The sequence below is a fragment of the Balaenoptera musculus genome, chromosome 6, assembly GCF_009873245.2.
Source record: "Balaenoptera musculus isolate JJ_BM4_2016_0621 chromosome 6, mBalMus1.pri.v3, whole genome shotgun sequence".
Classification (NCBI taxonomy): Eukaryota; Metazoa; Chordata; class Mammalia; order Artiodactyla; family Balaenopteridae; genus Balaenoptera; species Balaenoptera musculus.
Genome location: NC_045790.1, coordinates 116,295,038 through 116,510,015, shown reverse-complemented (window position 1 = coordinate 116,510,015; position 214,978 = coordinate 116,295,038). Strand labels below are relative to the sequence as shown.

The window sequence follows — 214,978 nt, the reverse complement described above, 5'->3', positions numbered from 1 at the left end:
AGCCGCCGCGCGCTGGCTCCCTGGACCCGTGCCGGCTCGCGCGGCGCCGACGGCGAGGAGCCCCGAGGACGCCCCGCGCCAGGTGCGCTCTGGCCGGGACGCCCACTTCCGGGAGAGGCGCGCAGACCGCCGGCGCGCTCAGGTGAGCCTCAGCCAATGCCGAGCGAGACCCGCCCCGCCGGCGCCGCGTCCGCGCGGCACAGCAAGGTCTCGGCGGTCCGGGCAGGGACGCCTGTGGCCGGCGTCTCCTCTCCTGCGAGCTCGAGAGAGGAAGCGGCGCCCCTGAGAGGCCGCTAGCGATGCCCCGGCGCGCGGGCCCCTGCGGCGCGGAGACCGCTCCAGGCTGGACTCACCGACACCAACGCCGCCAGCAGGAGCGCTTGGCGGGACTCGGCAAACAACCCAATGTTTTAAATGGAAAAGGGACTTGAAAAGACCCTTCTCCAGATAAGACATACAAATGGTCAACAAGCACATGAAGAGATGTTAATCATCATTAGTCATGATGAAATGCAAGTTAATACCATAATGCCATACCCCTCCAAACGCTAGAAGTCCTAAAATCAAGAAAACTAAAAATAACAAATGTTGGCAAAAATTTAGAGAAATTGATACAGAATTTCCCATAGGGAAAATGAATAATTTCTGGAGGCGGATACTGAGAATATTTGCACAACAACGTGAATGTAGTTAATGCCAGAGAACTGTATGCTCAAAATGATTTAAATGGTAAATGTTATGTTATGTGGGGTTTTTTTAAACATAATTTAGCCCCTGCTTTATACCAGACCTCAGAGTCAAAGCTTCTCATCCATTTTCTCACTTTTACTTAACCTCCTAGGATCTTCACACTGCCATTTAGCAGATGAAGCTGAGCCTGAGAGGTTAAACTAAGTGACTCGCCCAAGGCTCACTCGGCCAAGTCTACACTGTTCAATGTTACTGTATTTACTGAGCACCTACTAGAGCACCTACTGAGCAATACCTCCAGCACCTGCTAGAGACATTGTGGGAGGACCAGGATGAACGGGGCCTGAAAGCAGATTACAAAAAATGGGTAGATCCTGAGGCCCTGCTCTCAAACACTGAAGTTTCTTGGAGTGGAGGGGGTAGCCTGTGTCACACTTGTGGAGCCTTTTATTCCACCCCACCCCACCCCACCCCCACAGAGGAGGGAAGCAGCTGGCCTGATACTGAATATTAGTTCAGCTGGGGAGGAGTCCTGGGGCTTTGAAGAAGGCATCTCCTGCCCCACTCCCCACATTGCCCCCTAGAGTCCAGTATGTGGGCACAAGCATCCCTGTGGCGGGGCAGGAGGCACATCTCATGGCACGCCTCTCCTCCCGCCCTGCAGTAGTGACACTGTACCCATACACCCGCCAGAAGGACAACGAACTCTTCTTCTCTGAGGGCACCATTATCTGCATCCCGCCACTACTCCGATGGCTGGTGTGAGGGCATCGGCTTAGAGGGGTCTGGATTCTTCCCCGGGAACTATGTGCAGCCCAGCTGCTGACAGCCTGGGCTCTCTGGGATGCTGACCCAAGCACCGCCTTGAGTGAGCCTCTTGAGTCCCACACCAATGCCAGCTCCAGTCAAGACTGGACCAGTCCTGCATGCCTCCTGGGCTGTGAGCCGTGTCTGTTCCTTCCCCCCACTGCAGTGGGAAGGGGTCCTGGTAAAGACAGAGGAGGTACCAAGAGGCCTGCTGGAGACAGGAAAGAACTGGAAGCCAAGGAGTTTGGTGACCTTATCCACAGGGGACCCTTACGCCATGCAAGACAGGGTCTCCAGCTGCAAGTGCCAACTTTGAATAAAACTCTGATGACCTCCTGATGTTTGCCCTGCAGGGCTACCGGGCCGAGGGACTGAAAGGCAACCCACTTGTAAGGCTCCTGCTAACTGAGCCTCCTCTGCCTGCCCTAAGCAGCAGGATCTCCCATCTCCTCGGTGCTCATTGAGCCCTCCACACTAGACCCCTGTGCCCCTCTGCGAAGATGGGCTGCACTCTGCTCTTTTGCCTCTTGCCTGCTTTGTTATGTATTCACTCTTGGTTCCCCAAGCTGCACGCTCCTCCCAGAGCGGGGACCAGCTCCCTCACTTAAGTGGGGCTCTCTGAGAGCAGAGATCACCTCACCCTCATCCCTCAGACTGCAGAGTGAGAGATCTCACTCACCTCTGCCCCTTCACCTCCTTCACAGCTCTGAAACACCAAAAGAGGGAGGTGGGCCTTGGGTTTCCACTGGCTCTGCTTTAAAACATCATGGCTTTCTGTTCCATACGGGAGAAGGGGGACTCAGAGGGCCCAGTCAGTGGGGCGACTTTGGTTAAGTCCCTGGTTTCTTGCTGCATAGACGAGGCTGGGGTGCGAGGAGACATCTTCGGGCTCTGTGAGGTCCCTGGCTGGCCAGACCCGAGCCCCGGGACAGTGTGCTACCTCATTCCACCACCAGGAGGTGTCTGTTCCCTCTAGCTTTTTTTCCTGTGGGGATGCTGACAGGCTGGGTGGGGGGGAGGGAGGCAAGGAGTGTAGTGTAGGGTCACAGCAGGTAAAGCAAGATCTAGGCCTGGGACGTCGGCAGAGAGCGCCACCTCTCTCCGCGGGGAGTCCGGTGCGGGGGAGGTGGGGAGGGGGTATATTTCGGGGCCTGGGTCCCCTGGACAGAAGACTAGGGGAAAGAGGTCATGAAGCCCAAGGCAACAGTTAACCGCAACGCGGCGGGAGATGTTCCTTCTCTACCCTGACAGGGAACCCCGTCCTCCCAGCTGGGAGGTCAAGGTTTTTGGAAACACGGCTGCCTGCTCAGATATGCGCGCCACCTGGGTGGGGCCAGACTCCGGAATTCGCTTGCCGTGGAACTGGGGGAGGCAGCCGAGCTGGGTTAACTGCACAGACGGGGACAGCTCCCAACTCCCTCCTCCACTCCCCAAATGGACCAACCTGGGATTCCGGGAAATCCCGGAGGGATATACCAAAACGAAAGGGAAAGGGAGTAATAAAACTAGCTTTCTCTTTCCCGACCCCCACCGCCCCACCCCCTCCCCGCCCGGGTGCCCCCTGTAGGCCACGTCCTCAGCACGTCCTCAGCACCTGTTGCAGGTGGAGGCGCACTTCGATGGAGGTTTCCCAGGGCACCACCCTGGCATGGAAGGAGCTGGGCTCGGCCTTCTGCGCCTCCTGCATAAGGCGGTGCACGGGGTAGCGGCGGCGCGGGAAGGCCACGTCGCCGCCTGCCAGCAGCCCCATGGGAAAGAAGTCGTTGGCGCCGTCGCTCACGTAGAAAAGGCGCTCCAAGTGCACGCCGTCGTGGGCCCGCTCGCGCAGGTAGTCGCTGAGCACCTGGTGCTTGCACATGCTGGCGGGGCAGCGAGCGCAGCTGTGCGCTGGAAGGGCCGCAGCGCCAGCAGCCCCCAGGGGTCGGACCCCGACGGGTTGCTGAAGATTCGGCGGAACAGGCCGTGGTGGCCGGCGGCGCGCAGCGCACTCTCCACGCCAAAGGTGTTGGCGTCTGAGATGAGAATAACCTCAAAGCAGGCGCCCTGCTTGGCCACAAACTGCAGCAGCTCGCCCATGCAGGGGGATGGCCTCGTGGATGGCGCGCAGGTACCGCGGCCGCACGCCCTACTCGCCCAGGTACTGCAAGACGCGCTGCATGTACTCGTTCTAGAAGCCCTCGCGCTAGGTGGCACGCAGGTTCTCAGGCAGCCGCTGGGCCGCCGCGGCGCGCGCACGACGGAGTCGTCGCCGTTTTCCTCCACGATAGTCTCGTCAAAGTCGAAGGTCAGGAGCAAGCGCGGCGCGCCCGGCGCAGCCATCCCGCTGTCCTCTACCAGCTTTGTCCTGAGCGATCAAATCCTTTTGTGGTCACCAAAAAGAGTCCCTCAGAGGAAAGGGGGACAGGACCTCTGAGCTTCTCCTGCAGGGTGGGGAGCGGCTGCTGCAGAGGTCTGTCCCGGCTGAGTTTGCAGTGTAAAGACTGTGCAGAGGGCCTAGCTGAAGTATTTGGGCGCAGGATGGAGCAAGGGGTGCTTACAGGAATTGGAGGGGACGCTGTGTCTTATCCATCCCCGGATTTCTGGGCTCCGGCTCTCACGAGTCCCTCCAGTCCAGAGGGTCCGTGGATGATGTGCATCTGGGCCATTCCCTCCACTTGCCCCCCATCCCCATGTTATGTATTTTTAACCACAATAAAAAATAAATGAATGAAGCACTGATGATACATGTTACAACACGGATAACCATGGAAAACATTCTAAGTCAAACAAGTCATACTGAAAAGGCCACTCATATCACAATCATCTTGTGTGCTTTAAATCCATAGCAGTTTTGAAAATGAGGGGATGGGACTTCCCTGGTGGTCCAGTGGTTAAGACTCCGTGCTCCCAATGTAGGGGGCACAGGTTCGATCCTTGGTCGGGGAACTAAAATCCCGCGTGCACAGCGTGCCCAAAAAATAAAATAAAATAAACGCCATTGGCCTGGTTTGGGTCATAGCATCGTCCTTGAATCCATCAGAGCACCCATAGGATGGAACACGGGATTGGCTAGATGTGGGTCATACGCCCATCTTCAAGGTGGGTGGAACGTAGCATCAGCCCTCTGGAACTGTTTGGACTGCAAACAGGTAAGAAGTTCCCAAAGGAAAGCTGGGGTGCTGGACTTTGGCATGAGAACAGAGGCTGGCTCGGGGAACGCAGCATATTCCACGTCTCTGACAGCCCACTGCCCAGCTCTGGGGTCTGACGGCCAAGGAAGGAGGGGGTTGATTTAGGGTCAGGGCTGCAGCCACCCATCCAGCGCTCTTGCTGTCCTCCCACGACAGCAAGAAGCTCTTCCTCTTGCAAAAGGCACAGCCCTCATTGATGTCCCTGGTGGTGGGAGCCCAGGAGTCACACCTGCCCCCCAGCCACATTACTCACCCATCCCCCAAGAAGAGTATTGCTCATGTATCCAGTCTCCTCCCTCCTTTACAAAGAGCAGAGACTAAATGCTATGGTGGTTAGGAAATTCTTGCTCAGTGAAGCAGTGGGAGGCTCAAGGATTATTCCTTATCATGGAATCCATAATTGGCAGCTTTCAGAGCCCACATGGGTGCACGTGGCTCTCCAACACCATGCAGCCTCAGTGTGAAACTGTCCATTGGGTGGCCCAGTTGCTCCCGTATCTTTGACTCTTAATGAGTATGAATATCAAAAGTTTGTCACAGCTGGAAGCCCAAAGGATTGCAAGGCCATGGTCTGCTGTATGGTTGTTGTGTCAGGGACACACTCAAATGTTTAGACAGTTATTACCTCTCTTGGCAGGCTATGAGCCTGTGAGGGGGAGGCCCTTTTCTCAACCACATGGATGTTAGTAACTGAAACATCCTGAAGGGCTGCTGTGCTGCCCAGGTAGCTGTTCAATTGCCCAGCCGCAAGGTCAGCTCAGTAATTGGCCACAGAGGCTTGACAGGGACCAGACTGACCTGAGCTGGAGGACCACAGATGACTGCCTCGATGGTCAGAGGTCAAGGGCTGTCCTGAGACTTGATCTCTATTGATGCCCACTCAGATGGGACAAAGGATGCCTGCAGTCCCAGGAGGGCCCCACCAGCCCTCAGGAGGCAGCACCTGGGGGCTTGTAGGTCGCTGCACCAAGTTCTGTATAAATTCATAACATGACCATGGAGTGACCTCGGCCAGGCCTGTGCTGGACCGGGGCTGCCCAGGCCAAGTGGGGCCAGCACTACTCTTTCCAGTTCAGATGGTAGGAGGAAACCCTGTGGACTTCTGAGGCCCTAACAACCGTTGACTGAGGTTGAGTTGGATTTGAAACAGTCAGTGACCAGAGCACACATTTCATTCTTCTACTATCAGGTTCCAGGACGGGGGGGAGATAACCAGTGGTCCAGGTGAACCCCACACTCATGAGTGACCCAGGGCAAGTCCTGTCCATCCTAGAGGACTCAGAGGTGTGGGGTTAGGGGGGTCATGGGCCACTTATGCTTAATACTAACCCACTAACCCTAACGCCCAAATCTCTACCGTTAACTCCCTAACCCTAACCTCCTAATCTCTAAACCTAAACCCTAATACTCCTAACCCTTAGCCCCTAGATACTCGACCTTGACCTGTAAACTCCTAACCCTTACCCTGACCCTGACTCAGACCATCTAACCTAACCCTCTAACCCTGACCCTCTAGCCTGCATCCTTTAACTCTAATCCCGCAAAACCTCATCCTTTTTTTTTTTTTTTTAATTTGGTTGCACCTGGTCTTAGTTGCAGCAGGCAGGCTCCTAAGCTGTGGCTCCAGGGCTCCTTAGTCGTGGCTCGTGGGTTCCTTAGTTGCAGCTTGCCAATTCCTTAGTTGTGGCATGCGGGCTCCCTAGTTGCGGCATGTGAACTCTTAGTTGCGGCATGAATGTGGGATCTAGGGCCCTGACCAGGGATCGGACCCAGGCCCCCTGCACTGGAAGCACGGAGTCCTATCCGCTGCGCCACCAGGGAAGCCCCTCATCCTCTTAATGTACCCTCTAATTCTGTCCCTGAGCCTCTAACCCTGAGCCCTGAGCCTGAATTTCTATCCTTACTCCTGACCCTCTAACTCTGAACCTTACTCTACTCCCTAACCCTAACCTCTGAGCCTGACCATGATCCTACACCACCCTTGACCCTAATCCAAATATAGGCCCATATCAGAACAGACTAAACATTTGAACCCTACTCCAATCCCTTTTCCCAGTGTAATCAGAACCATAATTTTCATTTTTGTCTGAAACCTAAGCCTGTTCAATTATGCCTTTTGTAAATGAACTCTAATGTACAGTAAACTGAACAAAACCTTAATTCTTACACCCACACAACCCTACACAACCCTTTGCCTATACCTAACCCTAACCTCTAATTCCTAACCCTGTCTCTAACTTACACCCCAACCTCAACCCCAAACCTAACTCTAACCTCTAACCACTAACCCACCCAACACAGCCACCCCAAACCTCAGCCAATGCCTGCTCAACCCCAAACTATATTCCTAACCCTAAAACATAACCACATCCCCTGTGAGTCCTCATCCAGGCTCCTCCAGCCACAAGCCTACCCTGATCCTCACCATAAAGCTGGGCCCGATCCACCCTTGCATCCTATCAGGCCCAGAGCAAGTTGAAGAGGGTCTCATCTTCTTCCGAGCCCTGTGCACTCCGCCCCCGAGCCCCGCACCCACGGAGACGGCTCAGCCGCCTGGCTCGGCACCCCTTGCATATATCACCCAGCAGCATGGTGGGGTTTTGTTTTTGATTTTTTGCTAAGTTTTATTTTAATCCAAGGACTTTGCTTCATACAAAATGTCATTGTAGAAACAATAGCAGAATCCAAAGTTTGGCTGATAAATATTACTCAGGCAGCAAACTAGTCAATCACAGAATTTTTTTTTAAAGCAAGTCCCAGTTGTGTTGCATGGTTGGGACTTCCCTTTTGGTTTTTGTTTTTTTTAAACACTGTTCTTAAATATAAAGTTTTGCAACAAACCCTTGATTTATATCAAATATAATTAAAAATTAACAAATGAATACATTTTATCAAAAAGTACGAAGATATACATTTCATGCACATACTTGAATATATGTATATATGTATATATTTTACATGCACACATAACTTATTCAAACTACAGCCACTGCTTGACTGGTTCCAGATGCAGACAACTGGTTGATGCACTTCAAATTTGGCAACTCACTATGAGATTTTGGGGGAAACGTGACAGCTGAGAAGAGACAGTACAGAAACAAAACGCAGAGTCGGGAAAACAAGACAGTATATCCCCCGCTCTCTGTAATTTTCACCAATTCCAGTGTCTAGAAGAATCCAGACAAGCCAGCATGGCTCTGTGGGTCTGGAAAAGTGGATTCTCTGCCCAACATGGCCTGGGGAAGCAGCTGTGGTTCTGCACAGAATGAATACATTCAAAATAATATGGGCTGGGGGACCAGAGACAAAACATCAGTACCAAAATACCATCCTTCTGCTTTGCAACAGGAGCCAGTGAGGACATGCACAGTCCGAGGTTCCGATTTTAATTATATCCTATTTGAGTAAAATACTCTGTTATTTTAAAGTTTCAGAGTGTTGTGCCTTCCAGTAAGGAAATTCTATAAAATGGTTTGGTCACAATCATGCTCAAACCCTAGAACAGGTGGCGGTCTTGTGTGTTTTATTTCTAATATTAAACGTGTGTCTTTTGTTGCATAGCCCTATGGGTTAATGGCATCCGCTCATGGGGACACACAGACACGCACACACACATCACACTCCAAGTTTCTTTAGGAGAATCATGGGGTAAAAGCCAATGGGAACACTCAAATGATCCAGCAAAGAGATCATCTCACATTTCAAAATATGGAGGACACACCAGAATCTACTCATCTAAATGCTCCTTTTGTTCACAAAACAAAGGGTCTCCCAGTGTTTTATGCACCACATCCTAACAGTGGTCTTTCTCTTTTGAACGTGGCCCTGAAGCTGGACTTCGTTCTGCTGCCTGCCTTCCCACCTCTTGCGCCAGAAAGAGTGGGGGCTCAGGTACCCAGCTGAGCAGCTGCAGCTGAGCTGCTCCTTCCTCCAAGTTCCGGCCTCATTTCAGTTTGGTTCCCAGCTGCCCTCATCTGCTCAGACGCGGGCGCTCCTCCTGCCCCCACCCCATCCAATCTCCCCCACTTCCCACCAGCCTCTCCCCGATGAGTCTTCTGTGAAAAGAAATTTGCACAACTACAGAGATTGCGCCCTGCCTGTCAGGCACCCTGTCCCTGAGAATCGGGTGTAGAAAGACTGACCGGCCCACGCGGGCCATGCTACACATGCCCTGCAGCCTCTACTGGTTCGAGGAAAAGGGGCAAACGGCCGCTTCATTCCAACTACGACGGACCTACTGGATGTTTTTTGCATGTTCTCCATTACATCCGCTTTCTACTCAGTTGCTGTTTGGAATAGTCTCCACAAAGCCCACTCGCAGTTCACACAGGCCTCCCGTCCCGCCCCCGGGAGCCTGCGCGAGGCGCTAGGAGGTCAGGCACTTGGTCGAGAACAGCGGGAGCCGGGGCGGGGGGGGGTCTGGTTGGCCGCCTGGACTGGACACAGAGCATCTCCTCGAGCAAGTCAACAACGCACATCCTGAAACGCTGAGATCCTCCTATAGGTTTGAGGTGTTACAGTCATGTTAACATTCCCTTCCCCGTTATTCTGGTTTTTTATTTTTATTTTTTGATCAAGTATATAGAGTCAACAAACGAGTGAAGGGTGTCGTGACTAAAAATCAAAACCAACAGCAAGAACGTGGTCCAGATTTGGTCCCTGTCAGGGCTGACTGTGTCTGGGAGAGGACAGAGCATCTGCGTGCGTTTCTAGTGCCTATTTCCCATTTTAGGTACGAAGGGCGCCACCGGACCGTTGGTGTGAGGAGGCTGACGAGATCTGCTCGGTTCACCATCGACTCTGTCCTGAGGTCTCGCCTGCTCCTCTGCACCACACGTTTGGATAAAGGACGATCTGCACAAGATGCAGACCTCCTGCAAAACGTTCCCAGCACACAGCCCGGACGCTGGGGCCTTCACCCAGTCCCGCTCAGCACACGCAGCCGCGTCCTGTGGAGGCTCTGAGCTGTGACACCCAGGGAGGCAGCGCGGGAGGGGTACAGAGGGAGCCACATCCCTCTACAAACCGCTCCACCCAGCGTGAAGCAGGAGACACAGGGCCGAGGCTCTCCTCCCAGGGCCGCTGCCCCCGCCTCAGCGCCCGAGCGCCCCGGAGCCCAGCGCGGATGATAGAACTCATCACCTGGGACGCGCCCGCCGGTCGCGGTGCGGCTAGCACCAGTGGTCTTGGTCGGGGTGGTGGTAGCTGTGCCGCCCCCGGCCGCCTCCGCCGGAGCTGAGCCCCAGAGTGCAGTGGTAGCCGTTGGGCACCCGGCGGAGGGGGTGGGACTGGGAGGTCAGGGAGGACACGTAGGAAGTCCGGGAGGAGCGGCCCGAGTTGGTGGCCACGGCCTCCTCGAAGGTGAGCGTGTCCTCAGGCTGCGTGCGGGCAGCAGGCGCGCTGTCCAGACGCTGCCCCAGGTACGGGTCGGAGCCGATCCGAGAGCTGGGGGCCAGGGGCTGGCTGAGGGGGTCTCTCTGGAGCAGGGCGTTGTGTTCTGAAAGGCCACGGCTAAGCCGGCCGGGGGAGAAGGCAGGGACGCTGGTCTGAGCCCCAGCAAAGTGGACGGGCGAGGAGTTGGCCGTCTTATAGGTGATGCTGGGACGGGGGGTCAGCGGGGTCTGGGGCAGCTGCCTCCGCCCGCCGCGGCCAGGGGTGCTAGCACCAGATGTTGGCAGCAGGGGGCTCCCGTTCACTGAACCACTACCCTGCAGGAAACGGGAACACGGCAAACCCCAATCAAAGGACAGAGCGAACAGAGCACAGCACAGGGGAGAGCCACGGCGGGGGGCGGGGGGGGGGGCAGCTGGGATGGACCCAGGGCGGCCCCAGGAGGGTGGGATGGCGGTCTGGGGATGGTGGTGACAGAAAGGGATAGGCACAGGGCCAGGGAACAGGAGACCACAGCCCAGCCCACCTCAGTCAGAAGGAAAGCAAAGAAGGGACTGGACAGCGGGAGGGCCAGGGCTCCGCCCGGCGGGACGGACGGGGCCGGGAAGCGAGGAGCGCCGGCTTGGGCCTAGGAACCAGGCCGGGAAGGGGCTCCCTCCCGGACCCCAGGGAGCGGGGACGAGGCAGGGTCCTGAGGCCCACGTACCTGTCTCGGGGGTCCTGGCTCCTGCCCAGCGGTTGGCGACGCGGGGTGACTGCTGAGGGGGGGCTGGGGCTGGGGCGGCTCACGGCCCCCGAAGCGGTCGCAGGAGTAGAAGCGCTGCTTCTCCGAGGAGGAGGAGGAGGGCTGCCTCCGCTCCTGCGACCGGCCCCGCTCCTGCCTGCGCTCCCGCCGGCAGCCTGCGGGCCCCTCCCCCGGGGGCGGCCCCGGCCCCGGCCCCGCGGCGCTGTTGGGTGCTGGCGGGGGGAGAAGAGAAGTCAGCACAGCCACGCCGGCGGCGAGACAGACCCCACCCCGGCCTGGCCCCCCAGGGAAGAGCTGGGGGGCGCTCCTGCCTGGTCTCGGGCTCAGGGCTGGCTGTGGGGTTGTGGGGTGCAGAAAGGAAGAGGGTTCCCGTGTGCTCTTGAACCCCCAACTCGAGCCACCGCCCCTCGAGAGACCCCTCGCACGCACCGCCATCTGTGTCTGCGGACAGGCTGGGCCCCTTCTCCAGGGACCTCGGCTTCCTGTCCCTGCGGCGATGGCAGCGGTGGTGATGGTGGGGGGCGGCCTGGCTGGCCGGAGCGCGGTCCAGGGCGGTGTTGCAGAGACGAGCCACAGGGGGGCGCTGGGGCGCCAGAGTGGAGATGGAGCGCTTCATGGGGCTGGCGTCTGGGGTCGGCTGCGGGCGGGGACACGGGTGGGCGCACGGCCTGAGAGTGGGGTCCAGGGAGGCCCAGGGCGGCGGGGAAGCCGCCATGACACGGGGGCTGGGCAGACCACAGGACACGTCCCATCGGGAGGAATGGGCCTGGGACTCTATCCCTGAAGTTGGGGCATCTCCCCAGACAAGGCAGGCTGTGCCCCAGGGGGCTGGGGGTAGGGGGGGAGCATGGCGCCACGGAGGGCCTGGCCTGCCGTCTGGCAGGGTCCCTGGGGAGGCCCACTGAGGGGCTGGGGTTCCGGGACCACCAAGCCCTTCCCTCTCCCTGGACTGCTCTTGCCCACGCGAGACCCACCGCTTCTTCAGAAGCACTCTTTGCACAAGATGCTGTTTGTGTGCCTGTCTCTCCCAGGCCGGGCGGGGCCCAGGAGGCCTCTTGGCCTCAGCGTCCCTACAGGACAGGGAGGGTGCCAGGAAGAGGGAGGCTATGGGCCTGGCTGGAAGGATCCCGGGTGGGGCCCACAGCTGCCTCGGTGGCCACGGTGAGACCACTGTGCCAGCCCTTCCGTCCATCCAGCACCGTGAGGCTGCTCCCCCAGGGCTGAAAGCACAACCCATGGAAATGGGCTCACCCAGAGCCACTGCTCGGGCTCAAGCATCAAGGAGGGAGAAGAGGCGCCAGCATGGCGCCAAAGGGAGGTGGCCAGGCCAGGAGGGCACCAGGCGCAGTGGGCAGAGACAAGGGAGTGAGGGGTTGGAAGAGGAATGCTGAACCCAAGGGCTCAGCCCGGGAAACAGTGCCGCAGCCCCTTGGCCAGGGGCTTCCTGCCAGGTGGTCAAGTGAGTCCCAGAGAAAGAACCTCCAGTGTCCAGAGAGAACAGGGTCACCCCCAGGGCCTCCGAGAGGACATGAGGGAAAAGGGTGGCTTGAGGAGGCCCTGTGTGTGATTTCTGGGGGAGTGAAGAGCTGGAGTGGGAGAGGCGTGTCCCAGAGACAGGGAAGGGCTGGGTCGGTGACACGGGGCCGTGGGGTGGAGGCCCTGGTGCCCCGACGGGCGGCTGAGCACAGTGGGCAGCGGGGACGCTTGCTGGCCTGGCCACACCTCTCGAGGCCAGCATCGTGTTCTGAGGGTTCCAAACAGGGCTGGTGGTGCCCAGGCTACAGTGCCTTCAGGGAGGTTCCACCCCAGCAAAGCCCGCGTGTGGGACACAAGCTCCTCCATGCCAAGTCTCCTCACCCCCAACCCCCCTCCCATGACCCCAACCCTCCCAGATCACCCACCTGAGTCTCCGCTGCCAGGCGGGGCATGGAGGCAGCTCGGCCCTGGCTCTCCAGCCCGGGTTGGGGCTCCGCGTCAGGGCCTCTCAGGGCCATGCTCTGCATCTGGACATCCACAGCCTGGGGGGACAGCAGCCCCCCAGTCACACCCACCCCCATCCCACTCTCACCTTCTCCCCCATCCCAGCCTCCCCCCCATCCTGCTCTCACCCTCACCCTCCCACTCTCACCCGACCCCTAACTCGGCCCCCCAGCCCTGGGAGCCCTCACCGGTTTTCCTGTCTGCACCACCGGGATCTCCGTGGAGTGGCCACGCTCCAGGGGTGTCCTCACCTCGCAGGGCACCTCCTGGGTCCTCTGAGTGCCCCAGGAGACCGACTCCTTGATGCCACCCTCTTGGGTATGTCTGTGGAGGAGAGAGGATTGTCCTGTGGGCCTGGAGGTCCATGGGCCACAGAACCTGGCTCCCACCTGCCAGAAACCTCCACCCTGACCCTGTTCTGGGCTAGAAGGAGCCCAGAGGAAGGAGGCCCCTTGAGTGTGGCCACCCTCCAGTGCAGGGACAGCAATGGTCATGTGCGCTCAGAGTTGATGGGCAGAGAGGGGACCCTAGTCTGAGGACATCTGGCCTAGACAGGGGCTCACACGTGTGGTGGGACGAGGCCACACACACGCACACGGTCGAGGCATCCAGCCTGCGCTGCCGCTCAGTCAGCCCTGATGGCCCACGGCTCCTCGCGACTCCCCTGACCCCAGCCACCGAGGCCTTCCTGCCCTGAGGTCTAGGCACAAGTGTCCCCTTTGGTGAGACCACTTTTGGAGGCCTTCCCCACCACACGCAACCTAACCGCCTGCCCTCTCCCTGTCAGTGTCTGTCTTTCTTATCGTGTCTCCCAAGTGGCACCAAAACAGCCCAGCATCTGCCTGGGTTTCTGCTCGTTCTCCTGTACAATGAGGTATCACATACATTCCCTGTCACCCAGGTTGAGTGGCAACAATCACACTCTGAGCTCAGAGGTGAAGCCTGATGGCCTAAGCTGGCCACACTGATGACCAGACCCACCAGCACTGGGCTTTCTGAGAACATCCTTCATCTTCTCAAGTTGCAAGCGTCTCCCCTGCACTGTGCTGTCTGGAGCTGCTCTAGCCTCAGGAAAGGCTGACCCTGAGAGGAAGCATGGCCAGGAGGATGGACGCTGGCCCCAAGGCCTGGTCACCTCTGAGGTCACACCATGCGGAGGCCGGGTGGGCACTTACACCAGCCATCAGAAGGCTCAGTAAATGCCCCCACTGCCTGGCCCTGGTAGATTGGGCCCTCTCTCACATGCAATAAAAAGGGGTGGTAACTGATTTGTGTAGAGATTATAACCACGGAAATAAGTGGCGTTCATTTTCCGGAACCGAAAGCCCAGCTCAGATCAGTCCACAAAGACACCCCCCCACCCCATCCCCTCCGACACACACATGGACACTCAGAATCCACTGTTTAACTTTAAATGCACAAATGGGATCGTAGCCAGCATGGAGAAAGGAGAGTGTGGGAACACGGGGGCTCCCAGGGGCCGGGAGGCCTGCACGCACTCAAGAGTGCGGTTTTCGCACGGGAGCGTTACCAGTTGTGGCTTAGATTCTCCCAGTGTCCTGTGGCCTCTCCACCTCTGGACTTGTGCCGCCGCAGTGTCAACCCCTGTCCCATGAGCTCGGGCTAGGGAGGTGACTTGCTTTGGCCAATGGGGCACAAGGAGAGGCCTGAACGCCTGCACCCTGGCCTTCCCCTCGGGCTGTTCTCCGGCCTCTCCACACTGATGAGCCCAGACACAGGAGGTGACAATATGCTGTCCTGGGCCCACCGGCCCCACCGGAGCTGGCCGGGGCCCAGGCCCAAAGCACTGCCAAAGCACTTAGGGCTGGCTCCCTAAGTATGGCAGTTTGTTACTCAGCAAAAGCTACCTGATTCACAGCCCATGACCCGAAATCAGGCTTCAAAAAGAGTGTCCAAAACATGCACAGAAGAGGAACAAACCAGGAGCCCTAGCCATGCTTGCTGCCTGGCCTTGTGGTTCTCCAGGATGGCAAGTGGGCGTGAGGCCCACCCTCAGCCCCTGCCGGTGAGACAGAGCGCACATTCCTGCTTTGGGCTCAACCAATGAGTTGCTTTGGCCAACGGGATGTTAGCAGATGTGGGGCACTGGGGGCGGTGGCTGAGAGGGTCCTGCCCTCCAGTGCAGCTCAGCCTGGCACCAGCTACCACCCCTCAGAGTGCCACAGTGATTGCTATTCTGGATCACTTGGTTTTGGGGTCGTTACCAAGAGTTACGTGATATGGAAAGACCTTGCCAATTTGTCTACAAAACAGACATCAATATCAAAATGGAGATCTGAGAGGGAAAGTGTCTTAAAGGAAGATGAGAACACTAACAGGCCATTAACAAAAAGCGGTGAGAAGCTGAGGTGGAAACAGATACCTTCTTAATGGTCTGCAGGCACCGAAGGCCAGCGAGGAAGCAGAGGGGAGCCCTCACCGGAGAGAGAAACAGGCTCCCACAGTGGGAGGCGTGGGCTGGAATAACAGACTGTCTAAATCAGGTGACCCCAGTGCCGTCAGAGCACCTGTCTACTGTTACAGGAATCAGCCTCAGATGCACCACAGAACCAGCTCCGGCGGCAGACTGGACCAGCTGGACCCGCCGCGAAGCATCTGGGTGGAGGTGGGTGTGGCTGGGTGGCGGTGAGACACGAGGGCTTCCTGTCCTGGAGCACTGCCCACCGGGAGCTCCAGGGGGACCCCTGCCCTCCTCCCGCCAAGGTCCCACGCCCTGCCCGGTGGTACTCACACTGCCCCGCCATTGCTGAGGGAGGCCGAGCTCTTCTGCCGAAGGAAAACCCGGGCTCCGCGGAGCACGGCCGGCTGCGTCTGCTCCAGCGTGGCCTTCAGAGGGTGGAACAGGGACACGGGGCCCATCTGCAGAAGGGGCGCCAGGAGGAGGGTCTCTGAGGCCGGGGATGCCCCATGGACCCCAGGCACCGAGGTGCTCGGCCACCTATCCGGAACCCCCAGGGCAGGATGGGGATCCCTGGGCCTGTCCTTCGCCCATCAGAAGCCCATTCCCAATCTGGCCTGTAAGTGACTTCAGGACAGTCATTTCATTTCCTGGAGCCTCAGTTTCCCTTCCTACACAATTTGGGCACTGGATCTGATTACAAATGGCAAAAAGATTTCATCTCGTCATCAACTTGGATTGACCAGTAGAGGCTGCCAGAGTCCCAGGTAGAGCAGAATTCGAGGAGATTTCAGGGCTGGGGTGTGGGCACCAGACACTTCGCACCCTGGGGGTGAATGTCCTGAGTGCTGGACACAGGACAACTTTATAGATGACAGTCTACACACGGTCACCAAAGGTTTTGGCTGTGTGGTGAAGTCGTCATCTTTGAAGGATGACCTCTGGAAGAAAGTCCTCCAAACTATCCCAGCCAGAGGCATGAGTGGGACACATCATGACCCTGCGCAGTTGGTCTGAACCTCTTTGGGCCCCGCCTGTGTGCACCTCCCGCTAACGGAAGCACAGGCTATATGGGGTTTCTGACTCTGTGGGCCAGAGAGGCGGCCGCAAGAAACTCTCATCTTCCTTTTCCCGCTGCACTTTCTTCAAGAAGGGGCTGGGTCCCCTCTGCTACCAAACGACAGAAGGTGGCAGAGTCTCGGGGTTACTTCCTGGAACTCCTGGAACCTGGTACCTGGGACAGGCCTCCAGGAGCTTGGTGAATCTGGTCTCTGGTGGTTTTGTTCTGTTTGTAGAAGTCGAATATCATCAGAGCTGCGTACACTTTCCCCACTGTCATCTCATCGGCTGGAGAGCACGGCAGGCAAGGGAGGGAACACAAGAGAAAGGGGACATGTGGGGTGGGCTGGGGTGAGGAGCCAGCGCCCACCACGAGGACTCCTGGACCCGCGGGCGGGACCGTGGGGCTTGGCCCGTCTGGAGCTGCACTGACTCTCCCCCAGGCCCCGCTGTGCTCCACCCAACACAGCACAGCTCAGTCTAACCCCAGACACCTCATCCTTCTGCCAGCTCCAACTGTAGGCGTCTCCCTACCTTTTCTCTGGATTTTCTGAAGGGAATTCCCCACACTAGGAGTGTGGGTGACTCTGCCCAACGGAATACGGCCCAGACATCTCCTCCCACAGTCCCTGGCTCCCACCTTGGAGACTAGTGCTCTGGGCTATCAAGGACGTGAGCCCTCCTCTCCAAGGTGACTCAACAACTGCCCTCACCCAGGACTCCCTGCTCTGCCTCTGGGTGCGACAGAAGAGGGGTGGGTAGGGGGAGTTTCTCACCCTACTTACGTTTATGGGGTGGCACCAGTAAATCCAGGGTCTTCTGGGGCAGATTGGCCCACACAGAGGAAATCTCCTTCCTCAACTCTGCGTCACACTGATGCTGCTTTGTGCCAGCTGGGGCAGGATAAGGGTGGGAAGGGAGGAGAGATGTTAGGAGCCATCCCACAGCCCCCTTGGGGGAACAGGCAGAGCTGGGGTGGGCGGGGAGAGACCCCATGCTGGAGGAAAGGTGCAGGGGGGAGAAACACTGCCTTGGAGGCTGGTCAGAGAGCTCCCGCCAGAACCTGTCTAAAGAGGTGTGGGAGCTGAGCCGCCCAGTGGCGAGGGTGCGAGGGCGTGTAGGCGTGGGTGGCAATGGGATTCGGAAGGGACACCGCGGTATTCCAGCCATTCATCAATCATTCCATAAAAGTTACTGAGCGCCCACCGAACACCAGGTGTTGTTCTAGGTGATGGAACAAGATCAAAAGAAACTGCCCTTGTGGAGTTACATGATTTTAATCTACAATGAAGCAGCAGTAAGTTAGAAGTCCAGTACGTTGGATACAGGAAAACCCAAGAGGGGAGGGACAGGAACTATGAGGAGGGCTGCAGTTTGGACAGAACGGTCGGGAAAGGGCTCACGGGACCCTGAAGGGGGCCAGGGAGCCAGGAGGGCGAGGCTGGAGCAGAGGGAGAGGACATGCAGGTGGGGGCCGCTGAGACAGGAAGCAGCAGAGGGGCCAAGCAGAGGAATAAAGTACTCTGATCCATCTCTTTTTAAACATCATGTTTATTAAAGTGTGATTTACGTACATAAACATTCACCTTGTTACTTCTCCCACTCTGTGAACTTTGGTAAATGCATATGACCATGGATCCACCATCACAATCCAGGCAGGAGCACGGCACCCCTGCCAAGCTCCCTCCGTACCCTTTGTGGTCCACCCCTTCGCCCTCTCCCAGGGCCCTGGCATCAACGATGTGTTTTCTGTCTCAACTGTTTCAGCTTCTCAGAATGTCATACAAATGGCTTCACACAACATGCTGCCGAGTCTGACTTTTCACCCAGCGCGATGCATCTGAGCCCCACCCACGTCAAGCATACGGGCGGCCTGTTTCTCTGCTGCTGAGTGAGAACCGTCTCACTGCACAGACACACCACAGTTTGATTATCCGTCACCATTTGGCTGATGGTTGAGTTGTTTACCGTTTGGCGCGATTATGAATAAAGCCACAGACTTTAGCATATAGGTTTTTCTGTGCGAGTATACTTTCATGTCATCTCCCTTAGGAGTGGGATGCTTGGGCCACACGATAAAGAACAGTGAAACTGTTTTCCAAAGCGGCTGTACCACTGTATCCACACTAGGAACACGAGAATTCGAGTTTTCTGCATTCTCATCAGTACTTAAATATTGTCATTTTTCAAATGGCTAAAATACTTTATTCTTTTTGCAAAATTGTTTTTGTTACTCAAGTTTGTGTGCTTTTCTACGTATATTTTAGAATCAGTTTATAAATTTCAACCCAGAAAGCCTGTTGGGATTTTGATTGGCGTAACACTGATTCTACTGATCAATATGAGGAGAACTAACAATATTGAGTCTTCCAATGCATGAACATGATATACTGCTTGGTTTAGTTATTAAAGATTCCTTTGGTCAATATTCTGAAATTTGCAGCAGACACTCTAGCATATATATTTTTAGAGTTAGCCAGTTATTTGATGTTTTTGGTGCAATTTTAATGGAACTTTTTCAATTTCAATTGTTAATTGCTAATCTATAGAAATACATTTGCTTTTCATATACTGACCTTGCTATACTCAGGTATTAGTTTTAGTAACTTCTTCTTGCAGCTTTAAACAACAGAAATATATTGTCTCAGTTCTGGAGGCCAGAAGCTCAAAATCAAGGTATCGACAAGGCTGTGATCCCTTGAAAGGCTCTAATGAAGAACGCTTCTTGTCTCTTCCTAGCTTCTGGTGGTTCCCAGCAATCCTTGGTATTCCTAGGCTTGTAGATGCTTTGGTTTTATTAACTTTTTATTTGATTCTTTAAGATTTTCTGTATAGATAATCATGTCACTCATGAATAGAGACAATTTTATTTCTTTCTTTCTAATTGGTACACCTCATTTCTTTTTCTTGACTTGTTACAATGGCTAGAACCTCAAGTATGATATTGAACAAAAATGGTGACAGGAGACATCCTTGCCTTGTTACTGATCTTAGGGGGAAAGGAGCCAGGCTTTCTTTGTTAAGCATGTCATTAGCTGTAGGTTTATCATAGATATCCTTGATCAGATTGAGGAAGTTTGCTTTAATTTCTAGTTTATATAGAATTTATGTATCATAAATGGATGTTGAATTTTGTCAAAGCTTTTTCTGCAACCATTGAGATAATCATATAGTTTTTCCTCCTTGATATACTACATTATATTGATTGATTTTTAAACTTGAACCCACCTGGCATTTTTCATTCCTGGGATAAACCCTACTTTAATCACCATGTTCAGTTTGCTAAAGTTGTGTTGAAAATTTTATTGTTTGTATTCATGAGGAATGTTGGTCTGTAATTTTTTTGCTTGTAATGTCTCTGTCTAGTTTTGGTATCAGAGTAATGCTGGCCTCGTAAAAGAAATTGGGAAATACCTTCTCTTTTTCTACTGTCTAGAGGACTTTATATAGAATTATTTCCTCCTTAAACGTTTGGTTGACTTCATCAGTGAAACAAATTTGGCCCACCATTTTCTTTGTTGGAAGATTTTTAACTATGAATTTAATTTATTTAATATATACAGTATTACTAAGGTTATCTATTTCCTTTTTTTTTTCAGGTTACCTATTTTTGAATGAGCCTCATAGTTTGTGTCAAGGAATTTTTCCATTTCATTTAAGTTACTGAAGTTATTGACATAAAGTTGTTTATAAAATTTCCTTGTTATCCATTTAACGTCAGCAGGATCTACAGTGACATTCCCTCTTTTGTTCCTTATATTGGTTATTTTCATCTATTTTTCGTGATCAGGCTAGCTAGAGGTTTAATAATTTTACTGGTTTGATTTTTAACATGATCATTCTGGCTGTTGTGTTGAAGGTAGACTGAAAGAGGCAAGGGCAGAAGCAGACCAGTTAGAAGGTTACCGCAACAATCCAGTCAAGAAGAACAGGAGTGACTTGGACCAGGAGGTGGCAGTAGGAAAGGTTAGACAAGTGATCATATTCTGAGTGTATTTTGAAGGTGGAGTCAGAAGATATTATAAGGGTTCAGATATGGATCAGAAGTAGGGTAAGAAAAAAAAGTAGGAGATAAAAATGACTGCAAAAGTTTTGGTTTGAGCAACTCTAACAGCAGTTTCCACTGATGGGAGACAGGGAGGAATCTGGGGAGTATCTGGAACTCAAGAGTCAGCACGTGAACTCTGGATGCTCAATGGGCCTCCAAGTACAGACGGTGAATAATTTGTGGGGTATATAAGCCTGGGGTGTAGGAGCAGGCCTGGAGTAAAAATACAAAATTGGAATTCACAACATTGAAAGCCATGGGAAAAGGTTAGAATGTATGCCTGAGGCACACAGTGACCTTCAGAGGTTGGGAGAAGCCAGAAAAAGAGACACAAGGGGTTTCACACAGAAGGGAGTGAAAACTGCGGAAAGGCTGTGGACAGGTCCATAATGCAAGGGCTGAGAATGGGAGGTCCCTGCGGAGCTTGACAAGAGCAGTTCCAGCAAAGCTTTGCACTGTGAAAGATGGACTGCAGACTAGGAAAGGAGAAATCAGAGGCAATGCAGACCTGTGTCTCCTGTTGCTAAGAAGGAAAAAAGAAAAAGAGAGAAGTCGATGGAGGGGGAAGAGAAAAACTTTCTAAAAATAGGAAAAATAACAGCACATTTACATATTGATAGAAATAATCCAGCAGAGAGAGAAAGTTCACAGGGCAAGAAATAGAATACAGAATTTCTGTCATGACATCCTTGGGTAGATGATGAAAACAGGGCAGAGTGTGCAAGCGGGAAGACTGGCCTCTGCTCATCCGTTACACAAGAAAGGGCGAAGCTCAAGGGCACGGATGCAGGGAGGAAGGCAATGTGGAGGGAGGGCCCCTCTGGTGACTCATTTTCTCTGTGAAGGAGAAGCTGTCATCACATGCAGTGGGGAGGGGAGGACAAGCGGGAGGTTCATTTCCTCCTTGATTTGGCTCAGGCTGTGTAGTTCTATCAGTAACTCCGGAGAGGGCCTGATGGGGGCAGTGGGCTCACTGTGGGGAAGGGGCAGACTATCCACCCCATAAGGGGTGCTGGCTCACGTGACGCTGGCTCCAACACTGCAGAACTCTGGGAAATCTGGAGTCATTCAATTTCACTCCACCCCAGCTCCTCACGTGAAAATGGGATCACTGCAGCACTAACGTGCAGGATGGCTTCAGGGGACGAGGTCAGTCTGACAGAGGTGCCAGAGGCAGTCGTTCTCCATCCAGTCTAGACAGGCCCCTCCTCCCGCCCCTGCACAGCTGCCTGGGGTGGCTCTCGGGGGCGGTCACACAGCCCTGGCTTCGTGCCCTCCCTCAAGGCTGGCTTGCTCACCTGGAGCCAGCTTGATCTCCAGTGCAGTCCGGATGAGGGCCATCAGCGTGGATGTGAAGTGGACGGTCATGTCCTCGTTGGAGATGGGCATGTTCATACGAACCAGGCGCTGGGGACAAGGGGGACAGGTCAGCGCCAGGCCTCCCAGGGTCCCCCCGCCACAGGGCTACACAGTGCTCGAGGGCCCTGGAGGCTGGGCTTGGCCTCCCAGAGGTGTTCCCTGCAGGTGCCCAGGACCAAGAGAGGCTGGATGGATGGGAGTTTTGCCAGCATTCACACTACCCCTGGACCCCCACCCTCATCTGAGCTGAGGGTTCCCTGGGCTACAGAAAAGTAGAGGTCCACGTACATCTTGTACAACGAGGCCAGGCCATAAGCCTGGATCCCTCTGAAAAAACAGGCATGTCTCAGCCAGAGGGGCACTTGTCCACTGCCCATGATAGAACAAGTGTGTGGCGTAGGCTAAAGAGGGGTCTGGGCTGCAGGACCCCTGAGGCAGCCCACAGACAGGCGCATTGGACGAGGGGTGGGGCAGCCAAGACCACAGGCTCGGAGGTCAGTTCCCAGTGAGGAGACCCGCAGCCCCGGGAAGGCCTCTGCCTCTCACCACCCAGCTAGGGGGCCAGGAACAGATGCTTGATACCCCCAGCCCAAGGCAGCAAGGGAAGCCTTAGAGACCAGCTCCTTCCAGGGGCAAGGACCCAAACAGATGTGACTGCACAGGGCCTCGGGCTCAGCCAGCTGCATGGGGACCCAGGGCCATCCCACAGGAAGACAAGTGCTCAGACCAGACTGGGGGCCCTGCAAGCTTGCTCCCTGTTTCCCCATCAGTTGAACAGCCCCCTTTCCTCTCTTCCATTTTCCAGGACAGAAGAGCTAGAGACAGGAGTGTCCCTGAGGCTCTGAGAACTTACGCGATCTCCAGGAGGAAAAGGGTCTCAGGTGTGTCTGGAACGCCCTGAGCGTCGGGGGGCCACCTCGCCTGCCAAGTAGAGCCCTCAGGGCACCGTGAGCCCCCTGTCCTCTCCCATCCAGTATGGGAGCTAGAGGTGGGGGCACATGGGGTCTGCCTGCCCTCTGCCAAGCCTGCACCTTGTGACAGGGCAGCCTCTCTGTCCCTTCTCTGCCCCCAGGCCCGCCCCCAGCATCCTGGCACCAAATCCAGTCTTCAGCCTGATGGAGGGTAGGTGGCTCGAGACACGAGCCCAGACTCCATCCCCTAATGCTGGCAAAGCCCCGCTTGGCACCTCCAATCGTGGTCCTAGGACCTTGCTGGTCACCTGTGTGACACACACGGCTTCCCAGAGCACGGTGTCCCTGCAGACCGGCACCGATGGCAGTGGGAGAGGCAGAGGGGTTCCACGCCAGGGGAGTCGGGGAGTCAGGGAGTCAGGGGCCAGCGGGAAGGAGGGGCAAGCAGGTGTTTTCCAAGAGAGGAGAGCTCCGTCCGGGGCACCTTTACCAGAGCCCCTTCTGCCTGCCCAGGCCCCGGAGAGCCAGGAATCTCAGGGAGCAGCAGAGGGGCAAGACCAGGGCAAACAGACAGGAGTCTCTGCCTGGGCCTAGACCCTCTTGGACATGGCACTCTCTGCATCTCCTGGACCCTCCCCAGCTCACCAAGCCCATCCACTCCCACCCACCACGAGGCCTCACCTGGTCTCTTCACTGCCAGAACCTTGGAGTTGGCCAGCACACCTGGGGAAGAACTCCAAAGGCTACCCCGTCACGGCCCTGGCTGCCCACCCTGGCCCCAGGTGTCAGTGTGGACACAGCTCTCCTTCTTGGGGACAAAGCTACAGCCTTTCATGCAGGACCTCCAGGCAGGCTTGACTCGCATGCCGGGCAGGGGACGACCGAGGAAGACACTAGAGGCGTCTGCGCATGGCCTGGAGGAGCCACTTAGCTCCCAGAGGCTGTGCTGAGCCAGGGGATAGATGCAAGCCCAGAATCGGAGCACAGAGACAGACAGCGTGGACAGAATCAGAAAGATGGAAGCTCTGGTGGGAAGCCTGCTCAGAGAGGGAGACAGCAGTCAGGCCCCAGGCACACGCTGGCTGAGTCTCGGGAGAACTGAGGGCTGCAGGAGGGCTCTTGAGAGGGTGGAGCGCTGGAGGGATGGAAGGTGCCTACTCACCAAGGGGGTGATGGAGGATGCAGGGGCAGGTGGGAGCAGGCTTGGGGGTGGGGCCATGTGGCCTGCTTGCCCACCCGGGAGGGAGGCCTGGCGGTGTCCTCAGTTTACCCCCCTCCTTGCAGCTCAGCCCGCTGGGCCCTCAGCAGCAGGGTGGGAGGGACATGGGACCACCCAGGCCCCAGAGGCTGTTCTCACCCCGCAGGGCCCTCTAGAGCGCCAGGAATGAAGGCAGGATGCCTCTCTCCAGCACCCTTCCTTCTTAAGGCTCCATGAACCCACGAAGCCCTGGAGACAACACTCCCTCCCCAGCCCGGGAAGTTCTGCACATGCGGAGCTGGGGGTGGGCTCCTCAGGTACACCCTGCAGAGGCCTTGCAGGCTGCTGCTCCCCCAGGGTCAGACTCTCCGGGCTGGACAACTCCACCCACATCAGGGGCTTAGGGGACAGAGGAGCAGAGGGTGGTCCTGAGCTCAGAACAAAAACAGGCTCCGTCAAAAAAGCTGGTCTGTCCCCTCCTTTCTAGGGAAGAGAAGGGAAGGAGAAAGGGCAGATGGTGGGCACCAGCTCCATCTTCCTGAGCCCCCCCGGGGGCTCTCAGAGGGGCAGCCCTGGGGGACAAGGGGCCAGTGCAGAGACACCTTGTGGTGTCTGCTTCCCTCTGTTTGGGAAGGAAGCAGAGATGGTCGGGGCAGAGAAAAGAAAGAAACAGTGAGACAGCACAGCAGCAGACAAACAGATGGACAAGCCCCAGAAGAGACACGGGAGCCCGGCCCCAGCACAGACAGCCTGCGGGGTGTGGGCGTGGGGTCTACCTTGTATGCAACTCGAGCAGGGCATTTCTTCCCCAGCCCCAGGGGCGGGGACATGTGTTTCAGCATCTCAAACATATCATTGTAACTGATGCGCCCACTGGAGGCCCGGCCCACAGGACAGAGGCAGAGTGGGGTCCACGGGAGGGGTGCAGCAGGAGGGAAGGGGGAGGAAGCAGACAAGAAAACAGACCCAGTTAACCAGCGTCGGATTAAATGCCAAAAGTCAGAACAGGTAAAATGAGGGATTTCTCTGCTGGGCTCGATCCCCTCCTTGCCCCCAGCCTCACCTCCGCGCTCTGGTCCCACGCAGGGAGCAGGCAGGGGGGCATCTGAGCTAATGAACATGGAGGGAATGACAGGCTGCATCGGGGCGGCTTTGGGTTGTCAACTCTGATTTTATACTTTCAGAAGCCACGGATAATGCCAAATTGGAAAAGAGCTGTTTCACCATGCCAGGGCAGCTGGTCAAGTTAAGTGACCAACAAGGCCGGCTGGAGATCCACAGCAGAAACATCAGCTTGCCTTCATGCTCAATTTGCTTCCAAGTTAGCCAAGAGGCTTAGAAAGTGGAGAGAAGTCTACAGCAGGCCAGAAAACTAGAGCGAGAGCCACGCTGCTCGGCAGAGGCCCCAAGGCTCCAGAGACAAAGTCCACGGGGGCAAGGCCAGCTCCAGGCCCAGAGACACCCGAGGCCGGCCCGGGGCAGGGCTGCTGCTGGGTCAGGGCTGGGTGGGAAACGGGAGACTGCTGGCGCGGGGGGTGGGGCAGCTGGGGTGAGATGTGGCTTGGTGCCACTCTTGTACCCTCCTGACAGCACGCCAGGAAGGGCTGGGACCAACATAAGGGATAAGGCTCCAGACTCAGCGAGGTGTCCAGGGGTTGTTGACTGTGTCTCCTCCGAGGCAGACGGGCCACCAGTCCTGAAGCCTCACCTCCACCCCTGGGATGGCTGCCTTCGGGACCTGCTTGGGCTCCCAGAGACACAGGTGGGTTCAGGCCACCGAAGAGAGAAGGGGGACATCCTTCTCGTGGCAGGTGGATCCACCCCAGGGTCTGGCCCTCCTCCCAGGGCTCCTGGGCTCAGCTGAGTGGATCCATCCAGAGGTGAAGCAGGACCTGTCTCTGGGCCCCCACTGCCTCTGCCCTCTCCTCCCCCCAGGAACCAGAAACCCCTGGGTTGTTGGACTCTCCTGACCAGAGGGGCAGCTGCTCCTGGTCTACCTGCGCCCACACCCGCCTCCTCTGGGGCCCTTGGCCTCTGGACTGTCTGACCTTCAGTCCACCTTCAAGAGCCCGGAGGCAAACCCGGGTGAGATGCCTGCTTCCTTGGCACAGGTGGGGCCTGGCCCCCATCCTCACGGCCCGGCCAGAAAGCTTTGTGCGCACTGTCTCATGAGGCTGCCTGTCCCCAGCCAGCTGGAGGGGTCGGGAGTTAGATGGGGAACCAAAGCGTCCAGGAGGTTGGAGTGCGGGCAGGGCAGGGCAGGAGCAGTGAGAGGTGAGGTGTCATCCTTCCCAGCCAGGCAGGGAGTGTGTGCTGTGTTTGCACGTCGGGCAGGGAAGAGTATGTCAGACGGAGGCTCGGAAGTAGCAAACCCTGTAGGCCAACCTACGAGGGCAGTTCTTCCCTAAGCCAACGGGGGGCGCAATACAACGCAACAAACTGTACATATCCTTATAATGAATCCGGCAACTGGAAAGGAAATGTTACAGGTTATGGCAACCGAGGCACCAGGAGCCCGTCCCGCCGGCCCAGGCTTGCGCAGTCCGGAGGCGGGGCCGGGGGAGGCTGGACGTGCAGCTCCCGGCTGGGGCCTGGGCCGGAGAGCCCCAGGAGGCGCGGCAACCCGCAGACAGTTTCCAGAGCCCGCTGCAGGCAGGAGACATTCCCTACAGAACAGCGCCGGGCCCTGTGTGTCCACCCTGCACACAGCACGACCGTTGGTCCGTCGACCCCTGGGCCTCGATCACGGCTGTCTGGCCGCCCCTCCCCTCACTCCCTGAGTGCCTGAGCCCCCAGGGCCCCCGTGGCCGAGCCTTCTCTGCACACCTGGCTCTCCTGACTATCCCTGCCTCTCTGAGCGCACCGTGTCCTTCCCTGGGGTCTGCGGGTCTGGCTAAGGGTCCCCCTTGTCCCCGGGTGGGCACCCCGGCCAACGCTGACGCTTGCCTTTCCTGCAAGATGGCCCCCTCAGTCTAACCAACTCCAAACTGTGTTGCATTTACTTCTGGGAAAGAGGGAATGAAGAGGAAGCCCCATTCTGGCCTCACACAAGGTGCTTGCTAACCTTGTGGGCCCGAGGGACCACCACAAGGAGGCTGGAAGCCTGGCGGAGGCACAGCCCCTACAGTCACCCCTGTTCCCACTCGGCTCATCTTCTCTCCTCTGCCATCAAACCCCTCAGCCGCCACCAGAGGAAAAGTGTGGGCCTGATCCTGTCACTCTGATTCCAAAACTGTTCTCTCCGTCTATAAAACAAAGTCAAAGCCAGCTGCTCAGCCACCCTTCCAGCCCCTCTGCAACGCGTCCTCCCCTCTCGCCAGGCAGCCAGCCCCTCCCGCTTCCCTCTGCCCCCACCGCGCCTCTGGAGCGCGCTCCGTCCACCCTGCTCCTTCGGTTCAGCTCAGCCGCCGCCTCCTCTGACTCACCAGCCAGATGTAATCTCTGCCTCCTCAGATACACCCGGCCTGCAGCTCCTCTGCCCCACGCCCGGCTGGGCTGAGCAGAGCTGAGAGCACACGCCTGCTTCACTGTGGACCCCAGGCCCGGCACATGGCACAGGCTCAGGGATGTTTACTGGACAGACGGATGACATGAGGATGAGCAGACAGGTCACTCATGGTAGGGGGGTCGTGATCCTCCTTTTGAGTCTCTACACTTCGCCACAAAGTGCTGAGGCAACAACAAAAGGGAGGGTGGGGGAAGGCGGCACCAGAAAGCAACAACTCCATGCCTTCCTCTTCCCCCCACAGCATGCATGTGTACACACACATGTGCATGTACACGCCCATGCATACCTGCATTCACACACGTGTACACACACACATGCAAAGATGCACTGCAGTCACATACACACATGCACACAATCACATGTGCTGCACATGCAAAAACACGTGCATACACACATATGTGCCTGCCTGCAGGTAAACACACTCACATGCACTCGGGTGTACACAGACCTGTGCACAGACAGCACACACATGTACATGCTTGTGCACACTCACATAATACACACACACACACACACACAAAAGCTCAAGAAATTTCATAAAGTTTGTTTTTGTTTCAGCCTCCCCAAGAATGAGGAGACAGCAGATGGTCCCTGGGAAATAAAGATGGTCACGGCCCTGCATCTGTCACAGAGGCTAGTTGAAGGCTGAAAGCACGCTCTGTCCTGCCCAGTCGTGGGGCACAGACCCAGCCTGCTCAGCGGCCTCAGCCGAGCCTTCCGCTGCCCCAGCCGCTCGTGGGAGAAGCAAGTCTGAGTGTCAGTTGCAGGTCATGTCTGTGCGACTTCCGGACTGGGGGTCTTGTGTTATCTTGCATGGTATCTTGCTCTGGGGCGAGGCTTACATTTTGCTATCTACTCTTCCATAAGCACTTCACCATATTCCTGAATGCCTATGCCTTCCAGAGGCCCCAGTTCTAGAACCCTGGATTTGGGAAACAGCCGTCTCTATGCACAATCACACAGCTGCAGTCTGACCCAAGTCCACTTCTTGTATGTCTTAATTCTGCTCCACCTGGGGCTGACCGGGGAGGAGCTGGGTCTACAGTCCATAAAGATCCCCCTCTCGCAGGCCTGCACTGACTTGCCTTTGCCTGTTAGGCCAAGCCACGCTCTGTACACCACCTCTGTTTTCTCCTCTACCCCCTCTCTCAGGCCTGCACTGACTTGCCTTTGCCTGTTAGGCCAAGCCACGCTCTGTACACCACCTCTGTTTTCTCCTCTACCCCCTCTCTCGGGCCTGCGCTGACTTGCCTTTGCCTGTTAGGCCAAGCCACGCTCTGCACAACCACCTCTGTTTTCTCCTCTAGAAAAAACTATGCCCAGACGCAGCAGCATCTCCTCAGACCACGGTCAGGACGGCCCTCCTGGAATGAGCCTCAGTCCTGCCTCAGCTGGACTCTCTCCCGCCCTCTGCCTGAAAGGGCCAGGCCTTGGGTGTGGCCAGTCTCCCCTCCGATCTGGCTGGGCCTTCCTGACCAGAGAACCCAGGAACACCCCGAGCCAGTGGACTCCAGCATGTGCTGTGGGCAAATGTGCTGACGCATCAGAAAAATGACAGGACTCTCCAAGACCGTGAAAAATCACATACAGCACGAACCACAAATAACAGCCAGGCTCGTTCTACACTGTGTGAAAACTAGAAATTTTTCACTACACTGGAACACACTCAGAGATGCTCTGGGCCTGGAAGAGCCCCAAGGCCCTGGTGCTGCCCGGACTGGAAAGTGCCTCACATAGCACCTTCCGGACCCTCACTGTGATGGGATGGGGGATCCATGGGGACTGCATAAGAAGTGGGTACGGGAGCCCAGCCAAGCTCCCAGGCTTTCGGGGACTGGAGGGTCGGAAAGCTCCAGAGCGTTCCCCCCGCTGAACTTGGACTCAGAGTCCCAGCTGCTCTGTGGGCAGCAGGATCCTCCCACGAGGACACTGCCCGTCTCCTGCAGGCCTCTACCACACAAAGGGTGACCAAACACAGAGCTGCGCCGCAGGGACACGGGCAGGCCGGGGAGCCGGAGGGAGAGGAGGCGGCAAGCGGCTGCACCCCAGCCCCATGGTCTTCTCGTCCCCCTGGAGCCCCCGCCCTGGCGCACACTTCACTCCCGGGCTCACTGTGAGTGGCGCGCAGAGCAGGCCTGGGTCTGACCAACGGCCAGATCTCTCGGGCCCTCTGCGTCCTGTGTTTTGCTGCAGAGTACACCCTTAGTAACTCCTCAAGTCACGGATCGAGAGGGTGAATGAATAAATGAGCAAGGGAATGAGTGAGCGATGAAGGAACAGACAAATGGGCAGATGGTGGGCCCGCGCTGCCGTGCTGACCCCGAGGACGAAACGTCACAGGTGCGCAAGACTCTCTGACGAAACACAGTCTCCACCGCCTCCTGACCCCAAGCCACTCCCTACAGGACACCCTTGCTCCGTCTGGAAGCGAATCGTCCCTCACTCACGCAACAGCAGCGCAGTAACCCTTTTTTACCAAGACCAAAGGGCCTCAATCACACTAGACCCTTCCTGGCAGCTCATCTGATTTCAATAAAACTTTACCAAGAACCCTCTATTCGCGGCCTGGGCTGGTGACACAGAGGTGCACTTGGCTCTTGACGTCAAGGAGGTGGCAGGGAGGGAGAGCCCTGAGTCCACAGAGGAGAATGTCCTAAGCCCCACATTACTTCTGCCCACAGAGGCCTCAGAGCTTCACAAGCATGGCGAGGCCCTGAGAGAAGGTCCCTCTCTGTTTCCACACGCTCTCCACGACCCCAGATGTGAGAAGACAGTGAGCTCCCGTTCAGTAGGAACCCTGAGTCTCACAACCCCCTGAAAACCTTCCATGACCCCCAGGTAACCTCCAAAGGGCTGGACTGAGGGTCTGAGAAGAGGATTTCTCAGCGCAGGGAGCTGTATACAAGAATACCGAGAGTGAGAATGAGCGCACCCCCTGGGAGGGGGCTCAGCAGCACCCCACGGGGAGCAGGATGGAACCCTAACTCCCAAGCAAAACCCAAAGGGGGAACGCTCACTTGAAACATGTCTGCAGCCACCAGCCCTGTGCTGAGATCCGTGGGTGGCAGGGACCACCCCTGAGGACCACGCAGCATGGGGCTCACTCAACACACAGCCCTGTGCCGACATCCGTGGGTGGCAGGGACCACCCCTGAGGACCACGTAGCATGGGGCTCACTCGACACACAGCCCTGTGCTGAGATCCGTGGGTGGCATGGACCACCCCTGAGGACCACATACCATGGGGCTCACTCAACACACAGCCCGGTGCTGAGATCCGTGGGTGGCAGGGACCACCCCTGAGGACCACGCAGCATGGGGCCTCACTCACCACGCAGCCGGGTCGTACTCAGCCCAGACCCGGATGAACTCGTCCAGGTGGTGAGGCCCTAGGATGGAAGAGTCCCGCGTAAGGTACTCAAAATTGTCCATGATCACCGCCACAAAGAGGTTCAACATCTGCAGGACAGGAAGGAAAAGAGGTGACATCCAGAGACCTCAGCCTGCCCCCTCCCCCACCTCTCCACCTGCAGCCAAAGTCTCCGTGTGAGGCGGATAGGGCAGCACACGTCACTGACTCAGGCAGCGCCTGCCCAACCTGCTCCCTCCACAGCCTTGCAGAGGGCTTCCCAGCCCCCCTGTACACTGCCACCACCACCAGCAGCATCCTTCCCCAGTTCTAGGTCCCACAGGCTAACCCCAACCCAGTATTTGTCCTCTGAAGGCTTCTGTTCTCTACTTCTCCCACCCCATTCTCATTCAGGCCCAGCATCTCCTGTCCATGATCTGTCCTGCCGTCTAGGTTAATCTTCTCCACTGTGTGGTCCCCACTCTCTCCCCTTCTCAGGTAAACCTTCAAGGAAAGTAGCAACTTTGGACTTAATAGTTTGGGCTCTAGAGAACTACAGCTCAGGTATTTTGTTTTCTTTTTTTTAATTGAGTTGAAATTCACTTAACATACAATTAAGTCTACAATTCAGTGGCATTTAGTGTACGCACAATACTGTGCAACCACCACTTCCCTAGTTTCAAATTTTTTTCATCACTCCTAAAGAATATCTTGCACTCCTAAGTAATCACTCCTTATTCCTCCATCCTCCCATTCCCTAGAAACCACCAATCTCCTTTCTGTACCTGTAGATTTGTCTATTTTGGATACTTCGAATAAAAAGATCCATACAGTGTATGACCTTTTGTGTCTGGCTTCTTTCACTTAGTGTGATGTTTTCAGAGTTCATCCATGTTGCAGCGTTTGTCAGAACTTCCTTCCTGTTTATGGCTGAATAATATTCCTTTGTAGGTATGTACTACAATTTGTTTATCCATTCATCCACTGATGGACATTTGGGTTGTTTCCACCTTTGGCTGTTATGGTTAATGCTGCTATAAATATTCATGGACAAATTTCTGTGTAGACATATAATTTCATTTCTCTTGTGTACATACCTAGGAATGGGATTTCTGGGTCATATGGTAATTTTATGATTAATTTTTTGAGGAACTTCCAAACTGTTTTCCACAGAAGCTATTGTTTTTTACATTTCCATCAGCAATGTACAAAAGTTCCTATTTCTCCATGTCCTCACCAACACCTTACCAGGTGTTGGTGTCTTCTGTTTAAAAAAAAGAAAAAAATTATTCTAGCCATCCTCGTGAGTGCAAAATGGTATCTCATTGTGGTTTTTATTTGCATTTCCTTAATGACCAAGGATGTTGAATGTCTTTATGTGTTTGTTGGCTGGCCAGTTGAATATCTTCTTTGGAAAAATGACTATTCTGATTCTTTGTCCATTTTTATATGGTTGTTTCTCTTTTTGTTGTTGAGTTGTAGGAGTTCTTTATATATTTTGCATATTAACCCCTTATAAAATATTTTCTCCCATTCCTTCTATTGTATTTTCATATTTTTATAATATCCTTTAATGCACAAAAGTATTAAATTTTGAGTAGTTCAATTTATCTATTTTTTTTCTTTTCTTGCTTGCGATTATGATGTCAAATCTAAGAATCCTTTGCCAAATCTGAGGTCATGAAGATTGGTTCCCTATGTTTTCTTCTAAAAGTTTTACAGTTTTAGTTCTCACACTTAGGTCTTTGATCAATTTTGAGTTAATTTTTTTACATGGAGTGAGGTAAGGGTCCAACTTCATTTTTTTGCATGTGGATAACCAGTTAGCTCCTCCCCATTTGTTAGAGAAACTGTTCTTTCCATATTGAAAGGTCTTGGCATCCTTGTCAAAAATCAATTGGCCACAGATGTTTGGGTTTACTTCTAGACTCTCAATCCTATTCCATTGCTCTATATATTTATCCTTATGCCAGCACCACCTTGTCCCCCACCCCCAGGCTTTATTAAGGTGGAATTGACAAAATTGTAAGATTCTTAAAGTGTACATTGTGGTGATTTGATATACATATACATTGTGAAAGGATTCCCGCCATCTATTAACTAACACATCTATCACCTCACGTTTATCTTTTTGTGATAGAACATTTAAGTTCTACTCTCTTAGCAAATTTCAATTATATAATACAGTCTTAAAAACTATACTCACCATGTTTTACATCAGATACTCAGACTTTGTTTATATAGCTGAAAGTTTGTACCCTTTTATCAACCTCTCCTTATTTCCCCAATCCCCAGGCCCTGGCAACAACTTTTCTACTCTGTTTCTATGATTTTGACTTCTTAAAAAAAAGATTCCACATATAAGTGATACTATGCACTATTTGTCTTTCTCTGTCTGGCTTATTTCATTTAGCATAATGCCCTCAAGGTCCATCCATGTTGTCACAAATTGCAGGATTTCCTTCTCATGGCTGAATACTATTCAATTGTGTGTGTGTGTGTGTGTGTGTGTGTGTGTGTATCACATCCTCTATATTCATTCGTCTGTTGATGGACACTTAGGTTGTTTCCTATCTTTGCTATTGTGAATAATGCTGCAATGAATATGGGAGTGTAGATATTGCTTCAATACCCTGTTTTCATTTCTTTTGGATATATACTCAGAAGTGGAATTGCTGGATGAATGGAATCAATAGAACAATGTCATGCCTCGACTCACCCTTGACGTGTCCAGGGAGTGTTGGTCCTGTGGATGGTGTGGCATCATGAATGTGGCTTTCTATGGAACCTTATTTCTGCAGCCAGAGCACAGTGAAGCCAACCTGGTGGGCTCAACCTTGCGCCCATGGATTGGCTGGCTCTTGCAGCACCAGATGTCTTTGAACTTCATAGAGACCAATGTCCCCACTACCTACAAGATGGGTGACTCTCCAGAAAGCCTTCCTTCCCCACTGCCCACAGTGGGTCTTCTGAGGTATCAGGGAATGACCCCAACATGCAAATCCTCTCCTTGGTTTCTGGCAACTAGTGAAACACTAGTTTCATAGATTTTTCTGTATTTTTCTATCAATATGCAAGCTCATCTGTCCCAAATGCACACCTTTCCCAACTACCCCAACCTTCTACTGTACCTTCCAAAACTCACAGTTCACCATCAACAGAAATTCTTTTATCCTCATCTTACCTGAACATTCTTCATTTCCCATTGCTCTAGGTGAAACACTGATATCCCCCTCCATCCTCTTAAGAAAAAAGCGTGCCGTTTAAGGCTCGTGGTCTACCAACCTCCCCCTGCTTCCTGGGAAATGTGCACCTGACTTGCTGTATTTGTCCCCACATCTACTCTTAACTCTTGTTGCTGCTAATATCCACAGAGATGGGTCAACTATTGCCTGGCCTCTCTGATCCTTGACCTCCCCCCAGCCTCCCGCCATCATCTCAGCCCCTTACTCGTATGGCTGTGCAAAACAACTCATTACCAGTGACTACCAATGAACATTACCGTTACCACCTCCAAAGTCTTAACCACAGATGTCTCGCTCTCTGCCCACATTTCCTATGCTTCTGGCTCACTACATCTAATACTTGTGTCCCATGGGGGCCTCTGATCCAGTGGCCCCGCCCCTCCCCTCCCTCCTGTCCCCAGGCCTGATCCCACATCCAGCACTAAAATGATACTTGATGTATGTATACCTGGTGGGCTCAACCTTGTATAAGTATACTCATAATGTATACTTATGATGTGTGTAAACACATCGTTTTCTCCCTCCTTACCCTTGTCTGGTAAATCCCAAATCTGAATAATGCACTTTGCTACCCATGGTGCCAAGTAGAGAATATGGCCCGAGAAAAGCACAAACTGTGCTGGCTGGTCCTGCGTGAAAGTTATGACTGTAAATCTGAAGTGTCTGCTCAGCACTGCCCACTGTGGAAAGGAGCTGTCCACTCTTGCTATGCTCTTTGCTTCTTATTATCTCTTGAACCTGCTGCAGTAAGGCTTTGATCCTAACACTCCAAAGAAATTGTTCCTGTGAAGGGCGCCCATGGCTTCTACCTTTCCACACCCCATGAACAATTCTCAGTCATCATTTTACTTTACCTCCCAACACTATTTCACATGGTTGATGATTCCCTCCCACTAGGGACACTGTCTTCCCTTGGTTTTTAGGGGACTGCCCTCTCCTGGCCCTCACCTGCCTCACTGCTCCTTATCCACTTCTGGACCCCACGCTCCTTTCTGTCTCCTAAACGCCCCCAGGGCTGAGTCTTCAGCACTCTTCTCAAACCACACTCTCCATAGGTCAGTGCTCCTCGAATTTAGCACACACAGAATCACCCGGGGAGCTTGTTAAAACTGATTCCTGGGTCCCTCTCCCAGAGATCCTGATACAGCAAGTCTTGGAAGGGACCCAGGAATCTGCATTTCTAACCAGTGCTCAGGCGATGTTTAAGCCGTGGGTCTCTGAACCACACAGGGACCTAGAGGGTATCATCAAGCCTGATGGATACACCAAATACTAATGACAACGAATTCACATCTCCAGCCCAGAGGCCCCCACGTGTCTCTACCCCCTCCCTCCTTATCCCCATGCCCACGGCTCCCCAAACTTTCCACCTCGGGGGAAGAACCACTCACTCCATCGCCCCAGCAAACCCCAGAAGGCAGCGTTTTTCCCTCTTTTTCTCTCATGCTCATGTTCAATCATCAATTGTGTCAGCTCTACCTTTACAATGCAGCCCAAGTCCACACAACTTCTTTCACACCCACCTTCTCCAACTGTCACTTCCGATTATCTCCTGCTCACTTACAGCCCCTCCTGACCAGAAGCCAGAAGCCAGAGTGAGGTTTTAATGTCAAGCAGATGACGTCACTGCTCACAGTGTCCCAGAGCCTTCTGCTGACTTGTAATAAAATCCGCACCCTGGGACCTGGCCCGCTGACACCTCCAACCTGACCCCACGAGCTTCCGTAGCTCATGGGCCACAGGCAGGCTGGCTGGAATTCTGCTGCTTCGTATCTTATCACCACGGTGCAAGTCCTTCTAGAAGCTGAGAACTGAGGGACAAATGCCCTACAGAAACTGAAAACCCCTTCCACAGAAGTAAAGGCAGGCCCACAGGAGCTCATTACCCAGGGGGTCCTTTCAGGATTAATGAGGTCCTCATCTCTGGGGAAACGAGGACCATCAACATGGAATCAGCTTTCATGTGACACGGATCAAAATCAGGGACCAGCAAGAGACTAGGGGGACCCAAGGTGGTCTGAGACAGGCAGATGCAGGCGATGGGATGGGCACAATGCCCAGGGCTCACCAGAAAGGAGCAGAGGAAGATGAAGGAGACGAAGTAGAAGTAGGCGAAGTCGCTCCCACACTCAGTGGCATTGGCGAGCTCGTCGCAGGCCCGGCTGCTGAGGCAGGACAGCATGATCTCGTGCCAGGCCTCCCCAGTGGCGCTCCTGAGAAGAGGGCAGAGCGTGAGGCCCAGGAAGGACGGCCCAGGACCGGCCCTGGGAGGGAGCCTGGGAGTTCAGGAGAGCTGGGTTCCTTCCCACAGGGATCCTGCACATGTGTGAGGTCTGGGTATCAGATGTTGCTTCTTAAAAAGAAACCTCTGGCATTAGCTTTTCAAGCTGATCATAATTGGGAAAGCCCTAGTTACGGGAAAGAATCCACCGCACCAGAAGTCAGCACCATGGCGAGCTCCCCTCTGTGGGCTCTGATCTCCCCAGAACGCCACCCAGTCTTCCTGGATTCAGGACACAGCGACTCCATCCTTCCCACTGCTCAGGCCAAATACGCGGGAGTCACCCTCGCCACCTCGCCCACCACGTCTTGATCATCAGCTCATCGGCCTTCAAACCAGCCAGACACGTACTACCCCCACCTCCCTGGGCTGCTGCAACAGCTTCTTAATTGGTGCTCGCTCCCCACCAGCAGCCCAGGGATAAGATCAGTGACCCCTCAATGACCCCCTCACTCCCTGCAAAAGTTAAAATCCACAAGACTGCCCACAGCCTGCCCTTTCCCTGGCCTCACCCCCTGCCATGGTCCCCACTCACTCCATACCAGCCACCCCAGCTTCTACTGCTTCTCGAACACATCAAGAACACCCCCGCCCTGAGCAGCTACTACAGAGGCCCCTCCTGTGTGGACTTTTGCTTCTGCGCGTGAGGCCAGCACCAGGGGCCAGATGTGCACCAGACCTGCAGGTGGGCCAGAGGCCTGGGTCCCCCCTGTGCCCCTATGTGGTCAGCCCTGGGCAGAAGCTGGGCCCACTCCCTACTGACAACGGCTGGTTCAGCCCGTGCCAGGCCTGAATGATGAGGGTGCCCACATGTGACACCAAGATGAGGAAGGAAGAGAGATCTCTGAGATCAAAGGCTTAAAACCAAGGCTCACTTCATATCTTTTGTGGCACAAGGCAGGCTATTAATCAACAAAGAAATAAAGTTAATGCAATAGCTAAAGTCCAGAGAAACGACACTATTTGGGGAAAGTGTAAGCCTAAGGATGCTTGTTCATCTGCTGCAAAGAACAAGTCAAAAACTCTCTCCAGGCAGCTCAGTGAAGCAGGCCTGATCTGAGCTCACCCTCCATATAAAGAAGAACTCCCATGGTGCCCAAAACGCATCTGCATTGGGCCAGATGTGCTGCGGGTCCCCAAGGGTGGGCCTGGCAGCAGCCCGCCCGATGCATTTACGTAAGTGAACACAGATGGTGAAACCTCAGGAAAGGGCCCAAGGCAGGGTGTGCTGTCAGGACCCCTCCACCATAAATCACTACAAAGAGCTCTCTTCTCCCCTCCTAGGGTCATGGTGAAGGAGGGAGACACATTCAACTCTCTGGCCTCCGCCCACAAGTGCATTCTCAAGCCACGGGGGTGGACAGCCCCAGTCCACGGGTGTCCACGCCTGACAGCAATGGCTGGGGAGCCGTCCCACACACATCTTCGCAGGAAGGCCTCTGAGCTAACACAAGCCGGTGCTCCTCCAGGCCCCGCCCTGGTGCTCCCCTTGGCTGCACCCCCGAGCCTCAGGAACTGCAGCTCCCATCAGCACGGCACTTCTGGCCGGTTGGGTTCCCTGGGCCACTGAGTGGGTACACGCTGCTGACAGCAGCTCTCCACTGCCCTGCTTCTCCTGACAGCACAGATCCCCGGAATCACTAAGGTGAGCAGACGGGAAGCTTGGGGCTGGCACACCAAGAAAAGCCCTTTGGACACCTTCTGTCCTCCCAGACCTCTCGGGCTGCAGCCCCACTGGAGGCCCTGCGGCTGCCGCCGGGGAGCAGAGACGAGGTGGAGGAGGCGGGCCCGGCCTGGCGCTCTCAGGCTGACCTCCTCATGGCCTTCCCTTCAGGCTGTCTTGAGGCCCAGGAGCCCTTAGGGAAGAACAAGCAGAAAAAGAGGAGAAACTGGAAAGGTCCACTGCGGAGAAGCCAGTGTGACCAGGGTTGCGGGGTGGTCCCACCCTGAGTGAAGAAGCCACTGAGCCTGGACCCACCTCCCCACAGCGCACCTGAACAGCAGCATCAAGGCCTGTAGAAACGTCCGGAAGTTGTTGTGCCGGTTGATGCTGGTGTCGTCGTCCAGGGCGATGTTTCCAAACACCTGAAGTGGAGAAGAAGGCTGCAGACCACTGCTGCTGGGTCTTCAGGAGCTGCAGCCGGGCAGGAGACGGTGTGCGCACGTGTGCGCCCACACGGGACAGGACGCTGCCCTTAGCCAGAGAACCGTGACAGAAGCCGCCGCCACCACTGCTGCCGGGGCTGGTGGCTTCCAGCTCCAGCAGCGTCCGTGCATTTCCAGGGTAGAGAAAACCTCTGGAGAGGCCAATGCATCCCTGTCCCACGGCCCAGCGTGCGCTGGCTCCGGCTCTGAGCCTGTCCAGGGATCTGCCAGCGTGACTAGTAAAAGGGGGACCCAGAGCTAAGTTCTGGTGGGCTCTGCCAGACAGAAGAAGGGAAGCGTTTTAAAATTCACTCTGTCGTCAATGACTCCAAACCAGTAATTATACTGATATTCCGATACGTCACTTGAACGTTTCTCTTTACACTTCTGTGCAAACATCACAATGGGCTTTCTATCCATTTTAATTTCTTTCTTTCAAGGTTAGAAATGCAAATGAGTCCCTAACTCTAAGTAGCTTAAAATCTGGAATCCAGATGAAAATTTATGAATCATCTTATATACATCAAAAATAAAGATCAGTGACATATGTCTTTGTATGCCCACAGACCAAAGCAAGAAAAAAATATATATTTGTTTTAAACAGCATCAGATCTCAGCAAATTTTAAGCAAGACAACTTTTCAACCCCTGAAAATAGAGTTTAAAAATCAGTGTTCAGCTAACCTTTAGACACTGTCTCCTTCCACTACAAATTAACATTTGAGTCCATCTCCCATCCCTACTATTGGAAAGTGGCCAGATGCCAAAGGTATCAACTGGGACGCTGCTTTGTGTATTTTAAACATTTTCCCAAATAGCTGACAGAGCGTTCTTTGACAAAATAAAGATAAATTATGCAAGCTAACTTTGACCAGGACAGTGACCTGGTATGATCCTGTTGACTTTTTCCTTCAACAGTATATAATCTCCTGTACAGGATTGGGACGCTTGTCCTTCAGAAGTGCTCTGGGCCAAAAGAATGACCAGCTGCTGCGCCGCAGGCCGCTCGGCGTCTTGCAGATGTGCTCAAACACTCCACCACCGTGGGGGCCCAGCACCCAAGCAATCGTGCCCACCGGCGCCCTAGCACAGCCCAGCAGGATTCCACTAGAGAGCAGGGCCGGGCATCTGCCCACAACGGGTGGCACTGCCTGGCTTCAGCCACAGAAGAGTCTTTCTGAGGATTAAGTTCATAAAGCGCTTAGAACGGCACCTGGCTCATAGAAACGTTGCCAAGTGCGAACCTGCATCGTTACCGTGCGACGGCCCCGTGCACACCCACCTGCATGCCGATGATGGCGTAGATGAAGAACAGCATGGCGATGAGCAGGCACACGTAGGGCAGGGCCTGCAGAGACACAGGGGGGACGGGTCAGCTCCGGCAGAGCCGCCTGCCCCCTTGCCTGAGCCTCGTCTGGAGAGCGGATGGTGGCCGGGTCTCTGGGGCCACACTGGCCTCAGCTGACTGCAGACCCACCCCACTGACCACCAAGCTACTGTCAACTTCTTCATCTACAAATCAAGTCATAAAAGCCACGTCAGCGCTTTGTGAGCATAAACAAGATACTCTCCGTAAAACTGAAAGCGTCCTTACAAACCATCACGGGACAACGGGGACCACGGGAGGTGTGGGCACCCGCCCCGGCCTTCCCGAGGAGGGCACTCGGGCGGTGGCGGCAGAAGCCCCCCAGCCTGCACGACAAGGGAGGGGTCAGGCTGCGCCTGGCCATGCCCAGCCTCACCTTGAAGGACTGGACGAAGGTCCAGAGCAGGATGCGGATGGTGTAGCCTTGGCGGAGCAGCTTGATGAGTCGGGCAGCACGGAAGAGGCGGAGGAAGCTGAGGTTGATGAAGTTGTTCTGCAGGGAAGAGAGGTTGTGCTCTGACTTTCAGAGACCAGCCTCCCACGGGCGCAGGGCGGCCACTCCCCACCCCACCTCCCCAGGTCACTGTGCCCCAAAGAAAAGCGGGTGAAGAGAGAGAACGGAACAAAAGTCACCGCTTCACAGTCTAAGCAGCAATCAGCCACCAGGAAACCTTCCAAAAGTGAAGCTTGTCTTTGCAAACCGCTTCTCATGCAGCAGATCAGAGAGGCGTCCTCCACAGGGAGGGGCAGAGAAAAGTCCCATGAAGCAGCCCCCGCTGCCAGGTGGAAGGGCAGGTTGCCTGAGGCCAGGCCTCCAGCACCGACGGCCTCTCACAGGGCAAGGCCGAGCCGCCCAGGGGCAGGGCTACCGCACGGCCAGCAAGGCCCCGGCCTGCCTGGGGCCCAGCCGAGAGGCAGACCCTTCCTCCGGGCCTGGGCAGGGGCCCGCACACAGGTCACCGCAGGAGGCGCAGGTGGCGTCGGCCCTGCTGCTCACGCCAGGGAAGCCACCTCTGCAACCCACTACCCGGTGTCTACCCCAGAGAACCCAAGCCATCTCGCACGGCTCCCTCATCCAAAGGGTCGAAATCAGGCACAAACTAACCCAACCGTCTCTGGCCTGCGCGGATGACCTGGGAGCGAGGCTTCCACCCTGGCCCAGGGGCGCCTGAATTCCTGGCATCCCTTTCCGGGGCACGGCCCTGCTCGGCGTCCGTGAGTAGGTAGGGGTGCTCGCGGGCCCGGGCGGCTTCCTGCCCGTCTGCTTGGAGACCAGGTGCCCACACGCAGCCTGAGGGCAGCTTCCCCACACTTGGCTGCTTTAAAATATGCAAGCAGCTCAGGCTAGACACATTGTGTTGCCAGATGCAGTGGTCAAATACAGAGAAAAGAGAGCACGGGTGCAGCGGCAGAGCTCACGCAGGAGGCGGCAGGGCCTGGGCAGAGCCGCGTCCTCCCTCCAGGGCTGCCCATCTGGCCTTGGCTGGGACGAGGCGTCGGTGGAGAGACGGGCCTCACTCCGCCCCTCCACTGCCTGTCTCAGGGGCTGGCTTCTTTGCTTCCCACCAGGGACTCTGGACTCTCTCTGCTGGCGAGGGACTTACAGCTACCCTGGGGGACGGCTCCCAGGTTTTGGACAGTGCCACAGGGAGAGGGGGCAGTTGGCAGGCACGAGGAGGGGCGACTGTGGTCCAGATCAGCAAGAAGGCAGAAGTGGACCTCGGGGTGTGGCCCTGGAGGGTGTACTCGTTTCCCTGCAGCTCCCTCACCGGCTCGTGCTGGGGCAAGAGAACCTCAGGGGTAGACAGGACGGATGAGACATACCCACATTCTCTACCTGAGCCCCGCGGGCCCTGAGGACTCTCAGGTGAGCCAGTCGCCTCAGGAGGACGGGCACAGGGATGGAAGGGGGGACTGCCTACAGTGCCAGGGGACCCTTTGTACAAGACAGTAAAGCACAGCAAGGGAGGAGCTGCCACCTCAGGGGTGTCTGCTTTCAAACCACCTGCGCAGGTGGGTCTGGAGGGGCCAAGACCAAAGCAATTTGCTCAGACCGTTGGGACAGACAAGATTTCCTGAAAATACTGGGGGGAAATATAAGCTTCTGGGTAAGAAGGAAGAGACGGATGCCACAGCGGGCAGCGGAAGGCGCTGTTCGTTCCAGTTACTGGATGCGTGAACGCAGCCCCTTCTTACTTTGTTGAGAACCAGGTCCCACCCCACCTCCCCAGCTTCTCTCTCGGGGCTCCACGGGCACGTAGGAGAGGGTGCAGGTGCCAACAGACGGACAGCCCTAGAGAGCCGTGAGGGCAGAGGTGACGGCGGCCACAGATGCCGCAAGCACAGGGTGACAGGCTGAGTGCACCACGGCTGCAGCCGGGCGCGAGCCGCCACACACCACCATGCAGACTGCATGCGGGACGGCGGGGGCAGCAAGCACACAGCGGCCTCCCCCTGGCTGAGCACCGTCACCCCTGGCCTCAGCCAACCCCCTGGAGGCGGATGCAACCTGCCCCGACCCCCCAGAGTCCGTGGTTTCTGCTGCATCCACGAGCAACCCCACCTACTTCCAAGCCAGGCCCCTCCTTATGGCCCCTGCCTCTGAGCCAGGAAAGGTCAGCTTCACAGCCCTCAACACGGAGCTGATTTACGCTGAGGGGACACTGGTCCCCAGCTCCACTGAGCGCCAGCTTCCACCGCCACACGATGGAGGCGTTAGGACATCATGCCCGGGGGCGAGGAAAAGGAACTTACGGTGCACTGAGCACTGAAACGCCACCACAGAGGCAAACGGAGCCCAGGCCGAGGCCCACGTCTCCTGCATCCAAGCACATCACTGCCTCTGGTCAGAGTCACAGCACAATGAGGCGCCCCCCCCCCCACACTGTGCACGTGTCGGGGGACCACACACGTGCCAGGGATGAGGTGCAGCAGAGCGTGGAACAAGCTGCTCTCCTACTCAGCTTCGTTCTCAAGGGGAACGATGACGGGGGAGAGAGAGAGAGAAAGGAGAGAAAGCCTGTGGAGAAAGCCCACACACGCACAGTATCCTGGCCACTGACACGAAGGCAGAGGAGGGCACAGAGCGGGTGGACGGGAAGGGCTGAGCAGGGGCCTGGTGCCATGAGCAGAGCCTGTGCGAAAGATGTGGCCTGGTATTTCTGCAGCATCGAACAGCCTTTTCTCAAAACTCAAGCTTTTCTGCTCCGATTGTGAAACGCTTTATCACAAGCATTCACTTTCTGTAGCAGGAATCTCGGAATCTGCTACTTTGCATGAACTTGCAGTCACGGCCTCAGCTCACTCCGCTCCCCGCATCTTCTCTGCCCCCTCACCCGGAAGGAGGCTCCGTCCACACCACCTGCACGGGCTCCACACAAGCTCGCTGACCAGGGCACACGAGAATCAGCGACGCTGGATGAAGGCCCAGCCCTCTGTTCCCTCCTGGGGCAGAGCCCCTCTTTCTACTCAGGCCAACCCCCCAGCCTGGTGCCCCCCAGCCAGGCCCCCACGGAAGATACGTCCAGGAAGGACCCTACAGGAGACCTTGTCCGAGGCCACTGGGTCTGCCAGTGGAGACAGAGCAGAGGGGAGACAACTGTGCAGCAGAAACCATGGACTTTTCGGGGATCAGGTCCAAACTCACATCCTGCAAAACCTCCCCAATTCTGAGCCCGTCTCATCACTTACCTGCCTCTCACTCAGAAGCCCCTACCTCCTCTCTCAGCCCAAGGCCAGCTCCTGTGGTCAGATGGTCCCTGGGGGGCCCTCATAAGCCCCTGCTGGACCCCAGGAGCCGGGAGAGTGCGTGAGAGGCCAGAGGGGCGGGTGCAGCTGGGCTCTGAGCACAGGAGGGCAGTGGCGAGGGGTGACAGGAAGCAGGAGAGAGGGGGACCAGAGCAAGCAAAGCGAGGAGCTTTAAGAACCATTTAAAGTCATGAAACCAACCGTTTCCTACATGTGATGTTTTCATGGATGGATATTTGCGTATTATTGACAAATTGGGATGTTTGAACAGCAGGCGCACAACATGCAGACGGAGACATGGTTTTCGCGTTGTATGTTGGTTGCGTGACGTGAGTCAGCAGGTAGGTGAGGGTAGACATGGTTTTCGCGTTGTATGTTGGTTGCGTGATGTGAGTCAGCAGGTAGGTGAGGGTAAATCAAGAACACAAACAGAAAACAAAAGAGAAAATGAGTCACCAACACAAGCAAAACTCAAACTCTGAATACTTCACTGGAAATTTTTAGGATTTTGGTAAACTTTGCATATTTTGCTTAAAATGTACCAAATCAAAACACACTTTTGAAATCTGTAGGTTATGCAGACAGGGGCATCATTTGCATTTCTGTTTGTAATGCAAATCCAAAGATGACTCACAGACACTTATTTTTTTATTTCCAGGCAAAGAAATCAATGTCAGTTTTATGCTTGCTTAGAATGTGTTCTCTACGTGACCCTGGTTAAGACTGTTGCTCTATGGTGATTTTTAAGTCGGAGGTGGGAACTGACACTCATATTTTTGCCTACGGAAAAAAAAAGTGCATCCACAAAGTAACATATGAAGTGACTACAATGGAGAAAGAAAAAAAGACACCGAAATCCACAAGACGGCTTCCTTTCACCTTTCCTCCTCCACGCAGGACAGGGTGAAGACTGCCCTCTGAAATCACTAGTGGCCGGGGCAGCTGAGCTTTCAGACCAAGCAGCTTCTCAGCCCTCCCGCCAGCCCTGCTGGGCACCCAGGATTGGTGGTGGCTACCCTGGAGGTCTTGCTGGGATTAAGTTCTCGAACATCTGCAAGCCGCCCTCCCTCGAGTTTCCAGCAGCTGAGGGGCCTCTCTGTGGGGAGGTGCCCCTGGGAGACAGCGCGTCTGCGACATCAGCCGGGCACCCCTGCCTGCCCCTCCTGTGGGTGCCCTCCCAGCCGTCACCCCTCTGCCGACCCCCAGGGCTGTGTCCTTGCAGTTGGGAGCCCAGTGTCTGGATGCCTTTATCTGGGGCATAAAGACTCCTGTGCCCAAGGAGGTGGAGCGCCTGGCAGAAACCACACTGGGGAACTCTTTCTTGGTGAGAAGAGGTGCACAGCAAAGGGACAGCGCCCGGGCAGTGCTGCAAGGCCAGCAGCCGGTGGAACAAATAACCTTGCTTTTTTGTTAAAATAGCAGCTTTCAGCTTTTTGCCTGGATTATTCAGATCACTGACTTTTCAAAACCATGAAACATCTCACATAAACAAAAGAATACGTGCAAGTATATGTACACACACGTATTTTAAGTGAAGGTAATAAAATATCCATATATTCATCACCCAGCTTAAAAAACAGAATGTCACCATCACTTTGGAAGCCCTTCCCGTCTCTCTCTTCCCCAGATGTAGTAACTAACCTTAATTCTTGTCAGTCATTGCTTTTCTTCACTGTTTTACCTCAAACTCTTAAAATGCGTTTACACTTGCCTGTCCTTAACTCTGTGACGGGATTAGACTGTACGCAGCCCTCTCGGGCTCAGGCAAACTTGTGCTCTGACTCTGAGCAAACCCCGATTTTCAGAAGCATCCTCTTGATAAGGGTGCCATTCACTGTGTCAATAGACCACTTCTGCTGCTGCGAACAACGCTGCCATGAACATCAGTGTGAAAACGTCTCCAGGTTCCTTTGCCAGGCACCCTGGGCATCTGCACCTGGGAGGGTGCCGGAGCACACACGCCCGCCCCTCCAGAGAGGCCGCGCCGACCGACACCCTCGCCTACAGCCGGCAACCTCAGGGTTTCTGTTTGACGAACGCTGGGTGTGGAACGGCATCTCAGTGCCGTTTCACTGTGTATTTCGTTGATTACAGGTAAGGTTGAGTATCTTTCTGTGGCCATCTGTGTCTTCCGTTTCGCAAGATGCCCCACCGTACCTCCTGCTCCCGGAGGAGCCTGGCACGTTCTGGACACTGACCTCCACGGCGAGCCGGGAAGGCCTCCGCCCTCCAGCCTTGCTCACTACCTGCTGGCCTCACGCTCTTCTCCCCCATGCATCTCATCCCGTCTCATCTTACAGGCTCACGATTCCTAGCCTTACGTCACTGGCCCGAGTCTCCTCCGGCTGCCCGCTGGACGACTCCTGGGAGGAGAGCAGGACTGAACTCTAACACGGACAAAGTGCAGCTGGACCGTCCTCAGCAATCCTGTCCCTCACAATTCCCTCCCTTTTCAGTGAATGACAATCCACTTCTCCAAGTGCTCAGACGACAATGTTTGATGCCATCCTTGCCTCATCTTTCACACCCACGTCCGACCCATCTGCAGCTCTGCCTTGTAATTACACCCAGAACTTGACCATGTCTGACCGCATCCCAGCTCCCAGCTCCTCTCTCGGCTCACAGCAGTAACGCTCGGCCGCACACACATCCTCCAAGGCCCACTACCCAGTCGTCAGCACTCACATCTTTGTTTCTGAGAGCTTTCCCAGGCCAGGACACAATACCCAGGCCCTAACATTAATGAAGGGTGAACTGCTGAAGAAGTAATTCTCTGGCCCCCTCTCCCCAGCAGCCTTCAACCCACGGCAGACAGCGGCTGCTGGGAGAGCCCCGGGGTAGTAACGGTAGCTGACTTGACAGCGCCTTTCCCGGGCTGCCCGCCTCTCCGCTCGCTTCCAGATGAACGACTTGCACCACGTTCTTGTCTCGGGGTCTGTTTCTGGGGGAACCCGGCTCAGACAGCCCCGACTGGTCTCGCTGCCTCTGCCTGTGCCCTGCGCAATGTTCTCAACAAAGCTGCCAGGGCTGTGGTCTTAAACGCCAGATCGTGTCACTCCTCCTCACAGAACCCTCCAAACCCTCCCACCTCACTCAAAAGAAAAGCCAAGGTTTACCGACTGCAAGGTGTTCAGTGTGCAGCCACAGCGCCACCCTTCCTTCACCCCTGGGGGGTCTCTGCACTCACTGCCCCCCAGCCGTCACCTGCTCGGATTCCTTGAAAGCCCAGACTTCCTGACCTGGGGTCGCCGTCTCAGTGACACACAATCGCGGCTCCCCAGTGTCTCACACCCCCTCTGCTTTGCCTTCTCCCTGGTCACTGTCTGACACCATGTGTCTTTCCCATTAGAATGAGCGGGGATTTTCATCTTTTGTCCCAGCACTTAGAATAGTGCTTAGCACATGATAGGCACTGCATAAATATTTTAACGTGTGTAAATGAAGGAATGTGATACAAATATCCTTCCCCTGTTCATGGATTGGCCTTCCTCCTTTTGATACACAGAAACTTTATGTTATACAATTTTTTTCCAGTTATGGCTGGTGCTTTATATATATTTTGCTTAACAAATCACTACTTATCTCAAGGTCTTAAAAATAATCTCTTGTATTTTCTTCTAAGAGTTTTAAAGTTTTTGTCTCTTATATTTAAGTCTTTTCATCCATTTGCAGTATTTTTGTGAATGGTGCGAACCAAGATCCAATTCCTCTTTTTCCCTGTACTAATCATCAGTTACGCCCACAGACGGTCACACATCGAGTTTCCACACGCGACTGGGTTTGATTCCAGGCTCTTGGGCTACTCCACACGGTCTAAACTGCTACAGCTTTGCAGGAAGTCGCCTCCCTGGCACAGCACCCCAGAAGCACCTTCTTACTATTAAGTATCTTGGCTATTTGGGAGCCTTTGCTCTTCCTTATAAATTTTAGAAGCAGCTTGTCAAATTCCAAAACAAAGAGACAAACAAACAAAAAGAAAAACAAAATCATTGGTGTTTTTATTGAAATTGCATTGAATCTACAGATCAATTGGGAGAAACTGTCATCTCTATGACACTGACACTACTTATTAATTAACATAATGTATAACTCCATCTATTCAAGTCTTGTTTAGCATCTTCCAATAAAGTTTAGTAATTTTCCACAAAGAGGTCCTGCATGCGTACCTTGTTAGGTTTGTCAGGACTGCTGGCGCCGTAATGAAACGCAGCAAACTTACTTGAGCAATCTCACATTTAATTTGTTTTAGATTATTCTGGATTTCATCCATAGACGGCTCGTCTTCATGGGCCGTGTGCCACCAGCCCAGCAACAACCCAGTGCACCGTGGAAGTGCTACATCCGGGGCCACACCTGGGCAAGCCTAGAGGGCACCGTCACACGACGGCTGGCCTGGCCCCCACACCGCTCGCCTCTGTGGCACCACTGTCTCTTCCTCAGCTTACCCCTCCCCAGCACATCACGGGATGGTCACTAAAAGTCGAGGAAAAACTCCAACCTGGTTATGGAGGGACTGGCTTAATATACTGGTGCAGGCCTCACCAGAGCCCCAGGCAGCGTCGGCCTGAAAGACAGTGGTGAGGCAGAGCTCTGGTGATGTGCCCAAGCCGCCACAGTGCGTGTGTGTGCGTGTGTGTGTGTGCGTGAAGTTGCTGGTGGTAAGGACCACAGGGTCCTAGGCAAAGACTACAGCTTGGTCAGGCCTCTGGAGGGAACAAGGTTTGTGGCAGAGGCCACCTCTGGATGTGGGAATGGGCACCATGCGCAGGTCTAGGCATCACATGTTAACGTCCACCCCGGACACCTACAGCCGTAGGGACACGAAAACCCCATGCGCCTTAGGCTGTGCGGACAACAGGTGCCAGCAAGCCGCCGTCCTCCCAGCCCCCGCTCACACGGCAGACCCACAAAGGCAGTGACCGTGACGGCTGGGACGAAGGCTGTGATCCAGCCACGGCCGCTACTGAGCACCAGCTCGTTGTGAGCAGAGACCACCTTTAGGCCTCTACAGGGACCCACGCCTGGAGCTGTCACTCAGCCACTTGGTGGTAAGTTGCCTACCTGAGAGCCTTTCACCCGGAAACAACAGTGATTTGTCTCAACGGGGATCACTCATATCTTGGGTGCGGGCCTGCCTCTGCTGATGCACTAGCGTCAGAGATTTACCAACAGGGGATGCCACATGCCATCAACTCAGAGCAAGCGGAGGGGGGGCAAAGGAGCAGGAGACCCAGGACCCACCGGCATGTCACACTCCACATCACTCAGGAGGTGTCGCTCTGATAAAATGCTGAGATGGCCTCTTACAGGCACAGAAAAGAGCTGGCCTGGTGGGGCACCTCAGGGGGTTTGGGGTGCTGCACTTCAAAATGAACTGACGGCCAACAGACATACTGGGTGCCCGACCTGTAAACCGCATGGATCCAGGAAGCAAGGGGCCAAAGCGGAGGTGGCCCCTGTCACCATGACTCCAGCAGCCCGCTGGGACTTTGTGTCACCATCCCCACAAATTCAGGCTAGGCGCATCTTGGGGTCCTGACTCAAACAGGCCGGAGACCACTTCCACTGTGCGACACAGGAAGGCCGTGGTGGCTCCTGTCGCTCTGGGCTCCCCAGAGTTTCCACGCTGGCCAGGGTGTGAAGGGCAGAGCTGCCCCTGCACAGGGGCAGGGAAGTCTGTCTGGAAATCAGCGGCCCCGGGGGCCTTTCTAGAGGTTCCTGGGACCAGTCTGAACTGTGCCTGGACCATCACAGCAGCCAGAGCCACACGGGGTATGGCAAGCAGGGCCCGGTCCGCACAGCACAGAGGGCTGGGTCACCTGGCAAGACCAGCGACCAGAGCAGCAGAGGGCTGGCCACAGGTGAGGGGACGCCGGCGATGACGCAAATCCCCAGCACAGCAGCAGGTGCCCCGCTCCTCCTATCAACCTTCTCCTCCCAGAAGTCGTGACTAGCACCACCCTGAAGACAGCAACGGGACCCGACGTGAGGTGTGGGCAGAGCCAGGTTGAGCCAGGGCCGCGAGCAGATGCCCCCACCCTGCACGTGGCCCTTCACCCGCAGCAGCGCAGGCGGCCAGAGCTTGCTTCGCCTGCCCTCGGGGCACTCGGGTGTCTGGCAATCGACGCCCCGGGCACAGCCTTTAGCCGAGGACTGGTGTGCACAGAGGTAAGAACTCTGCAGCTCTGAGGTGTGACCCGCCCTGTCTCCAGAGCCCCTGGGGGACGACCCGATTCACCGGCACCTCTGGTCCTTCTCTCCCCATCCACCTCCCCAAACCTCTCTCCACGGGTTCTGCCTCAGAACACGTCCTAAGACATAACTTTTACAAGAACCCTCACCTTGGTGTCTGTTCCTAGAGAATTCAACCTAAGAAAAATAAATGTGGTTTTTGCCATTTAATTCTAACCTAACGTGTTGTGCTTAAAGAATACCGCTTTATGACTCAGATTCTTTCAAATTTGTTGAGACAAGTTCATGTTCCAGCCCTCAGTCCGTTTTTAGATATAATCCATGTATTTTAGTAAGAATAAGAATCTCCAGCATGTGTACACACACACACACACACACACACACACACACACACACACACCCCACGTATATGTAAAACAAACCTAATACTTTAAAATATTCTAAACTCTTACTGGTTTTAGTTTGTATCTTGTTGGCACCAGTTGTTAGATGCGTACGCATTAGATACCCACAAATTTAGAAGATCCTTATCTTCCTGGTCACTTGTTACCATGGAGCTCCCAGGTGATTCTCAGGCCACCAGCCTGGAAGACCTCCTGGGAACCAATTTCTTATCCAAGAAAAAGCATTTGCCAAGAGGACACCCACCCCCCAAACTCATCCCCACACTCGCCTCTGGAGAGGAGCTTCCATCTCCAGAGCTCGTGGGGAATTCTGCTCCGGAGGAGGAGCTAACACCATCAGGGCCTGGAGGCTCAGTGAGGGAACACCTCTGGAAGGAAACCACTTGGGGCCCTGCGGGGGCAGGAGATGCTACTTACCGCAATCTCTGTTACTAAAATATCAGTAATACTTCCCAACACAGTGACAAAGTCAAAGACGTTCCAGGCATCTCTGAAATAGTTCTGGAGAGAAAGAAGGGCAGTTAGTGCTGGGGCCGGTGAGGGCTCTGCCGGACAAGGAGCTGCAGGAGATGGCCTCTAGTCAAGAAGGCGGCGAGTGGACAGACGCGCCGCCTCAGGTGGGAGAGCACAAGGTCTCGCATCCAGAGGTAAGGAGCCCGGCCCCACCCGCTTCCAGGAGCAGGGCGGGCGCAGAGGTGCGGGCAGACCCCGGCAGCCCCCTCCCTGGGGCCCCTCCGGGGTCACATGTGTTCTGGGGGTTCAGGGAATCCCCAGCTCCAAACGGTGGGCCCCCGAAGGTCCCCTGAAGAGGCGGAGCCAGAATGCAGACACCTGAAGGCCAGGAGGGGCCAAGGCACGTACCAGCACCCCGAAGGCGATGATCTTGAGCACGCACTCCATGGAGAACATGGACGTGAACACGATGTTCAGACACTTCAACATCAGCTCGTACTCGTAGGGCGCGTCATAGAACTGCCCGGGGAAGAGGTACCGTTGGCCCCAGGCCTGGCTGCCCTGCGACACCCCACGGGGCCCACGACGACCTCCTGTCACACATGCCTGCTGCACGGGGACCCCCTCCCGGTTCCCCTCGTCTCCCAGAACCTTCTCACGATCTCAGCCCGTGGACGACTGGGGGCCCAGGGTTGCGCAGGCACCCTGAGCTGACCAGCACTCGGGGCGACGCCCACTCCCGCGCGTACCCCAGGAGGAGGCCCACCCTCCGCCAGGCTGGAGTCGGGCTCCCGCCCCACGGGCGCCGGGACCCACCACGCGGGCCCCGCGCACCTTCATCATCAGCACCACAGTGTTCAGGGCTATCATAGCCATGATGAAGTACTCGAAGGGCGGCGAGACCACGAACGTCCACGTCTTGTACTGGAACGACTGCTTGTTCTGGGGCATGTACCGCGTCAGGGGTTTGGCGCTGATGGCGAAGTCGATGCAAGCCCTCTGCATAGGAAGGAAGCAGCAGGGGGAGCTTGGACCCTGCGGAGCCCCTGCACACCCCCCGCCCTCGTCCAGAAGGCCTCCTCCGGGCAGCCCTCCCTGCCCTGTGCTGGCCAGTGGTTCCCACGCAGAAGGGGCGCCCAGGGCCCCTGCCTACACTGCCCACTGGAGAGCCCGCGAGGAGATGGAGTGGGAGGGGAGGCGCCTACCTCGTTCTTCTCCAGGCTGCATTCAGACATGACCTTGTCCCCCTGCTCCTGGAAGGTGATGATGATCAAGGCCACAAAGATGTTGACGAAAAAGAAGGGGAAGACCACGAAGTAGACCACGTAGAAGATGGACAGCTCCATGCGGTACCCAGGGCTCGGGCCCTGCTCCTCATACGTGGCGTCCACCGAGTGTTTCAGCACCCTGGGCCAAGAACCAACGCCAGGCATCAGGGGAGCCCAGGAGGACACGGCCCCGGGAAAGACGAGGCCCATGTCACAGCTGAGGCTTCTGCGGCTGAGCCCGGAGACGGTGCCATGTGCGGCCAGGCCTGCTCCTCAGGATGGCGTGGCTGCCGGCGGGGCCTGTCCCACCAGTAGGGCTTATACTCAGGGCTACTGGGGGGACCTCCTAGAGGATGCCTCAGTGTGCCTGAGGTCCCATCCCCCGGAGGAGAGGTGGGAGAGGTCCAGCAGTCCTGCGCTGCCCGGCTCTCTCCCACCTCACGCCAGGTAACCTGCCCACACCCAGCTTCACCTGTTGCCAGAAAGCCTTGGGCTGAGCAGGTTATCCTGGCAGAGCATCGATCCTACCTTCTGAAGGGTGGTCTTCTCAGCCCCAAAGGAAGCCCCTGCCATCCAGTGTGGCACTGAACACATGCACCCCTTGGGCTCCCCTTAACTGCGGCCAGAGGCCAGCACAGGGAGACGCCAAAGGGCCCATCTTCCCCCCGGCCTCCAGCCACTAAACAAGGATTTTCAGGAGGTCACAATGCTGTGCTCTTGGCTTAATCCCCTCCTGCTCCCCAGGCTGCCCGCTCTTGAAGGGCAGGGCCATGGCTCACCCGGTAAGTACAAGAGCCTGGCGGGTATTTGCTTAGTGATGGACACAGAGCCTGAGCTCCCCACTCTGGCTGCCCCTCTGCTCTAGCCTGACCAGCCAGGGGGCACTCACATGGGCCACCCTTCTCCCGTGGACACCGTGAACAGCGTCAGCAGGGCCCAGAGCACGTTGTCGTAGTGGAAGTCGTATTTCTTCCACTGCCGCGGCTGAGCTTCCACCTCCTCCTTCTCATAATCCAAATACTGGCCCCTGGGGGTGGGAGCACAGAGGAAGTCAGAGGTTAAAGACAAAGGATCCAGATAAACCCCTGTGTCTGCGGTCAACTGAATTTTGAAAAGGGTCATCCATTCAGTGGAGAAGGAACAGTCTTTTCAACAGATGGTGCTGAAACCACTGGGTATCTATAGGTAAGAAAATGAATGTGGGCCCCACCTCACTCCATGTATACAAATTAGCTCAAAATGGATCAAAGACCTAAATGTAAGAGCTAACACTATAAGACTCTTAGAAGAAAACACAGGGGGCCTCAGAAAAGAACAGATAAATTGGACTTCATCAAAATTGAAAGCTTTTTTTGTGCTTCAAAGGACATCATCAACCCACAGAATGGGACAAAATATTGAAAATCATCTATCTGATAAGGGACTTGTATCAGGGCTATATTAAGAACAATTACAATCGGTTATAAAAAGGATGAACAACCTAATTGTAAAAAATGGGTAAAAGATCTGAATAGACATTTTTGCAAAGAAGACATACAAATGGTCAATATGCACATGAAAAGAGGCTCCACATCGTGAATCATCAGGGAAATGCAAATCAAACCACAATGAGATACCACTTTATACCCACTAGCATGTCTATAATTACATTTTTAAAAAGGAAAACAACAAGTATTGGCAAGGATGTGGAGAAATCGGAACTCCCAGACACTGCTGGTGGGAATACAAAATGGTTCAGCCACTTTGGAAAACAGTCTGGCAGCTCCTGAAACTGATAAAGAGAATCACCATGTGACCCAGCAATCTCACTTCTACGTTTATACTCGAGAGAAATGAAAACACCTATCCACAGAAAAAGTTGTACACATGTTCAAAGCAGCAGTAACCACAACAGCCAAAATGTGGAAACAACCAAAATGTCCACCAACAGATGAATGAAATGGATCAGTACAGTGAGGTGTAACTTCAGAAGGAATAACGTCTGACCATTAAAGGGGACGAAGCACTGCACGGGCCACAGCAGGAGGCACCGCCACAGCACTAGTGGTAGAAGCGGGGCACACAAGACCCCAGATCACATGATTCCGTTTACGGGCAGTGTCCAGGACGGCATCCACACGGCACCACCCTCCCCCTCGCTCCTCCCTGAGGGCGCCCCTCCTGTCTGCTCTGCTGGGGCCCAAGGCCTCAGAGGCACGGGGAAGTGGCTCCAACCCCGGGGCGGCCCTCTGACATTCGGGCCCAGCCTGGATCTCGTGGGCTGACAGCGCGCCCGGCAGTGGCCACGCTGAGCTCCCTGGGTGTGTGGGCAGGAAGGGCCTGTCCTGCCCAGGAGGTGTGGCGCTGGGGACAGCGGGGCCGCCCTGCCCAGTTTACCTGCAGTCCCGCTCCAGCTCCTTGGACTCGTCAGTGCAGTAGAAAAACTTCCCCTTGAAGAGCTGCACCGCAATGACCGCAAATATGAACATGAAGAGCATGTAGACAATCAGGATGTTGAGGACGTTCTTCAGGGAGTTCACCACACAGTCAAACACCGCCTGGGGGAGGGTGGAGCCATGAGGGGCGGGGCCCAGGCCCGTGGCCCCCGCAAGGGTCTGCACCGGGCCCGCTGCCGTGTGTGGGAGCTGCCTGCGCCGTCCTCCTCTAGAAGGGTGACCCTGGACTGGATGCGGCGGGCAGGAGGGGCTGGAGAAGGCAGCGCGGGCGGGGGGGCCAGATGCCGAGGGGGACCTGCCGCTGGGGCCGGGGTTAGGCCACTCTGCCGGGCATGAGCTGACGTGGAGGGGAGGGGCGGGGCCGGGCCCAGGACCATGCCTGGCCCTTGCCCATCGGTGGGAAGTGGGATGCGGGAGCGGTGACGCGGAGGCCAGCTCAGGACAGGGATGTGGGGCATGTCCACGAACCAGAGGTGACTCCCGTCTGTTACCACTGCCTGGGCCTCCTCTCAGGGGCTCTCACTGTTCTCCAGTGAACCTTTCCCTGCCGCCCTGGCCCTGGTTCCTGCTGGCTCTGCACAATGGCAGATCCACAACCATCTCCCGAGACCCCACCTGGCACACTCCAGACACAAGCAGCTGCCTTGGCAGCGCAGACCCTGCCCATCCACCCTTGGAGCCGTCATCACCCCCGGAGCCGCCCCTTCACACGCGGCTCTAAGCAAACTGCCTGCCGTAATCCCACATGGCTCAGTGTCTCCACGGCCCGCGTGTCCAAGCTGCCCCTAACACTACTGCACACGGTCTTGGAGGGTTGAGTGAGTTTAGTACAAGCTCAGCAACAATTAGATTGTAGCACAATTCTAAAGCCACACCCACGCTTCAGGGAACCCCTGCCCTCCCCGCATCTCCCTGTGAGCCCACCTCTCTCCGCAGCCCTTCCCCCTGCACTACAGCTGCTGATGAAACCCGCTGTCCCATCGGGCGCCCCTGGGTTGAGGAAGAGGAGCCTTACAGGACACTGCGGAGAATGAGCCCCCTTGGGGAGGGTCGCAGAGCTGAGAGCCCGCCCCACGCATGCGACACAGGGCCTCCCCTCAGCTCCGCTCATCCCCACCCCACGCAGCAAGCTGCAGGGGACCAGGCCAGTTACACATGTGCACCCCACAACACACACCTACATGTACACGCGTGCACATGCAGGCACACACACGCACAATCTACATGTGCACGTGTGCCCACACGCACACATGAGCACACACACCGCCCCCCCCAAGGCCCCACTCCAGACTCGCACCTTGAGCTTGGGCAGCCGCTTGATGGTCTTGAGCGGCCGCAGCACACGCAGGACCCTCAGGGACTTGATGGTGTTGATGTCTTTCCCTTTGGAGCCTCTAGAAGGGAGAAGCCACCCATGTAGACAGGCAGGGTGCACACCTGTGCCCAGAGGACCCGGGGACAGGGCAGCCTCGGCCCTGCAGGCACCACAAGCCAGTGCATCTACCCCTACGGGCTGCCTGCCAAGGCCTCCTCAGAGTGGACAAGGGCCGGGGCCAGGTCAGCAGCACCTGGTGTCCAAGGAGAGCTGAGCTTCTGGATGGGAAGAGCCCCTCCCCGCCGGGCCATGTCGTTCAGCACTCCCACCCACCCCGACACCAGCTTCCTCCAGACACCATGCTGAGACCCCCAGTGGGAATAAAGCGGGGAGGCCGCGCCAGGACTGCAGCCCCAGCCGGGGCTGGGCTTTGACTGAAAAGGTATTGCAGGTCAAATCTGCTGGCCATGTCCTTGGTTTGGTTTCCTGGCTTTGAAGGCTTTTGAGAGTTCAGTCTGAGACTCCTTAGGAAAATTTGTAACAAAGCAGCCTTAAAAAGAACTTAAATGATCAGTCACTCTTCTCGCTGCACTTATACAAATAATCAGGCCAAGTTTAATACAAACAAATTAGTTTTACTGTGATTATCTTTGGTAAAAAAGTGGGGGTATTGTAGAGAGAAAAAAATATGTTTGTCCCTTTAGAGATATTAGATTCTAATCCTAATAATTATCTCTAAGGTTTTGTTATATACCTGTAAACTAGGCTGGACCCTGAATTCTTCCAGTTTCCTCAAATATCTGGCTATGACTTACCAAACTAATGTTTCCAATTTTCTCCCACCTCTCTGATTTGAAATCAATCAGAACAACGATTGCCCTGAAATCTCCCTGGAAGGGACTGCACCAGGTCCTTCTCACTACCCAGACGGCAGTAAACCTCAGGGACTTGAACCTTGGATAAACATTTCGCAGCTGAAGAAGCCCCTGGCAGAGCCTCCTGCAGGCCAAGCCCCTGCCGGCTTCAGCAGGCCCATGCTGGACGGCTCCCAGGGCCCCGCGCGGTGAAGCTGGGCCGCCTCAGCCCTGCTGCCCTGCCCGGGGACTCTGCACGGCCAGGCTGGCTGAGGCGGGGACCAGCTCCCTCCTGCTGCCCCCGCTCACCTCACCTCACCTGCCACCCACATGTCACAGAGAAAATCCATTTCCGAGCCTCCCTCAGGGATGGGGCCACCTCCCCGCCTGCCTTTCCCCTCCCCCTCCCTCTGTGGGAACCCAGAGCCTCAGTCATCCTTCAAAACAAAACCAAAAACCCCCATCTCTTCGTGTACAAATGCTGGAGACCTCCGAATCGAATTGAGAGGAAGAAAAGTAGCTGACGTGGACGTAGACTGCTTCGGCCCAAGATGACAGATCATGACTTCACACTTCAATTGTGAAACTCTCCTTTTCCTGTCCATTACTCCCGCGCTGGCACGGAAAGATCACACCCTCATCTTTATCTCCCAGACCATTACTAATGGGGTTAGCTTTTCAGACTGCTGGATTCGTCACCAAAGATTCCGACCTATCCCGACTATCTAGATCAGACTTGTCTCCACTCACTAGGAGACCCCACCAGCAGCACCCATCTTTGCAAGGCATTTAGGAAGGCTCTTTATTTCAGGGGAGGAGATTCTACTCCCACATACACTAAAAACCTGACTGACCCCTGGCTTAAATGGGTAAACACAGCAAACGCTGTGAATAAATCCATCACTTGGTTTCAAGTAAATACGCACAAGGAGTTAGGTTAGGAGTAAATATGCACAAGATATGATCAGAAACCTCTCCTTAACTCTTGAAGACATTGCAGATTCCCCTGCAAATATCCTTAGACTCTCTGGCCAAAGTTGGTCCTAATAATAGGACAGCCCTTGGTTATCTTCAACTGAGCAAGGAGTTGTCTATGCTGTGGCCAACACTACCTACAGTACCTGGATTGACACTTCCGGGGAAGGTGAAAATCAGTTTCATAAGATCACTGAGCCAGCTACTTGGCTCAAATGTGTGACTTCTTCATGGGGTTTTTCTTTGATTGGTTTGGGTCTTGGGGACCATGGCTCCAAAGTACACTTCAAACATTAGGAATTATCCTGCTTATAATGCCCCTGATGTGTTTGTGTTTGTCGTATTCTCTCAAAAACTTTAAATACACGTTTGTAGCTGATAACCACTAAGTAAACGGTCTCCATTCTGACTGGAATGTCAGAAAAGAAGCAAAGAAAATGACCAACATAAGGATTATGAACCTGGAACTGTGATCCGTGAATGTCATAGGGATTAAGCAAACACATCATGATCTATGGATACCACATCAAAGATCAAAGCTGCAAAAACTACACAGCAGGAGCTAAGAGTGGTGCTAATGCCTGTGAATAAAAAATATTGCTGCCGTATCAGTAAACAAAGGACGTTGCAGCCATCCAGCCATCACATTCCAGCCGCCGGATGGTGAGCCCTGAGGGAGCTCAGGATGCAGGCAGGATGCCCCCCCATCCAGCTGTCAGCTACCCCCCTTCCCACGGGGCACCTCAGGAGACTCAGGGTGAGAAGCACAGGATACTGGCCCAGATAGCTGAGGTACATATCAAAGGAATGATTCAATGAGCCCAGACGCTTGCATGTCCCGTATAAAAAAAGCACTAAATCCCTTACCTTGAGATGCCTGGTTTTCTTTAGTTAACAGTAATCTCTTGACATTACGACTACCTGGGCTCTGTTGCGAAAACTCCTGTACATCCCGCCCCCCGCCCCCCCCCCCCCCGCCTCTTTGGGGCCGCCCTCAGAGTTGTCTGAGACGCTGCGTCCCGGGCTTAAGTCCTCAGTTTTGTCCGCCAAATAAAACGTAACTCTCAACTTCTAGGTTGTGAATGTTTTTTTAGTCGACACACCTAAAATTTTGATCACATCTCTCAGTTGGGCTGACGGTTTGATCAGAAGGGGAGAATTGTTAAAAAAAAAAAAAAAAAAAAAAGAGGAGGGGGAGAGGGAGGGAGAGGAGAAAGAGGAAAAGGAAGAAAAAGGAGAAGAAGGAAAAATAAAAACAACAGGTCCAGAGTGGAGCCACTCGCCCCCAGGACAGCGAACCAGGACTGAATTGCAGTTTCAGCCTTTCCCAGGAATGGAATTTCTGGACCTCCCTGGTCAGCACCAGTGAGGTAACCTTGCCTGAAACAATCCTTTCTTTTATTTTGTTAATAACCTTGCCTGGCTCCCTTTCGATAAAGGCCTTCAATTTTGTACAGCTTCCATCGCGTACAGCCTTTCTACTTACTAGACGGGATACTGCCTGTTTCATGAATCACTGAATAAACCCAATTAGACCTTCAGATTTACTCAGTTGAATTTTGTTTTATGACAATAGAGGGTCGGAGATGCTGGGCATTTCAGGGAGGCGTTGTGGAAAGGAAAGAGCAAAAAAGCCCTGTCTCCAGAGGAGACACGTGGGAAAGTGCCTCAGAGAGCCAACATCCTGGCAGCCACGGTCACGCAGCTCCCACCCAGAGCGGGCACTGCCCTCCGGGCCCAGGCGCCCAGCCTCCAGCACTCAGTCAGCATTCCCTGCTCACCAAAGGGGGGGCCACGCCCAGCTCCAGCCCCCAACCCGGCCCCCAGAGGTGAGGCGGGGACATGTGGCCCTGGGGACGTGGCTCCGGGCAGCATGCAGCCCAGAGGGTGGAGGGGAATGAGCGGAGGTGAGGCGTGGTGATGAAACGGCCCACGAGGGGTCGCGGCGCGCTGTGATGTGCGGACAGAGGGAAGGCATTACCCCATGAAGCTCCTACCGAGAGGCCAGCAACAGGAGACAAAGAGAAGAGAGTCAGTGAGGAGGCCTCCCCGTGGGCTCAGAGGTGACCCCGTCCCTCCGTATCCGTGTCCATCGAGGGTCTTACTTATCTCTGGATCTCCCCCCACCATCTGCCCCAGATCTCCCCCCTGCTGCACCCGAGCACCCAACGCCTGCCTCACGCCCGCCACCGCGTAGGGTCTGAGGGAGCCAATCCAGGCCCAGCCACAACAGGGCTGAGCGCCGCTCACCAGGGAGCCGCAGAAAATGGCAGAGACCTCCAGCTGCACCCGCCCACGCTGGCTGACCAAGCAGGGCAGCCGCGTCAGGGCACGAAAAGTTTCCTGAAGGACCCGAGAGGCAGACACCACAAGCAGAGGCCTGCCTATCCAATTTCAGAACCATGGGGTGTGTCAGGGACAAACGAGCCTTGAGGTCCTCCCAGCCCCACAGCCCAGCCCCAGGCACAGAGGGACCGACGACAGACCGCCATGGAGGCCACTGGGCCCCTTCCTCCTTCACCCCCCACACTCATCACGGCTCTGGGGACTGCAGTCCAGCAAGAGTCAGAGCAGACCTGGGTACTTACGAGAAGGCAAACGCCACCAGGGCCCCACTGACCACAATGAAGTCCAGAATATTCCAGAGGTCCCGGAAGTACGCACCAGGGTGCAGCAGCAGTCCCAAATCGATCATCTTTAGGGAACAACACACTTTAGTGAGCAGAATATTTCAGAAAAGAAAGGCAGAGCCAGAGCCCAGAGACGTGGTACGGGAAGGGTGCCTCTTCATGTCACGTCCCATCAGGGGAGGGGACACAGCCCTGATCATGCCTATCGTGAAAGGGGACACGGCTCAGGTCACATCCTGTCAGGGAAGGGGTCACAGCTCAGGTCACGCCCTGTCAGGGGAGGGGTCACAGCTCAGGTCACGCCCTGTCAGGGGAGGGGTCACGGCTCAGGTCACGCCCTGTCAGGGGAGCGGACACAGCTCAGGTAATGGCCTCTTAGAGCCTCAACGGGTGTTTGGATCTCCATGCCTTTGACCCCACGACCCTGCATGGTCATGACTGGCCGAGATCCTGCCCGGCCCCCAGCTCCTGTGGAGCCTGAGTGAGTCTCTCCTCCATCGCTGGGCTGCAGGCACACGCTGCCCGGAGCACGCCGCCTGCCAGACCCTCGGAGTGCCAGCCCCGTGCGGCGAGAGGAAGAGCTGCTGGATTCTGCACCTCCTGCAGCGGCACCTTAATGTCTCTGGGCCTCCGTGTCCTCGTTCATAAAATGAAATGGTAACACCTCCCCCAGGAATTTGGGAGAGAATTGAAGCGAGTGCTTGTGTACACAGAAGCCACCCTGAGTCAGCACGTGGGCACCCCCCACCCCCACCAGCTGCGCTGCCCGCGCACCTGTGTGGAAAGCACAGGCCACTTGGCAACACCTAGAGAAGGAACAAAGGTCACAACAACGCGGTCATTCTCCATCCAGGATCAAACACTAGTGAGTCCTCTACACCCACCTGCCGTGATCTTTGGCCCTTGAGGCCACCGCCCTCCCTGTCCCTGCTCTCCTTCCTCCAGCCGAGGTCCCGGCCTCCCCCTCTGCTGAGACCACCCTGCATGGGCTGGGCTCACACCGCACAGTAAGGGAAGCCTGTCCCCTCAGCGAGAAGGGTCTCCATGAGCAGGTAGTGGGGACCAGGGCCAGCGCTTGCGAGCTCTCCGAAGGCTGACGTGATGCTGTGGCGAATCCTTAACAAACGTGGCCTTGTGTCTCCACAAGACACAACCTCTACCTGACGGCTCATGTGCCCTCATGTCACCACACGTGTGTGCATGCCCCGGGCACACTTGCCACGTGCCTTCATCTCAGTCACGAGGGGGATGAGCAAAGCCCTGTGGTCACCAGGGCAACCACACATCTCACCTTTATCACCATCTCAAAGGTGAAGACGCCTGTGAAGATGTAGTCCATGTACTTCAGCACCTGGAACCAAAAGGAAAGGCTTTTCTCAAAGACGAGGCCAGAAGCTCGAGCGGGGGCAGGAGCCTGAACAGACCGCCCGTCGGCCTCGGGCCTGTGGGCAGGGTCTGGGGAGGGGAGAGGAGGCCAGCGTCCCTGTGGGAGCGCACCCCTGCAGCGGCAGCCCTCCCTCCCGTCCCGGGCACGTCGCCACTCTTCTGTGTCCCCAGAGCCTCCACAGCCCAGTGGCAGCACTCACGTTGTTCCTGGGCGAGTCTGTCTGCACGGGATCCTCAGCGGCCAGGGCAATGCTGCTCAGGGCGATGACCACGAGAATGACCATCTCGAAGTACCGCATGGTCACGATGTAATGGCAGAAGCGGCGGAGCCTGGAAGGCAAAGCACGGGTCACCGGAGGCCCACGGAGGGCTGGGCTGGCCCCTCCCCATAGAAAGGGCTGAGTTCTGGGAAGTGTCCCTGTGGTCGGGAGAGAGCGGCCAGGTGACTGGTGGGCACCAGATTCCTGGGAGGGGAGGTGGCGGAAAGGCTGCAGAAACCCTGGGCAGGGCCAGCCCGCCACGGCTTGCAGGCCAAGTTGGTCTGGCCCGTTCGCTACATAAAGTTCCACTGGGGCCCAGCCAGGCCTGCTCGTCTACCTGCTGTGGGGCTGCCGTGCCCTGGACGGGCTTCCGGCTCTGCTGTGGCGGGGGAAGAGGCCGAGCACCAACAGTCCCGTGGAGAGCAGGCGCCTCTCGAGCCCCAGTGCTGGGCGCGGTGCCCCCGTCGGAGCCGCCAGAGCTGCGTGTGTGCCCCTGCCCGCCTCCACTCACCACTATTCTGCTCTGTTCAGGCACATGCTGGGCTGGGACACAGTGGCGAACGAGACACCAGTAAACGTGAAGCAACAGGAGATGCTCAGGTGTTGACACACACTACGACTCAGCAGGAGACAGTGACCAGGAGGCCAGCAAAGGCCCCGCAGGGGGAGAGTGAAGCCGATCCTGGGGGACGAGCGCACGAGGCAGACGTCGCTCCTGCCACCTCGAGGGACGTGCTCACGGGGGCCCCCCTCCTGCCTCTGCTGGCCCAACCGCTGCCCCCCAGCCCGTCCAACCTGCTCCTCTCGCCAACGCAGAGTGTTCCCAAGGACACCCACGTCTCTCTGTCCCTGGAAGGGACTGGACTTTATGCCTGTCTCCTCCTCATCCCGACCACCGGTGTTCAGCTCCAGCCCGCACACTCCCCGGAGCTGCCCTTCCCAGGCCCCCGAGAGACCTGCTGGCACTTCTCCCTCCTAATTGAGACGCTTTTCCTTCCACTTCCACGACGCTCCATCTCGGGCCCTCTTCCATCCCAGCCCCCTTCCTTCTGATCAACAGCTGCCAGTCCATCTTGTGGCTGAGTTTCCACCCTCGCTCAGACCCCCTAGTCCCCCGGCCATGTGCCACCTGCCAGCTGCCCCGGGCTCCACAGGGTCTGTGCTCACCACCCCCCAGCCTGGCCGGGCCCACAGCCGTCAAGCAGAAACCCTGGCTGTCATCCTTCACATCTCCATCCCCTTCCACATCTAATTTGCCATCAAATCCTGCAGATTCTGCCTCCAAAATTTCTCCCCAAGCATTTCACTCCCAAACCTCTCCACTCTGACTATCCTCATCAAATCACCACCTGAAAACCACGGCCACCTACTAAACGGTCTCCCTGTCTCGTCTCCAGTCTTCCCACCAAAGGGCTCTGCTGAAGTGCAGTCTAACCAAATCACCACTCACCCCCAACTGTTTGCAACCTCTCAAGCTTCTCAGGGCTCTCGGTGTCACTTCTACTTCTCCACAGAACACACAACAGCGCTGTCTACCTCTGCGCTTTTCCGTCCAACTGTTGTTGGCTATTCTGAGCCTGATGTCTTTCACTTCTGGACCGCTCTAAGTTCTCTCCGCCCTCCAAGAATACTGGTTCCTCCCTCTTCATCTTAACTCTTTACCCTTCAGGTTTCACCTGAGATCTCTCACCTCCTCCAGGAAGGCTCCCCTGACTCTCCCCACCTGCTCCAAGACACCAGACCTCCCTGCTTTACCGTCCACGTTGTACTCATTTGACGGACACCACCCGGTCGGTGCTGGAGGCCGAGGCCTTATCCGTCTCTACCGCCATCTTACTCCAAGCCCCTAGCAGAGCAAGCTCCCCACAGACGTATGCTGAAAGGAGGAACGTGGGGAGGATGGACGACGGGGACTGGTGGAAAGACTGCTGGATGCCCAGGGCAGAAGGGCTGGCTGGACACGTGGGTAAAGGACAGAGCACGAGCTCCTCAGACCCTGCTGCGCTGCCCCCCTGAGTGGTGTGGTTCCGCCTTTGCTCTACCTGCGTCTCTGCCTGGTGGGCTCCCACGACCCCCGCCACGTCTCGGTTCCAATCCCACTTCATGTCAGCAGCCCCCACCGTCCACATCTCCAGTCCCCGCTTTGTGCTTCCTCTTAGCCCTTCCCTCCGTGAACCATCTCATGTCCCCTCCCTAACGTCCTGTCTGCTGTCTGCCTCTCCACTCGCCTGTAAGCTTAAGAACGGACGGGGCCCTTGTCCGTTCTGCTCATGACCGCGTATTCCCAGCACCTAGAACGCTGCCTGGTACATGAATATTGGTTGAGCTAATGAAGGCAGGTGGACTGATGAGTGGATGAGACTCATGGTGGCGTAAACAGAGGGGAGAAAACGTGGACAGACACATGGGTGACTGTGACGCACCACCTGATGGAAGGTGGGCGGAGGGCAGCACATATGCACGATGGATGTAAACTGGGTGTGTGTGCAGAGGTGAACTAAGGCTGCAGTGCGGGTTAAGAACAAGGCCCTGGGACCAACCGTCTGGGTTCAAATCCCAGCTCCGCCACCGAGATGGACAGGCTGTGTGTCTGGACACCGGCCTTCCCTGTGGCTTCGTGTCTTCATCTGCGAAGTGAGGTGACAGTAGTGTGTGCTTTGTGGGATGCTGTGGTGATCAATCAGGATATTAACACACGTAAAGGGGCAGGTCGCGTCTAGCACACGCTGGTGGCGTGTACACGTGGATCATGGGCCACGGACAAGAGGACGGCACAGGGCACAGGCTGGTGACAAGACTCACAGGTTGGTGGGGCTTAAGCAGAACATGGAGCTGTAAGGCACGATGGGCCGGGGGCCGCTCCTCATCACATCATCAGCTTCCACCTCCTTCTTCCCTTCTGCTTGGCCTTCCAGGTCCACGTTACCACCTGCAAGGACACGAGGCCACCAAGTCAGGGGTGTGGCTCATAAACCCACATCACGCAGGTCTCGCCCCGGGGCGACAGGCACTCTCCCAGCTCCAACCCCACAGGTCTTCGTGGACCCACCCGGGGAAGGGCGTGCGGCTAAGAACACAGCTTCGCATGAGACCCCTCCGATCACCGTCAGGCCGCCACTGAGGCGAACAGTGGCAGGGCCGTGCCGGCGCTGAGGATCTGGGCCGTCTGCCGCAGAGATCCCGAGACCCTTCCTCACCTCTCCCTTCACCAGGGTCGCTGGGGGAGCAGCGCCAAGCCTGGCGGGCGTCCCTGGCTGTGGACTTCTCTGCTTCCCTAGGGACCACAAATCTAGATGTTCTAAGAACACCAAAGCCGCCTTCAGCCCCAGAGACCAAGGCCAGTAGGTTCCCCCACCCCAGTTCAGGGCTCACCCCTCGAGAGAACGCATCCTGGGCTGCCTGGTGAGAGCCCCGCGGTCGCTGCAGGGGTCGGGGGCAGGGCCAACAGGGCAGCGAGGAGAGGGGCCGGCCTGGCCTGAAGCCGCTCTCCTGAACCTGCTGGTCAGGCCTGACCCGCGCACAGGGCCCGCGGAGGACACTGGCCCAGGGCGGACGCGGGCACTGCCGTCGCCCACACACCCGCTTGGCCCTTGTCCCTCGCTCTTCATCCCCCCCTTCCCTAAGGCCCATCCTCTGCGCTATCAGCACCCCCTCCTCCACTCGGCACCCACAAATCAAAGTCCCCAGGTTAACATGGCTGTGACCACTGTTTTTAAGTAGATTTTGCTGTTCTGCATAGTATGTTTCTCACAACAGTGTTTCATTTTTAACTATCCTAATGTACGTTTCCATTCTTGCAGGTAACAGTTCCTGAGACCCCAGGGACGCCAGGGAGGACAGTGCAGTGACTTGGAGCCAATGCCCACTGTCCACCTCACTTTTACTTCTTGGAAGAAGCATAAAGGCAGAAATGAGGGAGGTTCCCTCCAGCATGTGTGAAGACGAAGGCTCTAAGCTTCTCCCCTGGCTGCTGGCCACCCTGAAGTCCTGCAGGGAACAGCCGGGCCAGAGAAAACAGCCTTGACCTGACTGTGAAACCAGCAGCTACGATGCTTCCTAGACTGTCAGCTGCCACCACCTGGCACCATTCAATTCCCGGCTGAAGGCATAAACTATAGCATCTTCTAAGAAAGCAACTGGGCAAACTTATTTAAAGTAAAAAATTCTGTCTATTGATTTAATTTGTACAAAATTATCTCCTAAGGAAATCAAGCATGCACACAAACATCTGTATTCACAAAGGTGTTTTTTATATAAGTTCTTTTACAATAACAAAATCTATGAAAAGTATAACCATAGGAGATCGACTAAGTGTGCAATACTTACAGGAAGCGTCATACTATGAATACTAAAAATGCACACAGGGCTTCCCTGGTGGCGCAGTGGTTGAGAATCTGCCTGCCAATGCAGGGGACACGGGTTCGAGCCCTGGTCTGGGAGGATCCCACATGCCGCGGAGCAACTAGGCCCGTGTGCCACAACTACTGAGCCTGCGCGTCTGGAGCCTGTGCTCCGCAACAAGAGAGGCCGCGATAGTGAGAGGCCCGCGCACCGCGATGAGGAGTGGCCCTCGCTCGCCGCAACTAGAGGAAGCCCTTGCACAGAAACGAAGACCCAACACAGCCAAATAAATAAATAAAAATAAATAAATAAATAATAATTTTTTAAAAATGCATACAAATAGTTTAAATGACTTATCATAAGCTTTAAAGAAGAAGCTTATGATAAGGTAAGTTAAAAAAAAAAAAAAAAAAAGACAGGCTACACACTTGTATATCCCAGATGGGCTCAACTATGAAAAATAACATATACAGGGAGAGAAATAACACCAAAATAACAGTAACTGTGGTGATCTCCGAAAGGCTTTCTGATAATAATCTTAATTCTCTTCACTATACTTTTAACACTAAAATTTTTTTTTCTGTGATGAGCATGTGTAACTTTTAAATTAAGAAACATTTATTATTTTAAAACCACAGCTTTTCAGACTCTTCCACAATAACAATTAAGCAAACCCAAGGACAAGTAAACTGGGAAAAAGGAACCAATATACACTGAATGAAGAATTTTTCTGCTCAAAAGAAGTGGAACAAAGATGCCAGAGCCTGGATGGAAATATTTCTCCTGAAATAGATTTACTACTACAACAACAGCAGAAATCATCAATTAAGTCAAAACAGACCAGGAATAGAGGGAGAGGATCAAAATGAGAACTACAACAGACTAAGAAAATATCCTGTTGGAAGCTGTTTAAAAATAAAAATAAAAAAAGACTAGACAGTAACAAAAATTAATTCATTGAAACAGAAGACAATCAAGCCAGATGGCCAGATATGGGGGAGGGGGGTGGATAAAGAAAGGAACAGAACTTCACTGAAAACAACATGTGCCGGCCTGGTCCAGGTGCTTTATTCTCACAGCGGCACTTACTGGCACGTATTATTACCTCCAGTTTGCAGATTAAGAAACTGAGGCTGAACGGAGGAATTACACTGTGGGGACATTACCGACCAAAGCTGGGGCGAGGCACCACATTGAACTGCTCCCTCCAGGGGACTGAAGGGAGAGCAGGCGGGCGGTGCGCGGGGCTTCCAGGAAAGCACAGCTGAGTCCTCGGACAAGAACGGCCCTCATCTGGCCCACAGAATCCCCACCGGCCAAGGCAGTCATTTCCAACTTGAAGAGAACTTAAGCCTAATGTCCCAAGGCATCCACCATGTACAAAGAATTTCTCTCCTATAGCTAGGTACCATCCTTGGGAGAACTGAAAAACCAACCAAACAATTCTTTTTCTGTAGGGCTTGATTATCAAACAAAGCCCACTTCAGAAAGGGTGGATTACGGTCAGTCATATATGAACCCAAAACAAAAAACATCAGCAAACATACAAGGACCAGAAAACAAACATCACCCCCATACAAGGTGGGTGAAAGACAGCAGAAACAAGTAATATATATATATAACCCCCAATGGACTTCAGATATAAGTACCTTTAGATGAGGACTATAAAAGAACTAAACATAAATATGTAAAGAAATAAAAAAAAAATGAGTCTTTAAAAAATGAACAAGCAATAGAAGTCTATAAAATTGACCCAGCATTTCCGTGGCCTATGACAGAGAGGCTTAAAAAGGACTCACCCTCCTACTAAAAACAACTATAAAAGCTGAAAAAAATACATAACTGTTTAAAGGCACAGGGAACCAGCTGACACGGACAGAACCTGAGAAGCTACAATCCTTGGGAGAAAGGAGGCACGAGGCGACCCCTGTGCACATGGGGCCATTTTCCCATTTTTAGAAGCAGAAAGCAACACGCCTACTGGGAGGAGGAGTAAAAGACTGGAGCTTGAGGATGACACAGTGTCTGGGAATGAGGGGCAAAATCCCAGAGAGGAGAGAAGGGCATAGAAGTGAGTCCCTCTGTCGGTCCCGATTAATTCCCCTCCAGTCACTGCTGCACAAGAGCAAGGCAAGGCTGGTCTCTGCCAGAAGCAAAGGGCCTCGAGGAGGATGCGGGGCTGAAGACTTGATACTGGGTGCAAATGCAAACAGAGGGTTAACTTCGCTACCATTTTGCACTCGGATTGTTCTTGTTTTTGTTAGTGTTCTGGTTAAAGAGTTGCATATCTTGAATAATTTGCTCTTAACCATACTTTTTCTACAAGGCCTATTATTTTCAATGCATCGCATTTTCAGAAATGCATACATAATGTTATAGCAGGAAGGTCTGTACTTCAGGAAGATAGAAAATGATATTAAAGGAAGGGCTGCAATGTAAGAAATTGGTAAATCTATCAGTAAATAAACACAGTCTCTATAAAGTTGTTAGGAAGGAAGAAGCTTTTCCTCTACATTCCTACGTTCTTCTGACTGGTCTAAGAATTAAACTGACGTGAGATTAACAGGAGAAAATCAAATTTAACTTCGTACATACCGGAACCACACATACGTGAGAGGTTCAGACAGAAGGGTAAAATGAGGTATATACACCACCTCAAGCTAAGGAATGGGATAGGAGCCTGGGGCTTCCAAGGACAGGAGCGTCATTCATAGGACGATGTAAAAAAGGGCAGGTTTTTGGTAATTAGATGCTTGTCCTGCCAAACAGACAGGGGCCACTTCGATAACACTTATCTCTGGTAATAACTCTTTCCTGGGAAAAATCCCCAATTTAAATTTTTCTAGGTAGTTAAGGGAGGGGCAGTTGCTTCTCTTGAACCCTCAGGGACTCGACTGCCCTTAGCTCAAAATAATCCTCACGCAAAAGTGACACATTCTGGGGAGGGTTCATCCTGAACGCCTACAAAGTCAGAACAATAGTGATATCTATTTTGTGGGGGAGAAAAGGACTAAAATGCTGGATGCTAACAAGGAAGTTGGGGGAAATGTGATCGCAGCTGCTGTTCTAAGGTCTTAGAACTTAATAAAATAACTATAGATTTTGTTATGCATGCATGATAGAATTATAAGGATAACCACTTTAAAAAAAAACAAAAATAATTCATAGTTTATAAACTAATATAGAGGGAAAAATGTGACACGAAAGCAAATAAACAACCAATTATTCAATACTAAAAAGGAAGGAAAGGAGGAAAAAAATAGGAAAAATGGAACAAATGTCACAAGCCCAAGTAAACTAATAATCACAATACATACAAGCAGACGGAACCTGGTTACTGACTGACACAGATCACCCAGATGGAATTTTTTAAAATACCGTTATACATATAACTGTTAGTTTCCAAGAGACAAGCCTAAAATCGAGGCCACATCAAGGCTGGAAGTCAAAAGATGGGAAAAGATACACTTGGCAAATGTTCATTAAAAAAACAAAATAAAACAAAACTCAGGTATATATTCACATCAGAAAATTACAATATAAGAAAAAATCATTATTAGAGTTAAAGCGGGTCAGCAGAAGATGACAAAAAGTTCAGCTCCACTAAGACACAGCAATTTTAAATATACATAAAGTGGCTTAAAACATAGAAAGCAAACACATATATTTTAACATAAGCTTTTTTTTGAAAAAAAGAATAAATAAAAGAAAAAGCCTAACAAAAGAGAATCAGAAACACATAGTTACTATTTTAGAAACATACACAATAGTACTTGGTCATCTGTTAGAATGTTTCCTATACTGAACTGCATGTTTCAAACTATTCAAAACAACTGCATTAAATATAGAAACTTAAAAAAAAACATACACACACACACACACACACACACACACACAAAGCAAGAGCTGACAGATCTACAGAAAGAGATTTCAATGCACCTCTCTTAATTATCGATGGGTCAGTGTGGCAAAATATTAGTGAATATATAGAATATTCAGCAACACAACTAACAAACTTGATTTAGCAGACAAATGTAAGAAGCCGAGTGTTCCCCAAATTAGAGAAAACATAGTCCTCTTAAGCATACATAAAACATTTACAAAAGTTGACCATATGCTAAGCCATAAAGCAGTCGTAAATCTCTCATCTCAAAGAAGACCCTCATGCCGGTCATGTCCTCTAATCACAGTACAATTAAGTTGCAATTTAAGGCAATGATCAGAAACCAAAAGATTAATTAAGATTTAAATTTTACAATTGGAAATTGAAAAACAGACGTTAAATAGTTCATGGGTCAAAAATTATATATCATAGGCAGTATAAATGTGTCTACATAGAAAACAGCAGAAAAATTATTTAGAGTAAGAGAGTCTGTTTGGCAACTCTGGCTGGACACAAAACTGAAGGACAAAAATTGCTTGCATTTCTACATGGTAGGGGCAAAAAATTTTTAAATACAATTTTTTTAAACAATACTATTTAAAAAACAGAATAAGTAAAAAGACAAAAGAAGGAATTTGGGGCAGTGAAACTACTCTGTATGATACTATAATGACACAGGTCATTATACATTTGTCCAAACCCTTAAAAGGTACAACAGCAAGAGTGAGCCCTACTGTAAACCTTGGACTTTGGGCGACAACGGCGGTTCATGGAGGCTCACTGACCGTAACAAATGTACCACTGGGTGGGGGAGGCTGACGGTGCAGGGGCAGGGAGTGTACAGCAAGTCTCTGTGCTTTCCATTTAATTTTACTTTGAAACTAAAACTGCTCTAAAAAAAAAAAGACAAAAATACAAATTTTTCAGGGTAACAGAAAAGAGATACAAATATAAAATCTAAGGAGTTAGGTAAAAATCCTATAATCTTACATTTGAATTACAAATGCCAAAAGAATACATGGTATATTCTTCTTTTTTAAAAAGAAAAAAAAAAGTCCTAAAAAGCCTGAAAGCAGTAAAAATCTAGTAGCAATGACCATATTGCTAAATAATACCATTTCTCACCAAAGGAACCACAGCCTCTCAGATCAGGTTCTACAGAAACAGACCATGAGATGAGGGTCCATGTGCAAGTGGCTGACTAAGGACGGACTCCCAGAAGGAACTGGAAGGGAGCAAGAAGGCAGACCAGGGCAGAGAAGGGGGCCAAAAGAGGGGGCAGCTTCAGATAAAGTCCTGCGACAGCGTCAGCTGCTCCTTCGGGGGACCCTGGGGTCTGACCCAAGCCTCAGAGTTGTCAGACCTGAAGCCAGAGGGCTGGGCTTTCACCTCCCGCACTCCTGTGCCTGGTGAGGGCCACCTGGGGGCGTCAACCCTCAGGGACTTCCACCTTCCATCCCCCACGTGTTGGGAAGCACCTCTAGTGGTCAAGGGCAGTCCTCCAAAGAGGAGCTGAAGGTGAGGCCACTGGAGGCAAAAGGACCCTGAAGGAAGGGAAGGGAGATCTGGAAAAACAGCAGGTGTCCAGGACACAGGTCTCCTTGGAGAAATGGCCGATTCCAGGTCTGGGCAGGAAAGGTACACAATGATCCTGGAACGTTTTGTCACAGATGAAAGCAGAAAGCTGTCAAAGACAACAGGCTGTGAGAAGGTAAAAAAGCCAACTTTAAGGGGCTCCCACTATCCAGAGACAGGACAATTTGAGCATCAGAACTAACAGTGAGTCCAAAGGACTGAAACACACCAAACATGTTAAAATCCAAAGATTCATAACAATAATTTTGTTAAAGCTCTCGATGACTGTATTTGGAGTTCCTAGTGTACCAACTCGCTATTTTGAAAACTCATATGTAAAGGGACGGAATTAAGCGTGTATCTTGCTGATACAAATACAAACTGTATTTCAGGGTAACCAAAGAGTTGATGAGGGAAGTTCTTCCTTATAGAAAATGTCAGAATAATTAATGCAGAGAGCATGATAGAATTATAAATTCACAACTGTGCAATGCCAAATAAAATCACAGATCTGGGTGACCATCATCAGTGCCTACTAGATCATTAGGGGAAAGGTTGGTGGAGAACTTTACAGTGGATGGATAGGGCTCTACCCACCGATCAATCTTAACACTGCCCAGAGGAAAACACTAGATGGTATGTGGCTCCGGATGGAACGTGAGATGAAGCACACAGCCAGCCGCCTAGGAAGCTTCCCCAAAGAGTTTTAACCTGATCACAGTCAAGATCTGCGGTTCACAAACAAGGGTGATTTTGCCTCCTAGGGATACCTGGCAACGTCTGGAGACATTTTTTTTTTTTTTGGTTGTCACAACTACAGGGTACTACTGGCATCTAGAGGGGAAAGGTCAGGGATGCCGCTAAACATCTTAAAACGCACAAGACAGCCACCACCAACAAAATTTCAATAGCGCCAAGGTTCAGACGGCCTGTTTTAGGATCTAAATATCAGTTAACAGGAGATACTGAGGACAGAGAAATGTGTTAAATGACACCATGATGCAATCAACCCAATCCAGACCAGTTTACAGTTTCTTCAACAAATAAATGGCATGCAGAAAATAGTCACAGAGTAAAACAGATGTAAACAGATTAAGCTAAGTCAAATGAGCAAACCTTGTTTGGATCCTGATTCAAACAGATCAATAGTAAAAAGTTATTTTTGAGATAATTGGTAAAATTTGAACTTGGGATAGGTATTAGATAATACTAAGAAATTATTATCAACTTTGCTAGGTGTAATAATGCTATTGTGGTTGTTAAATCCTTAATTGTTAGAGATGCTTACAGACACAGTTATACCTAAAGTGATTAAAAGGAAAAAAAAAGTGAAACATGATTGGCAAAATGTGGATAATTGCTTTGAGGGTGAATGGCAGCAAATAGGGGTTCATTATACTTGTGTCTCTACTTACAGTGTTTCGATTTTCCATAATAAAAAGGTTTTTATGTAAGCAGCCATAGAGAGAAGAGAGAGCCACACAATGGAAGCATTTGGACTAATGATTAGCTTCTCTACAGAAACAGCAGGAGGCAGAAGACAGTGGAATAGTCTCAAAACACAGAGAGGAAATAACGAACCAACTAGAATTCCATACAAATTGAAACTACTGTCACAAACAATGGCAAAAAGATTTTTCAGGCAAATTGAGAGAATTTACCACCATCAAACCTCACTAAAATAAATTAGAAAAGATGTTCTTCATGCAGAAGGAAAAAAAAGCCAAATGGATGATCTGAAATACAAGGGGTGATAAAATACAAGAAAAAAAAAAATGAAATCAACAGGAAAAAAATTTTTAAACCAATAAAGAAACCTTTGCCATTTGGAAATTCAAAATTGTACTTATGAATAACTAATTGATCAAATAATAAATCATAATGAAACCTGGAAAAAGATTTAGAACTAAAAAATATGACATTTCATAACTTGTAACATAAAACTAAAATAATTCTTAGAGTCAACGTTAAAGCCTTAAACACCCTAGCAAAGTAGAAAGGCTTGTGTCAGAGCTGAGTATTCAACTAATAAATGGGGAAAGAGATTACAATAAGAAAGCAGAAGAAAAGAAACAATAAATAAGAACATAAGGACTTCCCTGGTGGCACAGTGGTTAAGAATCTGCCTGCCAATGCAGGGGACACGGGTTTGATCCCTGGTCTGGGAAGATCCCATATGCCACAGAGCAACTAAGCCCATGCACCACAACTACTGAGCCTGCACTCTAGAGCCCTTGAGCCACAACTACTGTGCCTGCGTGCCACAACTACTGAAGCCCACTCGCCCTAGAGCCCACGCGCCAAAACTACTGAACCCACGTGCTGCAACTACTGAGCCAGCGTGCTGCAACTACTGAAGCCCGCGCACCCAGAGCCCATGCTCCGCAGCAAGAGAAGCCACCGCAATGGGAAGCCCACACACCACAACAAAGAGTAGCCCCCACTTGCTGCAACTAGAGAAAGCCCGTCTGCAGCATTGAAGACCCAACGCAGCCAAAAAATAAAAGAACTAATGAAACAGAAAAAGATATGATAGAGAAGCTCAAGAAGGCCAAAGTTGAGACTTCAGTAGCCTATTAAAATGGACAGAACTTTAGGGGGAAAAAAAGGGTTTATCAAGGGAAGGAAGAAGGGAGGGAGGGAGGGAGGGAAGGATGGAAAGAAGAAGAGAAGGAAGGAAGGAAATTAAAAATGTAATGTGGCCATAACTACAAATCCAGCAGAAACTAAAAAGATAAGAGGCTGGCTCCCATAGACAACAGCAGTCACCCACACTCAGATTTCTCCCTACGTGCTCCATAACCCATGTGGTTGATAAGGAGAGGTGATAAAATCATCCACAGTCCATGCCTACAGCATATGGGAAATAAGAAAACTACAAACTTGAAATTTACATGTAAGTGGGAAAACAAACCCCAGACCTGCAGAATCAGACAGGGATTGTATGGAGAAGGGAGAGTGAGGAGGGTCCTAGTAATGCTGGAACACAGACAACATCAACTCATTCATCCACAGGAGAGAAGCCCCCCACCCCTCGCCACCCCCCGTCAAGCAGGGAAATACTGAGAACAGGTTTGAGACCTGCCAGGTCAGGGTGTTGCTTCTGGGGACTTGGAAGGAGGTGCTTGGAAAGTACAAGGCACTGGAGATGGCAACCTGGAGAAGATGGTGAGAGACACGACTTCAGTGGCTCAGTGATGTAGGGAAAGAAGAAACAAGTGTCTGAGGTCCAGGGTCCTCCAGAGATAGGATTTTATCACAGCATTAGAACTAGACAAACACTCCCCACTAGGCACCACTGAAAAAGAAACTGGGTTTCACTGTACTAAATAAGAAGGTGTTCTTGAACTAGAAATCAAGTAAGCTGCCGAAACCCCTCCCCTACTCTTCACAAAATCACATGTAATTTTTGGTCCAGGAGACTGTAACATACTTCCTCATTATCAGAAAAATGAACCCAACAACCATACAAAGCTTCTACATAAGAACATAGAAAGTAAGGATGAAAACCTTTCAGGTAATAAAAATACTCAGCAAAAAAACAACTGCAAAGCAGAGGAAAACTGTTACACAACTTTCCAACATGAATTAAATACAATTAAACAAACAGTTGTTGATAAGGAAAAAACACCACAAATCAGATTCAAAAGCTCAGAATAAAAATGTATGGACAACTAGGTGATATGAGATGAGAGCTGACCAAACAGAAGAGAAATTGAAAAAAAAGACAAAAATATCTGATAAATAAAGTTAAAGAGAAAAAATTGTCTTGGAAATCACAAGGAGACAACAGATAAGTCCAAGGGAAAATAGATATGACTGAAATTATAGCAAGGGAAAAAGAATTTAGGAGTGAAATGAAGAATGAGTTTTCAGAAGGGTAAGAGAGAAATCCATACAGAAGATAGGCAAAGGAGATTTAACATCTGTATAACTGGAATGTCTGAAAAACAAAAATAAAACAATGTAATAGAACTAACATTTAAAACTGTAATCCCACAAATTTTTCCTGAAATGAAATAACACCTATCAATTGATTTTTGACAAAAGTACCAAAGTATTCCATGGAAAAAAGACAGCGTTTTCAACAAACAGTAATGGAACAAATGGACATCAATGGTGGTGGGGGAGTGGATAATGAGAACCTCAACCCTTACCTCATGCCATATATAAAAATTAACTCAAGACTTCAGCTTCTGAAAAGATGGAATAGAGGTACTTTCTTCCATTCATCCTTCTAAGCACAACTAAAAACCCTCGACATCATATGTAAGGCCAACCTAAGAAGATTCTGAAAGGTGGAGAAAAGAAGGCAGATTTGCTGGTATCTTGGAAACTGAGGAACAACACAACAACAGGTTTTTTTTCTGGGTTTTTTTTTTTTTATGCCTCATATACCCTTGGTGCTGGAGAAGCCAGCAACCCAGAACGCCAACAGGAAAAATTTTTAAAGGCCAGCTCTCCCTAGTGACAGGACCAGGAAAGGTAGAGCCTAACCAGGTGGGAAATTTATAGCCAATAACCACTCTACTAACACCACAGGAAAAAACCGCAGCCCTACTTCCACTCATATGAGCAGAGGCCAAGTGGGGAGCCTAGACCTCCACCCTCACCAGTCTGTAATGAGGTATCCAAAGCCCCTACTGAAGTGGTATCAGAGAGAGCCAAGTGAGTGCAGGAACTTTCATACCCACCCTGTGGTAATAATAAGACTCCCAATGCATGCAGTATCAGAAAAGATTACATGGGTAGCCTGGACTTCGATTCTTATCCAGAGGTAAGGAGGCATCCCCTTCCCTTTATCTGCTAGAGTGAATCTTAGTGGAAAGACGGGACTTTTACCACCACCCAGAGGTAATGAGGTCAACCCTTACTGTGTCAATGCAGGCCATGTAGGGAACAGTAACAAGGCTTCCCCTCTCTCCCAGACAAGACGGTATCAGTGGAGGCCCAGCGGGGAGCTAGAATTCCTAGCTCAGCCCAGCTGGGACAAGGAACCCACTCCCACTGGGTGTCAATGAAGGGCAAGTGAGGAACCTGTATTTCACCCCAATTTGTCAATAATGAGGCAGCTCCCCAACCCTCCCCCTGTTGGTGTGTTGTCACAGCAGACCAGCAAAAACAGAAGACTTAAATAAGACTCAGAGGCTCATAACATAATATCAAAATGTTTAGGTTTCAATCAAAAATCACTTGTCATACCAAGAACCAGGAAAAACTCAATTTGAATGAGAAAAGACACCAAGATAATACAGATGTTAGAATTATCTGACAATGACTTTAAAGCACCCATCATAAAAATGCTTCAACAGATGATTAAAAACACATTTGAAACAAATGAGAAAAAAATCTCAGCAAAGAAAAAGAAGATATAAAGAACCAAACATAAATTTTAGAACTGAAAAATACACTAACTGAAATTAAAAACTTAATAGATGGGCTCAACAGCAGAATGGAGGGCACAGAGGAAAGAATTAGCGAACTGGAAGACAGAACAATAGAAATTACTTGATCTGAACAACAGAGAGAAAATAGACTGAAAAAAGTAAACAGAGCCTCAGGGACCTTCTGGACTATAACAAAAGATCTACCATTCACGTCAACAGAGTCCTGGAAAGAAAAGAGAAAGAGGGCAGAGCTGAAGACGCAGTCAAAGACATAATGGATGAAAATTTTCCAAAATTGGCAGAAAGACATAAACCTACAAATTCAAGAAGCTGAGTGAACCCCAAACAGGATAAACCTGAAGAAACTCATGCCAAAATACATCATAATCAAACTTCTGAAATACAAAGACAAAGAAAAAATCTTGAAAGCAGCGAGAGAGAAACAACATCTTACCTATAGGAAGAAAACAATTCGAATGACAGTGGATTTCTCATCAGAAACCATGGAGGTCAGAAGGATGAGGCACACGTTTTTTCAAGTGCTGAAAAAAAAAGAACTGTCAACCCAGAATTCTATACCCAGTGAAAATATCCTTCAGGAATGAAAGGAAAATCAAGACATTCTCAGATGAAGGAAAACTAAGAGAATTTGTCACCTTCAGACCTACCCTAAAAGAATGGCTAAGGAAGGTCCTCCAAACAGAAAGTTATAAAAGAAGAAATATTAGAATATCAGGAAGGAAGAAACAAAGAACAATAGAAAGAGTAAAAATACAACACACTTTCCTTCTCCTCTTGAGTTTTCTGAATTACGTTTTACAGTTGAAGCAAAAATTATAACACACAATGATGTGCTTCTAAATATATGTAGAGGAAACATTTAATTATTTTATACATGCAGAGGAAAACGAGAGGTAAAGTTTCTATACTTTACTCCAACTGGTAAATGACAACCCTAGTAGACTGAGACAAGTTATATATATGTAATACTTAGAGGAGGCATTAAAAAAACAATACAAAGAGATACACTCAAAAATACTATAGATAAATCAAAGTGGAATTCTAAAATATAAACAAGTAACCCACAGGAATGCAGGAAAAAGAAACCAGAAAAATAAAAAACAGAAAGAATAGGGGGACTTCCCTGGCAGTCCAGTGGTTAAGACTCCACGCTTCCAATGCAGGGGGCGTGGGTCTGATCCCTGGCTGGGGAACTAAGATCCCATATGCTGTGTGGTGCAGCCAAAAAATAAAAAATAAAATAATAGAAAAAATAAACAATAGGAAAAATAAAACAGCAGATGTAAGCCATAATATATAATTACATTAAACATAAATTGTCTAAATATGCAAAAAAAAAAAAAGAACTGACAGAGTGGACGAAAAACATGACCCAACGATATGCTGTCTACAAGAAACTAACTTAAAATATACCTATATAGCTAGTTTAAAAGTAAAAAGATGAAAAAGATATACATCTTATAGGCAAATATTAATTTAAAAAAACAAGGGTGGGTATATTTATATCAGATAAAGTAGACATCAAAGCAAAGAAATTTATCAGGTATAAGGGACACACTACACAATGATGAAAGGGTCAATCTTTCAAGAAGACAGAATCCTAAATGTGTATGTACTCAGCAACACAGCTGAAAAATATGTAAAGCAAAAATAGACAAAACTGAAAGAAATAGACACTTGATCTGGATAGGGGTTTAAGAAGCACATTTATAGTTGGATACTGGAACATCTCTTTCTCGACAATTGATAGATCTAGACAGAAAATCAGCATGCACACAGAACTCCACAGGACCCAACAGGATCTAACTTATACTTACAGAATACTCCACCCAGCAACAGCAGTATACATATTCCTTTCAAGCACACCCAGAACACATACCAAGAAATGCCATCTCCTGGGCTATTAAACAAACCTTAACAAATTTAAAAGAACTGAAATCATACAGAGTGTGTTCACTGACCACAAAATAATCAAACTAGACACCAAACAGAAAGATAACAGGAAAATCTCCAAACACTTGGAAACTAAATAACACATTTCTAAATAAACCATGAGTCAAAGAGCAAGTCTCAAGAGAAATTTTTAAAACAGAACTGAAAGAAAATGAAAAGATAACATATCAAAATCTGTGGAACACAGCTAAAGCAGTACTAAGAAGAAAATTTATAGCACTAAATGTTTACATTAGAAAAGAGGAAAAGACTTAATCTAAGCTCCCATCTCAGGAAACTAAAAAAGAGCAAAATAAACCCGAAGCAAACAGAAAGAAGAAAATAATAAAGAGCAGAAATCAAATGCAAATGGAAACAGAAAAATAGAGAAAATCAATGAAACAAGAATGCGTTTCTTTGAAAAGATCAATGAGAGTAACAAATTTCTAGTAAGACGGACAAAAAAGAGACAAGACACAAAGCACCAATATCAAGAATGAGACAGGGGCAGTCACTACAGATCATGAAGACATCGAAAGATAATAAGGGAATACTACAAACAACTATACACACATAAATTTGACAACTTAAGGGAAATGGGCCAATTCCTTCAAAAGCACAAACTAATGCAACTCACCCAGTATGATTACATAACATAGCCCTATTAAGGATAATTTTTAAATTCCAAAAAAGAAATGTTTCATTGGCAAATTCTATCCAAGATTTAAAGAATTAACACCAATTCTACACAGTCTCCTCCAAAAAACATAATAAGAAACACTATCCAATTCATTTTATGAATTTAGTATTATTCTGATACCAAAACCAGACAAAGAGTACGAAAAAGAAAACTGTAGCGCAATATCCCTCATGAATCCAGAGGCAAAACTCTCTAACAAAATATTATCAAACAGAATTCAGCAATATATAAAGATAATTATACACAATGACCAGCAGAGTTTATCCCAGGGATGCAAGGCAGGTCAATATTTGAAAATCAATCAATGTGTAAACTACCATGTTACAGAAGAAAAACCACATGATCATATCAATTGACGCAGAAAATTTGATAAAATTCAACACTCATTTAATATAAAAATTTAGAAAAAAAAGCGACAGAGGGGAATTTCCTCAACTTGATAAAGAACATCTTAAAAAAAAAAAAAAAAAACCCAAAACAACAGCTAACATCATACTTAATGGTGAAAGACTGAGTGCTTCCTCCTCCCACAAGATGGGAACAAGGGAAGAATGTCAGTTCTCACCACTGCTATCCGACACTGTACTGGAAGTCACAGCGCCACAAGGGAAGAAGGGAAATAAAAGGCATACATATCAGAAAGTAAAAAATAAAACTGTTCATTTGCAGAGTACTTGATTCTCTATATACTAAATCCCAAGGAATCTACAAACACTGAGGGGAAATACAAACCAAAATTGCGTAATTCCTTTAAAATCTGGTGAAAATGAAAACACCAAATATCAGAATCTATAGGCTACAATTAAATTAGTAACCAGAGGAAAATTCAGAGCCTTAAATAATCGTATAATAAAAACTAAAGACTAAAATAAACTTAAGTCTCCAACTAAAGAAGCTAGAAAAGGAATGACAAAGTAAAACAAGGCAGAAGGAGGGAAATAATGAAAATAAAATTGGAAAAAAAAATGATTTTTAAAGAAAACCATAGTAGAACTAACAAAGATGCTGGTTCTTTTTATAAAAATCCACAAAATGTATAAACTTCTAACTAATTTAATCAAGAACATAAGGGGGAAACACAAAATATACAGGATAAAAAATAAGAAGGGGGAAAAAAAACAGTGAGCCAGAGCAAATTGTTTTAAAAACTTAAGCCACTTCTTTGCATAGCTCTAGGTACATAAGTTGGAAAACCTAGATCAAATGGATCATTACAGTTTACCAAACTGATCTTAGGAGATAAGAAAGTTTAAACAGACCAATATCCATACAGAAACAGATAAATTATCAAAGAATTATCCTAACAACAACAACAAAAACCAAACCCAGATGATTTCACAAAGGAATTGTACCAAATCTTTAAAGACCAAGTAATCCTAATGCTACTTACACTACCCCAGAAAAGGAAAAGAAGCAAACGTTCTAATTCTTTTTATGGATCAATAATAGGTACATCCTACAGAACATCTCCTCAGGTAAAATTTCTCAACAGAGCACCTCTTAGTTTTTACAATACTCACACCTCAGGAGAATATACGTATCTCTCATTACAACGTTGTTGAGGCTTTCTTGACTGTTGTTTATGCAGGAAAAATGTATACATCCCCAAAACTCAAAACACTGAAAACTGTCAGGCAAGATTCCAAAGTCAGTTGGTTAGCTATCAGAATCATGTGTGGATGTTTTTGAAAAGTGCAAGTTTCACTGAAGGAGGTGCCCAAAGCAATTGCTTGTTAACAGCTATTTTAACTGTGGTGATCAGGAAACAATGTATTAAGTGTTTTCTGTGATTAACTGTGCTTTAGTTCTGTTTTAAGAAATTGGTTGGGGATTTTGAGTACAACTAATTATAATACATTATAATTTTTATAGTGCATTACAATTTTTTCCATCTAAAATAATGGGAAATGGGACTCCCATTACAACATGTGATTTTCAGAAATGGATTAATGAAGTTAAGGAAGAGATAACTATATAGCATTAATACCTAAACCTTATGACATTTGAACATAATATAGGAAAGCTACAGAACACATCTCAATATCCTAAAATACATCTCAATCCAAAAATCCTCCATAAAGTATCAATATTATCAAACAGAATCCAGCATCACATTAAAAAATAAATATGATGACCTAGTGGGGTTTATTCTAAGATTGCAAAGATAGTTCAAGATCTGAAAACTTATTAGTATAAATCCCCATATTTAAGGGGAAAATATATGATCTCTATGGATGCCGAAAAGACCTTCAACAAAATTCAACATCTATTCCAGATAAAAAAATACTTACTGAAAAAGAAATTAATGAACACTATAACATGATCTTATACACACACAGACACACACCTCTCAAGCCCAAAACCAGAATCTTACTTAGTGTAGGCAGAAGCAAGGTAAGGGTACCTAGTAACTCCAATGTTAGTATATTAGCTGGTGAAATCAGGCAAAAGAAAGAAAGAAAGGAAGAAAGGAGGAAAGAAGGAAGGAAGGAGGGAAGGAAGGAAGGAAGGAGAGAGAGAGGAAGGAAGGAAGGAAGGAGGGAGGGAGGGAGGGAAGGAAGGAAGGAAGGAAGGAAGGAAGACCTAATATTTGGAAAGGAATAGTTACAACTGTATTTGCAAAATTTTGCATAATATACTTGAGAAAAACCAAAGAGAATCAATGCTAAAACTAATGAACAATTTGAAGATACAGAAAAGTAGTAGGATACAAAATTAACATATAAAAGTCAATAGCCTAGATTTCTGCTCCTAGCAGAAGTAATACCAGGGACCAAATTAACCCTCCCACCAGTAACAATCAAAAACACCAGACATTAAGAAAATGAAAAGACAAGCCACCAACTGGGAGAAAATATTTGCAAATCACATATCTGATAAAAGTCTTTATCAAAATTATACAAAGAACTCTAAAAATTCAACAATTAGAAAACAACAACCTAATTTAAAAGTGGGCAAAATGTCTGTTTTCAGACCACAATGAAACAAACTAGAAATCAATAACAGAAAGATAAATCTCAAAATATGTAAAGCTCAAACAACACACTTCTAGATAACATACGGGTCAAAGAAGAAATTTCAAGAGAAATTCTAAAATATTTTAAACTAAATGAAAATGAAAACACAACTTATCAAAGTTTGTTGGATGCAGCAAAAGCAACGCTTAGAAGGAAATTTATAGCATTGAATGCATAAATTAGAAAAGAAGAAAGACCCAAAATCAATAATCTAAGCTTCCACCTTAGAAAGAGAAAAAAGAGCAACTTAAATCCAAAGTAAGCAGAAGAAAAGAAATCATGAGAATTAAAGCAGAAATCAATGAAACTGAAAACAGCAAATCAACAGAGAAGATCAATGAAACCAAAAGTTGGTTCCTTGAAAAGATTAGTAAAATTGATAAGCCTCTAGCCAGGCTAGCTAAGATAAATGAGGGGAAACACAGATTCCTAATATCAGAAATAAAAAAGGAGACATCACTACTGATCCCATGGACATTAAAAGGATAATAAATTAATACTATGAACAACTCTATGCCCACAAATTTGATAAACTACTTGAAATGGACCAATTCCTTGGAAGGACACAATCTGCCAATATTCAAGAAGAAACAGATAATCTAAATAGGTTTATATCTATTTCTTCTAAATAGGTTTATGTCTTTTAAAGAGATTGAATCAATAATCAACTACCTTCTAAGTCAGAAAACACCAGGCCCAGATGGGTTCACTGGTGAATGCTACCATATATTTAAGAAAGAAATCATACCCATTCTCTACAATCTCTTTCAGAAGATAGAAGCAAAGGGAATACTTCAAACTAATTCTAGGAGGCCAGCATTACCCTGACACTAAAACCAAACAAGCCATCACAAGAAAACTATAGACCAATATCTCCCATGAATACAGATATAAAAATTCTCAACAAAACATTAGCAAATCAAACCAAAAAAAGTATAAAAAGAACTATATACCACAACCAAGTGGGATTAATCCCAGGCATGTGAGGCTGGTCCAACATTCAAAAATCAATTAATGCAGGACTTCCCTGGTGGTGCAGTGGTTAAGAATCCATCTGCCAATGCAGGGGGCACGGGTTCGATCCCTGGTCCAGGAAGATCCCACATGCCGCAGAGCAACTAAGTCCGTGCACCACAACTACTGAGCCTGTGCTCTAGAGCCTGTGCGCCACAACTACGGAGCCCACATGCCACAACTACTGACGCCCGTGTGCCTAGAGCCCGTGCTCTGCAACAAGAGAAGCCACCACAATAAGAAGTCTGCGCACCGCAACAAAGAGTAGCCCCCCGCTCACTGCAACTAGAGAAAGCCCGCGCGCAGTAATGAAGACCCAACACAGACAAATAAATCAATTAAATTAAAAATAAATAAATAAATAAAATTATTTTTAAAAATCAATTAATGTAATCCATAATAACATCAACAAACTAAAAAAGAAAAATCATATGATCATATCAACAGGTGCAGAAAAAGCATTTGACAAATCCAACACCCATTCACCATAAAAACTCTCAGTAAATTGGAATAGAGGGAATTTCCTCAACTTTATAAAGAATATGTACCAAAAAAACCTACAGCTAACATCATACTTAATGGTGAGAAACTCAAAGCTTTCCTACTAAGATCACGTACAAGGAAAAGATGCCCCTCTCACCACTCCTTTTCAACACCATACTGGAAGTCCTTGCTAATGCAATAAGGCAAAAAACAACAACAACAACAACAAAAAACTATACAGATTGGGGAGTAAGACTAAAAACTTGTATTTGTTTGCAGATGACTTGATCACCTATATAGAAAATCTGAAAGAATCAACAAAAAAACTCCTGGAACTAATAACTGATTTTAGCAAGGTTGCAGGATACAGGGTTAACACACAAAAGTCAACTGTTTTCCTATATAGCAACAATGAACAAGTGAAATTTAAAATTAAAACACAACACTATTTACATTAGCACCCCACCAAAATGAAATACTTAAGCATAAATCTAACAAAATATGTACAAGATCCCTATGAGGAAAACTACAAACTCTGATGACTGAAATAAAGGAACTAAATAAATGGAGAGATGTTCCATGTTCATGGATGGGAGGACTCAACATTGTCAAGTTGTCAGTTCTTCCCAACTTGATCTATAGATTCAATGCAGTCTCAATCAAAATCCCAGCAATTTATTTTACAGATATCAGCAAAATGATTCTAAAGTTTATATGGAGATGTAAAAGACTAAGAATAGCCAAAACTCCAATATTAAAGAAGACCGAAGTTACAGGATTGGCACTACCCAACTTCAAGACTGACTATATAGCTACGGTAATCAAGACAGTGTGGTATTGGGGAAAGAATGAACAAATAGATCAACAGAACAGAATAGAGAGTCCAGAAACAGACCCCCACAAATAACAGTCAACTGATCTTTGACACGAGAGCAAAGGCAATACAGTGGAACAAAGATAGTCTCTTCAACAAATGGTGTTGGAACAACTGGACATCCACATGCCAAAAAAATTAATCTGGAGAGACTTTACACCCTTCACAAAAATTAACCTAAAATGGCTCATAGGCCTAAATGTGAAATGCGAAACTATAACACTCCTAGGAGATAATGAACAACTTTTGCTCTGTGAAAGACATCAAGAGAATGATAACACAAGCAACAAACTGGGAGAAAATGTTTGCAAAAGACACATCTGATAAAAGACTGTTATCCAAAATATACAAAGAACTCTTAAAACTCAAAAATAAAAACAACAACCTGATTAAAACATGGGCAAAAGACCTTAACAGACATCTCACCAAAGAAGATATACAGAGGGTAAATAAGCATATGAAGATGTTTCACAGTGAATGTCATCAGGGAAATGCAAACTGAAACAATTTGATACCATGACACACCTATAAGAATGGCCAAAATCTGGAACAGTGACAACACCAAATGCTGGCAAAGATGTGCAGCAACAGCAATTCTCATTTATTGCTGGTGGGAACATAAAATGGTACAGCCAGTTTGGCGGTTTCTTACAAAACTAAACATATTCTTGCCATATGATCCAACCATCACTCTCTTTAGGATTTAGCCAAAGGAGTTGAAAACTTATGTCCACACAAAAACATGCACACAAATGTTTATAGCAGCTTTATTCATAATTGCCAAAATTTGGAGGCAACCAAGATGTTCTCCAGTAGTTGAATGTGTAAATAAACGAAGGTACATCCAGACAGTGGAATATTATTCAGCACTAAAAACAAATGAGCTATTAAGCCATGAAAAAACATGGAGGAACCTTAAATGCATATTGGTGAGTGAAAGAAGCCAATTTGAAGAGGCTACACACTGTATGATTCCAACTATATGACATTCTGGAAAAGGCAAAAGAACAAAGACAATGAAAAGATCAGTGGTTGCCAGACGTTGATGGGAGGTGAGGAGGGATGAATAGGCAGAGTACAGAGAATTTTTAGGGCAATGAAAATATTGTGTGTCATGTTACAATGATGGATATATGCCATTATACATTTGTCCAAACCCACAGAATGTACAACATCAAGAGTGAACTCTAATGTACCCTGTGAACTTTGGGTGATTATGATGTGTCAATGTAGTTTTTTCCTTGGTTTAAAAAAAAAAAAAAGCACCATTCTAATGAGTGATGCTGATAATAGGGAAGGCTATGCATGTGTGCGGGCAGAGTATATGGAAATCTCTCTACCTTCCTCTCAATTTTGTTTTGAACCTTAAACTGCTCTTTAAAAATTTGTCTCTAAAATTTTTTTCAAATAAAAAAATTTTAAAGTGGGCAAAAGATATGAACAGGCACCTCACCAAAGAAGATATACAGAGGTCAAATCAGCATATTAAAAGAAGCTCAAGATCATATATCATTAAGGAATTGCAAATTAAAACAATGAGAAATCAATACACACTTATTAGAAAGGCGAAAATCCAAAACACTGACAATACCAAATGCTGGAGAGGATGTGAAGCAACAGGAATTCTCATTTATTGCAGGTGGGAATGTAAAAATGATATAGCCAGTTTGTTAGACCAGTTTCTTACAAAGCTAAATGTAGTTTTACCACACAATCCAAAAACCATGCTCTTAGGTATTTACCCAAATGAGTTGGAAATGTATGTCTACACAAAAACCTGAACACGAATGCTTATAATAACTTTATTCATAATTGACAAAATTTGTAAGCAACAAAGGTGTCCTTCAATAGGTGGATGGATAAATAAAGCATGGTCCATCCAGACAATGGAATATTATTCAGCACTAAAAAGAAATGAGCTACCAAACCATGAAAAGACACGAAGGAACCTTAAATGCACATGGGTAAGTGAAAGAAGACAATCTAAAGAGGCTACGTACTAGGTGATTCCAACTATAAGACATTCTGGAAAAGGCAAGCTACAGAGAGAGTAAAAAGATCAGTGGTTGCCAGGGTTGGGGAGGAGGGGCCACACCTCGACTCCCGGGGACAAAAACCATGTGGGGACCCTCAAGCTAATCCAGAAAGAATCAGACCCGGGGGCTGGTTTCGGGAGTCTGGGAAGACAGACACACTACTGCCAGGGGAGGTGAAACGACAGAATGGACCAGGAAAGCCTTCTTCCAAGGAAGCAACGAGGAAGGGGAGGCTCAGCGGGCAGGGCCAGCCACCCCCACTGCTACACCTGGCGCTGTGCACTGTACATCGGCCCCAGGCGAGAGCACCTGAGTGAGAGGGAACGGGCGCGTGCACGTGTCTGTGTGTGGACACGTCTGCAGACAGGCAAGCGTGTGGCAGCACCTGGGTCTGCCTAAGGCTGAATCTTCGTCTGGAATTCCAAGTCACCTCTGCCCCTGGGAATGTTTTCTTCTATCCTTGGTGTTCACAAAACGCCCGCGCACCTGCGCACAATGTGAGGGGCCTGTCTTTGTCACCTGCAGGTTGGCATGTTATTTACACTGTGCCCTCAGTGCCCGCACACAGTCAGTTGTGGAGTGGCTGCTCCATCATGACCTCACACATGGTATGAGGGGGGGAGGGGGGGGAAGAAAAAGGGAAGCTCAGGCAAAGGCCTGGGAGGAACTGCAGAGCCAGGACCATAAGTAAGTGGGTGGAAGACCACCACCCTGAGACCCTCCTCCTCTCACCCACTAGCTCCCGACCTCAGTCAGGTCTGTGGCCACAGTCCTTAGCAGCGTTTGTGCGACCATGAAGAGCCGTGACCATGCTGTGGTCTGTCTTCCCGACGAGGCTCTGAGCCCCACGAGGGCAGCCCAGTCCCACCCCCTCCTGCCGTGCCCCCTGCACTCTAACACCATGCCTGGCACTTACCTGGTAACTTGCAAATATCGTTGCAAGGAAGCAGACTAGAACTTAAGTGACATGTAATAGCAATAGTGCTCCTCCAGGGCACTGGAAAGCAAAGGGATATCGAGGCACAGATGCTGACAGCAAAGACTTTCCAGTTGGGGAACAATTCACAGAGGCAAGCTCCGTCCCCAGGTGGCTGCCGTGGAGCAGGAGGGAAGGGGGGAGAGCAAACCGAGCCTGCACAAGGTGGGCCCTGCCCTGATGTTCTGGGGAGATACTCACTCGGAACAACCGTGGTCTCCCCAGGAAGGCCAGTCAGCATCACTGGGATATGCACAGTGGTGCTCAGATCCGAGGGTTGACTGCCCATTCGAGTAACGTTCCGCTGATTATCTGCATCCTCTGGCTGTTCTTCCACCTTCTCTAGACAGGTGCTGGGCAGGGCATGCACAGGGCCCACACCCATTACCCCACTGGCCTCCAGGTCACAGTGCAACTCCCTGCAACCAAGAATGCACATCAGATTCTGATGAAGAGCCAAACTCCTATTCAGTCTGCAAAACCCAGCTTCTTAAACCCCTATGCAGATCAAATAAATCCCTGATCACCTCCTCTGTCATGGTTTTTATCACCCTATACATTCCTGTTTTTAGGTCTTAAAAGTAGGGACAGGGCTGGCTCACCTGTTTGTCCCTGGCACAAGGCCAGGCATGGCAGATATCACGTTATGCGTATAGAACAGAACTGTTTGCAGAACGAAGAAGCCTGGAAGAGGATGTTACCCTAAGCCACCCCACCTGGGGCCCCACCAGGGCAAAGGCTCAGCACAGAGCTCTGCACACAAAGTCAGTGCCCAGGTCGGGCTGGTCCTGAGCTGTGGCCTCTGGCTGCATGAGTTCTGGGTGGTCGCTGGCAAGCATGGAGACTGCTGGCCTCAGCCTAACAGCTCCTGTTACCCCTGGGTTCTCACAGAGTCACCGTCAGATCCTGTCCCAGCCAGGGACCAGGCTGGGCTGGCCTGGGATGGGGGTCCTTTCCGCCATGGCCGCATAGCCCAGCCCCCTCCCATTCCACCATTTAGTCCTGTGGCCTCCTCAGGCTTCCCTCAGGCTCTCCTGACTCGCCTTCCTTCACGGGGTTACACGTTTTTCTCTTCTCCCTGGGGCACCTTTTCCAAGTCTCTGTGTCCCAAACCAGTCCCAACACTTTCACTCTAAGCCTCCCTTCCTCCCGGGCGCCTTAGAGCAACGCTCCCCACCACGCAGGTGTAAACATCTCACACGCCGCCCCAACAAGGCAGGACTGTCACCACTCCAGAAAGGGGCTGAGACAGCGGGCTGGGCCGCCCGGCCAGGTCCGCACCCCTGACCTGCGTAACCCGCCCAGCCTGCCGCTCACGGGCTGGTTCGCACGTCCGGCCCAGTCGCCACTCCCCAGACGCCCCCCGCGCTGACTCGCCTGGGCTGGTGGTTGCGGAGCTCCTTGTCCTTGCCCCGATCCTCCGCCTCGCCCTCCTTCTCCGCGGCGGCCTCCTTCTCCGCCTCCTCGTGCGTGGACGGCGCCTTGTGCCGCGCGCGGTGCCTCCGCGCCGGCTCCTCTCCGCTCTCCGCCTCCCGGGGGCCGGCCCGGGGGCCGCCGCGGTGCCGCGCTCGCCGCTCGCCCTTAGCCCCGGGCGCCGCGCCCTCCCTGCCCGGCTCGGGCACGTGCCGGTGCGCGCGGTGGCGCCGGGGCTCCCGCTCTGCCGCCTCCTCCGGGGAGCCGCGCCGGTGGTGGCGCCGGCCGCCGTCGGGTCCCGGGCCGCGGCCACGCTCGCTCCGGGCCTCCCGGGGGCCTGCGGCCTCCTTGCTGCGGCTGCGGCGCGGCCGCGCCCGCTCCTCCCGGGCCCCCAGCTCCGCGCCCTCCGCCTTCGGGGCGTCCGCCGGGTCCTGCTCCCCCGCCGGCGCCGGGGCCGGGGCCGCGGCCTTGTCCCTGTCTCTGTCGCGGTGCCGGTGATGCCTGCGCGGCGGGTCCGCGCCCTCGGCAGCCTCCGCGCCCTCGGGCCGGGCCTTGCCCCCCGCGGGCCCCCGCGCGCCGTCCCGGCCCGGCTCCACCACGAGCGGCCGGTCCAGGTGCGTCTTCATGTCGGGCCGCAGGTGGCGGGAGGTGGCGAAGCGCAGCCGCTCCTCGGCGTCCATCTCGCTGTACAGCGCCTCGCAGCTGGCCCGCAGGTTCTGCAGCCGCAGTTGGCTGGCTCGCTGCTCCCACACCGAGCGCGCCTTGGCCGAGTTCTGATGCCTGCTGTGGGGAGACCCGCGTGAGCCGCGCCCCCAAGCCGCCCCCCACCTCTCTGCCTCGCAGGGGAAGCCACGGATGGACACACAGCGATGGAGAGATGGCAGAGGGCGCAGTGGGGGGGCGGGGGGGCGGCAGGAGCCCTGGCAACCCCAGCAGAGTCGAGGGGCAGAGTTGGCGGCCGATACCCAGGGAAACAGACCTCATCCCTGCCCCCCGGGGGGGCGCCCGCAGATGGTGAGAGCCTGACCTGGGGGTGGGGGCTCAAGGCCGGGGGGCCAGGGGTGCAGAGCAGTGGGAATGACAGGCACCAGCATGAGGTGGCAGACAGGCTTCCCGGGCAGGTGGGCTGCCCGCCAGGAAGGCCAGAATGGGGCGAGGAGGGGGTCAACGTCCCAATGGGGCAGGACTGAGGAGGTAGGAAGCAGGCTGCCCAAGGAGGGGCTTCTCCACCTTCACCTCCAGGAGGGGAGCCACTGGCCAGAGGAAGACAGGGTGTCTGAGAGGGAACCCGAGAAGAGGCGGGTCGTCAGGAGCGGAGGGGACAGTTACCCAGGAAGCGAGGGGCCCCGGGGGCGGCTGGCTCTCGCAGGAGTCAGGCAGGGACTCTCCCTGCGGTGGTCAGCCCCATCTGGGCAGCTGCCACTCAGCTCAGCGACCATTTGCTGAATGCCCAGGAGCGCAGCAGGCAGGTCTGCGGCTGGACACTACGTCCTGTGGTCAGCAGTGCCCTCCTCTCTCCTGGCTCCACGGGGGCTGAGAGCTCTCCAGCGCCAGGAGTGGCCTGTGGTCCAGGCTCAGCCCTCACTAGACAGGCTTCTAAAGGCCTTGACTGCCCCCCAAGCTCACCCACACGGTCACAGGTGGGGTCCACAGCCCAGGGTGCATGGAAGCCCTTTGCATTCTGGGATATTTGCTGAACAAGACCCCAAAGTTGGCGACCTGGCACCACCTCGGCCAAGTGGAAACCTCCTCAGAGGCCAGTCTCGTCCTGCAGCCTCTGCAGGTTTTGGGACCACTGTGGGGGCAGCAGTGGCAGCACGAGAATGAGGATGGCTGTGACACCTGGATCAGCGGCCACCTCCTCCAGCCCTCACAACCCCCTCAGGAATTCGGTGCTGCTCTTGTCCCCATGTCACACTGAGCACAGAGGACGTGACTCACAGAGGGTCCACAGCGAGTCACTGACGGAGCCAGGATCGGACGCATGCAAGGGCAAGAGGAAAAAAGTGTCTAAAGGAGACGCGAGGCCTCCGCCAGACTCCAGCTGCACTGACCGCACAGCCTAGAGCCACAACCTGAGGGCCTTGGGGGCCCAGGCTGGGCAGGTCTCCACCCCCCGCTCTGAGCCCCAGCCACTGAGCACCACACTGAGTCCTGCCCCCAGGGTGGGGAGCCATTTCCAGGGAAGCACCTTGAAAGTATGAGAGCAGAAGAGCCTGATGCCTGTCCCTGGGGGCCCAGACGGGGGGCAGGGAGGGCAACGTGTGGGGGACAGCTGTCAGCCTCTCTGACCATCTGCTGACCCACACCTTCGGCTGCCACCCCAGGCCCCGACCTGCTGCCCCGTTCCCAAGGTCACCTGGCAACAGACCCACCTCTTTCCTTGGCTTCAACCCAGAGCCACTGGGGACCTACCCATCGCCAGCTGACACCAAAACAAAGGGCCCAACGCTGAACTATGCCGAGCCCTGTGAAGTGGACAACAGCCACCAGGGGCGTTCCCCAGCGGTGCAGGAACCCGTGAGGGCTGACAGCCGGCCACTGGTCAGGCCTCCCCGTCAGCCCAGCAGGCCGAGATGGGGCTGGACGCGGAGCCGTCGGGCGGCAGGTGGTGGCCTCCTCAGACACAGCCGTGAGCCCTGGGGACCCGCCCGTCAGAACAGAAACAGGCAGGCAGTAAAGACGAGGGCGACACGTGGTAGCCGGTAGCTCTGCCCTCAGCCTTACCCTCAGACGCGGCTCTGTCTCGCGCAGGAACCAGCTCAAGTCCGTGGAGAGGCGGGTGCCTGCTGGGCTACAGGCTGCGTGGGGCTGGCAGGCTCCCCTCACAGCTTCCCAGCGCGGCTCCACCAGCCCCGCTCCTGCCGGGCTGCCTCTCTGGGCCTCACGCCGCCCGAGACCGTCTGCGCCTGCCCAGCACGCAGCGGCGCTGCAGGCTGCCCCTCTGGGCGTGTCTCTGCCTCTGTGCCTTGCTGGGGGGCGCCCACCTGCTTGCTGCTCTGTCCCCGCTCTGCCTGGCATGTGGCGCAGCGTGGCCGGCGCTGGCCTCTCACCCTGTGTGTCTCCACCGAGCTCGCAAGCGGCTCAAGAATGTGGGGGGCGGGCCGCGCTCTGACCTACAGTGCAGAGTGGCGGACGGCTCCGACCCAGGCGAAGGCCTCGTCTAACAGCACTCCCGAAGGGGGCACAGGGAAGGGCCCCCCCCACCGCGTCCAGCCCGGCTCGCAGGCAGAGCCCGGCTCAGCCGCCCTGACCCAGACGTGCCGACAGGACTCAGAAGGAGCCTCTGTGGCGTGGCCCTGCTGTGAGGTCTCCGTGCCGAGAAAGCCGGCCATCCCTCAGTCACCCCCAGCTGTGACAATGTGAAGCAGCCCGGGTGCAACACCGTTGGTACCTACGCCCGCATCTTATGCCATCCTGGGAATCAGTCGTTCAGGATCCAGCCTTCTTACCCCATGGACGTCGGGGGCCCAACAGCCAGCAGGTCCGTGTGCTCGTGAGAGCACCGAGCCCAGCTCTGTGCTGGCCAAGTAACGGGGGGCAGGGGTTCAGGGACGGCAGGAGCGCCCGTCACCACCAGGACACGGAGAGGGCACCTGGCCATCTCCAGGGACTTCTCACCTGCACGAAGAAGCTCCTGGGACAGTCAGACTGGTGTCACCCCCAGCAGGGCCACCCTGGGGTTTCTATGGCTCTACCTTAGTCTTTGGCTGGCCTCCGGAAGCCTCACGAGCAGGCAGAAGCTCTGCTCTCGCGAGAACAAGACTTCCTAAGGGTCACAGAGGCACCCCCTCCCCAGCCAGGCAGGGTGAAACAGGAGGACCCCACGGATGTCCTGAGCCCCTAAGCAAGCCTCTACCTCCTGGGAGCCACAAGCAGACAGCCCCAGTGGCACCCAGTGGGGGTCACCTCAGGAGAAGCAGATCTGCTCAAGACACCAGAGTGACAGCACAGGGACAGACAGGCAGGAGGACAGAGACCAGGAGGGAGAGGAGGAGGGGCTGAGCCCAGAGAGCCTGACCCCGCGAGCAGGACGTGAGGGCGTCAGGAAGTGTGCCCGCCGTCCCCGGCCAGGCTGCGGGATGTGGGCCTGGAGCTGCCCCTGAAGCGAATGACTTGAAGTGGGAAGCAGAGTTAGGGGCGGAGAGAAGGCGTTGGCGTGTAGTTATCACGAAGCCATAGATGGAAATTGTAGCAGAGAGACTCACGGTGAGGTTACGCTGGAGACAGATGAGCTGCGAGATACAGTACCTCGAGTTTGCTTTACAAAACTGCACATGCAAAAAACAAAACAAAACAGAAGTGAGAACACCAGAGAGAGTTCTAAGAGACTCCGGAACGGTGTGAGCCGCGTCGGGTCGGGGCACGGGCTGCGGTGTGCATCCAGGCACGAGGCCAGGGATGCCTCCATCAGAACGAGGCCAGCCGAGACCTCGGGGTAAAAGAGAAGCTGAGAGAGAAAGAGCACCACAGAGCAGCGACCCCCACGGCTGGAGGGCAAGAGGGTCAGCTCGGGCCGTCCAGCGCGGCTCTGCGCACACTGCCCCCGGACGGGCAGTGGGGTTGGAAAGAGCGGGCACCACTCGTCCGCCATTCTGATCAGCCCCCCTGCCCCCGCCGGACCTGGCGCCCCACTCCCCTGGCGCCAGGGAGGGCTCACCCCTGTGGTCCCCTGGCCTTCGAGGCGGAGCAGAGCCGGCTGACACAGGGGCCTTGCCTGCCTCCGGCCTCACCTGGGCCCTGCTTCCTGACCACCGTGCTCAGCCCCCAAGCCACCCTGGCCCCTCAGCTCCCCAGGCTCTAAGGCAGTGCCACCAGCTCACCACCGCCCTCCCCAGGGGCAAACAGGTCCTACCACCAGCCCATCTTCCCTTGAGTGTCCTTCTGGAAGTGTCTTTCAGGAAGCTTTTCCAAAATCAATAGAGAGAAACCATAGATCTCTTTACAGTCATTTCCCTCCCAGGGGAGGACCAGGCGGGTCCCCAGCGCTGCCTTCTCAAGGCTGAGTCCACAAGCATTTGTGAGGAGCTCAAAGCAGCTCACCTGCCTGCCCGCCCTGCGTGCAAACGGGCATGTGTATAAGAGAGTGAGCAAAGCGGTGTGCATGACTGAGTGTGCGAGCTTGTGAATGAGCACGTGAGCTGGTGTGAGTGTGACTGAGACTGTGAACATTCAGAGAACAAGGGTCAGAGCAAGCGTGTGTGAGTGTGAACCCGCATGCGGGAGGGGCCGTGGGCACCGGCACTCATGAGTCCAGTGGTGTCGAGGCCGACACAGCCGAGAGCCAGCAGGGCCGCATCAGCCTGAGTGTCCCTCCCTCCCAGGAGGCTGAGGGGACTGTCCTCTGAGGCCAAGGACACTGGAGCCCCAGCGGCTCTAGGGGACTCGGGCGCCCCTCTGAGGAGGGTCCGTCACGAAGCCTCCGTCCGCTCGGGCACGGCCAGTGGAGCCGCTCAAACACCACGGACACTAACGGCGCCCTGGGCATCAGAGGCTCACAGAGCCCATCTCGGCCAGGCCCCCGTCTCACAGAGCACACAGCACCGCTGCGGGAGCAGGTCAGGGCGGGGTCACACACAGCCTCTCCCCCCGCCTCAGAGGCTCGGGCGGAGGCGTGAACACGGGGAGGCTGGTGCTGCCAGCAGAGCAGGGGCCGTCGGGGCCGACAGGACAGACGGGCGCAGACAGCTCCGCCCTCACATGTCTCAGCTCAGCGGAGGAAGGCAAACGACCACGCACGGTGGTCCTCACACCCACCACCCTCCACACCTGGCAGTGGGATCTCCAGGAGTCACACCAGACCCACTGTGCGTGCAGCAGAGATGGGGTGAGGACAAGGCCCAAAGCCGCGTCCCGGGGGAGGCTGCAGGACCCACAGCTGGCCCAAGAGGGGGACGCAAGGGCCAATGCCTGGACATACCCCAGTTGGCCGTGACAGGGAAGGGCCGGCACCGAGCTCAGGGCCTGCTGTGAGGGAGAGCACCAAGTGTCCCCCAGGACCCGGGGATGCAGGTCTACAGCCTGGTTCCTGCGCAGCAGTGTCCCAGACGGGGACGGGGGCGGAGGGAGAGGAAGAACATCCAGACTTCCTTTCTGGTGTCCTGACAAGCTCCCCGTGGCTGTGCTGAGGGCCCCTCCCCCTGAGGTCTCAGCCCAGGTGGGAGTGGACACCCTGCCGCACACCCCCAAGGAATGGGCAGCCCTGGGCGGCAGCAGGGGACACAGGACACCACACTCCCCTCCAGAACAGCAGGAAGGCAAGTTACACAGAAACTCCACAGGGCCCATGTGAATAAATGGGTGAGTCACCAGCCACGCCCTCTACGCAGACCGCCAGCAGCTTACGCAGCTCACGCAGCTCAGGAAGTAACCGGGTCACAGCAAGCCCAGGACCAAGCAGACCGAGCAGGTGCATTGGCCAGACAACAAAACTCCAGAACAACTGGGCACTGAGCCCCCAGCAGCTGTTGGAATGATGGCGGCTGTGTCCTGCCTGGCTCCTTGCAGGCCCCTTGCACCCCTGCCTGGACTCCCAGGGCCTGGGACCTCCCTTTGCTTCTTCTCCCCCAAAGGCCAGCACTTTCTGCTCACCTTAGAGACAGGCCCTCTGCAAACATCCTCCTAGAAAACAGGCCATGGCCCTGTGACTCCCAGGCGAGAGCGGGGCTGCTAAGGTGCACCCTCGCCGGTGCGTGTACACCCTCCCGCTCCCACAAACACACCCGCGTGCCAGCGCGCTCTCAGCGCCAACGCCTGTGTCACCACAGACGGGCCTGAGGTGGTCCGACCGCGCAGCACAGTGTGCACAGGAGAGGGAAGCAGCTGCAGAGCTGGGCCCGTGGAGCAGCGTGGCGAGTGGGAGCCGTGGCGGGGGCTGCTGAGCGGGGCGGAAGGCAGGGGCAGCAGCTCCGGGGCGGGCTCAGTCTGGCCCCGAGCCCCTCTGTGCTCTCTCACGGCCACCCAGGGACCGGGATTGGGCCAGACTTTCCTGCCTCCTTCCCCTCCTCCTTGGCTTTTGGCCCTGCGCTGGGGCGTTCTGTCCCAACTCGGAAATCCATAACGGCCCCAGCAGCGCTCTCAGCTGGCCCGGGGTGACCAGAGTCCCCGACGGAAGTCCCGGCCCCGCCTGCACCTCTGCTCATCAGCGACGCCTCCTCTCGACCCCTGTCCCAACACCAGAACTCGATACTACTGGAAACCGCGTTAAGTCTCTTGGGCTGCTGAAGTAACCCCTTGAATCTTCCGGCTCACAAAACACACTTCCGAAAGGCGGTGTGTAAGTCAGACATACCGAATCCCTGGCGCTGCCCAAGACCATCCAGGGGGCCGCCTTCCGCGGTCACTCCCACCCACGGCGTTGCCACACCGCGCTCTCACCCCGGCGGGGAGAAGCGGGGAGGCTTTACCTGGTGGTCTCTTTGCTCAAAGGCCCCCGCAGTGGGGGAGAGCCATTCCCCCGCATCTCAGCTCCTGGGGAGGGGCTGTGTCCTAACAGCTCCAGCCAAGGCGAGGGCCCCTGCGGAGGCCCCGGGGGAGCTGGACTCTGCTCCCGCCACCGCCCACAACCCACTCCGAGAGCCTTACGCGGCGATGGAGATGTTGGCGGCAGACATGGGGCTGACTTCAGCCACTTCTTTGGCCTTTTGCAGAGCAAGCTTCTGGTTGGCTGCTTCTTCCATCTCCTCTTCGTCCTGTTTGGACAGACAGAAATGTGTAGCTAGCCTGAGAGTGCTGTGTCCACTCCGATGCCACCAGCTCTTCAGCCTGGAGCCTCTGAGTCCTTCCTGCCCCCTGAGCCAGCGGGGCCAGGAAGCCAGCTCCTGCCTTAGCACGACCCACCCATGCTCCAGACCCCCCTGCTACGCCCACCTCTGCAGGCAACAGTCCCCAGGGTTTCTGTGTCAGCACCCCCTCCCAGGGCGCTCACAGCTGACAACCCCACTCCAGAGCTCCAGCCCCAGGGACCCATTTCTGCGTGTCAGTCTTATTCCGTCAAAATGCAAACCCACCCCTCCTTTATTCCCACCTGCTCCCCCATCCCGCCCCCCACCCCCCACCCCCCAGAGCACTTGTCACACTGGAACGAAGTCAGCCTCCGCCCCAGAGAGCTGCCCCAGGGCGAGGGGCAGGCTCCCCACCCTGAGCCTGGGTCCCCGCCCCGCACCACCCACAGGAGCCGTCACCAGGAACGTGTCTAGCAGGGCCACCTTGCAGCCTTTGCGCTTTTCCACCTGGACCCATCGGGTCACATCTGTCTACCTGTGACCATGCCTGGCCCTGTGTTCCCCGGCTGTGACCATGCCTGGCCCTGTGTTCCCTTCCCCGCTGAGTTCCTGGAGAGGAGCCCCACGGCTCTCTGCCACCCGGGATAGCGTGTGCTCATGTGTGCGCACCTGCGCAGACACCCCGCCCTGCCCCTGCCCTCTCCACGGGAAGGGAGTGGACATCCAGACAGACCCTCCAGCCCTGACCCCGTGTCACTAGGCAAAACCAACATGATCTGCTCCTCAGATCTAGATAAACAGCTCTAGGCTGAGTCTACGGGCCCTGGGAGGGAAACTAGTCTCTGTGTCGTCCAGCTAGATCGCTGGGACCACCCTTACATCCCCCATTACCCCAATCCCGGGCCCACCTGGCTCCCCTGGGAGCTGGCATTCCCAACATGTCCCAAATGTCCTTGAATCTGCTTTTAGAGGCATGGTAATGGCAACTAAGCCCCCTATTAGCTGTCTGAAGATTTCCCACCATAGAGAAGAGACATTCAAACTTCAGGCCCCAGAGGGGAGGCAGAGCTAGACCCACCACGGAGCACCCTAGAGACGTCATTCCTCCAGCTATGGGCTCCATCCTGGTTTACAGCCCTCAAATCACTCCAATTGGTGTTCTACAAACAAACTCGATGTGAGTTTATTTCCACTTCAAAATAAATGATGCTACCATATATTTGTGGGACGGTAAAGGAGGGAGTGTCCACCCTTTGGTCTCTTGGCCAGCCCAGGAATGCCCCATAGCCTGACACAGACAGGCGTCCACCTGCCCCAACTCCCAAAGCAAGGAAATTCCTGAATTAGGGCAGTTTGCCCTAAGGGGCCACCACCCATGGTCTGTGCATGGATACAGGGCCCCAAGGACATGGTCTGTCAGTGTGTCCTCACCCATTGACAACCCTGAAGGGGCAGTGAGAGCTCTGAACTCAAGCTCACCCAGCCCAGGACAGCTGGTGCCAGACCAACGATGCTGCTGGGCACCCCTAGCTCACGTGGTCCTGTAAATCCTGACCCCAAGAAGTGCTCTGTGGTTGCACGGTCTCCCCAGCCAGGGGCTTGGGCCATTCTCCAGCCCCTCCTGAATGGCGAGGTTCAGTCTAGGAACTGGCTGACAACAGAAATGGGCACGCCAGTGGGATTCCCAATCCTCAGAAGCCAGCGCCCAGAAGAAGGGAGGAGTCCACACCCACAGGCACTGCCCCAGCCAGCTAGGGGGTGGGGGTGGAGGGCTGAGGAGAAGCAGGGCAGGCACTGCACGGGCCGCCCCCGGGGAGCACTCCTCCCAGGGAGCCGGGTGTGGCAGCAGGGCACCTGTACAGCGCGCGCTGTCGGGAGTACCGTGGCACACCTGCATCTCTGTCGCCTGCCTTCCTCAGGGAAGGCCCGAGTCAAGCCCCAGAACGGGGACAGTGTTAAGAGTCTTAGCATGTGCTAGACTGGAGTGGGTGCAACACAAGTGGGAGGCTGTCAGGGACGGCGGGCGCGAGCACACAGACACCCACACACACAGGTCCGCGCACAGGCATAGGCCCGGCGTACAGAGCAAGTATGCGCGTGCCTGCAGGGAGCAGCGCCTTCTCAGACGCCCTGACCAGCAGGAGCGCCCTCTGCACCGGGAGCCGGGCTTGTCGAAGCGCCAGCCTGAGGCTGAAACAGCGGGCTGCCTGCACGGTCCAGGGCAGAGAGGGTGACGGTAACCAGGCAGGGGGCTGTGTCATCTGGAGGGAAACCACAGGGGAGACATGTGTAATCACATCCCCCACCAGGCTCAAGGATGAGAGATGACTATTAGACGACTCCCACTGGGTACAGCCTGGAAAGAAAGCTGTCCTGCTGGGGCATGGACTTGCTGAGAACAGGCACAGACTGCTCCTTCAGCACCAGCCTGGCCCAGACTCTGAGGACAGCACTGCCCAGTGACAGCCTGAGCTCAACCATCCACACCAGAGACAGACCACAGGGGTGCCCTCACCTCTGGGCGATGACCACAGGGGTCCCCTCACCTCCGGGCAATGGCCACAGGGGTCCCCTCCCCACCCGGGGATGACCGCAGGGGCCCCCTCACCTCCGGGCGATGACCACAGGGGTCCCCTCACCTCCCGGGGATGACCGCAGGGGTCCCCTCACCTCCGGGCGATGACCACAGGGGTCCCCTCACCTCCCGGGGATGACCGCAGGGGTCCCCTCACCTCCGGGCCATGACCACAGGGGTCCCCTCACCTCTGGGCAATGACCGCAGGGGTCCCCTCACCTCCGGGCGATGACCGCAGGGGTCCCCTCACCTCCGGGCGATGACCACAGGGGTGCCCTCACCGCCCGGGGATGACCGCAGGGGTCCCCTCACCTCCAGGTGATGACCACAGGAGTCCCCTCACCTCCCGGGCGATGACCGCAGGGGTCCCCTCACCTCCCGGGGATGACCGCAGGGGTCCCCTCACTGCCCGGCGATGACCACAGGGGTCCCCTCACCTCCCGGGGATGACCGCAGGGGTCCCCTCACCTCCCGGCGATGACCACACGGGTCCCCTCACCTCCCGGGGATGACCACAGGGGTCCCCTCACCTCTGGGCAATGACCGCAGGGGTCCCCTCACCACCCGGCGATGACCACAGGGGTCCCCTCACCTCCGGGCGATGACCACAGGGGTCCCCTCACCTCCGGGCGATGACCACAGGGGTCCCTACTGCCCTTTCGGGTCTTCAGACTGGATGTCCCCTCGGGCCCCCCTCCTGGTCCGTCTCACTCCTGAGAGGACACGTCCCCCACTCCGCACAGTCACGTGCCCCTCACTCCTGAGACCAGGGCAGCCTGGGCCCCATCTTCCAGGCCCCTCTCTGCCATCCACCACCTGCTCCCACACCTCCTCCTGCCTTTCTGGTCATTCTTCCCAGGTCTTGCTTCCTGGGAGCTGCCCTCATGGTCATCTGCCTTCCCGGCATGCTCTTTCTCCCTACCTCCTCGGTGCCATTCCCCCACAGCCCTGCCTGTCCAGGGCCTGGAGGAGACACCCCTGGACAGCAGTCACATGGTCCTTAACCCAGGTCCTGGCCCTCCTCATGGCTCTGCAGCCTCATCCAGAGTGACACAGATTGACCCCCCACCCCACCCATACCTAGGCTGCAGGTGGGTCCCTACCTACACACCTTGGTCAGTTCCTGCGCGTTGGCAAGGTTGTCCACAGCGATGGCCAGGAAGACGTTCAGCAGGGTGTCTGGTTGGCTCCAGCTAAGGAAGGGAAGCCTTCTGACCCCCAGACTCTCCCAGGGTCAGACCACGGCTTCCTCTGACAACACAGGGGCTCATCTCCCAGGCCCTGAGCAGCCTTGGTCTCCTTCCTTGGTGTCCACACGCCCCCAACCCCGGCCCTCCAGCCCTGTCAGCCCATCATCCCCAGACACAACCCAGCCCAGCCGCTGGGCCCTGCGGCCCCCTGGCCTCCACCCAGCCTCCTTCATGCAATCTCACAACGCCCGGCCTCCTCGAAAGCCCACACCACCCCTTCCCCCCGACACCTCTTCAGGGCCGACGCTCCAGGCCGGAAGCTCGCGCTGTGTTGGATTAACCTGCCTTTGCCTCCTAGGAGGGCACAAGGGCTGCCCACTCTGCCCCCACTTCTCCCAACAAGCACCCAGGCTGCATGTGGGCCCCAGCACCGTTGGGTCCCGTGAGCAGAGACCACCGATGGACCAGCTTCTGGCAAGGCTCACGGACACGTGCCTGGCTTCGTTCCCAGCTTCCTTTACCAAAGCCGAGTCCTGGGACCCCTCCCTCGAGGTGCCCCTCGTCCAGAGAAGCAGCAGCAGCACGCGCTGATGGCAGATGCCACGGGAGTGCCCGGCAGGCAGCCGCCGCCTCCAAAGCCCCCTCCCGCTGTGCCCCCTGGGAGCCGTGACAAGGCGCTCCTGTGACCCCCAGTCAGCAATGAGGAAACAAAGGCCACAGAGGGTAGGTAACTCCCCCGGGTCCCAGGGTCAGGGGCCCCAACGGCCCTGCCCCAGCCCTGCCCCGGCCCTGCCCTGCCCATCTGAACTCTGCAGGCTCAGGCCCTCGTGCTGCCGCTGACCTGAATCCCTTCAGTTTGCCTGTCGCGGGAGCCACCTCTCCCCACCTCAGTGCCAGGCAGCACCGTCCTCCCTGCGCTGCCCCCCGCCCCCCGCCCCGTCCCCAGCCCTCGGTGCCTCACCCCTGTACTGCCCCCGCACACCCAGGCCCACCCCTGGCCCCCGCGGGCGGGTGCCCCCCCGGTCGCCTAGTGCCCTGCACACTGCCGACGGGCAGGCAGTCCTTTGCATGGGGTGTCCTCCGCCCGCTCAATGCCAGCAGCCCCCTCCCCTCAGCTGTGACAGCCGAGCCGTCTCAGACTCTGCTGGTCCTGGGGCAGACGCCCAGGGACAGCCCTGTGCCCCATGTTATCCCAGGGGCTCTGGGCCAGTGCCAGGCTCAAGCAGCCGTTGGCTCTGGGTGACCCCTGTGGGTCAGGCCCCCTGTCTGTCAAGGAGGTGCCCTGGGACTCAGGGGGCACCCACATCCCAGGGCAGTGCCTCAGACAGGCCTGCTCAGGGCCCCAGTGGGGTCCACGGGACAGGACGCCAAGGTCGGCTGCTGCCCCCTGGCACTGAGCACAGCTGTGGGCACCCTCAGAGGCCTCGCCACGCCGAGAGCAGGACGAAGGCCATGCCCCTTGGGGCCCAGCCACAGGGACAGACTCCAGCTGGGTAGCACGGTCGGGGGGCCTGAGGCAGAGACCCCTGGCTGGGCTTGCCCTGATGCCGCAGAGTCCCGCACGCCAGACCCTGCAACACAAGGCCGAGGAGCGCCCTCCGCACAAGGCCTTCCTTTGCGCTTCTCTGCAGGTGAGACATTTCCATGGGCGAAGGTCTTTTTAAAAGCCCAGCGCCACAACCTAATTATTGGATTCAATTAAAGTGAAAACAAAGTCGGCGGCTGCCCTCAGGCTCAAAGCCCACGTCTTCCCGCCTCCGACCTTGCTGCCTGCCTCGGGACACCCCACGTGCTGCTCACGCTTCCTCGGCCTCCGGCCCGGCCTCAGGCTGCATCTGTAACTCAAGCTGCTCCTGGGCAGGGGCGCGTCACGGTCCACCCTCCATGGGAAAGCCACCCTCACGTTCCTGCCGACCACCCCACTGGCTCCGTCCTCCTGGGGAGGGAGGGGAGAGCAGGCCCAGGAAGCACCGACCCCCTCGCTCAGACGGCAGAAGGATACAGTTTCCAAACAGCGTCAGGACAATGAAGTAAACCGACGAGAACATGCCTTTGCTGACTCCACCTTGCGACTCGATCCCATGATACATCACCGCGTTCCAGTCCTCCCCGGTCAGGATCTGCAGAGGGAGGGAGGGAGGGAGAGCAGCCGGGGCATGTCCCCACAGCCACCCGTGTCCACACGCACGCCCGCACCCACGAGCCCATGGGCACACGAGTGTGCACACACAGGTCCTTGGATGATGGTCAAGGCAGCCCAGGAGCCTCCAGAGAAACTTCCAGAAGGACATGGCTGCTGGGCTGGGTCAGGCCTTATAAGATGAATAGGCTCTGGGTTTCTGCCAAGAATGGAAAGGGAGCTCCCAGCAGGAGAGAAAGGTGAGCAAAGGCAAGGAGACCGTGGCAGAGCTTTCCACGTCCCAGAGCCGCCTGGTCACTGCCGCACCGGTGAGGAAACAGGCTCAGAGAGGGGCGCAAGCTGCTCACGGCCAGACAACAGCTGCAGGGCCTCTGACCCTCCGGGTCCCTGTCTCCCCTCGCCCAGGGGGTCCAGGCCACGAGGGCGGCTAAATGCCGTCCTTGCCCCATCGGGAAACACGTGCCTCTTTTTCACTTGTATTTTGGGGAAAGTACAAGGGGATAAGGTAACAGACATTCGTGTGTCTGCCGCTCAGAATGGAAATTTCTAACATTTTGTCATATTCGCATCAGGTCCCACTGCCCACGATCACCCTCGACGGGCAACCCCAACCATGAACCTGGGGGGCCTCCCGTCTTTGTGGTCCTACACCACACAACACACACACACCTATAAACGAAATACATCACGCGTGTTTTAAACATGCATGGGCAGGTGTCAGACTACCTCATCATTCCGTTCATTCACTCTTTTATCTTTGAAGTTTACCCGTGTGGACACATAAAAACCCACTGTCATGGAAGGTGCTGCATAGATTCCTTCCATGTACTCACCCATCTTCCTGAACAGGCACTTCCAAGGTTTTTGCCGGTGTGTCCCATTGTGAACATGAAGTTTGTCTAGAACTGGTTCTGCTGGATCGTAGGTTCTGCACACCTTTGACTTCACTAGACATTTTCAAAGTGCTTATCCCAAATTACAGTCCCACCAGCAACGCAGGCTGTGTCTTCCTCACACCCTCGTCCCAAACTGAGCACAGTCACACCCTTTGATAGCTCCCGGCCGGCGGGGTGAACGGAAGAGCCATTCAGGTGGGACATCTTCTCTTGTATCCAGTGGCTGCTCAGATCTCCTTTCTGTGGCCTTTTCAACTCTTTGGCTTGTATTGCTGATAACTCACCTTTTCTTACAGACTTCCTTATGTATTTTTGTATATACTAGTCCTCTATCTGCAATGTCTACTGGAAAAATCTTCTGCTGGTCTCCTTTTTGCTTTTAACTAATTTTTTTGTATTATAAAGAAGTTTAATGAAGTCAAATGTATCAGTCTTTTCCTTTATGGTTTCTGCTTTTTGCCCCTTAAGAAATCTCTCTCCATCCCAAGGTCATAAAGAATTTTCCTATATTTTCTTCAAATCATTTTAAAGTTCGGCTTTTAGGTCTCTAATCCAACTAGAGCTTGTGGTTACTGTTCTGTGCACACCTGAGGATGAAGACCTACTTTTCTCCCACACAGAAGGCTCATTTTTTGACCATCCCATCCCCCTCCCATTGATTTAAAATGCCATCTTTTTCATATGACCAACTTCTTACATAGGCTTGGGCATGTTTCTGGGCTTTCTGGTCTGTTCTTTGATACTTTGTCTTTATACCTCACAATCTTCATTACTGTAGCTTTATAATAAGTCTTGATATATGGAAGGGCACATCACTCCTTCTTGAACTGTCCTGGCCATTCTTGGCCATTTACTCTTCCACAGAATCAATATGCTGAATTCCAAGAGCAGTTCTGTTGGGATTTGGATCACAAATTAAATTAGGGAGAACTGATCCCTTTACCACAGTAAGGCTTCCCATTTATAAACATAGGTATTCCGTTCTTTCGGTCTTTTAATAACAATTTATAATTTCACCTGTAAAAGTCTTGTATACTTTTTGTGGATTTATTTCTGGATAACATAGCTTTTGTTACTACTGTAAATGAAATCTTTCATTTTAATTGACTATTCTAATTGAATGATACTGTTATATAGAAAAGCTTTATTTTTCCTATGTTGATCTTGTGTTCAGCAACAATGAATTCTCTTATTATTTCTAATTGATTCTCTTGAATTTTCTATGTAAATAATCACACCATTTGTAAATAATAACTATTTTGTCTATTCCTTTCCAGTCCTTCTACCTCTTTCTTTTTATTACATTGACTTCAACTGCCTGAATACTAGATATCCTTGGTTATGCTTCCAATCTGTATTAGTCTGGGTTCTCCAGAGAAACAGAACCAAGAGGAGATGTCTGGGTATATCTTGTGGTCATGGAGAATAAGTCCCAAGACCCACAGCTGACAAGGAGAGACAATGGTGTAAGTTTCAGCCCAACTCTGAGTCCAAAGACAAGAGAAGACGGATGTCCCAGCTCAAAGATGGTCGGGCAGTGAGAGTGGACTCTCCCTTAACTCAGCCCTTTTATTCCACTCCGGCCTTCGGTGGACTAGGTGAGGCTTCCACATCTGCTTTCTCAGTCCACCAATTCAAATGCTCATCTCATCCAGAAACACCTTCATAGACACACCCAGAAATAATGCTTAATCTAGGCACCCCATGGTCCAGTCAAGTTGACGTAAAATTAACCATCAACAATCTTTTATCTGTGAGGTTTGCTACAGTCTTTGTAAAACAATAGCTTTATTGAGATATAATTAACATACCATATAATTCAGTCATTTAAAGTGTATAATTCAATGGTTTTTAGTATATTCACAAATATGTGCAACCATTACCACAATTTTAGAACTGAATTCTAAATTCAGAATTTAGAATTCTGAATTTAGAATTTTATTTCCATCTCTTCAAAAAAGAAACCCATCCATATTAGCTATCACCCAACTAGCTGTGGGTTTGTTTTGGGTTTTTTTTTTTTTTTTTTTTGAGTCCTTAGTATTTTAAGTTCTTTGTATAACATGTTTTTCATCATAATATCAATATTCTATCTTTCTAAATCTATTGATATGCTTATTTTTCTCTTTTAAACTGTAGAGATCAGGAAATTACATTGACAAATTATTGTATTACTGAGATAAGCACAGTTTAGCCATGAGGTTCTATTTTACACACAGTTGGATTTGATTTTTGAATATTCTATTTCAGGCTATTTGCATCTACCTTCACTGAGTGAACACTTAGAGTGCCTGCCTGCTGTGTGTCAGGCAATCTTCAGGCACTTGAGATCCTCAGTAGACAAAACAAAGCCCCTGCCTCACAGATCTGTGGAAGGAGAGAGCTCTCTGAAATGGAGCCAGGAGGCCTGGATGGAATCTGACCTTTTGACCACTTACTGTCCTAATGCAGGCCTCCAGAACATCTGTCAGAAACTCAAGACACTTATCAGACACCTACCCTAAAACGCCTGGTGACAGCCATCCCTGAAGGACACACATTTCCCTTCTTGTGTCAGAGCACAGCCTCGTGGCTTTTGTCTTACAAGCCCCCGACTCTTTCCCTTCCCCAGGACACTCTTTTTATTTTAGCCAAATCTGTGTCTCTTGAATTGCAGTTCTTAAGATCCCCAAACACTTCTTATTTGCAGCCTCCTGCAGCTTTTTTGGTTGACAGAGCTCACACTCTGTCTGCATTTTGCTTTCTTTACATTGTCTTGGCCGGGCTGTGGGGTCAAGGTTGTCCTAGCCCCATGAAATGGTTTCTCCCCTTCTCTGGAAGCGTCTGAGTCCATTATCATCTGTTCCTTAAAGGCGTGGCAAAGCTCACCTTATAACTCCCCGAGCCCTGGGCAGGAGGCAGGAAGGCAGGAAGAGAGCTTTGACTAGGGATTCCATTTCTTTAATGGTTATAAAATTATCCAGTTCTTTTTTCTTCTTGAGCTAATTTAAGTAACTGATGTTTTCCTATAGAAGTGCACATTTCATCTAAGTTTTCAAACCTATTGGCATAAAGTTGCCATAATATTCTTTTGGGATTTTAAAAATTTCTCCCTTTTCTGTAGTTATACCTCCCTTTTGGGCTATACTTTTTAAAAAATTATTTTTTTATTGAAGTATAGTTGATGTACAATATTATGTAAGTTACAGGTGTACAATACAGTGATTCACAATTTTTAAAGGTTATATGTCATTTATAGTTATTATAAAATATGGCTATATTCCCTATATTGTACAATATATCCTTGTAGCTTATTTTATACATAATAGTTTGTACCTCTTACCCCTATATTGCCCCTCCCCTCTCCCCTTTCCCCACTGGTAACCACTCTTTTATTCTCTTTATCTGTGAGTCTGCTTCTTTTTCATTATATTCACTAGTTTGTTGCATTGGGCTATACTTTTTATTTGTGCTTTTTTTCTTGATCAGTCTTGCTATAAAGTTATCTACTTTATTAGCCTTATTGAGAATGAGCTTTTTAGGATTTTGTTATCTTGGTATTTTAGTTTTATGTTTCATTAATGTCTGCTCTTAGCATCATTTTTTCCTGCTTTCAATTTCTCTTTGGTTTACTCTTTCTTTTTTCTAGATTTTTAAGATAAGTACTTAACTTATTTATTTTTAGTCATTCTCTTATTTTGATAATTGCTTTTAAGACTCTAAATTTCCCTCTAAGTATTGCTTCAGACTCATCCTATGAGTTTTGCTAATTATTGTTCAGTTCTAAATATTCTGTAGTGTCCACTGTGCTGTCTTCTTCAACTCAAACCCTCAGCTTTCAAATATGGGGAAGATCTTAAGTGACTGTTTACTAGTGCTTTCTATTTGTTTAAGTAATATCAAGAATGTGCTGGACTTCCCTGGTGGTGCAGTGGTTAAGAATCTGCCTGCCAATGCAGGGGACACGGGTTCGATCCCTGGTCCCAGAAGATCCCACATGCCACGGAGCAACTAAGCCCGTGTGCCACAATTACTGAGCCTGCGCTCTAGAGCCTGCGAGCCACAACTACTGAAGCCCACGTGCCTAGAGCCTGTGCTCCGCAATGAGAAACCCCCGCAATGAGAAGCCTGCGCACCTCAACGAAGAGTAGCCCCTGCTCGCTGCAACTAGAGAAAAGCCCGCGCACAGCAACAAAGACCCAACGCAGCCAAAGAAAAATAAACAAAATAAATAAAATTTTTAAAAAAAGAATGTGCGCTGTAGGAGCGCGATTCTTTAATGCTTGTAGAAATTTCCTGAGTGACTTAACACGTGATCAATTTCTGTAAATGTTCCTGTGCCCCAGATAATGACTATTTTATTCGCTATCAATTGGCGAGTTCTGTATGCATCAGCCGAGTTGTGACGGTCGTGCTCATGAGTTCTTTTACATCCTGTCTAACCCTTATCAGCTTCATCCTTCAGTCTGATAGAAATATAAATCTCTTAAAAGAGGGTGGACTGTTGATTTCTCCTTGTGATTCTGTCGGTTTTTGCTTGGTATGTTTTTTGAGCCGTGCTGTTAGGCTGCATCTTCCTTTTATTGTTACGTAATATACTTCCTTATTTTTACTAAAGCTTTTTTTCACCTTCTTTTTCACTTCTATTTTGGCTGATGTTAACATTACACCAGCTTCCTTTTGGTTAAGGTCTACTTAGTTTATCTTTTTGTACCCATTTAATTTTAAATTATGTAATATTTCAAACATTCAGAAAGGTACAATGAATAATATTTAAAGCTCTGTGTACCCATTACCCAGCTTAAGAAATAAAACTTTAAAATGTAGCTGAAGTTCCCTGAATAGAAATCTCCAGTCTCATTCCTCCTCTCCCCAAGCCCACCTCACCCTGAATTTAGTGTTAAACATTCCCATGCAAGCTTTTACACCTTTACTTCCATATATACCATAAACAATATTGTTATGCAATATGTTTTGAAACAAGATGTTTTCATCCTTATTAAATATTTAGTATCATATGCTAAACCATAATGGAAAAGAATGGAAAAAAGAATGTATATGTATGTATAACTGAATCACTTTGTTGTACAGCAGAAATTAACACAACATTGTAAATCAACTATACTTCAATTTAAAAAATTAGTTAAATAAGTAGTATCATATGCTTTGTATTATTCCAAGTCTTGCTTTGTTTTTTTTTAGCTTAACATTGCTTGCGATCCATGTTAATAGAGTTAATTCTAGGTCATTCACGGCCCTGCTGCACTGATAGAACACCCTCTCCTTATCCATTCCCCTGACGATGAACAATCAAGAGGTTTCCAGTGTCTTGCTGTCACACACGATGCTGCTGCGATGGTCTCGCAGGTCTCTGTGCATCCGGCCAGGGACCTTCCGGGGCATGTACCCACAAACAGGAACTGCTGTTGTGTGAGTTCCGGTGGGTTAGATACAGTGACATTACTTTCCAAAGTGGTTCTACCAACCCACCAACAGCATAAAGGAATCCCCATTTCTCCACATCTTCTCTAAAACGTGAGACTGTTAGATTTCTTAATTTCAACTAAACTGACAGGTGGGTTTACTTTGCATTTCCTGACTACGAGTAAACAGATGATGGTTTTTACAGGTCTACTCATCAGCCCAATTTCCTGTCCCGAGTTCCTTGCTTATACACTTTGCCCTTTCCTGCTGCATTATTTGTCTTTCCTTTTTGATTTGTGGAAGTTTTCGATTTATTCTGACTGTTGGTTATTAGCCAATGCTGTGGAAACATCTACTCCCAGCCTATGACGTGTTTGTTTGACCTTTTTATGGTGTCTTTTGATGCACAGAAATTTGTATTTCAATAGCCAAATTTGTCAATGCTTTCCTTTATGATTTGTGCTTTTTTACATCTTCCTTAAGAAGGCTTTCCCTGCCTTCAGTCAGTAACATTACTCTCCTGTATGTTCTAAAATTTCAGAGTTGCTCTTCACATTTACGTCTTAATTCATCTGAACTGATATTCAAATCTGCTACAAGGTAGAAATCCAACTCCACGTTTTTGTCTATGGATAACCAAACTGTCCCACTCCATCTGCAGTGACAACATGAGTATTCTGTGTATACAACTATTTCTTCTGTAAATAATGACATTTTTCTTTCTTCCTTGGCAATCCTGAGAAATTTTATTTCATTTTTTTCTTATTCTACTGCACTAAGACCACTGATACTAGCATAATCTGCTAAGGGTTTTTATTCGCAAGGAGTGTTGGGTTTTATCATGGGATTTTCTTTTAGAAAAAAAATTCATGATGGACAGTTTCAAACATACAAAGTGGAGAGTGTAATGTACCCCTACGTACTCATCACCCAGCTTCAACAATCAACACAATTTGCCAGTCTTGTTTCATCTGCCTCTCTCTCTGGTGCTTGGCTGTGCTTTTGCTAGAGTTCAAATGTTTTTTCTGATCATACATGGTTTTTTTCCTTCTTTAATCTGTTAAGATGATGAATTACATTAATAGACCTTCTAATGTTAAATCACCTTGCATTTCTAGAATAAATTCAAGTTGATCATAAAGATGATCTTTAAGTACATCCAGATTGGATTAGTTCTTATTTCCCTCAGGATGTTTTGTCTCTCTGTGTGTGATAGTAATCTATATTTTCCTTCTCTTATATTGCCCTTGTCTAGTGTTTTCATATCAAGGTTATTCCAGTCTCATAAAAGGGTGGGTGTTTCCTTTTTAACTTCTCTGGAGTCATCTGTATAAAATTGGAGTAACCTTTCTTAAATATTCAACAGAATTCACTTGTAAAACTGTCAGCGTGGTCTCCAGGGCAGGTAGATTTTTCAAGTATTCAATTATTATTCAGAAATTATTCAATTTCTGAAATAGCTCAGGTTTTCTGCTTCTCCTTGGGTTAATGTACTTTTCCCCCCATTTATCCGCTTTCCTAAACGTATCCGTATCCGTGTCTGCAGTGCTTTCAGCAGTTGGGTGTGACTCTCAGAATCTGTGTCTGGATGTGTCTTTCTTCCACCTCGGATTGCGGCTCTCTGAGTGGGAATTCCAGGCCAACAGGGACCGTCCTCCAATATTTTAAAGTTGCTTTTCCCAGACCTTCTGGCATCATTGCCACGAGAGGCCTGCCATCAGACTGGCATTCTTTTGCAGGAGATCTGTCTTTCTAGAACAGATTTTAAGATTTTCTCTGTATCAGGCTGTGTCCAGGTCTCAGCTCTTTCTGGAACATCGCTGGCACCCTCTCTCTCCGCCTCTGAGCCGCAGCTGGCTCAGGTCCTCCGCGTTCTTGAGAGGATCACGTCAGCGTACGTTCAGCCTCCACTTTTTATTTAAACAGCTGTGTCTTCTACTTCTAGGATTGTTACGTAGTTATCTTCCGCATTAACCAGAGATCCTCAGTTCCAGGTGCCCTTCTTCTGTACTTTTGCGCTGAGCTCTCCCTCGTGCCCTCTGAGGGTTAAAGGCACCTGCATTAGCACGCTGCTGCCGCTTCTTAGGAGCGGCTCACCCCCCACCTGTGGGCGTGGTCGGGCAGCTTCACCAGGAGCAGAGTTCAAGCTGTTCTCCCCCTGGTCACATGCCTCCCTGTGCCCTCTCCAACCCCATTCAGAAGCAGGGGCTCCAGCCTGGGTCTCAGGCCCTCGGCCCAGTGTCATCCTGCGGGCGTTACAGGCCCGGCTGGGCCAACGGTCGGTCCTGGCGACCTTCCTCAGCCTCCTCCAGCCTCAACCACTCTCTCAGCCTCCTTAAAGGGCTGGATGCTTCCCCAGCTCTGAGTCAGTCAAGCCATTGGCGATGCTTCTGATGGAGAAGGTGCGAAGGGTAGTACGCTGATGGGCAACCCAATCCTTAAAGCTCAGAGGACGGTGAAGCCACAGGACTCGAAAGTGGGGTCAGACAGGAAGCAGAACGATGACAGCCCGAGGTCTGGAGTCCTGCCAGGCCGGGAGCAGACGAGCCTCTGGGAAAAGAGCTGCTCTGCTCCACCCAGGTCGGGAGGGGGGCTTGCGGGCGAGATCACTAGACTGAGTCACCCTGTCAGCAAACGTCTAGTGTGGTTCTAACAGTCGGCTGGAAAGACGCCCTCCTTTGAGAGAGGAGCCCCAAAGGTCCCCTCTCCTACACTCACTGTGGCTCCAGCGTTGGCTGGGGGGCAGCGCCAGCGGCCCCGGAGGCCAGGAGCAGGCAGGGCCCTGGCCAGAGCGCCTGCAGCCTGCGGGCTTCCCTAGGTGCCATCGCGGGCCGCCCCCCCCGCCGCCGCCAGTCCTGCTCGGCCTCAGACGTGGCGGAGGATGCTCGTGGGGCAGCGGGCCTCATCACGTTGGTGAGGCCAGTTGTGGGGCCCCAGGGGCCGCGGCTCTGTGAGGGGGACAGCGCTGAACCGGGGAGTCCTCAAGCGGGAACCAAGGCTCAGCGTCCCCAGGGGCTGCGGGCGGCGTGTTTCCAGACACAAAGGGAAACTGAGGGGCCGCTGGGGCCCAGCCATTGGAGGGAGAAGCCTGGGGAGTGCTTTCCACTCGACTCTCAACGGACAACGACGGCTGTGATCGGTTCCAGGTCTCGGGGGCAGAGCGGTAAGTGGCGACCTGAAGCCGGGGCCTCCCAAGGTGTCCACCTGTTCCTCGGGCAGCTCCCTCCCGACCCGGCCCCAGCGGGGGCGCCGCACGTCAGAGACCTGCTGTGCCTGTCCCCTCACGGGCGCTGGGGAGGGGCTGACGGGGGAGGAAGGCTGCGCACCCTCACACCCGGCAGGGAGGGCCCCACACGCCAGAAGTGAGCCGGGAGCCGGGAGCCTTACCTGGAAGACAGTGAGGATGGCAGCGGGGAAGGTGTCAAAGTTGGTCGTCGGAGTCTCGTCCTGAAAGTTGAACCTGAGAGGAACAAGGGTCTTGGACAGAGGCAGCCCCCTCGGGACCAGGAGGACCGGCACCTGGCCGGGCTGCGTCTGGTGTCAGCGGCCCCACCTCGGGACCCTCAGGGAGGGGCGCGGAGGGGGAGCCCGGGGCGGCACCGCCCCCTCTGAGCCCTGCGTCCCGGGGGCCCGGCCTCGCTTACTGCCCCCCGAAGAGCTGCATGCCCAGCAGAGCGAAGACCACGATGAAGAGGAAGAGCAGGAAGAGCAGGCTGATGATGGACTTCATGGAGTTGAGCAGGGACACCACCAGGTTCCGCAGGGAGCTCCAGTACCTGCGGGGAGCGGCCTGGTCCGAGCGCGCCGGCACTCCCGGACATGGACGGCACGTGCCTGCGGCTGCCGGCGCCTTCTGGCCTGAGGGCCCCACACTCGGTGCGCGGAGAGTGCTTTCTCCAGGGGTCCAGAACACCTGCTGGACCGCGCCCGCCCCCCGCCCACGGGGACAGCAGACGCCGAGGGTCCAGCGCTGAGCTCACGATCGCCTCCTACACCTCCTCCCCAGCCTCCCTCCCCCACGACCACGCCCGCCTTCGCCCCTCACCCCCCTCGGGCCACGGCCACGCAGGAGAAGGGGCCGCACTGGAGCATCCATCAGCATCGCCACCCTCAGCACGCGGGTCCCGCGCAAAGAGCCTCCGCTGAGCAGGCCGGGCACGGGGTGCAGACGCTGACCCCAGCGGTCCCTCGCGGAGGGCCAGGGCCACGCAGCGCGGAGCAGCCCTCCAGCCTCGACTCCCTCCCACCCCACCCCTCCAACGCTCCTGGGGGTCCGAGACTCTGTCCCTCTCGTTCAGCTGGACCCCCCCGGGCTCACAGGCCCCCTGAGGTCTGCCCACGGCCTAGCTGCTGCCGGCCCGCTGGGTGATGAGTCCCCTCCAGCTGCGACCCCCAGGAGAGCCCAGGCGGACGTACCACGTGCCTCTGTGCCTTTGCACTTGCTGTCCCCTGCCCTGGCCTAGGGCATCTGCCTGGGACATCCCTGGGCCCTTGTCCCTAATGCTGCTTCACAGAGGCCCACCATCCTCCTTGGGCTCTCTGACTAGGTAGGTGAGAGTTAACGGGAGATGGGCTGGAAGACTCCAAACAGCCTTCTCCTAGGATGGGCGGGGTGTAGGTCAGCCCATGTCAGGACAGGGGCCACCCGCTTTCCAGGAGGAAATGGAGCTGCTGAGATGCCAGGCCCACGACCAAGGTGAGGGCAGCGCCGGCCGTCACCTCCTGAAGCCCCTTCTCCCGCAGAACCAGCAGAGGATGGAGGGCAGGAGGCGCAGGGCACCCGGCAGCCTCTGTGGGCCAAGCCAACCGAACTCCTGTCCAAAGCTCCTCCACGGTTAAACTGTCGTGACCTCGAATGGCCTCAGGGTTGGATTTAAAACAGAACAGAAAAGACCAGGAGGCTGGGGAGGTCACTGCAGCGGGGGCCTGGAGCCCAAGCCACCTGCGCAGGCTCGGTCTGGACCGTCCCACGGCCGTCGTGACGCGGGCCACCAGGGACGCTGCGTGGGGGCCGGTGCCAGGCACGTGTGGCCACGCGCTCCAGCCGCTCGTGGGGTGGGCGCCTCAGAGCCTCGGGGAGGCTCGGGTACCGCTGTGGAGTCCTACGGCCATGGCCGTTGGGGTGCGGGCAGCTCTGCCGCTGCCGAGACAGCTGCGGACGAGGGCGGCCCCCCTTCCCGGCGCTGCCGCTCTGGCAGAGAGCGGGGAGGTCTGACCTGCGTCGCATTCTGGCCTGGGCCTCAGCCTCCTTGTGGGCAAAAGGGAGAGACCTGCTTCCAGGGCTGTGAAGAGCCAAGTGGGATGAAACTGAACACACGGTCAGGGCCCCGTCCTGTCACCGAGGACAGGCCAGGCAGCGTCGGCCCCGAGTGGAAAAGGCAGGCCTGGGAGATCAGGTCAGAAGGTCAGGGTCCCGTCGGGACCAGGACGGGAGCAGGGCTGCAGGGTAGGTGAGCAGACTTAGGGGCGGGACGATGGGAAAACATCCATCTGATAACCTGTGTTTTCTCCATTAACTCTGGAGCAGAGTCATCCTTTGAGGTTGAAAGGTGGGCTTGCTGATTTCAAGAGAGGACACAGGGTGAAACTGTGGGGAACGAGCTAACGAGAGAACCAGAAGTGCTGAGGCAGCGCTGAGGCTGCAAATGGCGCTGCAGGTAGACGGGCTCCCAGGGCCGACGCGAAGTCCTGCTGGGCTGCGGCCCTCGCTTGCATGGGCTGCTTTGTGACTGTCTTCTGTTTTTAACCAGTTATAACCCACAGAAAGAGATTCCAGGCAGCTGAGGGCAAGACCCATGCCACACATCCCCAGGAGCGGCACCGGTGTTGGCTTGGCTCCCACACTGCCTGCGCCCCCGCCCCCCAAAGCGCACGGATGACATACTTCGTGACTTTGAAGATTCTCAGCAGCCGGAGTGCCCGCAGCACACTGATCCCAAAGGAGGTTCCTGGCTTGATGGCAGCCCAGACCACTTCGAAGATGCTACCCACGATGACCTGCAACGGAGATGGGGTCAGCCTGGGGCGCGTGCGCGGCTGCTTCTCTCCGGCAGCATCTGCCCCGCCCACCCCGTCCGCAGCTCAAGCCACAGAAGGCAACGTGAGGCCCAGGCCTCACACTGAGCCCCTGCAGCCCCCGGGAGCTGCAGACGGTGTCCGTCCTTCCCCCACCCAGACACACCAGGAGGACACAGAACACGAGCGAGTTGGGCCTGCAGCTTTCCTGGCAGATCTTAAAGCCTCCTCGTCTGATGCCTCCTCTGTGCTTCCTCACAGCCCGGTGACCCCTCTGGGGCCGGCAAACCGCCTCGACAGCTTTGACTGTTAGGCTGCTCTCACACAGACCTTGTAACATCCCCTTTCTGATCCTGCCACCTCTGAGATGTTCCAGTTCATAGCTGCATCTTGTCTTCTTCCGAACAGCGGGAGCCAGCAAGTACCACCAAGGGCAGATGGGGGCAAGCCCGCCCCTCGTTTCACCAACAGTCATCCCGGGCGCCGTCCACGTTGGTGGACCGGGACTCGCGGGCAAGAGGCCTGCCCCTCCTTCCAGCCACTCCTCAGCGTCAGTGTCTCGCGTGAGGGACTCAGAGAGGCCAGGGCAGCAGGGCTGAGGCACAGCGGACGCCTCACCCCACAGCACCCCGACAGCACTCCCTCCCTGGCCACTGTGCCTCACGGGGCACACGCGGGCTTGCGGTCGGCGCTCGCGTGCTCTTCGTGCGTGTGGCTGATGCCCACTCCTTCTAAGCGGGCTTCTGCAGCTGGCGCGGAGAACTCCACTGCCGAACATCAATCTCTTAAATTCCCTTTGGCTTCGCTTGGCTCACACATCACCCAAGGTTTCGGTCACTTCCCCCCTTTTCGTACCAACTGTAAACGTGATCAGCTCGACACCAACATCCTCACCAAGCTGACAAACGGTGACTGTGCCAGGGCAGCGGCCCCTGCGGGTTAGCACTGGCCCACGACCCTGCGGGTTCGCACTGGCCCACGACCCTGCGGGTTCGCACTGGCCCACGACCCTGCGGGTTCGCACTGGTCCACGACCCTGCGGGTTCGCACTGGTCCACGACCCTGCGGGTTAGCACTGGCCCACGACCCTGCGGGTTCGCACTGGCCCACGACCCTGCGGGTTAGCACTGGTCCACGACCCTGCGGGTTCGCACTGGTCCACGACCCTGCGGGTTCGCACTGGTCCACGACCCTGCGGGTTCGCACTGGTCCACGACCCTGCGGGTTAGCACTGGCCCACGACCCTGCGGGTCTGCTCTGCTGGCTGCAGCAGCGCCGCATTGCCCCAACGCACAACCTTCCACTGCACGTTTCCCCGCCCCGGACGCAAGCACAGCGTTCAGAGGAGTTCAGACCTGCCCACAGCTGCTGCACCCACCACGACCCTAGCAGGGCAGCAAATGGGACGAGCTTGTCGCGTCTGTCCTTGGTCCCCCGACAATCACCACCAATTTGTCTCAGCATCACACAGCACCCAGATCGTGCCCAGGGCTGAAGACTATTGTTTTCTAAATCTACTTTCTTCTCACTGTCACTCTTCCAACATGTCTCCTATTCTCCATTAATCCTCAAAATTTGCTCGCATTGGGTCACAATGTAGGTGGCCTCTCAAGACGGCCCCCACGATCCCCACTGCTTCGGGTTCACCCCCTTGTACACCCCTGTCCCCTGGAGGGGGGGGCCTGGACCTAGTGACCCACTTGTAGCAAACAGAACACAACGAACGTGATGGGCTGGCACCTCGGAGAACAGTCACAAGAAGACTGAGGCTTTGGCCTTTGTGCTCTCGGCCCTCTCCTGGGCCACGGCTGCCGGGTTGTGAGGACGCTGGGGCAGCCTGTGCAGAGGCCCACGTGACCAGGCCCGAGGCTGCCAGCAGCCCCCGGAGTGAGGCTGGAGGATGACTTCCTGAGGTCTGTCAACAGCCACGAGCACAAGCTTGGAAGGGAGCTCTCCAGCCCAGCGGAGCCTGCGAGGACTGAACCTCGTGAGGGACCCGCTGAGTCACAGCCTGACAGCGCCCCCACCGGAATGAGAGGACGAACATTTGCTGCTTTAAGCCACTAAGTCCTGGAGTAACTTGTTACCCAGAAAGAAAACACCAATACCGACTCCGGAAGCAGGAGTGCCGTGCTGCTGAACTAAGAGCCCCAGGTGTGGGGGCGCTTTTGGAGTCAGGGAGCGGCACCAAGCAGCACATCCGTGAAGGCCTGATGCACCCTGAACCCACTCTTCCGGGGATCCTGGACTCTGAAGATGCCGCCCGAAAGGTCTGCAGGAGAGTGAGGAGTCATAGGAGACTAAGGAAGGGAGCGGGCAGAGAGCCACCGGGCAGCCGCAGGGACAGCGGGAGACGTGCCTCCTGAGCGGGAGCTGTGGCGGAGGGGACGCCGCCCAAGCAGAGAGCAGTGCAGCTGCCTTCGGCCTCCTGCCGCTCGCGGTCAGAGGCGAGAGGAGGGCGGGAACTGAGCAAAGCGCTGCTAAGTAAAGAGAAGCCCCAACTCGCTAGCTTGGGAAATGCTCAGCCTCTCCAGAGACCAAATGAGGCCAACGTTAAGAAATGGCATGGCCTAAAAATGAAGCCAAGGGCACGACTGGGGCTGGTACGGAAGATCCCAAAAGATCAAAGGCGGGGCCTCAGAGCATATTCAGCCGCTTTCTGGCCCTTCAAGGGATGTAGGGTGAGCCTCGCAAATGGGCCTCACGAAGCAGTAAGTCCTCCAGGACGTGGAAGGGTGTTGACCTTGGTCATCTCAGCAGCAGCTCAGTCCGAGAAGGGCTCATCTCTAAGAGAGCTGTGGGCACGGCTTCCGTCCGATGGAGTGAACTCTGGGAAGACTCACAACACACCCACAATGCTCTTAAAAGGCTTACATGCACAAAAATACCACCAGCTTGGGTTGAAATGCAAAAACCAAAATGAGGCCTTTGGATTCCCAAAATTCTACTAAGTAGGAAGCAGGCCAAGAAAACCTCAGCTGAAAACGTTTACTACTTTTCACGAAAAGGAAAGGGGACTCGGGGTAAAACCAAGAGCCCGAGGGCTCCCAGGCCCCAGAACGAATCAGGGCTTTCCCAACACTTGCCTGCTGGCCAGCTGGACTCCAGCCGGCCCTCCTGTGCATCCCACTGGCCCTGTTTTGAACGGGAAGGTCTGAAGCAGCTACCCCTGCCCGTCCCACCGCTGTGTGCTGGGTGTGGGGGTGGATAGCTTGTCTCTCTCAGTTCACGGCTCTAAGATTGAAAGAAACTGTAGGAGCCTCAGCCAGACCTGGGTCCGATTTGGATGACGAGATTCGGGGCGCTGAGCTGATGCTGTGATGGGGTGCGTCTGGGAACTGGGAGTGGAGGTGAGTGTATCTTACACTGGGAAGAATCTGGATCACAGGGGACTGTGCTAGTCAGCCTCCGGACGGCCCCGAAGGACCCCTGCCTCCTGGTGTTCGCATCCCTGGGTAACATTCTCCCCATGAAAAGCGGGCGGGCCCGGCGGCTCCCTCCTGACAAATGTTAATACAATAGCAAGGCTGACCGCTGTCTCTCCTGAGACTGGTTTCTGCAGCCTCTCAGGTACTCGCATCACGAGCTGCCACACAGTGAGGACACGCAAGCAGCCTGTGGAGAGGCCACGGGACCGGGAAGCGAGGCCGGTCACCAACCACGAGCGAGTCCTGTCAACAGCCTGTGACGAGCCTGAACAACCCTGAGGAACCCTCCTGTCCTAATCAAGCCTTGGCATGACTGCGTCCCCGCCTCGGCTGCGCTGTAAACGCGAGAGAGATCCCGGGCCACTGGTACCCTGTAAAGCCACGCCTAGATTCCTGACCCTTAGAATCTGTGAGATAACAGATGCTTGTTTTAAGCTGCTAAGTTTTGGAAAAATTTGTTGGCTTGTGTGCAAATTATTCCCCTGCCCTGGGGCCTAGCTGGTTCCCAGACACCGCCACTCTGAAGTCTCCTCCCCTGTGGGTCCCCTCTGCCTATGTGCACCACAGCTTTCTTTGTAACCAGGAAGGCAAAGGGGCAGAAGCGTTGGCTTCCCCCCAACCATCTGTGAAAATCGCAGGTGCCCATGTGCCCCAGAGAGCACCTGGGCAGCCACTGCCTTCCCCCGCCCAGAGCTCAGGCAGCATGGCGGGTGAGCGACGCCCGCCCCGGGCTCCAGCGCTGACTCCCCGCACGCTAGCCGCGCAGTCCTGGGCCCATCACACAACGTCTCCAGTTATTCATGTATGAAGTGAGTCGTCGTGAAGATCTGACAAAGTCGTAGACACTGTCTGTCAGCTGCACCGCAGCGCAGAGAGGAAAAGGTAAAGTTAAACTGCATCCCAAGTCGAAGCTTTCCTTCGACCTAGGTCCGGCCTCCTCCCTGGCTACTGAGAAGTCTGCAGAGGTGCAAGGCCTCCTCGGGCTGTGGCCCGGCCGCTTCTCACTCAGAGCCTCCACCAGGTCAGAACTCAGCCTCTGGGCAGGTGCCAACAGCGCCCCATCCCCAGGCTCCGGGCTCAACACAGGGAGGCGTCCTGCATGGCCTGCGGGGCCCAGGGAAGGGGACTCTTCGCTGCCCTGGCCCCGTGCTCGTCCACGGTGAGCCTCAGAAACACCTGCCTTCCAGGCCTCCCTCACCTGCAGGGGCTGGTGAAGGGACCCAGGCCCACTGCTGCCCTCCGGCCTCCCCAGGAAGCGCTGCTGCATGTGCCCAGGACCAGACCCGCAGGAATGATGGGGGTCAGGACCACAGCCCCCCTGAGCCTCCACGGGACAGCAGACATTGAGAAGATCGCATACCAGGCGCGGAGGAGGCCACAGAGCCTTGAGCTGGTCTTGAGACTCTACAGACAGGGCCGGGGAGGGAAGGAGGCTGCCCACGGCCAGCACCCGCACCAGTCAGGGCCTGACCGGGACAGGCCTCCCCGGCCTGCCAGCAGCCTTTCTGACCCACAGGGGATACAGTGCCCCAGCCGCCCGGCTCTGCTCCACAGGCCCAGCTCACACCGGGTACGGCATCGCTCTCCGGCCAGGACACCGCGGACCCGTCTGGACCCCCAGCAGGCGTCCCTGACGAGGCGGCTCACTCACCCCAAAATCGAAGCAGTTGAAGGAGGACCGGAAGTAGCTCCTGGGCCCCAGGCCGTACATCTTCAGGGACATCTCTGTGAGGAAGAGACCCAGGAAAACAAACTCTGCAAAGTCTAGGAGAAGCCGGAGAAGAGGGGGATTAGCTCGCGTCCTCCTCCCACCCGGCTCCAGCCCAGACAGGAGGACACCAGGCCTCCGGGCCGACCCCGGGTGGGGCTTCCAGGCCCGGTCGGTGGCCCCTGAGCTCCAACCTCAGCCCAGGACAGAACAGCCCGTGACCAGACAGGGGGTGTCGCAGAGCAGTGCTCCTCCCAGCTTGAAAGCTGAGCGCCCGGTGCCGTGGGACGCAGAGGCAGCCTCCCGGGAATGGGCTCAAGAGGGAGTTCTGGGTCAGGGGCCCAAATCCCCCGAGGAGGACCTAGGCGTCAGGCAGAGGGCGCCCACGCCTCGTGGAAAAGCTGGACGGCCTTGAGCCTGTCCTGCCTTCAGTCTCATTCCGCGCTCCGCACTGACGGCGGCTGGAATCCCTCAGCCGCCCGGCCAGGACCCCCGTCCCTCTGCGAGGACCTCCTGAGCCCCTTGGGCTCACAGCAGCACCGTGCTTGCAGGCTCGCCCCACTAAAGGCGAGTGTCCCTACCACCTGACACCCCCAGGCCCCCGCAGTACGAGTCTCCCAGGAGGCACCCATGCTTGCTGGGGGCCTTGGGGAGTCATACAGAGAGCCCTGTGGGCGGGGTGCCTTCAGCTTCCCGCAGGCTGGGCCGGGCAGGCAGCAGTGGTGAGCAGGGCCTGCCTCAGCCCAGGGACCCCGCCACGGCAGTGCTGACCTGGCTGGCAGGACTAAGGGAGGCTGCACTGGGCCTGCTGCGAACTCAGCGCACACAGACGCTACCCCTAACCCAGCCTGAGCAGAAGACAGGGTCAGAGCAAGAAGAAAGAGCGCAAAAGCTGTGCGAGGCCACAGACCGCAGGAGACGCAGCCGAGCCCAGCCGCTGACGGCTGCCAGACCGGGCATCCCGGACGTCAGAGCAAGGCCACCGTCTCTGATCCCCCTCCCAAAGCTGGAATCCACCCATCATTTCAGACAGTGAGCCCAGGGCACAGGAGCCAGGGAAGCAGCTCAGCACCAAGGGCAGAGCCCGCCACGCAGGGCCAGGGACCGATGGGGTCCAGTCACCAGGCAGTTGCCCACGCAGCCTCCCCAGGGCCTCTGGCATCCAGGCTGGTTGGGAGACTGGACCTCAAGCAGCTCATGCTAAAACAGGTGGTAGAAGAGGGGGCCACACACCTCCTGCCCTCCCTGTGCACCCCGAAAGCTACTCCCCCCACGGCTCTCCACCAAGTGCCGCACAGACGCAGCGGCCTCACTGGGCAGGTCTGCGGCAGCCGAGACCCTGAACGAGCAGAGACATCAGTTCCGCCGCCCGCTGGGCTCCGTGCCTCACAGACACACACGTGACGGTCCACACGGCCCTGGAAGGTCTCGGGTAGGGGACCGGAGTACGCGGACAGCCAGCTCCTGCCTGGCCGCTGAAACCAGTCAAAGCGCAGCAGGGCACCCGAGGCGAGCACGGGACGAGCGATGAGACGGCGAAGCGGCCTCCCGGAGACGCAGGGGGGCTGTGCCTGAGCCCAGTCGGGACACAAGCCCCGTGGCCCCTGCCCCTCAGGACCCCACGAGAGGAGCTCAGGTCCTGGGAGGAGAGACCACGGAGATGGGCACCCCAGCCGCCCACAGGGCAGACCCTGCAGCTGACACTGCCTGGGTGTCCATGTTGCTCCCCAGGAGACCAAAGCGGGAGCCCTTTGCGTGAACGAGCACAGGAGCTGCCGAAGGGGAAGCTTTCGGAGAAAGGGGACACCTGGAGCAGAGCCCCCAGTGCCCTGCCGGCTCCTTCTCTCTCCCAAGGAGGAGACCCTCAGCTTCACGTGCTCAGCCTCCCCTCAGAGGCCAAGAAAGGGTGTTCACGCATTCATTCAACTAGCAGGCACCGGCGCTCCTCTGAGCTGGCCCGGGAGACAGCTGACCCCTCTCCCCAGGAGCTCACAGGCTAGGGGAGCAGAGCAGGTAAGTTAAACGGTGTTTGCGTTATAACAGGAGGACAGCATACCGTGGGAACAGAGGGACAGAGGGGAGGGTGGCCAGGTCTGTCCCGTGAGGCCTGGGGGTTCACGGGGTGACAGCATCCACTCCCATCCCTGCTTCACCATCCAAGCCTCAGTCTCAGGGTCCTGAGTGCATTGGGAGCGGTGTGCTTGGTGGGCAGACAGTGAGGTGCACAGTACCCGCTCTCTGCAGGGCGGCCAGCCTCAGGCCAGAGTCCCATGGCGAGCTCTGATGAAGCTGGTCCGGAAGGGGAGTCCCCACCTCTGTGTCTGCCTCCTGCAAGGCCTGCCCTCCCCTGCTGGGTCAGCCTGTCTCAGCCCCAGCCCAGCTGTCACGGGCACTGAGCAGAGGTATCCAGAGCCAGCATAGACCCACCCCTCCCTCCAGCCATTTTCCCCGGGGAATGCTGATGAACTCAGGCATTTCCAGGAAACCACAGAGGAGGCAAGGCAGTGAGGGGGCAGATTCCCCGCAGGGATACCTGCGGCCTGGCCCAGCACCCGGACACTTCCAGCCTCGCGCTCCTGCACGTCAGACAAGCGACCAGGCCATGCGGCTCACCCCCAGCCCACTCAGCTGGCAAACCCCCGGGAAACAGGGAGTAACCACAGGACTGACTGGGCACCACCGGCTTCTTCCGAGGGAAGAAAAGGCCTGGTTAGGACGCCCCAGGGAACAGCCACGCCATTGGCCGAGCTAGGAGGAAGCCCTGTCTCCCCGCGCCCTACCCAGCCCCCGAGGGCGCGGAGACTGCAGCCTGAGGACTCAAGGCAGACACTGAATTCGGTCCCAAACCACGGGCCCAGGACACATGATTCAGGGGCCAGGGCACCAGTTCAACGTGCACACTCTGTTCCGTAACCCGCCCTCTCCCGGGGAGCCAGCCTGTCTGCTAGAAGCTCCCTGGGCCCCTCTTGCTTCTCCTTTCTCTTTGCCCTTTCCCATTATACCAGCAAAGATTTCAATCGAAGTTTGGGAAACAGTAGCCTGGAGTCCCACCCCCAACACAGGCCTCCCCACCCCCACTTCCAAGTGGCCTATGGAGCCGTCTGTCCACGGCCCACAAGAACCCTTGAGCAGCTTCCCAGGCTCCCAGTTGGAGCTGTCCAGGCTCAGTGTGGCTGGCCCGTCAGGGTCCAGAACTGGGAGCCAGGAGGGTTCTTCTCTGGAGAATGGCTCTCTTGGCCACCTAGGTGACTGCAGGCGCGCAGGGTTCCGAGCAGAGAGGGAGGCGCTTGTGGGAACCCAGAACAGGCTGTTTCCAGATCAGCCACAGACACGAGCAGGGTGAAGGCGGCTGACCCTGGGGAAGGGGAAGGAGGGAGCACTGACCGCAGGACAGAAGTCATTCATGCAGTGTCTTTGGAGCTCTTGTGAGGCAAGACAACAAAGCAAGACCTTCAGTTGCATGTGCCCTGCAGGGCCCTTGGGTGCGAAGGGTCAGCCTGGTCCCTGGGGAGGGACCTCAGCTCTTTGCCTCCTTGGAACTGTAGCCAGGGCCGGACAGGTCATGACCCAGAGCCCCTGGCCTGGCCTGAGGCTCATGGACACAGGCTTGCAGGGCATCCCTGGTCATGGACACACCCAAATTCAACCAACCAAGAAGAAAAACAGAAACAACCAGAAGAGCCCTGGGAGATCCCTGGGAGCCAGGACTCTTTCTCCTCAGGAATCCAGGGCAGATGGGTCCCTCATTCCCTGGGTCTAAAGCCCTTATGGGGGAGGACACATGACCCCGGTGCCCCAGACCCCTCACTCATTTCCCACTACCCTGATGGATGGGGGTCTAACCAGATCAGCCGGGCTCCCTGGAAGCCGGGCCCAGGTTGTTGGGGAGCCCTGGGATGGGGAGCCCAGGCCTGGGGCACAGCCAGGCCCCCAGCAGAGGTCCCGGGAGCACTTCAGTCAGCGCAGGGGTCCTGCCCAGGGCATCCCAAAGCAGGTTGTGGACCGGAAGCGGTTCAGAAGAGGTTGGCGGAGGCGGGGCGGAGGGGGGGCGGGGGCAGGGGCGGGTCCGGGGGCGGGGCGGGGGCAGGGGCGGGGCCGGGCCCGGCTACGTACACAGCGCCGTGGTGAGCCGCTGGGGCTGGTTGTAATGCACCATGGCCACGCACAGCGTGTTCAGGGCCACCACGCACAGCACCACCCAGTAGAAGCTCTGCGCCTTCACCAGACGCCGGATGAAGAACCGGAACATCTTCTCCTTCCTGCGGAAGTACGACGAGCTCTCCGTCTTCCCGCTCTTGAGGCTGGCTCGGGCAAAGGGGGACCCTGCGGGAACAGGGGCTCACTGAGGACGTGGGGGACAGGTGGGCCCCAGGACACGCTCGCCCTCCGCCGCTGTGAGCCCCGCAGATGCGTCCTCGAGGACATGCTTCCCCCACCCCACAAGGATGCTTGCCCCCAGCCCTGGCCCAGCTCGAGGCCCCAGTTTCCATCACAGGCACCAAGTGTGTCAGACCCGCTACCGACATTGTGCTAATGACCTGTGTCCCCTGCAGTGGGTCCTGAGCCCACCCCCGCTTCACAAATGAGGGAACCCAGAGCCTCGGCGGTCTCCATGGCTGCTGGGCTCTGGCTGCGAGACCGGGATTGGAACCGGCCTCTGGTCCCCAGCGCCCCCGGCCACCTTCCAGGAGGGCAGCCCCGATGCGCCCAGGCCATTCCAACTCCTCCGTGCGGCCTGGGGAGTCCTGCTGCTTCTGGCCCTCGCTCCCTCTGTAGCTCAGGGGTCAGCAGCCACTGACCACCTGCTTTTCAAGGAGTTTTACTGGAACACAGCCAAGCTCCTTTGCATCTGGCCCATCTGCAGAGCTAAGTGTGGTCCACAGAGCCCCCAAAACTCAGTCTCCAGAAAGTTTGCCAAGGAAGCTGCTCCTCTGCCCCGACTCACCCGCCAAACCCACTGCCTTCCCTCATTTCCATGCCTGCGGCACCTCTGCTCTGCCCCCACCGAAAAGCGCTTCCCTCACTGGCTCCTTCTCAGCTCCACGTCCCGGCGTCAATACCGCCCTTCTTTAGGCTCCAGCTAACAGGTCTCCAGCCCCCCAACAATCGCACCCTTATACAGCTGCACTGTGTCGGCCTGTCGGCCTGTTCTGTGCCCAACCCCCAGGCCACACTGAGCTCTGGGGGGACAGGGCCACCCTCTGCACCACCCAACCCCTCGCGCCACTTGACAAACGAGCGAGCAGACTTTGTGGGTGCTTGGAAAGTCTGAGTGCCTCCGAGTGTTTCAACCCAGCTGGCTCTGAACACCTGGCCTGGCCGTCAGTTCCTGGGGAAGAAGCGTGTGAGTGTGTGTTCCGTGATGGTGGGCGCATTTGCACAGGTTTGTGTGCGTGTCCACACCCAGACTCTCAACAGCACAACAAGAGCATTATCAGGCTGGTGTTTTCTTGGAGTCACTATATGAAGACGGGCCGAGGCCTCTGGAGAGACCTGTCCACAAGCTGAGCAGCTGCATCGGGCAGGGAGACGCTGTGCCCCAGACACAGGAGGAGCCGTCCCGAGGAGCACCCGTCAGTCAGCCCTTGTGGTGGGCGGGGCGTGCAGGGCCCTAACGCAGAGTTCCTGGCACTCTAGATGCCACACCCCACCCACACCCACGGAAGACACTGCTCCATCACAGCCCCTGGCTACGCCGGGACACAGCCTCCCAATCCACAGCCAGACAGCAGCCAATGCCGATTATTCAGGGCTGGCTCATTCAACGAAACCTCTTGGCCAGCCTTGCCAAGGGTTGCAAAATGCCAAGGCCACAGCCAGACACACCTGCTCCCTCCTCAAAGGCAGCCGTGGGGCACAGAAGGAAGACAGGCACCCAGTACAGACAAGACGAGGAGAAACCCCCACACAGGCAGAGCCATCACGGACCCACCCTGTGAACCCCCATGCTCAGAAACCCCAGACACAGCCATTGAGAAACAGAGTCACACACATGTGCTACACAGCATACCCGGACGCTGACCAAACCCCCCAGAGACACACTCGGTTTCACACAGGCACACACCTGTGAACACACACAGGCCCGCTCTGGGAAGGGAGGTCAAGAGAACACTTGACTCAAGCAAACCACTTTGTGCATACCCATGGCTGGGGAGACAAGAAGCACATTCTCCACAGAGATCCCTGCTGGACAAGCCCCGTGAGGCCGGCCAAGCCCGGCCACGAGAAGGGCCTCAGGGCTGCTGCCCTCGCATAGCTGCCTGGCCACGTCCGCCAGGGCCTTGGGGCCCCAGGGCGTTCCGGGCCTGGGTCCCAGCAAGCAGCTCCTGTGTGCTCACGTCAGCTCTCTTTTACTGTGCTCAAGCCAGTTCACAGTAAAAGTGAAAATATGTCACATCCAGAATCATAGCTTTGGGTGGGGAAAACATGAGACATCGGGACTTCTTTTTGGCTTTGTACAGTTTTCAGGTTTAACTTAATCGGCATATATTCTTTATGATGAAAAGGCTTATTTCAAGAAAAATACATATCTTCAAGCTAGGGGGCAATGGAGAATGGAATGGACTCTGAATGACAACAGAATTGGGCACTGGTTAGGACGAGGCGGGTGCCCACAACACTTGGGTGTCTTCGCGCTGTGCCCAGACAGGGGCTCGTTAGTCAGTATAACGCCCACGCCAGTCCTGCTTAGCGCCCACTCTTCAAGAACCGCCCTGAGCGGGGCACAGAAACACAGGGTGGCCACAACCTGCCAGGTCACAGGTCACAGGTCACAGATCACAGGTGACAGGCAGGAAGTGCAAGTCCCCTTCCGGCTTAGTGGCTGCCTCTGTGGGTCTGGGGAGCGGAAGTGACGTGGGCTGAACGCCAGGCACGTGGACGTGAACCCCGTCTGCCCACCAGGCACGTGGCTGGTACACCCTCGCGGCTAGAGAGTCCCTACTGGAAACAGGTCCAGGGTCACACGTGCCTCACAGGGTCTCGGGGTTAAAGGAAACCATGCAGGCCAGCCCACCGGGCCCCAACCAGCAGCCAGCAGGGGGCGGGGAGGGGGAGAACCCAGGAGGTGCCAGGCCCCATGTCCAGACCCGTGGGAACCAACAGCTGCCAAGCCTGAGGGCCCCCGAGTGCAAGGAGACGCCTGGGCTCTGCCGGGGCCACGGGGGAAAGTCTACAGGGTCCCAGGATCTGGCACAGCACCAAACCAATCAAAATAAAACTGAGAGAGAAAATAAAATTCCCTCCCAAAATCATCCAGCAGCTGAAAGGAAAGAAGTTCACTCTTGAAAACCCCAAACTAGTAGCCTCAAAAATGCAGCAAAGCAATCTTAAATAAACACAAGAAACGTAAGGAGGAAGAAATCATGAGGAAAAGGACGAGCGCCACAAAGGAACAAAGTAAGATACACATGAAGTAACAGGGACTCCAGGACTAAAAGGAACAAGGAAAGGAGATTGAGTAACTGAACAAATGGGAGAAAACATCCTTCATGTAGGAAGACCTGAGCCTGCAGGCTGAGGCCCACTGGGTTCCTGACCCCAGGCAAAGGGAGTTACAGGGGAGACCTTGTCTGCAGCCAGGAAACGAGAGGACAAGGCAGTGACACCCACAGAACAAGAGACAATGACCACAGCAGCAAAAGTTTTCTCATCTTGAGAACCACGGAGGACACCTGAGTATGACCGGAAGCCAGTCCCCCACCTACACACCCATCTAAGGGGGACAATAAGGAATGACAGAGCAGAGCTGAGACAAAGCAAACCGCTGTGTGGTGCGCAGCGACTGCAAGGTGAGAACCTCTACGTGACCACGTGTGTGATGGAAAGGCTAAGTCAGGATTTCTGCGCCCGGGGCAAACACAGGGACTAACAACAGCCAAGAACTAAATCCCACAAACAACTCAAACCAGGAGTGGGGAGCGAGGAGGGGAAATACTGCAAAGGCCTCATCTTATTGGGTTGGGGCTAAGGGCGGAGAGATGGGAAATAGGGCGATTTGGTTATGGAAATAATGCATCTTGGTGGTAAAGAGGGTAGAGGAATACGCTAAAATAGTAAAGAAAATGTTTCTAATTCTGGGAGCAGGGAAGGGAAGGTAACCATTTGTGGACCGGAAATCAGCAAAGGAGGAGAGGGTGATAAACAGTAACCTGATCAAAGCAGCAAAGCTGGGAAAAACAGACCACCATATGAAATATCGATACCAAATGTGAAGGAATGAGGAAGGAAGAAGTCACGGATGTCAGCCCTTACACTGAACAGAGACAGACTGGATCCCTCCATTAGGGACAGAGACCGGAAGACTGGGTTAAAAAAAAAAAAAAAAACAAAACCCAGCTAAATACTGCATGTAAGAAGAACACTTAAAATGCTTAAAATGATAAAGAAGAGTTGAAAATGAAAGGGAAAGCAAAGATACCAAGCAATGCAAGCTAAACACCAAAACCAATGGTAGTAACAGAAAGTATGACATTTGCTGTCAGACAAGGAACTGTCCAGTGGAGGAACTAAACGGATAAAGAAGGTATTGTGTGATGATGAAAAGCATAATTTACAAAGAAGATGTAACAGTCATAAACTCCACATCTACCAAAGCATATAGTGGTTAAATACATAAACAAAAGCCATGAGAAATACAGGAGGAAGCATCAAGGAAATGCAAATCAAAACCATAATGATTTATCACCTCACACTTGTCAGGATGGCTATTTCCAAAAAAGACAAAACACAAGTGTTGGCGAGGATGTGGAGAAATTGGAACCCTCGTGCACTGTTGGTGGGAATGCAAACTGGTGTAGCCGCTGTGGAGAACAGTATGGAGGGTCCTCAAAAAAGTTAAAAATAAAACTACCTGATGATCCAGCAATCCTACTACTGGAAAGAGAGAGAGAGAGAGAGAGATCTCCAAAATAATTGAAATCAGAATCTTGACGAGATCTGAGTTCTCCATGTTCTCTGCAGCACTATTCACAATAGATAAGATGTGGAAACAACTTAAGCGTCCACTGACAGATGAATGGATAGAGAAAATGTGGTCTATACGTACCACAGAATACTACTCAGCCTTAAAAAAGAAGGAAATTCTGCAACATGCACCAGCACGGATGGACCTTGAGGATATCATGCTAAGTGAAACAAGCTACCTTCAGAAAGACAAATACTTCATGACTGATTACACGCGCATGAGGTATCTAAAATAATGAAATTCATAAAACCAAAGACCGGGACGGTGGTGACCAGGGGCTGCTGGGCGGGGATGGCGAGCTGTGATGAACAGGCCCAGAGTTTCAGTTAAGCAGGATGAACAAGCCCTGAAGACCTGCTGCCCAGCAGCACAGCACCTGCCGTCAACGGTGATCCACTGTACACTTGGAATTGGAGAGGATGGATCTCATGATGTGTTCCTACCACACACACACACAATTTTAAGATAAAAAAATACAACAGAAACTTATTAATAAAAAAAAAAATGAAGTGGCAATGTTCAAAACACGTCTTTCAGAACTGAACAGATCTAGTGATAAAACACAAAGGCCTAAAGAACTGGAGAACACAATCAATAAACTTGATTTTAAGAGATACCCATACAACCTGACAACTCTCCAAAACAGAGCATACACTTTCCGTCAGTGAAACTTTTTAAAATCAGTCATGAACTTAGAGTTTGAAAATTTCTAAACTTAGAGATTTACTGGCCACATTTCCCAACCATTATCTGATAAAATTAGATATAATAGAAACATGATCAAAGTATCTTGCTACTTATAAATTAAGAAGCACACTCGCAGATAACCTTTGCCTCAAGAGGAAAGTAAAGAAATTGTTATCTGGAAACCAGTACAGAGGGGGACTTCACAGCAAAGCTTTGTGCAGAGGAAAATATGCAGCCTTAACTGCTTTTGCTGTTAAAGAAGAAAAAAGAACAAGTTACACATTTTCAGAAGTTAGAAAAATAATAATAAAATAAATAAAAATAATGTAAAAAGATAAACCTAATAAAGATTAAAAATAACAATAATAAAATTGAAAACAAAAAGTAGAAGAAAGGAAATCTACAATCTGGTTATTTTAAATGATCATTAATACAGACTAACCTCATATGATCCTAATTCAGAAAATAGAAAGCAAAGGCAAACATACTAATAACTGGAAAAAAGCAAAACCAAACTCAACACACTCTAGTCAGTCTCAGAGCTTTAAATAGCCTCTGCAGCCTGAATGCCAGAGCCCAACACATAAAGCGCCCACCTGACACCCCACTGCATCTCCAACATGCGTCTCAAACTCAGCACCTCTGAACCGAATTCCGGACGTCGTCCCCCAGAACGCACATGTCCCAGATCCCCTCCTCCCAGGGAGGGCTACTCTGTGGACACTTCCTGCAGAGCTGTGCTTGATGTCTCTCTCTTTCTCTCACACCCACGTCCGACTGGTCAGCAAATCCTGTGGGCTTGTCCTCAAAATAGATCTAGAATCCAACCACTTACCACCCCCATGGCTGCCACCAGCCGCGGGGTCTTCATAGCGGCCTCCGACCTGGTCCTGCTCCTGCCCTCTCTGCATGTCAGTCTGTCCTCAGCGCCCCGCAGGAGCCAGATGCTGCCTCCCCTCTGAAGACCACCCTGGCAGCCAGAGTCCCCTGACCCGGTCATTTCCTCTCCTGCTGCCCCCACGCCCCCCCTCCCCCGCCCAGCCCCCTCCGCTTGGCTCCAGCCACACCGGCCTCCCGGACTCTCCTGCCTCAGGGTCCTCTCACCTGTCGTGGGGATTCTCTGTCTCCAGGTGAGCTGGCTTGCTCACTTACTTCAGCTTTTTACTCAAAGGCGACCTTTCCCGAGGCCATCTGCGGCCACTCTGTTTAAAATTCCAACACCCCCAGACCCTTCAAGCCCCCTCCTCTACTTTTTTTCTTTTTCACACCTAGCACTGGAATGGAAACTCCAAAAAATGAAAGGCTTCTGCATCTTGCTTACTGCCATAGCCCAGTGCCTCAGGCACTTCCCAGCACATCTGGGCACTTAGTAAATATCTGTTGAGTGAATGGACCAGCAAATGACTGAATACAGAAGAGATGAAAAGAATATAAGAGAACTCTACATGCAGCTCTATAGAAACAAGTTAGAAAAGGCCACAAAATGGAAGATTTCCTAACAAAATATAATTTATAAAACTGGTCCATTTTCATTTTTTAACTAGATGGGTTCACATTTTTATCTCACCTTTAAAGAACAGAAAATTTAGGTGTTATTTAAATTATTCCAAGCTATAGAAAAAGATTTTTTTAACTCTCCAATTCATTTTACAAAATCAGAATAAAAACTCTAGGTAAAATAGGAACAGAGGGAACTATTTAAATATAACACTCACAAGATAAACTTGAAAAAAAATTTAACAAAATTCAGATCCACAACATACATTGGTCTCTTATGAACAAACACAAACAACCCGATAGAAGAATGTACAGAGTATATGAAGAGTCACCAACACCTAAATTTTAATGGGAAACAAACATTTAAAAAGAGCTTCAAAATCACTAGTAGTGAGTGAAATGAGAAGTAAAGTCCCCTTGAAATATCACTTTATAATCATTCAATTGCCCTCAAACTGGTAACAGTCAAAAGTAGCTGCAACATCCAAGCAGGACGAGGGCAGATGTCTTCCTGCCCTGTTGATGGATGTGAATTCACAGCCCTTCTGGAGAGCAGTGTGGCGGCAGCCCTGAAGGTGCCAACACACCCCTCACCTCAGCAGCCCTGCTCCTGGGAACCCATCCCACGAGGGACATAAAGCACTGGTGGGGAAGGACAGATGTTTATAGGATTTGGGGGGCAGCCGATTACCTGACAGTGAATCCACACCACGGAACACCACACAGCTACTTACAAGAGCGAACTCAAATCAGACCAACTGATGGGGAGGGGTTTCCAAGAGGCACTGATGAAAAAAATTGGTATGAAACTATTTCTGTAACATGAAAAGACCCCAAAACTCTACAACATGTATATGTTCGTGTGTGTGCGCGCGTGAGTGTATGAGTGTTATCGAGAAACAAGGAAGGATAAACCCCAAGCTATTAACATGCGTTTACTGGGGACAAAGAAGGGGAAAGTGGAAACAAACAGATAAACAAATACACAAATGACTTATTAGAGAGGTCTGTATATAAACATAACAATATAATGGGAAGCAGCTCTTCCAACTCGAGTCCACCAGGATCGCTGGAGAGCAAGGAGGTCTGCCTTGGATGTGACTTGGAACCTTGTCATGAAAAGCTGTCATTGCCAAGCGCTGGCCCCCCTCCCACACTGCCGAAGGTGGAGACCCAGGGCTGAGCCCTCCTTTGCCGCAGAATGCACAATGACAGGGCATTTAGTGCAAAAAGGCCTGGGCACTTCTGGTGCTAGACTTCCGGTACCAGGCTGAGAGGAGGTACTAAAACGATAAAAGATAAAAGAACCAGGTTCCCCTTTTACTGTTTGAGAAGCAAGGGATGAAGCCAAGCCCTCAGAGGCAGCAGGACCCAAGGAACATGGGAGATACACAGGGCTTAGAAGAGAGATGGCAAGAAACTTTCGGTCCCTACAGAGTCAGTGACACATACAGCCTCCGGCCTGGGGATATGCCCAAGGGCTCCACGTCCACACAGGACGGCAGAGCCAAGAACAGCCAGCAGCCAGCAGTGTACTGAAATGAATGCGTGCGAGGCCTGAGCAAAAAGGAACTCCCAGGAGCTGTGCGTGCAGCCCACCCCACGGGCTGGCCCCAGGCAGAAACCCCAGTACCAGGGTGCTGCACTTCTCACTGTCGGGGGGACACACACGGGACGGGCTTACTTGGGGGGTGTGGGCGGTAGGGAAGGAGGGAAGCCGAGGTGACAGGGAGGGAGCGGGGTGCACACTCCGCCTGCAGCCACAGGCCCACAGAGACTCACCCACAGCACAGAGGTCTGCAAAACGGTCCTCCCCCTCCTCCGCGTGGATCAGGTCATTTCGGCTCTTCTTGGTGGCCGCTCTCTTCAACACTGCTTTAAACAAAGGGTGGGAGGAGGCAGCATGAGTCCGGGCCTCCAGATGACCTGCCTCAGGGCTGGGCGGTGCCACTGTGGGCCGTGCCAGGAACCGGCAGCCTTTCCAGATCTCTCCTGAAGCTGAAGCTGAGGGAAGGCAGGACGATGCCTGGCCCCCATGGGCCCCTCTCGGTCTTCAGAGCAAAAGGGACAAGGGATTTTGAGGTTGGGCCCTGCTTGTCCTTCTCTCCACGATGATGTCCATGGGGAAGGCCTGGCTACCGTGGAGACCAGGAAACCTCCATGTGGGATAGGGCCAGGGCTGCAGCCGGCTGCCCCAACAGCCCACACCCCAAGGCCAGGTGAGACCAGAGAAATCAGGTCAAGGCTGCAGAGCGGCCAGCACAGACTGCTCAAGGCCCCAGGTGTGGGCCCAGGCGAGACCGCAACATGCGTGGCCATGCCGTCTGGCCCTGTCCTGAGCAGCAGGTGTGAAGAGAGAGCAGCCTTCCTGCCACCGGGGCTGTGCTGGCCCCCGTCCCTGCCCCCGTGGCCCCAGGCTGTGCTAGGGGTCTTTCTACAGCAATCTGGGGGCATCTCCCTGAGCCCTGGGGACAGATACAGCTTGGATTAAACCAGCAGTTTTCAAGCTTCTAGAAGCGGCGCTGTCCAACACAACTTTCTATAACGACTTGAAACGTGCTGAGACTGAGGATCTGGATTTTCACTTTCGTTTCATTGTAACATACGCACCTGCAAGCTCACACAGTCACGTGTCAGCTGTCAGCTGCCATGCCGGAAAACACAGCCCTCAGCACAGGCTCCTGTGACCCCCAGGCTGAGCCCACCGCTGGCTATGCCCACTCTGGTGCATGGCACGCAGCTCCGCAGGAGCGTGCAGCTGACCCTCCCAGGGCCTGCCTCCAGGAAGGTCCCGCCCAGGACCGTGTTAAGTGACCAACGCGCAGGCACCTGGCTGAGCAGAGGGCATCATGCCTCGCACGCAAGCGTGCACACGTGTCACCGCCCACCCAGCCACCAAAGCCCTGTGGCCAGGCAAGGAGTGCTGACAGCGGTCACCTACCATCCAGAGGGGACTTCTCCTCTGCGTTCTTGTCCTCCTCGGCCAGCATGACTTCCTCTGTGAGTGAGACACAGCCTCAGGCCAGAGCCCTCCTGTGCCCACCCCTGAGCAGGGCTCGTCCCCCAGGAACACAGCAGGAAGGAGGTGAGACCCTGCCCTCTCGGCCCTCACGCTTCCAGAAGCCGGCAGGGCCCATGGCTGAGCTTTTCCTACCGAGACACACCCCTTGATGGGTCCCGCAGACGGCGCCCTGTGACGAGGGCCTGGCTTGCTCTCCTCACAAATCGCCCTCCCGAGAGCAGCCCCCGCCCCAGGTGAGCTCAAGCCTGGGAGGGCGCTGGGGAGGAGGAGCCGGCAGAGGCCAGGCCAGGAGCACCACACAGCCCTGTCCTCACCGGCCTTGAAGATCCACTCCAGGTACCCGTTGAGCTCCCGCTCGATCTGCTGCTGCCGGCGGAGCTTCAGGAAGGCCCGGCGGTTCTCCACCCGCTCGCGCTCCTTGGCGAACTCTCTGTGATGGGCAAGGCCGGAGCGGGAAGCAGATCAGGCGGGTGTGAGCACACCCACAGGCCCACCGTGTGCGGCCAGAGGCACAGGGACTCAGGAAGAGGCCAGGACAGGGGAAGCAGGCCACGGGCCACCCCTCCCGGTGCCTCCCATCACCTGGCCTCTTCCCCCACCCCCGCCCCGAGCACTTAACAGGCCCAGGTGAGCCCTCTCTCCTCAGGCTCCTGCAGCTCGTAGGGACAGCACCTCAGTGCCCAGAGAGGGGGCTCCAGATGGCAGGGACAATTCCACCTCCCCCTGGCCTAGAGCAGGCCTGGGCATGCACCCTCCGAGGGCCGGGCCCTGTCATCTGGACAGAGACACTACAGAGAGCTTCTGGACAACAATCCCCCAGAGGAGAACTTCCACTTTGTTTCTTCTGCTGGTTCAGACCCAGAGCCATTGCTAGAAGGAGGAGAGACGGGCAGGCACTGGATCGGCTGAGGGCGGCCAGAGATGACAGGGAGACACTCTAGAGTCACCCAGCTCCTCAGCCAAACCACTGAGGCTCTTCTGCCCTCCTGGGCCCTCAGCACCACTGCCCCAGTCTCCCAGCCAAGCTTAGAAGCCAAGAGGCTCAAAAGGCCAGAAGGAAGCCATTCACACACACAGGCACAAGAGCGCGTGTGCGCGCACAGACACACGCACACGCGCACACACCTTAGCTCAGGTCCCCAGAGGGCAGGCAGGCACACCCTCAGGGCAAAACAGCAATGCCTGTTCTCTGCCGAGCGAGCGGCTGTCTCTCCCCCAGGAGAAGCAGCTTCTGGGCTTGGCAGAGGGGGCAGGCCCGGCAGGCCTGGCTCCTGTCACGCAGCCACTGTGAGAGGGAGAGCTTGGCTCCGACCAGGATGGACCCCAAGCCTGAGACTGGTGTCCACCAGGGCCTGAGCTGCTGCAACCCTGGCAATGAGAGGAGACGGCTCCCACCTGGACCTCTCACCAAGTCCTGAATCTGCAGGAACGCAGGGCCCCTCGTGGTCTCCCCACCAGGCCAGCGCCATCAACCACACCGGAGGGCAGGAGGGCCTGGGGGTGGCAGTGGGGCGTGACCATACTGCCCGGTTGGCCTGAGAGCCGCCAGCAGAAACTCGCTGCAGAGACCAAGGCCTGGCCGCCGGGAAGCCACTGCTCAGGAGGCGGCTGGCTGTGGCCTGCCCTCCCCAGGCTTTGGCCCCACTGGCAGGAAGGGCTGCGAGAGGAACCACCGATTCTGCTTGTCTGGGCACTGGGAGGGTGAGAGCCTGGGGTGTGGCGGGGAGCAAGGCTGAACCAGCTCCAGGCTGGCCCGTCCGGCAGCCCTCCTCCAGATGTGGCAGAGCCACACGTTGTGTGCTGACCACTGGCCTGAGGGGCCGTGCAGTCTCCAGCCTCCCCGGGGCTGGCAGAGAACCCTGGGGCCCTGCTGCTGGAGCTGGAGGCCAGAGGGAGGGCTCAGCTGAGACTCATTAGGAAAATCAGCCTGTATCGCCTGGTCCCCAGAGGCAAGGATGCCCGCAGGTGGGGGCAGGGCTGGGAAACACAAAGTTCGGGGCCCCTCACCCAGTCTCCGCTGCTACCCCTGCTTCTTTCTCACGTTCTCCAGAGTAAGCTTGAGCAGGACCCACTCGCGTCCCGCCAGTCTCCCCGCCACGCTGCCCAGCACGGGGCCCGCCCGCCTCACGAGCCTGGCCCCTGGCCAAGCCCCCACAGCTGGCAGCCCCAGCTCTGCGCGTCGCAGACACCACACCCGCTGTGCCTCCGCCCCAACAATTCTCTGCCTGGGAGACGCTCCCCTCTCCTTTGCCAAGCTCATTCCCGGTCCCCTCTGGGCCTCAGCTGAGCTGCCCCTTCCCCAGGAGCCTTCTCTGAGCCCCAGGCCTCCCTTGGCTTCCCCATCCCAGCTCAGACCACAGCTCCCCCCTGGACTAGGAGTTCTCATCGGTCCCCTGTGCTGTGGGCCTGCCTGCTCCCGGCGGAGGTGCTTAGAAAGACACACTACTAACAGAGTCTTACAGGAGGGGGCCAAGGCAGGAACGCGCGCCAGAGCCACAGCACAGAGCCCGTGGGCCCAGCCGCTGTCCTCGCTGTGGCTGTTCCTTTCCAGACCAATATGAGAGCTGCCCCTGGGTCACGACCTCAGGAGCCTTGGGCCTGAGCAGGAATCTTCAGGGCGGGTGGAATGGAAACATTACCCTCCAGCCTCACAGGGAATCTGATGCTCAGGTGGGGGCAGGGAGGCAGGCCAGCCCAACGCCCTCTCCCTCTGTCTACACAGCTTCCTCGGCCCCGGACAAGGGCAGGAGCCCCAGATACCAGCCCCGGTTGTTCCCTGAAGCCAACAGCACTTCCTTGGTCCTCGGCCCCATGCAGGACCACAGGTGGGCCACAGGTGTGCTACTCCTCTCTACCAATGAGGGTAAGAAGCACCTTTCCCCAGGAGGGACCCCAGCCCTGCATCCTCCCTTGTCTTCTCCTGGAGGTCAGCAGGGACAGGTGACCAGAGAGGCGAGGCGAGCCAGGGGTCAGGGCTGGGGTGGAGACCCAGGGCCGCTCCATTCCTTCTCCAGTGTCACACAGAAGGGCTCTCTTGTCCCCAGGGCTGCTCAGAAACCCCGCCACGAGCCCAGATAAGAGGCAGCAGCCGCCCCTCCCCTGACTCAGAGGCCGGGGTGGAGGCCAAGAGCTAGGGGTAAGGAGGCCAGGGCCAGGGACCACCAAGGGAGAGGTCAGAATGGTAGCACCAAGGACAGGCTGGCTGGAGCTCAGGACGCTGGGAGTGACCGTCCCGGGGCCAGGCCGAGCCGAGCCTCCCCCACCACACGGGCCGTGTCCAGCCCCATCAGCCCCCTCCGCGGCCTGCGAACACAAAGGTGGCACACAAGCGCATGGCCTCTTACCCCGAGAGCACGCCCAGCACCAGGTTGAGCATGAAGAAGGAGCCGATGATGATGAGGGGCAGGAAGTAGAGCCAGTTCCAGGTGTTGCCGGCCGCATCATTGGTCTGGAAGCAAGAGGAGATGTGCAGGACGGTGGGCAGGACAGAGCCCTGGCCATGGAAGCTCCCCGGCCCTTCTCACACATCGGCAGAGTCCAAGTGCAGGCGGGTCCAGACAGGTAATCCAGGCAGGACCCACCATCACACCTGCCTGCCCTTGCCCCACAGAGCCCCCTCTGGGGCTGGGGCCCCCGAAGGACCAAGGAGCTTCCTGCTCCTGGCCACTGCCAGCAACACTGAAAAGCCCAGGAGTAGTCCCAGGGGGCCAAGGGCTGCCCCAGGTACCCCGCCTGGACACGTTCCCTCTGCTTCCCAGGCTGCTGGACACACCAGGCAGCTCCAAAGACATTCCTCCTTTGTGAAGCCCACGGACCCCAAGGCCCAAGTCTGATCTTCTTTTTGTCTCCTGCAGTTTCCACAGCTCAGAGCAGTAAGCCCTGTGCCGCATTCCCCCGTCAACGGCAAGCCCACAAGTCCCCAGGGAACAGCTGGGCCTAAGACAGACCCCGGCACCAGGGCCTGGTCTAAATAACCAAACGCAAAAGTTCTTCCCAGACCTTTTGATTTTTAGAGCACAGCCCACAAAAGGGTGAGGCCCTCTGAATCCAATTCATTTCCACTGTTGTTCTGTTTTCAGGGGCCCCCCGTAGACCCAGCTGAGAGGGGTGGAGAGCCTCTTTCTCCCCACGAGTCTGGTGCTAGAAGTGAACCAAGAGGGGTGGGTGTTGTGGGCAGGTGACCACCTGGCCCCTCTGCTCCTCTCTTCAGAGGCGGCTCACAAGCCAAGGGCCAGGGCCCTGAGCAGGACAGAGGCAGGAAGACGGCCTGGCACTGCCCTGAGGCTGGGGCTGACCTCCAGGTGCTGCTGTCGGAATTCCTGCCCTCCAGCGTCTGCTGGCCTCGGCAGATTTGCGGACTCTACCCCTGCAAGTCCTGAGTCCCCTGGACTGCCTGCCGCTTGTGGCTTCTGATTCCGGGACACTGATTCCAGGCTGGCCGCTGAGACCCCCGGGCCTTGACCAGAATAGACACTCAGACCCCCAGCTCTACATGCTGCCGGTGTTCCCAGACCACACCTCTGCCAGCCCCACATGCAACTCCGACCTATGGGCTATGATGACCACCAAAGCTGCCAATCTCCCCAAAGGGCACCCTCAAAACCTGCCTCCTTCTGGGAAAAAGGAGAGATGTGCTGCCGTGGCCTCAGCTCCTCTCACCTACTCGAGGACTTGGCTCCTGCAGTTTCCCTCTGATGGACCGTTCCCATCAGTAGCCAAAGCACCCTATTCTCTTCTTAAAAAACAAGACAAAACAAACAAGGACTTGCACTTCTGGGAAGATGGAGTGGACATACTCTTCCCTATTTCTCCCACTGAGTACAATTAACACCCTGGACATTACATCTAGAGCAAATATATATTTCACAGAAGACTCTGAAAAGTGGAGAAAAGAAAGCAGATCAGCTGGGACCTCTGGACCCATGGTGAGTTCCCTGTGTTTTTGTTTTGTTTTTGCCTCATATATCCCAGACCTGGGGCTTTTAAAGCCTACAACCTGGAAATGCCAAGAGACACAGACAAAAAACACACCAACAAAAGCCAGCACTCTCTCTCTAACCAAAGGGCCAGGAAGGGGGCCACCCTGCAAGGCAGACAATAACTGCACTACTCCAGCCAAACAGGGCAGAAAAAACTGTGGGGAAACTTCCAACCCTGCCAGCAAAGACCCAGGAGGGAGCCTAGGCGACCACCCTCCCCAGACTGTAATGAGGTAACCAACCTCCCCACACCCCCAAACCACAGAGATGTCAGAGAACGACAAGCAGGGAGGTGGGACGTCCTCCTCGACAGATGGTTGACGAGGCCCCCACCCCACCCCACCTCTGTGGTATCAGTGGAGACACACGGGGAGCCTGGACTTCCACCCCCACGTGACAGTAATGAGACACGCCACCCCCTCCCCACTGAGGTGCTGCCAGAAAGTCAGGCTTTCACCACCACCCAGTAACGAGGCCACACACCCCCACCCCCATAGTGGGCAGAGACCACGTGGAGAGCAGAAACGAGGCACACAAAACCTTCCCAACCAGGCAAGTATCCTAGAGGCAAGAGGGAGCCAGAACTACCATCCCACTCAGCAGTATGGAAAAGACTCCCACAGTGTGTCAACAGAGGCCAGGTGGGGAAACTTTCCAGCCTTCTACTCCCACCTTGCAGTAGCAAGGAAGCAACCCCTGCTTCCAGTGACAGAATGGTCAGAGGAAGCCAGCTAGAACAGAGGGCTTAAATAAGATCCAGGGTCCCAGGACATAAAGCCAAAAATGTCCAGTTTTCAACTGATATTCATTTGCCATACCAAGAACCAGGAGGAGCACAAACTGAACAAAAAAAGACAATTGATAGATGCTGTGATGGTTAATTTTATGTGTCAACTTGACTGGGCCATGGGGCGCCCAGATATTTAGCCAAACATTATTCTGGGTGGTTCTGCAAGTGTGTTTTTGGATGAAATTAACATTTTAACTGATAAAGTAAAGCAGATTGCCCTCCATAATGTGGTAGACCTCGTACAATCAGTTGAAGGCCTGAATAGAACAACAAACTGACCCTCTTCCAAGTAAGAGAAAATTCTCTATAAGAGAATTCAGACTTCATCTGTACCGTTGGCACTACTGGGTCTCCAACTACTGGCTTTCAGACTGAAACTGCACCATAGCATCTCCTGGGTCTTGAGCCTGCCAGCCTAAATTTACTGCAGATTTGCACTTGCCAGCCTCCATAATCACAGGAGTCAATTCCTAATAATAAATCTCTTTTTTCTTAATCTCTCTCTGTCTCACACACACACACACACATCACACACACATCCTATTGGTTTTATTTCTCTGGAGAACCCTGCCTGATATAGATTGCCAACACTAAGATGACAGAGATGATAGAAGTATCTGACAAAGATTTTAAAGCAGCCACCATAAAAATGTTTCAGAGGGTAATTGTATACACACTTGAAACACATGAAAAAATAGAAAGTCTCAACAAAGAAATAGTATCATCAAATAAATAAAAGATACAAAGAAGAACAAAATGGAAAATTTAGAACTGAAAAATACAATAATCAAAATTAAAATCTCAATGGAAGGGCCCAACAATAGAATAAAGACAACAAAGGAAAGAATCAGTAAGTGGTGAAAAAGAATAATAGAAATTATCCAATCTAAAAAAGAGAGAGAAAATAGACTTAAAAAACAAAAATCAAACAAGTAAGAAAAAACAGAGCAGAGTCTCAAGAACCTAGGGAACTATGACAAAATATTTGACATTCATTTTTCAGAGGAGCAGAGTACAAGAGAAAGAAGAGAAGGCTGAACAGTATTCAAAGAAATGATAGCTGAAAAATTCCCAAATTTGGCAAGAGACATAAACCTACAGATTCAAGAAGCTGAGTGAATACCATACAGAATAAACTCAATGAAATCCACAAGACATTTCATTGTCAAACCAAGGGAAACTAAAGATAAATTAAAAATCTTGAAAGTGGCAAGAGAAAAAGGGCACCTTACTTACAAAGGGAAACAATTCAAAAGATTTCTCATCATAAAGTATGGAGGCCAGAATGAAGTGGCACAATACTTTTCAGGTGCTGAGAGAAAAAAAAAACTGTCAACAGACACCTACACCCATCAAAAATATCCTTCAGGGATGAAGGGAACATCAAGACATTCTCATAATAAAAACCAGGGAAACTGGGAGAATTTGTCACCAGCAGATCTACCCTAAGAGAATGACTAACGAAAGTCTCTAAGCAGAAAGGAAATGATTAAAAAAGGAATTGTTAACCATTAGGAAGGAAGAAAGAACAATGAAAAGAGTAAAAATAGGGGTAAATAGATTTTATTTGTCCTTTTGAGTTTCCTAAATTATGTTTGACAGTGGAAGCAAAAATTATAACACGCTATGATGTGGTTATAAACATATGTAGAGGAAATGTTTAAGATAATTGTATTATAAATGGGGGAGGGTAAAGAGATATAAAGAAGGTAAGGTGTATATACTTCACTTGAGCTGGTACAATTATGACACCAGTAGACTGGAATAAGATATAGAGCAACCACTAAAAGACCAAACAGAGATATACTCAAAAACAACTAGATAAATCAAAATGGAATTTTTTTAAAAGTTCAAGTAACACACAAGAAGGTAGGAAAAAGAAAACAAAGAAACAAAAAACCAGAACAAATAGTAAACAAAAAATAAATAAATAAAATGGCAGATGTGAGCTCTAACATATCAATAATTACATTAGATGTAAATGGTCTGAATACACCAATTAAAAGACAAAGATTTGCTAGTGACTTTAAAAACATGACCCACCTATGTTTTGTCTATAAGAAATTCACTTCAAATATAACAGTTTAGGTAGGTTGAAAGTGAAATATGGAAAAAGAAGTATCATATAAACATTAATCAAATGAAAACTGTAGTGGCTATATTAATATCAGAAAATAAATATCAGACAAAGTAGACATCAGAACAAAAAAAATTTCACTAGAGACACAGAGGAACATATACAGGTTTCCCCCACTATTTGAAAGCAGTGCATTCCTATGAAACCTTTCCTAAGCCACAAAGGCATAAAGCAAAGAAACAGTCCCCATAGGACACATCAGCTAACACATACAGAAAATAAGATAAAACACAGATGCTCACAAATACAATAGAGCTATGGAGATATGATGCTGAGATGCTGAGTGTAGTTCCCAGGGAAGGAGCTTGGCAGTGCCACTCTTGCTGCTTGGGGTGCACACTGCCTTTATAATGGCTCACTGTAAAGCAAATGTTGAACACTATTTTCTCTTTTCACCTTTTTTCATAAAAGCATAAATCTTCCATGGATTTCTTTTGGTTACTGGAAATAGGTATTAATGTAGGTCTTTCATAAAAGTGAAGTGGCATTAAGAGAACTTTTGAAAAGTGGGGGATACATTACAATGATAAAAGGGTAAATTCATCAAGAATACATAGCAATTCTAAATGTGTACATGCCTAACAAATGAGCTATAACATATGTGAAGCAAAAACTGACAGAACTGAAAGGAGAAACAGACAAATGCATAATTATAGTTGGAAACTTCAACACCTCTCTCTCAAAAATTGATACGACAACTAGACAGAAAATCAGCAAGGATATAAAAGAGCTCACCATCAACCAACAGGATGTATAATTGACATTTATACACATACTACACAACAACACATTATATACACATTCTTTTCAAGTGTCCACAAGACATATATGAAAATAGACCATATCCTGAGCCATAAAATAAGTCTCAATAAATTTAAAAGAACTGAATTTTTTTCAAACTTAGTGTATTCTCTAACCATAATAGAATCAAAGCAGAGACAAATAACAGAAATATAATAGAAAACTCTCCAAACAAAGTAAACAAACAATTCTAAATAATCCATGGATCAAAGAGGAAGTCTCAAGGGAAATTAAAAAATACATTGAACTGAATGAAAATGAAAATACAAGATATCAAATTTGAAAGACACAGCTAAAGTAGTTTTAAGAAGGAAATTTATAGCACTAAATACATACATTACAAAAGAGGGAAAGTCTCAAATCAATAATCTAAACTTCCACCACAAGCAAAGGAAGAGCAAAACAAACCCAAATCAAGTAGAAGAAAGTAAACAGTAAAGATAAAAGCAGAAATCAACAAAGTTGAAAATGCAAACAATAGAAAAAATCAATTTTTGAAAAAGTTTGTTCTTTGAAAAAAGTTAAATTGACATACCTCTGGCAATACTGACTAAGAAAAAAAGAGAGAAGACACAACTTATCAATATCAATAATGAAACAGGGGATTTCACTACAGAACCAACAAACATCAAAAGGATAATGAAGGAATACTACAAACAACTCTCTATACATTTGACAACATGGATGAAATGGATCTATTTCTCCAAAAACACAAACTACTACAACTCACCCAATACAAAATAGATAAATAGTCCAATAACTATTAAGGAAAGTGATATTGTGATTTTAAAACTTCCCCTACAAAAGGATAGACACATTGATCAATGAAATAGAACTGATGATCTAGAAATACACCCTTACATTTATGATGAGTTGATTTTTTTTAACAAGGGTGCCAAGACAATTCAATGGGGAAAGGATAGTCTTTTCAACAAATGGTGCTGGGACAAGTGGATATCCACAGGCCAAAGAATGAAATTGGATCCCTACCTCACACCATATACAAAAATTAAATCAAAATGGATCATAGACCTAAATATAACAGCCAAAACTAGAAAACATGGGAGTAAATTTTCATGACTTTGATTAGGTAATGGACTCTTAGATACTACACCAAAAGTACAAAGTGAAAAGAAAAACAGAAAAAAATGGACTTCATCAAAATTAAAATCTTTTTTACTTCAAATGATACCATCAGGAAAGTGAAATGATAACACACAGAATGTGAGAAAATATTTGCAAATCATCTGAAATATCTGGTAAGGGTCTAGTGTCCATAATATATAAAGAAATCTTATAGGTCAATAATAAAATGACAAATAACCCAATTTTTAAATGGGCAAAGGATATGAATACATATTTCTCCAAAGAAGATACATAAATGGTGTAATAAGCATATAAAAGATGCTTTACATCATAAGTCATTAGGGAAATGCAAATCAAAGATAAAATTAAATACCACTTCAGTCCATGGTTGGTTGGTTAAAATTAAAATTAAATTGTAATTTTACTAGGATGATTAAAATTAAAAAGATAGACAACAAGTGTTGGTGAGGATGTGGACAATTTGGAACACTTGTGCATTCCTGGTGGGGATGTAAAATGTTGCAACCACTTTGGAAACCAGTTTGGCAGTTCTTCAAAAGGTTAAATATGGAGTTACCATATGACCCAGAAGTTCCACTCCTAGGTGTACACCTAAGAGAAATGAAAACATATTCCACACAAAAATTGTACACAAATGTTTATAGCAGGATTATTCATAATGTAAAAAAATGGAAACAACCCAAACGTCCATCAACCGATGAAATACAAACAGAAGATGGTATATCCACACAATGGAATCATATTTGATAATAACAGCAATGAAATACTGATACTTGCTACAACATGGATGGACCTTAAAAACACAAAATCCCACATATTCTATGAGTCCATTTGTATGAAATGTCTAGAATAGACGAATATAAAGAGATAGAAATATATTAGTGGTTGCCAGAGGCTGGGGATGGAGGAATGGGAGGTGACTACTAATGGGTACAGGGTTTCTTTTTTGATTGATGAAAATCTTCAAAAATGAGTAATGGTAATGGTTGCACAGTCCTGTGCACATACAAAAAGCACTGAGCCATTCACCACTTTGTGAATTTCATGGTAGGTGAATAAAAGTAAAAATGTTATATGAAAACATAAAAATAAAAGAAATCTCTAGGCCCAGATTATAGAATTCTACCAAACATTTAAAAAATAATTAACGCCACTTATGCACAATCTCGTCTAGAAAAATAGAAGAGGAGTAATTACTTCTCAATTCATTTTATAAAGCTTGTGTTACCCTGATAACAAAACCAGGCAAAGATAGTAAAAAGAAAGAAAAAAAGAAAGAAAGAAAGAAAGAAAGAAAGAAAGAAAGAAAGAAAGAAAAAGGAGAGGGAGGGAGGGAGGGAGGAAGGGAGGAAGGGGGGAGGGGAAGGGGAGGGAGGGACGGGGGAGAGAGAGCACACGTACCTCAACCTAAACTTCACACTTTATACAAAAATTAACTCAAGATGGATCACAGACTTACATATAAAATAATAAAACTTTTAGAAAAAAATATAGGAGAAAATATTTAAGATTTAGGACTAGGCAAAGAGTTCTTAGATTTGATGCCAAAAGCCCAATCCACAAAAGGAACAATTGATAAACTGGATGTTATCAACATTAAAATCGCTGGTTCTTTCACAGACCAGGTGAGGAGTATGAAAAGACAAGCTACTGACTAGGAGAAAACATTTGCAAACCACACATCTGAGAAAGAACTAGAATATATCTAGAATATATAAAAACTCTATAGTGAAAGAACAATCCAGACCATGAGCAAAAGATATGAAGAGATATTTCACTGAAGAAGACACACAAACGGCAAATACGTATGAAAAGATGCTTAACATCATCAGCCATTAGGAAGTGCACTGAGATACATCTCTACACACTGTCAGAATGGCTGAAGTTAAAAACACCAAATACCAGTGAGGATGCAGAAAAACTAGATTATTCATACACTGCTGGTGGGGATGCAAAAGAATACAGGCCTCTGGAAAAGCATTAATTTCTTAAAGAACTAAACACGCAACGGCTATAGAACCCAGAAATTGCACTCTTGAGCATTTAACCCAGAGAAATGAAAACTTACATTTGCACAAAAACCTGCCCACAAGCGTGCAGAGCAACTTTATTCCTGATAACCCTGAACAGAGACAAGACAGATGTCCATTAACAAGTGAGTATTAAACATTGTGGTCCACCCACACCTGGAGCACCACTCAGCAACAAAAAGGAAGAAACTGCTGACACACAGAACAATCTGGATGCATCTCCAGAGTATTATGCTGAGTGAAAAATAGCCAATACCCAAAAGTCACATAGGGTACGGTTTCATCTGTATAACACTCTTGAAATGGTAAAATTATCAATGCGGCAAAAAGACCAGTGGCTACCAGGGGTGAAGGCAGGAGAGAAGTGGGCGTGGCTGTAAAAGAGCAGCACAACGTCCCTTGTGATGGAACGTCCTGTGCCTTGACTGTAGCAGTGTCACTGCCCTGGTTCCGGTAGCTACTAGTTCTGCAGGTTGTTACCGTTACAGGAAAAGGGCAACGCATACAAGGGCTCTCTCTGCATTATTTCTTACAACTGCATGTGAACCTACAGTTACCTCAAAAGAAAGTTTCATTTAAAAAAAAAGCCAATTCCCACATCTCCCTGCACTTACCTCCTCTTGCCCTGCTCCACTTCACAGGGAAAACCCTTGAACGAGTTGACTATACTTGCCGTCCTCACTTCCATACCTCCTCCCTTTAACCTATACATTCCAAGGTTCTATCCCCACTGCCGAAACGCTCTTGTCAAGTTTACCAACAGCTCCTGTGACCTCTCAGCAACAGCTGATCTGGTCAATCGCTTTCTGGAAACTCTCTTTGCTCTGCTGTTCCTACTCCCCGCAAGTCCCCGCCTCGCTCTCTTTTGCTGCCTCCTTCTTTCCTACTTGGTTTCTGAATGTTGGAATTCTCCTGACAGCCAAAGGTTCAGACAAGGCTCCGTCTGTAGCCTTCTTTGCTTCTCCATCCACACATCCACATCCAAGCGATCTCATCCTCTCCCATAATTTTAAGCATCATCCATGACTTCAAACTTGCACCCTCGGCCCTGCTGTCCCCCCTGAACCCCCTCTCATACATTCAACTGTATTCTCAGCATCTCCACTTGGATGAAACAGTTGTCTAAAGCTTTCCAGGGCCAAAGCAGAGTTCTCAGTTTCCACCATGACGCTCTGCTAAAACAAAAATCCAGCTACCCTGCTCCCCATTCTCCCCTTCTCAATAAAAGGCACCACCTTTCCCAACGGCTCCAGTCACACGATCTTTGATTCTTCTTTCTTTCACATTAAATATCACATCCAACCAACGAGCAGGTTGTGTCTGCACTAACTTCAAAATGGAGCCTTTGCACCTACGTATCTGAACACGCCTTCCTCAGATCTTTACGAAACTAGTGCAATGAACAGATGCAGAACCACATGTATGTAACCATAAACCCACATTATTTACCTCCTACGGTTCCTCTTGTCAACTACAAATTGGCACTTGCCATCTACCTGTACAAGGATTCAGTCATGTGTTGCCGCAGCTGCTGACTTTCAACACCCCCTGAAAGGAGTTCAGGTGGAGAGCTGAACTGAGGCCCTCTGGGCTCTGGGTAAAACTGGCAGAACAGGTCTTCCGATAGATGGATATTTTCAGGAGACAATTTTATGAGCCCAATTCTTGTATCTCCTCATATCTAGACAAGCGCTAAAATCCTTCATGGCGACGTCTGCTCCGCATGACTGGCAGTGACCTGCACGAGACTAGCAGAAACCTTCTGTAAAAAATATGTGCGTGATTGCATGTACTCCCCCTTCACCCAAATCACATCTATACTGACCTCCCCCCTGCCTCTGTGGAGCAGTTTCTCAGAACGATCTGGGACGCTATCTCCCGGGCTGCAGTCCTCATTTTGCCCCAAATAAACTTCACTCGCAACTCTCACGTTGTGCGTTTTTTTAAGTCGACACTCTGAACGTAGACATAGCCCGGGATGAAAATGTGGATAAGTCCTGTGACTGTTCTGATAACTCTGGGTAATAGAAAATTCTACAACCACCTCAAGTATAAAACACAATTAAGTGTCCCGTGCCCGCTGACGTGCTTCACACTGAGAAGATCTTCTCTCCTCAGCTGGCCCGCACAGCTGGCTGTTCTCAAAGGGAGAGGACGGTGTGGCCCCTCTCTGCTCCCGACGCCGCACACCCTTCCTCCTTCCTGGGTCACTGACCCCAGCGCTATCGAAGCCAGGGGCGGGGGGGGGCGGGCAAGCCCTTACTCACACGGGGCTCACTGTCCCGAGATAACCCACCTCCCAGACCTGGTGGCACTGCTGTGTGCTCTTGCAGGACCCCATCTGACCACACTTTTCAAAACCCAGGCAGACCATCTCTCCTCCAGGCTGAGGACCCACCCGCCCACCACCACCAGTGTTTTAGCAGTCGGTCTCTGGTCTCTCTCCAGACCCCCCTCATTCCCTCCAGCCAGGATTTAAAAGGGCCCTGGTTTCTCCCCAGACTGCAGAGGGGCTCACCACCCCCCCACCAGCCCCGCTGCGGCAGGCCTATGGCTCTGGCCCTTGGAGGCACGTCGCTCGGGCTCCATTAAGGAGCATATGTCTGAGGGGACCACGAGCGCCCCTCTCACTGGGCTGGGGGAGTGGTAGGCTCACCCTCCAAAGAATCCTCTTCCAAAGTCCTGTCTGATCTCCCGCAACCGACCCTGTTATCCCTCAGTGTGGAGGACGGATCCAACAGTTCTTGGCCAGCGGCTCTGGGCACCAGCCTCACGACCCACGCCCGTCACTGCGTTGCCCGTCACTGCGTCCCGGTGCCCCGCCGCCAGACTCCGCGGCACCGTCCCATTGCGTCTGCCCGTCTGGCTTCCAGACCCCACCAGGTCTTGCTTTCCCAGCACCCCCTGACTTGTCGCCCCTGCCCCTCATCCTCCTTTGTTTTCTTCACAGCAGCTTGCCATTACCAGGCCCTTATTTACTGAAGGCCTCCTGCCACCACTGTGCCTGCGCCATCTGCACCCAGTGGGTCCCCTGGAAATATGTGTCGGGTGAGCCTCTGTGGCCCTTCCTGACCGGCACCTCCTGCCCCGAGGTCTGGCTCCTGCCCACCCCTCCCCTCGGGGCACAGGCCCACCAGGCTGAGTCACCTGGCCAAGCCCCATGGCACGAAGGGCTGTGGAGAGCTGCTCACGCGGTGCCCCGCTCGGGTGGCACTGGCAGGGACGTGGCCAGCTCCAGCTATTTTTAGGGTTCGTCTTTGTGGAAATTGTTCCTGGATCGGCTGTAGGGAGAGAACAGCCAAGCTCCTCATCACCGCCCTTGTCTCCATTCCTCTTTTCCTCGATCAAACCGAGACTGTCACCAGACACAACTCCCACTCCAAGGAGGGCTCTGGCTCAGTGGACCTCAGGCTGGCTTTTCCTTAACTCGCCCTCTGCCATCTGCCTGCTCAGCCAGCACTTACCGAGCGCCTGCTGGACTCCCAGCCCTGAGACCCACAGGGGCGCAGAGCAGAGGGCCCCAGGCTGTCCCCTTCCTCCTGCCCACCTTCATGCCAGAAGCATGTGGCTGCTCCAGGGGCTGGTGGCCCAAGCCCCACCCTCAGTGCACAAGTGACAGGTTCAAGGTGAAGTACCTCACACTCTAGGACACCCCCTCCACAGCTCCCGAGCACAATACACCCTCTAGCTACCAAAACACAGCAGTCCAACAGCCAGACCTCCCAAAATTCCTGTTTCACGTGCACCTTCTTTCTCCACTTCCACTAACTTGATTGTTTCCATGCCCACAGCTCACAGGACTCTGGGGGTAGAAGGAAGCTCTGTGGGGTGAGGGGTCATCACATAGAAAAAGAGAGAGAGGCCCGCCCAGGAGTCGATGGTAGGTGCCCAAGAAGAGCCGCAGGTGGGGGGAGGCGGGAGTGAGACGGGTCACCAGGAAGCCCCCGAGGGCCTTACACCCAACTTCTGTCACAGGCACCAACCCCCAGACTGCCCTGCACTGCTGGGACGGGCTGGATCCTAACGACAGCGAACACTGGAGGCAAGAGAACCAGGTAGACTTAGTGGGAAGGACACAAAGGTACGCGACGCCCGTTCCCGCCCCCAGGACCCTGGCGCAATCAGGGACGCGTCCCTGCGCTCAGCCCTGCACCTCCCCTGTTCACCAGGCAGCCACCTGCTGCCTCGGGCCAAGGGCCAGCTGCCTAGCTTCTCCAGGCCTCGCTCCCATCGTCTGCACGCGGGGCTCTCGAGACACGTCCACGAGTTCACAGGGACAGAGCTCTTCACGCAGTGGGCCGTCGTCAGCAGCGGCAGCAGGAGCACCTTCTCTGGAACTTTCTTTTCTGACCTCCACCACCTGGCCCTCAGCTTTACGTTCACAAGAAAAGCTGTCCCGGAGACCCCAGGACCCAGGTCAGTGGCCCCGAGGCGGAGCCGCCTGAAGGAGCCTGTGTTCCATCCTGTGGGGCGAGGAGGGAGCCTGGGGCCGAACAGAAGCTCCGCGTCAGCGGGGCCCCAGCAGCTTTAGGGCCAAGACAGAACTCACGTTGTAGAGGATGTCGGTCCAGCCCTCCATAGTGATGCACTGGAACACCGTCAGGACGGCGAACAGGATGTTGTCGAAGTTGGTGATGCCGAAGTTGGGTCCCGGCCAGTACTCCCGGCACTCGGTGTCACCCTCGCACAGCCGGGCTGGGGCCTCCTTGCCACAGGGGAAGTCGCCCACCGGCTCTGCGTCTGCGAGGACAAGAAGGGAGCGAGGCTGAGCTCAGAGACACCAAGTTCTCCGCCCACTGCTGGGACTGTGGGCCCCAGAGACCTCACCACAGTGGGACAGGAGTCAGGCACCGAGGGAAACTCTGCTTCCTGCCGCTCCTGCGCCTGCGCCGGCTCTGTCCCCGTGCCTACGGTCTGCCCCCACCCACCCTCAGACCCACCCTCTCAGGAACTGCTGGTCGACCTCTCCTTCCCCACTAGAACCTGCCCATCACTATGTAAACATGCTGAGGCCTCATTCATCTTAAAATATCTTAATAAATGCTCATAAAGAAGACTAGGAAGTCATTGTTTTTCTATTTGTAGATAATCATATTCTCTGTAAATAATGACAGTTTTATTTCCTCCTTTCACATTCTTGATAGAGTTCTTTTTCTTGCCTCACGTTACTGGCCACTACCACCAAGGCTACGTGGACCAGAAGTGACCATGTGTGCCTTTACCTTGTTCTTGACCTTAAAGGGAAAGCTCACAAAACCTATGACAAAGTATGATGTTTGCAGGGAATTTTAGGGAGTTTAAGAAAATTCCCCTTATTTCCAGTTTGATAAGAGGTTTTTTAAATTATGCATGATTTAAACTTTAATAAAAACTTTTTCTGCATTTATTGAGATGATCATACAGATTTTCTCCTTTAACGTGTTTGTAGCTCAAGACACAAACCCTGGACTTCCCTGGTGGCGCAGTGGTGAAGAATCCACCTGCCAATTCAGGGGACACGGGTTTGAGCCCTGGTCCAGGAAGATCCCACATGCCACAGAGCAACTAAGCCCGTGCACCACAACTACTGAGCCTGTGCTCTACAGCCTGTGAGCCACAACTATAGAGCCTGCATGCTGCAACTAATGAAGCCCACACGCCTACAGCCCATGCTCCACAACAAGAGAAGCCACCGCAATGAGAAGCCCCCACACCGCAACGAAGAGTAGCCCCTGCTCGCTGCATCTAGAGAAAGCCCACGCACAGCAACGAAGACCCAACGTGGCCAAAAAAAAAAAAAAAAAAAGACACAAACCTTAGTGTCACCCTTAACTCTTCCCTTTCTCTTACTCCACATACAATTGCCCAGAAAACCCAGTTGGCTCAGCAGGCCTCAATGCAAAATAGACCCAGAACCTGACCCGTTCTAACTGCCAAACAGCCTAGCCCCAGCCACCATCTCTCCTGGACTCAGAGTCCTAGCACGGCCTGAACCCACAGGACCCCCTCTGCACCCACTGCTTCCCACTCCAGCCTTTCACTCTTACTGTTCCTCGTAACTGGAGCTTCTGGCAGGCGACCACACAGGCCCCCTCTCACGGCACTCAGATTGCTGTTCAGTTGTCACCTTGGCAGAGAGGCCTCCCCGGGCCACTCTCCGTGAAGCAGGCCCCCAAATTACTCTACTGCAAATACCTTTCTTGTTTCCCTCCTAGAAGTTACTACAATCTGTAATTATTCTATGTGTTTGTGTTTATCTTGTCTGGGTCCACCTCCTTTGTCTGGCATCTAGAGGGCACCCCCCCGCCAGGGCCCAGAACACTGCATCTCTCCAGGATGAATGAGTCTGTGGTCCTCATCTGGGTCTGAGGAGCGCTGCCAGGCCTCACCTGTACTGTTGGGGAAACAGGCCTTGTGGAATTTGCCCATGTAGAACTCGAGGCCAATGATGGCAAACATGAGGATGGCGAAGAAGAGAAGCAGCCCAATCTGTAGGAGCGGAACCATGGCCTTCATGATGGACTTGAGCACCACCTGCAGACCTGGGGCCAGAGCAGGCAAAGCAGGCAGGTCAGAGAGCACAGTGGGCAGAGCAGGCAGTGGGCTGGGGGTGTGGACAGAACAGCAAGAGCCTGGGCGGGCAGGGCTGAGTCCTGGGCAAGGTGTCGAGCAATGAGTATTCATGAGGCCAAAGGACAGAGCTGGGCCCTCAAAGTGGGGGACAGAGCAGGGAGTGGTGGGGAAGCAAGAAGTCTTGAGGGAAGGAGCACAGAACAGTGAGTGCCTGCCTGGGGCAGAGCGGAGAGTCCTTGGGGAGGCGGACAAAGCATAGGGTCTCGGGGCAGGGGGGAGTGGACTGAGCACCGTCCCAGTTCAAGGGAGGAGGAGCGTGTGGGGGTGTCAGTATGAAGTTCTGGTGAGATCTCTGAGTCCATGGAGGGCTCAGGGTGGAGCAACAGCAGAGAGTCCTGAGAGGAAAGATGAGGGAATCCTGGGAGCTGAGAGCAGGGGATCATGGGAGGGAAAAGCAGGGGATCCTGGGAACTAAGAGCAGGGGATGCTGGGAGGGAAGAGCAGGGGATCCTGACAGAGAAAAGCAAGGGATTCTGGGAGAGAAAAGCAAGGCATCCTGGGAACTAAGAGCAGGGGATCAAGGGAGGGAAGAACAGGGAATGCTGGGAACTAAGCAGGGGATGCTGGGAGAGAAGAACAGGAAATCCTGGGAACTAAGACCAGGAGATCCTGGGAGGGAAGAACAGGGGATCCTGGGAGGGAAAAGCAGGAGTTCCTGGAAACGAAGTGCAGGGGATCCTGGGAGGGAAAAGCAAGGGATCCTGGGAGGGAACAGCAGGGGATCCTGGGAACTAAGAGCAGGGGATCCTGGGAGGGATGAGCAGGAGATCCTGGGAGGGAAAGCAAGGGATCCTGGGAGGGAAAAGCAGAGGATCCTGGGAACTAAGAGCAGGGGTTCCTGACAGACCCACCCCTCAGGGAAAGTAAAGCAGGGGGCCTACTCCTAGGGAGTGTTTGACCACTGACCGCAGGGCATGAGTATGTCCAGACCAGAGGAACTGGGCAGAAGAGGCTGAACCCCACTATCCCCACTTCCAGCTTCACCCCAGCTCCTGGGTACAGGCCCGAGCCTTTGCCTGGCAGGCTCTTAGGGCAGAACACGGAGCCAACCATTGGTCTTCCCTGCAGTGGGCTCGGGCGACACAGCCTCAGGGCCCTGCCACCCAGGCCCTGAGGGAAACCCAAACTTCCACTGGCCTGGAGGAACACGGGCACAGGCGGTCACCGGCTCTCAAGGCAGCCTGGCCACCCCCTGCCCTCGCGTGGCCTCTTGAGCAGCCCAGTCCTGGAGCGCGCCTTAACCAGGCCACAGGCCCCAACAGGCCTGCCCAGCCTGAGCCAAGACAGGTGGTCCTTTGCAGCCTCTGAATATGTTCTCAGGCATCCTGCCCCACCACCTTGGTCGATCTCTCACCTGCCCTTTAACCCCAGAAAAAGAAGCAAAGAGCTGGAAATACAGCAGAGGAGGAGGATCAAAGCTTCCACGTAGGGAAGCCAAGTTACCCTCTGGGTTTTCACGGAGTTGGGAGAGACTGGAGAAGGGCCGCTCCTCCCTTCTTCGTGCCTGGTTCCCCGGGGTCAAGGGCAGCAAGCTCAGAGTCACCAAAGGGCCCACTGTTAGGGCCTAACTGGCCATGACAGGGGTTGGGAGAGAGGTCAGTGTCCAGGTAGGCTGGGCCTGATTGCTTTTGCCAGACTCACTTGGAATCCCAGACACCAGCTTCAGGGGCCTCAGCACACGCACAGCCCGCAGGGTTCGCAGGTCAAAGTCAGTGCCAGCTGTGGCGAGGATCCTGGCAGGAACAAAGACAAGGGGGAAGTAAGGGCTTCCGCATGGAGTTGAGAAGAGGGCACACCCCTCCCACCACCCATGTCCTGTCTTCCAAGAGCAGTGACACCTTCGTGCCTGTGTCCCCCGCTGTCCAAGCACAGGGCTGGTACAGGATGGGGGACGTACTAGGCAGGGGAGGCCAGGAACTGAATTCAGACGTCCTCGCCAGCAATGTTAGGAATGGCTTTTACCGGCATAACCATCCCTCCAGGCATCACCCCGAGAGGACACTTGGTCTCTGGTCCCTGGCCTGGCCTTGAATCTGTCCTTGAATTGAGTCCAAGCCTGAACCATGTCCCCAAGCAACCCCAACTGCACTCCAAGCTGCCTCATGAGAGGTGGTGATAGCAGGAGCAGGAGTAGAATGGAACTTGAGGGACTTCTGAACAGATGCCACATGGCCTATTCCTCACTTTACCACAGGAGAACAAGGGAACGAACAGTGGGGAAAGTGAATAGAGGGTTCAGAGGACTCCGTTAGCATAAGAACATAGCCCAATGTCTCCCACCTTAAAACAAAACAGAAAATTCCATATCTGCCTCCAACCCCAGCACATTTCTCTGCTCCCTTCGCTCCAAAGCTTATTGAAAGTGTCAATCCTTGGTCTCCCCACTGCCTTACCTTTCCACCTCTCTTTAGCTTTGTCCAACTATGTTCTCACCCGCACCATTCCACTGAAATGTTTTGTCAAGGCTTCTTGCCAATTGCAATGGTTAAGTCTCCTTCTATAAATGGTTTCTTCTCTTGCCCATTGGTCAATTCTCTCATTTTCCTCTTAACATCCTGGGAGTCCCTTCTAGGTCTTCTTTGCAAGCTTTGCCTCCTCTAACAGACTGAAAAATTGGATGCCTCAAGGCTCACACCATATAGGATCTGCACAATAGTTTTGAATACCACCATATGCTTACTACTCCCAATTTATATCTTTAACTCAAGTCTGGAACTTTGGGCTCATATATCCATCCAACTGCCTTTTTTAACATTTTCACTTGGATAGCAAAAAAATCATATCAAACCTTAATAAAACTAAAGAATTCTTTTTAAAACTTTAATGTAAATATTAAAACATGTATTTTTTAAGTTCAGAGTTGTTACACGATGGTGACTAAAGAACTTTTTATTCTTTCTCCCAGTCTTGCTCCTTCCCCAGTATTCCCCCCTCTCTGTGAATAGCACTAGTCAAGTGTTTCATAAGCCAAAACCAAGACTTCAAACCTGACTCCTCTCTCTCTTACACTCCACATCCAATTCACTAACAATCCTGTTGGCTCTACCTTTAAAATGGATCCTGGATGCTTGGTGAAAAAGGATTGTTGTCCCCCTACTCTAAATACAGAGCAGCAAGGAATAAAATTTGAGATGCAGCTGGGGTAAAAAATAAGATAAAATGGTCAGGGGAGAAGAAAAGAAGGGCAACAAGAAAATCTATACAAACCAAAATTCCATAGCACGTTAGAAAATCCAATACTAAGAGTGATATTCAACTACTAAAATCAACTATTGGAAGATTAATTTTGTTCAGATGAAATCAACAAATTATGAAACAAAAATAGGCAGAAACAGGTAGATATTCTAAAAACTAGCTAGAAGTTTTGGAAATAAACAAATAGTTATTAAAATAATATCAATAATAATAATCATACTCTAGGCTGGAGACAGAGTTGGAGTGTATTAATGGTTTAGGAAATAGTACTAAGGAATCACTCACAGACATTGGAAAGACAAAGAAAAAAATGAAAGACAAATTAAGCGATATGGAGGTTAGATCATATATCTAACACACATCAAATGTAGGTTCCAGAAAAAGAGAATAGAGGGAACATGGTGAAGAAGCAACATTTGAAGAGATAACAGATGAGAAATTTCCAGAATTAAAGACTTGCTTTCTCAAATTTAAAGTGCATTACAAGGTACCAATCACATAAATAAAATACATCCAACTAGAAATGGTGTGAGGAACTGCAGAATATCAAGGATAAAAAGAAAGTATTAAAGGCTACCAAAAAGAAAAGATGAAATATCTAGGGGAAAAAAGGATAATTAAAAGGAGAGAAAACTTCACCTCAGCAAAAAAAAAAAATATGCTAGAAGACAATTAAGTAATACCTCCAAAAAAGCAGCAGGAAAATAATTGACATCTTAGAACTTTATATCCAGCTAAACTGTTAATGAAGAGTGAGGGCAAAATAAACATATTTTCAGAGATAAAATAAGTCATCACCCCAGATCTTCAGTAAAACATGGGAACTGAACCTAAAGGGAAAGCACAGTATACAAGAGCAATGGTAGGCACAGAAATTTTTTAAATAGTTAAATTTAATTAATCATTGATTTTTAAAATTATGATGTCCAATTTTTCATTATTTTCTACATGCAAAACTAACAACCTAGGCAATAATAAAAATATTTACAGAAGGAGTTGTTCCATGTGTAGTTGCATCAAATTATGTTACAGAGGCTAAATTACTCTTCATTGTATTAGGCCAGAGGATGGCAAACATTTTCTGAAAAGGGCCATTAGTAAATACTTAGGCTTTGTGAGTCATAGAACCTCTGTCACAACCACTCAACTCTATCATTGTAGCATAAAAGCAGATAATATGTAAATGAATGGACAAGGCTGTGTTCCAATAAAACTTTATTTATAAGCACAGGTTGCCAGACAGATGGGCTATAATTTTCTGTCCTCTGTGTTAGACAAATGTATAGTTACGAATATATGTTTAAAATGTTAAGGATATCCAGTAAATGGATAGAAATACAGTCTATTTCAAAACCATCAGAGGTGAAAAAGGTATGTAGGGAACAGGTAATATAGAATATTTTGTCACACTACAAAAGTCAGAAAAAGACTCCCCCAAAACAAAGAAAGAATATAAAGAGAAAAACCAAAATACGATATTAGGCTTAAGTCCAAACACACAAGTAATAATAAGAAAGATAAATGAATTTTAATTTCCTATTAAATCATACATGATTAGATTGGAGCTTCTGAAAGTCCAGCTTTCAAAAAGTTGCTACCTACAAAAGACATACCTGAAAAAAATACAGAAATGTTGAAAATAAACAGATTTTTAAAAAGAATATACTAAGTAAATGCTACAGAAAAGGAAGTTGGTATATAATACTAAAGACAAAATATAATTTAAAGCAAAAAACAATCCTAAGGCTAAAGAGAGATATAATGCATAATATTGAAAGCAAACTTACACCAAGGAATATGATCATCATTAATTTTTATGCACCCAACCTCATAAACTCAAAACAGATAAAGAATAAGAACTCCTCCAACATAGTGGAAGATCCTAACAAAGCTCCCATCAGAACCTGAAAGACTAAACACCAAAATTTAGTAAGGCTGAAAAAGATTAAAACAGAATTAGCACCTTGATCCATTTTATTGTTCTAATCTTCTATATCTTTCATATATTACCTTTATCTACCTACCTATCTGTCATCTATCAATCATCTATAATCTGTCTATTTTTCTAACAAAATGTGTTCCTAACAAATAGAAAATATATATTTTTAGGAGTACATGGGAATAGCTTTGAAAATATCCTACATCACAAAAGAAGCCTCAGCAAATTTCAAAAACTTAGTAACATATATTATTGTACTTCTCCAATTAAATAAGAATACTACTATAAAAACACATTTTAAAAAACTTGCATTAGGGCTTCCCTGGTGGCGCAGTGGTTGAGAATCTGCCTGCCAATGCAGGGGACACGGGTTCGAGCCCTGGTCTGGGAAGATCCCACATGCCACGGAGCAACTGGGCCCGTGAGCCACAATTACTGAGCCTGCGCGTCTGGAGCCTGTGCTCCGCAACAAGGGAGGCCGCGATGGTGAGAGGCCCGCGCACCGCGATGAAGAGTGGCCCCCACTTGCCGCAACTAGAGAAAGCCCTCGCACAGAAACGAAGACCCAACACAGTCATAAATAAATAAATAAATAAATAAATAAATAAATGAATGAATGAATGAATGAATGAATGAATAAATAAATAAATAAATAAATAAATAAAAGAACGTGAATTTCTTTAAAAAAAAAAAAAGCAAACTGGGCTATTCATTTCAGTAACAGTCAAGTGGTCTTAGTTTGCATTCAATTTCCAATCAGTTTCTCAATCTATAAAAAAAAAAAAAACTTGCATTATAGAAACCTTCAAAATGTACAACTAAATAACTCATTAATTAAAGACATTACCAAATATTTAGAACTCATCAGCAACAAAAATACTACATATTATATGTGTGAGGTTCAGTCAAAGTGATGCCTTAGGGGAAATTTATAAACTTAACTGATTTTATTTTTTTAAAGATTAAAAATAAATAAACCAAGTATTGCTATGTCTCAAGGATCTTATAAAAGAATAGCAGGGTAAATTTAGAGAAAGTAGAAAAATGGAAATAATAAAGAGTAGACATGGTGAAAATAGAAAATAGAGAAATAATAGAAAGCTGAATCTTTGAAAGTTTAATCAAATGAACTAGCTTCTGGCAAGAATAATCAAGAAAAAGAGAATGTACACATGCATACAAAAGATACATATACAAATACACATGGTATATGCGTGCATGCACACATGTACACTCATACATTTGTGTGTGCATACATGTGTACACACATGCACAGGAATGTATAAAAGTACAGGGGACACGACTACAGACAGGAGAGGTGCTTAGCATCACAAGAGAATATTATTAACAATTTTATGCCAATAGATGCTAAAACTTTGAGGAAATGGATATATCCTCTTGAAAAGCAAATTACCAAAAGTGACAGAAGAAGTAGAAAACCTGAATAAACCATGAACAATTGTATTAGTTTTCTATTCTGTAGAAACTTACCACAAATTTAGTGACTTGAAATAGCACCCATTTATTCGCTCACAGTTCTGTGGGCCAGAAGTCAGGGCACATCGTGGCTAAATTCTCTGCTGCAGGTCTCACAGGGCTGAAATCAAGGGAACAGCCAGCTGCATCCTCGTCTGGAAGCTAAGCTAGGGAAAGCGATGCTTTCCAGCCCCTTCAGGTTGTCTGCAGAGCTCACTTCCTTGCAGTAGGAATGGAGTCCCCTTGCCTTGCTGTCAGCCGGGGACTTCTCTTAGCCCCTGGAGGCCACTCTCAGATCCTTGCCACCTGGGCCCTCAACAGCCCCTCTCACACTTCTAAACTCTCTGACTATAGGAAGAGCCCAGTCCCTTTAAAGGGGTCACCTGATAAGGTCAGTTCCACCCAAATAATCTCCCTTTTGGTTAACTCAGAGTCAACTGATTCATAGACTAACCACAGGAGTGATATCTCGTCATACCCACAGGATCTGCCTGCACTCAAGGGAAGATGACTGTGCAGGTGGGCAGGCAGGGGACCAGAATCTTGGACCATTTACAAGAATTAATTTGGATTCAGTTTTCCTCTGCCAGAATATCAGATCCAGACAATTTTACAAGTGTGTTCTTACAAACATTCAGAGAACAGAAAATTCTATGTTATACAAACTGTTTCAGAGAATAAAAATACAAGAAAAGCTCCCAACTCATTTTATGATGCTGGTATAATCTTGATATCAAGACTGGAACCATCCAATAAAGATGTTAAAAAAAAAAAAAAAGACTGGAACCATAATTCAAAGATACATGCACCCCAGTGTTCATAGCAGCATTATTTACAATAGCCAAGACATGAAGGCAACCTAAGAGTCCATGGACAGATGAGTGGATAAAGAAGATGTGGTATATTTATACAATGGAATATTACTCAGCTATAAAAAAAGAATGAAATAATTCCATTTGCAGCAACATGGATGGACCTAGAGATTATCATACTAAGTGAAGTAAACCAGAGAAATACAAATATCATATGATATTGCTTATATGTGGAATCTAAAAAAATGATACAAATGAACTTACATACAAAACAGAAATAGACCCACAGACATAGAAAACAAACCTATGGTTACCAAAGGGGAAAGGTAGGGGAAGGATAAATTAGAAGTTTGGGATTAACATATACTCACTACTATATATAAAACAGCCAACAAAGACCTATGGTTTAGCACAGGGAACTATACTCAATATTTTGCAATAACCTGTAAGGGAAAAGATTCTGATAAAAATAGATATATATGTATGTATAACTGAATCACTTTGCTGTACACCTGAAACTAACACAACATTGTAAATCAACTATACCTCAATTTAAAAAATAATAAAAAATTTTTAAAAGACTGGAAAAGGGCAAGAAAAATTTATACACATTTCAATTATGAACACAAATTTTAAATAAAATATTAGAGTAAATCAAATTCAAAGGTACATATTTTAAGAGTTTATAATGGCCAACTGAGTTGTCATAGGAATGTAAGAATAATTCAATAGTAGAATAATTATTAATGTAATCCACCACATGAAAAATCAATATAAAGGAAATTCAGTTTCATTTGTTCTGAGATGACAGTTTCCTTAGTGGATCAGCAATATTAAACTCCTAGGAAGAATCATAATTAAATACAGAAATGTTTATGAAAATCAAACCTTCTGTGTTAATATTACGGTGTTAGGATTAAAAGAATTTATCAGAACACATTAACACGCTAACCAGGCTGCGTTTAGCATCACATTAGCCCTGTGATTCTAATTTTTAAACGTAATGGAAAAATTGATTTAGACGTGTGATTTTAAGGTGAAAACTTCATAAGTTCGTAAAAAGTATTGGAACATTTAAGCAAACGTATGAATCACCATATTTACACTCTAATTAGCTGGATATACAGAACTTAAGTACTTAGGAAAGTCCAGTTACAATAAATGTATAAATGAAATATTAAATGTTTTACATTAAGCTTATGAAATGGAATAAAAACCCTGCTTAGAGTCTCCTTGAAAGTGATTGTTAAAAATTGCAAAATGTATAAATATAATTTTTCATAAGCTGAATCTAAAAAAAGTTAATATTTTTTCCAGTTTTATTGAGAAATAACTGACATACGTCACTATAAAAGTTTAAGGCGGGCTTCCCTGGTGGCGCAGTGGTTGAGAATCTGCCTGCCGATGCAGAGGACGCGGGTTCGAGCCCTGGTCCTGGAGGATCGCACATGCCACGGAGCAGCTGGGCCCGTGAGCCACAACTACTGAGCCTGCGCGTCTGGAGCCTGTGCTCCGCAACAAGAGAGGCCGCGACAGTGAGAGGCCCGCGCACCGCGATGAAGAGTGGCCCCCCGCTTGCCACAACTGGAGAAAGCCCTCGCACAGAAACAAAGACCCAACACAGCCAAAAATAAATAAATAATAATTAAAAAAAACAAAAACAAAAATAAAACTCACATTATTAAAAAAAAAAAGTTTAAGGCATACAGCATGGTGGTTTGATTTACATATATTGTGAAATTATTACCGCAATAGGCTTAGTTAACATCCATTATCTCATGTAGATACAATGAAAAAAAAGAAAAAAAATTCCCCCTTGTGATGAGAACTCCTAGGATCTACTGTCTGTGCAGCTTTCTTGTAGATCATATCCAGTGTGAGCTACGGTCACCATGCCACACATCACATCCCCAGGGCTTATGTATCTCGTAATTGTACGTTTGTACCTTCTGACCATTTTCCTCCAGTTCCTCCTCCCCCACCCTCTATCCCCACTCTGGGAACCACAAATCTGACCTCCTTTCCTATGAGTTTGGTGGGATGTGTTTCTTTTAGATTCCACATATAAGTACAGTATTTGTCTATCTCTGTCTGACTCATTTCACTTAGCATAATGTCTTCAAGATCCATCTATGTTGTCACAAACTGAATCTAAAATTTCTTTAAAAGAATTATATTTTTGGATTTGTCACGTTAATAAACTGAATGATGATTTTTAGAAATTAAAAATTTTCTATGCACAAAATCCACTCTCAAGAGTACCAACAAACCCACATGTATCATGAAGGATTTCCTTTTAAATCAGATAATAAAATAAGAATTACTACCATAAATCTCATTTAATCTTCCTTCAAGAGTTCTGGCTAACATAACAGAATGTGAATAAGACATAAGGGAAGGAATAGATAAAATAACTATTCCTGGAAGACAATGATAAAACTCCCAGGAACTTGGTCGAGAGTAGAGTTTCTCAAAGCACCATCCCAGGACCGGCAGCAGGTGTGAACTCTGGGCCCCACCCACCGGCCCTCGGAGGGTGGGCCCAGCACCAGGATTGAGGGAACCCCTGCAGGTGATTCTGACACCCACTCAAGTTGTGCGGGCCGCTGGTCAGGAACATCACCTTGAACCCCTTCCTGCAGGTTTGCAAGTCTCACCCTCCACTCCCGACTTCCACAGAGGACAGAAAGTAGAACAAAGCCTTAAGAGAAAAGTACAGCACAAGAGCAATTACAGAAAAACAACAACAGGCACAGAAAAGCAACCTTTAGACATTGTCATCACAGTGCTGAGAAATCTGGGCTGGAAAAAAAAACAAAACTTGGCTGCAAGCTCACCATCAATCAGCAAACAGAGACCAGAGCAAGTCCCCTCAGAGTGGCCTGCAGGGGCCAAGCCCGGGAGCACGACGAGAGCACAAATTCCCCAAAGCCGGAGTGGGACCAAACGTGGCCAGTCGGAAATCTAATGAAACAAAACTCCTCAATTGCAATGGCCTCACACACAAACCACTGAGGAATAACTAGAATGTGAGTGACCGGGACTTCCCTGGTGACGCAGTGGTTAAGAATCCACCTGCCAATGCAGGGGACACGGGTTCGAGCCCTGGTCCAGGAGGATCCCACATGCCGCGGAGCAACTAAGCCCGCGAGCCACAAATACTGATCCTGCATGCCGCAACTACTGAAGCCCGCACGCCTAGAGCCCGTGTTCTGCAACAAGAGAAGCCACTGCAACGAGAAGCCAAGTAGCCCCCGCCCAAAGCCTGCGCACCGCAACGAAGAGTAGGCTCCCGCTCGCCACAACGAGAGAAACCCCACACGCAGCAACAAAGACCCAACGCAGGGGCTTCCCTGGTGGTGCAGTGGTTAAGAATCTGCCTGCCAATGCAGGGGACATGGGTTCGAGCCCTGGTCTGGGAAGATCCCACATGCCACGGAGTGACTAAGCCCGTGAGCCACAACGACTAAGCCTGCGCGTCTGGAGCCTGTGCTCCGCAACAAGAGAGGCCGCGATGATGAGAGGCCCGTGCACCACGATGAAGAGTGGCCCCCGCTTGCTGCAACTAGAGAAAGCCCTCGTACAGAAACGAAGACCCAACACAGCCAAAAATAAATATAAATAAATAAATAAATTTTAAAAAAAAAAGAAAAAAGACCCAACGCATCCAATAAATAAATAAATAAGTAAATAATTTTTTTTTAAAAATGTGAGTGACCTACACCAAGAAAACTACAAGACTTTATTTACTGGGAGGGGAGCATCAAACACATGTTAAGATACATGCTACTCCTGGATGGGCAGAAAAACATGGATTTTTTTTTTAAGTATTTATTTATTTATTTATGGCTGTGTTGGGTTCGTTTCTGTGCGAGGGCTTTCTGTGGTTGTGGGAAGCGGGGGCCACTCTTCATCGCGGTGCGCGGGCTTCTCACTGTCGCGGCCTCTCTTGTTGCGGAGCACAGGCCCCAGACACGCGGGCTCAGTAATTGTGGCTCACGGGCCCGGCTGCTCCGCGGCACGTGGGATCTTCCCAGACCAGGGCTCGAACCCGTGTCCCCTGCATTGGCAGGCAGATTCTCAACCACTGTGCCACCAGGGAAGCCCAAAACATGGATTTTTAAAACCTGATTCTCCAAAAATTGACTTAGAGATTCTCAATAATTGACACAATCTCCCAAAAGGAATTCTTTGGACTACAGCAACATGATTTCAGAGTTATCTGGAAAACTAAATAGGCAAAAAAATTAAAGAAATATTCAGAAAAGAAGAGCAAAGAGAGAAGGTTTTGTTTCATGAGATACTGAAATGCTACTTTGAGCTCAACAGCTAGACCACAGGCCAGATGGGTTCAAATCAAAGCAGAAGCAGCGCCTGTCACACACAAAAGCACTTAAATATGTGATAAAGGAAGCACAACCAAATGACGGGAGAGCGAAGAATTTTTTAATATGATTTACTGTCATCCAACTTCTAGGCATTTGTCCCAGGGAAATAATCGGAGGTGTGGCACAGATGTATGTATGTTTTTTGGTCTTTTCTATAAAAGCAAAATTGGAAATAAAATGCTCAACAATAAGGGGGTGACTGGGGTCAGTCCACACGGCAGAAGAACCGTGTCTTCAGCGCGTGCTCAGCTGTGCAGGATGCTCAGACACCAGGCCCCTGTGTGCAGAGGGCCCCCTGGGGACCCCTCGCATGGCATCTTGGGCAACCCTGCCCAGCTGACGAGGCAGCCTGCCGCTACGTCCCTGGAGTATGATACCAACTGTGTATTTTAAAAACTTACACATAGAAAAGGCTCGGAAGGAAATAGCTCAAAATATTAATAGTGGTTATCTCAGGATGGTGGGATTGCGGGTCATTGTTTTTACTCTTTCCAATATGAGCATTTTAAAGTGAGAAAATCAATATTTTTTATTTATACAGAAAAGGAAAATGTGTACCTTCCGCTGAAATTTTTAAAAATAATAAAATAACTTGGAGGTACTTTAATTAAAGATGTTACAGGCGGGGCTGGGCCAATGGCGGCGATGGCGGTGGCGGCGGGGGCGGGGGCCGGGGCCGCGGCGGGGGCCGAGTCGGCTGAGGGGCCCCCGGGGCCGGCGGCGGCGCTGGAGCTGTGGCTCAATAAAGCCACAGACCCAAGCATGTCAGAACAGGATTGGTCAGCTATCCAGAATTTCTGTGACCAAGTGAACACTGATCCCAATGGCTCAACCCATGCACCTTGGCTACTGGCCCACAAGATCCAGTCTCCACAAGAGAAAGAAGCTCTTTATGCCTTAGCGGTGCTGGAGGTGTGTGTGAACCGCTGTGGGGAGAAGTTCCACAATGAGGTGGCCAAGTTCCGCTTCCTGAACGAGCTCATCAAAGTGTTGTCCCCAAAGCACCTAGGCTCCTGGACCACAGAAAAAGTTAAAGGAAGAGTCATTGAAATACTCTTCAGTTGGACGGTCTGGTTTCCAGAAGACATCAAGATCCGAGATGCTTACCAGATGCTGAAGAAGCAAGGAATCATAAAGCAAGACCCTAAACTACCAGTGGATAAAATCTTGCCCCCACCTTCTCCCTGGCCCAAGAGCTCCATCTTCGAGGCCGATGAAGAAAAGTCAAAGCTTCTGACAAGGCTTCTGAAGAGCAGCCACCCTGAGGATCTTCAGGCTGCAAACCGGCTGCTCAAGAATGTGGTCGAGGAGGAACAAGAAAAATCAGAAAAGGTGTCCAAGAGAGTCAGTGCTGTGGAGGAGGTACGGAGCCACGTGAAGGTGCCGCAGGAAAGGCTGAGCACGTGCCGCAGGCCAGGGCAGGCCCCGCCAGACCAGGCAGCCTTGCAGGTCGTGTGTGAGAGGTGTGAGAAGCTGCGGCCCACCCCGTTCCGGCTGGCAAGCGATACCACCGATGACGACGATGCACTCGCGGAGGTTCTCCAGGCAAATGACCTCCTCACCCAGGGAGTTCTGCTGTACAAACAGGTGATGGAGGGCCGTGTCACCTTTGGGAACACAGTGGTCAGCTCTTTGGGAGACATACCTGTCTCCAGAGTGTTTCAGAATCCAGCAGGCTGCATGAAGAACTGCCCCCTGATTGACTTGGAGGTGGACAGTGGGCCCGAGCAGGCTGGGACTGTGGCGCCATCTATACTGCATCAGGACCTGGCAGCCTTAGGGATCAGTGATGGCCCAGTTACCAAAAAGGTTGCGAGTCAGAATTGCGGTCAGGAAAAGAGGAACCCTACCACCAGCACGCTGCCGGGTGGTGGTGTTCAGAGCCCTTCTGCAGAAAGGAACTTGCTGGATCTCCTCTCCCCACAGCCGTCTCCGGGACCTCTGAATTATATTCCGCAGAAAAGTATCCCCAAGGAAGTGCCACCAGGTACTAAGTCCTCTCCAGGTTGGTCCTGGGAGGCTGGCCCATTGGCTTCTTCTCCGTCTTCCCAGAATACACCTCTGGCTCAAGTGTTTGTCCCTTTGGAGTCTGTTAAGCCCAGCAACCTGCCTCCTCTTATCGTGTATGACCGGAATGGATTCAGAATTCTACTCCACTTTTCCCAGACTGGGGCCCCTGGCCACCCAGAGGTTCAGGTGCTACTGTTGACCATGATGAGCACGGCCACCCAGCCTGTCTGGGACATCATGTTTCAAGTAGCTGTGCCAAAGTCAGTGAGAGTGAAACTACAGCCAGCGTCCAGCTCCAAGCTTCCTGCTTTCAGTCCTTCGATGCCTCCAGCAGTGACCTCTCAGATGCTGCTGCTTGACAGTCCACACAAAGAGCCCATCGGTTACGGTATAAGCTGACATTCAACCAGGGTGGACAGCCTTTCAGCGAAGTAGGAGAAGTGAAAGACTTTCCAGACCTGGCAGTCTTGGGTGCAGCCTAACTCCTCACTGGACAGACCCTGCCATTCAAGCTTAGGCCAGTGTTACTTTTGCTGTCTAGATAGGACTAATCACGGTGATTTAGTGCAGAGTGCCAAGAGTTCTATCCTGACATCAGGCTCTGGATGCCAACCTCTGACTTATTCTGCAGATATTGTGTGTGTGTGTGTGTGTGTGTGTGTGTGGCCCGGGGGCTGAGGGGCAGGGATGTGGGCGGTGTGGGAAATGCTAAAGCATTTCTGATAACCATCTGCTACGATCATACCTGGTTTTGCATGTTGGTGGACACTGATGTCCCTGCCTCGAGTTGGAGGTTTTATAAGCCAAAGTTGTTGTTGTTGTTTTCCATGTATTATTATCTTTTCATTCATCCACTCTGTGCCTTGTCAGCCTTTGAAAGACTTGGTTGCTCCCAGGCTGCTGTTCTCAGGGACCTTAAAAGGGACCTGGTTGGTCTTGGGGCAGAGTGTCTTCTGGGACACTCTCTTCCAAGAAAGACCTTGTCTCCATTTCCATTAGCGAATGCTGCTTGCATGTGTTCAGGAAGATCTTCTAAATGGAATGCTTGTTGCACTGTGTTCTAGGCAAGGGGCTGCCACTAGACCAGAGGACCGCGCTTGGTGGGCCAATCATGTCCTTCACCACTGTGCCTTAGAATTGCCCATAGATGGACCCTTCAGGGCAGAGGGGAAAGCAGAGCCCAGGCCTTATTCAGGCCTCAGGTTCCATGGGTTGGGCAGCCTGTCTGGACCCTTCCTCAGGACCCTCATCTCCATCCTCATCCTCTTTCACCACAAGCATTTACCCAGAGCTCTTTGATTGTGACGCCATGCCAGTCATTGTAAATCATAACTAACAGGTTCGCCCTGGCCTGTTGACTTCACAATCCAGGATGAAGAACTGTGATGTAAATGAGATATGAAGTGAGTTTAGCAATGAAAAGTGATGACTAAATATAGAAAGTCATTGAATAAAAAAAAAAAAGATGTTATATTAACAACAATAACAAAAGGGTAATTATAGCATACATCCTACTAGCATATATCCTACTACATCCTACTATTTCCTAGAGCCTAAGACTTTGGTGACTACTATTCCCAAAGTCTTAGGCTCTAGGAAATCCTGGAAAGCAAGGCAGGAGGTCACCTTGCAGGGGGGGCAGGGCTGGCTTGGGGCTGGGGGCCTTCCTTCTCAGCCCACACCCAGCAAGGCTCCTGGTAGGAAGTATGTGCTCAATAAATGTTAGTGAAGAAGCCCTGACGTTTCCAAAACTAAACAGCAAAGAATCCACACACATAACTCATAAAAGTAAACACAATTCAGTAATGTGCAAACATGTCTAAAGCATCAGTCACGGAAACGAAAGATAAAACAGCAACAAGGAGTGGCCTTACACCCGATACATTATCAAGAGCTTTAGAAATGTAACCCCCAGTGGTGGTGAAGTTGATATTGAACTAATGATTTAAATAGAACTAGTGGGAATGTAAACTAATGCATCCCACTTGTAAAATAACTTGGCAAAATAAAATGCCATAAAACGCTTAAACACTTTCAATTAGTCTGCTCTAGGAATCTGTCCCATCAAAATAATGAAAAATTCAGAAACCAAAGTTACAAAGATAGACATCACACTATTGAGGTTCAAACCCCATGTAGAGGGACTTCCCTGGTGGCGCAGTGGTTAAGAATCCGCCTGCCAATGCAGGGGACATTGGTTCGAGCCTTGGTCCTGGAGGATCCCACATGCCGCGGAGCAACTAAGCCCGCGAGCCACAACTACTGAAGCCTGCGTGCCACAGCTACTGAAGCCCACACGCTTAGAGCCCGTGCTCCGCAACAAGAGAAGCCACTGCAATGAGAAGCCCGTGCACTGCAACGGAGTTGCCCCCACTCGCCACAACTAGAGAAAGCCTGCGTGCAGCAACGAAGACCCAACACAGCCAAAAATAAGTAAATGAATGAATGAATAAGTAAACACATTAAAAAAAAGAAAAAAAACTCATGTAGAACCATCTTCGCGTGCAACGACAGTGGAACCCTGGGGGCTCATTACAAATAATAACACATCGCATCGGACCTAACGTGTTTGTGAAATAACATTAAAAGAAACAGATGAACTGATTCATGGATGAACCTTAGAAACACTGTCCTAAGTGAAAGGAGCCAGACACAAAGGGCCACTCATCGCATGATGGCATCACATTCAGTGTCCAGACAGACGCGTTTACAGGGACAAACAGGAGATGAGTGACTACTGGGGCCGGCAGGGAGGGGCATCGGGGCGTGACTACGAATGGGAAGGCGTTTCTTTCTCGGGGAGATGGAAATGCTCTAAAATTAGGTTGTAGTGATGGTTGCACAACTCTGAGAACATACTAAAAATCACTGAATTGTACGCTATAAAAGGATGAATATTATGGTATGTGAATTTTACCTCAATACGCTGTTATATAAAAAAGGGTAAAATGCAAGTTTTATGCAAATTGTGATAACAACTACACAAAATATGCAGGGACTCAGGCCCCAGAGCACACACTCTGGGGCCAGCTAGTGACTACTGTAGCCCAACCCCCAGGCCCAGGTCACCCCAGCACATGGAGCAACAGGGCGTAAAGACGTGGCCGGGACTTGGGGGCACACAGGCGCGTGGCACGTGCTCAGACACACAGCCCCATGGGTACCCAAGCGCCCAGGGTGGACAGCAGGAGCCACGGACACACTGCCTGGACCACAGATGCCAGGCCCACACGGCACACACACATCAGCCAGTCCCGTGTGGAGTCCCACCCGCACGGGCACCTGAGCTTGGGGGGTGCTCCCGGCCACGTGGGGTGGGGAGAGGCGGCAACACCCGCTGCAGTGCTGGCCTGGGGCCCTGACCCTGACCCGGGCACCCCCCACCCGCCCAGAGTCTGGGGTCTCGGCTGGGTCTTTGCAGCTGCATATGGAACATACTGGCTAGAAGGTCACGCTGCCTTGCAACCTCTGTTTCACGATGGGGGGGTCGTCCTCTGCCCTTCCCCAGGCTGGGGGCTCCCCCTGAGGCCCCCAACCCACCAAGTCAGCAAAGGGAGCAGAGGCGCCCAGGACAGCCTTAGTCTGGACTGCTGAGCCCGCACAATTGCTACTGGTGCCCCTCTGACTCTCAAAAACACCTCAGTTTGGGCAACGAATCAGCAAGAAGGACCTGGGGTGCAGGGGCCGCCCGACCCCTTGAGATGCTGTGACCCCAGCAGTGGTGGCTTTGGCTCCAAGTCGGCCGAGCTGAGCAGGGCCCCGACCCTGCTGGGGCCCCAGGCGGGACGCACTTCAGCGGTGCCGCTCAGCCCCTTTCAGGGAGCTCAGGCCCTGCCGAGCAGGGGGCTGGGGTGCCATGTCCTCTCCACCCAGACGTGAGCACCCCGGGCTCCGCAGGGCTTGCCTGGGAGGACCTCAGCCCTGGGACACCAGACCCAGGACCCTGGAGCAGGTGGCCGGGGTTCAAGTCCAAGCCTGGGTCTTCCTGGTCACAGGGAAGGCACGGCCTGTCCGGTCCCTCACCTGAGACATGGAGGTGACAGCGTGCGGGTCCCGCGGCTATGGTGACACTGCTACGAGATGACACTCAGAAGATGTGCCCGGCAGCATTGGGACCCACCAGCACTCAGGGGCAGCGGCACCAGCGTCCTTGGGGCCGTTACTACCGTCATCAGGGAGGGGGTGGGGCAGGCTCCAGGGGAAGCCAGGAGCACCTGCTCGCCCCAGTCCCGGTTCCCGCTGGGCAGGTGCCGAGTCCCCAGGTCAGGCCCGGGGGGCGGGTGCCCACAGCACCCACCCACGGCCCAGGGAGACACGGGAGCTGAGGGCAGAAGCGTGGCAGGGGAAGCACCATCTCCAGGAACTGCTTTGTCACTGACTTTCCAGGTGCTGGCTCTTGCCCAGGAGGCTGCTGGCTGTTGCCATGGAGACAGCCTGTGGGTCTCAGCCTCCTCCACCCTCGTCACCCCACCCCCCGCCCTGGGCTGAGCATGAAGCGCAGGCCCCCTGCACTAGAGGCCCAGAGCCTGCTCCAAAGACACCCGGAGACACCAGGCAGGGCTGAAGAAGGGCCAGGCCTGGCATGTGCGGGCCGTCATGCCAGAGAACATGACATTCACATCTCATTCAAATAAAAACATCATGGGCTGTCTACCACGTGCCAGGGACTCTCGGAGGTCAGCACCATTAGCCCCATCATACAGAGGAAGAAACTGAAGTTCAGAGAGCACATCCAAGTGTCCAGGCTCACAACCCAAGAAGAGGTGGAGCTGGGACATGGCCCAGTGCCTCGTGCCCCACATGGTTACACACAGTGACACACGCTGACTCACGCTGAGGTCAGCCTCACACGCAACAGACATTGTCGTAGTCACTGCCCAAAGCACAGGAAAGTCCAGCCACATGTGATCACCCTCCCCAGCCTAAATAGGGCTACAAGACAGGTGGGGACCACACAGAGTGGACAGAAAGGGTTCCAGGCCACCAGCCTCTTTGGGGCACAGTGGGTGACCATCGTACGGATGCTCTACAGCCCCTCCCTGACCATCACCACCCCCAATCTGTGCTGGGAAAAGATGGCCCCCAGGTGGACATTGTGCCCTTAGACTGCCTGAAGTGCTCTGTCCAGCTTGAAAGAGGCCTACTACTTTGGTCAAGTGCAGCAAAGCTCCAACCAGTGAGGTCACTGTGACCCAGGACACTCACTCGCCGCAGCCATGGAAACCCCAGGAGGAGATGCCTCCAGGTCACTGCCATCAGACCCCTCTTTTTAGGGTAAATTTTACTCCTCCTGAATATCCTGAGGGTCAGGGTAGCTAGTGGTTAGGAGCTTGGACTTTGGCTCAGTCTAGCTGGAATCCTTACTGGTTCCTGCAGAACAAATTTCTGAGCTTCCTCAGTCTCCAGTCTGTAAAGTGGGAGCGTTACCCACTCCCTGCAGTAATGAGGGGTCCTGCCAATGAAGGTCGAGTAGGGAACTGGGACTTCTACCCCATGTAGAAGTCACAAGGCAGAAGACCCCTGCCTCTTATGGGTCAGGATCAGAGACTCAGCTAACACAGGGTTAAATAAGATCCAGAGTCTCAGAAAAACATGTGGAAATGTCCAGGTTTCAATCAAAACTCATTCATCAAAAAGCCAGGAAGATCTCAAACTGAATGAAAAAAGACAATCAGTAGATTCCAACACTAAGATAACAGAGATATTAAAATTATCTGACAAAGATTTTGCAGCAGTGATGATAAAAGTGCTACCACAAACAACTGCAAACATATTTGAAACAAACCAAAAAAACAGAAAGTATCACGAACGATGTAAAGAAGAATCAAATGAAAATTTTATAACTGAAAACTGCAATAACCAATATAAAAAGCTAAGAGGATGGGCTTGACAGCAGAAGAGAGGGAACAGAGGAAAGAGTCAATGAACTGAATAACAACAGTACAGTATGAATGTGAATGACAGAGAGAAATTAGGCTGAAAGATGGAGGAGGAGCAGTGGGGGGAGGGGAAGTAGAAGAAGAGAAGGGGGGGAGGAGGGAGCCTCAAGGACCTATTGAGTGACTCCCAAACAAAATAAACTCAAAGATATCCACAAAATATATCATAGTCAAACTTCTAAAAACTAAAAACAAAGAAAAAATCTTGATTGTGACAATTAGAAATTTTAAAATGGAATAAATTAGGTGATAATGGAATTATTTTCTTAGGAATGATAATGTTATTATAGCTACATAGGCCAGTGCCCTTATTCTTAGAACACTAGGGATGATACTTCATAATACCTACAACTTTTAAATGGCACAGCAAAATATATAATACAGGAAGGAAAAAGATTGCAAAATTAAAATTTATTGAATTTAGGTGGAGCATATACGTTGTTCATTGTACTACCCAACTATCCTCTGAAAACTTTCATAATAGAAGTGGATATATATATATGAATACATATATATTCAGAAGAGCCAGAGAAACACATCCCTATAAGGGAAAATAATTCAAAGGACAGTGAATTTCTCATCATAAATCATGGAGATCAGAAGGAAGTAGCACAATATTTTCAAATGCTGAAAGAAAAGAAGTGTGAACCTAGACACCAGTACCCAGTAAAAATATCTTGCGGGAATGAAGGAGAAATCAGGATATTCTCAGATGAAGAAATACTAAGAGAATTTGTCACCAGCAAACCTATTTTCAAAGAGTGACTTTAAAAAGTTCTCTAAATAAAAAGAATATGATCAAAAAAAAGGAATCATTGACCATAAGGAAGGAAGAAGAATGGAAAGAATAAAAATAAGGGTAAATATCAATACAATACAGTTTCCTAAATTATGTTTTCTAAACTATGCTTGTGGTTGAAACAAAAATTATAGCACTCTCTGATGCAGTTCTAAATACATGTAGAGGGGCTTCCCCGGTGGCACAGTGGTTAAGAATCTGCCTGCCAATGCAGGGGACACGGGTTCGAGCCCTGGTCCGGGAAGATCCCACATGCCACGGAGCAACTAAGCCCATGCGCCACAACTTCTCAGCTTGCGCTCTAGAGCCTGCGAGCCACAACTACTGAGCCTGCGTGCCACAACTACTGAAGCCCGCGCACCTAGAGCCCGTGCTCCACAACAAGAGAAGCCACCGCAATGAGAAGCCCACACACCGCAACGAAGAGTAGTCCCTGCTCGCCGCAACTAGAGAAAGCCCGCACACAACAATGAAAACCCAGTGCAGCCAAAAATATAAAATAAATGAAATAAATAAATTTTAAAAATAAATAAATACATGTAGAGGAAATATTTAAGATAATCACACTATACATTGGAGAGGATAATGGGACATAAGTTGCATAAAATTTCTATACTTCACTCAAACTGGTAAAACTACACCAATAGACTGGGATAAATTATGTATATATAATGCAATACCCAGAGCAACCACTAAAAATCCTCTACAAGGATACACTTAAAAATACTATAGATAAATCAAAACGGAGTTCTAAAGTACATTCAAATAACCCACAGGAAGGCAGGAAAAAGAAATCAAAGAAATAAAAAACAGAGAGCTCAAACAGAAACAAAATATAAAATAGTGGACTTAAGCCCTAACAGAGCAATAATTATATTACACGGAAATGGTCTAAATAAACCAAATAAAAGACAGAATTGGTATAACGGATTAACAAATATGATCCAACTATATGCTGTCTATAAGAAACTCACTTCTAATATGATGATGCAGGCAAGTTGAAAGTAAAAAGATAAAAAAAGATACTTCATGCACATATTAATCAAACAAAAGCTGGAGTGACTACAGTAACATCGATAAAGTAGACTTCATAGCAAATAAAACTACTAGAGACACAGAGGAACATATAATAATAAAGTCTACCCAGAAGACACAGCAACACTAAACATGCACAGGCACACCTGGGATATATTTTGGGTTTCGTTCCAGACCCCCACAATAAAATGAGTATCACAATAAAGGAAGTCACATGAATATTCTGGTTTCCCAGTGCATACAAAAGCTATGTTTATACTATACTGTAGTCAACTAATTGTGCTATAATAGCATTATGTCTAAAAAAATGTACATACCTTAATTTTAAAATATTTTACTGTTAAAATATGCTAACCATCATCTGAGCCTTCAACAAGTCATAATCTTTTAGGAGTGTTTGAAATATTCCAAGAATTAACGAAATGTGACACAGAGACAAAAAGTGACCCAATGCTTTTGGAAAAAATGGCGCCAATAGATCTGCTCTATGCAGGGTTGCCACAAGCCTTCGATTTGTGAAAAAACGCATTATCTACAATAAAGTGGAGTTCAATAAATGAGGTGTGCCTGTATGTACTCAACAACAGAGCCACGAAATATGTGAAGCAAAAACCAACAGAGCTGTAAGGAAAAATAGACAAATGCACAACTATAAATGGAGACCTCAGCACCCACCTTGACAACTGACAGAACAACCAGACAGAAAATCAGCAAGGATTCAGAAGACTTATTAACACCTTCAACAAACAGGATCTAATCCACATTTATAGAACTTGCCACACAAAAACAGCAGTGTACATGTTCTTGCCAAGTGCCCATGAAACATAAACAAAGATAGGCCATATCTTGAGCTTAAAATAAACCTTACCAAATTTAAAATAACCGAAATCATACAGTGTGTTCTCTGACCACATGGAATCAAGCTAGAAATTAATAACAGAAAGATACTGGAACATCTCCAAACATTTGGAAACTAAACAGCACATTTCTAAACAATCTACAGATCAAAGAAAAGTCTAGAGGAAAATTTAAGAACACATGGAACTGAATTAAACTGCAAATACAGCATACTAAAATGTGTGAGACACAGCTAAAGTGTACTGAGAGGCAAATTTAATATGCCATGTGCATACACTAGAAAAGAAGAAACGTCTCAAATCATGCATCTAAGCTCTCACCACAAGAACTGAGAAAAAAAAGAGTAAAATACACCCAAAGCAAACAGAATGCAGAAAATAATAAAAATAAGGGCAGAAATAAGTAAAACTGAAAAAAAAGAAAGAAAAAAATCATTGAAACTAAGAGCTGGTTCTTTGAAAAGATCAATAAAATTGACAAACTTCTAGCAAGACTAACCTAAACCTCCCAAAAGAGAGAGATCAAGAGAGAAGACACAAATTACCAATATAAGAAATGAGACAAGGGCTATCACTACAGACCCTGCAGACATCAAAAGGATAATGAGCGACTACTGTGAACAACTCTACACACATAAATTTGACAATTTAGACTAAATGGACTACGTCCTCAAAAAACACATACTACCACAACTCACTCAACAGGAAATAGATAATTTGAAGATCCCTATAACTATTAAGGAAATTGAATCCATAAGTTTAAAACTCCCTAAAAAGAAATCTCCTGGCCCAGTTGGATTCACTGCAGAATTCTACCAAATATTTAAAGAAGAATTCACAGCATTTTTACACAATGGCTTCCAGAAAATAGAACAGAGAAGGGAACACTTCCAAATCCATTTTTGGAAGCTTGTATTATCCTGATATCAAAACCATACAAAGACAGTACCAAAAAAAAAACAAAAACAAAACAAAACAAAGCAAACAAATGACAGACCAATAGCCCTCATGAATACAGATGCAAAAATCCTTAACAAAATATTAGCAAATACAATTCAGCAATATATAAAAAGGAATTATATACCATGACCATGTTTGTTCCAGGAAGTAAGTCTGGTTCAATACTCAAAAATCAATCATTGTAATCCACCATATTAACATGCAAAGGAAGAAAGAGTCACATGATCATAGCAATGCAGAAAGAGCATTGGATGAAATCTGACACTGACAAGAAGAAATCTGATTCATGACAAAAAGTCTCAGAAAAAAAAGAATAGAGGGGAACTGCCTCAATTTAATAAAAAGCATCTACAAAAACCTACAGCAAACATTATACTTAATGGGGAGAGTCTGAATGTTTTCCTCCTAAAACTGGGAACAAGGCAAAGGTGTCCACTCTCATTCAACTTAGTACTAGAAGTCCTGGTCAGTGTAATAAGACAAGAAAAGGAATGAGAAGGGAGACAGATTGGAAAGAAAGAGATAAAACTGTCCCTATTTGCAAATGACATACTTGTCAACATAGACAATTCCAAAGAATCTTAAAAAAAAAAGAAAAATCTCCTGGAACTAATAAGTGCATTCAGCAAGGTTGCAGGATTAGAGATAAATATACAAAAATGTACTGTTTTTCTATATACTAGCAGTGGACATGTGGACACTGAAATTTTAAATATAATACCATTTGTACTCATGCAAAAATAAAAGAAAAACTTAGATGTAAATCTAACAAAACATGCATAGCTCTTGAATCCTGAAAACTATAAAATACTGATGAAATAAGTCAAACAAGATACTGTAAAACTCTTAGAGGAAAACATAGGAAGAACACTCTTTGACATAAATCACAGCAAGATCTTTTTTGACCCACTTCCTAGAATAATGGAAATAAAAACAAAAATAAACAAATGGGACCTAATGAAACTTAAAAGCTTTTGCACAGCGAAGGAAACTGTAAACAAGATGAAAAGACAACCCTCAGAATGGGAGAAAATATTTGCAAACGAATCAATGGACAAAGGATTAATCTCCAAATATATAAACGGCTCATGCAGCTCAATATTAAAAAAACAAACAACCCAATCAAAAAATGGGCAGAAGATCTAAATAGACATTTCTCCAAAGAAGACATACAGATGGCCAAGAGGCACATGAAAAGCTGCTCAACATCACTAATTATTAAAGAAATGCAAATCAAAACGACAATGAGGTATCACCTCACACCGATTAGAATGGGCATCATCAGAAAATCTACAGACAACAAATGCTGGAGAGGGTGTGGAGAAAAGGGAACCCTCTTGCACTGTTGGTAGGAATGTAAATTGATACAGCCACTATGGAGAACAGTATGGAGGTTCCTTAAAAAACTAAAAATAGAATTACCATATGACCCAGCAATCCCACTACTGGGCATATACCCAGAGAAAACCATAACTCAAAAAGACACATGCACCCCAATGTTCACTGCAGCACTATTTACAATAGCCAGGACATGGAAGCAACCTAAATGTCCATCGACAGACGAACGGATAAAGAAGATGTGGCACATATATACAATGGAATATTACTCAGCCATAAAAAGGAATGAAACTGGGCCATTTGTAGAGACGTAGATGGACTTAGAGACTGTCATACAGAGTGAAGAAAGTCAGAAAGAGAAAAACAAATATCGTATATTAACACATAGATGTGGAACCTAGAAAAATGGTACAGATGAACCGGTTTTCAGGGCAGAAATAGAGACACAGATGTAGAGAACAAACGTATGGACACCAAGGGGGGAAGCGGCGGGGGGTGGGGGTGGTGGTGGGATGAATTGGGAGATTGGGATTGACATGTATACACTGATGTGTATAAAATTGATGACTAATAAGAACCTGCTGTATAAAAAATAAATAAATAAAATTCAAAAAAAAAAAGAAATCAAATAAGGTCTACATAAATGGAGAGACGTACCATGTCCACAGATTGGAAGACTCAACATAGTAAAGATAACAATTCTCTGCAAATTAACACACAGGTTTTATACAATTCCTGTGAAGATTCTGCATATACATTGACAAGATTATTCCAAAATTTATATGGAAGCAAAGAAATTAGAATAGCTAAAACAGTTTTTTTTTTAAAATTTACTCTTAAACACTTTTTTTTAAAAAAGAATAAAGTGGGAGGAATGAGTCTGCCGAATTTTGAGACTTAAATAGTTACAGTAATCAATACAGCGTGAAACTGGTAGAGGGATGGACACACAGATCTACGGAACAGCAGTAGACCCACACAAACATGCCCAGCTGACTTCTGACAGAGACACAAAACACTTCAGTGGAGGAAATACACTGTATAGCCTTTCCAGCAAGTGCTGGAGCAACTGGATAGCCACGCACAGGAAGAAAACAAACAAAAAAGAATCTCAACTTAAGCCTCACTCCTGATACAAAACTAACTCAAAATGGATCCCAGACTTACACATAAAATATAGAATGATAAAACTTTCAGAAAAAAAGAAAAATAGGAGAAAATCATCATGACCTAGGGCTGAAAAGAGTTCTTAGACTCAAAACCACAAGCCCTATCCATGAAAGGAAAAACTGATAAACTGGACTTCATTAAGATTCAAAACTTTTGCTCTGCAAAAGTCCCTGTTATGAGGATGAAAAAATAAGCTACAGATTGGGAGAAAACTGACTAGTAACTAACAATCCAATTAGAACCTGAGCAGAATATATGAACTGACACTTCCCCAAAATGGAGATACAGATGGCAAATAAGTCCATGAAAAGATGTCCAACATCATTGGCCATTAAGGGAATTCAAATCAAAACCACCGTGATGTATCACTGCACACCTATCAAAATAGCTAAAATAAAAAACAGTGACAACACCAAACTCTTGTGAGGATATGGAGAAACTAGATCACTCATACATTCCTGGTGGGAATTTAAAAAACTGTAAAATGGTACTGCCACTCTGGATAACAGTTTGGTAATTTGTTAAAAAACTAAATATGCAACTGCAATACAGCCCCGTAATTGCACTCCTGGGCATTCATCCCAGAGGAATGGAAACTTATGTTCACACAAAACCTGTGCATGGATGTGCAGAGCAGCCTTGTGGGTGGTATTTCAAAAACTGGAAACAACCCACATGTCCTTCAACAGGTGAATAGTTAAAGAGACAATGGGCAGTAAAGAGAAACAAAGTATAGACACATGCAACAGCGTGATTCAATCATCCTCAGAGAGTCACCCTGAGTGAACAAAGCCAATCCCAAAAGGCACCATTCCATTTGCATAATGTTCTTAAAGTGACAAAATGATGGATATGGAGACTGGATTGTGGCTGTCAGGGACTGAGAAGCAGTGAGGTCAGAGGAAAGTGGGAGCAGATACAAAAGGGCAACAGGAGGGGTCCCGGTGGGGATGGAGTTTCTGTGTCTTGACTGTGCCATTGTCGACATCTTGGTTGTGAAATTGTGCTACAGCTTCACAGGACATTACCCTCAGAACCCTCTCTGCATATTGTGCATCTACAATTAGCTCAAAATGAGATATTTAGTTTTTTAAAAGGGGATGTTAATAACAGCATCTAGCCCAGGATGGTTGTAGGATGATTACATTAGCAGACCAGCCAGCACGCAGGAAACTTCATGGAAGAGTCAGCTTGTACCTTTTGTTCTCCCTTCCATGTCTCAGGAGCTCACGCTGCCCACCTCCCTCTGCCCACCTGCTCTGGTGCTTTCACCAGAGGGCTCTGCACCCCCACTGCCCACCTCCCAGGCTGGGGACCCACAGAAGCACAAGTAAGTGCACCACCCCAGGGGTCTTACCCCCTGGAAAGAGCCCCTCATGGAGACCGAGTCCAGGCCACGCGGGCAGGGACAGGGCTGGAGGGGTCTCGCACGTGCCTCTGCTGTGTCCTTGCATCAGTGTGTGTTGCAGGGCTGGTCAGCCTTGGACTGTACCCCAGTGGAAACACTGTGCCCCAGAATTGATTCGGTGACGGGAAGAAGGGAGCTCTTGCTTCACGCCCGTCCCCTCCCCATCACTGCATTCTCAGAACCCAGGCCCGAGATCGCAGGTGCAGGGCCCGCAGGCACGGGGGGTGGCAGGGCTGGCGGCTCCCTCAGGGATTCCCACCCTCAGACCGGAGGCTTCACCATGCCCAGGACACCCCCGGACCTCCCCGGGCTCAGCAGCGCCCCCCGACCCCTGCCCCGGTCCAGGCTGGAGAGGGTCCTAGGGTGGGCGGGCAGCCCTGCCTTCAGCCCGTCCTCAGTGCCTGGTGCTGCGGTGTGTTGTCAGGCCCGGGAGGCTGACAACAGACCTGGAGGAGTGAGAAAGGGCCCACGGCCAGCGGAAGGTGAGGCGGGGAGGAAGACGCTGGCCCTACAGCCGTCTCACCCGGGCCCACAACATGGCAGCCGCAGCACAGCCGGGCCTGGAGCCACACGATCGCCCGGGGTCAGTCACATGGCACCCTGTGCCCATCGGGGCCGGGGCAGGCTCCCTGCTCTCCCAGCTGGATTCCAATCCCACAGTATTTGCTGCACACTGGGAACCGGGGCACCGAGGCAGTGGGGCCAACGGACGCTCATCAGAGGAGCCTGGGGTCTGAGCACAGCCTATTATGGACTAAACTGTGTCCCCCCCCCCAAATTCCTGTGTGAAGCTCTAACCCCCAGAGGGACTGTATTTGGAGACGAGGCTCTTAGGAGGTAAATGCTTAACCAAGGTCAAAAGGATGGGCTTTAATTTAATAGGATGAATGTAACCGAACACGAAGAGAACCCAGAGACCTCTGCGCACACGGAGCAGCAGCCCCGTGAAGACACAGCGGGCAGGCAGAGGGCCTCGCCTAGAGCAACCCTGCGGGCACCTTGACCTCGGGCGGCCAGCGTCCAGACGGTGAGACAACCCTGCGGGCACCTTGACCTCGGGCGGCCAGCGCCCAGACGGTGAGACAACCCTGCGGGCACCTTGACCTCGGGCGGCCAGCGTCCAGACGGTGAGACAACCCTGCGGGCACCTTGACCTCGGGCGGCCAGCGTCCAGACGGTGAGACAACCCTGCGGGCACCTTGACCTCGGGCGGCCAGCGTCCAGACGGTGAGACAACCCTGCGGGCACCTTGACCTCGGGCGGCCAGCGTCCAGACGGTGAGACGGTGAACGTCTGCTGTCTCAGCCCCTGACCCCCGTCTGGGGCCTCTGTTACAGCGCCTGAACTAACACAGCTCTCAGGGGGAACGTCCGTCAGCAGGGAGGGGCTGTCACGGAGCCAGCCGGTAGGGAAGCCCCTTGGGGCGAGGAAAGGGCAGAGAGGCCCGCCAGGTGGGGACGGGGTGGGGGGTGAGCTGAGAGAAGACAGACGCACAGCCCATCCCACAGGAAGCAGGGGGCCCAGCCGTGCGCACGGGCTCTTTCTCTCCAGGAGGGGCTGTAGTGTCGGGGACTCTGAGAGTGGCCCCCCCGGGGGGAGGCTGAGACCCAGAGAAAGAGGGGCACAGTGGGGCAGCAGCAAGGCGGCTGGCTGCGTGAGCAACAGGACACCCAGGCGCCTGTGACAGGTGACCTGCGGGATCTGCGAGTTCCAGGTCCGTGTGAGTGCAGATGGGCTGCAGGCGGTGGGGAGGCCCTGGGTGGAGATGAGGCCTGGCCTGCCCATCCCTAGAAGGACTTGCTCTCCCGTCCCCTTCCCCAGGCCAGGGACCGGCTTTGGCTCCAGGCCTAGTAACCCAAGAAGACATTAGCCACCATTCTCACCTCCAGGTGAATCTGCAGCTCTGGGCTCAGCGGTGTGAAGTGGGGGTGAGGGGAGCCGCCTGGAGCTGAGCAGGAAGACAGAGCCCAAGGCCCAACTGCCCCGCCCACCCAAACAGCTGCAGGTGTACCCACCACCCATGGGCAAATGCTCCCCAGGCATGAACTTGACCTCCTGTGACCTCTGCAGGTGCACCAGGCACAGGATACATGGATAGGTGAGCAGTTGCCCCCAGCCACCTCTCAGAGGCACTCGGGGCTCGGCATCCTGTGGGCACCAGGCGGCGGCAGCCCCAGGGGGCCCAGCACCCGGGACGAGAGCCGGCAGCGCGGCACAGCTCGGCTGAGCTCCAGGTCCGAGGCCGGGCAGCCTGCACTCCCTGTCCTGCCGGGACCCCCAGGCCCTTGGAGCTGGGCGGTGGGGCCTCTCCCTCAACACATGGGGCGGGGTCTGCAGGCAGCGGCCAGGAGGGGCCTGGCTCCGGCTCCCCACACCCCCCAGAAGAGTGACAAGAATCCTAAATCAGAGGAAGACGGGGGAGGAGGAACGGGGGGGGGTGGGCAGAGACACAAGCAGGGGAGTAAGCTGCTCCTCCGTAAACACCCAGCGGCGAGCGCGAGGAGGGAGGCTGGGATCCCCCCCGACCCGCCCGCCTCGGGGGTCATACAGCCCAGCACGGGGCTCCGGGCCTGTCCCCAGGGACTGACAGGCCCCGTGGGAGGCCACTGGCAGGAGGCAGGCACCTGGGGGCCGGGCACAGGGTGCCTCCCCCAAACTCCGACCCGGCCACACAGCACAGGAGGCCTGCAGAGCCCGGGGCCGGGCCTGCTTTGAATCGTCAGTGAAGCCTCGGGGACGCTGCCTGGAGCGTAATAATGGGGGCCGGACAGCTCCCTTCTGCCGCTCCAGGGGCCACTTGTCAGACCTCAGGCCCCTCCTCTGTCCCGACGCTTCCAGCCTCAGGTGGGGACGGAAGAGAAAGTCCGGCAAACCCCCAACCTGACCAGGCATCACAGACCCCGCCTGCAGGACCACAGTCACAGGACGCAGGAGGAGCCCGCGGGCGGCGGCTCCAGCCCTGAATGCGAGCTCTAGTGCCCGCGCTCGGACACGCCCTGGGGCCGGCCCACGTCCAAACCCACTGCCGCTGGTCACTCAGACACGGTGTCCCTAGTCACCTCAAACCTGGGCACAGCGTCCCCGGCTGCCACACGTGGACACAGGGTCACCGCGCACCTCGGCCCGTACCTGCTGGCCCCTCCTCACCCAGGGCAATGTCCTCCGCGGCCCGGCCTCCCCACAGCGCTCTCCCGCGCCCTCTGACCAACTTCGCGTCCATGCCCAGTGCAAACGCCTCTCCCTAGCGGCGCCACAGGACGCCCAGGCCAGGGAGGGAGGACCCTGAGCTCTAATTACAGGTCCTGGAGAGAAATCCCGGCTTAATTTGGAGTGAAATGAGAGGCTGTGGTTGGAAATGTCCCCTTGGGGAGTCACCTGTCTGAGCTGGGACACGTTTCTCTGCTGTCCCCGAGGAAGGCTCCAGGCTGGGGCTGGGGCTGTGACGGGGGCAGGGACACCCATGGCCTCGGGGTCCTGGGGTCCTCTGCCAGCACAAAGAGGTCCCCGGGCTCTGAGGGGACCCTGTTGCTGCCCCTACTCCCAGCTGCCATCAACCTGTCAGGACCGCAGGGTGGGCTGGGGGCTGCCGACGGGATGGGGAGGGCGGAGGTGGTGACGCGGGGACACACCAGCTACAGACAGGCTGGGGACGCGGGTGCCACACTCGGGGGTGCCAGCGGGTTTCCTGAGGACAATCAACCAGACCAGTGCTTCCTGCAGCTCCACCCCAGTCCAAGCCCCCTCGCCTCCCTGGGGCACTGCTCCCCGCCCAGGACCGGCCCCTGCACCCGGAGCCCCCCCAGCAGGCCCCGCGGCCTCCCTGCATCCTCACCCTCCGCCCCCTCCCGGGCTCCGGACACCTCTGCTCAAGGTCCTTCTTAGGGACCTTCCCTGACCCCGTGAAGTGGAACTTCACCGCACCCCGCCCCGGCCTCCTGCTCCACCGCCCCGCGTGGCAAGAGCCTGGCTCCCCTTGTCCACCCAGGACATGACTCCAGCGCTCTGGCTGCGTCGCCGCTACTCCCTGCCTCCCGGGCCTGGCCCGTCTGCACACAGGCTCCGGCCCCGGCCCGTCTGCACACAGGCTCCGGCCCCGGCCCGTCTGCACACAGGCTCCGGCCCCCACCTAATTAAACCCTCCGCCCCTCCCCTCCCCACTGCCACTGCCCAGTCCTCTGCCGGCTTTGCTGTAAAACTCCCTCAAAGGTGGAAGAGCTGCCCCAGGTGCTCACCACGCACCCTTCCCATTCCCGCGGGACCTTCCCCTGCAAGCTCTCGGGAGACCCCATCAGCCGCACGGTGCCCAACGCCGCGCTCAGCCGCCCATCCTCCTCTCGCTCCTGCCTCCTCGGCACCGTCCCCGCCCACCTCACCAACGTATCAGCTCTGGGGTCCCGGGGCTCAGTCGTGGGCAGCTTCTCCTCCAAACTCCCCACTCCCTGGGGACCCTGTCCGGTCTCAGGCTCTCAAGGCCACAGATGCACCTGTGCCCTGGTGTTGCCACCGCCAGCCAAGCCCTCTCCCCAGGCATCTAGATGGCTCATCCCCCCACATCCCTCAAAAGTCAGCTCACTAGTGAGTCTCCTCTGACCACCGACACCAAGCAACAGCCCCCCAGTCCACACCGCGTTCTCCTTGAGCCCCTTCCTACCTGGGAAGACGAAGCACGCTACCGTCACAGAAGGAGCGGTCTCCACGGCACACCTGCCCCCAGGCGCCGTGACGCGGCCGTGACCTGCCCTTGCCGAGCCTCTGCGCACAGAGAGGACACAGCGCGGGGCAGGGAGACGGGGCCCCCCAAGAACGCAGCCCACAGGGCAGGTGCCTGGGGGTCTTGTTCACTGCTGTGTCCTCAGCACCAGGCAAAGGCTCACTGAATCTGAATAAATGAGTGATCAAGGGACGGTGAGTGGGCGGGGCAGTGCCGGGCGGGGCAGCTCGAGGAGCTGGAAACGCGTGGACAGGACGGAGGACAGAGGGCGGCAGGCAGGGCAGCCCCTCACCTGGCTCCGTGGCCAGGACTAGATGCCGTGCCCCCTGCAACGCCAAGCGTGCACCCAGGCGCAGTTTACAGGTGAGGACATGAGGTTAAGAGGCTTCCCTGATGCAGGGAGCGGCCCTCGTTCCATCAGGGCCCTCCCACAACCTGCATGCCAGCCTCAGAAGTAGAAGGGAGCCCAGCTGGCCTCTGGGGACAAGTCAGCACCAGGGCCTCCCCGGCCAGAGCCCTTCCCCTCCCCACCATGGGCCTCCGGCCCTCTGAGCACCAATTAAGTCAACCCTAATTAAAAACAACAAAGTAGGGAACTTCCCTGGTGGCGCAGTGGCTAAGAATCCGCCTGCCAATGCAGGGGACCCGGGTTTGAGCCCTGGTCCAGGAAGATCCCACATGCCGCGGAGCAACTAAGCCCGTGTGCCACAACTACTGAGCCTGCGCTCTAGAGCCTGCGAGTCACAACTACTGAGCCCGCGAGCCACAACTACTGAGCCCGCGAGCCACAACTACTGAAGCCCGGGCGCCTAGAGCCCGTGCTCCGCAACAAGAGAAGCCACCGCAATGAGAAGCCCGCGCACTGCAAGGAAGAGTAGCCCCTGCTCGCCGCAACTAGAGGAAGCCCGCGTGCAGCAACAAAGACCCAACGCAGCCAAAAATAAATAAATTAATTAATTTTTCAAAAAGGGAAGGAGAAATAACGTCCCCCCCCACCGCCATGGCTACCCACAGGGACCTCAGCTCAGGAGGGCTTAGAGTTAGGCGTTCTTCCCTGGGTTCCCTGGGGCAAGCACTCACCCCAAAATGGACCAGGGCCTCCCTCCATCACGCACCACACACACACACACGTGCACACATGCACATACATACAGGCACACACACATACAGGTGCACACACGTGCACAGACGCACATGCGCACGCATACATGAGTACACACACAGGTCACGAGTCCCTGGGTGCTGCAAGCAGGAGCAACAGAGCAGCTCCCGCACGTGACTCTGGGACATAGATCACCCTCCCCATCTGGGGGCTCCCCTCCCAACCCAGCGCCACCCCTGGGGACAAGGTGCAGAGAGAGGGGGCCTGGAAACCATTGGTGCCAACTCACAGCGAGAGCAGAGACTCCAGGACCCAGATGAGAGACACAGAACAGGCAGAAAGAGAAAGAGACAGAGAAAGAATGAGAGAGAAAAAGCAAAAAGACACAGAGAAACAGAGACGTCGAGAGGCAAAGAAATACCGAGAAGGCAAAGAAGAGATAAAGGGTCAGTGAGGCAGAGAAGATTAGAAATGGGGAGACAAAGACCAAGAGAGTAAGACAAGGAGACAGGGAGGGAGGGAAAGAGAGACAGAAACAGGGTTGGCGGGGTAGGAGAGAGGCCCACGAGAAGAAGAGACAGAAGCGAGGAGAGGTAGGAAAGAGGAGATGGAGAAACAGATGGACCGAGGTCAGGATCTCCAAGTCTGGGCTGGGGGCAGAGTTAAGGTCTCGGGACCCTTGGGATCCCCCTGCTGGGGCTCCCAGGAAAGTGAGCCCATCCTCTTCTCTCTTGTGCCCCGGAGAGTGTCGTCAATGGCAAGAGAGAACAGCCACCCTTGGAGGTCTCTCCTAGCCCTCACAGGGGGACGGGGCTCCCTGGACCTGGAATCAGGACATGTTTGTTGGAAGACCCAGGGGTCCCGCCAAGGGGTCGGTGAGGGCTCCTGCCTCCCCGCCTTGCTCCCAGCAGTCCAAACACTCAGCACCATGGACAGCATCCCCAGAGGCGGGGTCCCCCCATCCCACCCAGCTCCCAGCTGGCCCAAGCACAGAGCACCCTAGCTTCAATAGCCCATTACTTCAGCAGATGCTCCCTGACCCTCCTGGGGGCCCTCCCAGAGCTAGGCTCTGGGGACACCCAGAAAAATAAGACGCCGTTCTTATCCTCAGGGACTCACATCTAGAGGGAGAGAGAGACGTAAACAGCCAGCGACGCTCCTCGACAGCCCGCGCAGCGCCCACTGGACTGTGGGAGCACCCTGCCCTCCGAGCGGCCACGCCCACCTCCAGACCCCCACCAGCAACATCGGTGGGACCTCAGAGGGCTTTCTGTAAAAGCCCCCGCTGCCACCGCCACCGAGGGCAGCAGGCGGGTGTGGGCGGCGCACACCGCACCGCAGGACCGCGCGGCTCCCCGCTCCCTTCCCTTCTCGGTCATTAGGAAAAATGAAAGGAAAACAGCAAGATGCCCGGAAAGCCTATTATATCTGATTTCAGCGGCACCCATCCCATCACAGCCAGTGACAGGCTGGTGCCACAGGTGCAAGGACAGAAAGGGAAGCTGAGGCACAAGGCCCACCAGCCCCTCCGTCACCTCCAGGGAGAGACCCTCTGAAGGCGAGGCCACCTCAACTCTGGCCCATGCCAGGCATGCTGCAGGCACCTCTGGGGCCAAGCCACCGGCAGTTCAAGCAGACAGCTGGGCAGGCCCCCCAGGATGGGGCGGGTGAGGGGGGCCTCATTCGGGAGCCCAGAGGCCATTTAGCCAAGTCTGTTTGTCCTCACATGCGGCACAGGACAGAGACCTGGCCGCAGCCTCCTGTCCCTTGGAAGGAGTGTTCTGGGCCACAGTGGGGCTCCGAGCCTCCCTGGGACCACAAGGTCCCAGAAGCAGCGGCTGCAGTCCGCCAGGGCGGGGCCTCTGGGACCTGGGCTGTGCAAACAGGCTCTGTGGAGCAAACACCTAGGCGCTCACCCCCAACCCCAGCCCAGCCCCAGCCTCAGCCTACTGGCCAGAGGAACAGGGCAGAGGCCCTGAACACCCATCAGGCAGATGGAAACACTATGGCCCTGAAGGCTGGGGCCTCCATGATGAAGAGCAGGGCATTCTACCCGCCCTCCAATGCAGCCCAGCCCAAGTTGACTTTCTGGATCTCCTGGGTTGTTCGGAAACCACGAGCTGGCAATTGTTAGGGCCACCTGAGGAGGACAGTGGGTGGCAGGACACACTGATTAAGCGCCTTCCTGGAACCAGAAACTGTGACGACACACCAGCATGGGCTCATCCAAGCACAGCTCCAGGAAGACGTGCCCGAGAACCCTTCAGGCAGGAGACCCAAACACACAAACGTGCCCCCCAGGTCACGGGGCGACAGAGGCAAGGTTGGAGCCCAGGATTTACAGAATAAGGCCCAGAGCCCTCCCCTGCCCTGGTGACCTGCCCACGGCACCAGCAGCTCTGTAAGCAAGCCTCGCCTGAGGACAGAGCACCGTCGACAGCCCCTCAGCCAAGATCACAGCCCAGGCACCTCCTGGGGAGAAACAATGCCCGTCCCACCAGCACCCACCCCATGAGGACCATCACGAAGCCGGGGCCTCCAGCGTGCCCGACCCCGCCCCTCGCAGAGGGCACCCCGGGCCCAGCACCCACCCCGTGAGGACCACCACGAAGTCCATGACGTTCCAGCCATTCCGCAGGTAGGAGCCCTTGTGCAGGACGAAGCCCAGCGCGATGATCTTGATCCCGGCCTCGAAGCAGAAGATGCCGATGAAGTACGGCTCCGTGTCGTCCTGAGGAGAAGCGCAGAGCAAGGTCACCACCGCCCGGGGTGTGGCAGGCGAGGAAACCCCCCACCACCCACAGACTCGTCTCTTCCATCACGGGCCCGTTTGATCTCTGCCGAGTTCCCCTAACAGGGCAGGTGGCCCTGTCCCCGCGGCCAGCGACACCTGATCACAGTAGGAAGGGGCTCCCACCCCCAGAAGCCCTGCAGCAGGGGAAGCAATAACAACAATGACAAAATTGGGGGGGGTTTCCCACAATCACTAGGACAATCCTCATGATAACACCTCACATGCATTCAGCACTATTCTCATCCCCATCCTAGAGGAAACTGAGGCACAGAGCGGTCAGGAACTGGGCCGGAGACTCACAGCTTGCTAGAGGCAGAGACAAATCCTAACCCAGAGGTGACCTGGGTCTGATCCTGGGCTCGAACCGCTACGGGGACAACGGCCCAACTCCCGAGAGGACAGCCCAGGACCCACGCATCCCTTCAGCACACACCTTCTGGAGAAGCAAAACATGCACATCTTGGGGGGAGCAAGCATGGCCGGGCCTCAGGGAGCCTCTGGAGGGCGAGGCATCCAGCTGGGCGAAAAGGAAAGGAATTCCGGGCGGAGGGAACAGTGTGAGCAAAAGAATGGGGACAGGGGAGGGCAGGGCCGACACGGGCCGGGACCCTGGTGGTGAGCACAGTGGGGACGAGCTGCGTGCACTCAGGGAGAGGACACACAGACGGGGTGGAGAGTGACCAGGGGCGTCACGCACTTGGGAAGGGTGGCAGACAGAGCCTCCGTGCAGGTGACCCGCAAGCTGGACCAAGGGGACACAGGGGGCGGGTCAGCATGGGAACCAGCCTGAGTGCAGACCACGGACACAGAAGTGGGCAAAGGGGCAGCGGGAAGGTCCTGCCCTCAGGACTATGGGAGCCACGGGAGGACTTGTCCTCCGAAGGCTGCTCTGCCAGGGAGGGCTCGGGCCTCAGGGCCCAGCCTCCCGGGGCTGCAGGGGAGGGAAGGGCCGGACTGGTTCCCTGTGGGTGTTGCCAGTTCCCACTCAGGACCAGCAGCCTGAGCCTTCCTCCCCAGAGAAGCCTGGCCCTCCAGGGCTCTCCCACCTGACCTGGTGAACCCCCAGCCTGGCGTCCACCGTGGCCCGGTTCTCCTGTCCTACCACCCTGATGCTGACTCACGCAGGATCATTCCCTGGAGGCTTCTGGTCTGGTTTAGTTGGAGGGTCCCCTCTCCCCGAGAGAAGAGGCCGCTGACCACCTGCCCTGGGTTAACAGCTGGGCCCCAGCAAACAGATGTTCACAGAAGAAGAGCAAGCCAGCGCCAGGAGACGGGGCGGGGCCCCTCCCCAGACCCCTCCCCAGACCTTCCCTCACAGCTCTTCCCCCAGCCCCACCCTTGATCACACTTGGCTGAGGGCTGGCTCAGGGCAGGGGTGAGACTGCAAGCCCAGGACTCCAGCTGAAGGCCACTCAGGAAGCTGATGGGTGTGTGGGAAGCGGAGCCCCCAGAGACAGGGAGCTGTGGAGCCCCCCCCCCCAGGCCAGGCTGCCCCTGCGCCACACGGCCCCCGCCCAGGCCGCTGCGTCCGGACTCCCATCCATCTCAGGGGCCTCCAGGCCTCCAGGGGGGCACGTTCTGCTTATTCTCCCCACAGCTCAGCCCCTACCTCCTACAAGCGTACCGACCCCCCTCACCACAAAGCAAACCCGCCCTCACCTGTGAGGCAGGAGCTCAGACGTGGCTGGACACACGGCTGGCCTACGCAAGCCCGCTGCTTGCACACTGGCCTCCCCGCCCCCCGCCCCACCCCGGCCTGTATCCCTCTGGCCCCACCCCTGTTGGACTTCCTTAGAGATGTGACCACGCCCTGTGGCCTGGCGTTCAAGGCTCCCTGCCGGAAACCCCAGTTCCCTCTCACTTTCACCCTCTTCTCCGGCCTCCAGAGTGGACCCCCACCACCAAGCATGTGGCAGGCATGGGGCCCACAACACCAGCAGGAACCTGGGGCCCAAAGAAGGCGAGCGACCCTGTTCGGCTCCACACCTGGGCAAGAGTCACGCAGGGACCACACCCCACTCTGCCCGACTGTGCTGTCTTTCACACTCCTCCTCCCCCCGAGCCCCACAGCAGAAGCCCCTCCTGGCCGTCCTTGCTCCTGGAGAAACGACTGCCCCGTGATCCCCCATCTCCTGGCTGACCACCCAGGCTGTCACTTCCTTGCCTTCTCGTGGTGCCCACCCAACTGAGAGCACGCCCAGGGCAGCCTTACTCTGTCTCCCCTTCCCCACCCCTTGGCCTGGAGTTCAAGGCCTGTGCAGAGCACTGAACAGGCCCTGTTTCATCAACGCTTTTCTCCACTGAAGTTAGGGAAGGAGCTTGGACAGAACCGGTCACTTGCCAGGGTGTGGAAAAGAGGGCTCAGCCTCTGGCTGCCCGGTGCCCCCAGAAGTGTCTCCTCCTCGGGGACCTCAGGACCTCCAGCAGCTCTCCAGCCAGGCCCCAGGCTCCCTCTCCAATCCCCGCACCTGCTCTTCCTTCTCTCTGCTCTGAAGCTCGGTCTCTCAGGCCCCTGGGAGCCCACACCAAGCCCAGGCAAAGGGGCCAGGGCAGCAGGGGTGGCTGGGGCTGGGGAACATAACCTCACCCTTGAAATGGGGCTCACCTCCTCAAGCAGCACCCTTCCCCCTGCCCCAGCACCTCCAGACACCCTGACCTGGCATCCTGACTCCTGTGGGTTCTGTACTCCAACACGGGAAAACACAGGGGTCTGGGGAGCTCTGGGCAAGAGTGGGTGGAAGCGATATTCGGGACGTTTGGGAAGAAAGCCTGGGAAGGAGTGCTTCCCACGGGAAGCGGCGGGCCCACAGGGAAGGGACTCCAAGCAGAGCCAGGGAAGACAGCTCTGAAGGAGAGGCTGACAGTCCCGAGACCAAGGGCTGCACCCCGGGGGCCGAAGACTATCACAGCCCTGCAGGGAAGGGTGGGCAGCTAGCCCCACCCCCACTCACGGAGCCCGACCCTCCTCAACCTGGGCCATTATGAACGCCCTTCCCACACCCCAGCTTTAGCTCTTAGTTTCTTAGTCCGTGTGGACTGGACAGGTGTAGGGGTGGCTAGTGGCACTGGGCAGAGCAGCTGCCGGCTAAAATGGCCCCTCTCAAGCCACCCTTCCCCAGCAGGGGCTGAGCTGGCTATCCCACTCTGCTGGCCCTTCAGGGAAGTGCTAGCTTCCCGGGTTCTATCCTTTTCCTCCACTGAAGGAGGGGGAGCTGCCCAGACTACCCTGCCCGAGGAAGCTGTGCCCGATCACGGATCCTTAAAGGGTCGTGGAATCAGACAAGCTGCCGCCACCCCACGCCCCGCCCTCAGGCCGGCCGCCACCGCACTCACCAGCCGCTCAGACATGGGCGTCTTGTCTCCGTCGGGGAGGTGCTGCTCCAGTGCCAGCACGATACAGTTGGCGATGATGGTGGCCAGAATCATGTACTCAAACGGAGTGCGTGGGTTAAGGACTGGCCAGGAGGCGCCAAAGAGGAGAGGCGAGGAGACCAAGGCCGACAGCGCGCAGTGCAGCAGCCGGGGCCAGGCCGCCTCCGGAGGGGCTGAGAATGACCCGGTCCGGAGTCCACCCCGCCCTTCCCGCCCTCATCCTCGGGGCCGCCGCGAGGGACGCCTCCGCAGTCGCGGCCACCAGCCCCTCAGCACGTCCCCGCGGCCGTCAGCACCGCGGACAGCGCCTCCGCCGCGGCTCCGCCCGGCTCCCGCGCCCCGAGGGAGGGGGCTGTGGGCCCCCAGCGCGCGGCTGGAGGAAGGACCCCGCGCAGGCGCACACTCCCACCTAAAGACACACGCAGCCACATGTACCTACACAGGCACGTGAGCATACATGTACCGAGAGTCCCGAACGCACGCACGCGCAGCACCGGGTTCATGCTATGCCCGCACACACGCAGGCACCTGCAGCCAGGCGCGCGCACGGGCTCGCGTCCCCCGGGTGCTCACACCTACACAGACACCGATTCGCCCTCGGGTGCCCTCCAGGCTGGCCGCGCGCTCTGCGCCCAGACCGTGGAAGCGAAGGGACGAGCCCAGGGGCAGGGGGCTCCGCCCAGCGTCCACCCCGCTCCCGCGGCCGCTGCCACCACGACCCCCCCCCCCACACACACACACAGAAACACACAAACACGCACGCACACGCTGCGCGCGGAGGGGGCCCGGAATCCGCCCCGCCCCCTCCTCGCCGAGCCGACCCGATGCACCTCTCCCCAGGGCGCACCCTCCTCCAGCCCCGGGAAAGATGGCCACTGGGCGCCGCACGCGACCGGCCCCCGCCCCGGCCCCCCGCCCAGGCCGCCCCTCCCAGACCCGGCGAGGCGCGGACGCCCGACGCCGCACCCGTGGCCGTCCCCGCGACCTCGGGCGGCCCCCGGTCCCCGCCCGGCCCGGCCCCCGGCAGGATATGGCCACTCGGTGATGCGCTTGGCGTATTTGCGGACGACGTTGTCCTCGCTGAAAACGAAGAGCGAGCGGTTGACGGTGAAGCAGTTCTGCTTGACCGGGATGGGGTTGTACAGCGCCATGGTCCGCGCGCGCTGGGCGATCGACTGCTTGTAGAGGACCCGCTGGCCCGGCTGCAGACCCCCAGGGCCCGGGCCGCCCGCCCCGCCGGCCCCGCCGCCCCGGGCCCGCTCCCCGCCGCCGGCGCCCCCATAGCGGCCGCCCAGCTCGTCCCCGAAACGGACCATGGCTCCCGGGCGCTGCGCGCATCCCCCGGCCCGGCGGCCCCGCGGAGATGGGAGGGCGCGGGGCGCGCCTGGCGCTCGTAGTGGAGCAGCCGCGGAGCCGCCGGACCCACACGAGACCTCGCCCGGCAGACCGCCGCCGCACCCGACTCTGCCGCCCGCACCACGCCCTATAAGGGGCCGGTCACGTGGCAGCGCCCGACCAATCCGCGCCCGCCCCGCCTGCCTGGATCCCGCCCGCCCCGCCCCCAGCCGGCCGCCCCCGCCCTGTCCCCCTGCCGGGTCCGGCCGCCGGCCCTGGGGGCTGCGCCTCGGCCCTCAGCTCCTCCTGGGCTGCGCCCGGGCTGGGCGGCAGCGGTGAGCGTGCGCCCTCCGCGCGTCCCGCCTCGCGCCCGGCCGGCCGCTGGCCAGATGCTGAACTGGGAGGCTCAGGCCAGGAGCTGGGCGGGGCTGGGAGTCCTCGACGGCTCGCTGAGCGGCACAAACGAACCCCTCCTTCCCCCCAGGAGGCATCACCAGCGGCGAGACGCTGTAGCCCAAAGGGGGGTGAGGCCCCTAGCTCCCCACGTTTCTTTCCACACCTCACTCCTCCCAGCGGCCACATCGCCCACTCCCCTCCCCCTCGCTGCGGACACCGGCCTCTTCCCAGAAGATGTTGGCTCCCGGCCCTCTCCTGCCATCCTTTCGGGGTCTTCGACATCAGTATAGAGGATGCTTTCAACTCCCTGGTCTTGGGTTTTCAGGATGCACAGCTCTGTCCTGGGGCCCCTCCGCCCTCAGTCGTATCCTGGACTTTCCCATCACCACACACTGAATCAGCTCCAAAACCTCAATTCAGAGATTCCTGCGTCCCACCATTCCTTCGATAAAAATTTAAAGAGAGCCTGTTGTATGCTATTCATCCAGCCAGCCAACCAGCCTCTCCACCAAGCACCTATTAGATGCCAGGCGCTAGGCTCCCAGCTCAGCCTTCACGGAGCAGACATTCTCCTACAAGGAATGGCAATGTTCACAGTGGGCTTACTTTGTGCCAGGCACTGTTCTACTCGATTCACACATGATTTGCTCATCTGGTCCTCACAATGTTCAAATAAGAAGCCTTTCCCGAGTCAGTGGCAGAGGAGGTAAGCCGAGTGTCCCTTCCACCAGCACGCGGACAGCAAATCAATACTGCCGGCAGCACCAGGTAGCAGCGCTGTGAAAACAGAACAAGGAGATAAGGATGCCGGGGTTGGGGGGAGAGGGGGCGGCTTTTCTACTACCCAGTCAGGGAAGACAACTTTCAGGAAATGATCCTTGAGTGGACCTGAATGTTGTAGAATGAGACAGGACAATGAGTGCAGAGACCCTGGGGTGGCCATGCAGGCCAAGATCTGGGCTCCAGCTTCTGTTTTCAGTGTGATGGTAAGTCAGAGCAGAGTTCTGAGCAGACAGGTGGTCACCTGACTCCTGTTCTAAAAGGATCCCTCTGGCTGCTGGGGAACAGACTGCAGGGGTACAGTGTGCGCATCACCTAGGATGTATTCAGAGGTAAGCAACCCAATTCCCAGGTGTCAGTGACGATACAATAGTTTTAACCTCACTTACTAAGTCATAAAGTATGCCATTTCAGGAACACAGACTCTTCCTATCCCTCTTCCCTCCTATGGTCACCACCTGCACTTTTTTTTTTTTTTTTTTTTTAATGTCTGAAACATTTATATTAACATATTTCCATACATATTTCCATACAAATACAAATATAAGATTTTTAGAAATTTCATGTAATGTCTGAAACATTTATATTAACATATTTCCATACATATTTCCATACAAATACAAATATAAGATTTTTAGAAATTTCATGTAATGTCTGAAACATTTATATTAACATATTTCCATACAAATAACCCAATGAAAGTTTAGTATTAGTTGTTTTGTTTGTTTTTTTATACTGCAGGTTCTTATTAGGCATCAGTTTCATACACATCAGTGTATACATGTCAATCCCAATTGCCCAATCCAGCACACCACCATCCCCACCTCACCACAGTTTTCCCCCCTTGGTGTCCATATGACCATTCTCTACATTTGTGTCTCAACTTCTGCCCTGCAAACTGGCTCATCTGTACCATTTTTCTAACCACCTGCACTTTTTGTCCTCATGCTTGTCACCTCATGGCCCAAGGTGGCTGCCACAGCATGAGACATCATGTCTTTACACCACCGTCTCAGATAGGAAGGAACAGGCAGGTGTAAAAAGGACATCTATTTTTTTAATTTTATTTTATTGAAGTATAGTTGATTTACAATGTTGTATTAGTTTCTGCTATAGAGCAAAGTGGTTCATTTATACATATATATGTAATAGTTTGCATCTGCTAATCCCAAACTCCTAGTCCATCCCTCCCCCAACCCCCTCCCCCTTGGCAACCACAAGTCTATTCTCTTTGTCTGTGAGTTTGTTTCTGTTTCATAGATAAGTTCATTTGTGTCATATTTTAGATTCCACATATAAGTGATATTATATGATATTTGTGTTTCTCTGTCTGACTTACTTCACTTAGTATGATAATCTCTAGGACCATCCATGTTGCTGCAAGCAGCACTATTTCATTCTTTTTTTATGACAGAGTAGTATTCCATTGTATATATGTACCACATCTTCTTTATCCATTCATCTGTCGATGGACATTTAGGATGTTTCCATGTCTTGGTTATTGTAAATAATGCTGCTATGAACATAGGGGTGCGTGTATCTTTTCTAACTATGGTTTTCTCTGGATATATGCCCAGGAGTGGGACTGCTGGCAGTCCCACTGCTGAATGGCGACTCTATTCTCAGTTTTTTGAGGAAGCTCCATACATACTGTTTTCCACAGTGGCTGCACCAATTTGCATTCCCACCAACAGTGTAGAAGGGTTCCCTTTTCTCCACACCCTCTCCAGCATTTGTTATTTGTGGACTTTTTAATGATGGCCATTCTGGCCGGTGTGAGGTGGTATCTCATTGTAGTTTTGATTTGTATTTCTCTAATAATTAGCAATGCTGAGCATCTCTTCATGTGCCTATTGGCCATCTGTAAGGACATCCATTTAAAAAAATAAACATACAACATCGTTTTATAACAAAGGAAAGGTTTCTCAGGGGCTCCCCGGCACATTTCTCTTTAAACTCCATTGGGCAGGCCTGGGCCATGTACCACTCCTGGCTTCAGGAGGATGGGGAAGTGAACGTATGGCAAAGAGGACTAGGAGTGCCATCACCCGCGGAGGTGGGCAAACAGTAGCTCCAAACCAAATCAGGGCTCACTTAGCTGGGAGTGGAAGGGAAGACTGCAGGGGAGGCTGCCAATAGGGCTGTCACACAGAGAAATGGGGAGGCCAGTTAGGAGATTTTAACAGAAGCCCAAGAGAGAGGTGGTGTGGTTTGGACCAGGGGCATGATGCACAGTGGCCCTATCGTAGAGCTGACTGAAGTGCTGATGTGTCCGTTGTGAGACGTGAAAGAGAAAGTGGAGGCTCTTAGTTTTTTACCTAAGCAACTGTGGACTGATGCTCTTTACTGAGACAGGAGATGAGGGAAGAGCTTGTTGGTCACAGGATTCTGCATTTAACATAGAAGTGGAGATGTTGAGTAGGCAGTTGGATATCGCAAGGGAAGCTCAGAGGAGAGGTCACAGCTGAAGACGTGAATCTGGAAGCTGTGTGAATACTTCCTGTCTGACCCTCCCACCCTCTCCACCCTTCCCACTTTGTGCCGTGTGCTGACCTGTTACCGAACCAAACTTGGGTCTGCCTGGCTGCACGCAGTAAAGTCAATCCATTGCCACCGGGTTGTGGTGAAGGAAAGTGCAGCGTTTGTTCCAAGGCATCCAACATGGGGCCAAGCAAGGAGAATGGGCAGCTCATGCTTAAAAGACCCAAACTCCCCAAAGGCTTTCCGGGAAGGGGTTTTAAAGGCAAGGCAAAGGGAGAGGGTGGGTGCGTGATCAGCTCGTCCTTCTGATTGGCTGGTGGTGAGGTAACCAGATGGCATTTTGAGAATTAGCATCATAAACCTTCTGGTTCCAGAGGATCTGGGGTCTTTGTGCTGGTGGGCAGCATGCAGTTAACCTCTCCCACCTGCTGGGGATTTTAGTAGCTGCAAAACAGCCCAAGGGTACGTCTCAGGATGTTATCTATAGCCCTTGAGGAGAAACTAAGGTCCTTGACTTTGTTCTATGATTATTACTGTCTGTTTTCCTTTGTTTCTGCATTTTCTCACTTCTTTGATTAAATTTGCTCTTTGGATATGGGAGAAGGCCTAGGAGGCTAAAGCTTTTCTACAAACAAGAGGCGGGGGACACAGGGTGGTCTGTCCCTGGGAAAGCCCGCAGGGTCCTGCCCGGTTACATGTAGACCACATAGCTCATTCCCTTGACCTCTGGCTCCCGCTTCTGCTGGGCCAACGGCGAGCACCTGGAGGGAGGAAAGACCGAAGTCAGGGTCTTTATCCCCCAGCTCCTCCCACTGACCACCTGGGGTGGGCTGTAAGCCCTAAATGAAGGTCCCAGCTCCTGTCAGGCGCCCTCTCCACCCTCCTTTTTCTCCTTCCAGGTCCAGGGTTCTGTCCCCTCCCCTTGTTTCTGCAATGTCCTCTCCCTCGAGGTTTCACTGTGCCCTGCACAATTCAAGGTAGATCGTCCCTTAGAACGTGCCAGACCCCTGCCTGAATCAGCAGTCATCATCACTGAGGGAGTAAGTGTAGACAGAGAGAAGAGGCCCCTGGGGTGCTCAGCAAGACCGAGTAGATGACAAGGAGACAGAGGAGCAGCCTGAGCCCTCAGAGGGGAGGACAGAAGAGTCCAGTGTTCCAGGGCCACGGGAGGGGCGTGTGTCCAGAGAGAAGTCAGTCATCTGCCAAACGCTGCGGAGAGATCCAGTGAGATGAGGACCGACATTCAATCACTGGCATGAAAGACAGACGTGCCTGTTCCCTTGAGAAAAGCAGTTTCCATAGAGGAGTGGGAAACAGCCTGAGGGGAGTGGATTAAAGAGAATGGCTCATGAGGAAGTACATACAGCAGGTGGACAGAGCCTGTTGGGTGAGTTTTCCTGCAAAGAAGCAGACACGTGGAACAATAGCTGGAGACACAGGGCATGAAGGGAGTTTTGTGGGTTATTTAAGGAAGCGGATGTCACTGGACTCTGTGTGCCAGTTGGAACGACTCAATAGAAAGACAGGTTCCAGATGCGAGAGAAAGGATGTGCTGCCCGGTCTGGGTCAGAGGCCGTCGGACATGAGACAGCCTGTTCGCTGAGCGGAAGGGCAGTCGGAGGACATGACCGCAGACACATGGGTTAATGGGGGGAGGAGGACCACCTCTGGATTGTGACTTTCTCACTGAAATCAGAGGCAAGATCAGAGCTGAGAGGGAGCGGGGGCGTCGAGGTTGGCGGAAGGAGGAGCAGGTGTGAAGGCTCATCCAGGGGAGCGAGGAGCTGCGGGGGATGCAGGGCACGGACCCGGGCTGAGCTGGCAGCCCCAGTGACACTACTCTTCCCCACTGGCCTCCAGCGGGCTTGCTCCCCACCCATGACCTCAGCATCTCCTGCCCCCCCCACCCCTCCTGGCAGGGGTCCGTGGTCCCTCCCCCTGTCCTACTCACCTCGAACCCCCGGGGACGCCCCCACGAGGCTCCAGCCACTGCAGAAGTTCACGCGCCAGGCAAACGGGTATCACCCACTGTGCCCCCAGAAGTCCTCAGGGGGCCTGAGTTGGTCCTGCTGCGTGCTGGCAATGGCACTGCAACCAGGCTCCAGTGTCCTAGAAGCTCGGCCCCTGGCCCGTTCCCAGAGGGCGGGAGGCCCCTTGCCCACCTTCCCCTCCAGCACCTCTTCAGCTCCTCCCCCTTTTTCCCCAGCTTTATTGAGATGCAGTTGACATACAACATTGTATGAGCTGAAGGTGCACAATGTGATGATCTGATACGTGTACATATTGTGAAATGACGACTCAATAAGGTCATTTAACACATCCATCATCCATCATCTCGCATAGTTTACCTTTTGGTTTTTTTTTTTTTTTGGAGAAGGCTTAAGATCTACTCTCTTAACTCTCAAGTACATGATACAGTATTATTAACTATAGTCACCCCGCACAGTACATAAGATCCTCAGAAACTATAACTGCAAGTTATTACCCTTTGACCAGCATCTCCCCATTTCCCCCACTCCCAGCCCCTGACAACCGCCATTCTGCTTTGTTTCTGAGTTCAGCTTTCTTTTAGATTTGACATATAGGTGAGATCATAGAGCGTTTGTCTTTCTCTGTCTTACTTCACTTAGCACGATGCCCTCAAGGTTCATCCATGTTGTCACGAATGGCAGGATCGCCTTCTTTTTTTAATGGCTGAACGTACTTCACATATTTCAGTGTATACATATCTCACTTCTTCTTTGTCCATTTATCCGTCAATGGACACTTAGGTTCTCTGATGACAGCTATTCTAGCAGATATTGCACGGTGGTTTTGATGTGCATTTCTCTGATGATTAGTGATGCTGAGCATCTTTTGATGTACTTGTTGGCTATTTGTATATCATCTCTGGAAAAATGTCTGCCAGGTCCTTTGCCCATTTTTTAATTAGATTACTTGGGGTTTTTTTTTGTTTTTGTTTTTGTTTTTTGCTACCAAGTTGTGAGTTCCTTATATATTTTAGATATTAACCCCTAATTAGATATGTGGTTTGCAAATATTTTCTGCCACTCTATAGACTGCCTTTTTATTTTGTTGATGGTTTCCCTTGCTGTACAGAAGCTTTTTAGTTTGATGTAGTCCCACTTGTTCATTTTTGCCTTTGTTGCTTGTGCTTTTGGTGTCATGTCCAAAAAATCTTTGCCAAGACCAGTGTCAATGAACTTTTCCCCTATGTTTTCTTCCAGGAGTTTTAAGGTTTCACGTCTAACATTTAAATCTTTAATTCATTTCAAGTTAATTTTTGTGAGTGGTATAAAATAGGGACCCATTTTCACTCTTTTGCATGTCAATATCCAGTTTTTCCAACACCATTTACTGAAGAGACTAACCTTTCCCCATTGAGTACTCAAGTATCCTTTCCCCTTGTCAAATATTAGCTGACCATATACACATGGGTTTATTTCTGGGTTCTTGATTTGGTTCCATTGGTCTTTGTGTCTGCTTGTATGCCAGTGCCATACTGCTTTGATTATTGTAGCTTTGTAGTATAGCTTGAAATCAGGAAGTGTGATGCCTCCAGCTTTATTCTTCCTCAAGGTTGCTTTAGCTATTTAAGGTCTTTTGTGGTTCCATATGAATTTTAGGACTGTTTTTTCCATTTCTACCAAAAATGCCATTGGAATTTTTTATAGGGATTACGTTGAATTTATAGATGGCTTTGGGTAGTTGACATTTTGACAATATTAACTCTTCCAGTCCATGAACAGGAGGTCAGTGGGAGGAGGAGGGTGCAGTGTCTTTCCATTTATTTACATCTTCTTCAATTTCTTTCATTAATGTCATAGTTTTCAGGGTACAGTTCTTTCACCTGGGTTGAATTTATTCCTAAATTTTTTATTGTTTTTGATGTTATTGTAAATGGGATATACCTCCCTTTCTAAGTCCCACCTCTGCCACTAGGTGTTGGGTTCCCACATGGAGAGTTGGGGAGGGAAAACTGGGAGTAATTTTTCATTTTCATATAGAATTGACATTTAATTTTTAAAACAATAAGGGTAAGTAGTACATGAGGCCAGGAATGGCTCCATGAAGGAGAGGGACCCCTGTACTTCCAACTTATCTGCATCCCCACAGCGTTCAAACACCGGGCAGCCCCTCCCTTCTGAATTAGGGCCCCATACACCTCTCCAGCCTGCCACCTGTTTCTCACACCCTACCTAATGGCCCCCACCTCCGTATTTACTTTTTAAAATCAAACAATAAGTACATGCATATTATAAAATATGTATAAGGCTTAAGGAATAACAATACCACAAACTCCTGTGCACCCACCAACCAGCCCAGGAAACAGACCCAGGAGATCCTGCAAAACCCCCGTGTGCCCCTCCCAGACCCCCATTTCCCACAGAGCCCTCCCCAGTCCTGAATCCTGTACTCACGATCCTCTCTCTATTGTACCCCTGCACAATATCTGTACAGTTTTACACACTTTTACCTTCACATACATAGAAAGAACCGAGTTGTAGATATTCTTCTGCAACTTGCTTTTCCTCAACAGTGTGCCCGTCATTGCACATATGTGAATCATTTGTTGTCACCACACATATTAGTCTTTGGTGTGACAATTTATTTGTCCATTCTACTTTGATGGAGGTTTGTGCTGCTTTACATTTTCTGCTATTTCAAATAGTCCTGCGGTGAACATCTAATTTAGTTATCCTGGTATCTGGGCCACAGGTGAGACTGGTGCTGCCCCATCAGTGCCAGTGGGCCGATCACACTCCCCAACAGCTCACAGGTCCCAGTGGCTTCACTCTCCCAACACTCTGGTGTGATCGATATTTTTGTCAACCTGGTGGCTACTTAAAGCATCTCACTATGGCTTTTAATCTGCATTCCCCTGATCACTAAGGAAGCTGAGCAACTTCTCATATATTTATTACTTATCTAATCTTCCTCTTGGTCAAAGTGCCTGTTCAAATCTTATGTCCACTTTCCAACTGGATCATTTTTTTCTTATTCACTTGTACCAGTTCTTATATGTTCTGGTGTGAACCTTTGTCAGATATGTGTGTTGCAAAATCTTCTTTGATATGCAGAAGTTCTTAATTATAATGTATCTAAATATATTCAAATTTTCCTTTATGTTTTGTGCTTTTTGAATCATAGAAAATTCTTCCTTCATTTATCATTGTGAAGATATCCTTTTGTATATTCTGTTGGAATGTTGAGAATATAGTCTCCTACCTTCTCTTCTAAAATTTGCATTTTTGGCTTTTTGCACTTTAAACCAGATGCAACTAATTTTTCTGTACGAAGTGAGGCAGGCAGGAGTCCACTTTGTTTTTTTATATAATTAAACTGTCAGAACATCATTTTTGAAAGGTATCCTTTCCCCACTGCAAAGTCAGCTCTGTCACATATCAAAACTTTGTAAACATATGGGTCGGTTTCCGGGCTCTCAATTCTGCTCAGGTGATCTATTTGTCTATCTCTGTGCCAATACTACACTGTGTTAATTACTAAAGCTTTACAATAAGGTAATATTCCTACCTGGTTTTCTTCTTGAGAATTTTTGCTATTCTTTACCTTTTATTTGTCTGTATAATTTTTATTTATTTATTTATTTGTTTGGCCCTGCTGTGTGGCTTGCCTGATCTTAGTTCCCTGACCAAGGGATCAAACCTGGGCCAAGGCAGTGAAAGTACCAGGTCCTACCCACTGGACTGCCAGGGAATCCCGTCTGTATAATTTTTAGAATCAACTTGTCGCATTATACAAACACATACAGTGGGCTTTTGACAAGAGTTGCATGGAATCAATAGGTCAATTTGGGGCAAATTACACCTTTGTGATACTGAGACTTCCAGCCCATGAGCAAAATACGTATCTTCATTTAGTTTATTTCAGTAAAGTTTTATAATTTTCTCCATAAAGGTCCTGCGCATTTATATGAGATTTATTCCTAGTGTTTCATGTTTTCACACTATAACGAAGGGCTCCACCTAGTTACATTGTCTGTTGCTCACATTCTGTGCAGTTCTCTGCACACAGCTATACTGCTAAATTTTCTGATTAATAATTCACCATTAGATTTCTTTGTTTTCTATGTAGATAACATTGAAAAATGTTTCATTTCTTCTTTTCCAATTCTTAGACGTTTTGTTTCTTTTTCTTATATTCCTGTGCTAGCTGGTACAATGAAGTCCAGAAATGGGACAGTGGGCACCCTGTCCTGTTCCTCATGTTAAATAAAATACTTTCAACCTTTCACCATTATGAGGTTTGCTATGTTCTTTTAAAAAAATAGATACCCCCTAACCAGGTTAAGAAATTCTCCTCTAGTCTTAATGTCAAGGAGCTTTTATCATGAATAGATGAAGAATTCTATCAAATCATTTTTCTGCACTGGAGATGATCATATTTTTCTCCTTTATGTTAAGGTAGTGGCTTATGCTAATTGATTTCCTGAAGTTAAACCAACCTCTCATTCCTGTGGTAAATCAAATGTGGTCATGACTGATTATTGTTGTTATACACTATTGAAATTTGGTTTACTAATAATCTGTCGAGTTGTTGCAGGTAGGTCTCTGAATGACATTATCCTGTGGTTTTCCTCTGTTGCACTATTTTTATCAGATTTTGGCATCAAGGTTATGGTTGCCTTGGGGAGCATTTCTATAGAGAATATGTATTTTGAAAGTTCAGCTGAACTCACTAACTGGGCCTGATGTTTTCTTTGTGATTTTAATTGCTGACTATTTAAGAATTATAAGACTATTCAGGTTTTCTATTTCCTCTTGGGTCAGTGTTCGTTCCGTTATACTTTTCTAGAAATGTATTGGCCTAAAGTTGTTCATGCTATCTTTTTAATCTATGTTGTACTGTGGCTGTATGCCCTTTGTATTCTCCCTCTCTCTCTTCCCCTCCCTCTCTCTCGCTCTCCCTCTCTCCCCCCGCCTCCCTCCCTCTCTGCCCCCTCCCCCTCTCTCAATCTTGCCGAGGTTTGCCATTTTGTTAATCTTGTCAAAGAACCAATTTTTTGCTTCACTGATTGTCTGTATCATATGTTTGTTTTCTTTTTTCTTTTAATAAATTTATTTATTTATTTTTGGTTGCATTGGGTCTTCATTGCTGCATGGGCTTTCTCTAGTTGCGGCGAGTGGGGGCTACTCTTTGCTGCGGTGCACGGGCTTCTCATTGCGGTGGCTTCTCTTGTTGCAGAGCACGGGCTCTAGGCGCATGGGCTTCAGTCATTGTGGTGCCCGGGCTCAGTAGTTGTGGCACACGGGCTCAGTAGTTGTGGCATGCAGGCTCTAGAGCGCAGGCTCAGCAGTGTGGCACGTGGACTTAGTTGCTCTGCAGCACATGGGATCTTCCTGGACAAGGGCTCGAACCCATGTCCCCTGCATTGGCAGGCGGATTCTTATCCACTGTGCCACCAGGGAAGTCCCATATGTTTGTTTTCTATTCATTAATATCTGCTCTTTATATTCCCTCTCTTCTCCTTTGTTTTAGGTTTATTTGCTTTCTCTGTTGGATGATTAATTAGAGCCTTTCTTTAAAAACACACACGCGCGCGCGTGTGCGCTTCACTATTATTTTAGACAGTTGTGGTTGCCGTGAAAATGTGCCCTGCAGCACGATTGGCAAAGGGCCTGTTGCCGTGCTGAGTCCACCGCTGCTCCTGTGCTGAGGGTCCTGGACTCTGCAGCGGCTTTACCGAGTCGGAGTAGATGCTTGGTGATCAGGACGTCCCCACCGGCCTTCTGTCCCGTTCTCGTCACTAGAAGTTAGAGCTGCATCATAGTCTGACAGCTCTGCCAGCCTTTCCTCACTCCCTCCCAATTTTTTTCTAATAATAATAATGTATATTCATCATCATATAATAAAATCTAATAAAATCCTGGTACATTTAATCCCATCTGTATCTTGGATGAACCGTGAAAACATCATGCTAAGTAAAAGAAGCCAGACATAGAAGGCCACCTAATACATGATTCTGCTTCATGAAATGTTTCCAGAATAGGGAAATCCAAAGACAAAAGGAGATTAGTGGATTAGTGGTGCCAGTGGAGGAGGTGAGAGTGGGGAGTGACTGGTAATAGGTACGGGGTTTCTTTTCAGGGTGAAGATTTTCTGAAGTTAGATAGTGGTGATGGGTGAACAACACTGTGAGTGTATTAAAAGCCACTGAATTGTACATTTTTAAATGACTATAATGGTGGATTTTATGTTATGTGAATTTTACCTCAATAGAAAAATTTAAATAAAAAGTGTAAATAATTTTAAAAAATAAAGATATTTGGGCCCCCTCTAACTCTCCATCACCGCGGTCACCTTCCAAGTTGTTCAGCCAGTGGTGGCGGCCACCTCGTGAACACAGGGCCTTGTCCCACTCGCACACCTGTCCTCCTCTGCAGCCTTGACCACATCACAGCCCGCCTGGGGCCCTTCGCGGTTTTCTCACGGCTGCCGGCCCCGCCTGCCGCTCTGGCCTCATTGCTCATTCAGCGCCAGCCCCGCTGGCCCGCAGGTCCCTCAGAGGTGCCACCTGCTGTCCCTGTGCTGTCCCTGTGCCCGGACAACTGGGTCCACCCCTCAGATGTCAGCCAGATGCCACCTCACTGGTGACTCCCTGCCGGCCAGGATGCCCCCACTGCCCTGACCCCTCAGAGCAACCTTGCCCCTCCCCCCACTTCAGGTGTTTCTCCATCCCAGGGCTGGAGACAGGGCGTTCCTCTTGGGGTGCTGCCCTGTGCACTGTGGGCTGTGCAGCAGCCCTGCTGGACACCTCTGACTTCAGCATCATCCTCAGCTGTGACACCAAATCTGTCCCCAGATCTTGCAAGTGTCCCCTGGGGGCAGAGTCATCCCCAGGTGAGGGCCCTGCGCTATCCTGGTAGTCCCCAAATCTTTATCTCCAGTACAGATTTCTCTCCTGAGGATCCATCTGTTTCTAGACATTTTCCCCAGGAGAAATGGGATTTTTAAAAAGATGAGTGGAAGGAAATTGACAAATTTGTAACAAAAGCTAATCTGGAAGTACGAGCAAATAAAACGATGAGGACAAATAGAGACGAATAAAAGAACAGTCCCAACAACCTAAAAATGGACAAAAATCAAATTGTGTAGTCTATACAACCCGGGAAAGAAATTCTAGATATACTGATGGGAATACAAAGTCAAATTACAGGACAGCAAAAAGGGTTTTTAATCTTAAAAGTGTAGGGACACCAAGGCCGGAGGCTCCGTGTGGCTGACAGTGAAGTCACCTGGGACGTCTTGCCGACAACACCACACGGACACGGGCTGAAAACCACCAGCTTAACGGAAAAGGTTGCCAAATTGGATTACAGAAGAATTTGAAATTCTAGAAAGGCAGAAATGAAAAAGAACCTAGAAGCTGATATATATTTTTAAATAACCCATCATAAACAAAGTAAATAAACACATTTAGAAAATATTGTCAATGCATAAGGCAAGGGATGAATTTTCTTTATTTCCAAAGAGCCCTTTCTGATCAATAATAAAAAGATTAACAATTCCACTGAAACTAAGCAAAGGACATGTAAAGTTGCCTCACAGAAAAAGACACCGATAATCATGAACGAACTTGCAATAAGACAGGATTTTAGGTGAGCAAACAAAGGCTTAGAAGCTTTATGGACCCAATGGGATTATTTATGAGAATGAGGAAACAGCACTGGGGGGTATGGACTCTGAATTGCGCTGCCTGGGGTCCCAACCATGGCTCTGCTACTCGGAGCTGTGTGACCTTGGGCAAGGTCCTTAGTGTCCTTTTTATCATCCATTAAGGTGGGGACAGCCCCCACCATACAGAATTTTCATGAGAATTAAATGATCATGTACGTAAAGCACTTTAGAACAGTACCTGGATATGGTAAACACTACGTTTGTTAAAAAACAGTAAGAGTTTTAAAAATATTACGTATTATTCTTTTATCGATATATTTTTTACATAAAATATGAGAATATTCATGAAACAGTGATTAATCTAAGGAAGACACTGGAAGTGAGTGGAGGTTTAACTTTTTTCCTTTCTGTATTGTATTTACAATTGACTTTTTAAATTTAAAAACATAAAATCATAAGGACATAGAATACATAGAGGAACAGAATAAAGCAATAGAATAGTACAACAGAATAAAAAGGAGTGTGTGTGTGTATACCTAAATGCAGTGGATGAGATTTAAGATTTGTGGGAAAGGAAAGATTTGTCAATAAATGGTATTAGAATAATTGGCTTTCAAGTTGGAAGAAAATAAAGTTCTATTATTCTTTTGCTTCTGGCCACAATGAAGTAGCAGGTACTAGATAACCATCCTGTCATAAAAACTGTAAAAATGGGCAAATATATATATGAAACCATTTTCAGACATTAGACAACAGGAAGTGCAGGAAAAAGATTCCTGGAAAAAGAAAAACACAAAGCACACTAGTTCACACTCACCCTGGCCTGTCCGAAGGGGACAATGTTCCAATCGTAGCACAAAGGTGAGGACACCAAGCAGAGCAAAGTCCTCCTGTCGAGATTACAAGACAGAGGTCAGAGTTCGGGGAAGCAAAGGTGTTGGAATTTGAGGGGCAGATACCAGAGATGAAGGACTGAACAGAGAAGGAGCTCCAGAAATCCATACGGGAGTGCCCTGGAGTCTCTGGCTGAAAAGAACCCGTGCGTGTGCACAGGAAGAGCCCACAAAATGGGGGCGGGAGGGATGCTGGGCAGCTGTGACCTGAACAAATGCCACACTCACACAGGACAAGGCATCATCCGAGTCCTAACGAGTAGAAAACCTTGCTGAACACTCTGGCAATTCAGCAGAGGCCCAGAAAGGCCACATCATAAGATGTGTAGAGTCAAACTTGTCCTAGAATAAAGGCTACTTTAGACCTTCCCTCAAAAAAGCTTTAAAAGAAAAGACTTGAGATGATCAACTTGATCTAAAAGTAAAGTAATTATTTGCCAGAACAAAACCCACTACTCTCCAGAGAAAGAAAACAAAATCCAGACACTTAACACAAGATTCATACTGTCCAGCATCCAATTAAAACTGATCAGACATGAAAAGAAGTGTAGAAAGGTGACAGAACTAGGAGAAAGATCAGTCAACAGAAATAAAACCAGCTATGACAGAATTAACATACAGAGATTAAAAATAGCCATTATTAGTATGTTCAAAGAGTTAAGGGAAAACATGAATATAATGAGATAACAGATAGTGAATCTCAAAAGAGATATTGAAGCTATAAAAGAACCAAATGGCATGTCTACAACGGAAAATCATGGTATCTAAAATGAAAAATTCACTGGATGGGCTTAATAGAAGATGTGACACTGCAGAACAACCACTGATTTTTCATCAGAAAGAAAGCAGTCCAGAAGGCAATGGGATTGCATCTTGAAAGTGCTGAAAAGCGATAATAAACTTGTAACTTAGAATTTTAGACCCACTGCAATAGCCTTTAAAATTAAGGTGAAACGAAGATACTTTTGAACAAACAAAAGATGAGAAAATTCTTTGCTAGAAAGATCTGTGCTAAAAATTTTTATTTAAGTTCTTTCAATGACAGTAGTTGGAAATTTCTATCTACAAAAAGGAATGAAGAGCACCAGAAATTGTAAATGTATATAAATGTAAAATACCTTTTCTCTCATTCTTTAACTTCTTTAAAAGACAACTGAACTTCTTGATTTTACAGCATAAAAATGAATCTTAATGCATGCTGATAAAAAAAAAAAAGTCACTTATGAGGCCGTAAGACCCCAGGAAGGAATGCAGACAGTGACAAGATAATCTATTACAATGTATGAAACAACCTCACTGAAGGGGTAGGGGAAGGGGCTAACCTAAGTAACCTTGGAAGTGAGTGGGTCCATAAGAGTAAAGCAAATGGAGCTGCACATGAACACTGTCTCTGGTCAATAAGGTTGTTTCCCATAGGGAACTGGTTAACGACTCTGATACAGCTATGCATGTATCCTGGAACTGAACAACTAAGTAAGTAGACGGTGGAGAGAGCTGGGTTTCTCACGGCTGGAGCAGGAGCTTGCAGATAAGCAAGGACAGGAGGCTACGGTGATCCATGTTGTAAGGAATTACATTTGGAGACGTCAGTGTGAATTTACGTTTATCCTAATGTAGACACAGATAGGCACATACAGAAACATTTGTAGATTTGTGTGTATGTACACACATATATTTCTTTCCCCTGTCAACTGAGAGGGCCTTTCAGAAAAGACACCCCAGTAGCAACAAGCACCCCAGCACCCAGATCTCGGTTTCTAACACCATCCCCCAATGAAAGGAATCAGGGCTCCATGGAGAAGTGGCTAAGTCTAGGACTCAGGCAGAAAATAAACAAAATGAGCCTGAAGCATCTCACAGTGCCAGAAAGTAAGGAAGTGCTTGGAGGCACACACAAACACAACCCACGTTGATGAGGGTGTCAGTGGTAAACAGGAGCCACATGAAGAGCTCCTAATGGCCAAAGCTGCAACAATTTGAGCAGATAATACATAAATAAACACCCAAAATATAACATGAATACCCATGAGCCCGTATTGATAAAAATGACTGAAAAAAATTAATAAATGAGCCAGAAGAGACAAATCTCAAGTGCAGAGGAATTCCAAATAATTTATGTAGATACTCTATCCCAAAGGAGAGGGGACCTAACCCCAGACCTCAGGTGTGGCAGGGTCTAGAGCCCTCCTTCTAGGAAGCAGGATGGAAAGGGAGGAAAGAGTGGCAGAAATCTGACAAGCACACCTCAGGGAGGTGATCAAGGCCCACATCAAGTCATAAATCATGTTGACAGGATTAGTTTTATGTGACAGGACAAAAATGGCCCCTTATCTCTGTGGTCTTCCTCCCAATAGCCCATAACGTCAGTCCTATCATAAGAAAAACATTAGACAGATTCCAATAGTGGGACATCCTAAGAAACACTTGACCGGTACTCCTCTAAACTGTCAAGATCATCAGGAACAAGTAAAACTGCCACAACCAAGAGGAGCCTAAGGAGACCTGACAACTAAACACAATGTGATATCATGGAAGGAATCCTGGAAGTAAAAAAGAACTTAGGTAAAATTTAAGGAAATCTGAATAAACTATGGACGTTAGTCAATAACAATGTATCAATATTAAATAATTAATTAATTATAACAAATATACCATATGCTAATAAGATGTTAAGAGTAGGGGATACTGGTTCAGGGTATTTGGAAACCTTCTGCACTATCTTCTCGATTTTTCTGTAAATCTAAAAATATTCTTTAAAAAGTCTATTTTTTAAAAGATAATTGGCCAGATTAAACACAATCCCTGTCAGAATCACAGCTGGCTTCTTTGTAGAAACTGATAAACTGGTCCTGAAGTTCATAAGGAAACTCAAATGACCTAAAATAGCCAAAAGAAATCTTTCAAAAGAAGAAAAAAACTGGAATACTCACACTTCTCCATTTCAAAGCTCACTACAAAACTACACTCATTAAACCAGTATGATATTGGCACAAGAACAGACATATAGATCAATGGGATAGAATTTAGAGTCCAGGAATTAACCCAATATCTACGGCCAATTGATCTTTGACAAGGGTGCCAAGACCATTCCACGGGGAAAGAATAGCCTCTTTAACAAACGGTGCTGGGGGCTTCCCTGGTGGTGCAGTGGTTGAGAATCTGCCTGCCAATGCAGGGGACAGGGGTTCGAGCCCTGATCTGGGAAGATCCCACATGCCGCGGAGCAACTAAGCCCATGCGCCACAACTACTGAGCCTGTGCTCTAGAGCCCGTGGGCCACAACTACTAAAGCCAGCGCGCCACAACTACTGAAGCCCACGCATCTAGAGCCCGTGCTCCGCAAAAAGAGAAGCCACCACAATGAGATGCCCATGCACCACAACAAAGAGTAGCCCCCGCTCCGCCCGACCGAGAAAAGAAAAAGAAAAAGCGAGAAAAGAAAGCCCGAGCCAAGCAACGAAGACCCAACACAGCCAAAAATAAATACATAAATAAATTTATTTTAAAAAAATAAAAAAAACAATGCTGGAAAAACTGGATGTCCACCTGCAAAACAATGAGGTGAGATCCCTACCTCACACCTATACAAAAATTAACTCAAAATGTGTCAAAGACTAAATAGTAGCTAAGACATAAATAGTAAGAGCTAAAACTATAAAACTCTTAGAAGGAAACCAAGGTATAAATCTTTGTGATCTTGGATTAGGCAACAGTTTCTTAAATATGGCACCAAAAGAACAAGTAACAAAAGAAAAAAATGGGTGAATTGAACTTCATCAAAATTAAAATCTTTTGTGCTTCAAAAGACACCACCAAAAAAGTGAAAAGACAAACTACTGAATGAGAGAAAATATTTGCAAATCACATATCTGATAAGTGACCGCTATCTGGGATATATATATATTTTTTTAAAGTCTTACCACTCAATAATAAAAAGAGAACTCTACTTAAAACTGGGCAAAGGCTATGAATACATGTTTCTCCAAAGAAGACATACAAATGATCAATAATAAGAACACTGAAAAATGCTTGACATCACTAGTCATCAGGGAAATGCAAACCAAAACCACAGTGAGGTACCACTTCACACCCACTGGGACGGTTCAAATAAAAACTACAGATAACAAGTGTTGATGAGGATGTGGAAAAATCAAAACCTTCATACACTACTGGTGAGGACTGTAAAACGGTTTTGGATAACAGCTTGGCAGTTCTTTTAAAGGTTAAACGAGAGTTTCCACACGACCCAGCATTTTCAATCCTAGGTATATATCCAACAGACATCTACACAAAAACAAATACATGAATGCGTATAGCAGCTTTACTCATAAGAGCCAAAGAGCGGAAACAATCCACATCAACTGACAACCCATCCACAGAACAGAATATTTATCATTTGGCCAGAAAAAGGAAGGACCGGCACATGGCACAGCACAGATGAATCTCAAAGACATGATGCTCAGTGGAAAAAGCCACAGAAGACCACAGTATTATATGAAATGTCCAGAATAGGCAAATCTACATAGACAGAAAGTAGATTAGTGGTTGTCTGGGGCTGGGCGGAGGGGGGACTAGGGGAGAAATGGCTGCTAATGGGCCCAGGGTTCTTCCTGGGGTCACAACAACGTTAAATTTGATTGTGATGATGGTTGCGTGTAATTGTGAACATGCTAAAAAACCACCGAATGGTAAGCTGTAAAAGGATATGGGATTGTATGGTATGGGCTTATATTTCAATAAAGCTGTTACTGAATACAAAAAAGGAAACCAGTGAGAAAATGAGTACACAAGGTACAAATTAAGAATAATAACAATAACTGGCTAAATAAAGCAAAAACAATAACAACGACTTGGGGTATAAACTATAAGGACTAAAATGTATGACAACTGGGGAAATGGGATTGTTCTGTTGTGAAGTTCTTACATCCGCTGTAACATGGTCAGCACCTCGGGAGAGCAGACCGGTCAGCTGAAGATGCAGAATGTAAATCCTACAGCAGTTACTAAAAAACGAAAACAAAAAGGGTAGAGCTAATAAGCCAACGCAGTAGGAACGATGGATTACACAAATACACTCAATACAAAAGACGGCAGAAGAAGGGGGAAAAGGAACAAAGAACAAACGAGATAGGCAGAAAATAGCAAAATGGTGGATTTAGATTTTAGAAAACCCGGCTGTTCCAGGACAAGGGCAGGGAAAGAGCCCAGGACGTCTTGTGCCATCAAGTAAGATGTGCTCGGTGAGCAAAAGAAGCCATCTCAAGGAGGTGCCACCAGCCCAACCTTTGACATTTTCAGCACCTGAATAATGAGAGTAACAGACTATAACCCGCTGAAGTAGAAAGTCATGAGTCCGTAACTCCCACAAGCAACTGGAAAGTATGAAAAGGATAGGATCCGTTTCCTGCAATGAGAAAACCAAAGCTGGTGGGAAAGGTGGCTGAATCTCAATCAAATGATTCAAGTTTGCATTATCAATAAATGGACCAAACCCAACTTGTGAGCCACCTGATAGGACGCAGGAGGACACAGCACCACTTCTGCGATGTTCCTGCCGAAGATGCAGTCCTGGACCTGATCCTGAGGAAACACAAATTGAGGACGTTCTACAAGAAAACCGACGGTCATCTTCACGCGCCGAGGCCACGAAAACCAGGCAGACAGGCCTGTTCCGGACAGAAACAACGAAAGACACGATAACCACACAGAACAGCAGGCTGAACCGGGCCCGCCTGCTCCGAGGGCAGGAGCCGCCTGGGACCTGCGGGTCAGTGCCAGGTCACAGCAACGTCGTCCTGGAGCTGGTGGTGCATCCAGTCATGCGGCAGAACAGCCTTGCTTGCAGGGATGATGGAGCATCAAGGCGGCAATTTGTCCCCCAATGATTTAGAGAGAAAAGTTGCCTGTACTGTGCTTGCAGTTTTCTGTAAATCTGAGATTGTTTCAAAATTTAAAAAGTTTATGTTAAGCCAAAGAGGCCAGATACAATGGAGTATGCTGTGTGATTCCAATTATAGAAAATTCTAGAACAAGAGATGTTCATCTATAGTGTCAAGGGTAGATCAGTATCTCCCGGGGCAGGCAGGGTGGACCACAAGGGGCACCAGGGGATTCTGGGGTAATGAAGACGGTCATTATGTCTTGATTGTGGCAGTGGCTACATGAGTATAGACATTTGTCAAAACTCATGAAACAAAACGGGTGCATTTTATGATACGTAAATTTTATCTCGATAAAGATGATTTTTAAAGCTTAAAAACCCCCATCAGCCTTTTTTGTAGGAATTGATATGTCGATTCTAAAATTTATATAAAAATAGAAAGAGCCAAAAGAGTGAAATACAGTCAGCCCTCGTGCACGCGGGTTCCACATCCATAGATATGGAGGGCTGACCATAAGGGATCTGAGCGTCTGTGGATTTTTGGTATCCACAGGGGGTCCTGCAACCAAGGCCCCGAGGACACTGAGGGACAACTGTAATCATCTTCAGGAACAAGAACAAAGTGGGAGGCCTTACACTACACGTGATTCTAATACCTAAAATGAAGCTACAGTAATAAAGACAGTATGATGCTGGCATAAAGACAGGCAAACAGATCTATGGAAAAGAATAGCCCGGAAATAAAGATGCACACAGCAGGTAATGGTCTACAAAGGAGCCGACACAACTCAACGGGAGAAGGAAATCTTCTCAAAAGATCAACAGCTGAAGCTGAAACAACTAGACACCCACATCAGAAAAAACAAATATTTATCTCTATCTACCTCACTCTACTGATGAAAATTAGTTTAAGATGGGTCATATGCCAAAATATTAAACCTAAAACTATCATGCTTTAGAAGAAAGCAAGAGAGTATCTTCTCAGCGTTGGGGTAGGCAAAGACACTTGATGATAGAGAAAATACTAGTCAAGGAGGAAAAAATGTAAATTGGACGTGCACAAAATTTTAAACTGTTCCTAAGAAAATGAACGAAAGGTTACAGATGAGAGAAAATATTTAAATACTTCTATGTGACAAAGGACGTGCACTAGAACATATAAAGAACTCCTACACTCAGTAATGGAAAGATAGGCCAATTAAAAAACGCACAAAAGACTTAACAGGCACTTGGCAAAGGAAGACACACAGGTGGACAAAAAGCTTCTAAAAGGTGCCCAGCACGAGTCACCAAGGGACGCAAATCAGAACCACAGTGAGAT

General features: G+C 51.6%; 2 protein-coding genes and 1 pseudogene across 3 annotated transcripts; 1 reads left to right on the top strand and 2 right to left on the bottom strand.

Annotated features, from left to right (window-relative positions):
- Window positions 1-3,073: 3,073 nt before the first annotated feature.
- Window positions 3,074-3,816, bottom strand: LOC118897483 (annotated as a pseudogene).
- Window positions 3,817-8,703: 4,887 nt separating this feature from the next.
- CACNA1B (calcium voltage-gated channel subunit alpha1 B) lies at window positions 8,704-193,690 on the bottom strand. Of its 2 annotated transcripts, XM_036855907.1 has the most exons (46): window positions 193,285-193,690; window positions 192,214-192,319; window positions 188,678-188,817; window positions 154,589-154,680; window positions 152,704-152,856; window positions 150,885-151,075; window positions 137,836-137,939; window positions 134,806-134,921; window positions 134,411-134,467; window positions 133,252-133,341; window positions 124,434-124,643; window positions 120,264-120,376; window positions 115,054-115,166; window positions 112,814-112,945; window positions 112,557-112,629; window positions 102,733-102,850; window positions 100,652-100,719; window positions 96,826-96,932; window positions 89,206-90,024; window positions 88,030-88,247; window positions 64,392-64,518; window positions 61,530-61,659; window positions 61,235-61,294; window positions 59,902-60,008; window positions 55,467-55,563; window positions 54,111-54,271; window positions 52,624-52,761; window positions 51,672-51,873; window positions 51,301-51,465; window positions 50,875-50,985; window positions 50,431-50,514; window positions 40,047-40,163; window positions 39,587-39,652; window positions 38,154-38,245; window positions 35,948-36,092; window positions 30,617-30,744; window positions 24,554-24,650; window positions 21,608-21,716; window positions 17,047-17,154; window positions 16,437-16,549; window positions 15,536-15,663; window positions 12,972-13,107; window positions 12,705-12,821; window positions 11,233-11,440; window positions 10,765-11,015; window positions 8,704-10,375 (listed from the first exon to the last, which is right to left on the bottom strand). In XM_036855907.1, the coding sequence occupies exons 1-46, from the start codon at window positions 193,566-193,568 to the stop codon at window positions 9,839-9,841; spliced, it is 7,038 nt and encodes a 2,345-aa protein (XP_036711802.1). In that variant the 5' UTR covers window positions 193,569-193,690; the 3' UTR covers window positions 8,704-9,838. The 2 variants fall into 2 exon arrangements, with proteins under 2 accessions (XP_036711802.1, XP_036711800.1); XM_036855905.1 differs by lacking the exon at window positions 193,285-193,690 and having other exon boundaries at window positions 13,035-13,107; window positions 192,214-192,313.
- On the top strand, window positions 165,394-167,621 carry LOC118897089 (ADP-ribosylation factor-binding protein GGA2-like). Its single transcript, XM_036855908.1, has one exon. The coding sequence runs from the start codon at window positions 165,394-165,396 to the stop codon at window positions 167,164-167,166; it is 1,773 nt and encodes a 590-aa protein (XP_036711803.1). The 3' UTR covers window positions 167,167-167,621.
- Window positions 193,691-214,978: the final 21,288 nt, after the last annotated feature.

Bases quoted from the DNA above. Each gene is read 5' to 3' on its own strand.
- LOC118897089 (XM_036855908.1), top strand. From the start codon at position 165,394: ATGGCGGCGATGGCGGTGGCGGCGGGGGCGGGGGCCGGGGCCGCGGCG.
- CACNA1B (XM_036855907.1), bottom strand. From the start codon at position 193,568: ATGGTCCGTTTCGGGGACGAGCTGGGCGGCCGCTATGGGGGCGCCGGC. The intron at 52,762-54,110 runs GTAAACTGGGCA...TCCCACCCCCAG, and splicing joins GAGCTGGAGCGGGACTGCAG to GGGCCAGTATTTGGATTATG. The intron at 10,376-10,764 runs GTACGTGGGCCT...CGTTTCCTGCAG, and splicing joins AGCCAGGACCCCCGAGACAG to GGTAGTGGTTCAGTGAACGG.